At 42.8% G+C, this 288,358-nt stretch overlaps 2 protein-coding genes across 3 annotated transcripts; one reads left to right on the top strand and one right to left on the bottom strand.

The window, feature by feature from the left end:
• The first annotated feature begins 80,749 nt into the window (after window positions 1-80,749).
• arhgap20 (Rho GTPase activating protein 20) lies at window positions 80,750-200,172 on the top strand. 2 transcript variants are annotated; one of them, XM_078545478.1, is made up of 15 exons: window positions 80,750-81,027; window positions 95,839-95,921; window positions 119,766-119,936; window positions 138,659-138,808; window positions 139,581-139,622; window positions 146,667-146,751; window positions 149,020-149,097; window positions 150,928-150,994; window positions 163,394-163,582; window positions 169,996-170,174; window positions 178,582-178,743; window positions 182,817-182,926; window positions 189,279-189,468; window positions 191,836-191,953; window positions 193,694-200,172. In XM_078545478.1, exons 1-15 carry the CDS (start codon window positions 80,932-80,934, stop codon window positions 195,517-195,519), a joined length of 3,546 nt encoding a protein of 1,181 aa, XP_078401604.1. In that variant the 5' UTR covers window positions 80,750-80,931; the 3' UTR covers window positions 195,520-200,172. The 2 variants fall into 2 exon arrangements, with proteins under 2 accessions (XP_078401604.1, XP_078401605.1); XM_078545479.1 differs by lacking the exon at window positions 119,766-119,936 and having other exon boundaries at window positions 80,774-81,027.
• A 47,132-nt stretch (window positions 200,173-247,304) lies between these two features.
• Window positions 247,305-281,141, bottom strand: fdx1 (ferredoxin 1). Its single transcript, XM_078545480.1, has 4 exons — window positions 280,893-281,141; window positions 271,626-271,750; window positions 252,942-253,071; window positions 247,305-248,123 (listed from the first exon to the last, which is right to left on the bottom strand). The coding sequence occupies exons 1-4, from the start codon at window positions 281,072-281,074 to the stop codon at window positions 248,009-248,011; spliced, it is 552 nt and encodes a 183-aa protein (XP_078401606.1). The 5' UTR covers window positions 281,075-281,141; the 3' UTR covers window positions 247,305-248,008.
• Window positions 281,142-288,358: the final 7,217 nt, after the last annotated feature.

Consider the following 288,358-nt stretch of genomic DNA (forward strand, 5'->3'; position numbering starts at 1 on the left):
ATTACAGTCTCGGTCCAAACATGGACAAGAGAGCTTAATTCCAGAGATGAAGTGAGACTGAATTCCCTGGACACCAAAGCATCATTTGACCAAGTGTGGCATCAAGGAGCTCTTGCATAACTGAAGTTAATGTGAATCAGAGGAATAATCTCCACTGGCTGGAGTCCTACATAGCAGAATGGTTGGGGTTGTTGGAGGCCAATCATCTCAGTCCCAAGGCATCGCTGCTAGCTCTCTACTTGGCTAACAGTTCTTGGAGGTATGATCTACGCTCTTAAAGTGACAGATGGAATCCCTGACACCAGGCAGTTAACTGCCTGATGGGTATGTCAATGTGTCAGGACTTCTGAAAATGGTTGCAGTAGGGTTGCCCCCGGCTTGTGGCTGGTGGATGAGGCCACCTCATGGCCATTAAATTCAGCTCCTTGGCTGCAGTGCCTACAAGATGGACTGCAGCAGCTTGCAAACATTTCTTCAACAGCACGTTGCAAACCTGAGACCCCTACCACCGAGAGGACCAAGGGCAGCAGGTGCATGAGAACACCACCATCTATAAGTTCTCCTTCAAATCACCCACCATCCTGACTTGGAAACATATCACCTTTCCCTCATCGTCACTGGGTCAAAATCATGGAACTCACTAACAGTTCTGGGGTGCACCTTCACCGCATGGACAGCAGTGGCTTAAGAACATAAAATATAAGAAATAGGAATAGGAGTATACCATTTGGCACTTTGAATCTGCTCCATCATTCAAGAAGATCATGATTGATCTTCTACCTCAGTTCCAGCTGCCCACACTACCACATATTCCTTAATTTCCTTGGTACCCATTGGACCAAGTACAGGGCTTTGGTGAGACCACACTTGGAATACTCTGTGCAGTTTTGGTCTCTATATTTAAGGAAGGATATACTTGCATTGGAGGCAGTACAGCAAACGTTCATTAGATTGGTCCTTGGGATGAAAGGGTTGTCCTATGATGAGAGGCTGAGTGAATTAGGCCTACACTCTTTGGAGTTAAGAAAAATGAAAAGTGATCTTATTGAAACATGGAAAATTCTGAAGAGGCTTGTAGATACTGAGAGGTTGTTTCCCCTGGCTGGGGAATTTAGAACACAGGAGCCATCTCAGGATAAAGAGTCAATTGTTTAGGACTGAGATGAGGTGAAATTTCTTCTCTCAAAGGATTGTGAACCTTTGGAATTGTCTGCCCCACAGAGCTGTGAATGTTCCATCTTTGAGCATAGTTACAGCTGAGACAGACAGGTTTTTGGTCCCTCAGGAAATCAAAGGAAATGGGGTCAGACAGGAAAGTGGAGTTAAAGCAGAAGCTCAACCATGATCATATTGAATGATGAAGCAAGCTCGAGGGGCCCTAAGGTCTACTCTTATTTCTTCAGTTCTTATGTTCTGTTGTCCAAATTATACATTATGCTAATGAGAAGCCTAATGCCTTTTTAAGAACATTTCTGTAATTGGTCAAAAACTATGCGGAGTTTGCACTGTGCTCTACAGTGGCCTAATTAACTTTCAAGACAAAGTAAGTGAACTTTCCTTCACTGACACTAATGTGGAGACAAGAGGAACAGGAGTGCATATTCGTCTACACAGTAGAGCTGCTGTTGGCCCATGCTTACTCCCTGCCATTTTCCCAGCGCCCTTCTTAAGACCTACTTGAAGGCTGCTGCCACTGTATAAATGTGGCAATGTTGCTTTGGGGCCAACCAGTTACACCCAAAACTTACTAATTTCATGGTAATAAGGCCTGAGAACCAACTCAATATTCGGCAGTATTCGGGCTGATATCTTCAGGTGTGCACTACAGCCCATTTTTCAGTCATAGTTGGACCCTAACTGATTTGTCCACAACACATTTTAATATCTATATTGTATCTCACAATTAATGCTGGTTTTGCCAGTTATACCCGTGCCCCAAGAATAAATTTATAAAAATTACATGCCAGTAGTGATAAAGAAGGCCATGTTTAATTTTGAGTACCACACTCTACCAGATGATGACATGACTCAAACATTTACACAGCTGCCAGTTAAACAAAACAATACCTCCCATTGTAATGAAGCTCCTTCTAAATTTTGTTCAAGGGGTCAAACTGAAATTGGGTTTTATATTTCTGAGGCACTCTGAATTTATACTTCAAAGAATGTGGCATCACATCTTAAGTGTTTCCTGTCTTCACATGTCACATTTAAGGGGGATTTGAAAGTTGGTCTGAAATTGATTCTGACTTCAATTTTCAGATAATGGGCAGGACGAAAAGGTTCTACAAGAATGTCCCTTCTGCATCTTCATTCATTTGAGTACAGGGGGATTTTTCTGTACTCCAAAGGCACTTGCCCAGTATCTGTTTCATTAACTGCATGCAATTTCTGTTCATTCTGTGCCATTAAAAGTTAATAAAATTCCAGATTAAATTGAACCTCCTTTCCTGTGATTACTACAAAGCATTGCTGAAAAATTCCACAAAATTAATGGCAGGGTTTTGAACTGCTGCAAATTTTTTTGTGATTTACATGTTAAACTTGACTTCAACAAGAACTCTCCTTTTAATAAAAGTATCATCTTTGGTTCAAAAATTCTGAACTAGATTTATGAATGTTGGAGTTTCACAACCATTTTATTTTAGCTGTAATTCTAATTTCATTGCTATAAGAGAGAGTAGGAATAAATGGTTCTTTTTCGGAATGGCAGGCGGTGACTAGTGGTGTACCACAGGCATCAGTGCTTGGGCCCCAGCCATTCACAACATATATCAATGACTTGGATGAGGGAATCAAATGTAATATTCCCAAGTTTGCTGACAACATAAAACTAGGTGGGAATGTGAGTGGTGAGGAGGATGTTAAGAGGCCTCAAGGTGATTTAGACAAGTTGTGTGAGTGGGCTTATACATGGCCGATGCAGTATAATGTGGATAAGTGTGAAGTTATCCACTTTGGTAGGAAAAACAGAATGGCAGAGTATTATTTAAATGGTGATAGATTGGGAAATGCTGATGTACAAAAGCACCCGTGTGTCCTTGTACACCAATCACTGAAAGCAAGCATGCAGGTGTGCAGCAAGAGGTAAGAAAGCAAATGGCATGCCGGCCTTCATTGCGAGAGGACTTGAGTACAGGGGTAAGGATGTCTTGCTGCAACTGTATAGGGCCTTGGTGAGACCACACCTAGAGTACTGTGTGCAGTTTTGGTCTCCTTACCTAAGAAAGGATATACTTTCCATGGAGGGAGTGCAGTGAAGGTGCACCAGACTGATTCCTGGAATGGCAGGATTGTCGTATGAGGAGAGATTGGCCAATTAGGCCTATCTTCACTGGAGTTTAGAAGAATGAAGGGGGATCTCATTGAAATGTATAAATATCTGACAGGGCTGAACAGACTGGATGCAGGGATGATGTTTCCTCTGGCTGGGGAGTCTAGAACAAGGGTTCACAATCTCAGGATATGGGGTAGGCCATTTAGGGCTGAGATGAGGGAAACTTCTTCACTCAGAGGGTGGTGAACCTGTGGAATTCTCTACCACAGAAGGCTGTGGAGGCCAAGTCACTGAATATATTTAAGGAGGAAATAGATAGATTTCTGGACTCCAAAGGCATCAAGAGGTATGGGGAGAGAGCGGGAGTATGGCTTTGAGATAGAGGATCAGCCATGATCATATTGAATGGCGAAGCAGGCTCGAAGGGCCGAATGACTTACTCCTTCTTCTATTGTTCTATATTTCCAAAATGTTTTCTGTAGTGAATTAAACACAGTAGTAATGCACTATCACACTATGATTAAAATGACAACTAACTGCATGGGCAGAATTTTTATCTCGGCAGGCAGCCACTTGCCCAACCCGCTTGAGCGTAAAATGACGCGCCTTGACGTCAGGCGAGCGTCCTGGTGTCAATGGGAAGTTGCACGATATTTTGGTCGGCAGCGCGCCCACCAACAATTAAAAGGCCTGTTAATGCCAATAACGAGTTAATTGAAACAAATTTTTCACTGCCTGTTCAACCTTATGTTTAGCGGGCAGGCAAAAAGGCCAAGAGGCCTTTGCACTTTTTTTGAAAACCTCATCCGCAGGCGGGATGAGGTTTCCAACATCAAATAAAAATGGAATAAATTTTTAAAAATTTCATTTATAACATGTCCCATCTTCCTGAAAATTTAAATGGGGTGGGATGACGATGGGGTTTCCGCCCGACGTCATCCCGCGTCATTTCACGCGTCGGCAAGCGGGCCCCGCCCCCTGCTCGCCGACGGCAAAATTCTGCCCATTATGTTCTATTTGAAACTCCTGCCATTCAAAGAACAAAGAAAGTTTGTTTCCATTCATGGTAATGCAGCCAGAGAGGCTTTTAAGAATATGTGAGATATCTTTTCCTGTTGTCTACCAAAGGGGTACTGCTGGGCTACACCTCCACAAAAGCTTGGTGCACTCTATGGGCTGAATTCATCAGGGTGGCCCACACAGTGGGCTAGAAACCCAAGCGCAACTCCGCCTTGGCTGTTGGTGGTTGGTGAGGACAGGTGGAGGGGGTCAATGCAGGTGTGACCTCACCACCACGTCTGGGGGGGAGGTGGTGGTGGTGGGGGCTACTCTGTGGGCAATGGAGTGCCCAATCAGGAGGGCCCCCCCTCACCCCTTAGCCTGCAGGGAGGCCACCAGGTTTTACATTCACCCACCTTCCCCACCGCTGTGAGAATTCCATGGCTTTGGGAAGTGACAAGTACTCCAAACCCCCTCCCCACCCTTCCCACCGCCTTCACTCTTGATTCTCTGGCAACCTCCCCACCTCGCAACACACTCCCATGGACCCCATTAAAATCACTCTATGTATCCTACCCAATTGGCTATTGCCCACAATAGCCTGTTTCCCACATTTGTCTAAACCATAAGTATTGGGAGAATGTTTTACCAGTGCCATAACTAAGACTGATCCTTTCTTTACCCAGCACCTGGAATGAAACTTCCCGTCAGGACTCCATGGATTGCGATCAAGATTGGAAACCACAGCTGACTTTTCTCCCCTTCTCAAGCCAGAAGCACTGAGAACAATTATTGTTCACTCTGGCTGGGCTCAGCTAATGCAAACAGACTGGGGAATAAATCTGGAATCTCTTTGGTATATATGGTATATTGTCAGTTCTACCATAAGGTCAACTACAATGTTGCATTCTTAGAAAGTACCCACAAATTTTGCCTATATTCTATCATTTTCTTAAAGGAACACATATATCATAAATTTGTCAATTCTTTTTATAAGATACCTGGTACAAAATAAACCAGTTTCTACGTACATACTGTGGGGAAATGAGACTCAATGGCAGGGATTTTCCGCTCTGGGCTAAAGTCTCGTGGTGGGGGCAGAAAGCGAGAGTGTTTCCCACCACAGAGCCCAGCAGAAAACCTCACCAAATTGTGCAATGCTGGCCATTCAATTATGCAGCCGGGTGTCTTTCTGGCATTTTACGTGGCTTGGCGACAGGATGTCGCGCACCCTGCCATCATATCCAGGGGCCATATTTAAAAGGCGCATGGACAGCTGCTGCTCTTGCCTAGCGGTCTAGGAAATGGCCCGGAGACAGCAAGCGGCACCGGCACCGGCACCCACATTTAGTGACGCATCCCTGGAGGTACTGCTGAGTGCAGGAGAGGAGGGACATCTTGTATCCCAGGGATGGAAGGAAGAGGCCTGCCCGACTCACCAACCCTGCATGGGAGGCAGTCGCCAGGGCGGTGAATTTGAACAGTACACACCCGAGCCCTGCATTGCAGGAAAAGGATGAGCTACCTCATCCATGTCGCTAGAGTAAGTGAACCCTCTATGCTCCAATTTACCTCACAGAGTGGGAATTGGATGATGGGCCTCAGTGGCCAGGCTACCAATCAGTGCTGTCCATGCATCAAGGGCTTCTCAATGTGAAGCGCTGAGGCCTCATAGTCATACTGCAGTCCATGTAGTCTGCAGGTACAGAGGCGACTGCGGGACACTGACCCTGCCATGCAGAGAGCTCATATTATGAAATGGGGGTTGGGGTGTCTGGCATAGAGGACATTAGCAAGCTCAGCAGATTCCTGCCTCCTCATGTCTATTTCTTCTATGTCCTGGAGGGTGCTGCCAGAGAATCCTAGTGGTCTAGGTGCAGTGGAACATTCATTAGCCATGGGTCGCTGCTGTCGACTGGCAGCATGTGAACACTACCTGCGTCCCAAGTGCTCTCAAACCATTTTCTCTGGTTGTGCAGGAGAAATTATTGCACAACAAGCTTGAGAGAGAGAGGACAGGAGGAGGCATGGCTGAACTCCAGCACCTGATGCCATACAAAGAGTGGGCTGGTAGGTGAATGTAGGAATTGTAAGTTAAACTATTTCTTACTGTTATGGGAATCATGTGACTGTACAGACAAATTAGCCCTACGCTCGGGGAATCTTAGGGGTGGAGCTTTTTAGCTTTGGTCTTGGAACAAGCATGTAGCCTCATCAGAAGTCTGTGAATAAAGTTTAGTGTTTCTTATAAGAAACTAACCCTGCATTCCGAGTTTATTACAATTGGTGAAGAGGATAAATAAAACTGACGCACCATCTTGCCTCGTGACTGTGAGTATTTCGATTTATTTTAAGGGAAAAAAGAAGCATACTCACCAGTTCCTACTGCTAGAAAAACAAAAAGAAATACTGGAAGCAGCTGACCATTGATCCAGAAGCTAAAGTGTTACCGATGTGGGGGAAATCATGTACCTGAAGTTTGCAGATTTAAAGAGGCAGAATGCCACTACTGTCACAAGAAAGGGCATGTTGTTTAATAGTGCAGGACTAAGTCAAGACAGCCATTCAGATGGCTGGTCAAGTTAAACGAAGTGCTCAATAACGATGAGCCAGAAGTTACTGAGGCTAAAGTTTATTCCCTACACAATCTGAGGGCCAGGAAAACTGAACCAATCACTGTTACGCTTCAAGTAAATGGAAAGCTTCTGCTCATGGAGGTTGACACAGGAGCATCGATCACAGTGGTGGGAGAACATATCTTTAAATACCTCAGAGAATGTACTCAGCCATTGAGCTTGGAGAAAACTGCCGCTCAATTACAAACATATACAGGAGAAGCAAAATAGGTGAAAGGCATCACCTCTGTACCCGTATCATACAGGCAACAGATAGCTCAGCTGCCAATCATTGTTGTAACTGGAGGAGGAATTAGCCTTCTGGGCTGTGATTGGTTGGAAGAAATCAAACTAAATTGGTCAGAAAATTTTCGGGCCAGGACAAGAAGTCCTGAGCTGACAAGGGAATATGTTGGTGTCTTTTGGAATGAGATAGAAGAACCGAAGGACTTTCACAGGGAGCAAGGATCCCTCAGGTCAGAGTTGGTTCCATGGGAAAGTCATGAAAAGAGGCTAAATGAATGCAGTGCCACTCTTAACCAACTGAGGAAACAGTTGGAAGAAAAAAACCAACAGTGTTCAATGTTCCAAGAGGAAGCCAAAAGATACAAACAAGAGACAGAAGAACAGAAGAATCAGTTGATGGAGACAAAAGAGACATTAGAAGGAAAAGTCATGGAACTTTTCAAGATGCAAATGGGTAACTCAACCCCCGAACTGAACCAAGTTAAGACTTCACCAGAGAGAAATTTGGCCGACTTTGAAATCAGAATGAAAGATGAGATAAAACCCTGTGGCAAACACAAAAAGGAAAAACAGAAATTAAAGCTGAAAAGCCAACAGGATATGTATCCAGAACCCTTTCTGCAGCTGAGAAAGGTTACTTTCAAATTGAAAAAGAGGGTTTATCTATTGTATTTGGAGTAAAGAAGTTCCATCAATATTTGCATGGTTGACAGTTCACCACAGTGTCAGATCACAAGCCACTGTTGGGCTTGTTTAGTGAAGATAAGGCAATCCCACTGATAACCTCTGCTAGAATTCAAAGATGGGCTTTAATTTTGTCGGCATACAAATACACTTTTATGCACTGTCCAGGTGTGCATATAGCAAACACAGACACCATCAGTCGTCTCCCTGTGCCCGAGAGTATTACATGTACCAGCACCTCAAGAGGTAGTACTTGCATTGAATTTCCTGGACTCCTCACCAGTCTGCGCGAGACAGATAAAGAATTGGACAAATCCAGATCCAATTTTAGTAAAAGTCCATGAACAGGTATTTTACAAGGATGGTCAAATGCACAAGTTCCTGAAGAATCAAAACTATTCTTTACCCATAGATCTGAGCTGAGTTGTCAAGATGGTATCATGTTATGGGGAGCAAGAGTTGTTATGGGAAGAACTTAATAGTGCGCATCCTGGTATTTCGAAAATGAAGATGCTCGCTCGAAGTTATATCTGGTGGCCAGGTATAGACAGTGATATAGAAAAAAAGGTGAAACACTGTCTCCAGTGCCAGCAACAGCAGAAGTTGCCCATTTCAGCTTTGCTGCCGGGAGTGGCCTGGTCAACTCTGGGCTAGACTACATATAGACTATGTAGGTCGATTTTTAGGTACCATGTTTCTTGTGATTATCAACGCACATTCCAAATGGATGGACGTGTTTGAAGTGAGATCATCTACTTCGTCTGCAACCATTGAAAAACTGCACCAGAGTTTCAGTGTTCATGGTCTACCTGAAATTATTGTGTCAGACAATGGTACGGCTTTCACTAGCACTGAATTCCAAAGATTCATGAACCTAAATGGGATTAAACATGTCAGAACAGCACCTTCTCATCCTTGTCCAATGGGTTAGCAGAAAGAGCAGTACAAACATTTAAAACAGGGTAGGATGGGAGGGTAGGTACCATTCTTCCACCCCAGTGGAGCAGACAGTGATGGGGATAGCCAGGATAGTGGAAGAGGAGGCAGTCAGGCCTGGCAAAATGGGAGTTCATGGCGGAGCTGGTGATTACAGAGTACAATGTGGTCATTAAGGGGGTGCAGTGCAATCCACACCATCTGAAAGCAGTATAACTCCTTCTACTCTTCTAGGCTAGCTCTTATCATCTCTTCTTATGTCCCCGACAGGTGCAAGAAGGAGATGAAGAAGCATCATCAAACCTTACAGGCGCACCATGCACCAGTGCAGATATACTCAGCTTGATGGGTCCTCATGAATGTGTAGAAAGGGAGGTACAGGGTGATGATCATGGCACCAGTCTGCATGAAGAGGTGCCAGAAGCAGAGGCAGCTGTGTGCAGTCCCCCCCTTGGAGGACAGAGGACAGACACCAGTTCAGTTGGGCACAGTTGCAGGGCCTCAGGATTCACTGGAAAGGAAGCTCCATTCAGACAAGCAGCAGCAGATGTGTTTTCGCATATTGGTGTTCCCTGACGCAGTGTGGGGTCATGGGCAGAGAATGGAGGAGTCCATACAGCCCATGTACGGCACCATGGTTCAGGACTATGAGCACATGAGCTCCTCCATAGAGAGAATGGCCAACCTCTTGGAGAGTCATCTGCATATTATTTGGAGTGGATGCAGGAACCACGCACTGATGTCCAAAAGATCCAAGAGAAGCTAGACATTGTGGACTGGTCAGTGGCACTGGTGGCACAGAGATACTTGGAGGAGATGCCAGCTGCGCCTCAGTTAGTGTCCTCTGCTAGGTATCTAGAGGGTCACCCAAGGGCTGAGGCAGTTACTGAAGATGATGAGGATGCCATCCCTCACAGGGCACCCTCATCATTCCCGGCCTCCTTAGTCCCTCTGATAGAGGGAAGATATGTGTAGCAGGGCCAAGTGATGGAGGTAGCTTCTGGATAGATGCAGGCCTCTGGAGACGCCCACATGGGTACCTCCATGATGAAGACAATCACCATGTGTATCGCATGTGCAAGCCAAGACAAGTGAGCAGGGTGCCGTCACCTCCCCTGAGGCCACAAGGGGAGCACAGCATAGGAGTGGCTGGGCATGGAAGCCAGCGCTTTGTGCCAAGCACTACCTGGGTCACTGGGGCGTGTACTCACTGTCTCTGTATACTGCTTTCCTCTCTTGGCACTGTATAAATTATGACACTTTAAGTCAGAGGCCTGGGACCCCTATCATTGCTGCTGTGACAGGAAAAGTGGAATGAGGTGGTGAAAGAGATAACAGGATCCTCCATGGTGAGAGAACAGTCTCCAGGTAGATGTTCTTCCTTCATTGGCCATAAGTGATTAGTTGTTCCAGGTTGCATCTTCCATGCATGTGTTAGCACAGGTATCTCATAGTCCTTTCCATGCCCTGCCCCTCAACCTGGGTCAGAGGGGCTCAGCTGAAATTTTCCTGAATCAGGAGATCCCTGACATTCATGACATCCTCACGAAACCTTCATGCCCCGAGTTGTGCCCGGCCACCTCATTGTGCAGCAGGGGCACCTCTCTGTTCAGCGCATCTTCTTCTGCCTCCTCTTCCTCTCCCTCTCTCACTTCCTGCTCCTCCCCTGATGAGCTGTCTTCTACCACAGCCTCAACATCCTCAAGGTCCACATGTTGTTATGGGGAATACAGCAGATCACTGCAATGACAGAGACAGTTGCAGGAGTGTGTTAGACTGCACCATCTGACTGATCCAGGCACTGGAAGCGCATCTTGAGAAGGCCTGCTCAATGGTTGTCCTAGTGAGCAGATGGCATTGGTTGTATAACCTCTGTGCCTCTATTTGGGGTCCTAGACAGAGGTGAGTAGCCATCTCTTCAAGGGATTTCCCTTGACCCCTAGGATCCATCCATGGACTTTGGCAATCCCAAGTGAAGAGCTGAGGCAACATTGAATGGTGGAGAATGAAGGGATCATAACAGCTGCCAGGAAAGAGAGTGCACACATGGAGGAGGTTCTTGTTCAGGGTGCAGACAGGTTGTATGTTGAGAGACTGACAGACCTTCCTGTTGATGTATCAGAGTGGGTGGTCTCTGGATGACTTGATGGCTACATAGATGGAATTGATGATGCCCTGCACCTGGGGGAATCTAGCAATAGCACTGAAACTCATTGCCCTCTGTGCCCGTGAGACTGCATCCGTCATTAAGTGAATGTACTTTCCAGCTCTGGCAAAGAGGACATCAACGACCAGCAGGATGCATTGGTGTGCTACCATTTGCAATTTGCCAGCAAGGTCTGCTACTGATCATTGGGAAGAGCCAGAGGCCAAGACGTTCATGGCCACAATGACTTTGACGGCTACCGGCAGGGCATGGCAACCAGTCCTGTGAGGTATGAAATCTTCAATGACAAGGTCATAGATGTCTGTGACCATCTGCCTGGAGAGTCGCAGTCTTCTATGGTACTGAGTTCCAATGGTATCTCCAAGTAGCTCAATGTTCAGCGGTGAATCCTGTGTTTGCCCCCTGCTCTTCTGTCCCATGATGCTAGGGGTGGTGCCAGCCCCGTTTAACACTCAAGTGCTGAGTGCCCACTCTCCCTGCAATCTGCGCAGCATCAAGAACACCTCCTTTCCAAATTCTGAGTCTCCCTGTGCCTTGCTGACCCTTTGATGGGGCCAAGGTAATTCCCTGGGTCAGCCATTACTGACTCCCACTCTGTAGCCACCTCCCTTCAGCTGATCAGCAATGGACAGCATGCATAATCTGAGCGTCCCATCAAAACTTCAACCTGAACCTCTAATAACATCTTAACGAGCTGCTTAGCAACTTTAATTGGCCTCAATCTTGAGATGGGCAGATTGCTGTCCTGCCATTCCACTGTCCTGGTGAATATTGCCAACATCGCTGAGAATGATTTATCCAAATTGACATGTTGGCAAGTTTTGGACTCAAATGCCTCTAATCCTGACATTGAGGGTGGGAGATGGGGACTGAAAACACAGCCCAAACAAACAATATCCATCTGTATTAGTTCCCCTTTATTTTCCTAGTGACAGGCCGAGTAATTATATGGCACCACTCCTGTTTTCTGGGTGCTAAACTGCAGCCTAAACCTCAAACCTGGTGGACAGGAAACGGTTATTAAAAGATGGAAATGCACTGCACAGGCAGCTTTCCCTGAAGCAGCATTCGGTCCTTTGCATATGAAACTAAGTGGCTTATTGCCTGTTTGATATCGCCAGTGCAAATTGGGATTGCACTTGGTGGTGTCGGAGGGATGGGGGGTGCTGGTGAGGTTTTGGAGCAGTGTTTGGTGAAGGTTTCAGGCTGTATAGTCATAGGGGAGTAGGAAAGGGATGTCACAGGCTGTCTATTCTGGGGGGTGTCACAGACTGTCTATTCTGGGGGGTGTCACAAGCTGTCTATTCTGGGGGGTATCACAGGCTGTCTATTCTGGGGGGTATCACAGGCTGTCTATTCTGGGGGGTGTCACAAGCTGTCTATTCTGGGGGTATCACAGGCTGTCTATTCTGGGGGGGTGTCACAGGCTGTCTATTCTGGGGGCTATCACAGGCTGTCTATTCTGGGGGGTGTCACAGGCTGTCTATTCTGGGGGGTATCACAGGCTGTCTATTCTGGGGGGTGTCACAGGCTTTCTATTCTGGGGGGTGTCACAGGCTGTCTATTCTGGGGGGTGTCACAGGCTGTCTATTCTGGGGAGTGTCATAGGCTGTCTATTCTGGGGGGTGTCACAGGCTGTCTATTCTGGGGGTGTCACAGGCTGTATATTCTGGGGGGTGTCACAGACTGTCTATTCTGGGGGCTGTTGGAGGCTGTGGATTCTGAGGGTGCCACAGGCTGTATATTCTGGGGAGTATCAAAGGCTATGTCTTCTAGGGGTTGTTTTTACTTAAATGTATTGTGAGGCCTAATATTGGTTGCATTTAGATGCAGAGATTGTGAAGCCATCACAAACTAATTTCTAGGCTGCAATCTTTTACTAATGTCCCTTTCTTAACAATGGAAAGAAAAGACCAACATTTTGAGCCTTTCATCATAAGCATAACCTCTTCTTTATGTTAACATTTGCTTGGCTCTAATGACCTTTCCATAATGGGGTGGCACTAACTGGAAAAAACAGTACTTATCTTTTATCCAGCTCCATCTTCATGCCAGCTGCCCCTCTCAGAATTGGCAGATTTCAACAAGGCTGGATCAAGGCCTGAGACCAACTGCCCCCCAAACCAAGGGAGCCAATCTGACGGGAAAATAAGGCTGGACGGCCAGTTACATTCACTCAAACATTCACTCCCTCCATCACCAACACACCGTAGCAGCAGCGTGTACTATCTACAAGATGTACTGCAGCAGCTCACCAAGGCACCTTTGAAAGCACCTTCCAAACCCAAAAAAAGGATAGAAAATGGGATAGAAGGGGGGATAAAAAAATGGAATAAAATCACGGAAAAATAAAAATAAGTGGATAAAAAATAAAAATGAATGTGGAAAAAAGTGGATTAAAAAAGATGGTGAGGATGGAGGAGACAGTTCATGGTCTGAAGTTGTTGAGCTCAGTGTTAAGTCTGGGAGGCTGTAAAATGCCTAATCAGAAGATGAGGCGCTGTTCCTCCAGTCAGTGTTGGCAAATGTAAATACTGTTTTGTGGACATTTAAATGGAGTGTGTTGAATATTAAATTTTACAGTAGCAGTCAAAATGAAGCTTTGGTGCTTCAAATGCTATGTCTTAAACAACCCAACCCAAAGCCTTTGATCCTGAGAACTCTTATCCCAGAACTTCTTGTTATTTGATGCACAGAAGAAGAGCACCAATATTTACTACAAGCCAGGAAGACAGACAAAAGAATGCTCTTTATTGACCTGTAAAGCTGCTATGGAGGGAACAGAAACCCTTTGATATTCATGACTGTTTGGCATATCACCAAAAATTGAGCTTCACAATGCTCATAAACCAGAGCTGCCAGCGCAGTGACAGTCAGTGAGTCTATCAGTAAGTCTGCATTCACATCGAAAGGGCTTTATCTTAAATTCTTGGATGTTCCCTTTTATAGTACTATTCACTGACAATAAATGTCATCAAAATGTTGTACAATCATGCTGTATGTTGAAAGAAGATCTTTTTCTAAATGAGCTCGAGATATTTGTGACTGATTTAGGTTTAGGATGTGTTGCAGTATCTGTCTTTCTTACTAAATGGTCGAGCATTTTGAAACATTATTAAGATAAGTTTTCCACCTGTGCACTCCTGGGACAGAACCTGAGAGTGTTTAGAGGGAAACGACGCACATACAGCCTATGATTTTGCATCCATGGGCAGAATTTTTAGCTCACTGCACGGGCGCGCACCCGACCTGATCGGATGCAAAGTCGCACGAAACAACGCTAGGCGAGCTTTCCAACATCATCCTGCGCTCGCGCGATAATTCAGTCGGCGGGCGCATACAAAAGTTGGAAGCGTACCAGCCAACAATTAAGAGGCTAATTAAGGTAATTAAAAGTGTAATTGTCTCTGATTTTTTATGGTCCGTCCAACCTTACGGCTGACGGACAGGCGAATCAGCTAAGCAGACTTTGCATTTTTCATGAAACCTCATCCAAGGGCGGGATGAGGTTTCCAGTATTGAATGAAAGAAAAATAAGACAGCATTTTTATCATGTATATGTTCAGGTGACTGTGATGCTTGCACATTCTTTCCCTGATTTTAAAAACTTCATTTAATGCCTTTCAGGTCTTCAGCACCCTAAGGCAGCTCTCTGCCCTCAGGGAGCTTCCTGTCAGCCTTCGCCCGCGTCCGTGCTGACGTCAGCGCCCGCCCTCCTCCTGCCCCCGCCCCAGCAGCGCTGAGCTTCTCAGCGTGCCGTTAATTGGCCAGCCAATGTGAAATCGCAGTCAGGGGCCAATTGTGGTCGGCGGCCTGTTTCTGGCCTATCCCGGGCCTGCCAATCGCGCCCGCCTGATGACCTAAAAATTCTGCCCGATGAATCAGAGGTTATGGGCAGGCAATCACCCAACATTCTCTCTCAGTAGTTGTGCCTACACATCAGGAGTGGTTAAATCAAAAACAAATCCCTTATTCTATTGTTGCTTTGAGATTTGAGGCTTAATCATTGGCAGCATTAAAAAATGACCAGATTGTTCACCACATGTTGGATGTGTGCCTTATACAACATAATCAATGCAAAGCTGGAACAGATGAAATTGAAAGGTAGCAGCAGAAAAAAAAACATAATTAATAAACATCAAAGAGGAAAAGTGTAGATATTGAATATAAACATTTTCAATAATCACTGCAATATTCAAAATAGCATCTACTCACTGCCTTTAAAAAGAGAGAGATACCACTTGTGAGGAAGTTGATGTCTTTCCTCTTTGCATCTGTCAAGTGTACCAGGAACTCGAATTCAGTGTGTTAATACAGATAATTTTGATAAAATACACTTTTTAAAATCTTGTATAGTAACTTTGTATAGTATTTGCATATTAACTCTCACACTGTCAAGGCATCCCAAGGTGCCAATGAATTACATTTGAAGTGTAGGCAAAGTGTAGAACTTTAATTATCTGAATATAGACTGAGATTGTAATACTTGTAAAAGGCAAAGAGGGAGAAGAGTTTCTGAAGTGTGTTCAGGAGAATTTTTTAGATCAGAGTGTTTATGGCCCAGTGAGGAAGGTGGAATGAGATGGGTCAAGTGCATCAAGTGTCAGTAGGGAAACATTTATGGGAAAACGATCATAGTATCACAAGGTTTAGGTTAGCTATGGGAAAGGAAGAAGAACAACCCAGACTAAGGATAATTAATTGGGGGAGGGACAATTTCAATGGTGAGAATGAATCTATCCCAAAATTGTCAGGCAAAACTGCAATGGAGAAATGTTCAGTACAGTCAAATTACATTCTCAAAAGGGGAAAAGATAGGACAAACAAAGCCGGAGCTCCCTGGATGAGAGAGACAGAGAGCAAGGTGGAACAGAAAAAAAGTGTATGACAGGTTGATAATACAAGTGGAAACCAGGCATGCGAAGAGATAGGCGACTACACTGGAGTGAGATAGAGACTGAGGTGAGTAGCAAATTAGGTTCACGTGGGAATTTGGTGCATGGGGGAAAGAGGTGTTGTATACATAGGAATTATTCTAAGCTAATTAAGTGAGTAATTAAACTAAGTTAACTAAATAATATAAGTAACAATGGCAGGACAGGTGTTATGTTGCAGCTATGGAATGTGGGAACTTTTGGATGCCAAGGCAATCCATGACAAACACGTCTGCAGAAAGTGCAAGCAGCTAGAGGAATTCTGGATCAGGATTATTGATCTGGAAGCCAAACTGCAGACACTGTGACAAAGGGACAGCAATAATCATGGGTGATTTTAATCTACATATAAACTGGAAAAATCAGGCTGGCAGTAGTAGCCTGGATGAAGAGTTCATAGAATGCTTTTGAGGTAGTTTTTTTAGAGCAGCCTGTTCTGAAACCAACCAGAGAGCAGGTTATATTAGACTTGGTATTATGTAATGTGACAGGATTAATTAATGACCTCAGAGTGAAGGTCCCTCTAGGTAGCAGCAACCACAATATGATTGAATTTTACATCCAGTTTGAAAGGGAGAAGAGTGGGTCTAAGACTAGTATTTTAACCTTAAAAAAGGGCAACTATGTGGGCATGAAAGCTGAGCTAGCTGACGTGAACTGGGGTAGAAGGCTAGAGGATAGAACAATAGAGAAGCAGTGGCAGACATTTAAGAGGTTATTTCAGAATAATCAGAATAAGTATATTCCTACTATAAAGAAAAATTCTAAGGGGAGGACCCACCATCCGTGGTTAACTAAAGAAGCTAAGGAAAGCAACAGACTTAAAGAAAACGCATAATATTGTGCAAAGATGAGTGGCAGGTCAGATGATTGGTCAGAATTTAAAGAACAGCAGAGAATGTCTAAAAGGTTAATCAGGAGAAGGAAATTGAGATGAGGAGAAATTTCTTCACCCAGAGAGTGGTGAGCCTGTGGAATTCGTTACCACAGAAAGTAGTTGAGACCAAAACAGTGTATGTTTTCAAGAAGGAGTTAGATATAGCTCTTGGGGCGAAAAGGATCAAAGGGTATGGGGAGAAAGCGGGAGCAGGCTATTGAATTGGATGATCAGCCATGATCACAATGAATGGTGGAGCAGGCTCGAAGGGCCGAATGGCCTACTCCTGCTCCTAGTTTCTATGTTTCTATGTAATTAGAGTATGAGAGGAAGCTAGCTAGAAATGCAAAAATGAATAGCAAGAATTTCCTCAAGTATTTAAAAAGGAAAACAGTAAGTAAAGTGAGTGTTGATTCTCTAGAGAGTAACAGTGGGGAGTTAATAGTAGATAATAAGGAAATGGCAGATGAAATGAGGAAATATTTTACTTCTATCTTTACTATAGAGGAACAAAAAAACATTCCAGTAATAGCTGCAAATCAGGAGGTGGAAGGGAGGGAGGATCTTGGTGAAATTACAATCACTAGGGAAGCGGTACTGAGCAAACTGATGGAGCTGCCGGCTGAGAGTCTCTGGGTCCTGATGGACTTCATCCTAGGGTCTTAAAAAAGGTGGCTAATGAGGTAGTAGATATGTTGGTGTTAATTTTCCAAAATGCACTAGGTTCTGGAAAGGTTCCATTAGACTGGAAAGTAACAAATATAATCCCTCTATTCAAGAAGGGAGGGAGGCAGAAAACAGGAAACTATAGGCCAGTTAGCTTGACGTCTGTCATCGGGATGTTGTCAGAATTGATGATTAAGGAAGTTATAGCTGGGCACTTAGAGAAACTCAAGGTAATCAGGAAGAGTCAGCATGGTTTTTTGAAAGGGAAATCAAGTTTAACCAATGTATTGGAGTTCTTTGAAGGAGGAACATGTGCTGTGGATAAAGGGGAGCCTGTAGATGTACTGCACTTGGATTTCCAGAAGGCATTTGATAAGATGCCACATCAAAGGTTATTGCGGAAAATAAAAACTCATGGTGAGTGGGTCACATATTAGCATGGATAGAAGATTAGCTGGCTGGAAGAAAGCAGAGAATATGCATAAATAGGTATTTTTCTGATTGGCAGGATATGACGCATGGAGTCCTGCAGGGGTCTGTGCTGGGGCCTCAGCATTTTACAATTAATATTAATGACTTAGATGAGGGGAATGAAGGCATGATAGCTAAATCTGCAGATGACACAAATATAGGTAGGAAAGTATGTTGTGAAGAAGACATAAGGAGGTTGCAGACAGATATAGACAGGTTGAATGAGTGGGCAAAAATCTGAAAGTTGTTCACTTTGGCAGGAAGAATAAATAAGCAGAGTATTACTTGAACAGCTGCAGAATTCTGAGGTGCAGAGGGATCTAGGTGTTCTAGTGCATGAGTCACAAAAAGTTAGTACACAGGTACAGCAAGTAATTAAGAAGGTCAATGGAATGCTGTCCTTTATTATGAGAGGAATTGAACATAAAAGTAAGGATAAAATTAGCTGGAAAAACTCAGCAGGTCTGACAGCATCTGCAGAGAGGAATACAGTTAACGTTTCGAGTCCGTATGACTCTTCATCAGAACTAAAAAACATTCCAGTAATAGCTGCAAATCAGTCCCACCCACCTCCCACCCCCCTCAACCAGCTCATATTGCATCTCATTTCTATTTTTCCTTAGTTCTGATGAAGAGTCATACGGACTTGAAACGTTAACTGTATTCCTCTCACAGATGCTGTCAGACCTGCTGAGTCTTTCCAGCTATTTTTGTTTTTGTTTCAGATTTCCAGCATCTGCAGTATTTTGCTTTTATAAAAGTAAGGGTGTTATATTCAGTTATACAGGGCATTGCTGAGACCACATCCCAAATATTGTGTGCAGTTTTGGTCTCCTTATTTAAGGCTGGATGTAAATTCATTGGAGGCGGCTCAGAGGAGGTTTACTAGATTGATACCTGGAATAAGCAGGTTGTCTTATGTGGAAAGGTTAGACAGACTGGGCTTGTTTCCACTGGAATTGAAAAGAGTGAGAAGTGACTTGATTGAAGTATATAAGATCCTGAATGGTCTTGACTAAGTGGATGTGGAAAAGATGTTTCATCTTGTGAATGAGTCCAGAACAAGGGGACGCTGTTTTAAAATTAGTGGTTGCCCTTTTAGGACAGAGATGAGAATTTTTTTCTCTCTCAGGGTGTTGTGCGACTTTGGAACTCGCTGCTTCCGAAGGCGGTGGAGGTGGGGTCATTGAATATTTTTAATGCTGTGGTACATAGATTCTTGTTAGGCAAGGGAATCAAAGGTTATTGGGAGTAGATGGGAATTTGGCAGGCTCGATGGGCTGAATGGCCTACTATAACCTCCTATGTTGTATGTTCGTATATATATATATATATATATATCGTATATAAAGTTCAAATGGGAAGTGAAAAAAGAAATAAGAATAGCAAAAAGAGCATGAGAAGAGACTGGTAGCTGACATATAAGGGAATCGAAAGTCTTCTATACTCATATAAGTAATAAAAGGATGGTAAAAAGAGGAGTAAAGCTCATTTGGAACCAAAAAGGAGGTTTATGCATGAAAATAGAGGGCATGGCGGAGGTACTAAATGAGTACATTGCTGGAGAATTGCAAACGTTGCATCATTGTTCAAAAGAGGAGATAAGGGTGATAATCAGAACAAAATTAACAGCCACTTGGACAAATGTGGGTTAACTAAGAAAAATCAGCACGAACTTGTTAAAGGTAAATTGTGCTTAGCTAAGTTCATTGAGTTCTTGATGAGGTAACAGAGAAAATTGATGTGGTTAATGCTGTTGATGTGGTGTACATGGACATCCAAAAGGCATTTGATAAAGCGCCACATAACAGACTTGTTCGCAAAGTTAAAGCCTATGACATAGAAGGGAAAGTGGCAGCATCGATATTTAGTTGGCTGAGTGACAAGAAACAGCGACAAATGATGAACAGTTGTCTTTCAGACTGAAGGAAGGTGTATAGTGGGGTTCGTCATGGGTCAGTATAAGGGCCACTGCTTTCCTTTATAAATATTAATGACTTAGACCTGGATGTCCAGGCCACAATTTCAAAATTTGTGGATGACATAAATCGTGTCTGTGACCTGTGAGGCGGTTAGTGATAGACTTCAAAAAGACATAGACAGGCTGGTAGAATGGATGTATATGTGATAGATGAAATTTAATGCAGGGAATGTGTACTGATACATTTTGGTAGGAAGAACGAGAAGAGGAAATGTAAAATAAAGTGTAAATTCAAAAGAGTTTCGAAATCAGAGTGACCTGGGGGTACATGTGCGCAAATCACTGAAGGTGGTGAGGCAGGTTGAGAAACAGTAAACAGACAAACAGGATCCTGAGCACTATAAATTAGAGGAATGGAGTACAAAAGCAAAGAAGTTATGATAAGTCTTTATAAAAAAACTGGTTTGGTCTCAACTGGAATATTGTGCCCAATCCATTTCACCACCTGTATCTCTCAATTGATTTTCTCACCAGATACCTGCCCAATTCCTTCTTGAAATTACTGATGTTATCAGCTTTGATCACATTGCTGGGCACACCATTTGAAGCATTCATCAATGTAAAATACCTACCTCCATAAATAAGTTGAATCTCAAAGTTATTGGATGCAGCGTTTTCCTAGTTGGCGTAAACTCCATTTTTGTTTGTGTTTTCTCCATCTTTCATGATTTTTCTCATGAATGTCCATGAAGCAGCCTGCAGGCATCTCCAGAGCAAAGTTGTTGTTATTGTGAGATGGACCAGTAGGAGGCACAATTCAGCAGCAAAAGCTAGTGTTTGTCATGCCTTGCTAATGTGTGCCACTGTTTCAGTGACCCAGTTGAGAAAGAATGGTATTTGCACATTGTGAATTGAAGTGATAGACAGCCTTTGGTCTCAAGTTCAAAATATTTTGATTAGGTACTTGAGTTGAAGAGCTCCCTAGTTATTGCATGTTACATTACCCCTTGTTAACTGGATTTTATACTGAGCTGTTTGGAATTTGAGAAGAGTTTGATATGATAAAATCAAAGTGAAATATCCATCCATATTCTATGCTTAAACGTTAGATTATTTTAGGCCAGATGCAACATAGATTTAAGCAAAACTGACATCTTGCATTGTTTCAACAATGCTTATAATCGGGAATATAAAAATTAAACCCCTGCTGTCCTTCTCGCCATTGGGCTTCTCACAATAAAAACCTGCTGGGTTGAGTAAGAAATTCAGAGCAATTTGTATTGTGGTCTCTGGTTTCTGCATTTCAGATCCCTTGTGATCCTTATCCAAACTCAACTTTTTCCTTTGAGCTGGATTTAATTCTGATGGTGAGAGGTGAGCGACTGAATGTATGCCAAAAGCAGTTGTATGTCTCTGTTGCTGATTTTAACAACTGAGCTATATCTTGATGAAAAGGGAATGTAATCTGGTTGGATTGTTTGCTTGTATCTGTTATCATAATTGTTCTTTTTAGTTTTTATTTAATTTTGTTGCCTGTGTGTGCACCTGTCTGGACTCATTTTAGTTTCCTGACAATTTAATGCTTGTCACAGCATCTGAATGGTTACAAGGTAATTAAAATTAAAACAAAAGAAATTACTTATGTGGAAAGATAAAATCGTCAATTACATCATGTGGGTTCAGGGCATTATCTGCAGAGGGAGTCACTAATAACCAGAGCTTTATATACATTTACTTGATTACTAGGGAACCAGGCTTTTTAATTATCACAGACAGTTAACTATTAATTGCTGTTGCTGATTCACAGATACAAAAGGTGAAACATTTATGTTTTATTCTTACACTAGGTTTGGGGAAGTTTGATACAGAATAGGAATTGTGCTGGATTACTCTAGGTTCTAATTTAATAAATAGGTACCAGTCATTTTGAAAGAGGGGTAAGGTTTGTCTTCACTCACCAGGGCTGGTGGCTCTGGATTGGAATGGGTAATTGGGAGCTGTGAAATCAGGCAGAGATTTCTCTCACTGGATCTCAGTTCATGCTATGGGTTGCACGATTTTCCAGCTTAAGCATTTGTTAGTGCTTTGCGTTGCTACAGGTAGCCTCTTTCCCTTTCTCCATCTGTTTGTTCCATTGTTAGGAGTCTTTGGATGAGAAAGTTACACTGCTGCAGGAAAATATAGTGAGCACAGGAACTTCAGCAGGGCTCCAAGACATCCCCTGATCTTTAAAGCATGGGAAAGTTTTATTTTAATATTTTTAAAATGCATTCATAGTGTGGAAATCAATGTAGCCACAATTCTTAGATTTTCTTGTGGGGAATGCACTGTGGACTCATAATGCTGATATAAAATGGGTGATAGTTTTCAGTGATACCATGAAATTAAGTTGCTATCCAAGAGTTTTGTGGATACTTCCACCTTCACTCAGCTCACTCCACTACATTCTCAGGCAGTTGAATCTGACTTAATGGTCTAGAATTAAAGGGCTTTTGGCGGCTTGGATTTGCTCCCTCATGTTATGCACACTTGTTTTGTAATGTTGAGATGCTGGAAGTTTGAACAGTGTTAGAATAATAACTAATGACCACCCTGAATTCTGGTTGTGTATGATTAATGTGAACATGTTGTATCAGGTTGCTTTGTGGGTCTATTTTTCCCAAACAGTAATAACACCAGGAATTGTCCTATTGTATTATAGCCACACATGCACAAAGAGTTGTTTCCTGAGGGCTTCGTACGCCACCTCAGTGGTTGTTTAACTGCGTAATAAGAAATAGCGTGGCATGCATAATTTCCCCCTTTTTTGTATAATGAAATAGTGGCTAGCCTTAACTTGGCCGACTTCCTACTGCTATGCGCATGTTTTTCTTCATTGCTGCTCTGTCTTTTAGTTACTTAACTGACACAGCATTTACTCTTCTAAGCAGAGTGCATAGTTTTCATAAGGGTTTGTATATAGTCACCCCTCCTTTGCTGCACAAATTTCATTCCCTAACCACCGACTCCATCATTCTTCCGAGCCAGCTGAAACAGACTGTTTGCAACCTTGGCGTCCTATTTGACCCTGAGCTTAGCTTCTGACCTGATGTCCTCTCCACCATCAAGACAGCCTACCTCCATCTCCTTCACATTCGTCCCCATCCATGCCTCAGCTCATCTGCTGCTGAACACTCATTAATGCCTTATTACCTCCAGACTCGACTATTCTAATGCTGGTCAGCCTCCCACTTGTACTTTTGTAAACATAAATTCATCTAAAATTCTGCTGCCAATTTCTAAAGTCTCACCAAATCCCATTCACCCATTACTCCTATATTCGCTGACCTGCACTGGCTCCTGTCTTGGCAATGTCTTTGAATTTTAAAAGTTGCATCTTTGTTTCTAAATCTCCCCATGGCCTTGCTTCTCCCTATCTCTGTAATCCTCTGTGCTCCTCCAATTTTGGCCTCTCTGCATCCCGAAATTTCATCACTCCTATACAGGTGGGCCTACCCATAGTTGCCGAGGCCCCAACCTTTGGAAATCCCTTCTGAAACTCTCTGTCTCTCTCTCTCTAGTTCTCTCTTGTTTAAGACCATGTTTAAAATCTATCTCTTTCAGCTGTCAGGTGGCTCAGTGTCAGATTTTGTTTAGTGATGATGCTCCTATGAAATGTAGCAGGCAAGCTTAAAAGTCTGATTGAAATTGACAGGCCAGGGAGAAGGTAAGTGAATAGGATTTGGGATGTGGGGATGTTCGGAGGTTGGGTGGGGATGGGGGGAGGGTTTTGGACATTGGGAGGGTGTGGGGGTGTTCGGGCATTCGGCAGGGGGTTGGGGGGCTGGGGGGTCAGACATCGGGAAGGCGTTGAGGGGAGTCGGGCATTCGGGGGTATGGGGGGCCAGGGCGTCGAACATCAGGGGGAGTTGGGCGGGGTCGGACATTCGGGGTGGTGGAGTGCTGGAGGGGTCTGACATCTTTGGGGGGGTGGGTGTCTGATCGGGTAGGAGGGATGAGAGTGGGGCCCGTGGGGGGCTGGGGCTGGGTGGGGATGGGGGGAGTCGGGTGAGGAGTCCCGTGCACGTGGGGGGAGTCCCTTGGGGGGTCGGAGGTGGGGAATAACGTAGGGGGTGCTGGTCAGTCAGGGTTTCGGGAGTCCCCTGGGCGGGTGGGGGATGTTGGGGGAGACCCTTGGGGGGATTAGTCTGGGTCTTTACAATTGTTACTCAGAGTTAGAAGAAGTTTTACTTCTTTTAACTTTTTCTGGTTAACACTTGGTGTAACCCTATTGGAACCATCCAAAGTTTACATTTTAAGTCACATTTTTGGATGGTTCCCAGCACAGGACAATTGCCCAGAGGAAGTGTGCACTTCTGGACAAGTGCCATTCAAATGCTTGCCTGTGAAGTTCCGAGAGGGGTTCCCCAGCACATCTTTGGAGTGCCACCCCCCCCCCCCCCCCCCGCCCCCGGCCCGCCCAAATTGGACGCTGGGGAGCTTGGAAGTTACGGCCCATGATTGATCTGCTGGAGGATGAGGTCCACAGGCTTCTCTCATGATGCTGATTGTAAAAGGCATCTTTTACGTAAAATGTAACCAGCCCTGAATCAACCGTTGATGATCTGGAGCTGAGCCAACTTATAGAGAAACAATGTCCTTGACAATACGCAACAGAAGTCATGTGAGAGAGCAGAAGTTAAAATTAAGCTCTGTTTTGGTCCAAATGGTTTGACTAAAAATGATACAACATTGTAATCAGTTTTGCAAACAGATTTGTTAACTGTAAACATAAGTAATTCTACATTTAATTCATGTTGTAACCAAACTGACCAGTTACTAACATACGAATTAGGAACAGGAGTAGGCCACTCGGCCCCTTGAGCTTGCTCCACCATTTAATAAGATCATGGCTGATCTGATAGTAACCTCAACCCTACATTCCCGCCTACCCCTGATAACCTTTCACCCCCTTGCTTATCAAGAATCTATCTAGCTCTGCCTTAAAAATATTCAAAGACTCTGCTTCCACTGCCTTTTGAGGAAAGGAACTCCAAAGACACATGACCCTCTGAGAGAAAAGATTTCTCCTCATCTGTGTCTTAAATAGGCAACCCCTTATTTTTAAACAGTGACCCCAGTTCTAGATTCTCCCACAAGAGGAAACATCCTCTCCACATCAACCCTGTCACGACCTCTCACGATCTTATATGTTTCAATCAATTCACCTCTTATTCTTCTAAATTCCAGTGGATACAAGCCTAGCCTGTCCAACCTTTCCTCATAAGACAACGTTCCCATTCCAGGTATTAATCCAGTAAACCTTCCCTGAACTGCTTCCAATGCATTGGCTTCCTTCCTTAAATAAGGTGACCAATACGGCACATAGTACTCCAGATGTTGCCTCACCAATGCCCTATATGACTGAAGCATAACCTCTCTATTTTTGTATTCAATTCCCCTTGTAATAAATGATCACATTCTATTAGCTTTCCTACCTACTTGCTGTACCTGAATACTAGCCTTTTGCGATTCATGCACTAGGACACCTAGATCCCTCTGCATCTCAAAGCTCTGCAAACTCTCACCATTTAGATAATATACTTCTTTTATTTTTCCTGCCAAAATGAACAACTTTACATTTCCCCACATTATAATCCATTTTCCAGGTCTTTTCCCAGTCACTTGCCTATCTATATTCCTTTGTAGCCTCTTTATGTCCTTTGCACAACTTACTTTCCTACCTATTCCCTTTGCAATATCAGCAAATTTAGCAAACACACCTTTGGTCCCTTCATCCAAGTCAGTTATATAAATTGTAACAAATTGAGGTTCCAGCACTGATCCCTGTGGCACTCCACTCATTGTATCTTGCCAATCAGAAAAAGACTCAATTTATGCCTACTCTCTGTTTCCTGTTGGCTAGCCAAACTTCTTTCCATACCAATATGTTACCCACAACACTGCTTTCTGGAAATCTAAGTACAGTACATCCACTGGTTCCCCTTTATCCACATGTTACTTCTTCAAAGAACACCAATTATTTGGTTAAAACATGATTTCCTTTCCATAAAACCATGTTGACTCTGCCTGATTACCTTGATTTTTTTCCCAAGTCCCTGCTAAAATGCCTTTAAGCATAGCTTCTAACATTTCTCTATGACAGATGCTAAACTAACTGGCCTGTAGTTTCTTGCTTTCTGTCTTCCTCCCTTTTTTGAATAAAGGAGTTACATTTGCTATTTTCCAATCTAACGAAGCCTTCCCTGAATCTAGGGAATTTTGGAAAATTAAAACCAATGCATCAACTATCTCTCTAGTCACTTCCTCTAAGAGCCTAGGATGAAATCCGTCAGGACCGGAGCACTTGTCCAACAATTTTCTCAGTATCACTTCCCTGGTGATTGTAATTTTCCTGAGTTCCTCCCTCTCTTCCATTTCCTGATTTATGGCTATTTTGCTACTTGTATCCTCTATAGTGAAGACCGATGCAAAATACCTGTTCAATTTATCTGCCATTTCCTTATTTTCCATTATTAATTCCCCAGACCCACTTTCTGTAGGACCAACGTTCATTTTGTTAGCTCTTTTATTTTTTAAATACCTATAGAAAATCTTACTATCTGCTTTTATATTTCTAGCTAGCTTTCTCTTGCCTTCTAATTTTTCCTCCTTATTAATCTTTTAGTCATTCTTTCATGTTTTTTATATACTGTCCAATCTTCTGACCTGCCACCCATCTTTGTGGAATTCTATGCTTTTTCTTTAAGTTTGATACTATCTTTAACTTTTTTAGTTAACCATGGATGATGGGTCCTCCCATTGGAATTTTTCTTTCTCGTTAGAATGTATCTATTCTGTGTATTCTGAAATATCCCATTAAATGTCTACCACTGCATCTCTATTGACTTACCCCTTAACCTAATTTGCCAGGTCACTTTGGCTTGCTCTGCTTTCATGCCCTCATAATTGCCCATGTTTAAGCTTAGAATACTAGGCTTGGACACATTCTTCTCTTCCTCAAACTGAATGTAAAATTAAATGATACTATGATCGTTGCTACCTAGGGGTGCCTTCACTATGAGGTCATTAATTAATCCTATCTCGTTGCACAATACCAGGGGTCTAGTGTAGCCTGCTCTCTGTTGGTTCCAGAACATGCTGTTCTAAGAAACTATCCCAAAAATATTCTATGAACTCCTCATCTAGGCTACCTTTGCCCATTTGAATTTTTCAGTCTATATGTAGATTAAAAGTCCCCATGATTATCGTAGTACCTTTCTGACAAGCTCTCATTATTTCTTCCTTTATATTCTGTCCTAACATGTGGTTACTGTTAGGGGACCTGTACACCAGTTCCACAAGTGACTCCTTGCTTTTATCATTTCTCATCTCTACCCAAACCACTTCTACCTCCTGGTTTCCTGAAGTTAGGTCATCCCTCTCTATTGTGCTAATACTATCATTGATTAACAGAACAACCCTTCCGCCTTTTCCTCGCTTCCTGTCCTTCCTAAATATCATGTACCCCTCAATATTCAGGTCCCAATCTATGTCACCCTGCAGCCATGTCTCTGTAATGGCTATCAGATTGTACTTATTTATTTATATTTTCTCTATCAGTTCAACTGTTTTGTTTCTAATGCTACGTGCATTCAGATACAGAGCCTTTAGTTTTATCCTTTCATTATTTTTGAAAACTCTAGCCTTTTCTGCTGATTTACTCTCAGAATTCTACATTCTATTCATTCTTCTCACAGCCTGTTTATCATTTTCCATATTAATATCTTTCTCTCTTGCCTTGTCTCTACTCTTTGATTTATCACATCTTCCCAAATTTGATACCTTGATCCCACTGTTAGTTTAAAGCCCTCTCTACTTCCCTAGTTATGTGGTTCACTAGAACACTGGTCCCAGCACAGTTCAGGTGTAGATCGTCCCAGTGGTACAGCCCTTACTTTCCCCAGTACTGGTACCAGTGCCCTATCACTGGCCTTCTATCTAATTTCATCTGCTCCACCCCACTTAAACAGTATAAATTTCATCACATTTCCACTTTTCTTCAGCTCTGAAGAAGGGTCATAAGGACTCAATATGTTAACTCTGTTTCTCTCTCCACAGATGCTGCCAGACCTGCTGAATTTTTCCAACATTTTGTTTTTGCCCCACAAACTGGAACCCACTTCTACCACACCAGTCTTTGAGCCACACATTTACATCTCTAATCTTTAGTTAATGAAATTTACTTAACATTTGAAGCTAATGCATCTATACAAAGTCATGAAAAGAGGAAAGTGGCAGCATCATATAACATCCATACAATGTCAATGAGGGCGGATGTGCACTGGACTTTTCAGCTGGCTGTTTGTTAGATGTGCAGTGGCCTTTTTACTCATTCGGCAACTTGCAGACTTCAAGAAGAAATGTCAACTAGCAGCACATTATTTTTGTTCGGGGCACTTTAATTAACTATTTCACTGTGTTTCCTTTAATGTAGAGAATTAGGGGCAGAATTGTACATTCGGCTTGCGGGCGCATGCCCGACATGTTGGAACGTAAAATGACGCGCAATGACATTGGGCGAGCATCCCCACGTCATCGTGAAGTCATGCGAAATTTCAATCCGCGAGTGCGGGCCGGAGCTGGCTGCATGCCCGCTGATAATTGAAAGGCCAATTAAGGCCATTAACCAAGTAATTAACCTGGATTTTATGCTCCCCGTCCAACCTTACGGTTGGCAGACAGATGAAAAGGCCAAACGGCCTTTACGTTTTTCAGGAAACCTCACCCAAGAGCGGGATGAGGTTTCCTGAAGCTATTACAAATTAAATTAAAAGTTTCATTTGAGCTTAAAAACATGTCCCATCTCACAGTCACATGAGGGGACAGGTTCCATTGAATTTTTCTGCTCTTTATTAATTTTTTCAAAAAGTGCTTCAATCTCCCTAAGGCAGCTCCGTGCCTCAGGGAGATTGACGCACTTTTTCACACGCATGCGTGAACTGTGCGCTAGGCCTGGCTCTCCTTCCTACCCCCGCCCGCACAGGTAGCACCCAGCGCTACTGCTCACGATTCACGCAGGGTGGGCCTTAATTGGCCCGCCCACATGAAATCAAGGTGCGGAGCTGATCACAGGCGGCAGCTGGCTCCGAAACCACCCCCGCCCGCCCCCACCGAGCTCACCCAACGAATGGAAAATCCCGGCCAAGGTGTTGAGTTGGTGTCCTTGTCAGATTAATAACTTCATAAAGATGGGAAGCAGTTATTATTCTATTATATAAAAGTCAGTATTAGTTAATAGCACAGTAAAACTCGCCCTCTAATTCTTCCCCTGTGGAGAATTATCTAATCTCCGTTTGGCTCAACTCCCTATGCAGCACAATCTAGATCCACAACTCATTAAGTGGGAAATATCACAGTAATGATCAGCAGCATCAATTGTTTCCTCATGGTTTTTGTTTGGATCACGTTGACAGGATCAGGAAAATATAAGATGAGCCTCCTTCCATTGATCTTTCTGTTTTGCTACTACAATTGCTAATACTACAACAACTCTTTATAAAGTGTCTTTAACACAGAAAAACATCTCAAGGCACTTTGCAGAGACATATGGAAAAATGGGAACTGAGCCAAAGAGTTAGAATTCAGACGGTTGATCAAAATCTCATGAATTTTAAAGATGATTTTAAATGTGAGAGGGAGGTGGAGAGTATTTGTGGGTGTTGACAATGGTGGCGTGGGTGGGGAGATGTGGTAATTCCAGAGCATAGGGCTTCAGGGACTGAAAGCATGGTCACCCAATGGTTGAGTGAAGGAAATGGGGTTGCACAAGGTCAGAAACAGAGGAATAGAGAGATTAGAGGTAGTGTTGTAATATTACAAGAAATTACAGAGATAGAGAGGAGCAAAGACATGGAAGCAATTAAAAGCAAATACGGTAATTTGAAACTTGAAGCGTTTGATGACTGAGAGACAATGCAGTAGAAAGTTGATGGGTGAGGGATCTTGGTGCAGGATAGGATATGGGCAGCAGAATTTTAGATAAGCTGAGGTTAAGACAGGGGTGTGCACTTGTGTAGTCATGCAAATTATCTTAAAAATCCTGTTGCTCATCAATGTATTAAATGGTTAATGGTCCATGAATTAGCTGAAAGTGTTTAGTACTTTGATATATAAACAGTCTGTCCACATTGAAACCATTTTAGGTTCTTGCCCTTTGGATAATAAAACATCACAATATTGAATTTCAAGAACGGCACAGCTGAGATTTATTGATACTGTTCTGTTTTCCTTTGTGTTCTCGATAGTCCATGTAAAACATTGTGTTCTGTTTTCTCTAATAATAGCACATTCCACTCAGTTACCAGGCTTACTCAAAGTGAATGCAGAAAGAAAGCTGCAGCATAATTCAGGCTGGGATATTCAACCTGATCCTACATTGTTTGCATTTCCTTAACTGAACAATATTAGGTAATGAATACTTGAACAAAACCTATCTGTACAAGACAATACTCTATTTGTCACATATTTCCAATTCTCTCCTCTCCTTTACTAAAGGCATTGACTTATGTGGTGATATAGTTCAGAGGACAATGAAAGTTCCTCCTGTGCCTAGACATCAGATGATTGAACCATGGGGGTAGTATCAGCACTGAGCCTGATTGTGTCTTCATCCAACTTCCACAATCTTGAATTTTTAGCAGCAGCCATTGAATGGTGAATAAAGATGAAGATATCCGATTCTTAACCTTCCATAACCCAGGCACAATTGTAGCAATCCTCTCATCATTTCAGCTGAGATAAGATAACTGAATGCAGACTGATAATTTGGAGGGCCAAATTGAGTAATAACAACAAAACAATTCAAGCACTTTCTACTTAATCAGCAATTTAAAAAATTCATTTACGGGATGTGGGCGTCGCTGGCTAGGCCAGCATTTATTGCCCATACCTAACTGCCCTTGAGAAGGTGGTGGTGAGCTGCCCTCTTGAACAGCTGCAGTCCCTGTGACATAGGCACACCCACAGTGCTGTTGGGGAGGGCGATGCTGTGTGTTGCATCTTATTTCATTCCTTTTTATTGACTTTTTAGCGGCTGGATACAACTAAGATGCTTGTTTGGCCGTTTCAGAGGGCATTTAAGAGTCAACCACATTGTCGTGGGTCTGGAATCACATGTAGGCCAGGCCAGGTAAGGGTGGCAGATTTCCTTCCTTAAAGGACATTAATGAACCAGGTGGGCTTTTATGACAAACAACAATGGTTTCATGGTCATCTGGGCCTTTCCGGGGTTACCCTAGGGATTCCATCCAACTTGTTGTCCTTGTTCAGCCGAACAGATCACAGATCTGTTGAGGTTACCCATGGGTTCTATTGCAGGCCCCCTAAAGGCACAGGAAAGCTAATGGGGAGAATTTTCTCCCCGTCGGCTGCGTGCCGCCATTTTGCGTCGGTGGGTCAATTAAGGCCTGCCCAACGTGACGCCCGCCCAGAAGCGCGTAGCACTACCTGTGCAGGCAGGGGGAGGAGGGAGAGTCGGGGCCTGCACTCTTTTGCGCACGCACGTGAAAGAGCGCAGAAATCTTCCTGATGTTGGGACATGTTTTTCAAATGTTCCAAAAATATTTATTAATGTTATAAACTCTTCATGAAACTCATCCCACCCGTGCACGAGGTTTCATGAAAAATGCGAAGGCTGCCTGGGCTCTTCACTTGCCCGCCAACCTTAAGGTTGGACAGGCAGCTTTCTCAATTGGCTTAATTGTTTGATTAATGGCCTTAACAGGCCTTTGACAGTTCGGCGGGCGCACAGCTGACTGCGGTGCTCGCCCGCCAAACGGGAGACCAGAACGATGTGCAGTGACGTCAGGACGCATGCCTAACGTCACCGTGTGTCATTTTACATGTCGGCGTGTGGGTCCCAATTCTGCCCAATGTCTACAGGAAACCTTGCTGCCCCATTGTTCCCTGTGGGAATTGAGATTTCATGTATCATTCTTTGACCTGATAAGGAGAACGAAAGAAATAAGAAAGAAAGATTTAGAATTTATATAGCGTCCTTCACAATTTCAAGATGCTACAAAGTGTTTTACAGCCAATTAAATAGTTTTATAGTTTCTGTCGTGATGTAGGAAACACAGCAACCTATTTGCACATAATAAGGCCCCATAAACAGCAATGAGAGAAATTGCCAGATGATCTGCTTTACTGATGTTGATTGAAAGATAAATATTGGCTGGAACACCAGGAGAACCCCCTGGTCATTTTTAAATTGTGCCTTTGGATCTTTATGCCCACGTGGAAGGGCTGACAGTGGTTTAACATCTCATTCAAAAGACACAAGGTGAGGAAATTGTAGATGCCTTAGCCATAATCTTCCAAAGTTGTCTCAATTCATGAATTGTCCCTTTAGATTGTAAAATTACAAATCTAACTTCATTATTCAAGAAAGATTTGAGAGAAGTATAGACCTGATAGTCTAACATCTTTGGGAGGGGAAGTTATTGGAGTCTATAATTAAGAACAGAATGAATGATGTTGCAATTATGAGGTTTATAAGATTATGATGTTTACGGACTGTGTCTTTAAAGTTAGAGTAAAATGAAGGGGATCATGTGGCCTCTTCTGAAGTCTGTCTGATAGCAAGCCTGTATGATTTGATTGTTAGAGATTAAAGGGCCCAGATTGTTTTACCTGGAAGAAGATGCAAGGAGGCAATGGCAGCAGCCTGTGTGCCAACAGTGGATAGACTGTGAGTCTCCAAAGTCCAAGAAAAGTGTTGAGAATGTTAGATTGTAACCAATTGTGCTTTAAACTATCCATTTGATGAAAGAGAGTTGGGCTCTCCGGATAGCTAATCAGCACTTCTACCTGGGCACAAAGTTCATGTGATGCTCGTTGCCATGGTAATGGAGTTTGGAATGGGAAAGCTTCCTAAGATATCCTTGAAAACTCACAGGGTCCAGGAGAGAGAGAGAGAGAGAGAGAGCAACCAAAGGCAGGAAGTCTCTATGGTTTACTGAGCTGGAATGTTGGTGGAAGTTTGAAGTGAGGAATTAAAACAAAGCTAGAAGATTCTCTTTGCTTGTGCTAGAGGGGGGGTCTCCAGTAATACTCTCACTGTGAAGATTAGTTCTGCAATTAGAATTTACCAGGCTGAGAAAGGTAAAGAACAGAAGTAACCCTTGGGAGCTAGGAATCATTTTGAACTGATTTTGGGAGAATTGAATGTCTTCTTGAAGGACAATGTAACATATACCTGTGAAGTGTGTATTTTCAGTTGTGCTAAAAACAAAAGGGGGAATTCTGTTCTGTGCTTTAAAGTATAAGTGGCCTACAAAGATAATGTTTAGTCAATAGAGCTTTTAGTCTTTTGTACAAGATGGCGTGTATGAATAATGGGTACTCGAAGGGGGTGACTAGTGAATTTCTACAAGGATCTGCACTTTGGGTTCAATTATTCACTGTATTCATTAATGACTAAGGCAAATCAATGGAGAACCATATAGCCAAGTTTGTTGATGAGTATAAAATTGCAGAAATTTTGATAGATGAAGTGAATGAGCAAAGCTGTTGGAGATGGATTTCAATGAAGGTAAATGTTCTTTATTAATTTATGGGGTGTGAATGTTGCTGGCTGGGCCAGCATTTATTGCCCATCCCTAATTGCCCTCGAGAAGATGGTGGTGAGCTGCCTTCTTGAGCCACTGCAGTCCCTGGGGTGTCGGTATGCCCACAGTGCTGGGAGGGAGTTCCAGGATTTTGACCCAGCAATAGTGAAAGAATGGCGATATATTTCCAAGTCAGGATGGTGTATGGCTTGGAGGAGACCTTCCAGGTGGTGATGTTCCCATGTGTCTGCTGCCCTTGTCCTTCCAGATGGTAGTGGTCGTGCGCTTGGAAGGTGCTGTCTAAGGAGGCTTGGTGAGCTACTGAAGTGCATCTTGTAGATGGTACACACTGCTGCCATTGTGCATCGGTGGTGGAGGAAGTCAATGTTTGTGGATGGGGTGCCAATCAAGTGGGCTGCTTTGTCCTGGATGGTGTCAAGCTTCTTGAGCATTGTTGGAGCTGCACTCATCCAGGCAAGTGGAGAGTATTCTATCACACTCCTGACTTGTGACTTGTAGATGGTCGACAGGCTTTGGGGAGTCAGGAAGTGAGTTACTCGTCACAGGATTCCTAGCCTGCTCTTTTAGCCACAGTATTTATATGGCTAGTCCAGTTCAGTTTCTGGACAATGGAAACCTCAGGATGTCGATAGTGGGGGATTCAGCAATGGTAATGCCATTGAATGTAATGGGGTGATGGTTAGATTCGCTCTTGTTGGAGACTGCCATTGCCTGGCACTTGTGTGGTGCGAATGTTACTTGCCACTTGTCAGCCCAAACCTGGGTATTGTCCAGGTCTTGCTGCATTTGGACATGGACATGGACTGCATCTGAGGAGTCGTGAATGGTGCTGAACATTGTGCAATCATCAGCGAATATCCCCACTTCTGACCTTATGATGGAAGGAAGGTCATTGATGAAGCAGCTGAAGATAGTTGAGCCTAGGACACTACCCTGAGGAACTCCTGCAGTGATGTTCTGGAACTGAGGTGATTGACCTCCAACAACCACAGCCATCTTCCTTTGTGCTAGGTATGACTCCAACCAGTGGAGAATTTTCCCCCAGATTCCATTGACTCTAACTTTGCTGAGGCTCCTTGATTCCACTCTCGGTCAAATGCTTCCTTGATGCCAAAAGCAGTCACCCTCACCTCATGTCTGGAGTTCAGCTCTTTTGTCCATGTTTGAACCAAGGCTGTAATGAGGTCAGGAGCTAAGTGGCCCTGGCAGAACCCAAACTGAGTGTCAGTGAGCAGGTTATTGCTAAGTTTGTGCCGCTTGATGGTACTATACTTTACTTTACTTGATGGTACTGTCACTTTACTGATGATGGAGAGCAGACTGGTGGGTTGGTAATTGGCCAGGTTGGATTTGTCCTGCTTTTTGTGTACAGGACATATATGGGCAATTTCCCACATTGCTGGGTAAATTGCCAGTGTTGTAGCCTGGCTGCAGCATGTTCTGGATCACAAGTCCTCAATACTATTGCTGGAATGTTGTCAGGGCCCATATCCTTTGCAGTATCTAGTGCCTTCAGCCATTTCTTGATATCATGTGGGCTGGGGACCTCCAGAGAAGGCCAAGATGGATCATCTACTTTGCACTTCTGGCTGAAGATTGTTGCAAATGCTTCAGCCCTATTTTTTGCACTGATGTGCTGGGCTCCCCTTCATTGAGGATGGAGCTTCCTCCTCCAGTGAGTTGTTTAATTGTCCACCACCATTCATGACTGGATATGACAGGACTGCAGAGCTTAGATCTGATCCTTTGGTTGTGGAATTGCTTAGCTCTGTCTATCACTTGCTGCTTATGCTGTTTGTCATGCAAGTAACACTGTGTTGTAGCTTCACCAGGTTGACACCTCATTTTTAGGTATGTCTAGTGCTGCTCTTGGCATGCCCTCCTGCACTCTTCATTTATCCAGGCTTATTCCCTGGCTTGGTGGTAATGGTAGAGTGGGAGATATGCCAGGCCATGAGGTTACAGTTCTGCTACTGCTGATGGTCCACAGTGCCTCAAGGTTGCCCAATCTTGAGCTGCTAGATCTGTTTGAAATAGCATAGTGGTAGTGCCACACATGGAGGGCATCCTCAATGTGAAGGCGGGGCTTCGTCTCCCCAATGACTGTGCGGTGGTCACTCCTACCGATACTGTCATGGATAGATGCATCTGCGGCAGGCAGGTTGGTGAGGATAAGGTCAAGTATGTTTTTCCCTCCTGTTGGTTCCCTCACCACCTGTCGCAGACCCAGTCTAGCAGCTATATCCTTTAGTACTCGGCCAGCTCCGTCAGTAATGGTGCTACAAAGCCACTCTTGGTGATGGACATTGAAGTCCCCCACCCAATGTACATCCTGTGCCCTTGCCACCTTCAGTGTTTCCTCCAAGCGGTGTTCCACATGGAGGAGCACTGATTCATCAGCTGAGGGAGGGCGGTACATGGTAATCAGCAGGAGGTTTCCTTGCCCATGCTTGACCTGATGCCATGAGACTTCATGAGGTCCAAAGTCGATGTTGAGGACTCCCAGGGCAACTCCGTCCCGGCTGTATACCACTATGCCACCACCTCTGCTGGGTTTGTCCTGCCAATGGAACAGGACATACCCAGGGATGGTGATGGTGGTGTCTGGGACATTATCTGTCAGGTATGATTCCATGAGGATGACTATGTCAGGCTGTTGCTTGACTAGCCTGTGAGACAGCTCTCCCAATTTTGGCACTAGCCCCAGATATTAGTAAGGAGGACTTTGCAGGGTCAACAGGGCTGAGATTGCCATTGTTGTTTCCACTGCCTGGGTGGTCTGCCTGGTTTCTTTCTATTTTGTGACTTTGTAGCGGTTTGATACTACTGAGTGCCTTGCTAGGCCATTTAAGAGTCAACCTCATTGCTGTGGGTCTGGAGTCACATGTAGGCCAGACCAGGCAAGGATGACAGATTTCCTTCCCTAAAGGACTTTAGTGAATCAGATGGGTTTTTACAACAATGGACAATGGTTTAATGGTCATCATTAGACTTTTAATTCCAGATTTTTATTGAATCTGTCATGGCGGGATTCGAACCCAGGTGCCCAGGGCATTACTCTGGGTCTCTGGATTACTAGTCCAGTGACAATAACAACACGCCATCACCTCCCCCACCTACCGTGAAGATTGTAACCTTTAAGGTACAGAATGTACCAAGGGTTGATACATTTGATCCTGCCTCAGGGTAGCGACAAAACCCTGTTGGGAGATATTAACAGTCCACACAGGTCAGTTCAAGGTGCTGAATGAACAGCAGCCTGTGGTTGCTCAGATGAGTCTAGAACTAGAGGGGGCAGCAGAAGGTTGATAGTTTTGTGCTTCTGGGAGGATTGGGCTAAGAGAAGCCCAGGGCAGTTATCAGCCCAGTGAAGCTGATAAGTAGCTGTTGGCTCCATGAAGCTGGGAATTGGGGCAAAGGAAAGCCTGTGAGCAATATGTGCTCAGAGTAGCTAGAGGGCTGGAATCATGCAGGAAACTAGATGCTAGGTTGCTGCCTTATGAATTCAGTGGGATGCAGTCTTAGAAGAAGAGATTGAACAACTGGGAGGTGAGCAATCATTGGTGCATTCTGAATTGGAGTGGCCTTTGAGGGAAATTAGAGGCTAGATCTTCAAAAGAGAGGAGCTGAAACCCATCAGGAGGAAGACAGAGTTTTCAAGAATGTTTATGACTCACTGATGTCTGGATGGTACCTGAGAAAATTCAGGAGACATGTCTTGGTTGTGTCTGCCACTTAATGTGCAGTTTGTGGTGTGTACAACAACAGTTTGCCTGTTAATTCATGTTTACCTCATGTTAATTCTGGATGTTAGAGTATAAGATAGATAGCATTATCTGTTTGCTTTGCTGACTTTTGTATTGTAAAAGTTCTTCTGTTTGTTTAAAACTGGAATTTTGTGGCTTTAGTCTCTTAGTAAGTAACTGGGATTGCAAATTTAGTCTACTTTAACAAAAAAAGTTACTGGTCCCTAATCGGATCATAACAAATTTTTGGGGTCTCTACCGGGACCGTAACAAAATTTGGGGGACCAGTCTCGATCGTAACAATGTGGAAACATTGTTTCCACTTGTGGCTGAATCCATAACAAGGGGGTGTGAACTAAGATGGCCACTAACAGATAAAGAATTTTTAAAAAGCATTGGTCAAAACATGGTGCAAATGTGGAACTCTTTGCCACATTAACACAGAGCACAAAATAGTATCTAATTCAACAGGGACTGGGGCAAGAATTGCAAATTTTTTTTGGGGTTGCTACAACCTTAATGTGCAGTTAAAGTACATGTGCCATTTTGACACTGTTGACTGCACTAATCGAAAATATAAGAACACTGACGTATGTTGTTCTGTTAACAGCAGACCTATTTTCCTGGATCTTGGAAACTGGCTTTAGATGTACCAGCTCCATTTCTATTTGGTGTCTGCTGGAGAATAGCAGCCTGATAAATCCAAAGAAGGAAGGATAATGCTGAGAAACTGGTATTGCACTCTCTGTAAACCAGAACTAGAAAACAAGAATATCTTTAGCGAAGCTGTAATGCTGACATGTGTGGGAAGTAAAAACAAATTATGCTTGTCCAATAGGCCAATATACTGGGGTTGAAACATTGTTGAATTGGAGTCTTATTGTACTGTTGACTGTGGGAGTGCTTTAGTTTATGCTGATCCTTCATGTCAAAAAATATTGAGGAACAAAATTCAAACCTCAGCATTGATGTCCTACAATATTAAACAAAAATATACTCAATGAATTAAAGGAAATTAGAAACTATAGTTATGTGCCAAAAGGATAAATTGGCTGCATCCAACATTGTAGATTCCCTTACTGGGTCTGGAATACTGCACTTTGTCTCAGGACAAATGGAGCATAAATCCATGCTACAGATAGCATTAGCAGTAAGATATTGGCTGTGTTGACTTATGCAAACAGGCCTTAAGAGAGCAAACATGTGTCAAAGGTCAGTGCAAAGGTAATGTTAGGATTTCAACATTGACCCATCACATCTCTGACTTGGAATCGGGGCCAAACTGAACTGCATTCTCCTCTCAAACTTTTATGCCAATAGTAGTAGGAAGTGAAAGAAATTCACAAACAAGTTGATCCTGAACAGGAGCAGGGGAAGAGATCAAAGTTACATTTATTGCCACAGATGTGCCCTTTACACTCTCAGGACTGATTTGAATTCTCTCAAGGACGATACTTTGTGGTCAGAATCAAGGGCTTCTCATATGAATCATTTGACTTCTCATACGAATACATAAAAAATTGTATTGATGTAATTGAGTATGCATGTTCCAGGCATGTCTGATAATCCACTCATAAAATAAAGAAAACACACTTTTGAATAATCATGAGGTAATATATATCCACTTTAGGCAAACATAAAATTTACTAATTTGCCAATTGCTGGTATTGCGCCACCTGATAAAGAAAACAATAACCAACAAGAGATACTTGTTTGGATCAGGAATCAGCCAATTAGGGGGAGGTGGTGGCATAGTGGTATTATCATTGGACTAGTATTCTAGAGACCCTAAGTAATGCTCTGGGGAAATGGGTTCAACCATTGGTGATTGTTGCAAAAACCTATCTGGTTCACTAATACCCTTTCAGGAAGGAAATCTGCTGTCCTTACCTGGTCTGGTATGTGACTCCAGACCCACGGCGATGTGGTTGACTCTTAAAAATACCCTCTGAAAAAGGGTGATTAGGGATGGGTAATAAATGTTGGCCTAGCCAGTGATGCCCACATCCAATGAATAAAAAAAAATTCTTCATAATGAGAGTAACAAGGCTGTAGAATTTTATGCTTATGTATGATGCTGTCAATTTCAGGAATGAAATTATTCAAAGCTGCCCATATGACCTATAAAATATCAATAACATGTGTGTTGTTATTGATGTGGTATTATGATGACATTATAAAACATATTGGGAAATATCATGACTAACATCTTGTGCTGTTGCTAGTTTTAGGATGGACAGCTTCCTGTTACTATGACTGCAGTTCTGCTTGGACAGTGGATTTCCTTGGGAGTGGGATTGACTCTGGGAAATTTAGTTGGATTAGCATTTCCAGTCTATTTGTATTAACTTTAATCCAGCTCCTCGAACTCAAAAATTGGACATTCACAAGCTTTTGAAGTCATTAAGTTGTATCTTTTAAATACTGACTTGAAATGCATTACTTAAAAATTCTGCAATTCAGTGACTGGGTAGGAATTGGCCCAGAAGTGGCCCATCTCTACTGCTTGGTTCAAAAGACCAAGATTCTGCAAATACTGGCAGTCAGTAGAATGAGGAATTTATCCAATATCATGATTCATATAGAGTGCTTAATGAGTACTAAACAGAAAGCCTGGTTCCTCAATCATTTGAAATCCATTAGAACAGGTTCTTGTCTGTAGTCAATTAACTTAACTTCTTTACTGTGGCATTTACTGTTTAATTGAATTCCAGTGGTAAATGGAAATGTTTGGTAACAGACTGCTGCGGATTGCTGTCTGATTTAGACTCAATCCTCTTGTCTATTTCTGCCAAGATAAAATGAAACCAATCCCCCTGAGGCCACATCCCCATGGTGGCTGCTTCCTGCCAATCCCATTTCTGTGTTCCCTTCATTAGCCTATTTGGCTTAGGCATGAGGTACTGAGCGCACTGAGGGGATCTACCTAGATACCTCATCACATCAGTATCAGTTGCCTTTAAATAGGCAAAATTCATATTTTACACTCCATTTAGATCCATCAAATGTTTTTCCCTGGGATATAATCCTGAATTTATCAAATGCAAAGGAATGTATGACAGGTTTTTAAAAAATTCTTTCAAGGGATGTGAACATTGCTAGCAAGGATAGCATTTGTTGCCCATTCCCAATTGCCCTTGTGGAGGTGGTGGTGAGCTACCTTCTTGAACCACTGCAATCCATCTTATGTAGGTGCACCCACTGTGCTGTTAGGAAGGGAGTTCCAGTGACAGTGAAGAAGCGGCGATATTTTCAACTCAGAGTGGTGTGCAGCTTGGAGGAGAACTTGCAGGTAGTGGTGTTCCTATACGTCTGGTGCCCTTGTCCTTCTAGATGGTGGAAGTTGCGTGTTTGGATGGTGCTGTTGAGGAAGGTTTGGCACATTGCTGCAGTGGATTTTGTATGTGGAACACACTGTTGCCACTGTGCATCGGTGGTGGAGGGAGTGAATGTTGAAGATACTGGATGGAGTGCCAGTTAAGCAGGCTGATTTGTCCTGGATGGTGTTGAGCTTCTTGAGTGTTGTTGCAGCTGCACCTCATCCAGGCAAGTGGAGAGTATTCCATCACACTCCTGACTTGAGCATTGTAGATGGTGGACAGGCTTTGGGGAGTCAGGAGGTGAGTTACTTGCTGCAGAATTCCCAGCCTCTGACCTGCTCTTGTAGCTGCAGTATTTATATGGCTGGTCCAGTTCAGTTTCTGGTCAATGGTAACCCCCAGGACATCGATGGCAGGGATTCAGTGATGGTAATGCCATTGGATGTCATATGGAGATGGCTAGATTCTTTCTTGTTGGAGTTGGTTATTGCCTGGCACTTGTGTGGTATGAATGTTACTTCCCTCCTATTAGCCCAAGCCTGGATGTTGTCCAGGTCTTTCCACATATGGACCAGGACTGCTTCAGTATCCGAGGGTTGTGAATGGTGCCGAGCACTGCAATCATCAGTATACATCCCCGCTTCTGACTCTGTGATGGAGGGAGGTCGTTGATGAAGCAGCTGAAGATGGTTGGGCCTAGGACACTGCCCTCAGGAACTCCTGCAGCGAAGTCCTGGGATTGAGATGACAGACCTCCAAAAAAATAACCATTTTCCTTTGTGCTAGGTATGACTCCAAACAGCGGAGAGTTTTCCTCCTGATTCCCATTGACTCCAGTTTTGCTAGGGCTCCATGATTCCACACTTGGTCAATTGCTGCGTTCATATCAAGGGAAGTGATTCTTACATCACCTCTGGAATTGATCTATTTTGTGCATGTTTGGACCAAAACTGTAATGAGGTCAGGAGCCGAGTGATCCTGGCAGAACCCATACTGAGCATTGGTAAGCAGATTTCTGTGTAACTGCCACTAGCCAAAGTAAGTACAAGAGCTAAAATCTCTGTATAACTGGTTTGTGGGTGTGGGGACCTTGATGCATGATTAACTTCCTCCTGATCAAAGTGATGCAGACAGCTTGGAAACTTTGTGCTGACAAGACATCTCCATGATTGGGGTGGGCAGTCAGTGCTAAACGTGCTGCTGACTGGCTGCCTGCTCGGCAGAGGGTCTAGGTTCATATGAGGCTAGCGCGAATTAATGATAGCCTGCACTTTTTAAAGCCAGCCTGCACCTCTCAAAGGGGAAGTGCATTCTGGATGCTGCAAGGGCTGCAACTTTTTGTGGAAGATTTTCACAGAAGGAAGAAAAATGTAATGGATCAGGGGGCCAGAGAGTACCAAAAAAATTGAAGTGTCAAGGTCAGGGTATGCAGCTTCAAATGCCACCCCATACCCACCACACCACCAAACTCACATGCTGGTCAGTGCACCACACCCCCATTGCTCAACCATCAGTAATCTGTAGCGATCAGGATTCATGCCTAACATTCATACACACCACCTCACCCTTACACACTTACCACTGCTGCAAACCTCACACCCACACCTCGCAGCTTTCACATACTTCCAGCTATTTGGCTATGACAGGCACATCACCAAAATACATTACAACACACTCACTGACACTCTTCCCTCTCCATTGCAGGGCAAGGTGGCACATAAGAGGATCGAGCAGCAAAGAACCAATGGGGCCAGGCATGGCTGCATGACTTGAGCAGGTGGAAGAGACAGTGTTCCAAGTTATTGGCACAGAGGCCATTGCAACTGGCACTGCTGAAACCATCTAGGATGACACTATATTCTTTTGCCTTATGTACCTTCTCAAACCCCACTTCCCCTTCATTCCGCAATCTGGTATGAAGTATAATCTGCAGATAGTGTGGCCATGGGCCTCTTGTTTCCCACCCCCACCCACCTTCCCTTGCCCCAAACCTCCCTTTCTGCATTTATGCTTTCAGATACCCAAGAACTGCTGCCTGGCCAGCCAGCACAACTTCATCATGAAGGGCAGGACAACAGCAGATGCCTGATGAAGAAGCACCATCACTTGACCTTATCGTCACTGCCACCAACTCAGATGCTAGCACTGCATGTAATTAGAGGGCAGTAGGGTGGCAGGATTTCACCTGGTGAGTCACTGTGATTAAGTGGGCTACAACCAGGCCATGGGGGAAGGATAGTGCATGTACCAGCTCCATAGAAGGTGAGGTCACAAGGTCACAGACAAATACTGCTGCAGGGGATTCATATTAGGACTTTAATGTGGCGACATGGGGGAAATGGCTGAAGGGTATGCACACAGAAATGCTTAGTACATTGCAGGTCTGCCAGAGAACCTGTTGTCAATTGTCAGGGAGCTCCAGCTTAAGAGGGCTTCACACAGAGTTTGGGGCCTATCTTTATCAATGTAAAAGTAGTGGCCAACTTTATGAGAACACTTGCTGACCCAGCTGTGTTTCAGCGTCTGATAGCTGATGTTTCAGTTTTCATTGCAGCAGAAGCAAAGGTCGCTCAAGGGCTGAATGCTGCAGTGAAAGCTCAGACTGAGGTCATGAGATTTCTGCTGGCTGCCATGCAATGCCAGCTTGGTGTCATGCAGGCTCAGACTACTGCTGGCATGGCTCTGGACACGAGTGCTCAAAGGGGCTTGCAGGACCACACAGCAATCCGGCAATTTGTGCTCCATCAGATTGCTAAGATTGCTGAGGCTCTGCCCTGTGGGGGTGGGGGTGGTGGGGGTGGCTGCCTTGAAGCTATTAATGTAGTAATGTTGGAAATTATTTTCTTAAAAATAAAGGTTTAGTCTGTGTGTGGCTTAATTGAATTAAAACTAGCTAGCCTGGGCGCTCTGATGTATACTGGTTTTGAGATGTAAGAGAGGTAGAGTGCATTTGCATTTTGTTGAATAGAGCATTCAAGAAGAGGAGTGAAATATGGCACCTAGCTAGCAGAGACCAAGCAATGTTTATATTACTAATAAAATTAGTACCATGAAAGGGGTTTTATTGTTAGAAGAGGTGGAGTTCAAAGAGGCTGGTGATAACAATGAGAATTTGTATTCAAAGAGACGTGTTAGGTATAACAGAAGGGAGTTTCGTGTGTGCAGGGCAGCGGCATGTAACGTCAAAGCCTGTAAGCCTACAACTATGTCTGCAAAGGAACCAAAGTGAAAGGAAGCTTATTTTGAATTTGTAAGGTGAAAATGCTTTGCCTGGTGTCTGCTTAATGTCTATGGGTTGTTGTTGCCTTAGTGGATATTAGTTTGGGAATTTGTTAAAGGTTATGATAGTAGTAATTTGTAGCCATGTGTATGTGTTTAATTTGTGCAAATTAATAAATGTCTCATGTAATTTGATGGGAAAACCTCTCGAGAACTGGTGGCCTGACTCCTGAGTTTTGAGCTGCCTCTCAAACATACCACTTGAAAATATAGGTTATGATAGTTGTTTAAGGTTTCCCTCTGGGATTTTTAAATAACTTATCTTTACCAACTGCTGTGTCATAACAGTGACACAAAACTTGTCCTCTCTCAGGATTACTGCATTTGTGCTCACACCACTGCCACTTTGCCAGTACCCCTCTGCTGCCATACAGGTAGCCAGCCCAAACCATTGCCCTCATGCTAAAGCGTTGCAGTCCAAAACCTGGTCTTCCAGGCCCAGAGCTGCTCATCATTGTCTGGCAAGGCCATCAGCAGTCTCTCCCTCCCCCCACCACCACCCACCCCCACAAGTGAAAGCCAGCAGTCTTCCGTTCTGAAGAAAGGTCACTTTGACCTGAAACATTAACTCTGTTTCTCTGCCTGCAGATGCTGCCTGACCTGCTGAGCGGTTCCAGTATTTTTTTGTATTTGTTTCAGATTTCCAGCATCTGCCGTGTTTTGCTTTCGCACTCTTCTTGTTCTATTCAGGGATGAAATATTTATTCAAGAACATGGTCCAGGAGTATTGATACTGCAAAACATCTGCAAATAAGTGTTAATAACATAAAGCATGTTATAGAATTTTAACATTAAACACCATGGGCAGGATTTTGAGGTTGTTTGGCGGGTGCAGTGGGCGGGCCCAGGAGTGACCGGGAAACAACATGCTGCCTGAAATTAGCCCGCGACTGCGATTTCACACTGACGGACCAATTAAGGCCTGCCCAGCATGAAACAAGGCTCCGCACTGCCCGGGAAGGGGTAGGCAGGGGCCTGTCAGCCGCCAGGTCCAATGGCGACCCGACGGCCAATTTAAAAATGGCCCACATGGGTGCAGTGCTGGAAGCGCTTCAATGACCTGCTGCGCTCAGGAAGGGTGAGTACCATGTTGGCATGGGTCAGTGTGCAGGTGTGTTAAGGTATGGCCATCCCCCCATGGACCTCAGGGGTGCTAGAATCTGAGTGCCAACTGTCAATGACACTGGAGCTGGACAAGGGGGTGGGCCCTGCCTGCTTGGACTGAGTGCCTTGCGGTTCGATGGCCATGACTCATATGTGCCCTGCAAGGTGTTCCTCAGCTGGGATTGGCCAGGCTGCAGTGGCGCTGCTGGTAGAGAGTGGACTAATCAATGCTCCTCTGTCCTTTCAGGAGAAGACAAGCCATAACCAGGCAGAGAGGGCACGTACAGGTGGAGGCCTGCTCAATCTCCTGCTGCTCAGCAGGCTCGAGCAAGATGCCCTTGAGCTTGAGAGCCAGCACACTCCACATGCAATAGGGTGTGGAGAGGCGGGGCCAGATGAAGGTAAGAGAACAGAGGTGAGAGTTTCAGATTGTGCAACCATTCTTGTGTAGTCTCTTCATTGATGTGAACCTTGAACATAGAGTCCACATTGATCATTGAAAGGTGATGGCATTGTGTTGCAGATCTCCATTGTCTCACCAGGGTGCCTGGCATGCAGAGTGACAGAGTGATGACTTTAACTAATGACATGACCTTTTTCTCCCTTTTAGATTTGCCAGCAGGCACTTGCTCTCTAGACCCTGAAGGGCCACCCCTGACGCCGGTGGACCACTGGGCTTCACTTGCACCTGCGTCATACCTGCTCTCTGAAGTAGGCACCAGCACAGATACCAGCACCTCGGTGGGCATTAGTTCGAAGGCTAGTACCTTGGGGCACGTTGGTAAGGGCACTTCACACTCGCTTGAGTTGCAGGTGGAGGCACAGAGTGCCCAGGGTGCCGGAAGTTGGTGGACTGCTGGGGACCAGGACAATACTCAGTTGAAAACAAAAAGAAAAATACTGGAAAAACTCAGCAGGTCTGGCAGCATCTGTGGAGAGGAACACAGTTAACGTTTCGACTCCGAATGACCCTTCAATAGAACTAAGTAAAAATAGAAGAGAGGTGAAATATAAGCTGGTTTAAGGGGGGGTGGGACAAGTAGAGCTGGATAAAGGGCCAGTGATAGGTGGAGATAACCAAAAGATGTCACAGAGAAAAAGACAAAGAGGTGTTGAAGGTGGTGATATTATCTAAGAAATGTGCTAATTAAGGGTAGAAAGCAGGACAAGCAAGGTACAGATAGCTCTAGTGGGGGTGGGGTGAAGAAATCGAAAAAGGCTAAAAGGTAGAGATAAAACAATGGTTGGAAATACATTTAAAAATAATGGAAATAGATGGGAAAAGAAAAATCTATATAAATTATTGGAAAAAAAAGGGGGGGAATCGGAAAGGAGGTGGGGATGGAGGAGAGAGTTCATGATCTAAAATTGTTGAACTCAATATTCAGTCCGGAAGTATGTAAAGTGCCTAGTTGGAAGATGAGGTGCTGTTCCTCCAGTTTGCGTTGAGCTTCACTGGAACAATGCAGCAAGCCAAGGACGGACATGTGGGCATGAGAGCAGGGTGGAGTGTTGATATGGCAAGCGACAGGGAGGTCTGGGTAATGCTTGCGGACAGACCGAAGGTGTTCAAAGCGGTCACCCAGTCTGCGTTTGGTCTCTCCAATGTAGAGGAAACCGTATTGGGAGTAACGAATGTAGTAGACTAAATTGAGGGAAGTGCGAGTGAAATGCTGCTTCACTTGAAAGGAATGTTTGGGCCCTTGGACGATGAGGAGAGTATAAGTGAAGGGGCAGGTGTTACACCTTCTGCGGTTGCATGGGAAGGTGCCGTGGGAGGGGGTTGAGGTGTAGGGGGTGATGGAGGAGTGGACCAGGGTGTCTGGGAGGGAACGATTCCTGTGGAATGCCGCCAGGGGGTGAAGGGAAGATGTGTTTGGTGGTGGCATCATGCTGGAGTTGGCAGAAATGGCGGAGGATGATCCTTTGAATGCGGAGGCTGGTGGGGTGATAAGTGAGGACAAGGGGGACCCTATCATGTTTCTGGGAGGGGGAGGAAGATGTGAGGGCGGATGCGCGGGAGATGGGCCGGACACGGTTGAGGGCCCTGTCAACCACTGTGGGTGGAAAACCTCGGTTAAGGAAGAAGGAAGACATGTCAGAGGAACTGTTTTTGAAAGTGGCATCAGCAGAACAGATGTGATGGAGGCGAAGGGACTGAGAGAATGGGATGGAGTCCTTACAGGAAGCGGGGTGTGAGGAGCTGTAGTCGAGGTAGCTGTGGGAGTCGGTAGGCTTGTAATGGATATTGGTGGACAGTCTATCACCAGAAATTAAGACAGAGAGGCCAAGGAAGGGAAGGGAAGTGTCAGAAATGGACCATGTGAAAATGATGGAGGGGTGGAAATTGGAAGCAAAATTAACAAATTTTTCCAGGTCCAGACGAGAGCATGAAGCAGCACCGAAGTAATCATGGATGTACCGGAGAAAGAGTTGTGGAAGAGGGCCGGAGTAGGACTGGAACAAGGAATGTTCCAGACCTGCTGAGTTTTTCCAGGTATTTTTGTTTTTGTTTTGGATTTCCAGCATCCGCAGTTTTTTGCTTTTATTTTAATACTCAGTTGAAGACAGGTGATGAGCCCCTGGAGTTATCCATTAGGCAGCAGATGCTGGATGTCCAGTGAGATGTGGAGGAGAATCTGGTGGAGATCCATGACGGTATGTGCGCCATGGTCTCTGTTATCGAGGAGTCCATGCAGAGCATCGACACTGCGTTGACCCTCATGGCCGAGCGCCACTGCCTCCTCCATTGAGAGAGTGGTGACTCTCATGGAGAAGCAGCTCCAGGGACAGAATGAGGGGTTCCTGGGGTTGCGCTCAGACCTGCAAGCCCTCACACAGGCACTGACCTCGGGTGGTCAGTGCCAGTGTGGGAGATGGCTGAGGCACCCAGTATCCCAGTTAGGTGCCCGTCCATCAATGGTGAGCAAGGAGGTCCAGAGCAACCTCATGTTGGTGCCCGAGATGCTTGTTGTCTCTGTGAGCTCCTGTCAGGGCGCTCTGGATGATGGCAGCAGCTCTTCGCCCCTCTGCCAGTGACTGTCACATCTGATGAGGCTGCAATGACTGGGGAGACGCCAACCGTGGCACTGACCTCTCCCTCCCAGGTGGGGCCACACTGGCTCCACTGACCAGAGGATGACCGCCAAGGTCATCAAGGCTATCAAGACAGCAGAGTCAGCAGGCTGTCTCCAATGCCGCTACCAGTGAGGGGGAGGCACCTAGACGTAGCACTCGGAAACGTAAGTTAAAGGCACCATGAGCACAAGAGGGACAGGTCATGGGTGATTTTATGTTCATTTATGTTTACTTTATCTATACTGGTCTGGGAATGAAGACCAGAGAAGTTTATGTAAATAGTTTGGATTTGTCAAAATGAGATAAATTTTGTTTTTGTCATCATGGCCTGAGTATGCTTCACCTTTTTATTTTATTGATGCAGGGTACATCCGTCTGTAATGCTGGACGTAGGTGGCTCTGAACTTTATTCCACAGGTACTGAGTGTTCTTTGTGTTCAAATGAAAGGGTAATTTCAGACATCCAGGATGGGGGTGGCAGCCCTGGCATGTGGTTGAAGCTGATCTTTGGTAGCCAAGCTGAAGGAGCATTGGATCAAGGCGTCCCTGGTGTCCCTGCCTCCCTGTAGGTTACTGAGGTCTGCCTCCATGCCCTCAGTGTTCTCCTCACCCTGCTCCTCTTCTGACTTGCCACTGGACTTATCATCTGTGGCCTCTGCAGCTGCATCAAGATCCTCTTCCTCCAGTGGGTCCCCCCTTGCCAGTGCCAGATTGTGGAGAGCACAGCATGCAACCACTATTAGTGACACGCGCTCTGGGGGGTATTGTAGTGCACCCCCTGAACGGTCCAGGCATTGGAAGTGTATCGTGAGAAGATCTATGGTCCTCTCTACCGCCGCCCTTGTGGAAGTATGGCTCATATTGTAATGCTTTTCTGCCTCTGTTCTTGGGTGGCGGGGAGGCGTCATGAGCCACCTCTCCAACGGATAGCCCTTATCATCCAGCAGCCATCCACCCAGTTGGACTGGAGCACTGAAGAGCCTCGGCACCTGGGAGTGTCTCAGGATATAAGCGTCATGGGAGCTGCCAGGGTATATTGCACAGACTTGCAAAGTTTGCATCTCGTGGTTACACACTATCTGCACATTCATGGAGTGGAATCCCTTCCTGTTGACAAAGGCACTCGGCTGACCCGCTGGTGCCTTGGCCACATCTGGACGCGGGAGAACCCAGCAAGCGCTACAAAGCCTCTGGCTCGCTCAGCCTGGCTGGCCTCGTCCATATGGTAAAGAATGGTCAGTATCTGCCTGAACAGAGCTTCTGTCACCAGCTTGACGCAACTGTGGACAGCTGATTGGGAGACTCCACACAGATGCCCCACTGACCCTAGAAAGTGCTGGAGGTGTAGGAGTTGAGGGCCGCCGTGGCCATCAGAGCCACTGGCATGGGGTTTCCACCCACACAGTTGGAGCTGATCTCAGGCCCAATCGTCTGACAAATGGAGATCACAGTCTCCCTTGAAAGGCGGAGCCTCCTTCAGCATTGCACCTTGAACATATTGAGGTAGCTGCATCGCCGCCTATAAACCCTGGCAGCAGGATCGTGGCATCTTCTGCGGCCCCTTCTGCCTTGGACGTCCTGCCATCCCTGTGCCCCTTGTGCCTGCGCCTCTCCTCCCACAGGTCCCAGCATTCATGGCCTCCTCTCCCTTCTGCCCCTCTCTTCCTCCTCGGAAGAGGAGCCCACAGTCCCCATTACCAGGATAACGGAGGGCTGTCTGATACCTGGAAGGGTCCACACAGTCTGACTCCCCTGGGGGCCTTGCAGATACCAATAAGTCCTGAAATAGAGCCCGGAAATGCTAAGAATGAAGCTCTGAACAGAGATGAAGCTGCTAATTACCAATAAGTCACCAGCTGCAAACTATCTACCAAACTTCTTACTACTCATGCTGGCAATGCTGCTGACCCTTTTCATCCCTCCCTTGGATGAGGTTTTTGAAAATGTCGGCTGGCCGCCTGACCGATTTGCCCGTGTGACGAACGGAAAATCAAACAGGCAACGAAAAACCGCCATCAGTTGGACTGTTAATGGCCTTAAGTGGCCTCATAATTGATGGTGGCGCTGCTCCGGCACTCACTCGTGCCCGCCAAGCGAAATAGCACGCGAATGCGCAATGATGTCGGGATGCTTGTCCAACGTCCTCGCGTGCTATTTTACGACCGGTCGGGTCAGACATGCGCCCACGCGCAGGACGTAAAATTCTGCCCCATTGTTTGATGGAGTATTATAGAAATAGCAGCAACAAAGTTAGACGGGAGTGGTACTGCATCTTTGCAAGGAGTCAAGTGATTTCATTGGTCTCTGCATACAATACAATAGAATGTAGATTAAAATGAGTGTGGGGCAAATAAATATTCACATTTAAGAGCACAACTAACAGAACATTAATATTAGAAAGCATTGTGCAAACATGTGTTATATGGTAAAAATTAATGTGCTAGTAAGAGCAGCCAGTTATTTAATACTTTGGTATTGCTTTGCACATTTAGCTTGTGTTAAGTTCCTCCATTAATACAGTACACGGTATTTTCACTAACTCTTCAGCAGAAAAAAAGTCAAATAGCAGTTGTGTGAGGTGCCTCATACATTCAACTTTGCTTGTTTAAAAAGGGAGCCTTAACAGGATTTCTAAGGTCCAAAATGGCAGTTCTGCTGCCAAATCTTCTCCACCACCTACTGTAGCTACAATGGGTACCAACTACAGGATGCACTGCAGCAAATCATAAAAGCCCTACAGTCTCTACCACCAAGAAGGACAAGAATATCAAGATCATTGGAGCACCAGCACTTCTGAGCTCCCCTTCAAGTCACACACCATCCTGATTTGCACATATACTGTTATTACTTCATCATCACTGGATCAAGATGCTGGAATTCCCTGTCCAACTGCCACTGCAGCACCATCAGCACAAGAACTGGAGTTGATCAAAGGGAAGGCCCACTATTACCTTCTCAGACCGGTTAGGGATGGGCAATAAAAATATGACTTTTTCAAATGCTGCCCACATCCCAAAATTGAATGAACAAAAACAATTAAAATTCTATTCAGATGGGAGTTAAGAAACATAAACAAGGTTTTGCTTGGCTGGAACCTGAACTGGAGCTACTAGTCTCTGATTCCTGACTATAATGTAAATATACTCTTAGGCTCATGTTATCTTGAGTCACAGGGCTAAACCTGGCTTACACCCATTTCTGAGAGCAGGGATCATGATTTGGGATCAGTCTGTAACAGACAAACTCCATACTGTCTTCTCATTTGAATGATTGTCGCATTCAGCCGAGTGAGATCCATTATGAAAGCTGGTTGAATGCTCAACAGAGGGCCCAACATCATGCATGGCTAGCATGAGTTCCAGTTAGCCTGTGGGTGGAATTTCCGCTCCCACCAATGGTTGAAATCATGGCAGGCGGGGGTGCAAAATTTGGCATGATGGCAAAAGTCAGTTTCCATCCGACACGAAAATCAATTGGAATTCTATTCTCCCAACTTTCATGACGGGTTAATGGTGAGTCGACTTTCTGCTGATCGATGTTGAGAACCACATTTGCATGTATTTCCATATCATGAATACTCATTGACAACCCAACTCTCTGGAAGCATGTTCTCCCTCAAAATTAAGTATCCTACCAGTGGATAATTAGAATGGTCTGGTTCACAATTGTATATAAGTGATGTGCATCTGGTAATCTTCACTTCACCAGCGACTTTGAGGCACGCTGTTCTTGCCTACCTTTAACAGCGGTGCTACCGTACCACGGTGCCTCTCGGACCCAGCACCAAGGCTGCTGACCATCAGGCAAGACCAGGGGTAAGTGGGTGAAGACAGAGGCATGACTGGAGCAGGATGACTAGAGCACGGGAGGGAAGGGAGGAACACAGAAGTGTGACTGGGGCAGGGTGACTGGAGCAGGGGGGGGAAGGGGAGAACATGGAAGCATGACTTTTAGCGATAGCGACCACAACATGGTACAGTTTAAGTTTGTAATGGACAAAGAAATTGACAAGTTGCAAAAAAATGTTTTGGATTGGGGGAGAATGGATTTTAGTAAAATAAGGCAGGATTTGGCCAAGGTAGACTGGGAACAGTTACTTGTGGGGAAATCTACAGAGGAACAGTGGGGGGTGTTCAAAAAGGAAATGGGGAGGGTACAGGCTCAACATGTTCCCTCTAGGGTGATAGGAAGGAGTAACAAGTCTAGAGAACCATGGATGACCAGAGGTATTCAGATTACGATGAGAAGAAAAAGCGAGGCTTTTAGCAGGTACAAGCGAAGCAAATCAGCAGAGGCAATAGTGGAGTACAGAAAGTGCAGGGTGGAGCTTAAGAAAGCAATTAGGAGAGCAAAGAGGGGATATGAAAAAGCTCTGGCTGGTAAATGTAGGGAAAATCCCAAGATATTCTATAAGTATATCAATGGGAAGAGGATAACCAGGGAAAGAGTAGGGCCCTTAAGGGACCAAGGGGGCAATCTATGGGTGGAGCCAGAGGACATCGCTAGAGTGTCGAATGACATCTCCACATCCAACTTCACCCAAGGGAATGAGGATGAAGGTATCGAACTTGGGGAGAGAGACTGCGAGGTTGTTAAGCAAATTGATATAGGGAGTGACAAGGTATTAGAGGTGTTGGCAGGCTTAAAAGTGGACAAATCTCCAGGTCCAGATGATTTGTGTCCCAGACTGCTGAGGGAGGCAAGGGAGGAGATCGCAGGGGCTCTGACCCAAATTTTTAATTCCTCTCTGGCCACAGGGGAGGTGCCAGTGGACTGGAGAACAGCTAATGTGGTTCCGCTATTTAAGAAAGGTTGTATAGAAAAGCCAGGGAACTACAGGCTAGTGAGTCTCACGTCAGTGATAGGGAAACTATTGGAGAAAGTTCTGAAGGAGAGTATCTATCTCCACTTGGAGAGGCAAGGTTTGATCAGGGATAGTCAGCATGGTTTTGTCAGAGGGAGGTCATGCGTAACAAATTTGATTGAATTTTTTGAGGAGGTGACCAGGTGTGTAGATGAGGGTAGTGCAGTTGATGTAGTGTATATGAATTTCAGCAAAGCCTTTGACAAAGTCCCACATGGGAGACTTATAAAGAAGGCAAATGCAAATGGGATACAAGGTAATTTGATAAGGTGGATTCAAAATTGGCTTGGTTGTAGGAAGCAGAGGGTGATGACAGAAGGATGCTTTAGCGACTGGAAGCCAGTGTCCAGTGGCGTACCACAGGGATCTGTATTCGGTCCCTTATTATTTGTCATTTATATAAACGACATAGATGACCATGTGCGGGTTAGGATTAGTAAGTTTGTGGATGACACAAAGATTGGCTGGGTGGTTAACAGTGAGGTTGAATGTCTTGGGCTGCAGGAAGATATAGACGGGATGGTCAAATGGGCAGATAAGTGGCAGATGGAATTTAACCCTGAAAAGTGTGAGGTGATACACTTTGGAAGGAGTAATTTGACAAGGAAGTATTCAATGAACGGCATGACACTAGGAAGTTCTGAGGAACAAAAGGACCTTGGCATGTGTGTCCATAGATTTCTGAAGGCAGAGGGGCATGTTAGTGGGGTGGTGAAAAAGGCAAATGGGACACTTGCCTTTATCAATCGAGGCATAGATTACAAAAGTAGGGAGGTCATGTTGGAGTTGTATAGAACCTTAGTGAGGCCACAGCTGGAGTACTGTGTGCAGTTCTGGTCGCCACATTATTTGAAGGATGTGATTGCAGTGGAGGGGGTGCAGAGGAGATTTACCAGGATGTTGCCTGGGATGAAACATTTAAGTTATGAAGAGAGGTTGGATAGACTTGGGTTGTTTTCTTTGGAGCAGGGAAGACTGAGGGGCGACCTGATCGAGGTGTACAAGATTATGAGGGGCATGGACAGGGTGGATAGGGAGCAGCTGTTCCCCTTAGTTGAAGGGTCAGTCACAAGGGGGCATAAGTTCAAGGTGAGGGGCAGGAGGTTTAGGGGGGATGTGAGGAAAAACCTTTTTACCCAGAGGGTGGTGGCGGTCTGGAATGCACTGTCTGGGAGGGTGGTGGAGGCGGGTTGCCTCACATCCTTTAAAAAGTACCTGGATGAGCACTTGGCATGTCATAACATTCACAGCTATGGGCCAAGTGCTAGTAAATGGGATTAGGTAGGTAGGTCAGGTTTTTCTCACATGTCGGTGCAGACTTGATGGGCCGAAGGGCCTCTTCTGCACTGTGATTCTGTGATTCTGTGACTGGGGGCAGGGGGAAGGGTTGTTAAAGGAACAGAGGGTGGTAGTGTAAGACTGTCCTGGAGCTGAGACTGCACTGTCGGGGCAGATTCAAAAGACTGTCCTGGGGCTGTACAGGTATGCTAGAGGGATATGCATGGAAAATATGTCTTAGCCCCAGTCCTGGAGTGGGGAAGGCCTCTCTGGTCAGCGTCGGTCATGCGCAGCATGGTGTGCAGCGCATGGACAATTGTTTAAAGGTTTTGGTCCTGGGAGTTGGAGGCTTCAGCAGATGGCACAGTCATGGTCAGGGGAGGCATCTGCAACCTGTAAAGTGGAAGCTGGTAAGTCATGTGGGGCTATTGGATGATGTTATGTGGGGGGGGTGCCCTGAAATTCACAGTACATATGGCTTTGAGAAGGGAAGGGGTCAGGTCGACATAAGGCATAGGGACATCAATAGAAAAGTGTTCATGGGGAGGACAGGGACACCAACCACAATGACAATTGGCTTCAGGGTTAAAGGGGGAGGCAGGAGAGCGATTGGAGGAAGGGGAATGTGGATGCGGTGAGGATGGAGGAGAATAGGACAGACTTGAAGGGTAAGAGGGTGAGGTTGGAAGCCGGGCTTAAACTGGAATTGAAGCACCATCATTTCGACAAGGAGCTGGAATGATGCAGTTGAAAAATAACGGTGGATAAAAATTGCCTGGGGAGGGGGTCTGAGGGCGTGTGGGAGGAGTTGATGACTGCAATTTTGAGCCAATTGAAGCTTCACCCTAATTATTTTCGGCTGAAGACATGGAGATGCCAATTGAAGGAGTTTAGCATCTTAACTCATTGCGGCAGACCTACAAGAATTCATTAAGGCTTGGGTAACATTTGATTTAGCCTGATTGTCCACATGTCTGTACAGAGGCATGTAAAAAGGGAAGGAGAATCAATCAGTTAAGGGGCCACAGCTGCTGGGAATAAGCAACAGCTCAAGACAAGTCTCCACATCATCATTTAGATGTTCATGGCATACAGGGCACAACATTTGCAGTCATAAAATTAGTGTAAGGCTGGGCTAGTGTCTGGGCTGGCAGCAGCCTGACTGAGGGTAAGAGCACATGGCTCTATTGACCTTGATCAAAGCGTCTTTGTGAATACGCAGTCATGTGACTGGGGGGGGGAATGGTTGTTAAAGGAACAGAGGGTAGTAGAGTGAGACTGTCCTGGGGCTGAGGCCACACCGCTGTGACGGGGAGGCTATGGCATAGTGGTCTTGTCGCTGGATTAGTAATCCAGAGACCCAGGGTAATGCTCTGGGGGCCTGGGTTTGAATCCCACTGTGACAGCTGGTGGAATTTGAATTCAATAAAAACCTGGAATTAAAAGTCTAATGATGTTGATTGTTGTAAAAACCCATCTGGTTCACTAATCCCCTTTAGGGAAGGAAATCTGTCATCCTTATTTGGTCTGGCCTAGCCTCAATGTGACTCCAGACCCACAGCAATGTGGTTGGCTCTTAAATGCCCTCTGAACAAGGGCAATTAGAGATGGGCAATAAATGCTGGCCCAGCCAGCGACACCCACATCCCATGAATGAATTTTTTAAAAATTTAAATGTTGGAGGGTGGCGCTCAGCCACATGTAAACCTTCAGCTGCAACGGGTGCCCTGGGGTGGGGTGCATCTTGAATGAAGGCAGCCCAAGGGCTTTACGCTGGCTTCCAAGCTTGGCATTGGAGGGAAAGCATTCCATGGTAAGGTGCAATCATGTCTCTAATCTATTTGTCCACAGATACAAGGAGGAGTGCAGAATGCTGGGTGTAGGTAACGCTGCCTTCTTGAAAGCTTTGATGCGAGTAAGATAAGAAGGGCCCATTGCCATTTGGCATGGCTCAGGGAAGAGGCTCACCATGAGGGACAAAAGCCAGTGGGGCCCGATGAATACCCAGAGGCTGAGTAGAAGGGATTGCATCCACGGAGGCGTTTGGTGCAACCAAGGATCTACAGAAGACACTTCTAATACATGGGGATGAGTAAAAGACAGTGCTGCAGACACCTTCGCTTGTCTAGGGATGAGGTGGATCATATTTGCCACATTTTCCATGAGGATATGACATTGCATGGACTGGAAGGCCATTCAATGCCGGTCGCGCTGAAAGTGACTGCCACACACAACCTTCTTGCCAGCGAATCATTCCAGGGCTCCACTGGGGAGATAAATGGGATTTCACAATCATGTTGAATTCATGTTAAATAGGGCCTTCTGTGGAGAGCTCTTCTCCTCCCATTTCTGCAAACTCACCTCCGTTTCCTTGACGTGACACAGACCCAGAGGCACTGTAACTACAGCCCCCATAACTATTGCAGCCTTTCTGTGGACAGGTCACAAAAACTCCTCTGATCTTTCTGTCAGGATGCAATAACACTCCCTTCCAATCCCAGAAACTGACCAGAACACCTTCAAAAACACACCACAGTACTTCCACAAATTTTACAAGAGCAACATTAATTCAAATGGAGCTTAGCTACAAATTGACTGCCTGGCCCTTTAAATAGTGCTCGTGGAGTCTTTGTAGTGCAGCTGAAGACAAGTTCAGCTGTGAGAGGTTAGCATAGGACATTCCACTGGTCAAAGTTTGAAGAATTTGTGTTAATTCACCTGAAGACCCTGTTTGACATCACAATCTGCAAGCTGCAAAAACTTCCATCATACAGACGCTCTAATGCCCTTCCCAGCATGGGGCATCCAATGGGCTACCAGAGGTGGCCGAAACTGCTGCACACACCATTTTGAGGGGAGCGAGTGCTATGCAGCTGAATTTTGCAGCCAAAGTTTAAAACTCTCAATTGCATACAATAGATATTGAGGTGTTTCACTGGCTAAAACTGCATAAAGCTGCCATCACAGAGAATTGGTCAGCTTCTTGTTGCCTTTCCAACTACAACAACCCTATTCTTTAGGGTGTCAACTTGCAGCTAAATAAGAACAATGCCAGCCACCAGCAACATGCCAATTCCTTTTTGTTCCACAAGTGAAATTAGTTGGCTGGCAATTCATCATCAGCACACTGAATTTCTGCAGAGATGCCTCACGCTGATTGGATTGCTGAGTTTGACCTGGTTAGCTTGGTTCCAATCCCATGATCAGCCCTGTAATCTTAGGATAACTTTACCCCAAAAAGACTGCACACCCTCTTCTCTCGTCCCCCAAGAAGGATATTAACTATTTGGTCAATGGATATCATTGGTTTGAGTCCTCAGTAGGTAGACAATAAGGCATGAAAGGCTCTTAAATCAAATAGCAAGCAGAATAAGTTATCATAAGATGTTTAAATACATTGTCACTGTCTTTCTGGGCAAAGCATATACAATACCATAACTATAGTTCCACAAGATGGAGGTGCAGAGTTTCAGTAACAACTGCTTGCTTTTCTGTAACTCAATCAAGGTCAACACGTATCCATGGATATATGAGCATTTAATCAATTACCCAGCCTATAGATAATGCCTTCAAGAAACTGCTGTCCCAAGCCTCAGAGTTTGCTCTGAGGACTTATCCAAGACAGCTTGTATCATGTCAGCCCCTTTGGTGTTCTCAATAGAGAATTTAAATTCAGTTAATCAAATACTTCTGGAATAAAATAAATACAGTGACCAGAGCTACCAGATTGTCACAAAAACCCATCTGGTGAACTATTCCAGATTTGGGAAGAAATCTGCCATCATTTGCTGCCCTAGCCTACCTGTGGCTCCAGACCCATAGCAATGTGGTTGAATCAAAACTGCTCTCTAGAATGGCCTGACAAGCCATTCAGTTGTAGCAAACTGCCATAGAAAAGTCTAAGGAAATAAATCCAACATCAACTCTGGCACCAGGCACCAGACACCAGAAGGCACACCAGTCCAGCAGACCCTGCAAAATCCCCCTCAGTAACATCTCGTGGCTTGTGCCAAAATTGGAAGAGCTATCTCACAGATTAGCCAAGCAACAGCCTGACAAAATAATATTTACTGAATCATACCTTTCAGCTTTCAGCTAAAATCGTAGACTCCGCATCATCATCCCTGGGTAAATCCTGCCACAACAGAGGCTGGGGCACAGTGGTATACAGTTAGGAGAGAGTTGCCCTAGGAGTTCTCAACATTGACTCTGAACCCCATGAAGTCTCATGGCATCAGGTGAAACATGGACAAGGAAACCCCTTCTGATTATCAGCTACTGTCCTCCCTCAGCTGATGCATCAGTACTCCTGTGTGTTGAGTACCACTTGGAAGAAGCACTGAGGATAGCAAGGATATAGAATATACTCTGTGTAGGGACTTCAATGTCCATCAACAAGAGTTGTGTGATAAAGCATAGCTGCCATACTGGACCTGAGGTAGGTGATGAGAAAGCTAACACGAGGGCAAATCCTATCTGACCTTGTCCTCACCAATTTACCCTGTCACAGATACATCTGTCCAAGACACTATTGTTGGTATGTGGAGATGAATTCCCATCTTCACACTGAGTTCACTCTCCAACCTGTTGCGTGGCACTACCACTTTGCTAATTGGGATAGATTCAGAACATACAACGCAATTCAAAATTGGGCATCTGCGAGGTGATGTGGGCCACCAGCAGCAGAATTTTATTTAACCACAATCTGTAACCTCATGGTCCAGCATATCCCCTACTCTACCATTACTATCAAACTGGGGACCAATCCTGGTCCAATGAAGAGTGCAGGAGGGCATGCCAGGAGCAGCACTAGGCATACCCAAAAATGAAGTGCCAACCTGGTGAAGCTGCAACACAGGACTACATGCATGCTACACTGCAGAAGCAGCATACTATAGTGCTAAGTGTTCCCACAACCAATGGAAAAGATCAAATCTCTAGTCTTGCCACATTCAGTCATGAATGGTAATGGGCAATTTAACAACTAACTGGACGAGGAGGCTGCACAAACATTTCCATCTTCAATAATTCTGTCAATGATGGTGGAGACCAGCATATCATTGCAAGAGACAAGGCTGAACTTGCAACCATAATTGTTGAGTAGATGATCCATCTCAGCCTCCTCATGAGGTCTCCCAGTCTCACAATGCCAGTCTTCAATTAATTTAATTCATTTCACGAGGTATCAAAAAGTGAGCTGAGTGCACTAGATACAACGAAGACCATGGGTCCCGATAACATGCCAACTGCAGTGCTAAAGAATTGCGCTCCAGAATGAGCTGAGCCTCAAACCAAGCTGTCCCAGTATAGCTACCCAACATTGACATCTACCCAACAAAGTGAAAAATTGCCCATTATGATCTGTACAAAAAAAAAATCCAATCTAGTCAATTACACCCTATCAACCTACTCTCAAACATCAGCAAAGTAATGGAGAGGTTTCATCCACAATGCAATCAGTGGCACTTACTCAGCAGTAACCTGTTTAACAATGCTCAGTTTGGGTTCTACCAGAGCCACTCGACTCCAGAACTCACTATAGTTTTGTCCAAGCATGGACAAAAGAACTGAATTCCAGAAATGAGGTGAGAGTGACATCCAGGCAGCATTTGATTGAAAATAAGACCATAAGACCATAAGACATAGGAGCAGAAATTAGGCCATTCGGCCCATCGAGTCTGCTCCGCCATTCAATCATGGCTGATAAGTTTCTCAACTCCATTCTCCCGCCTTCTTCCCGTAACCTTGATCCCCTTACCAATCAAGAACCTATCTATCTCGGTCTTAAATACACTCAATGACCTGGCCTCTACAGCCTTCTGTGGCAATGAATTCCATAGATTCACCACTCTCTGGCTAAAGAAGTTTCTCCTCATCTCTGTTCTAAAAGGTCTTCCCTTTACTCTGAGGCTGTGCCCTCGGGTCCTAGTCTCTCCTACTAATGGAAACATCTTCCCCACGTCCACTCTATCCGGGCCTTTCAGTATTCTGTAAGTTTCAATCAGATCCCCCCTCATCCTTTTAAACTCCATCGAGTATAGACCCAGAGTCCTCAAACGTTCCTCATATGTTAAGCCTTTAATTCCTGGGATCGTTCTCATGAACCTCCTCTGGACCCTCTCCAGAGCCAGAACATCCTTCTTGAGATACGGGGCCCAAAATTGCTCACAATATTTTAAATGTGGTCTGACCAGAGCCTTATAAAGCCTCAGCAGCACATCCCTGCTTTTATATTCTAGTCCTCTCAAAATAAATGCCAACATTGCATTTGCCTTCCTAACTACCGACTCAACCTGCAAATTAACCTTAAGGGAATCCTGGACCAGGACTCCCAAGTCCCTTTGCACTCCAGATTTCTGAATTCTCTCCCCATTTAGAAAATAGTCTATGCCTCTATTCTTCTTACCAAAGTGCATGACCTCACACTTCCCCATGTTGTATTCTATCTGCCACTTCTTTGCCCATTCTCCTAACCTGTCCAAATCCTTCTGCAGCCTCCCCGCCTCCTCAATACTACCTGTCCCTCCACCTATCTTTGTATCATCTGCAAACTTAGCCAGGATGCCCTCAGTTCCTTCATCTAGATCATTAACGTATAAAGTGAAAAGTTGTGGTCCCAACACTGACACCTGCGGAACTCCACTAGTCACCTGCCGCCATTGAGAAGGACTCCCTTATCCCCACTCTCTACCTCCTGCCAGACAGCCAATCTTCTATCCATGCTAGTACCTTGCCTCTAACACCATGGGATCTTATCCTGTGCGGCACCTTGTCAAAGGCCTTCTGGAAGTCCAAGTAGATAACATCCATTGGCTCTCCTTTGTCTAACCTACTCATTACCTCCTCAAAGAATTCTAACAGATTTGTCAGGCATGACCTCCCCTTGATGAAACCATGCTGACTTTGCCCTATTTTATCATGCACTTCCAAGTATTCTGAAATCTCATCCTTAATAATGGACTCTAAAATCTTACCAACGACTGAGGTCAGGCTAATTGGCCTGTAATTTCCCGTCTTTTGCCTCACTCCCTTCTTAAACAGGGGGGTTACATTAGCGATTTTCCAGTCCTCTGGGACCCTCCCTGACTCCAGTGATTCCTGAAAGATCACCACTAATGCCTCCACTATCTCTTCAGCTATCTCCTTCAGAACTCTGGGGTGTAATCCATCTGGCCCAGGTGATTTATCCACCTTCAGACCTTTCAGTTTTCCTAGCACCTTCTCCTTGGTAATGGCCACCATACTCACCTCTGACCCCTGACTCTCTTGAACTTTGGGGACGTTACTCGTGTCTTCCACCATGAAGACTGACGCAAAGTACCTATTCAGTTCCTCCGCCATTTCTTTGTTCCCCACTACTACTTCTCCAGCGTCATTTTCCAGCAGCCCAATGTCCATTTTTGCCTCTCTCTTACCCTTTATATATCTAAAAAAACTCTTGCAACCTTCTTTTATATTACTGGCTAGTTTACCCTCATATTTAATCTTCTCCCTCCTTATTTCTTTTTTACTTGTCCTCTGTTGGTCTTTGTAGGCTTCCCAATCCCCTGGTTTCTCACTGCTCTTCGCCACATTGTATGCTTTCTCTTTAGCTTTTATGCTGTCCCTGACTTCCCTTGTCAGCCATGGTTGCCTCGTCCTCCCTTTAGTATGCTTCTTCTTCCTAGGGATGAATTTTTGCTGTGTCTCCCAAATTACTCCCAGAAACTCCTGCCATTGCTGTTCCACTGTCTTTCCTGCTAGGGTCATCTCCCAGTCAATTCTGGCCAGCTCCTCCCTCATGCCTCTGTAGTTGCCTTTATTCAACTGTAATACCGTTACATCTGATTCCAGCTTTTTCCTCTCAAATTGCAGAGTAAATTCTATCATATTATGGTCACTTCCTCCTAAGGGTTCCTTCACCTTAAGCTCCCTTATCAAATGGCATCAAGGAACTGTAATAAAGTTAAAGGTTAATGGGAATCAGGGGACAACTCCCCACTGGTTGGAGCCATACTTAGCACAAAGGAAATTCGTTGTGACTTTTGAAGACCAATCATCTCAGCCCCAGGATATCGCTGCAGGAGTTCCTCAGGGTAGTGTCCTAGGCCCAACCAGCTTCAGCTCCAACATCTTAAGGTCAGAAGGGGGGACGTTCGCGGATGATTGCACAATGTTCAGTGCCATTCGCGACTCCTCAGATACTAAAGCAGTCTGTGTCCATATGCAGCCAAACTTGAACAATGTTCAGGCTTGGTCTGATAAGCGGCAAGTGACATTCATGCCACACAAGTGCCAGACAATGACCATCTGCAACAAGAGAGAATCTAACCATTACCCCTTGACATTCACTGGCATTACCGTTGCTGAATCCACCACTATCAGCATCCTGGGGGTTACCATTGAACAGATACTGAACTGGACTAGCCATGTAAATACAGTGGCTACAAGAACATGGCAGAGGCTGTGAATTCTGTGGAAAGTCACTCACCTCCTGACTCCCCAAAACCTGTCCATCACCTACTAAATACAAGTCAAGAGTGTGATGGAATACTGTCCACTTGCCTGGGTGAGTGCAGCTCCAACAACACACAATAAGCTCAACATCATCCAGGACTAAGCGGCCTGCTAGATTTTCACCCCATCCATCATGTTAAGCATTCACTCTCTCCATCACTGACGCACAGTAGCAGCAGTGTGTACCATCCACAAGATGCACTCCAGCAACTCACCAAGGCTTCTTTAACAGCGCATGACCTCCACCACCGAGAAGAATAAGGGCAGCAGATGCATGGAAACACCACCACCTCCAAGTTCCCCTCCAGGGCACTCACCATACTGACTTGGAACTATTTCGCTGTTGCTGAGTCAAAATCCTGGAACTCCCTAACAGCACAGTGGGTGTACCTATGCCACATGGACTGCAGCGGTTCAAGATGGCAATTCACCAGCACCTTCTCAAGGACAATTAGGGATGTGCAAAAATGCTGGCTTAGCCAGTGATGCCCAGGTCCTGTGAAAGAATTAAAAAAAGATGTTGCAGGAGATTGCTGAGGAGGTTACAGCCAAGAGTCCTGCCCCCAGGGCATATCTGCAGTGTCAGAAAAAAATTAACAACTTGATATGTGTGACCAAGGTATGATCCCATCTAACAATCACTCAGCAAGTTTCCAATTTCTCAATAGCTGCACCACAATACTCCTAATTCATCATTGACTATACAGAGGCATTCACAAAACCCACAATATTGCACCCTTCAGAGGCACTACTTACACCTCACGTACATCTCACCAATGTTCAACCATGTGAAGCATCACACACATAAACACACCTGCTAATACACTTATTCACAATCACCACTATTTCTTTTCCAGGATAAATAGCACATAACAGGTGCCAGAAGTACCTGCCTGAGGGAGTAGAAGCAGGACTCCATGAGATCTCACCCCTTGAGGAATGGGAATTGCAGATGCCATGGTCAGAGCAGGGGATATATCGCTGAGAGTTATTTGGCCGCTCCAACTTCCTTCCTATTCCTGATTCACCAACCCATTCTAGCTTGGAAACTCCATATGTTCTCAGCACAGATAATGGCCACATATGGCTTTAAGCCTTCCAGCTTTTTCATGGCAGGCTCTCAGGAGCAAGATCCACCTCATAGTCCACCCCCTCCTCTGCACTAGAGCTACTGGAATAGGAAGAGGAACCATCTTGCCCCATGCCTCCCCTTGGAGGAAGAGGAGAGAAGAAAGAGGAGGCTGAGGGAGATGGCACTGCATAACTGGCTACCACTGTCTCAGGGACCAATTCAGAGACCAGCTCCATGTGAAATGGATCCTCACAATTTTGTTTTATTCATTTATGGGATGTAGGCATCATTGGCTAGGGCAGCATTTATTGCCCATACCTAATTGCCCTTGAGAAGGTGGTGGTGAACTGCCTTCTTCAGCCCCTGCAGTCCATGTGGCATAGGTACACCCACAGTGCTGTTAGGGAGGGAATTCCAGGATTTTGACTCAGCGACAGTGAAGGAATGGTGATATATTTCCAAGTCAGGACGTCAGTGGCTTGGAGGGGAGTTTCCAGGTGATGGTGTTTCCATGTGTCTGCTGCCCTTGTTCTTCTAGATGGGGGTGGTCATGGGTTTGGAAGATGCTGCCTAAGGGGCCTTGGTGAGTTTCTGAAGTGCATCTTGTAGATGGTACACACTGCTGCTGCTGTCCGTCGGTGCTGGAGGGAGTGAATGTTTGTGGATGTGGTGCCAATAAAGTGAGCTACTTTGTCCTGGATGGTGTCAAGCTTCTTGAGTGTTATTGGAGCTGCACTCATCCAGGCAAGTGGAGAGTATTCCATCACACTCCTGACTTGTGCCTTGTGGATGGTGGACATGCTTTGAGGAGTCAGGAGGTGAGTTAATTGTTGCATGATTCCTAGCCTCTGACCTGCTCTTATAGCCACTGTATTTATATGGCTAGTCCAGTTCAGTTTCTGGTCAATGGTAACCCCCAGGATGTTGATAGTGTGGGATTCAGCGATGGTAATGCCATTGAATGTCAAGGGGCAATGGTTAGGTTCTCCGTTCTTGGAAATGGTCATTGTCTGGCACTTTTGTGGCATGAATGTTATTTACCACTTGTAAGCCCAAACCTGGATATTGTCCAGGTCTTGCTGCATTTGGACATGGACTGCTTCAGTATCTGAGGGGTCACGAATGGTGCTGAACATTGTGCAATCATCAATGAACATCCCCACTTCTGACCTATGATGGAAGGAAGGTCATTGATGAAGCAGTTGAAGATAGTTGTTGCCTAGAACACTACCCTGAGGAACTCCTGCAGTGATGTCCTGGAGCTGAGATGACTGACTTCCAACAACCACCACCATATTCCTTTGTGCTAGGTATGACTCCAGCCAGCTGAGAGATTTCCCCTGATTCCCATTGACTCCAGTTTTGCTAGGGCTCCTTGATGTCACATTCGGTCTAATGCTGCCTTGATGTCAAGGGCAGTCACTCTCACCTCACCTCTGGAGTTCATCTCTTTTGTCCATGTTTAACAGTAGCACACACCAGACACCAGTGGGCACCAGCCAAACTGGGTGGAAGGGACACCACAGATGCCAGCTCATCAGGTAGCAATGTTACACGATAATTCCACTATAGAGGAGTCAAATGAAGACCTCACAGGACCAAGGTTCAGAAGAAAGCTGATGGATTTGGCAAACCAAATTCTTGATGTAAGGATCAGTCTGTCTGAAAGCTTATGGGTTGTAAATAGGGGGATGGAAGTGTCTGCCTCCAGTTTAACCCATGGCTTGAGCAGAGCTTGGACCCTATACTCTCCAGTGTGGAGAGGTTGATGAATTCCATCCAGTGCCCAAAGGAATGAAAACCACATGAACAACAAAGTTTTGCCATGGAAGCTAAGGCAGCTGCTGTAGGGACTCTGAGCTCCTTTGGTTAAAAGGGGATTGCAGAGAGCCTCAGTTTCCAGAGATCTGAACTCCAGATAGCTGACTCTATGGATGCTCTTGTGTAATGGCATGGGAATCATGAAGCAGGAATTTACTGACCTCTCACCAGATGCCAGCATTCCTGCTCCCTCCCTCATCAATCAACCTTTGCCCTTGTAGTTGCCTGTTGGTCAGGCAGCCCAGACTGCTCAACTCCTTGCGGAGATGCTAGAGGCAGAGCCATCACAGCCCACAGCCATACAAGGGCATTGCAGGAGGACATCTGAACTACCCTCTTCAGATTCTCAGCAGCCATCCACTTCGAGTCTTTCTGCCACTCGAGTTGCACTTCATAGAAGCACCAGTGTAGACAGGAGTACTTATACTATCGGATAGCCATTAAGTGTAAACACCAGGCTGAATAGTTTAATATCTGAAAGTGTTGTTGATTATGACAATTTCATTGAGTGATGATGGTAATTGGGTAGCTGTGGAATTGGTTGCCTTTTTTACTATGCTTTTCATGAAGAAAGGGTTGAAAGGATTTAGTGCAGATGATGGATTTTAGATGGATCCTCATTCATGGAAGATAAGGGATCTGGCAACTGTGCTGTGAAGTCTGAGGTGGAAGACATCTTTTGAAAGCTGTCTTCAATTAGATGGCAGCAAAGCTACCAGGTATGGGCCATCTACCTGAATCCCTCTGGTGCTCTCCCATTCCTCTTTGTCTTCTTCTCCTCCTCTCTTCCTTCTCCTTTAATGGTTCCTATCTTGATCCTCTCCACAATTTCTGGTAATAATATTGGGTCTATCATGATTGTCATTGTGGAGCATTCAGCAATTCACCATGAATCTGGAGCTCTCCTCGTCCTCCTGTCCGTCTTGTCCCTCCCCTCCCTCTCTCCTCCAGCAGCTTTTTCTGCTCTGTCAGGCCTCTTCTTTTCCAATTTCTCCTCCATACCAAAGGGTACTACGAGCAAGATGCCTGTGACCATGCACTCCCTTTCTCCTGGTGATTCCTTTAATGCCTTCAATAAGTAGAAGACTACATCATTCACTCTCTTTAGGTGTAGTCCTCAAGAGAAATTCCAGAATAAATGTTGATGAAGCATTGGAGAAATCTTGGCAAAGTGTCTCAGAAAATCTCCCAGTATGTATCAGAAGCCTTCTCCAAACACAGTGCAGTCAGTCAATCACAATCAGCAAGTGAACAGTGAAAGCTGGGCATGACTTTAAGTAACACTTCACCAATGACTTATTTACTCTGCTTATTTGGTTGCTGCCATGAGAGGTCAGTAATCGCAGTGCAAGCCAACAATTGGTGTGCAGCCTCCTAAGTAAGTGCTAGGAACCAATTTAATTGGTTATCAGAGATTGATCATCCACAGGGTGGCTGTTCCTAGCATGCTTAAATTCCTTTACCAAGATGGCACCTTGTGCTAAAGGCATACAAAGCAGGCGTTGCAACTCAAGCTCCCACTTGGCCATCTCAAAACTCTTTAGCGTCTAAACTATTGATGCTACAGCGGAGGAAAATGGCCACTAATAACTTTGAAATCACCTCTGAAGCTGTGCCATAATATTGCATAGGAAGGAAAGCACCATCACGTCCCTTTTATTAGTTCATTGTTTGAGATAGTAAATACAGTGCTATTGACCCTAGGCATACGCCAAACAACATATCATCTGCAAAAATATGCCCCGACACAGTTTGCTAGTTGATGCCTAGCCAATTTCAGCCAGTGCCAAGGTCGGGGTTGTTGTGGGGGTTGGTTTTTGGGAGAAGGAGGTGGATGTGTGGGCTACCAATGCACCAGCAGTTGTTTGGTGAAACTAGGAGGAGCATTCCAACTCCTTCAAAAATCTACAAAGAAATGACATTTTTTAAACTTCTGCAGCCCTTTCTCTTTAAGCAGCCTCCACCAAGTCTCTCTCAGGACATCACGTCAGGTCACTCAAGACCCGGAAATATTAGCTGGAGTTGAATTTATGAGTCCAGTTTGGAAATGGTTGCAGGAGCCTCATTTCAATGTTAAAACGTTTTAACGAATCCCATGCCTACAAAGCTGCCTGAAAAAAGGCCTGAACCAATTTAATAGGAGGCTGAATTCAGATCGGATGCGGGCTTCTGCCTTGCTAAATTGGTTATCACAATGCTATTGAATTTATGCTTCACTGTCTCTGCAGTTAATTGGAGGTGGTGCACACAGATCTTTGAAATACTTTGCAGAGATGCAATTGTTTTCAGTCTTGGTGACACCAAGGTTTCAGCCATGGAGTCACGTGGGCAGCTTAAAGAGATCATGAAAGACACTCTACAAGTGCAAGTTCTTTCCTTCTTAAATTTTGCATTAAATTTTGAGACTACTCACTAACTGCTGGAAACAATCAATTATTTTTATTCAATCATGGGGTATTAGTGTCACTGGCAAAGCCAATGTTTGTTGCTCATTCCTAATTTCCATTGAGAAGATGATAATAAGCCACTTCCTTGAACTGCTGTGATCCACATGGTGTAGACACACCCACTATGCTCTTCCAGGTCTTTGACCCAATTGTCCAGTCCCAACCTTTCAGAATTTGAAACATTTCTATCTTTTAGCTCCATAATTTGTATTATTCTAATGCATACATTATTCTTTGTATTTTTATTTCCTCATACCAGGCAGTATCCTGGTGAATTTCTGTAGTATCCACTTTAAGGCCTCCAAATCTTTCCTGTAGAGCCCATGCTTAACACAGTAGGCTAAATGAGATCTTATCAAAATAGGCTCATCATTGCCTCTTGGCTTTTATATTCTCTAATTCTTGTAATAAAATACAGAATTTCATTAGTTTTTTGCAGCCTGAGATGCAGCTTTTAATATCCTATGAAACTATACTCCCAAATCCCTCTGCTGTTTCACAACTCTTAACCTATTTCCATTCAGGTCTTAATTGCAATGGCTACCTTTTTACTGAAATGAATCATCTCACATTTAGTAACATTGAATTCCATTTCCCACCTTTTTTGGACCATCCCGCATCTCATTAATATCTAGTCCTCCAGCGCATTCAGTACTGTCCTGAAATATAATCTCTAGGACCTCAGCAATTTTCTCCCTCATGCCCTGAGGATCCTAAGATGTACCTTGTTAGATCCTGGAACTTAATTCTAGTTCATGACTCTCAAACACTTCAGGATTTATTTCCTTCCTTGATTTCCTTATCCTGTGTAAAAACTAGTGCAAAGTATTTATAAAATATTTCCACCATTTTTTTGATCTCATCTACAAATTGACAATGCCCTCCTCCTCAGACATTTACAATCTCTTTCCTAAAAACAGCCCACTGTTGTCTTACTTTCCTGTGTGCCAGCTTTTCCTTTACAACTCAACTCAGCTAGCTAGCTCGCTCCTCATCTAACACTCCAAGGGGGTTTGCTACTATGTTCAATTGTTCATTGAAAAGGATATTTGACAACATGGATTCAGTGCATTCCTTGCCTCATTACTGTTTAGTAATCTCCCATCCACCCTTTTATGATCTTGAGCTTGGAGTACACTTCTTCTTCAGTTCTCTGCCCAAAAGCAGGTCCAACCCATGATGTAATCTCCAGCATGGATAGGGTGGCATCCCAGCTGGCACAGAAATCAAATCTTGTGCTGTTGGCACCATTCTGATCTGTGTCAGCCAACTGCCCCCAAGGAGTTCAAGTTGCTGTGACAAGATGCACCTTTACACACATGTTGTAATCCAGAACTATGATTAGTGATGGTAGAGGCCCCAATTTGCTTTCCATCACCATGACTGACCAGGAATTTCTACCACTCTCACCACCTGCCATTGGTGTATGTTGAAAGGATTTGTAGATTGATATTTGGCCACATTATGAACACACCTTCCTTGGCCATCAAGCCCTGGAGTGGGACTTGAACCTGGAACCTCTGGCTCAGAGGCAGAGAAATTACTGACTGTGCCATAAGACCTTCATCGGAGTACGCATCCTGAATAAATTCAAGAATTCAGCCGCATAACTTCCAACTTCTTCATGAGAGCCACGTGAAGCAATGGGGTTGAAAGTTCTAAAAAAAGTCATTGAAAATAATGTAAGTAGGTTTTTCCTGAATCTTGTGTAAATCTGGAACCTTGACAATGCATTCCCTGTGTGAATAAAATCAGGAGCGCAGAAGAGTCCCTCTTATGACCTATAGGAATTGATGCTAACTCAGTCTAATACTCTCACCAAATCCTAAATTTTCTATCATGGTTTGCTGAAGAATACTGGCACTAGTTCAGAAGAACCCTTTTGACCATGATTACCATAGACGTACCAACATTGTGGCTATCCATATTATTTTTGTGGCTATGCACCTTGGAGCCGTTGCTGCTTGCATGAGGGTATCAGTAATCCATCTTGAAGTAATCTTCGATCTCTGATATTCACATCACCATCTTGGCAACAGTGCAACCTTCCTCCCAGGTTTTAAGAGAGTGCAAATAAATTAACGCTTTGCGTTAATCCTATCTCGAGTTTGCTGAGGGGTTATTAATAGAAAATTGGATCATTCCAAAATTGAGTAGTTGGGAAATACGCCACTGCTTATGATGGGGGGAGCAAATCAAACACCTTATGGATGGGTGGATAGAGGAGAAATTAGTGCTATTTAAATTAACCCCCTCTTGACCATAAATAAATAAATAAAAAGGTGCATCACACAATTAACAATCCTGCATCTATACATTGCATTCATACAGTAAAAGAGGAATAGAGAAAAGAAAGATTTACAGTACAGAGACAACAGAGAAGAGAAATATTGTGTCATGTGGGTTCCAGAGTGCTGAATCAAAGTCCAATGAGGTATTCCTTCACAGAGGTTGGTGGGTTGAAAACCGATGCTGTATTATTCACTTTTCTGGTAGATTTGATTTCACAAGATGAGATGATATGCAGAGATGAATCAGTCTTGTAGGCGATGGTGCAGAAGTTCCAGCGGTAACAATGTAGATGGGGCCAGGTGTTTAATGTGGGCAGAGATCTTTTTCTATGAGGCTGCTTATACGATGGTAAACAGCAGGCAGACTTTGCAGTGCCACAAGGCAATCTTACTGGTTCCACAAACGAGAGGTCCATGTCACATGATACCCACCTCTTCAAAGTGTCTTTGACAAAGGGTGTATATCCCTCGTCTGGGCCCACGAGATTGTTAAATGCCCCAACCATTAAGAATTGAAAGAAAGGTTGTGGGGCCCTTTGTCCTAGCAGATGAGTAGACTCCGGTTAGCCAGTCTGGGTTATGAAAATGCAGATGGCCTTTGTATAGCTCTCTTTGTATTTGGTTTGCGCAGTCCACAATGTGTCATTAGTGGCTCTCCAGAGATAATGAGGTACAAGTTTCTCCAATACTGGCAGGTAGATCTTTTTGTTCAGGGGTCATATTCATAGATTCAGCCATTTTTTAAGGTCTTTGTCCAGTTTTAAATTTTTAGAGATAGCAATGAGCATATCTCTATATATATTATATAAAAAGTATACAGGGTGAGGTCTCAGTCCCTCACATTTAACAATTACATTTAGTGGAAAGGACAAATACATTTTTTGGAAGGATAAATGCCTATTAACCTCTGACTGCCAGTTGGACTGTCTGTATGTCATCATAGAATCATACAGCACAGAATGGGGCCATTCAGCTCTTTCAAAGAAAAGAAAAAAGATCAAATTGACAGATTGCGGTCAGAGATTCTGATAGCCCCACCCAGTTTACCTCAGCAGTCTGGGATGCATTCCACCTGGATCAGGTGGTTTGTTAACTTTGAGTGATGCCAACCAATTTAGCACCTCTTTTCTTCCAATTTTTGTCCAATCCAATATCTCTACTACCACTCTCCTCTACTACCACATTAACTTCATTCCCTTCTTTTGTCAAGCCAGATGTAAAATAATCATGGCCTCTGCCACCACAAGAAGATTTATTTCTTTGTCCCTAATCGGCCTCAGCATTCCTTTAACTACCTTTTTACTTTCCATGTATTTTGAAAAGATTTTTCGGTCCTATTTTATGTTACCTACAAATCTGCTTACATAATCTCTCCTTGCTCTCTTGTATTCTTTTCCAATTTCTTTTATTCGTTCATGGGGTGCGAGCATCATTGGCAAGGGCACCATTTATTGCCCATCGCTAATTGCCCTTGAAAAGATGATGACCAGCCATCTTCTTGAACCGCTGCAGTCCAAGTGGTGTAGGTACACTTACTGTGCTGTTAGGGAAAATGTTTCAGGATTTTAATCCAGCGACAGTGAAGGGATGGTGGTATAGTTCCAAGTCAGGAAGGTGTGTGTCTTGAAGGGGAACTTGTAGTGGTGGTGTTCCACAATGTCTACTGCCCTTGTTCTTCTAGGCGGTAGAGGTCATGAGTTTGGAAGCTGCTGTTGAAGGAGTCTTGTAGATGATACGCACTGCTGCCACTGTGTGAAGGCTGTGGAGGGAGTGAATATTTAAGGTGATGGGTGAGGTGCAAATCTAGCAGGTTGCTTTGCCCTGGATGGTGTTGAGCTTCTTGAGTATTGTTGGAGCTGCATTCATCCAGACAAGTAGAGAATATTCTATCATACTCCTGACTTGTGCTTTTAGATGGCGGACAGGCTTTGTGGAGCCAGGAGGTGAGTAACTCACTGCAGAAAACCCAGCCTCTAACCTGCTCTTGCGGCCACAATATTTATATGGCTGGTTCAGTTAAGTTTCTGGCCAATTGTTGATGGTGGGGGATTCAGTGATGGTAATGCCAATAAATGTCAAGGGGAGATGGTTAGATTCTCTTTAGTTGGAAATGCTCATCGTCAGGCGTATGGTGCAAATGTTAATTGCCAAACCTGTTGTCAGGTCTTGCTGCATGTGGACACAAACTGCTTCAGTACCCGAACACTTTGCAATCAGAAGAAAACATCCCCACTTCTGACCTTATGATGCAGGGAAGGTCTTTAATGAAGCACCTGAAATTTGTCCTAGGGCACTGCCCTGAGGAACTCCTGCAGTGATGTCCTTGAGCTGAGATGGTTTGTCTCTAACAATCACAAATATCTTCCTTTGTGCTGGGTATGACTCCAACTAGTGCAGAGATTTCCCCCAATTCCTGTTGACTTCAATTTTGCTAGGGCTTCTTGATGGCACACATGGTCAATTGGTGCCTTGATGTCAAGGGCAGTCATTCTCACTTCACTTCTAGAATTCAGCTTTTTCCTTCATATTTTGTCCAAGGCTGTAATGGAATCTGAAGCTGAGTGGGTCAGACGTTTAACAATGTTGGACTCCCAGACGAGGGATACGCGTCCTTTGTCAAAGGCAGTGTGGCGAGGTGGGAGCCATGTGACATGGACCTCTGGCTTGTGGAACCAGTAACAATGCCTTGCTGAACTGCAAAGTCTCAGTGTGCCTTTTTATCATCTGATTAGCAGCATCACAAACTAGGAGCTCTAGCCCAGATTGGACACCTGGCCCCATCTACATTGCTTCTTCAAGAAATTCTGTACCATTACCTACAAGACTGATTCGTCTCTGCATGCCTATCTCATTGTGTGAAGTCAATATCACCAGAAAAGTGAATTATCCAGCACTGGTTTTCATCCCACTGACTCCCATGAAGGAATACCACATTGGACTTTGATTCAGGACTCTGGAACCCATGTGAAAGAATATTTTTTTTTTTGTGGTCTCTGCACTGTAAATCTATCTTTTCTCTATCTTCTTTCACTGTATGATTGCACAGGAGGCATCATTGCAACCCTCCTCCCACATTTTGAGTGTATGAAAATAAACAAACCCTTTGAGTGCTTCCTATCTTGAGTTTGCTGTGGAGTTAGTAATAGAAATTTGGATCACACCAAAATCCATTATGCTCTGGATATGCTCTTACCCACAAGTGGAAACATTATCTCTGTATCCACTTTATCAAAACTTTCATAGAGGTCACCTCTCAGCCTTTTTTTTGAAAATCAGACCAGTCTGTCAATCCTCTCCTGACATGGATAGCCACACATTTCTGGTATCATCCTTGTAAATCTTCTCTGCACCCTAAACTGTGCATCCACATCCCTTTTATTATAATATGGGGACCAGAAATGCAAGCAGTACTCTGAGTGGTCTAACCAAGGTTCAATACTGGTTTATCATAACTTTACTACTTTTCAATTCTCTCCCTCTAGAAATAAAACCTAGTGTATGATTTGCTTTTTTATGGCCTTGTTAATCCGTGAAGCAACTTTTAGTGATTGGTGTATTTGCACTCTGAGATCGTTTTGTTCCTCTACCCACCTAAACTTGCACCATCAAAGTAATAAGTGATCTTGGTACCCTCAGTGCTTCTTCCCAGGGGTGTTCCACATAGAGGAGTACTGATTCATCAACTGAAGGAGGCAGTAGATGGCAATTAGCATGATTTCTTGCCCATGTTTGAACTGATGCCATGAGACTTCAAGGATTCTGAAGTTTACACTGAGGATTCCCAGAGCCACTTCTTCCTGACTGTATATCACTGTGCTGCCACCTCTGGTGGGTCTGTCCTGGTGATGGGACAGGATATACCCATGATAGTTATGGAGGAGTCTGGATCATTGGCAGTAAGGTATAATTCAGTGTGTATGTGTATGTCAGGCTGTTGCTTGACTAGTCTGTGCGATAGTATTCCCAATTTTGGCACAAGTCTCTGGATGTTACTGAGGTCATTGTCGACTGGGTAGGGTTTGCCGTTGTCATTTCTGGTGCCTAGATCAATGCCGATGGTTCATTCAGTTTTATATTTATTTTGATACAACTGTGCGGTTTGCTGGACCATTTCAGAGGATAGTTATGAGTCAGCTATACTGCTGTGGGCCTGGAGTCACATGTAGGTCAGACCAGGTAAGCAGGGCAGGTACCTCTCCTGAAGGGCATTGATGAACCAGATGGGTTTTCATGAATCCAATATCTCCACTTTGAAGGCACACTGTTGCTGATTTGCTGGTTTCCTGGCCAATTTTAGTTTCCAGTCTACCTGAGTTAAATCCCTTCTTAAATCACTGAAATTGTCTCTCCTCCAGTGGGATATTTTCACCTTTGATTTTGCTTTGACCCATTCCATATCTACTTTAAATCTAATTATGTTATAAAGGCTATTATCCAGACATTCTCCCACTGCAACACATTCCACTTGCCCTATTTCATTACCCAGAACTAGATTCAGCACTGCTTCTTTCCTCATTGGACTAGAAACATATTAAATAAGTTCTTATGGATGCGAAAGTTGGACTCTGAAAAAAGAGGACGAGAGGAGGATAATAGCTTTTGCAATGTGGGTATGGGAGACAATGATCAGAATCAGCTGGATGGACAGAGAGGCAACTGAGTAGGTTTGATCAAGAGTTGAAGGTCAGGAATTAAAAAGGTTGCTAAGTACAGTTAGAGAGAGAAAGATAGCCAATTATAGCTATTGGAAACAAAGATCTAACAGCCATGTCCTGACAACAATTGAAGAAGAAATTGAGGGTAAAAACAGAAGAGGAAGAAGAAAAATTAGATTGGTGTATAATATTGAGACCTGGGCTGAGGGAGGCTTGAAGAAAGCTAGCGAAAAAACAAGACGATGCCGACTAAATATATGTTGAAAACAAATTAATATTTTTTATTCATTCGTGGGATGTGGGCATCACTGGCTAGGCCATCATTCATTGCCCATCCCTAATTGCCCTTGAGAAGGTGGTGGTGAGTTGCCTTCTTGAACCACTACAGTCCATGGCCCATGTGTCTGCTGCCCTTGTCCCTCTAGATGGTCACGCTGTGAGTTTGGAAGGTGCTGAATAAGGAGGGGTGGTGAATGATTAAGTAAATACAATTGTGAGTGTGGGTTTCCTATCAAACCACCCTAGCTTGTAAAAGGGCAAATGAGGCTATAAAATATAAAAGCGTACTTTGTAGAATGTCGTTGTATCATGCTTCTGAGTATGGTATGGTCTTTCGTGCTTTTACGGTTTACAATCGGCATGAGGTGCAGTCTTCTCCTACACCACTTCAATCAATAAACTGTAGTCCAGTCAAGGAAGAGGTCAACACCATGATATAAACCTAAAACTGTAAATCAGAGTGGCAGTTATACTGAATTTCCTCGAAGGGTTAGGCACTGTTTCTCCCAATAGATGACAGATTAGTTTTGTGCTGACAGTCTGCATAATAAGAGTATCTATTTCTAACCCAATATATCTAATCTGTCTCTTACTAAGTCCTAATGCCCTCCGTGAACAGAAACCTAACTCAAATTAGCCTTGGTGCACAATACTGAAGTGTTTTTGTGAATAACAATAGTATATATTATAATTTATGTATGAATAAATGTAAATAGAGTTTTCCTAAAAATAAATTAAATCAAGAACCATTATTGCGAATTGGTAAAATGTATAATTTAAGATATTTTGTGACAACTCGAACTTTTTTATGTCATAAAACATTGCGAAGTGAAGCATCTCATGAGGGTAAAAAAATAAGTGGACATGCAGCAGAAGTGCAAGAGGAGTTAGGGAATTGATACAAGGCAAAGTCAAAAAAATCGGTTTTGAGAAAGATTTTGAAGGAAGAGAGTAAGATTAAGGTTTTAGGGAGTGTATTGTACTGTGCAGAGGTTGAACCAGAGAGATGGAGGGCTGCCAACAGGTCAGTTTGGGGTAGCTGAGATTTGAGGTATTAAGAAGGTTGAGGGGTAAGGAGGAGTGAAGTGACAGAGGTACTTGTAAATGAGAACAATGTGTTAGACTATAAGACCATGGGATGTTGGAACAAAAGTAGGCCATTTGGCCCATTGAGTCTGCTCTGCCATTCAATGAGATCATGGCTGATCTGATAATCCTCAACTCCACTTCCCTGCCTTTTCCCCATAACCTTTGATTCCTTTACTGATTAAAAACCTGCCTATATCAGCCTTGAATATATTTAATGACCTAGCTTCTATGGCCCTCTGTGGTAAAGAATTCCACAAATTCACTACCCTCTGAGAGAAGAAATTACTCCTCGTCTCTGTCTTAAAAGGGCAACCCCTTATTTTGAGATTATGCCCTCTGGTCCTAGACTCTCCCACAAGGGGAAACAACCTCTCAGCATCTACCCTGTCAAGTCCCATAAAAATCTTATATGTTTCAATAAGGTCGCCTCTCATTCTTCTAAACTCCAATGAGTACAGGCCCAACCTACTCAATCCCTCCTCATCAGAAAATCCCTCCGTACCTGGGATCAACCTAGTGAATCTTCTCTGGACTGCCTCCAATGCCAGTATATCTTTCCTTAGATAAGGGGACCAAAACTGTTCACAGTATTCTAGTTGTGGTCTAACTAGTGGCTTGTATAGTTTTAGCAAGACTTCCCTATTTTTATACTCTATTCCCTTTGAAATAAAGGCCAACATTTCATTTGCCTCCCCTAACCTGCTGAACTTGTATGCTAGCTTTTTGTGATTCATGCATGAGGACCCCCAAATCCCTCTGTGTTGCAGCTTTCTGCAGTCTTTCTCCATTTAAATAATATTCTGCCCCTCTATTCTTCCTGCCAAAGTACATAACCTCACATTTTTCCACATTATATTCCATCTGCCAAGTTTATGCCCACTCACTTAACCTGCCTATATCCCTCTGTAGACTCTTTGTGTCATCCTCACCACTTGCCTTCCCACCTATTTTTGTGTCATCTGCAAATTTGGCGATAGTACATTCACTTCTCTCATCCAAGTCATTAATATATATTGTAAATAATTGTGGCCCTAGCACTGAACCCTGTGACACTCCAGTAGTTATAAGTTGCCATCCTGAAAATGCCCCCCTTATCCCAACTCTCTGTCTTCTATTAGTTAGCCAATCCTCTATCCATGCTAATATACTACCCCCAACACTAGGGGCTCTTACCTTATTAAGTAGCCTTATGTGCGATACCTTATTGAACGCCTTTTGGAAATCCAAATATATTATATCTACTGGTTCCCCTTTATCCTGCTTGTTACCTCCTCAAAGAATTCTAATAAATTTGTCAGGCATGATTTCCCCTTCATGATGTTGACTCTGCTTGATTATATTATGCATTTCTAAATGCTCAGCTATTACATAATTTATAATAGACTCTAACATTTTCCCAATGATGGATGTTGAGCTAACTGGCCTATAGTTACCTGTTTTTTGACTCCCTCCCTTTTTTAATAAGGGTGTTACATTGGCAGTTTTCCAATTCTCTGGGAATTTTCCAAAATCTAAGGGTTTTTGGAAGATTACTATCAGGGCATCCATTATTTCTGTAGCCACTTCCTTTAATGCCCTAGGATACAATCCATCAGGTCCAGGGGACTTATCAGCCTTTAGACCCATTAGTTTCCGTAGTACTTTTTCTCTAGTGATATTTATTGTATTTATTTTCTACCCCCGCCACCCCCCCCCTCCGCCCACCACCCCCCCCCCCCCCCAACCCAACCCACACCCACCAACCTTTTGCCCTTTGATTATTTAGTATTTTTGGAATGCTGGTAGTGTCTTCTACCATGAAGACTGATGCAAAGTATTTATTCAACTCCTCTGCCATTTCTTGGTTCCACTCCAGCCAACTCTGACCTCATTCCTTTGTAATCACCCTTATTTAAGTTTAGCAGAGTTGTTTCTGACCCATGTTTCTCACTCTCAAACTGAATGCTAAATTCTACTATGTTATGGTCACTGTTTCCTAGGGAATCTTTTCCCCTGAGATCATTTATTAAACCTGCCTCATTACACATTACTGGATCCAAAATAGTCTGATTTCTGGTTGGATCAATAATATATTGTTCTAGGAAACTGTCTCAAATACACTCTATGAATTCTTGCTCATGGCTACCTCCGTCAATTTGATTTTCCCAATCTACATGAAGATTAAAGTCATCCATGATTAATGTACTGCCTTTTTTATATGCCCTCATTATCTCCTGATTTATCCTCTGTCCTACAGTATAGCTACTGTTAGAGGGCCTATAGACTACTCCCACCATGTCTTCTTTCCCTTGTTATTTCTTACCTCCACCCATATGGATTCTACATCTTCCGATCCAAGATCATTTCTTGCTATCGTACTTATTCCATCTTGTACTAACAAAGATACCCCACCACCCTTTCCTTCCTGTCCTTCTGAAAAGTCACATATCACTAAATATTTAGTTCCCAGCTTTGATCTCCTTGTAACCATGTCTCCATAATGGCTATAAGATCGTACCCATTAACCTCTATTTATGCCATAAATTCATTAATTTTGTTCTGAGTAGCACATGCACATAAAGAGCTATTCATTTTGCCTTTTTACCATTTTTCCCCCTTTGACTCTATTTGCTGCTTTTTTAATGTTTGTACACTCTGTCCTTTCCTGTCACACTCTGGGTATCATTACCTAAATAGCTGCCCTGCAATGCTGCCATATCCCTTTGCTTTGTTAGCCTACATATCCCCTCTCCAGAACCCTTCCCCCCTCTGGGAATGTGAGGGGATTTTGATGGGACAGGTATGGTTGGAGAATGGAATTTAACAGGGATAAGATGCAAGGGGAACTGTGTTGGAAACATGGCAAATTGTGGTATTCAGCAGATTGGAGAAAACATTAGTAGGTGAGTTATGTTTGGAGGCAATGAAGTTGGAGCAGCAATGATGATGAGATCAAGATGAAGAAACCTGACATTGTGGAGATGGTAATAGGTGGTCTTTGTTGGTGACTGGAAAATAGGGTTTAAAACTTATCTCAGGGTTAAAACAGAACATTGAGGTTGCAGACAATTGGGCTCACTGTGAGTGGTTGCTGTGGAGAGGGTTGGAGATTAAGGGTAAGGCACAGGGATTCTGGTAGGACTTGCTGACCTTCAGATAAAGGAAGTTGTTGCTTTATCCACAACCAAGATAAGCAGGAGTTAAGGATGGTGTAGAGATAGGAAATCTGGGTTTTACTGCCTAGGTGCTTGAGAAAATGAAAGCTGGCCCCATGCCTATGAATGATGTTAGCAAGGGATAGCGTGTAGATGAGGGAAAGAATGACAACTGAGGATACAACAAGGCTGATCATGAAGGGTGAAAGCACAATGTATTGCAACAGATGTGCTGATTTCATTGAAGCAATTAGGTATGCAGCCAGGCCAGGGCAGTGCTATGGAAGCAGCTCACAGGGGAGAGACAGTGCATAAAGACAGAGTGGTCAACCATGTTGAATACCATTAAAACCAATTGAGTTGGGATTATTTACATGCTTTGTCACAGTCACAAAAGATATATTGGTGATTTTGACCAGGGGGTAGGATGGGAATAGGATTGAATGGATTTCAAGAGGGAGAAATGGGATAGGTGGACATGAAACTGGTTGGTACTGAAACACTTAAATGCTTTAGAGAGGGAGAGAAAGGAATCTTTAGGATTCTCCACCCCAGAGGGATGTAGAGGCTCAGTCATTGAGTATATTCAAGACAGAGATTGATAGATTTCTAGATAGTTCGGGGGAAATGGGGTTAATGCAGGGAAAAGGCTGAGATAGAAGATCAGCCATGATCTTGTTGAATGGCAGAGCAGGCTCCAGGGGCTGAATGGCCTACTCCTCCTCCTATTTCCTATGTTCCTATGAAGTTTGGAGGTTGGGCTGTATATGGTAAGGATGCAAGGATGAACGGTGGATTTTTTGAGGAGGGTTTGACATGACAGCAATCTTGAAGAGTGGGGGACAGAGCCTAATCAGATTCTTTCTTGTCTGTGAGACACGAGAACATATGATAACATTTATGAACACCCTTTCCAATTTCTGCAATGATTTGGCTCCCAGAATTTCATTTCAACCCATTGGAATATAATTATTAGCAACTTCATCTCTCAACATTGGAATCCAGAAAGAGAACAGGCAGTATCCTGTGTAATAATACTATGTGCGGTATTTAATCAAATAGAAGTTTATTCTGTCGGTCAGTAAGACATAATACGAAAATAAAGAGTAGTAGTGAGTTTGGTGCAACGATAGTCGCTTTACTTGTGTAACCAAACCATGTGTGAGCTGGGTTGGTGAGGAATGAGTTGTGATTGACAGGACCTGTAGACAGCGCCTATCCAGATGCCTAATAAGCAGAGATTTCCATCTGATATTTGCGCGCAGCGGTGTAGGTAACCCGTGGGGCTTTAAGACCCAGTGCCCCGGATACTTGGAGACGAGAGGTGTATCCATGGTAAAGCAATGACGCTGACTTTAACAAAGCTTATTTAATAACACGATCATCAGATAGCCAGGCAATTCGGAACTTTTGCCGAAAGTGTTAGCTTGCTTTGTGTGCGAGAGGCTCAGTCTCGTCCGAATGAAGCTACCGTTAGCTACAGCACCAAGAATCTCAGCTCCCAGTTTGGCGAATATCTGTCTTGTCTCTATACTGAATTCAGAGGGCGATTAAGGAATTACACGTCTTCAAACTATGTCGCCTCAACAGGATAACATTGGTCAGAGTCGCTCTTCTTCCCTGACGGGGGAATCTCGAATATCGGGCTGCGGACGGACAGGAGAAAAGAAGGTAGCCGCGAATTTAAACAGCTCTGTACAAAATGTGGATCGGTCTGCTTTCGGGAAACCCGGTTCTCCACAGGATATGAGCCACCTTACCGTGTTCTTTAGACAAGTACATGCTTGTTGTTCTGGGCAACTGTCATTTGTCAGATTGTTCTGCTGTAGTTTATTCAATCGAATATTGTCCAAAACAGAGTGAGTTGTTTCCAGCCTGTTTTGGTTTGTAGTGGAGTTCACGAAATAAATATGGCTCACCTGATTGAAACTGGGATTAGGGTCACAGCAGAGTCACAGTCTTCAAGCTCTCATACTAAAACAAAATTGCTGTTTTGCCAGTCCGGGGTGTAAACAGCATTTCTGCAAACGCCAATTAAATTTTTGACGTGAAAACAAATATTTAGACAAGTTTAAAATTCTATGAGGGCTATAAACACAATGTATCAAAACTGTCGGCTGGTAAAGCAGACAATTTAAATATTATGCGAGCAAAATGCAACATTTTTAAACTAATTTTCTGGCTCCTGTTCGTATAGCAAATGGTCATCCAGTTGAATAGAAAAGCAAACAACCCAGCACTTTGGCTGCACGGGCATGGCTGAGACGGGCATCTGTAACCGGCTGTTCTGTGGTCGGGGCTGTTCTGATCCAAAACGCTTTTGCAAACAGGTGATAATGGGATTGTTCCAGCGCTAATCGAGCCTAAGCGGGTCATTTGGCCTCAGGTAGGGTGGGCCAAGTCATTCAGTTCAAAGAGCAGTGCTCCGTGGGTCTGTTTGATTGTCAGCAGTAATTGTGTGGGGGAAAAACACTGTTTTTGGATGGCTGGTCACCTAAGGTAGTTATGGGAGATGCAATTTTTAATAAGAACGTTTGTTCTGGTTCATCGTCAGAAGATTTTGAATGTAATATCTGAGACTGCCAAAGAGAGGGTAAGTCAGAGACTCCATGAGAACAAACTGCATGTAAAACTAATCGAAGACAGGGTTTTGAGGTTCGTGTCTACATTGGGTGCTGGAGTAGGAGAAATGGCTATGTAGTTTTTTTAAATCTATCTCCCGAGGAGGTATAATTAGTTATATAATTACAATAACTAATCGTTCCTTTCCCTTTGCTAAGCAGCAGTACCCGAACTATCCGGCCGGCCAAAATACAGCGATAAAGGTTTTGTTTGACCCCTGAATTAATTGCGGTTACCTAGATGTTGAGCAGGTAAAATTCTGAACACAAAGTTGTACATGGAATTGGTCTGTGATGCCGAACTTAAGAAAAATGTGAAGACCCAAATATGTATTTGTCAGTTTATATTTCCGATAAAGTGCTGTGTGTGTCTGTAAATGTGTGCCTGTCTGCATTGCCTCCTGCAGAGGGGCTAATTGCGTAATAAATGTGCAGTTTTATTCTAAACATTGAGAATGTAGCCGCAAAATAATTTCACGTTTTACCTTTTTTAATAGGTATTACTTGGTGTAGTAAAACACGCAGCCATGTGAGCAATCGTCATGATGAAAATAGCTAACTGACAGTTAACACTTCTAATCAGTCTTTCTATCTCATTGGAGGTTGATTGTAAACGTAAGTCTGGCAAAGAGTGAACAGTGTGAGCAATGCATTGTTGGGATGTTTAACATTGCTTAACCGCCCTTTGGACTAGTTTGTCAATATTTGCTCCATAAACAGTTTCTGAAACGATTATATTGAAAAAAATATCTTTTTAAACATGGAAATGACATTTTTTAAGGTTTCACATTCTTCATATTGGCACAAATGTGCCCCTTTCTGAAATCACTATAAAATTACAACATGGAAACGTTCAACCCAAGCATTTGGTTTTGGTGTCTATCCACACTATGAACAATAGTCCTAATCCCACTTATGGGCTCTGTTCCCTATCTAACTTGTTGTTAAATGTTGACAGGTTGTCTCCTTCAACATTAACTCTGGTAGTGCAGCCTATAATCTTGCAATCCTCTGTAAAATAATGCTTCTTCTATTATCTGTCCTAAATCTATTCTTACCTCTGTCTTTTGATTCTAAGTTACTCAATCGCTGGAAAGAATCCATTTCTCTTTAGTGTGCCCCATTCTTTTATACTTTGAAACAACCCTTTCAAATCACCCTTTTTTTAATTTCCCCTCTACACTTTTTTACAAGTCTTTTTTCATATTTATGTTTCCTCATTGCAGACACCATCCTAGTAAAATTATGTTGATTTGGTATTATAACCTCAACATGCCATAAATTGAGGAGCTTAAAACTACACAGTGCACTCCAACTTTAGTCTTACTAAGGTTTGTCATGATCCTTGGCCAGACCTCAGGTCATGGGGAGAGATCCGGTTAGGGACAAATAACATTTTGTTTAAAGTAGGTAAAGTTTGAGATTCAAGATGCTTACTGAGGGAATAAAGCCACAAGATTCCATAGGTTTTCAACCAGCAAAAATAAACTTTACAAGTTCAGAAAGATAGAACAGTTTACAAGAACTATCTTATACTTCAACATTCAGGGTAAGTATGAGGTACATGTGAATTAACATTAACTGCGGTCAGACACACCATGCTACAGACAAAATTTCAGATGCAACCAAAACAGATTCTGTGGATTCCTCAACAACCCACCCAAATGTTAGTCTCACTGAGTCAACCAATCTCACTGAAACGTCATCTTTCTCATGAGGGTTTCAATCTCCACCTTTGAAGACCTGTCCTTGGAACTCGCTCCCACTTGGACAGCTTGAATGACAGCCCATTTCGCAGGGTTTCAATCTCACCTTCCAAAATTCCATTCCCCTGGATTCCTGAGTACATTCAAACAGTAGCTCACAAGCACAATTTCAGTTCTTCAGCCACGCTAAGTAGAACACCACTGCTCCAAAGAGGTACTTCTGCCCCAGTGGCCCACAGTACAGAGTCACCAACCTTCAGCTGCTTTCTTGGACCTTCAGGGCTTCTGCTGTTCGATTACTGGGGCTTCCCCTGAACCCTCTTCTCAGCTCTTCAGAGCTAACAGCAGCACTTTGGCTACATGGAGCTTCTTCCCCCTACACCTGATTCTCCTGAAATTGGCTGACTGCCAACTGCTGTTCACTGGCCCCTGAACTGAGCTGGTGACCTATCAAAACACTCCCAGAGGGTGGGACCCTTGTTACTAGGCAGGAACCAATGTAACAAGCATTGGAGCATCCTGTACCTTTTTTAAATTTTCTAGTCTCCACAGACTGCTGATTTAGCACCCTGGGGCACAAAAATCAATGGATCTCATGGCCGGTTTGTTAAAGATTTGCCATTATATCTTGTCTTTTATAATTCCATATGATTTGCCATAAACCCAGCACAGGGTATTCCATATTTTTAGGCATTATCCACTTGAGGGGCTGTTTTTATTTTCTTGTGAACCTAAATCTTAAATCCCTCTGTTCATCCACTACACCCTGCTTTTCCCCATTCAAAGTATAATTATTACTTTCGATTTTTTTTAACTAAAATTCAACCTCTCGTATTTACTGATATTGAATTCCATCTGTATCTCCTTTGTTCATTTCACCATCTTATCAATAACTCCTTACAGTTTCCTTTGAATCTTAGAATTATTTGTGCCTCTACATGAGTATCATCTGAAAATCTAACTTGGAATCCAGATCATTGCACACTGTGAGTGGAAGCAGTCCCAGAACAGAAAACTGTGGGGCACTGTTACCCACTGCCATCCATTGAGAAACTGCCCTTAATCCTATTCTCTGCTTCCTCCCTTCAAATCAGTCTTTAATCCAATTTTCTACCCTCCCATTAATTTTATATCCCTTAATCTTCTCCAGTAGTCTCCCATGTGATACCATAGATCAGAGCAGAACAAATTCTCCTGGGAGGTGACTGAAATGACCTGCTGGCTGGTTGGCTGCTCAACATTCTTTGCTTCTTGGAACACTTTCTGCCAAGCTTTAAATGAAAATTGCTGCAATTTTTACTATTGATCTATCCTTCCCCACCCCCATTGTTGCTAGGAGCACACACACACTTGTGGTTATTACAATGGACAAGTAACTAAATGCACTAATATTGTTCTTATCATGAGACAACTCTGGGACATTGCTCCCTTTTGCTTTCTTTTGCTCTTTGTTCAACAGTATCCCTGAGTAAGTAATGGCAGATGAGCGATCAGCATCTCAGTAAAATGCTAGATCAGCCCATTCCATGATTTTGATGTGCATGTATCAAGGGATAAGGAGCGAAGGGGGTGGAGTGTAAATAGGGATAAAATATAGATCAGCATGATGTAATTGAAGTGATGAGTAACCTTCAAGGACAGAAGGCTTACTCCTTTGGTTCTTTATAGTGGGAAACAAGTTGTATCCATGTGAAGGCAATGCAGGGTTGTACAACAGATGGAACCATGTGTCAAATCATTGCAACCAAGTAACTTGTACTTATTGGGCAGACCCTCTTCCTGTAGTTGCTTTGCAGTAATTAGATTTTTCTCATTTCATTAAAACATGAGGGTGAAGAGGGTGGAAGGGAAACAAGTTTCAAATAAAATGTTTTGCGCTAGATAACCGTATCTCTTTTGTAGGGTTGGTCACAATATACAAGGAAATAACGCAACAAAAGTGGAGTACTTTATAATTAGGAGAATTTGGGGAAAGTTCAGGTCTTTTTAAAAATAGAAAACAGGTTATGTTCAACACATCAAGAAAAGCTGAAAAGAGTTGCCTCAAAAATAAGATACTTTCAATACTATGAGATTTTCTGTGATAAGTAAGCAGCAAGAAGAGATCAGGACCAGGTGAAGCAAAACTGCTGAAAGTCTACATTGCAATTAATGGTTGCCAACATCAAATTTTAAGAATATATTCTTTTTCAAATGTGTTTTGCTGTGTAGAAGGTACAATTGGATTTGGGAAGTATTTAGTGCAGGAGCGTTCTGTGTTGGGTTGCTTAGAGTCTAGAGTTTCTCTTCAGTGCTTTAGGAATGTAAACACTGTTGAATCAGGAAGAAGGAATCACTAGTTCTAACCATGTCCCAACTAACATCCACTTAAATATACTTTAATTATGAAATTAGGTCTATGGACTTAACTTTATCCTGTATAATTATATTTAAAATAATAAAACGCTTTACCATGAAAATACTATAACATGATCACCCATTACTTTTGCCTGCATTCATTTCTGCTCCTCACCTGGAAAATAAAACCCATTACATATTGTGGAGATTTTTTTTAAAAAGTGCTCAAAAATGTAAGCCTCTAAGTTCATGGTTTTACTATTCATTAATCCATTCACTAATATGATTGGCAGAGAGTTTCCCCAAATCCTAGGGATGGGATCATTTGCATAACTGGCATGGGCTACTAGCACCTGCAAGGGCACATCAGCAGTATCTGCCTTGATTCACTCTTATAAGGTGCAGAAGCGCACAATGTCCTGCCTGAGGCCCCATCTCGTGCCAAAGAAATGATTAATATTTTTCAGCCTTCAGCTCCAAAAATGAGCCATTCACCTCAGAAAAGGTATACCGTCATCTCCAAGATTGATTATTTTAGTTTTGGAAAGGTAAATGATTTGGTGTGAGTTCCACTGAGACCTGTCAAAGGCAATCAATGGCCAGTGAACTCTCCCCAACGTGCCCTTTTAATGTGACGAAGAACTGCCCAGTACACTCCAACTAGATTTTGAAAGGTCAGAACAACTGAGGAAGAATCCTGATATAACTGATGTCCACTTCAGATTTCAGACCCTCCCTAATCAAGATGAGGCTTAACATTCTCTCCAAGTTAGCAACTTTGGGACTGTGGTTCCCAAGAACAGTCATAGTGATTATTAATGCAATTTCTCATATCTGCCCATAAGTTATGATTAGTTTTGATATAGATGGTGTGGATTTTTTTCCTGGTTACTTCACAATGACAAAAGGACCTGAACTAGGTGTACATAACTAATTGGAAAATAATTAAATTACAGAATGTAACCAGGCACTGCAATTCACATAGGTCATTCAGCTCCTGGAGCTTGTTCCAACATTCAGCTAGATCATGGCTAGCTGTACCTCAACTTCATTTACCCACCTTTGCTTCATTTCCCTTGAGCCCTTACCCAGCAAAAATCCATCAATTTCTGTCCTAAAAATTTCAATTGACCTGATATCCATAGCCTTTTGGGTAAACAGATTCTAGATTTCTACCTTGTGTGGGAAAAAAGTGCTTCCTGATTTCACTCCTAAATGGTCAATCTTTAATCTTGAGATAATACGCTCATGTTCTGGATTCTCCCACTAGAGGAATTAGTTTCTCTGCATCAAATCAAAAACCCTTCATCATTTTCAATGGCTCAGTTAGATCAAAAACTTAGTGCCTTTTAAGAGGCACATTTGAGAGGGCATCTCAATGTGATTTAGAACCGATAAATACTTTTTGAAGTGTGCTCATTGTGTTGTCACATTTCATACATTACAACAATTTCACGCAAAGCCAGCTCCCCAAACAGAAATATGATAATTGCTAGATCGTCTTTTTAGAGATGTTGTTTGGCCTTATTGCAAGGGTGAGGCAGCTGAGTATAAAAGTAGGGAAGTCTTGTTATACCTGTACAAGACATCGTTGAGACCACACCTAGAGAATTGTGTGCAGTTTTGGTTTCCTTATTTAAGGAATATTATGCTGGTATTGGAAGCAGTTCAGAGAATGTTCACTAGGCTGATTCTTGGGATGAAGGGTTTGTCTTATGAGGAAACCTTAAGTAGTTTGGGCCTATAATCATTGGAGTGAAGAAGAATGAGAAGTGATCTTATAGAAATATGTAAGATTTTAAGGGATTGGCAAGGTAGATGCTGAGAGGATGTTTCCCCTCGTGGGGGAATCTAGAACTAGGGGGCACAGTTTAAAAATAAGATGTCTCCCATTTAAGACAGAGATGAGGAGAAATTTCTCCTCTCAGAGGGTCATTAGTCTTTGGAATTCTTTATCACAGACAGCAGTGGAGGCAAGGTCGTTGAATATATTCAAGACCGAGATAGATTTTTGATCAACAAGGGATCAAGTTAAAGGTCATGTGCGGCAGGCAGGAAAGTGAAGTTAAGGCCACAATTAGATCAGCCATGATCTTATTGAATGGTGGAGCAGGCCCGAGGGCCACATGGCCTACTCCTGCTCCTATTTCTTATGTTCTTATGTAAATATTGGCCAGGATGTCAGGTATAACTCCCTTGCTTTTTCTCAAAATGGTGCCATGGGATCTTTTACGTTCACCTGAGAAGGCTGACAGGACCTCAGTTTAACTTTTCATATACAAGACAGCATCTCTGACAATGCAGCACTCCTCAAAATTACAATCCTCAAGGTTCTAAACTGAAGGAAACAGGAATAAAGTTTATGCAATTGTGTCTCATAATTTAAACCTTTTAAACCCTGGCATCATTCTGGTAAATCTGCACTGTACTCCTAAAGCTGATGCATTTTTTTTTCTGAGGCTCGGTGTCCAAACTGAATGAAGAACTCCAGATGTGATCTGATCAAGGCTCTGTACAACTGAAGCATCACTTCCTCACTTTTGAATTCCAACTCCTTTGAGATAAAGTTCAGCATTCCATGAGTCTTTTTGATTACTTTTTGAACCTGACACACAAAGAAGTCAGTGATCCACACTACCCAAAGCAGCAGCACAGTGTAGTAAAAACCTAAACATGTGAATCAAAGTGCAATTTTAAAAATTAATTATAACTTCCAAATAGTGGCAATTCCACCAGTGCAGTAATACTGTTTATAACACATCCGCAAGAGGAAACATCCATCATTACCTAAAAAAAAAATCACTTACCATCAGATTTGAAGAAAACAAAACATTATATCAGCTAACAGCTTCTGAAAATTTAATTGAGTATTATTCAAAGCTTTAACAGTTGTATTTATAGCAGCCTATTTGTGATATGCAACTTGTTCAGGGACAGACACTAAAACAAAATAATCGGAAACTGATGCTGTTCGCGTCAATTCAACTTAACATTTTTCTGTTCCATGTTTTTGTGCAACCAACATAGGAGAAAGAAAGTTCAGAACACAAAAAATAGAAGCAGCAGTAGGCCATTCAGCCCCTCAAGCCTGCTCTGCCATTCTCTAAGAATATGACTGTTCTGATCGTGTCCTCAACCCAACTTTCTTGCCTGCCCCCACATAACACTTGACTGACTGACTTAACCTTTGTCCCATGCGGGACCAGAGGAACTATGGGCAGCAAGACCCCACCACTGACCTCAGTCCATCTTCATTTCTTTTGCTTCAGCCCGGGTGGTGTCCCGTTCTTGAACGTCCTCCTTAAATATATTTACCAGGTCTTCTTTGGCTGGCCCTGTCTTCTTTTCCCATCTGGTGGTGTCCATTTTACTGCTGCTATCGTGGAACATGCATCTGGGAGGTGAAATACGTGTTGTGGCAGCCTTGGTCGTCTATCCGTCACGATGTCCCTCAGGCGCTTCTGACCAATTCTCTGTAGCACTTCTTCATTGGTGATATTGTCTCTCCATTTGATGCCCAGGATCTTAGTAAGTCATCCAACTTATGTGACACCTTTGCTGTTCTCTTCCATGTTTCACTGGCAGACATTGCAGTTGATACTACTATGGACATGTAGAGTTGCAGCTTCATGGTCACGTTGATGGTGTTGGATGCCTAGACCATGTGAAGCTGCTGGAAGACTGATGCTGCTTTGCTAATTCTTGTGTAGACGTCAATCTCTACATTGCCCTCTCTGGAGATGTTGCTTCCTAGATAAGGGAAGTGGTCGATTTCCACACAGGATCTCAGTGTCTACCTCCCAGCATCTACCCTGTCAAGTCCCCTCAGTCTCCAATTAATATAGGACCAACATACACAACCTTTCCTCATAAGACATCCCCTTCATACCAGGAATCAGCCTAAATTGACTTCAATGCAAATACATCTCCCCTTTGAATAAAGAGACCAAAACTGTAAGCAGTACCCTAGGTGTAGTTTCACCAATGGCTGGTACAGTTATAGCCAGACTTCCCTGTTTTTATACTCCATTCCCCCCTGCATTGCAATGTTCCATTTGCCTTCTTAATTACTAACTCTGCCTGCATCCTAACATTTTGTGTTTCACGTTCGAGGGCATCCAGATCCCTCTGTACCACAGCACTCTGTAATCTTTGTCAATTTGAATAATGTTTTGCTTTTCAATCTTCCTATCAAAATGGATACTTCACATTATACACCATCTACCAAATTTTGTCCACTCACTTAACCTTTGTAAATCCCTATGCATGCTCTTTGTGCCCTCCTCACAGCTTGCTTTCCCACTGATCTTTGTAATGCCAGCAAATTTGACTACAATATACAACAAAAACAGAAAATGCTGGAAAAACTCAGCAGGTCTGACAGCATCTGTGGAGAGAGATCAGAGTTGACGTTTTGAGTTCGTATGACTCTTCAGAGCTCTGAAGAAGGGTCATTTGGACTTGAAAAGTTAGCTTTGTTTCTCTCTCCACAGAAGCTGTCAGAACTGTTGAATTTTTCTAACATTTTCTGTTTTGGTTTCAGATTTCCAGCATCTGCAGTATTTTGCTTTTATCTTATTGACTACGATACACTCTGTCCCCTCACTCAAGTCATTGATGTAGATTGTAAATAGTTGAGGCCCCAGCACTGATCCCGTGGCACTCCACTAGTTACAATTTACCAACCTGAACATAATCCGTTTATCCCCATTCCCTTTTCTGTTGGTTAACCAATCCTCAATCCATGCTTATGTTACTCCGACACCATGAGCTATTATCTAATCTTTCATGTGGCACCTTTTTGAATGCCTTTTGGAAATCCAAATACACCACATTGACTGGTTCCTCTTTATCCACCCTGCTTGTTACATCTTCAACGAACTCTAATAAATTTGTCAAACTTGATTTCCTTTTCATAAAACCATCTTGACTCCGCTTGATTGTGTAATGATTTTCTAAATGTCCTGCTCCTAAATAATGGATTATAGCATTTTCCCAGTTGCAGATGTTAAGCTAACTGACCCATAGTTTTCTGCTTTCTTGTCTCTCTTGAATATAGGTGTTAGGTTTGCAGCTTTTCAATTCAGTAGGACCTTCCCAGAATCTAGGAATATTTGGAAGATTACAACCAATGCATCCTCCATCCCTGCAGCCACTTATTTTAAGACCTTAGGATGCAGAACATCCGGTCCATGGGACTTGGGCCTTTAGCCTCATTAGTTTTCCCATACTTTTTTTGCTAACAGCTCTGAGTTTGATCTTTCAACTGACAGGATTGGTTCATCTTGACAACCTCAAACACAGTGAGAAAGATGAGCTTATTATTCTTCTGAAGTACTGACAAAGATGAAAAACTGATTTTCAGTTTTAAAAACCGATAAAGTATGCATGTGTAGCATGTAACCATATTGTATAGTATTTTATACAAGGCAGCCAACAACATTGGAGCCAAACTGGTTAAGACCATAGTGCCTGATACTATGTTCTCTGTCTTTACTGTAGAAATGTGTTAGTATAACTGTCCCGCTACAAACATCCCCTCGGAAGTTGGTTTATTGTTTTCTAGCAGGAATCTACCTTGAGAAACATGTTATAAAAGTGTAGCTTTCAATAGTAAGGGGAAAGGGGAGAGGATTCACAAGGAACCAGAGTTGGGGAACACGGAATACTGGGGGCATTGAGCTGGAAGAGGTTGCATAGACAGGGAGGGGCAAAGCCATTAAGGAATGCACATACAAGAATGAGAATTTTAAGTTAAGAGACATTGGGAGACCACTGCTGATGTAAGTCCACAATGACAGGAGTGGTAGATGAGTGGGACTTATGACTTGATTATCCCAATTCTCTCCTGGCTGATCTCCTGTCTTCCACTCTATAAAATTCAGTTTGTTGAAAACTCTGCTGCCCATATCCTAATCTGTATGTATGGAATTCATCCCTGTTCCTAATCCTTATGCTGCTCCATGACTGGCAGGAACCAGATGCTAAGGGCAGAAGTCAGCATGTGTGCATTCAGTGTACAAACTGAATACTTTATTCAATCAACTCTTGCTAGAGAATAAAGTAACTTCAAAATAACAAACCGTATATCTGCAGATATAAAAACACTAGCTGATATCTGAGTATAGTATGCTCAACTCTGAAATGCTTGTAAAACTTACATTTACAAATTGAACACTTTATCCAGTAAAATACAAAACAATATCTCAAGGCTAAAATGGTATTTTAACTGACCCAATAGGTGAAACATAAGATTATTTCTGTGATCCTTTTAGGGTTTCTGATGGCAAACAATAAAATAAAATGACTACTCATCCATCAGTAAAATGATTTGAGGCATTTACCCATTGTATGTTGCTACTAAATTTTCTCAAGATAACTTCTTTATTATTATGAGGCAGCTTCAGTCTCCTGCAGTTACTTGTTACTTGCTATTTTATCGATCAATTATTACTGAAGGCTTGCATTTATGTAGTAAAGAACTTTATAGCCAATTAATTACTTTTGAAATGTAGCCATTGTTATAATCACTGTTCTTGTCATCTGCAGACTTCATTATTCCGATTCTCTCCTGGCTGATCTCTCTGGTCTTGAGGTCCTGAAATTACCCATGTTTCTCGACCTCCCTCTCTTTGTTCGGCTTTCCTATTGTCTCCTCCTGTGGCTTGGGGGTCTATCTTTCTCTGACTGTAAAGCAAAGGGATGTTTCCCCATGTTAAAAGTGTTATATAAATGTACATAGTTGTTGTTGATTAATTCCTTGTTAAGGCAAGGTTTTGTGGCAGGTCAGTTTACATTTGCTTCACAAATAACAATTATTTTAGTTTGGACCTCAACATATGTGTCAGTGGGCTATTCAACTGCTGGGGGCATTGCAGACAAATCCGACCTTTTCCTCAGTTGACGCCTGCACATGGATACTTCCGAATGAAATAACTGGGTCGCTATCATCAGTAGGAACTCTGGTCAGATTTTCCTCACTTAATTCAGAGGCAGAGAGGCCAAGTGGAGCACCCCTAACTAGACAACATTTTTTACACTTCAGGAATAATTAATTGACCATGAAGTACTTTGACATGACCCTGAGGTTGTGAAAGATGTGGGTAAAATGCAGATTCTTCTCACTTAAAAATGACTCTGGCTGAAATTAATTAAGTCGGTACAGATCAGGGATTGAACCAGAGATCCTACTAGTCAAGAAGAAGCCCCTACACCTTAATTAACGATAACTATTGCCAGGTCAAGTATGTATGAGAGCAACTAGCATCAACAAAAATCAGACCTAACATAAAATATCAGACTAAAAATGATGAGGGTTCTGTATATGCGCTGGCTGAACATGGTGATCTGAGCACCCTGATTATACCAGAAGTAACAATCAGCGATGTACCTTACAGTGGAAGTAGAGGCTACTACATTGGTACAGATGATTGAAGCATATACAAGAATATTTGTTGTGATGGTGCTGGCTCCTTGTTAGACTCATTTTACAAAATTTTATTGCAAGAAGACTAGACCACATTACACAAGCCTCAAAATTGCACAATGGCTGGCCATAACCTACATAAATATTGAACCACATCAGCAAATTTGGTAAGAACACCAATATATTTGTTGTATAAAATTTTTTGTTTCATATTGTTTTTGAATAAAAATCTCAGCGTGGGTTCTCATAATTATGGGTGTAAAGCAGTAACCTCTACAATTCAGCAATGCCTGTTGTTGCTCTTATTCTCAATGGCCCCACAAGATGTGACATTGCACTGGTAATTTTTCATTGTTAAAAAGGTGTTTTAATTATAGATGAACATTTGCTGTTTGGTATTTGTCCAATAATTGACTGATTTAGATAATTATTTATTGTAATTCCAATATTTCTGCATGTTAAATAGTGTGAAATTATGTTTTTAAAAGACTGTGGAAAATCAGTTTCTTTTTAATTGTATATCCACCACTCTATTCAAACAATCATTAGTAAATTGAACTTTGTAGCTGTCATGTTTAAAAAGTCTTTGATAATTAAATTCATTAAGCATCCTTCCACGTGAAGCTGGGGTTGTGATGAAATGCTGTAACATGGCCTCTGTAAGCTTAGGCAGGGAATATCCCTGCCATCTGTCAATGTAAGCTGTTTAAATTACTTGTAAGCTGCCCCACAACCCACTTTAGTCAGCAGCCTCATAATAAGCTTCATTCTAATATTTTAACTGAGTCAAGTGACAGCAGCAACATGATAAAAACCTAACTCGAATCAGCTACCATATTAAGGGGAACGTTTATACATTCATGCTTCATTCAATTTCTTTTAAGGCAATTCATTTTCATTATATTCTATTTCACCCCTCCTACCTCGTTCTTGAAGCATTTATCCAGGAGGGGGAGGGGGGGGGGGTGTGGTGAGGTTGTTCATACTGTAGATTTCTTTCATTTTAAAGCTATTTTTCTCCTCTGTTGGTCCTCTTTGAACTATTCAACATTCCAATCTGAAAGACTGGCTAAGTAACCTCTGTCCAGATCTTTGCCAATGCTGATCAATAGCCAGCTGATAGAAGTGTGCCAGATAACTCGAGTGTAAATGCACCACAAACTTCCTATTCACCACTAGGCAGCTCCCTGATGTCTCTCTTAAGAATAGGAATTTAACATGAAAGTAGTTGTGAGATGTGGTTATTCAGAAGCTACCATCCTGTCTAAAAGATTGCTCTATTAATGAGCCATGCAAGCAAGGTGCCTTGTCATTATTTCCCTCTGTGTTTGTCACAGCTCTGAGCCAGATAGCCAGATGATCTTGGCTATGGAATAATTTCAGGGCAGGCGATTCATGTTATCGGGTTATTTAGCTGGAAATTTCTGCTGTTTTTGAACTAGAGGGACAGGCGGTCTGTCACATGAAGCTTTTAGTCAGGCAGACTACCGTGCAGCAGATATAATTGGCTAGGATGACAGATATTTCATGTAGCAGTCTCCTTCCTCAGAATTCTTGTCACACCAAACTTAATCAACAGAAGCTTGCTATAGGATAAACAAATATTATCACTTTCTCCCTTTAAAATGTATAAATCTTACAATTAGAAAGTGGGCATTTGGCCCATCGTGCTTGTGCCAGCAATTTGATAGAGCTATTCAATTGGTCCTATTACCACCTTTACATTTCAAAATAAGCCTGGCCAACTAATGACCAAACTGTAATTGTGTTATACTGACTGTAAACACATAGAGGGATGTCTTGTATTCAAATCTGATTAGGCGGCCACTTGAAATATGTCAAGGTTACAATTTAATAATTCATTATAAAGGAAAGTATTATTTTGTTTTAGTAAATAGCACAGAACTTGCTGAAATATTTTGACACTTGTCTTTTTCTTCATGCCATTTTATACTAGTTGAAAGACCAGCTCTTGTGTAATGTAATTAACTACAGTGGCCATGCCTTCAGACTACCTCATGAAGCTATCAAAATCTATTTTCAATGGTTAAGAGATTTTGAAGACGGCATTTTTAAAATTTATGTTTCCTTTTTTTTAACACCTATCCTCCATAATGTTCTTTGGAATGTTATTTTTTGTGTAATGGGCCATTGAACAACTCGCATCAATCAAGCACTTGTATGAAAACTAGCAAAACTCCCTGATCTGACCCTGACACCATGAGATACCAGTGTTATAATTAAGTCCATGAAATCCCAAGGCCTGGTATTGTTAGAATTGTTGATGTTGATTAGTTATGAACTTTGGTGGGTTTCCTAGTAAAAAATGTGGCTGAGGACAAATAGATGTAGTTAACTTGCATGAATCACTGTTATCTTTCCCTTTATGCAGATAATGAAGAGTCTGGCCCAAAGACGACAGTCGGCACCCTCTTTGGTGATAAGCAAAGCACTTAAGTCCAGAACACTATCCAGGTAAATCAAATCAGCCCTCTATTTTGTTGTTTGGTATTTGTCTCCTGTAGTTGTGCATCATTCCTTGACTGAGGAGGTGAGTTGAATTCTTGTTCCCAGGCAGATTGATTAATCCATAATGGGTTGTTAGGCAGTGTGGAAACGCATTACATTATTCACTTCAAGTTTCCAAAAGGGAATTGAATAAATAACCGAAGGAGAAAATATTGCAGGGAATTGGGGACTAACTAGATTGTTGCTTGAAAGAGCTGGTACAGACCCAATGGGCAGAATGGCCTCCTTCTGTATTGTACTATTTTATGATTACTCAGCTTTTCCCTTCTTCCTTCCTTCCTTCCTTTGAGGAAGATGGGAGTTTTCTACGTGGGGAATCTCATGCCAGAACTTTTAAGTATAATACTGAATCAATATAACAAAACATTTAGCTGCTGAACTGTTAACATAAGTCTGCATTAAAATGATAGGTTATACTAGATAAGTACATATTTTCATTTTGAGATATGATGTGTGCTGACATGGAGGTGAAGCCACTGGTAAAGCCACAAGCACATATACAGGATGAAGTTAAACCTAGTGAGGATCATGGGTACTCCTGTAAGCCATGAAAAATAAGTAGGAAAAAAAACTACATATTTTGACATGCAAACATGGAAAGTTGTCATTTCCAGAACATATGGAACAACAAAGTATCTTGTGGTTATGTCCTGCCTGTAGAGTCACCCTTTTTAATGCTGTGTTGAGCTCTTCAATGGAAAGGAATCATAGCCCACTACGAGTTTCCTACAGGTCTAGAAATCTTTGTATATAAAGTCTGTTTGGAAGTGACATGGTAGAAAGCACTATGCATTTTCATAATCTAGTACTAAAATATTTGTGGATAAACATGAAAAGTGTAATAACTCAAGAGCAGCTTCTTATTCAAGGGGTATATTACTAATAAAACCAATAAAAACTAACATAAATGTGTGTAATTGTATGGGAAGCAAATGTAAAGAAAAAGTTTTTTCCTTTAGAAATGGCAGAAGACATAGTGGTATTTTAAAAGTGGGAGGTGGTTGTTAATGTTACTGCAAATGACTAGCTTTGGGCACATGACTTTCCTCATAGTCAGGAAACTTTCAGCCTATTTAACCTTCAGTATTATTTTTCAGTCCAGCAATATAATGTTATAAGGATGAAAACATGACTTAAATCTGTGTGCAACAGGTCAGTGTGATGTGCCCAATGTGTGAGTAGAGAGTTAGTATGCTTTCTGCTTTTGTGAGCTACTTTGCTTTCCATTTTCAGCCTACACCGCTGGCTAGCAGCAATGTGAAAAAGAGAGCCAAATGTGTCATTCTCTCCTTGTCAGTACGCAGCCTTTCCATCGGCAAGTCCTCAGCTATGCCTCCTCGTGGTGACACATGGAAACTGGGTCCCTCGCAGCCTCAGGCTAAAACTTCAGAGGAAATCAGAGGAGCTTTCCATCCCAGATATGGAATGTGCAGTCCCACCAACATATGAACACACCCTGGCATTCATGGACCAAACACACAGTTATGGGCGAATAGTTCCACTGCCTCGTGGATACCTCGAGAAGGTTGAAGGCTGAGGGAGTAAACCCTGACAAAAATCTGGAGTAGATCCCAAAGGTGGTCTGATATCCAAATATGTCATCTTATCAGCAACTCTTGCAATCAAGGTGGTGCAAAATGTAGTGTTTTGCATCCCTTTGGACTAAACAGGGAGGTCAAGAGGGCTTCACTGACATTTGGGCTGCCTGGGGTCTCCATAAATTTTGCCCAGGCTTGCACCCAAGAGAGAACATTCCAATTTCACTGCCCAGTGTTAACACAACATGGGTAACTGCAGTTATGAGTGATGAGCTCAATTCAATTGATGTAGAGAACGAGTGCTAGAGGCTGTCTTTGACAGTGGGAGGGGCCATCATGTCCCTCAGCCATCACCCACCTTAAGCCGGGCAGCCCCCGAATGTTAAGGTGCTCACCAATCACAATCCACCTGCTTCAATGGCTGCTTGGAGTTTAGAGTCACTGCTGAACAAGTGGATGGAATTCATCATACCAGGCAGGCAAACAGAAAGAAAGAAGATGCCAACTCTTTGATTGGCAAGCTGGAATGCCAGAATCATGTGCACAGGACTGACGGACGACTTGCAGCTGATTGATAACATGCGCAAGACAGCTGTGATCGACATGGAACTTGATAGGGTCAAACATTGACATGGTAAGCCTGGTCTCTTGTTGGGAAACTGAGAGCAGATCACAGAGAAAAACATTACATGTTCATCTGGCATGAGATGAGTTCAGAGGAAACGCATGAGAAGGTGTCAGCTTTGCTGAAAGGAACTCATTACAGTTGGTAGAATCCCCTCCACAAATGGTTCAAACGTGTTATTTTCATCTGCTTCTCAACTCAAACAGGCCCAGTTAACCTCATGAGTATCTATGCTCCAATGTTATGCTCCACTGCAGAGGCGAAAGAGCAGTATAAAGCTCCTCACAGAACTGATATCAGCAGAATCCCTAAGTCAGAACAACTTTATCTACCGGGGGATTTCAACATAAGAGTGGGCGTGGACCATGATGCATAGTCCTCCTGTCTTGGACATCATGACCTGGGAAAGATAAATGAGAACAGACCAAGAGACTATTAGAGCTTTGCTGCTCCATGAGCTTTGTCTAACTAACACCTTTCAGAACAAACCTTGCCACAAGATGTCCTGGAGACATCCAAGATCAGTGCATTGGCACCATCTGGATCCTATCACCACCAGACGTGACTCTCCAAACAGCATTCTCAACAAATGCAGCTACCACAGAGCTGGCTGTGATACAGATTACCCTGTTGTGCACCACAGTTAGGATGCAAACTTTGAAGATTTATCATTCAAAGCAGAAATGCCATCCTCGTATTAATGGCAGCCATACTACCTACCCAGATAAAAAGCAACATTACCTCTGCTCTGGAATAGGCGCACTCGGGCACTCCCACACCTGAGTGCAGAAGCAAAATGGAACATATTTCAAGATACCATTTTTAATACCCCACTTTCTGCTCTTCCCGTATGTTGATAATACTGACAGGTTCCATCACAGTGATGTAGCCTTGAACTAGTCATTGAAGCCAAGTGGTCCACTCTCATTAATTACAAGTGGGATACTAGTGAGGAGGCACCAAGAGCCAATAAAAGTCCAATAGACTGCTAACCAACGATTACTGGTTACAATGCTGCCTGAATATCCAGATGTCCTTTGATACAGGGAATGCTAGGGCATTCATGAAGGGATTAAAAAGGCAACAGGTCCATCAGCAAACGCTGTGAATAAATGTGCCCACTATATTTTGCCTTCATCAATCTTACCAAGGCATTCGACCATGTGAGCAGAGGTGGTCTATTTAAGCTGCTGGGGAAAATTGGCTGCCCGCTGAAGCTGCTCAATGTGCTTTCCTCTTTCCGGGACAATATTATGGGTAAGGTCAACTATGACAGGGCAACATTGGATCCCTTTGTGATCCGTGGGGTCAGACAGGATTGTGTTCTGGCACTAAAACTTGTTGGCATATTCTTCTCTTTGCTGACATATTCAGGTCATGCTGACATATTCAGATCATCTACAAAGAGTATCTACTTACGTACCAGAATTGACGGAAAGCTGTTCAGCCTTGCTGTCCCAAGATCCAAGGTGCATCAAGTCCTCATCAGAGAGTTGCCCTATGTTGACGATGCCACACTAACATTCCATTCTGAGGAACGCCTTCAGTGACAAATGGACAGACACTGTCATGTCTGTAAAGAGTTTGGTTTGACCATCAGCATCACAAAGATAAACGTCATGGTCCAGGATGTTGCTATACAACTATCTATCAGCATTGACAAATGCGATGCTGGAGATTGTTGATAGCTTCACATATCGTGGCTCCGCAATCGCTAGCAATCAGTCACTTGCTGCTGAAATTAACGCTGGGCATTGCAAAAGCTGCAACTGTTTATGTCCAAGCAGAGTAAGAGTGTGTGGAACCTGACTGAGAACACCAACCCGTGAGTCTACCAAGCTTGCTTCCTCAGAGCACACCTCTACAGTACTGAGACAACAAATGCCAGGCAGGAGAAAAGGTTGAACAGTTTTCACCTTCGCTGCCTTAGACATATCCTCCACATCTCTTGGCAGGAAGGTCACCAACTCTGAGATCCTGCTATTCCATCCATGTACACTCATTGGTGAGGGACGTCTGCATTGGCTCATCCACATTCATCGGATAGATGATGGCCGTATACCCAAAGAGCTTCTGTACGATGAACTGGCCACTGGGCATCCATACCTCTATGACTAGGATACCTGCAAGCGAGATATGAAGATGGCAGACATTGACACTGACGACTGAGCGAGAGTCGCCAACTGTTTGGAAGGGCATTGGTAGAGACTAGCAGAAATGAAAAGATCAGTTGGCCAAAAAGAGGGCCCAGAGAAAAAGGGCCAGCAAATCCTACACTGTCTCAGCCCATTGTCTTCCTCTGCCACAAATGCGGCAGAGACTGCCGTGCCAGAGTTGAGGCTCCTGAGCTACACCAAGCAATGCTGAACACACAGTTGACCACCTCATGGCACAAACCATCATCCCGAGAGATGGGAGGCTGCCACCATGTTAAAACATATACCCTGCCCAGTGACAACAGGAGGTATTTATGAAGAAAATTAGACCCAGCCAAGTACAACATCATATTCCATTTTATCCCTCCTTTTTTTTCATTATTTCGCTGCCTCATTTAAGGAGAGATGCTTTGCATTGTAGCTTTTATTATTGACTAATCCATGGTCAGCGGTTCGGACATAATTCTGGAAAGCAAGACTGGCATTTCTTACATAATTTGATTTCCATGTAATTGTTTCTGATAACACACATGCTTTTCAGTAATTCAATTCAAATGTGAGTTTGTTTTAATTGGATTTCTTGGGATTGCAGTTGTAAAGCAAAAGCTTGTTATGAACTGTCTGCTGTTAAACTTCAGGGTGAGGTTCTATGAATCTGATGATAGTTGGCAGGCTCAGATGTACCTACATTTCCAAGAAATTTGTTTGAGAACAGATTTTTGGCATGCCTTTCTTTGACAATTAGGCAGCACTTCCAGCGCCTGAAATGTGCTTTGATATGATATCATTGTGGTATGTACATGATAAAGTGGAGATGTTGTTCATGTCGCTCAAAACTGCATTTTGAGTGTTCACCAAAGGCTGTTGGTATAGAGACTGAAGCATGAACTTAGCCATAGGCTGTTTTGAATCCTTTAACTATCTTATAGATCATCACTTAATCCTTAAGGAATAGTATAGGTAAACATGATTGTGCAATTAGTCAGTGACTAAAGGAACTGAATTGTGCATATTAGTGCCCATGGGGTTTCGATAATCTATTTCATATCAAAATGTGGTGCCCGGATGTATAACTGAGTGACCAGGGCTATTCACTGATGCCATGACACTTTGTCCCACTCAGAAACCCACTGAGGACCTGTAGAACAACATAGTGAGGCATGTGGAATTACTGAGGTTTAGGTGGAATAACACTTTGGCATTCTTCCACAAAGTTTCTGCCGCCTGGACCAATGAAGCAGAATGCCACAGCAGAGGCCTGCAAACCTGTCCAAAACTGTTATTGCATATTGCACAGCTTCACCCTCAAATAGATGTTAGCACGGAACAGGCTAGAGAAGATAGGCAGCATGAATCAGTGACAAATGTTGACCCCTGTGAAGAATCATTATCTGCCCAGCAAGTGCTTCATTGTATGTAGGCGGTTTTGGAGTATCCTGAAGTCATGAAAGACGCTGTATCAATGAGAATTTTATTTCTTTAACTAGGCAGTTACCAAGAATGCTAAAGCATACTTGAGTAGAAAATACTTTCCAAAAGCATGCGATAGTCAAAGCACAACAATCTTCTGCACATGCTGGCAGGACTGTAGTAAAATCAAGCCTCATGTCCATTGACTTTCATTAGGACAACTGAATACAACAGCATTCCCCACCAACTACATTAACCTGTTTCATGGCTAAAGAACTGGCAGGGTGCAGTACAGTATCAGAATGCGGTCGCTATATTATATAAACAATATAGAGACACTGGAGAGGGTGTATAAAAAAAAAAAATCAAGGATAACACCAGAATTCTTAGGTTATACCTATCAGGAAAGGATTAACTGGCTGAGTCTTTTTTTTCTTGCAAAGAGAAGATTAAAGGGTCACCTAACTGAGGTTTCTAAAATTATGAAAGGTTTTGATAGAGTAGACACGGAATGTTTCCACTATGGGGAAAGAGGCCAATTACACAGGATAATCCCCAAGAAATTGAATGGGGAATTCAGAAGAAACTTCTCTGTCCAGAGAGTGGTGAGAATGTGGGATTTGCTACCACAGCGCATAGTTGAAATGAATAGTATAAATGCATTTAAAGGGGCAGCTAGATAAGCATATGATAAAGACAGGAATACATGAGGAAGAACAGGTGGAGATTCAAGCAGAGCAAAAATGCTGGCCTGGACTGGATAAGCTGAATGGCCTGTTTTTGTGCTGTATATTCTATGTAATTCTTTGCCTTTTTAAAAAAAAAAGGTGATATATTTCCTCCTGGTGCTTCTCCTTTGTCACAATAGGCTGGATTTAATAGAGGCAACAAGGTCTTGCCTGCAGGTTGGACAGCTGGCAGGAGCCCTGCAGTGCCTCTTTTGGGGAAGAATTAAGTGCCACTCAGCTACTTGACAGGCTAGCGGTGGGCCTCCCCTGGTATCAGGCACGTCGGGGGCTGGACAATTGAAGGCCAGCAGCTCTCCTGTACCCAGCAGCGCCACCAGAGCGATGGTGGCTGCTGCTGATACTACACCTACCCAAGCCCTTCAATTGAGGAGGGACCCAGGCATGGGCGAGTGATGGCAGGAGTGGGGTGGCTTTCAGCAGAACTCCCTTCCTGATGCCCGGGTCCCTCAATCAGACATTCAGTCCTTTATTGAGGAACCCCCTTGCAAGCTTGCAAGCAAACATGCCAGGGTTTGCTCGTCATTCTCCCCGCATGAAGAGCACCCCCTCCCCCTGCCCCCTCCCCCCTCCCCCCACCCTGTCTGCTGTCGGTTAATACCTGCGATGGTCATGTGAAACCCTTAAGTGGGCATTAATTGTCCACTTACGGGCTTCAATTGGTGGTGGAGTGGGAAGGCTGTCCATGAGTCTTCCTGCCCTGGACATAATCTGGGATGAAGGCAGGAAGGAGGTGGTACCCTTAACTGCCCCCTACCACTTAATTAAATGTGCCCTCCCACCACCACCAAACCCGCCACAGGGTGTTACCATTTCTCCTCTATTAATACAGCAGCTTTAAAAGAAGCCATCAATCTTTAAAGAGCTGCTGCACCTGAAATCTCATTCCTGCTCCTTAGTATACTGAATGCTACACTAATGTTTAAATGGACTGACCATGCTTTATAACAGAAAGACAACTTTACTGAGCTGACAACTCGGTTGCGCTGGGACCATATTAACAGCTCCATTACTTAAAGAGAAAAATCAGGTGCACTTTTGTCAGGATACATATTCTATTAAAAAGCTCTATAAAGATCATAAAAATATACACAAGTATGTATTAGAGGATAATTTTTCCACCTGTTCTCACTTCCATTGCAAAGCTGCTGCCATTGAGAACACTTCTCGGGAAATCATTCAAGTACTAGTCACGGTTACCATTGATAGATTGCACAGGTTTCATTTCCCAAGAACCACATCAAGCAGACAAGGTTCTTGTCCTAGCAAGCGGGCAGAAAATGTAACCTTATATGAGATGTGCATTGTACACAGAAATTATCACTCAGAAAACCAAACTGTGAATTTACAAAATACTCTCTTTTGGCGCAAACTTTATTCAGACTATCTTTGCTAAAGTTATCAAAACAAGAAATGTCACCCCCTAAATTCTAGAGTCAATGGTTCCGCACCCAGACTTTCCAGGCCACTCCGTTATTTCCAATGGGAATTGAACAATCTTTTCAACTGTTTTGGCAGGGATTGGATTACAAGTTTCACTTGGGATTTGCTTCTTCTCCTTTACCTCCCCCTCGCCTGAGTCTTGTGGTTTATCTGAGTTTGTCCGTTGCTGCTCCTTGGGATGGCTGGCTGTTCAAAACTTCCTTTGCACAGGGGAAATTCTTGACTTTTTTGGCAAACAACAGCAGAAGAGTTAACTGGATCCATACACTCAAGCAGATGTTTTACTTTATTATTATTATTAATAATTTAACTGCTGAGTATCAACTTAAGGGGCCATTGGAAACCTGACCGTATAGCCAGCTAATATTTTAAAACTCAGATTACTGCTTAAAGATCCCATGACAGCATACATTAAATCAAATGCTATAACAAGTGTTTTACTGGCTTTTAGTGTTCTTTTTGGGTGAGCACTTGGACTGCGGGCATTCGTAGGTCTCTTGACATGGAGTGAATCTGAAACTTGGCGGCAGAGTCTGAACGAAGCACTTATGGACAGACACGTTGGGAAGATTTTCCTTCTTCGAAAAAGTTTTTATTTGAAGTATTGCTCTAATATTTCATTCATAGCAAGATGCAACTCCGGCAGGTTGTGTTTTATGTGAAAGTGACTAGTCTAATTCAAAAGGAAGCTCTGCCTCATTTTCTTGTTTCTATTTTCTCCCCTGTTCTGCTTTTTTGAAGATAGCAGCTCAGAATGTGATACATTCCCACAGTCGCCCTCCAGTGACGTTTATCACACTTATCTAGACTTTGAGTATAATAGGTCATTTGACCATCGTGAACAGCCTGATCTTGCATATCTCCAGAGTGTACAGATCTAAGTGTGGTTCATTCTACAATCTACAGGTTTTTAAAGACCAAACTTGCCATCGCACGACCACTACCAAATGATTTACCTAATTTCTCTCATTCTTTACAACCTTAATGGTGCCCTATGTTTTGAACCGTGGTTCTTCAGATAGGTTACTTTAAAATAAAAGTTAAATTTCAGGAACTGTCATCTTTTACCTTATGCGTGACAACAGTCGTAAACAAATGTTTCCTCTAAGATGCATGACTGCACAGCAGCCTGAGAGTTCCCTCACACACTGCGCACAAGTTGGCCCCTTTAAGTTACCGTGAAACGTGTGGCTAAACAGAAAAATTTAAAGGAGCCAGACACTCGAACAAATAGTTTGTGAACTAATTAGAGTTCATTGGTCATAAATCACCCAGACAAACAAATATACCATAACTTCGAATGTGCTCTGAAATGAACTCGGGGTGGATTTATGAATATAACACACAGATGTGAATTTATCTGAAAAAACAATGGAAATGATGTCATACATACTTTCAAGATACTCGTGAGGTACATGTAAGATGGCAATGATATTTTGTTCAAAACAAAAACAGAATTACCTGGAAAAACTCAGCAGGTCTGGCAGCATCGGCGGAGAAGAGAAGAGTTGACATTTCGAGTCCTCATGACCCTTCAGCAGAACTCAATGCAGACAACTAGTTATATATTACTGACTTTTATAACATTTCAATTGCATTCTGAAGTTTGGTTAAATACTTCAAAATGAGCTGCTACAATTGATTGGTCATTTTATATTTTTTCCTCTACTGTACTAAAAATGTCAAGATTCTTTTTTGAAATTGATTTAGGTTTGTTTAAATTTTATTTTCACTGCTGTGGGGGCTTTGTGCTTGTCTTGGCTGTTTAAACTTCACCCTACAGGACAGTTTTTCTGCATGAGCCAATCTCCATGGTTCAAGTTTATCAAAAGTCACTTCAGTTTCTTCACTCCCTGCAAGACCAGAAATATTTATTTGTGTGGAACGCTGGTCAATTGCGTAATATTTGTAGGAAAATAATGTGTTCCTTTCAGAACTTACTGTCCACATATTTTCAGTTTGTTTGATTAGCTAATCATGAGTATAATTGCAATTGGATGAAAATAATATTTATTTTGGATGCAAATGTACAACAATGTTGACAAAAGTCATATTCACTTTTGCCTTCTGTGGTATTATGGGGGGATCTTTAACTCTTTTTTTAAAAAAAAAATGAGTAAATTTTGTAAAAAAAAGAGTAGGTTTGGGTCGAGTGCGAAGTTAGCATTAAAAATCTGAAATTTGACTCCAAGCTATCTCCAACTCGCCTACTTCCATTTTTAATGGAGACTGGACAGGGGGTGAGTAACCAACACATTCACAGGAGGCAAGTTGGCAATTTAAATATTATAATGAAGCTGGCAACCTCTACTGATCCACAACTTTAAATTTAACTCTGGCTGGCTGGGTTTCCAGACCTCAGGAAACCTGGAAGCTAAAGGAAGGCGAGGACTATTAAATGTAGGAGGTAAGTGCTTTTCCACTTATCTACTGGATTCCACACAGCTACTTTGCCAAACCCCATAATTGGACACCATACCCCCGACCTCCCCCACACGGCCTTTGACCTCACCCCTGACCATCCGATCTCCATTCCCACCCTGGCCTCCAATCCCTCCATCCTTCCTCTCCATTCTCTGGCTGTAGCCTGGTGCCATAAGTCTACCCAACTGGCAACCCAATCTGGCGGACTGCAGCAGGGAAATGGAGAAAATAACCATTAATCAGGTCCAGCCATTAAATCCTGCAGGGCCTGAGGAAACCCATTCTTTTGGGTTGCCCAATCTCGAACCAACCTCTTCCCCATCTCGGAGTAAAAATCTAGCCCTACGTATTTGAGAATAGAAAATGCTAGCTTGAGCAAAATCATAATTTATTACAAATTGATTATAGATTTCACAAGCCCCCTTCATTTTTGAATCCTTAATTGAAGTTTAAAAGCACTGGAGTTAGGAACTAAAAACAGGTTTACTCTATGACTTGTAACCCAGCACTAGAATGATCTCCTGTTGTTGTTGTTGGGTTTCACATATCTAGCAAATTAAACCCCTTCCCGGCCCTCTCCCATCACACCAATCTCACTCCTCTTACCTGGTTCTGTTGTCTTCAGGCACCTCTGACTCTCTCTTGTTTTGTTTCTCTCTCCTCCTCCACTCCCTTGAATCTTCTTGCTTCCCTCTCTCATCTTCTGCCTCTCTCTCTCTGTTATCTCCTTTACACTTTGGGAGGGAAGTGGTGGGTATATGGTATAATATGACAGAAAAATAAACCAGCAATGGTTAATGGCTGCATTGGGTGAGGGGGTTAGGGAGAAAATGGGTTGAATTTTACTGGGACCAATTGAAGGTCCAGAGCCCACACTTGCTGGCAAAAGGACTGGCTCAGCAAATTTTCCGGAGATGGCCTCTTAATTGGCTGCCTGTAGACCCGCCGTCCAATTAAGGATGGTGAGCAAGTGGCTGCGACCTCGCCAGTCAAGTCCAGGATCAAGAGGGCCTTCAGCATGGAGGGACCTTGGACAAATATGTATAATTAAAAATTCTGGATGGTTGAGGGCAGAAGACTCTGCCGATTGGATGGGACAAACCCTCCAGAGGGATTATTGGAGTTACAGGGGATGCCTTACCTGCCCGACTGTGGGGCATGAAGCTCCAAGCTCCAGTGGCCTACCAAGCTTCCACAGGGAGGCAGCCTCCAAGAAGCTGGTAGCCTCCTCATGTAGTGGGGATACTACCCCACCTCTGGCAAAATGCCAGTGGCCCCAGTTACTAGCCCCCATAGGGTCTCTATTTATGCCCACCTCTGTGGAATAGGCAGTTGATTTGCAGCTTCCTGTCAGTCCCAACATGGCTCCCTAATAGTTTATTGGCTCACCAACTCTGTTTGCACCATATGGGGATGGAGTGGGGGGGTGGGGGGTGGGGGGGGGGGGGGGGGGGCCGATGGGGGGTAAATTTTAGGTCAATATGTCCCTCTACGGTTCCCTTCCATAATTGTGTTCTCTCCATCCTCTCTCACTCATCACATCCCTTACTCTTTCACTCTCTAATTCCTCTTTCCTTTCACCTCTCCCTTTTGTCCTGCCTTCCTTCCTTCCTTGCTCCTTTGTCACTAAGCCTCAACCTTCTATCCATTCCCTTCAATATCCATGCTCTCTCGCTTGGGTGGATGGTCAGAGATCCCCTTACCTTCAAGCTGTTTGGTTATTCTCCGCCTCTCCCCTACCTGTCTCCCTCAGAGGTTTTGTTTGTTTTCATAAATTCGACTTGTGTTTTTTTTTAGGAAGTCAAATTAGAATAAAGAAAGGAGCTGTCTACCTTTCTATTTGTGTTGTTTTCCTCTCTGTCTCATAGGTGTTAAATGTCTCTCAGGTGCAAGCAATTAACACTGAACATTTCTGTCAACAAACCACAGATGTGAAACTTCTCTCTTGCCTCTTGCCTTGCATTTCTTGTGTTTCATCAGTGAAGTGTAAGAAGTTCCAAAGAAATTCCTGGCATTATTTTCTTTCTCAATCATCCTGAGCAGGATTTTGCAGATGGCTGGGTAGAAAATCCTGCCACCTGAGGTGTTAATTGGATGGAGACAGGATTTCCTCCTCTCACTCGGGTGGAAGCCCGCCTCAGAGAGCTGCTAGCCAATCAGATTGGCCAGCAACTCTGTAGCCCCAGCAACGCCACGGGAGCAGTGGCCAGGACTGGGAATACAAGCAATCCCCAGATTCTAAGTCCCAGAGTTCAGGACCAGGTGAGTGCGGGGGGAGGTTGGTGTGGGGTCTCCCGGGCAGGCGGGGAAGTGAGGCCAATGGGGGTAGAGAGCAGGGCTTGGGGATATTGATGGAGAGGCAGGAGGTGTGGGGCAAGAGGGAGCGCCTGTAGGGGAGATCTTGAGGGTGGTTTCTAATGTGGAAAAGGGGTGCCTTAGGGGAGGTGCACCCCCTTCACGCCCGAACAGGGTGACCTGCTGAGTTTCCATCCCCTGCCTCTGAACTCCTCTGGCCAGGCTCAAAATTGAGGCTGCAGGGCAGAAAGCGGTCCTTAAACTAAAAAAAACTGCCAGATCTTCCAAGGGCCCTGACCTGAAACCAAATTCTGCCTCTCTTTCCACAGATGCTACCAAACCCTTCCAGCAATTTCTGCCTTTGGTTAAGTGTCCTAGGCCTTGCCTGCTCCATGTAAAATTGCAGCTAGGTCAGGGGCATTTGCGAAGATGGCAAGAAAGCCACCCAGGGACTTTTCCAGTCTTTTACAGTCTTTGGTGGGGGGACTGTAAAATTCTGCCTCTGTGACAGTGCAACACATTAGTGCTGGGAGCCAGTGCACGGCACATTTCCATAATGGAAACTTCCCAAATGCTATTGTCATATTTTGGGATTTCTTTGTTTTTTTGGAACATTTTTCCACAGGGCATTGGAAAATTTGAGTTATATTTAAAAGCTAGCGTTAGATGCTGCAAACAAGAACTTCGAAGCAATTTCGAAGAAGTTCGAGCAATTTCTTTTTGATCAGATATTCAAAAATGGAAACACTGAAAAATGTGTTGCAGTATATTAAACACTATTTTCTTCTCTTGAAACCGCTACCCCAATCCCCATAGCTGTGTAATGATTCCATATCACTGCAAATAGCTAGATAAAAATACATTTCTGTGGCCACCTGTTATTAACTGTGTCAAGTGATCCATACAGTTTGGCAATAGTCCTATTTATTAGCAATGGAATAGAAAACACTTTACTGCTTAGCCTTTTAATATACGGTGCAATAAAATGAATTACATCACTGCATAACTAACGAAGTATTCTTTTAAAATTTGCTTCCTTTTACAACTTGATCAGAAAACCGACAATTAACTCGGTGAAAACTTGGATTAATAGATGTTCTATAAAGATAATGCTTGATTTTTATAAACATGTAAGTTTAAGTTAACAGGAATCAACATTTAGTTCCGATAACTCAGTGCAATGTTTAGCAGTGGGATTCAGTGAGAGTGAAGAGGGTTGTTGGTTCTTGTCCAGTAGGAGTCCAAATATTTACCTTACTGTTGAAATATTTCTAATTCAATGGCAGCTAAATTCCTTTAGGTTTGACACTTTAACCATTATAGAAAGATAGGGTAATTGATCTTAATCTTTCATATTAATAATTACTGCTTCAATTTGCAATCATGTTGACTAATACTCTTGCATTTTGTCTAATGTGCAATGTTTAGGATCTTTGAAGTTCCCTTGTTAACCAAGTTAATAGCTGTTCAGGGTCAAGAGGTTCAAGAGGTTTCGCAGAGTACTCATTTCTGCAACTTTGGTTTAGTTTCACTTGGCTGCTTTGAATATGAATTCTTGAGTTGACCTATTGCATGTAAAACAAATCTACCTCATGCTGACAGATAAGTTAAAAACCTGCTTCCCTGCCCAGGGCGTTTGTCCTGTTTACTTGTAATTATTCCTGTTCTAATAAGTATTCAGTCACAAATATAATATCTTAAATATATAGATTAACAATAAAAGGACGCACTTCTCATAAGCTTCCTCAACTGGAAAAGAAGAATGAATACCATAAAAAGTAATGCCTGCCAGGACTATTTCTGTGCGCATGGATATTGTTACATTTTTTGATAGGATTTTCATCTGTAATATCACCAGTCTGAATACCAATTTGCTGTGATATATCATACTCTGTATTCTGTACAATACATACAGAGACAACAGTACATTACTGGGAATTATACGGCAAAGGGCTCCCCACTAAGCTAAAAAAAAATGATTTTTTTGAGGGGAATTTTCTATTTGTCAAAGTTAGAAATGTTGATATTGAGAAATGGAAAACTTTACATTTTGGACAAACAGGCATCAATTTTAATGTTCCAACCCATTAGGCAGTTAAACAAGAACCGATTGGTAATGATCGGATCATGACTATTTTCCTTTTAACCTGCCGCTTTCACTATCCTTGTAGATAAAAAGTTCCAGGTCATTGCTGCTCACTGGATAAAATAGTTCTTCTCCTCTCTGTATCTCTTGCCCAAACCTTAAAATCTGTGTCTGCTACTCCTTATACCATCAGCTAATGGGAACAGCTTTATTTTGTCTTATCTAAATTGGCATAATCTTGTACACCTCCAGCAGATCTCCAATCAACCTCCCTTGATCCAATGAGAAGAATCCCAGCTTCTCCAACTTAACCTTGAATCTAAAATCCCCCATCCTTGGAACCATTCTGGTTCATCTCCTCCGCACCCTCTCAAGTGTCCTTACGTCCTTCTTAAAGTGTGAGGTCCAGAACTGCGCACAATACTTTCGTTGAGGCCTAACATGTGCTTTTGTATTCAATGTACCCATTTATGAAGTCCAAGATCTCAAAAGCTTTACTAACTACTCTCTCAACACATTTTGCCATCTTTGGAGGAAACCTTAATTTAATCAGCTAAATGGGTTTGAATTAGCTGCCTGCTTCACACCTTGCTCGATTTTACTTTCCATTAATGGAGAGTAAAATTAGGTGAGGTGTGAAACAGGCAGAAACTTGACCACTCCCAGTTCCCGTTTGGCTGGTTAGGTTAAAATCTATCCCTTTTATATATAAATATCCATACTTGGGACACATGTCTCATTGTAAACTCATGATAAATAATTGTGACTCTCAAGATAGGGCTTTTCAATGTTAAAGATATCACGATGTGTGACACACAGCAACTGCTGTGTTATACTGACAGTAAATTATACTGAAATCAAGCATGTTGGGAACTAAATTCTCTCAAATTGTTCAAAATATTTATTGAAATTTTTTTCAGCCACCATTTTTTTTTCAGTAACTGCAATTTTAACATCCAACACAAACATTTAAACAATTTTCAAAAGATACATATTTCAAAATAAGCTGATTAAATGAAGTAACTAAATTGATTTTTGAGTTTTCTAATGTCTTCATTAAAATTTTTATTTGAAGGCCTTTGCCTTTTCCAAAAGCCTGTTTCTTTGATTTGACATTTTTGCTTTGGGCTGTGACTCTGCCAAGTGAATTTGAGTTGTGTAGTCTGAGCATGTGCAGTCTGTTTATTTTTTTTGCAGGAGGAATCTGTACCATTCAGTCAGCTATACTAATGCAAAAGTTTTCATTTAGCTGCTAGTGTTTCATACTTTGTAGGTTTTCTCCAAATAGTTTTGAAAAACAAAATAACAAACTTCATGAGGAGTTCTTAACACACACAACCTCTGTTTTTTGTCTAAGATAAAATTGACATCTATTGTACATTTTGTCTTGAGCTCTGTAAACTTCAGAAAGTGAATTAAGCTGCATTACATGTTCATGTTAATTCAATTTCCAAGATAGAACACCACTTGAATTTTGAAGCCTATTAATTCTCCACCTTTGTTTTGTTGATAATTAGAGAATTAATTGACAATTCCTTAAACCTGAGACAGTAAACTAGATAGAAAGAAAGGTGGCTTGACAGAATCTTTCTTCATTCCAATTTGAATTATTTTTGTTTAAGAAACAAGTATGTTATATATTGAAAGGACACCAAGGGAATAGATTGAAGCTGAGGGGAGATCTTTGACCTGTTGTGAGGGGGCTTGATGGAGGGTTAAGGATGAGTTGTGTGACAGTGGAGAAGAGTGGCGGTGAAGTTAGTGTTTGAGTGGCTAGTTCAAGGTAGAAGAGGTAAATGTAATGATGGGTTAATAAGGTGACAAGGTTGTGGGAACGTGAAGGAATAGTGGATGCAGTGAACAATTAGATGGGAGGAAGTAGAAGTGACTGAGTGAGAGGTGGGAAGGAAGCCATTGAGGGCTACATTTTTCCTGGACCACCTCTACAATTGCAATGTTCAATCATTGGTGACTCTTTAATTGCCGCCCTTCTCTTATTTTCCAAATTGTTAGGGAATAGTTTAAGTAAGTTATATGTGTATTTGTGTGTGTTAGGAATAATATATCTTTTTTAAGTTTAAGCTCAATTTATATTTTGTTCTATTTGTGGGTTAAAAGGTGAAACCTGGCTTCTAGTCTCATTTTTGAGTGGAGACAGCGGGGGCTGAATTTTGCTGTCGGTGAGCAGGGGCGGGGCCCACTCGCTGACGCGTAAAATGACGCGGGGATGACATCGGGCAGAACCCATTTAAATTTTCAGGAAGGCGGGGGCACAGCAAAATCAGCAGCCAATTGAGACCATTGACAGGATCATTAAAACAATTAAAAGACCTGCCCATCCGACCTTAAGGTTGGCCGGCAGGCCAGGAGCCCCAGCGGCAAATAGAAAAAACATGAAACCTCATCCACCGGCGGGATGAGGTTTCATGTAGGGAATGTAGGGATTTTAAAAGTTTAATAAAGTTTTAGTGAAATTTATGAACATGTCCCATCTCATGTGACATTGTCACATGAGGGGGACATGTTAAGGTTTTTTTTTATTTTTAATGTTTTCACAACTGTCAGCGATCTCCCTGAGGCAGCACTTAGCCTCAGGGAGATGTGCGCTCTTTTGTGCGCATGCATGAAAGAGCACACTCTCGCACTTGGGGAATCTCCCCCCCCCCCCCCCCCCCCCCCCCCCCCTGCACAGGAAACGCATAGCGCTTCCCGCCAGGCGCCACACTGGGCGGGCCTTAATTGGCCCGCTTCTCCGGTGGGGATCGGCTCCCCGCCCACCGGAGATTGGGTCGGGCCCACCCATCCGGTAGGCAGAAATTCTGCCCCAGGTCTAAGACTCTGTTTATATACCTGCATTTCTAATGTGTTTTCTGACCCTTAAGTGGAAGTCTGTGTTATCAAGAGGGTTAGCGGTTTAGGAAAGTTAAAGCAAAGTAGTGAAAAACTGTGCTGTTGCCTAGCAACAGGAGTCCAGAGGGGTAGGACACACACACACACACACACACACACACACACAAAAGCAGTTGTAGTTAAGTTTGAGTCCCAAACCAACACTGGTGTTGAAGCCAGGATTCCAGAGAGGCTGAACAGCAGAGGAACGGATAGCAAGTCCCAAACTAAATTTGAAGCCAGCTGCCAAGAGAGACTGCAGGGAGAAGGAAACTGCAGGGGCAGGTTCCAGAAACTAAAGAAGAAAGTCCCAAAAACCGGTGACCGAAACAGGAGAAAGTCCCAGGAAGGACATGAATCTGGAAAAGATCCTGTTCTGTGGAAGTGAAAGTAAGGAGCAGAGAGGAAGGCCCCAAGCTCCAAGCTTAAAGAGAAGAAAGCTGCAGGATGCAGGTTAAAAGCAATATAGGCTTGGGAGAAGCTGGAGGATCCAAGGGGACAGCTAAAGGTGTGTAACTCTTTACTATGGGCATGTGAAGTGGTGGTGTTCTGTTGGCATGTTTGAGTTAGTGAGAAAGAATGCGTGGAAGGAAGATTGAATGCACGTGATGATCCAGGAGAGCCTGAAACCTTGGAGGTGGACCCTTGCGGAAGGCATCTGAGAGAATGCATTTATTTGGGAGAAGATTCCAAAGTGAGTTCTTGGAGATTGGAGATTAGAAACCCTCGTGTGAAAGGTGAAGTTCAGTGAGACTGGTTGGCTCACAGTGGACAAGCGTCTGGTGGTGGGCGAGGGGATGGGCGGAGGTTGAGGAGAGATCCATAGTATCTGTCACTTGGCTTCAGAGTGTGATGTGCCTGACCGCAGTTCATCTATTGGTTTATGTGGACTGTGTATTTATTGGGAGCATTAGAGTATAAGGAGGCCTTTGTAATTTGTGTTATACTTGCAAATCTGTATATATCTGTAAAGGTATAGTTGTGGGTGAAGGAGCATTGTATAGTTCATCTTTTTTTGTTTAATAAATGTTTTATTCTTTTGTTAAAAGTTCATCAGCTGACTCCTATGACCCTGGTCAGTCGCCACTGTCCACGTATCTAAACAAAAAAATTTAGGATCTATCAAGCCACATTCCACCCTGGGATATGGGGCTTGTACAGTAGTAACATCAGCTGGGATCATAACAAAATATGCTATGGTGATGTAATAGTTGTGTTACTGGATTTGTGACCCTGAATGTACAGGATGTGAATTCAAAGTCTATCTTGGCCACATAACAGACTTGTGAGAAAGGTTATAGTTCATGGAATAAAAGGGGCAGTAGCAATGTGGATACGAAATTGGCTGAGGAATAGGAAACAGAGAGTAATGGTTAGTGGGCATTTTCGGACTGGAAGAAGGTTTGTCGTGGAGTTCCCCGGGGTCGGTATTGGGACCCTTGCTTTTCTTGATATATATTAATGATCTAGATCTTGGTGTGCAGGGACAATTTCAAAGTTTGCGGATGACACAAAACTTGGGAGAACTGTAAACTGTGAGGAGGACGGTGTAGAACTTTGAAAGGACATTGGCACATTGGTGGAGCAGGCAGATTGGTGGCAGATGAAGTTCAATGTGGAGAAGTGTGAGGTGATACACTTTGGTACAAAGAACATGGAGAGACAGTATAAAATAAAGGATGCTATTCTAAAGGGTCTGCAGGAGCAGAGAGACCTGGGTGTATGTGTACATAAGTCACTAGAGGTGGCAGGACAGATAGAGAGAGCTGTTTCTAAAACATACAGTATTCTAGGCTTCATTAATAGGGGCATAGAGTACAAGAGCAGGGAGGTTATAATGAACTTATATAAGTCTCTGGTTAGACCTCTGTTGGAGTATTGTGTGCAGTTCTGGGCGCCACACTATAGGAAGGATGTGAGCACGTTGGAGAGAGCGCAGAAGAGGTTTACAAGAATGGTTCCAGGGATCAAACACTTCAGTTATGAGGAAAGATTCGAGAAGTTGGGATTGTTTTCCTTGGAGAGGAGAAGGCTAAGGAGACTTGATAGAAGTTTTCAAAATCATGAGGGGTCTGGACAGAGTAGATAGGGATGAACTGTTCCCGCTCAAAAACGGATCGAGAACCAGAGGGCACAGTTTTAAAGTGTTTTGCAAAAGAAGCAAATACAAGGTGAGAAAAAACTTTTTCACACAGCGAATAGTTAGGGTTTGGAATGCACTACCTGGAAGTGTGATTGAGGCATTCAAGGGGGCATTGGATGATTATTTAAATAGAAACAACATGTAGGGTTATGGGGAAAAGGCAGGAGATTGGCACGAAGCTAAAATTCTCAGAGAGCTAGTGCAGACACGATGGGCTGAATGGCCTCCTTCTACACCCTAACAATTCTGTGATTGGCAGTTGAGAATTTTTTTTTAAACCCTTAATTAAAAAGCTGATGTCAGTAAAAGTGACTGTTGAGTTCTTAGATTCTCATTAAAACCTGTCTAGTTCACTAACGTTTTTGCCTATTCTGGCCTAACTGTAACTCCAGTCCCATGCCATCATGTCATCTCTTCACTATCCTCTGAAGTGGCCTAGAAAACCACCACTAAGTTGTATCAGATTGCTTTGGATGGGCAATAAATGCTGGTCTTCTGAAAAAACACCTACAGGCTGAGAATGAATAATAGAGTGAAAAAAAGACAAAGGAAGCAGGAAAGTACAGAAAGAGAAATGATAAGAGCTATAGAGTGGGAAGCAGGGATGAGACCGCACAGAAGAGACAAAAGGAAATGCCACGAAGACGTCAGAGGTTATAGTGTGACCATACTTTCGGATTTATGATGGACAATGTTGTAGGAGATCAATTAGTGAGTAACAGGAGCAAAGAAAATGTGTAAAAGAGTTTATTCATTTATGGGTTGTGAACATCAATGGCTCAGCCAGCATTTAGTTCTTATCATTGTTGAGTGAGTGAGTGAACAGGTATTATTGGTATAGTTCAAGTTTTTGCACACTTTTCATGCATGAATCTTGATCTTTGCTACCAAATGTATAGATGCGATTTTAAAATATTACTTGTGCCCCCAAATCCTACTTTTCATGCTAGAGCACAGCTTAATAGGCATTGACACATCTCCAATATCTTGTCTAAGTACAGTACCAAGTTTTTACTTAGGAGTCTGAACAGTAAATGTTGGTGGACTATCCAACTTCAGGTGGCATCGCAGAAGAGTCTTGCTGAAAAAAGATATGTCTAAGCTTTTCGTCTTGCAGTCATCAGGACACTCAATAATACCAATTAAGGGGGTAAACAACAATTTATACTGTATGTGAAGAATTCTGATTGCTTGGCAAGTGGCGCTGCCATGAAGAATGCACCATTGATGGTGACTGACAGTCAACTGCCAAGCATTGTTTGAAATTTAAACCAGGCAGTTTGACCCTGATTGGTCAAGATATTGCCCTGAGGAATGAGTCAGTGAATGGCTTTCACTTTTTTTTTTTAGCTGAAATGTGCAATGTGTGTACATGTTCTTTCTGTCTGCAAAGAACACGGCCCTGTCTGTTAATATATGTAGCTTCCAGTACACGCAAATGCGCCACATTATGAGCCCAACTGACAATCTTAAATTGATTGCCAGCATAATTCTTAGCACACTGAGGATTATTTAGCAAATGTTGTCCAATCGCAGAATCACATCTAATATTGGACATTGTGTTTTGAGTTTTGCAAGCATGGACTAGTTGGATACGGTCTGAACCCTGCCCGTTGCGAACAGTGACTGGGACCTACTGTTTGATACGATCCGCCAGTCTTTGGGACGTACGGCCTACATACCTAGCATCACATTGGCACTGAAATTCATATACCACATTACTCATTTGTGTGATAGGTAGAATGTCTTTTTGGCTTGACAGCAGCATTCTGCTAGTGGTGAATATCACTCGTGTTGATACTGCATAGTTCAGCATAAAACAGCCAGCTTCACCTGTTGCTCAAATTTTTGAGATACCTTGCCCTTCCAGGGTGATCTGAGGTAAACTGGGCACTTTTCAGGGCTATGAGTGACAGCCTTAGGCTCGAAGTTTGTGTATGATATACAGCGAGAAATGATCTGATCAGGGCAGCCATTATCCCACAGGATGCCTTTGATGCGCCATATTTCAGCATCGAACTTCCATGGTGAGCAAATGGCTCGGGCCCTATTTACAAGATTGCCAATAATCTTATACCGTGTGGAACTATAAGAATCCCAACGCATATATTGACCAGTGAAGGTAGGCTTCCAGTAGACCATGGTGGAGAACCCCCTGACAGATTTCTCAACTAGTACGTCACGGAAGGGGAGTTCATTTGACTGCTCCATTTCATGGGTGAATTTGAGCGCAGGATGGAGCCCATTAAGGCATGTAAGGAAATTGTTACATGCAGCTACGGATTTAAATATGCAAACATATCATCCACAAATCGGAAATATGCGAAGGGAAGGAGTTTAGGTGTCATTCCATCAAAGACACATTTCTCATGAAACCCAACAAAGATGTTTGTGAGAGCTGGGCTTAGAGGGGATCCCATGGCAACACCATCTATTTGGGCATACATGGTGTCATTAAAGCTGAACTCAACTGCGTGAGCTGTCGAGTTCATAAGTTCAATGAATATTGCTTCACGCAGTGGTGACGGGTCTCAATCGCTATGATATAGTGCTGCAGCGCAAATATCTATGGCATCCTTAAGTGGAACATTGGCGAATAGACTAGCAATGTCAAATGAGCACATGGATACAGCATTGCTATTGGTATGCAAGTCCTGTATGACCTTTGTAAATGTAAAGGAGTCCTTCACTCTATATGTTTCAGCTAAACAAAATTAAGTGACAGCCATTTGCTGACTCATTCCTCGGGACAATGCCATGATCCATCCATGTCAAGCTGCCTGGTTTAAATTTCAAACAATGGTTGGCAGTCACCATCAGTGATGCATTCTCCATGGCAATGCCACTTGCCAACCAATCAATGCACTCTTCACACACACAGTATAAATTGTTGTTTTTCCTCCTTTATATTGGTATTCTTGCAAGTGTCCTGATGAATGCAAGATAAAAAGCTTAGATATGTCTCTTTTTTTTCAGCAATGCTCAGACTCTTCAGCTAGTACAGAACTTCTGCTCACCATCTCTTGGCCCTGCTGTTTTGCAGGGGTCACATGATTGTAATATGTAATATACACCAACCCTGAATGATTTTCTTGCTAGGACCCTCCTGTACCAACCCCATTGAGAAAACCTAAGAATTGACTAATCATTGAACCTGGGACCGTCCTGGTTTAAATGGTTCAATACCATTGTGCATTTACTCATTGATCCATGGACAGTCCTTGTATCACCAGGGACATGTTAACAGCAAAGAAACAGCATCTTTCTCCACCACAGCCCTCCCACGCCCACCCCTCTCAGTTGAATTATTGTTGACTGAGAAGGTAGCACTGAGCCGCTGTCTTGTAGCGCTGCAGTCCTTGTGGCAATGGGGATCCCACAATGGTGTTAGGTGTAAAATGCCATGATATTGATCCAACAGTGATGAAGGAAAGGTTGTCTGCATCTCAAATTAAGATGGTTCATGACCTGGAAAGGAGCTTGCAGGTCATGGTATTCCCATAACATTGCTGCTCTTGTTTTTCTTGGCAGTAGAGGTCAGTGTGAAGTGAAATGCTGTTGAACGAGGCTTGGAGAGTCAATGCAGTACATCCAGTAACTGGTACATAAGGAATCAGTGTGCCAGTGATGAAAGGGTAGATATTAAGCTTATTATGAGGTTGCCTCTCCGAAGTGGTTTACCAGGTTAACTGTGACTGCAGGCTTGCAGCAGAACATTGTGCAAAATCTACTATGGACTGATGAAGGCTTGCAGTGTAACTGGGGTATAGGTTGCAATGGTACTGCTGCTTAAAGGGTGAGATGTCACTGTAGTGAGAAGTATTTGGACAAGCTTTATGCTTGGAGAAACAGAAACAAACTCCTGCTGTGGTTGCTGTGCTTAAATTCAGCAACTTCTATTTTTAGTTATTTTAGCGCTTCAACATGTGCTTAGAATTAATCATTTACTGAGTTAACAAATGGGTTCAGTTTATTGAAATTTGATTTTTCAATGATTTGACCTTCAATTTATTTTCATTTTGCTTTGTTTTGCAGAGAAACCTGCCTGTCTCCTGTCAGCCCAGAGCTCTGTCCTCTCGTTCAGTCAATTATAAGACCGTACAGAACATTTCTTATGGAAGGACACGCCCAGCTCAAGACTGGTCTCCAAACCCAAGACCGACATCTCTTCCTGTTCAATGATGTTTTAGTCATTGCGAAATCAAAGTAAGAAAAGAGCAGAAGAGTAATACGGACTTGAAACATTAACTGTTTCTGTCTCCAAAGATGCTGCCAGACCTGCTGAGTTTTTCCAGCATTTTCTGTTTTTATTTCTGATTTCCAGTATCCGCAGTATTTGCTTTTTACTGTTCTTTTGAACTTGGTTTTATTGAGGCCGCAAGTTTAGGGGCCATCTTGCAAAGAGTACGAGAGCAGAGGAGGTTAATAAAGTAATATTGGTCCCTAATTCCTAGTAAGGAAAAGTAGTTAGTATAGCACTAGAACATTCAAATGAGGAAGACCCCAGCTTCAAAGCAACTGACCGCAACTAGGGCAACAGTTGGGGACCACAATTGGCGTCAGGCTAAGGAGAGGAAAAGTAAACCAAGCTTCCTGCTCCAGGTTTATATCATTTGAACCCAAATGGCAAATGCAAATATGTTGACTTTGGGTGGGCACAAGTCAGCGATGATGGATGAATAGACTCATCACCTGGGTTCGTGCACTGAAAATGATAACTTGGGTGAGATACCATGGAGCTGCTTCCCTGTGAGCTGTCCCCTTCATAAGCTGCTTCGTTCAAAACTGTGCTAAGTGGAGGCCAAGTTTGGATTTTGAAAGGCTATTTAAGAGGAAGTGAAGGAATTCCAGAGTTTTGTGGTCCTGGGAAAAACAACTTGAAGTGGAGACTGTGTGAAGTGCTAATAAACTAATTAAAGTGGTTGCCAAAGTTTTTTTTAAAAATCCATTACAATTTTGCGGTTTGTTGAAACAGAAAAAGGGAATAAACATCTGATTTGGAACCCATTAATGGTAACCTAAACTGTCTGAAAAGTCAGTGAAAAGCAATCTGCAAATTTCTGCAGGATAAAATCAACATTTGCTGCTCTTAGATAAAGAGAAAGATAAACATGTAAATTAGCTAATGCAGACCAGAGACGCCTGTGCAAGATATTGCTTGCATGCATCTTTAGATACTTAAATCCCTCTATGGAAATATGTATTTTTCAAAAATGTGGTAAAAGTACTTGGTGAGAAACTGAATTAAATTCCAACTATTACGAGTTGGAAGTGCATTGCCCACCATATTGGTAAAGACCAAAAATTCAGAGTACTGTTCCCATGCCTGAAACAAATGTAGGGCCTGTTGCATATGTAAATCAGGGACCTAATACCTGTCTGAGACTCCCATGAGTCAGGGTTATATCCAAGCTCAATAACGCCCTACATATCTGATCTGTTGCCCTCTCTTTAATCTGAGAGTTGCTGTGATATCAGGAGAAACCCATTGTGCATTCACTCTTCACCAGCTTGTTAGTCTGCAGCTCAATGCAAATAAAGCCCAAGGCCCAATATCAGCGGCGCCTGGAGCCTCACCATTCAGGCACAGGGATCATTCCTCTGCTCCTCCTCCCACCCAAACATGGGTGGATTTGTTAATAATATAAATATTCTAAAGCTATGTTAGTTAGATAAGTTAGCTGTAACATTGGATGGAATTTAATGCCCTATCCTGTGGAGGGTTTGGTGGCTTGTGGGGGGGGGGGGGGTGCAATTAATCAGGCGGAAGGGTGGTGGCTGGGAACCCTGCCATCTTCCCGCCTCTATCCCATGGCCTTCCCAACCGTTGCCAATTAAGGCCCTTAAGTGGGCAATTAATGCACACTTAAAGGCCTCATCCTGCTGCCACTGGTATTAACTCAGTGGCAGGCAACCGGGGGGGGTTTGCCCTGCAGGGAGCACTACAAGCAATCCCGCGTAGGATTACTTGCGGGATCCTAGGGGTTGGGGGGGGGTGGGAGTTGTCCCTCATTCAAAGACACTCCGTGCCTGATCGAGGGACCCAGCATCTGGAATGAAGGCCCACTGAGACCACCCCCTTGCCCTTGCTACCAAGCCCTCTCCCACATTCATTCACCTGTGGCCTGGGAACTAGTGACAATGCTAGGCCTCAGGTGAGTGCTGTACCGGCAGCAACAACTGCCTCCCCAGTGGTTCTGCCATTCAAAAGAGCTGTTGGCTTGAAATTGGTTGGCAGCTCTTGGCGGGTGGGACTTCCACCCCGGTGGTCCTTGATCCTGGGCAAGGCCCACCACTGTCCAGTTAAGTGCCTGAGTGGCAGTTAATTCAGTGGGCCCTTTCTAAAAGAGCAGGGCTGCTGCAGGCTCTCCAGTCAGGGGGCAAGACCCCTGTCACCTCCATTAAATCCAGCCCATTGTCTCCAGGTACTTTGGGACCAAACTACAAAATAGCACAATTCAACTCGCCCTTTATGCTACTCTATCTAATTCATTATTCTGTTTGTAATGTATGTTCATAGATGAATTTACTCCCACTCAGCTGCCGTGACAGAAGCGTGGCAGACCGAGGAAATTCCCGGACGATGAATCCCATGAGATGTGACATATATCCCACCATGTACAAGTTGAGCCAAAGAGAAAATCTCATGTTATTTAGCCAGCCGAAGTGTCTTAAGATAGAAATTATTTTCCCACAGCTCCAATTACAAACAGATGCAAGTTAGTAACATCATATTATCCTAAACTTTTGTGATTTTCGTCCCACTTGACTTGTGTTTCCGTATTGGTGAGAGATTTGGAAATTATGGCCTTCATAACCTCGGCCTTTGGTTTTGAGGATGATGCATAGGGATGAGGCATCTAGAGGAAGAACTATGGAGAGACAGAAATCATTCTAAACATATGATGGATTTCCTGCACATCCAGTTCTGGACTTTAGATACTTATTGAAGCTTTGAGTAGAAGAATGCAAAATAAAGCCACCTTTCTCTAGCTGGAACTTATCAAAGGAAAAGGAACAGTATGCTCTCGAGTCATCAGGCTGTCCCAAAGTACCTTGACTTTTAACGCCTAATCACTGTTGTTTTGCCCTATCCTGGCTCCAGCTCCATTCTTATTTCTCCAGTCATAGCTGGAGAATCAATTGCAATGGCTTTGCTTCCTGCTCCTACGCTGTGACCTCTTGTAACTCCCATAAGGATCCACTCCCTGACCCTAAGGTGGTGGTGGTGGCATAGTGGTATTGCCACCTGGACTGGTAATCCAGAGACCCGGGGTGATGATCTAGGGACCTGGGTTTGAATCTCACCACAGCAGATGGTGGAATTCAAAAAAAAATCTGGAACTAAAAGTCTAATGATGGCCATGAAATGATTGTCGTAAAAACCCACCTGGTTCACTAGTAGCCTACATATGACTCCAGATCTGCAATAATGTGCTCGACTCTTAATTGCCTAGCAAGCCACACAGTTGTACCAAACCACTATCTATTCCTTCTTGGTCAGTCCCTTGGGATCGAAGATGATTTGCTTCCACATTGGTTCAATGAGCCCTAAGATGATTGGTAAATCTGTAGACTCTGCCACATGTGAGACATGGTTGGGTAGATTAATTGTTGGGAGGTCAGTGTGTTCCCAACGAAGTTTCTCGATGTGTTTGGTGCCACCTCGAGTGAGCCTTCTCCATTTTGGTCGGTCACAAGCCAGGGACTTCTATGCTATCCCAGGCTGCTATGCATCTGGGGAGAGGGGTGTTTGGCTTCTTAAGAGATGCTTTAAGGACATCCCTGAAGTGTTTCCATTATCCTCTGCGGTGTCTCCTGGCATGACTAAGTTCTGAGTAGAGAAGTTGCTTTCGAAGTCTGGTGTCAAGCATAAGGACGACATGTCCTGCCCAGCGGAGCTGGTTTTGAGGGATTAGCATTTCGTTGCTGGGCAGATCGGCTTGGGAGAGGACACCGCTGTTGGACTACCTTTCTTGCCACTCTGGAGGATTTGGAGTATCTTGTAAAGGAACTGCTGGTCGTACTTTTCCAGTATTTTGAGGTATCTGCTCATCTACATGCTACTTCTCACTTGACACCATCCAAAAACACATTGGCTCCACAGTCTGGATTTTGCTGTTCTGACACGTAGCAAACCCACATTGAATGGCCGAAAGTGGAGGTGGGGGAATTGTAAATTTAAATTTCTCAGCCAATTCCCACTGGCTGTCATTTTGACCACTGGGAAAAGTTGCGGATTGCGACCTGATGTACACTGTGACTTTGGATTCAGCCTTTTAAATGCCTGCCTCAATTTTGAATTTCCCTGAGTTTGAGATCTTCATGCAAGATGGGTAGGTTTTTGAAGTCTGTGTGAAACACATCAGGTCAGTCAGTTTGTGAACCTTTTGTAGAGTCAGGAACCTTTTGACAGGTAACTTTAAAAGGTGTTGCCAACTTTAAATGTCACAATTATATAAGAACATAAGAAATAGGAACAGGAGTAGACCATTCGGCCCCTCGAGCCTGCTCCACCATTCAATAAGATCATGGCTGATGATCTTGTGTTTTGATTTCCACATTCCCATCAACCCTGATAACCTGTGATTCCCTTGCCTAACAAGAATCTATCTACCTCTGCCTTAAAAATATTCAATGACCCTGCCTCCACCAGCTTCTGAGGCAGAGAATTCCAAAGTCGCACAACCCTCAGAAAAAAATTTATCCTCATCTCTGTCCTAAAAGGGTGACCCCCTAATTTTGAAACAGTGCCCCCTAGTTCTGGACTCACCCACAAGAGGAAATGTTCTTTCAACATCCACCTTGTCAAGGTCGTTCAGGATCTTGTATACTTCAATCAAATCACCCCTCACTCTTCTAAACTCCAGTGGAAACAAGCCTAGTTTATCCAACCTTTCCTCATAAGGCAGCCCACTCATCCCAGGTATCAATCTAGTAAACCGCCTTTGAACTATCTCCAATGCGTTTACATACTTCCTTAAATAAGGAGACCAAAACTGCACACAGTATTCGGGGTGTGCTCTCGCCAATGCCCTGTATAACTGAAGCATAACATGTTTACTTTTATGTTCAATCCCTCTCATAATAAAGGGTAGCATTCCACTAGCCTTCTTGATTACATGCTCTACCTGCATACTAACATTTTGTGACTCATGTACTAAAACATCTAGATCCCTCTGCACCCCAGAATTATTCAGCCGTTCTCCATTTAAGTAGTACTCTGCTTTTTTGTCCTTCTTGCCAAAGTGAACAACTTCACATTTTCTCACATTAAGCTCCATTTGCCAGATCTTTGCCCATTCACTCAACCTATCTATATTCATCTGCAACCTCCTTATGTCCTCTTCACAACATACCTACCTATCCTTCTGTCATCTGCAAATTTAGCTATCGTGTCTTCACTCCCCTCATCTAAGTCATTGATGTAAATTGTAAAAAGTTGAGGCCCCAGTACAGCCCCCTGTGGGACACCATTTGTCACATCCTGCCAATCAGAAAAAGACCCATTTATGCATATTTTCTTCTTTCTGCCAGCCAGCCAATCTTCTATCCATGCTAATATGTTACCCACTACACCATGCACTTTTATTTTCCATAATAATCTTTGATGTGGCACCTTATGCCTTCTGGAAATCCAAGTACAGTATGTCTACAGGCTCCCCTTTATCCACTATGCATGTTATTCCTTCAAAAAACTCCAATAAATTGATTAAACATGATTTTCCTTTCACAAAACCATGCTGACTCTTCCCAATTGCCTTGAGCTCTCTAAGTGCCCAGCTATAACCTCCTTAATGATCGATTCTAATAACCTCCCCATGACAGACGTCAAGCTAACTGGCCTATAGTTTCCTGTTTTCTGCCTCCCTCCCTTCTTGAATAGAAGGGTTATATTTGCTACTTTCCAACCTGATAGAACCTTTCCAGAATATAGCGAATTTTGAAAAATTAACACCAGCGCATCATCTACCTCATTAGCCACCTCTTTTAAGATCTAGGATGTAGTCCATCAGGACCCAGAGACTTGCCAGCCTGCTGGTCCATCACTTGGCTCAGTACCATTTCCCTAGTGATTTCAATTTCACCAAGCTCCTTTCTCCCGTTCACCTCCTGATTTGCAGCTATTACTGGAATGCATTTGTCTCCTCTATAGTGAACACAGAAGCAAAATATTTGTTCATTTCTTCTGCCATTTCCTTATTATCTACTACTAACTCCCCACTGTCACTCTGTAGAGGACCAACATTTACTTTACATAGTCTTTTCCTTTTTTAAATACCTGTAGAAACTCTTGCTATCCATTTTTACATTTCTAGCTAGCTTATTCTCATATTCTAATTTCTTTCTCCTGATCAACCTTTTAATCATTCTTTCTCATCCAATCATCTGTCCTGCCACTCATCTTTGTGGAGTTGTATGCTTTTTCCTTAGGTTTGATGCTTTCCTTAACATCTCTAGGGCAACATGTTCCCCCTGTTGGGGGTGGATGTGCGGGAGTGGGCGGGTTCCCGATCGGCGCCCCTGGTCGGGGGTGCCTGCCATTTTACTTGGGCGATCCAATTAAGGCCCACCCAGCATGATGTCCACCAGGAAGTACTATCTGCAGGCGGGGGTGGATTCCCTGAGCCAGGAGTGCGTTCTTTCGCGCAAGCACGAAAAAGAGTACACAGATTTCCCTGAGGCAAAGTGCTGCCTCAGGGAGATTGGCTCAGGTTTGAAACATTACATAAAGATGAGAAAATTTCACTGCCATGTCCCCTCATGTGACACTGTCACATGAGTTGGGACGTGTCCATAACTTTTATTTTAAAATATTCTGAAATTTTTAAATCCCTCATGAAACCTCATCCCGCCCGTGGATGAGGTTTCATGTTTTTTCAGAAGCCCACCAGTGCTCCCAGCCTGCCCGCCAACCTTAAGGTTGGATGGGCAGGTCCATTAATGATTTCAATTACTTTTTTAATGGCCTTAATAGGCTTTTGATAGGTTGGCGGCCACACAGTCAACTCAGCTGTCCGCCCGCCGATCTGAGAGTGTAAATGATGTGGGGTGACGTCAGGACACCCGCCCGATGTCACCCCGCATCATTTTGCACCTCAGCGAGCAGGCCCCGCCCTCCGCTCTCCGCCCTTTCGACTGGAAGATGCAGCCCCTAGTTAACCACGGATGGTGGGTCCTCCCCTAAGAATTTTTCTTTATAGTAGGAATGTACTTATTCTGAATACTCTGAAATACCCCCTTAAATGTCTGTCATTGCTTCTGTATTGATCTATCCTCTAGCCTAGTTTTCCATATGCTGTATGATAGGTATGTTTTTAATGAAGTGATTGATCATAGGGCTCTTTCCTTTAACAGGTAAGTGCCAGCAAATTGACCAGCATTGTGTAAGTGTTCAGATGCATTCTCCACTGGATAAAGGGCTCTTGTGCATTCAACAGTATCGAGAATCAGATATACGGACCCTGGGCAGACGCTCAATCTTTTTGAAAGCCCATCTGTTCAGCCTTTTTTTTAAAAAAAAACTGACCAGATAGCTAGTCACCTGTTCAGTCAACTTCAGAGGCTTTGCAATATTCAGCTCTGGAGGGTTTGGTTATACAGTTGTGTAATGGAATCTCATTATAAATGCTTGGCTGAGTTCCAAACTGAACTAATAGATACAGCTCAGCGGGGTTCGTTGACACAGCTATCAAGGGAACTGTGCGCATTGTTTGATTGACAGCTCTATATCTGTGTAATAGAATTATGTTTCTTTGAAATGGTTTTTGACTAGCTATTTATTTTGACAAATTTACACTTAAGAGGAGCAAATTTTTTTCAAGTGGAGTTTGAATGAGATTGGGAAGTCTTTCATGAAACTGCCTTTGTCTTGCTTTTTGTGGGCGGGACGTACCTGGGCAATTTTCCTTTTTGTCAAGTAGAGGTGATTGTTGTGGTTGTACTGGAGCAGCTTGGCAAGGGACATAGCTATTTTTTGAGCACAAGTCTACAACACTAATGCTGTTGTGTTGATGGTCCTTAGCCTTTGCTGTATCCAGTGCACTTAACCTCTTCTTCATGTATTGTGGATTGAATTGAATTGGTTTCTGTGATTTTGGGGAGCTCAGTAGGACGATGAAATGGATTATTCAGTTGGCGCTTTTGGCTGAAGATAGTTGAAAATGTAACCAAGCTTTAGTCCTCTGTCCTAATATCTTCTCCTGTGGCCTAATAATCCTCCTTGGAGATTTCACTGCATTAAAGACACTGTGTAAATGCAAGGTGGTATTGGTGGCGGTATTGGTGAATAAAGCATGTAAATTGTGCACATCGGTGTTCCAAAAAATAAAACTCAACAAATGGGAAATTAGATAATCTGTTCCAGGTGTGTTTGATTAAGGAAGGAATGTTGTCCAGGACCAAAGGAAAAGGGATGCTGGAACCACTTAACTGGTTAGTTAGCATCTGGGAAGAGAAAAGACAAGTTTATATTTTGGGCGCGAACATTCGTCAGAAGTGGAAAAAATGAAAATGAACAGTAGACCATCACTGGAGCCATGACCTCACTGGAGCAGTTGGCCAGCAAGAGGTTGTCAGTGACTCTGGACATCCTTCTGGGTGCACCTCAGTCAACGGGAAGCAGGGTGGTGCCATGTTGCAATGAGAGGCTGGGGAAGATACGGCCTGACACACTTTGTCTCTAGGCACTTCCAAGTGTTGTCAGGCGTTCCCCAGCCCCTAGTGACCCAAATGCCTCCAGTGGCAATGCCCACTGAACACTCTCCTGCACTGGGCAGGAGAGCCATATATGCCCCGACCTAACCAGGGCTGCCAAAGGACTCCCACCACGATCATTAAAGGCCACGGGGCAGAGAGAGCAGTAGCCTGCCCCCACCACATATACAGATGTTGGGGATGCACCTTGCTGCAGAACGCAGAAGTGTTTAAAGAAGTTCATTTTCACACAGTAAAGTAGCACAGGTGTTTATATTATTCTGTTAAGGAAATGTGTTCGTATCACATTATTTGCGCTTTATTCAGCGTGTGCTTTTTAAAATGAAGCCTTCATGATGTTTCCCATTCAGAGATGTATGATCATGCGTTTAAGGGGCACTGGCTGCTTGCTCGCAGATTGAGATGTGGGCCTCTATGTGATGACCGAGGAAGAGCATGCTGCGTTCCAATATGTGCCATCCATGGAAAACGGGTATAGCTGTAGATTTTTGTCACGACCAGGTGGTTGGAAGTGGGTCAGTATGAGGTGGTCCCTTGCTTCCTGTGCATTAAATTTCCATGTCACGCACATCGGCAACAGCCTGGTGATGTGGATCCCCTTCCACATTACTCTCTACTTTTCAATCCTCCTCATCAGATGAGGCTTCTATCTCCTCCTCTTCCTCCAGCTGATGTTGACACCCCTCTGCATGGTATTATTATGCAGAGCAGCCTTTCCTGGGTCATACTGGAGAGCACCCCCAGGATGATCGAGGCAGCGGAAGTGTATCTTCAGCAGACCAATGGTTCCTTGTTCTGCCAAGACTGGCATTGAACCTCCCCTCTGCCTCACTGCTATGGTTTTTGACTGGTGGCATCAGCTGTGTGAAGAGAGTACCCCTTGTCACCTAGGATACATCCTTTAATTTGTGGCCCTGGCAGGGGTAAGTGTAGCACCTGTGAGTGACAAAGCACATAGGCGTTGTGGCTGCTGCCCTAATTGCGAGCACACATCTGCATGATTGCTTCATGTGGTCACCGATTACCTGCACATAGAGGGAATAAAAAAGAGTTCCCACAGTGAGTCAGATAGCCACATTTTAAGTTACCAGCACTCAATAGACAGGTTATTGAAGGCACAGGAGCCTCGTGTCAGCTTCATTTAATTAGGGAAGCTGCGCTAAATCCTTGCAAATTATATTTAAATTGCACACAAGTGGTTGATTTTGACTATTTGTGGTTTCCGCTGATAATGGGTGAGTTTGTCACTTCATTACCCTCCCACTGCTAACAAAATTGGGAGCCATTTTCCTGCAGCCAGGGTTTTGACATGTGGGCCTACCGCAGGATTCCCTGAGCCTGTCTGCCATCTCGCCTGCTCTGGTGGGCTGCACAAAATCCAGCCCAATGTGCCTTAGCTTGCATTAAACTTCATTTATAGAAGGCTAAAGACAGAGGTCTGAGTGGGGCCCTGAATTAAAGTGGCAAGCAATGAAGCTTCTGGATAGAACATAGTGTTTCACAAAGTGGTCACCTCTGCTCAGTATCCCAGTGTAGAGTAGTTTTTGTTTGTTTCATTGCAACCTTTCATGTTTAAAATTATTGGAATTCTTGTGATGGTTCATTCAGTTGCTTCTTTTCCATTTCTTTAAGATTTTTAAATTCATTTTTCTGTTCACGATCTTAGCACTGGAGAACAGAATACTTTTCATTGAAAGTACCCACTGTCATCATCAGTTGAATGCAGTAGCATGCTCAATGTGCCCATCTCAGAAGTCCCCTATTGCACTCGTGGGTTTTTTCCCCAAGTCAGGCATTTGCTGCCTCTGAGTGAGTTTGTTAATTTAATGTAATCTTTATCCCATCACTCATGGTGCAATATTTTGGATTATTCTGGTGATCCTTAAACCAGACTCCTGTTTGGGACTATGAACACTGGGGACAAAAATCAGTTAAAAAATAATGCTGCCGAGACAAGTATAGCTTATTATCTGCTCTTGTGTAAAGGAACTTTTTAGTGGTTATACTAAAAGATATTTCTCTTAATGTGCTATGGGTAAGCCTAGGATGAGCAGACCAGCTCAGTTCAGCTTGAATATAAAAAATAATTTATTATATAAGTTTTGCTGGAAAATGACGCATGCTGGCAAAGCTTTTTGTCTTGCACTCATCAGGGCGATTCACAAGAATACCAAATTATAAAGGGAATAACAAATTATGCTGCATGAGACAAGAGTGCTGATTGGTTGGCAAGTGGACTCTGGTAAAGGCGTTGCCATAGAGAATGTACCAGTTAACTGATAACGGACTGTTGACTGCCAAGCTTGGTTTAAATTCAAACCAGGCAGGTTGGCCCTCTTGTTGCCCTGAGGAATAAACCAGGGAATGTCACCTATTTTGTTTAGTTGAAAAACTTGCATTGTGTGTACATGTTCCTTCCAATTTATTACTTATTGGCCCCTTAGACATCTGTTTTGTCTCAAGTCTTCATCAATTGGGGCAACACTTTTAATTTGTATTGTTGCACACAGTGCCAAGGTACTTTGATATGTACCATTGCATCATAGAAATGTGAGCCAAATGTTAACGGAGTGCAGCCTAGGTAACTGAGTGAAGACTTGGATTTGGTGAGAGGGGGAGTTTTAAGTGTTCATTTTGTTCTTAAATTTTGCTCTTAAAATCTAATCTAGTCTGTAATTAGCAGTAATTGGAAGATACTGTGTAAGCACGCTAAATTTGTTCTTTCTTGCAGCTTAGAAAGGGTAAATTCACTCTCAGCTATAGGAGCTGAGTAGTTAATTAGCTAACTGGTTGAATCTGGTTACTGTAGCCCCAGTTCAGTTTATTATAAATTCAGGGTTCCTTAGTGCAGCCAAGGCAAAGGGAGTGTAGCTGAGCTAACCGAGTAAAGACTTGGAATTTGATGAGAGGGGGAGTTCCATGAAGAAAGGGAAGGAGGTATTTGCTTCCTTTTTCTATCTTTTTAACCCAATAGGAATTTGTTCTTGCTCTACTATAGGGAAAGAAGCTAGCTGTTTGGTGAGTATCTGCTAAGTGGGTAAGTTCTATTCTATTCCTATGGTTTAAAAAAGCACACAAATTGATGGTAAAGTTAAAATATATTAAAAAAGCAACATAAGTGATTAATATAATTAAGTAATTATTTAAAACACAGTAAGGATGGCAGGACAGGTGATGTGTCAAGGATGCAGCATGTGGGAATTCCCGGATAACATTGTGATCTGGGGCAAACATGTCTGTAGTAAGTGTTTGCGACTTGAGGAACTTTGGCTCAGAGTCATTGAGCTGGAGCTCAGCTACAGAGTCTGTGACATATCAGGGAGGGGGAAGGTATCTGGATGCTTTGTACCAGGAGGCAGTCACACCACTTAGGATGGGGTCTTCTGATTTGGTCAGTGGTCAGGGACAGAAGGGTGTGACTGCTAGTGAGGCGGATAAGGGGACCCAGGAGGCAGGAGTGCAAGAGTGTGAGCCTCTGCAATTGTCCAATAGGTTTCAGGTTCTCTCAGCTTGTGTGGGTGAGCAAATTGACCATGGCACTGTGGTTCAGGAAGCCATTCAAGTGGGGGGAGCAAAAAAGAACATAGTGGTAGTAGAGGATAGTATAGTGAGGGAGATTGGCACTACTTTGTAGCAAAGAGTGAGAGTCCAGATGACTGTGTTGCCTGCCTGGTGCCAAGGTTTAGGATATCTGTTTAGGGCTGGAGAGGAACATGCAGTGGGAGGGGGAAGATCTGGTTGTCGTGGTCCATGTAGGTACCAAAGACATAGGTAGAATTAAGGAATAGGATCTGCATAGAGAGTATGAGAGCTAGGCACTAAATTGAAAAGCAGAACCTCAAAGGTTATAATCTCTGGGTTATTACCTGAGCTGCATGCAAATTGACATGAGGTACATGAAATTAGAGAGATGAATACGTGCCTCAAAAGACTGGTGAGGGAGAAATGGGTTCCGGTTTGTGGGGTACTGGGACCAGTACAGGGAAATTGGGGGCTGTGCTGTTGGTATGGTCTACAACTGAAACAGGCTAGGACCAGTGTTCTTGCGAACAGCATAAATAGGGAAGTAAAGAGGGTTTTAAACTAAGGGTCTTAAAAGAGGTGCTGAGGTAGTAGATGCATTGTTGTTAATTTTTCAAAATTCCCTAGATTCTGGAAAGGTTCCATCAGACTGGAACGTAGCAAATATAACCCCTCTAGTCAAGAAGTGAGAGAGGCAGAAAACAGGAAACTATAGACCACTTAGCTTGACGTCTGTCATGGGGAAGTTATTAAAGTCGATCATTAAAGAGGTTATAGCTGGGCACTTGGAAAAACTCAAGACAATTGGGAAGAGTTTGCATGGTTTTATTGAAAGCAAAATCATGTTTAACCAAATTATTGGAGTTCTTTGAAGAGTAACATGTGGGGTGGATGGAGGGGAGCATGTAAATGTGCTGAACTTGGATTTCCAGAAAGCATGTGATAAGGTGCAGTTATTGTAGGAAATAAAAGCTCATAGCATAGGGGGTAACATATTAGCCTGGATAGAAGATTGGCTGGCAGAAAACAGAGTATGCATAAATGGGTCTTTGTCTGATTGGCAGGATGTGATGAGTGGAGTCCCACAGGTATGTGTACTGGGGCCTCAACTTTTTACAATTTACATCAATGACTTAGATGAGGGGAGTGAAGGCATGATAGCTAAATTTGCAGATGACACAAATAAAGGTAGGAAAGTATGTTGTGAAGAGGACATAAGGAAGTTGCAGACAGATATAGATAAGTTGAGTGATTGAGCAAAGATCTGGGAGATGGAGTGTAATGCGGGAAATGTGAAGCTGTTCACTTTGGCTGGAAGAATTAAAATACACACTTATTGCTGAAACGGAGAACGACTGCAGAATTCCAAAGTGCAGAGGGATCTAGGTATTCTTGTGCATGTCACAAAAAGTTAGTATGCAGGTACAACAGGTAACCAAGTAGGCTAATGGAATGCTATCCTTTATGAGAAGAATTGAACATAAAAGTAAGGATGTTGTGCTTCAGTTATACAGGACAGTGGTGAGACCACATCTCAAATATCATGTGCAGTTTTGGTCTCCTTATTTAAGGAAGGATATACACTCCTCCATTACCCCCTACACCTCAACCCCCTCCCACGTCACCTTCCCATGCAACCGCAGAAGGTGCAACACCTGCTCCTTTACTTTCCCCCCCCTCCCCCTCCTCACCGTCCAAGGGCCCAAACACTCCTTTTAAGTGAAGCAGCATTTCACTTGCACTTCCTTCAGTTTGGTCTACTGCATTCGCTGCTCCCAATGTGGTTTCCTCTACATTGGAGAGACCAAACGCAGACCGGGTGACCGTTTTGCGGAACACCTTTGGTCTGTCCGCAAGCATGACCCAGACCTCCTGTCGCTTGCCATTTCAACACTCCACCCTGCTCTCATGTCCATCCTTGGCCTGCTGCAATGTTCCACTGAAGCTCAACGCAAACTGGAGGAACAGCACCACATCTTCCGACTAGGCACTTTACAGCCTTCTGGGCTGAATATTGAATTCAACAACTTTAGATCTTAAACTCCCTCCCCCTATCCCCACCCCGTTTCTTCCCCCTCTCTTTTGTTTTTTTCAATAATTTATATAGATTTTTCTTTTCCCACCTATTTCCATTATTTTTAAATCTACAACTTGTCAGTCTTTCCACCCCACCCCCACTAGAGCTGTACCTTGAGTGTCCTGCCATCCATTCTTAATTAGCACTTTTCTTAGATAATATCACCACCTTCAACACCTCTTTGATCCTTTTGTCTGTGACATCTTTTGATTATCTGCTCCTATCACTGCTTGCTTGTCCCTACAACCACCCCACCCTCAACTTCTCTCCCCCCGCCCCCCCACCTTAAACCAGCTTATATTTCACCCCTCTCCTAACTATACTCAGTTCTGTTGAAGGGTCATGTGCACTTGAAACGCGACTGTTTTCTTCTCCACCGATGCTGCCAGACCTGCTGAGTTTTTCCAGGTAATTCTGTTTTTGTTTTGGATTTCCAGCATCCGCAGTAGTTTTTTGTTTTTATCTCTGTGATTAATGGGTGTTTTTCAGATTGGAGGAAGGTTTTTAGTGGAGTTCCCAGGGATCAGTATTGGGCCCTTGCTTCTCCAGATATATATTAATGACCTAGACTGTGGTGTTCAGGGCATGATTTCAAAATTTGCAGATGTTACGAAGATTGGAAACATTGTCAACTGTGATGAGGATAATCTTGAACTTCAAACGGACATGGATATGTTGATGGATTGGGCAGACAAATGGCAGATGAAGTTCAATGCAGAGCAATGTGAGGTGATTCACTTTGGCAGGAAGAATATGGCAAGACAGTATAAAATAAAGGGAGAAACTCTAAAGGAGGTGCAGGAACAGAGGGACCTCAGTGTATGTGTACATAAGTCATTGAAGATGGCAGGCCATGCTGAGACATCAGTTAGTAAAGCATCTAATATCTTAGGCTTTATTAATAGGGACATTGAGTACAATAGTAAGGAGGTCATGTTGAACTTGTATAAGACAGTAGTTAAGCCTCATCTGGAGTATTGCGTCCAATTCTGGGCGCCATACTTGAGATAGGATGCAAAGGCATTGAGATAGTAGAGAGGAGATTCACAAGAATGATTCTCGGGATGAAGAACTGTAGCTATGAGGATAGATTGGAGAGATTGGGAGTGTTTCCTTGGAGAAAAGAAGGCTGAGAGGAGACTTGATAGAGGTATTCAAGATCCTGAGGGGTATGGATGGGGTAAGTAGTGAGAAATTGTTCCCACTCAAGGGAGCATAAAGAACTAGAGGGCACAGATTCAAAATAATTGGCAAAAGGAGTAACATGAAGAAAAAATTGTCATCTGAAGCTTGGTGGAGTCTGGGACGAACTTCCTGAGAGGGTGGTGAAGGCAGGTTCGATCAAGGTATTCAAAAAGGAATTGGATGGATGTGCAAGGTTACAGGGATAAGGCAGGGCAGTGGGACTAGGTAGAATGCTCTTTCAGAGAGCAAGTACAGACTTGATGGTTGCTTCCTGCACTGTAAAGAGTCTGTGATTTTAAACTAGAGAAATTCTCAATTCCCTTTGCAAACAAAAAGAAAAATTGAAATTAAATTTCTAAGGACATTCTTCTTCAACTCATAGGGAAAAATAATTTCCCTCCTTTAATGTCTCTAGCCTCCTAAGTGTTTAGTGTGAGTTATTCATACCTTTAAAGCTCTTCATGATTTCTCCTTGTATTTCATACCTCTTATGCTTCTCCTCATGCCTTTGTCCCTCTTCTCTGTTTTTTTTTTTACGTAGTGTGCCTTTATTATCTGGCCTGATTTTTCTCAAAGTTCCTTATTCCAGTCTCCTGGAATTTTGACCCCAGCTTTAAGTTGAGTCAATTAGCCTCTTTCTGGCCTTCAGGTTTGTGCCAATCAGCTCTCCCTTCTGCTGTGTCGCTTACAGAAAGACTGATTCAGGGAATTGCTGAGAAGTAGTGGTATCCCAGTGCACCTTGTACTCTGAAACTAGTTTCTCCTCATGATAGAAAATAGCCCAACTTCAGAGTATGGGGAAGATTGGAATAGTCCTGCCTCTCACCCATGTTCTATGAATGTCTCACACTGAAAAATCAGTAAGGAATTAGTAAAAATCAGCAGCCAGCCTACATAGACAGTCTAGGAGAGCGACCCCAAAATACCACAATAAAACAGGATGTTATATTCCGAATAAACTTGATTTATGTGCAAAATGTAGTCTTTTTGTTAAAATATGAGACCTTTAGATTCATCTACCCTCTCCTCTTTTTGGTTTGTTCAAACTTCAAAACTCAACTAAACCTCTGACATGTGTTACCTTTCTCTATGCACAAAATGTTCCATTTACTATGTGGCAGCACCTCCTACATATGCACTGGGGCAATGTTGCAGCAAATCATGCCAGACAGTCTACCAAATATAAGCTTAGCTGTTGGGAAAATATTTTCAAGTTTGAATCAGTAAATTATACATCATTTATATATCATTTCAAAGTTGATTTAATCAATAAATTGTTTGCTATGGAATATTAAAGGAAAATTAATTGTTAATGTAAACTGACTAAATAAAGTGTAGTGGCATGGTCACAACAGCATTTGATTTTTTCCTCCCCAGTTCCTTTCCTCAACTCGTCAAGCTAGTTACCCATAAATAAAAGCACAATACTGTGATAGCTTGAACTCTGAAATAAAAGCAGAAAATGTTGCAAATACTAACAGGTTTGGTAGTATCTGTGGAGAGAGAGAGAAACAGGATTAATGTTTCAGGTCAATGATCTTTCATCAGAAATCTAGAAAGTATTGCTATTGACTGGTTAACTTTGCAGGGCTACCATCCTATGTGTGCCAGCAAATCTTTGACACTCTACTTTGAGCGGTCATTCTATGTGTGTGGCCAAACACTCGGCGCCAGCATGCCTTGGAACCACAGGAACATGGGAACTGGCCCTGACCTCACTTGACATCAACTTTTACTTTCCAGCAGGGTCATTGAATCACGATCCGAAGTGGGAATTGTGTTTCCTCTGGCACTGACTCCAACATCTTCCTAGTGAAGATTAGCTAGCTTAGCCCAAAATAAGGATCAAACCTGGAGTTTGAGTGGATTATGAACTATAGCAGAGTTCAGTTGTAATGTTTTCTAGAGATTTCACAAAAGTAATAGAGGATAAAAGGAGCTTCTATGGAAAGGACATAAACAACACGGGTGCCAGCAACCTGAGATGAACCTGTGGTAAAACATACCCATGTAACTGTCTCTGTGAGGGGGAAGAAAATTGCAACATTTCTTGTTGTGTGTTTGTCTTTAAACTCCTGGACACAGATTAAACTATTCATTTACCATTTAAATATGGCTAGACTTATGACAGTTAGCTCACTTTGATAAGGAAATTTTTGTTAACTTCTGTATTTAGAAAACACCTTTTAATGCTGGATGTAATTTCTGATACAGTTCAAACTTTATTAATCCTTTAACAATTCTCTTTTGCTTCTGTGAAACAGGTGTGTTTTCTTATACAGCCCTTCCCAAAATGGTACAAAACTGGACCACGTACTGATAAGATAATGAAAATGCCAAGCAGAGTTCAAGGACTAAATTCCCTGTAAGGGGTTCGGCAGTCCATATCTTTTACTATGCACAGAAAAATAACTAAAGTACAGACCAGAATGTTACCAGCTCTATGCCCCCCCCCCCCCCCCCCCCACCCCCCCCAACCACCACCATCCCCAATGTCTTCCCACAGCCATGCCATTTTGCCAGATGTGGAAAAGGCCACTCCCTGCCTCTGAGCATTATGCCCATGTTATTGTGCACACTGTCATGTGGACAAACTGCACAGTGAAACCTAGTGGGCTATGGGAGGGGCCCTCTCTGTTGGGCACTCCATGCCCTGGCAGCAACAGCCACCCTGTAGCAACAGCACCATTGGTACTTAACGTCGCCTCCTCCCCTAGCACCCACGCCACCCCACTCCCCCAGCCACTATGGCTTGCCTCCCTGGCCCTGGCAATCCCCAGTCCTGCATAGCCTTCTTCAAAGGAGCTGCTAGCCCTGAGATTTAGCAGGCAACTCCTGGGATTGGGCTACTCCCTTTAAAAGGAACGGCAACGGCAGTGGCCACTTAATTGGCCGCCCACGGGAATATGCCCTGAGTTCCAGTGACGGCCAACAGGAATCATCCCCTCATGTCCCACTCTTGGCACCAGCTGTAGAACTTCTATCATCCCAGTAGAACTCAATTCACAAAAAATAACAGGAGCCTGCATGGAATTCTAAACATTGATTTGCAGGGAAAGGTCAACATAGAATACTAAGAAAAATAGACACGCCTTTAATTCAGATATGCTATTTAAACAACGAATATTATGATTAGGTCTTGTCAGTAAATTGACAAAATCCAGACTCTCTCACCAGAAACTTCCATTTTAACTCAGTAGAAGGAAAAGTGAGTGTGACACTGAGAAAACTTGGAAAGAAGCTGATTGACCAGTGAGCTCAGCAAATAGTAAAAGGAAAGTCACACCTTGCTTTAATGTACTGAAGAGGGAGAGTTAAGACACTACATTGTTGATGGCCTGTGGCACACAGAAAAGGATGTTATAAGGGTGAATGAGTGATAGGATGGTTTAAAATAACTCCTACAATATATTGGTTACATTTTCAGATCTGCATCTCAATTCAAGCTGAAGAAACGTGTCAAAATTTGCCAGGTATGGATGGCGACCTGCATGGATGAAGTGTGTGAAGGGAGCACGAGTCCAGAACTTTCCTTTGTGATGGGTTGGCCCACGACTAATTGTGTGGCTACTTTCAGGTAGGGATATAGTTCTAGGATCCAAGCTGATTGGATCAGAACAATGGCAATCTGCTCAATGGACATTTTTTGATTTGGTTAAACATAATTAGCAATCTTATTTTGTGTAGATCAGTACTTAATTTTATTAGGATCGTAGTTCTGCAAGTGCCAAGAACTAGCCTTTCGTATCTGTGATCATGGTATAGGTGTGATGTAAACTAGGTCATTTCCAGGCAGCATTTTAATTGAAGCTATCATAGGTATAATCTAAATGTGGAATTAATGAACATATCCATCAACGAGCTTCAAATTAATAATCAGATATAATAAGCTGAGCAAGTTTTGAAAGGGGCAAATACAGGTCAGTTAAGGATGCCGTATTTCAAAGACAGAAAGCAAACCAGGGGCTGTATTTGTTCAATGACGTGAGGCAGAACTTGAAATTTATGCCATGCTTACTCACATTGGACAGGGCAAAAGGACCAATGTAAACAAATCCTTGAAAGATTGCTTTATATCGTGCTGCCGTTGTCTGTTTAGCTGATTGTAGAACTGCCAGAAACTAATATAAAAAGTTCTAAGGGAGGCAAAAAATAAAATCCTTTTCTGTCTATATTTAATTAAACTAAACAGTGTATTCCAAGAAGACATTATCCTGTCTTTTAGACATTGATGTGACATCTAGATCGTGTAGTTTAATATGAGGAAACTCCTTTGTTGTGAATCGTGTTTACACTAAGAAGGCTTGGTGCTATTTTTGAAATTTAATGGATTTTTTTTTTTGTTACAGCTCACCAGAACAGAGAGAGAAATGGCTGTCCTGCCTCCACAGGTACAAAACCCTGTAACATTTTGGGAAACCAGCAATCTGACATTATTGTAAGGCTTTAAAGCAAAAAAGATAAAACTGCAAAAAAGAAATTGTTTACAGGGAAGCTAGTGAATTCATTTCAAGCTGTTTCCACTGGGTTCTATCCACTGCATGGTTGTGGTCAACCTAGAAGGTGTCATGGGAACCATGGCACGTGCATACAAACATTTGAATTCGGAGTAGACCATTTGGCCCCTTGAACCTGTTCTGCCATTTGATATGATCACGGCAGATCCTTCCAACTTTCCTGTCTGCGCCCATAACACTTGACTCCCTTGCCAATCAAGAATCTGTCTAACTCAGCCTTGAATATATTCAATGACCCAGCCTCCACAGCTCTCTGAAGAAGTGAATTCCACAGGCTAATGACCCTCAGAAAATTTCTCCTCATCTCCATCCTAAATGGGAGACCTCTTATTTGTAACCTGTGTTCCCTGGTTCCAGTCTCGCCCATAAGTGGAAGCATCCTCCTGCAGATTTCCGCCTGATCAGATTGACAGCCCAGCCAGTGGGCATGAACACAAACAAGTGGCGGGAGGCCACACTGGGGATCTGTGATTGTAGTGACCAGCAGTTAATGGTCAGGATAACTCAAGGCCATGATTGGGAAGAGAAGGAGCATTTCTGAGATTAGAAGGGGGAGGCTAAGTGGTCAGTGACAGGATTGGTAGGGCATCTTTCTATGATCAGGGGAGATAAGTTAGCAAGGGAAAACCAAGCACTCCTTCCCCTTCTGGTCCACGAGAAAATTCGCCATGCTGAGTCCCATCAAGATTTTATATGTTTCAATAAGTTCACCTCTCATTCAACTAAAGTCCATTGGGTACAGGCACCTTTCCTGAGGGAGCCACATGAAATCAGAAGGTAATCGATCCACATTCCAACTAGCTCACAGTGCATGAGTCACCACAGAACAGATGATCCAAGTTCAGAGAGGGAGGAAGATTGAAAATAAATTGAAATTTATACATCATTCATTCCTTGTGTTTTTTTTTCAATTTGCTTTTCTGTTTGGTGTAGTTTCATCCTGATATTAATGGGAAGGTGTGGGCAGCGAAATTGAAGGAGGTAAGCTGGCAAGGCCAGGGACAGCTCTGCTGATTGTGATGACAGGTCCTTAAATAACCTCCTATATACGAACATATGAACACAAGAACATACGAATTAGGAGCAGGGGTAGGCCACTTGGCCCGTCTAGCCTAGTCCACCATTCAATAAGATCATGGCTGATCTGAAGTAACCTCAACCCCACATTTCTGCCTACCCCTGATAACCTTTCACCCCCTTATTAATCAAGAATATATCTAGTTCTGCCTTAAAAATATTCAAAGACTCTCTTCCTCAATGGTGGTAGAAGTAGAGTTCCAAAGACTCTCAACTCTCTGAGAAAAAATTTCTCCTTATCTCTGTCTTAAATGAGCGACCCCTTATTTTTAAACAGTGACCCCTAGTTCTAGATTCTCTACAAGAGGAAACATCCTCTCCACATCCACCCTGTCAAGATCCCTCAGGATCTTAAAGGTTTCAATTAAGTTGCCTCTTACTCTCCTAAATTCCATTGGATACAAGCCTAACCTTCCAGCCTTTCCTCATAAGACAAGCCGCCCATTCCTGGTATTAGTCTAGTAAACCTTCTCTGAAATGCTAACGCATTTACATCTTTTTTAAATAAGGAGACCAGTACTGTACATAATACTCCAGATGTGATCTCACCAATACCCTGTACAACTGAACCTCCCTACTTTTGTAATCCATTCCCCTCGCAATAAATTATAACATTCTATTAGCTTTCCTAGTTACCTGTATACTAACCTTTTGCGACTCATGTACTAGGACACCCAGATCCCTCTGAATCTGAGTTCTGCAATCTCTCACCATTTAGATAATAAGCTTTTTTATTCTTCCTGCCAAAATGAACGATTTCACATTTGCCCACATTATGCTCCATTTGCCAGATCTTTGCCCACTCACTTAACCTATCTATGTCACTTTGTAGCCTCCTTACGTCCTCTTCACAATTTACTTTCCTACCTATCTTTGTGTCATCAGCAAATTTAGCAATCATTCCTTCGATCCCTTTATCCAAGTCATTTAAATAAATTGTAAAAAGTTGAGGTCCCAGCACTGATCCCTGTGGCACACCATTGGTCACACTGCCAACCAGAAAAAGACCCATTTATGCCTACTCTCCGCTTCCTGTTAGCGAGCCAATCTTCTATCTATGCTAATATGTTACACTGTACACCATGAGTTTTTATTTTCTGCAATAACCTTTGATGTGACACTTTATCAAATGCCTTCTGGAAATCTAAGTACAGTACATCCACAGCACATGTAACTCCTTCAAAGAACTCCAATAAATTGGTTAAACTTGATTTCCCTTTTACAAAACCATGTTGACTCTGCCTGATTGCCTTGTTTTTTTTTAATAATAGCTTCTAACATTTTCCCTATGATAGATGTCAGGCTAACTGGCCTGTAGCTCTTGCGTTCTGTCTCCCTCCCTTTTTGAATAAAGGAGTTACATTTGCTATTTTCCAATCTAATGGAACGTTCCCCGAATCTAGGGAATTTTGGAAAATTAAAACCAATGCATCAACTATCTCATTAGCCACTTTTTTCAAGTCCTTAGGGTGAAGTCCATCCGGATCTGGGGATTTGTCAGCCCGCAGCCCCAACGATTTGCTTAATACCACTTCCCTGGTGATTGTAATTTTCCAGAGTTCCTCCCTCCCTTCCATTTCCTGATTTACAGCTATTTCCAGGATGTTATTTGTGTCCTCTATAGTGAAGACCTAAGCAAAATACCTGTTTAATTCATCCACCATCTCCCTACTTTCCATTATCAATTCCCCAGATGCACTTTCTATAGGACCATGCTCATTTTGTTAACTCTTTTCTTATTCAAATATCTATAGAAACTCTTATTATTCATCCTGATATTACTAGCTAGTTTTCTCTCATAATCTATTTTTCCCCTCTTTATTAATTCTTTTGTGATTCTTTGGTGTTCTTTATACTCTTTCCAATCTTCTGACCTGCTACCCATCCTTGTGTAACTGTATGCTTTATCTTTAATAAATATAAAAACAAAAAACTGTGGATGCTGGAAATCCAAAACAAAAACAGAATTACCTGGAAAAACTCAGCAGGTCTGGCAGCATCGGCGGAGAAGAATAAAGTTGACGTTTCGAGTCCTAATGACCCTTCAACAGAACTGAGTAAAATTAGGAGAGGGGTGAAATATACCACCCCCCCACCCCATCTTAAACCAGCTTATATTTCACCCCTCTCCTAATTTAACTCAGTTCTGTTGAAGGGTCATGAGGACTCGAAACATCAACTTTATTCTTCTCCACCGATGCTGCCAGACCTGTTGAGTTTTTCCAGGTAATTCTGTTTTTGTTTTGCTTTTTCTTTAAATTTGATATTGTCTTTAACTTTTTTTGTTAACCATGGATGGTGGGCCCTCCCTTTGGAATTTTTCTTTCTCATTGCAATGTATCTATTCTGTGTATTCTGAAATATCCCTTTAAATGTCTGCCATTGAACCTCTATTGACCTAACCCTTAACCTCATTTGCCAGTTCACTTTAGCTAGCTCTGCTTTCATGCCCTCATAATTGCCCTTAGTTAAGTTTAAAATACTAGGTTTGGTTGCATTCATTTATCCCTCAAAATAAATGTAAAATTCAATCATATTATGATTGCTGCTACCTTTGCTATGAGGTTATCAATTAATCCTATCTCATTGCTCAATAGTATAGTCTGCTGTCCAGTTGGCTCCAGAATGTGCTGTTCTAAGCAGCTATCCCAAAAACATTCTATGAACTCTTCATCTACGCTACCTTTGCCCATCTGATTTTTCCAATCTATATGTAGATTAAAATCCCCCATGGTTATTGCTATACCTTTCTGGTAAACTCCCATTAGCTCTTCTTTTATACTCTGCCCTACACGTGTAGTTGCAATTAGGGGGCTGTACATCACTCCCACAAGTGACTTCTTGCCTTTACCTCCTGCAGATTCCTGCCTGACAGCTGACAGCCTGGCAGGTGGGCATGAACACAAATGTGCAGGAGGCTGCAGCCGGGGATCTGTGGGTGTAGTGGCCAGCAGTTAATGGCCAGGAAAATTCTGGGCCATAATTGGGAAGGGAGGGAGCATTTCAGAGATTGGGAGGAAGGGTGAGGCTAAGAGGCCAGTGCCAGGATTGGAGGTGGGTGGGGCATCTTTCTACAATCAGGGAGACCAGTTAGCAAGGGAAAACCAAGCACTCTTTCCCCATCTGCTCTGAAAGTTAAATTTACACTCAACCTTCTAGGCCTTTTATGACCCAAGATCTGGCTCCCAGCAGGTTTTGGCTGATAGGAAAGATGACACTGTCCACCCACCCCCATCACCTGCTCAGACCTCAGGTTATATTGCAGATCAGGTCCTGCTAATGTTTGTTTTTATTCATTCACTGGGATGTTGGCATTAATAGCAATCCCAGCACTTATTGTCTGCCTCTAATTGTCCTTGAGAAAGTGATGCTGAGCCACCTTCTTAAATACAACTGAATGACTTCATTACAGCCTTGGTTCAAACATGGACAAAAGAGCTGAACTCCAGAGGTGAGTGTGGCTGCCCTTGATGATATCAAGCCACATTTGACTGAGTGTGGCATCAAGGAGCCTTAGCAAAACTGGAGTCAATGAGAATCGAGGGAAAATTCTCTGCTAGTTGGAGTCATACCTAACACAAAGGAAGATGGTTGTGGTTGTTGGAGGTCAATCATCTTAGTTCTGGGACATCACTGCAGGAGTTCCTCAGGGTAGTGTCCTAGGCCCAACCATCTTTTTTTTCCCCTTTTTAATTCTTTAGTTAAAAAGTTGTTAGCAATAGTCATAATGGGTAACCATACATGAAAAAAGCTTACAGTGCAGCAATAGCTCATTCAATACACTTACATTTGGAAGAGAAAGAAAGGAAAAGAGAAGTAGGAGGAAGAAGAGAAAAGAAAGAACCTTCCTCAACCTCCCCCAAAAATAAATAATAAGGAAGTCAACAACAATCAGATATAGTTTCACCTGATATAATACAGAAAACCTAATTAGGGTCAGTTATATGAAAGTAGAGAGCTGTAATTCCTTAAAGTATTCTAAGAAAGATTGCCAAGCTACATAACATCCATCAGTGGAGCAGGCCCAACATCTTCAGCTGCTTCATGAATGACCTTCCTCCCATCATAAGGTCAGAAGTGGGGATGTTCGCTGATGATTGCACAATGTTCAGCACCATTTGCAACGACTCAGATACTGAAGCAGTCCATGTCCAAATCCAGCAAGACCTGGTCAATTTCCAGGCTTGGGCTGACAAGTGGCAAGTAACATTTGCGACACACAAGTGCTAGGCAATGACCATCTCCAACAAGAGAGAATCTAACTATTGCCCCTGACATTCAATAGCATTATCATCGCTGAAACCCACACTATCAACATCCTGGGGGTTACCATTGACCATAAACTGAACTGGACTAGCAATATAAATACTATGGCTACAAGAGCAGGTCAGAGGCTAGGAATCCTGTGGTAAGTAACTGACCTCCTGACTCCCCAAAGCATTTCCACCATCTACAAAGCACAAGTCAGGAGTGTGGTGGAATACTCTCCACTTGCCTGGATGAGTGCAGCTCCAACAACACTCAAGAAGCTTGACACCAACCAGGACAAAACAGCCCACTTGATTGACAACCCTTCCACAAACATTCACTCCCTCCACCACCAATGCACAGTGGCAGCGTTGTGTACCATCTACAAGATGCACTGCAGGAACTCAGCAAGGCTCCTCAGGCAGAACCTTCCAAACACACAATTGCTACCATCTAGAAGGACAAGGGCAGCAAACACATGGGAACACCACAACCTGTAAGTTCCCCACCAAGCCACTTACCATCCTGACTTGGAAATATATTACCATTCCTTCACTGTTGCTGGGTCAAAATCCTGGAACTCCCTCCCTAACAGCACTTGTGGGTGTACCTACACCACAGGGACTGCAGTGGTTCAAGAAGGCAGTTCACCACCACCTTCTCAAAGGCAATTAGGGATGGGCAATAAATGCTAACATAGCCAGCGAAGCCCACATCCCATAAATAAATTTAAAAAAAGATAATTTCAGAGGACTGTTGAAGACAGTCCTATTGCTGTGGGTCTAGGCCAGACTGGGTAAAGATAGCAGATTTCCTCCCCTAAAGGACATTTGTGAATCAGATGGGTTTTTGGGACAATCTGGTAGTTGGATGGTCAATACGATTGAGTTTCATTTTAAATTCCGGATTTATTAAATTAACTGAATTTAAATTCCCCTGCTGCCATGATGGCAGTTGACCTGGATCATTAGTCCTCCAGTCACATAATCACTATACTACTGTACCCCAATCATCGGGTTCGATCTGCACTTATAACAGGATCCCACTTCCTTCCAGCAGTGTGGAACATGGCGGGCAGGAAGTAGGATTCGTTAGAGTCAGTAACTCCTGTTATTTTAACTACTCCCACCAACCGCAGCCCCCCATCCGCCCCACCAGTGTTCAATTTCTGCTAGGTGAGGTGCAATTAAAATCAGGCCTGTCTGTCACTTCAAAAATAATGAAACATTATAGAGGCTCATTTACCATGACAATATTGGACCCACACACACAGGAAGTTGGATATGGGAGCTAAGGAGAAGTTGAGCTGTTTATATACTAAGACTATTTTTGTGATTTTTTTTTTAATTCATTGTTTTGATAAATCTTCCTGCAATAAAAGTATATTATGGAGTTCTACAGCTATGCCTCACAATTACAAATTCCTTTACTTTCAAATGAGCTTTCATTAATTTTGTAAAATATGTTGCTGTTGTTTTAACTCAATTACCTGTATAAAATCATTCAAATGAGAAATATGATTGCTGCATTATCTCAATACCAATTTCTTAAACGTTACCTGTGTCTCTCCCTCCCCCACTCTGTTACTTTCAGATGCATTAAAGAAGAGAAAGAAAAAGAGCATCCTAAAAGTATTCCTTTGAAGATCATTATTAGAAATGTTAGAAGCTGTGTATATGTAAGTAACTTAACAATAATAGAATCAATCTGCAGTCTAACATGCTTAGCTTCAGCAACTTCTCATGTCATCTTCCACATTTCCTGAATTAAACAAGTTATTTAGTCTTATGTTGGTGAAATAAGCCTAATTAAGTTCGGTACAGCTTGGAATTCTCTTCCTTTCATTCATTGCACCATTTGATCATCTTAACTTCACTTGTGCTCTTTTCAAACATTAGCAAATGGTGTTGAAGTCTTGAGTTATTGACAAAACAATTGGACAAACTTCTTAAAATGAAAGAAAGCAGAAGAAGCACATCTTTTTGGTTCATTTCCTTATTGTTGAAGAGTCAACAATCAGAATTCTTGCAGGCCTTGCCAGCAGCTTGTTCAGCCTAATCACATCAGCCAAATCCAGGGAGGCAAAGTGACTGACTCTCACCTAAACACTGTGCCTGCTCCTGACAACCTTGCCTAGATATACCAGATGAAGATATTGCAATTCACTTGCTACCTAGTGAATTTGCCAATCTGTCCTCTGATTTAACTTCTGAAGTTAATATCTTGCATGTAATCCTTTAAAAAAGTAATTTTCACTGAGTAGGTTTGTGAACAGTTGTTCTTGCCAAAAGCATAAAAAGAGGAAAGCAAAAGGAGCACTAACCTGCTTCCATACACGTGAGCTTTTGGAGCTAATCGATGTGAACCATGTAAAGGTCTGAATTGGCATTCAGCATTCCACAGTTGACCAATTTATTTTCGAATCCTATGTAAGCAATAATCCTATGTTTAAAGAGGAATGGGATGGAAGCAACTGATTAAATGGCATTTCTTTATTAATATCTCAGTTTTAATCTTAAATAAATTCATATGATGTCTAAAAGTCAGTGTAACTTCTAAGGGTTAAAGTGTGTAGCTGCTCTCCGATATGTGGAGGAAAATATCACATTGTAAAATTATTGTCTTTTGTCTTTTATTTCTGATAGTTGTAAAGTTCATGTACTGAATGAGCTGTATGGCTGATGTGTGTAACGTGCACTATCCTGTTAAACCTCAAGCTTCCATATAAGTACATCGCAGTAGTGAAATATTCTTTGATGTATTTTGGCAAACGTTTCAATGTTAGCTCGCATTTTTAAAGCGTGCACTGGTTTGGAAAGATGAGCAAAATCAATCCCAAGGGACAAATCATAAGATGTGCTGGACTTTGATTTTTTTTTGGTAAGCTTTTTATTTGCAACCCACAGTACCAGAGATTTCCTTCATAGGGAAGCGGAGAAAATCAAGTTTCAATGTGATGTTTCTCTGTCCTGTTTACTTAACATTCAACAGCATCCATATACGCAATGTAACAATTATAGAACAAAAGAAGGCCATTACTTTCATATTTACTCGAGTATCACAGATGTTGCATGAATAGGAGAAGGTTGCCACAAGAAAGAGATCAAAGCCTACCAGTTACAATTAGAGTTTCACCTACCAGTTCAGAGCCTACAGTAATCTAGATAGGGAGCCCAGTGATGCAGAATTTTAAATATTCCAGGGAATAATTAATCTCACTGTCTGAGCTGCTTTCCAGGGCACTGTGCCTAGTATAGGCTTATTAATAATTTTCTAATAATAAAAGAAAACTATAAAAATTCCCTTTTTTTTTATTGGGGGTTATGTTGAGATTGTGTCCCTTCAATCAGCATTAGCTGACAGCTCAGCCCAGCTGAAGAACATCTCTAAGATAATTTCCTTTCTCTTTTTGTGGGGTTGTAGAATTGGCTTGGGCTACTGTTGCACCGGTTCCTCCTGCTTCCAGAGATCGGAGCTCCTCTCCTTTTTCCTTCCCTGCTCCCATCCTGCCTTTAGTTACTTGCTCCAGGGCATTCCCTCTCTGGTCACTGATCTGCTGGCTGGCTGCTGATGAGTTCCAGCCCTCAAAATGGATCAGATCACACACCAGGACTACTGGCTAGTGCATTCTATTGGTCAGCCACCTGAAACTATTTGGGAGTAAAATTCAACCCCACACATCTTTGAAAAAATAGTCAGTAAAAAATATTTTTGTGAGACACAGACTATAACAACAAGATCACAGAGGCCATTCTGTCAGAACTTTGCCAAGTTCATATACAGAACCAAATGCCCTCATATAAGTCTGACTGGGGACATAAAACACAATCTGAGATATGTACAAAAATAGCCTGGTGAGACTAAAGAGTTCACTGCCCTTTTATGGAGGCATCACTGTAGATTTAAGTTGCATTTTTAATAAGTTCTTTTCACCTATTTCTTTCAGTCAAAGGTCTTGACTGTGAACAACACAGATACAGCAAATGATATTATTGCCATGACACTTCAGCAGTCTGGCATCACAGTAAGTTGACAACAAATTACATCTATTTTTAGACTAGGTTTACTGAATTTAATATTTTTCAACTTTATAGCCTAATTAATTCTTCAAGCTATTTATAGCTACCTTGCCCTTTGGAACCTTTCAAAGCTGTTAGAAGTTCTCCAAATTCACATCAGGATTCAATTATTTTAGATTAATCATATGACTCAATATGACAATTCTATAACTGATGCCCCTAAATCTCAAAACCTTCATTAATCAAGAATAGTAAATCAAAATATATCCTAATTTTATTTTATGAGATTTCAGATGGTCAAATAGTTTTACGCGAAGAATTTCTCATGTTCTAAATTTATAGCAAAGTGTCACCCTAGACCTGGACTAGATATAGTATTACTAAAGCCTTTAAGCACAGGGTAACATCATAAGTAACATTCACACCACACAAGTGCCATGCAATGGCTATCTCCAACAAAAGGGAATCTAACCATCTTCCCTTGAAATTCAATGGCATTACCATCGCCGAATCCCCACTATCAACATCCTGGGATTTCCATTAACCAGAACCTGAACTGGACCAGCATGTAAATACTAAGGCTACAAGAGCAGGCCAGAGGCTGGGAATAATGCGGAGAATAACTCGCCTCCTGACTGCCCAAAGCCTGTCCAACATCTGCAAGGCACAAGTCAGGAGTATGACGGAATACTCTCCTCTTGCCTTGATGAGTGCAGCTCCCACATCACTCAAGAAACTTGACACCGTCCAGGACTAAGCAGCCTGCTTGATTGGCACCCCATCCACTACCACCAACATTCACTACCTCCTCCACTGACGCACAGTGGCAGCAGTGTGTACCATCCACAAGATGCACTGCAGCAACTCCTCTAGGCTCCTTTGACAACACCTTCCAAACCCATGACCTCTGTCACCTAGATAGACAAGGGCAACAAATGCATGGGAACCCCACTACATGCAAGCTCCCCTCCAAGCCACTCACCATCCTGACTTGGAACTATAATCGCTTTCCTTCACTGTCCTTGGGTCAAAATGCTAAAGCTCCCTTCCTAACAGTGGGTGTTCCTACAACACATGGAATGCAACAGTTCAAGAAGGCAGCTCACCACCATCTTCTTAAGGGCAATTAGGGATGGGCAATAAGTGCTGGCCTAACTAGCGATGCCCACATTCCCCATGAACAAGTGAAAAAAGTGAAGCATACTCATTGTACATTTAGTCGACTGTTCATTTTAACTTGATAAAGTCACAACGGTTACTTCACTGCTGATAATTCTTCAGTATGATCTTTCACTTTTCAACAGCTGAGCCCCAAAGGTACAAAAAATGGAATAATACTACCTTCGATACTCCATGGTGTAACTCATATCTATGTTTGGATTAGTTTACTAAGTGAAATATTTTTCAACTTTATGACCCATTTAACCAACTGTGACAAAACTACTGATAGAGGCCTCCATGTTTCTACTGAGTTCCTGAAGCTTTGTAAGTACAGGACAGGAGCCTAATTTTAACTTGGGACAATAGTGTAAGGTAGGCAATATTGGATGGTGTTCCTTTTGAATGTCTCTCCCTATTTTCATTCCCATTGACATCAACGGAAATAAAAATCAGAAGAGATGCATCTCGGATCCAACACTATTGTCCAAAGTCAAAATTACCACAAAATGTTCCCAGTCAACTTGTTCCAGTCAGTTGCTGTTTTTATAAAATTGCATTGTAAGCTCATGGCGATGAGTGAAAATATTAATGTTCCTTTGTTTTACCTTCCACTGACCTTCATCCTCAAAACCTTTCCTGGAGTAATCACAAGGCAGCTTTCACTTTGTTTATAGGGTAATCCTAAAGATTATCAACTTTGGGTCATTTCTGGCAAAGAAGATGCCCCCTATCCTCTTATTGGTAAGTTTCAGAATATTTAAGTGATTATCATTTATTTCTGTCCTTTGGCACACTGAACATTTAATGTATTGTTTTACTCATTTATATTGTAAATATTTTTTAAAAAATGTATTATCAGCATGTCACTGGTTAGGCCAGCATTTATTGCCCATCCCTAATTGCCCTTGAGAAGGTGGTGGTGAGCTGCCTTATTGAACCATTGCAGTCCATGTGGTGTAGGTACATCCACAATGCTGTTATGGAGGGAGTTCCAGGATTTTGACCCAGTGACGCTGAAGGAACGGTGAATAGTTCCAAGTCACGATGGTATGTGGCTTGGTGGGAAACATGGTGGTGGTGTTCCAGTATGCCTGCTGCCCTCATCAGTCTAGGTGGTAGAAGTTACAGGTTTTGGAGGTGCTGCCAAAGAAGTCTTGGTGAGTTGCTGCAGTGTATCTGATAGATGTTAGCTATATGGTACAGACATGGTGTGCCAGTGGTGGAGGGAGTAAATGTTTAAGGTGAGGGATGGGTGCCAATAAAGCAGGCTGTTTTGACCAGAATTGTATTGAGCATCTTGACTGTTCTTGCTGCCCTTTTCTGGCAAGTGGAGAGCATTCTACCACCCTCCTGTGCCATCTTATGGTGGAAAGGCTTTCACAGAATCACACAGTGCAGAAGAGTCTGCACCGACACGTGAGAAACACCTGACCTACCAACCTAATCCCATTTACCAGCACTTGGCCAAGTGCTCATCCAGGTACTTTTTAAAGGATGTGAGGCAACCCGCCTTCACCACCCTCCCAGGCAGTGCATTCCAGGCCGTTATCACCCTCTGGGTAAAAAAGTTTTTCCTCACATCCCCCCTAAACCTCCTGCCTCTCACCTTGAACTTATGTCCCCTTGTGACTGACCCTTTAACTAAGGGGAACAGCTGCTCCCTATCCACCCTGTCCATACCCCTCATAATCTTGTACACCTCGATCAGGTCACCCCTCAGTCTGCTCTGCTCCAACGAAAACAACCCAAGTTTATCCAACCTCTCTTCATAACTTAGATGTTTCATCCCAGGCAACATCCTGGTGAATCTCCTCTGCACCCCTTCCAGTGCAATAACATCCTTCCTATAATGTGGCGACCAGAGCTGTACTCCAGCTGTGGCCTCACCAAGGTTCTATACAACTCCAACATGACCTCCCTGCTTTTGTAATCTATGCCTCGAATGATAAAAGCAAGTGTCCCATCTGTCTTTTTCACCACTCCACTAACATGCCCCTCCGCCTTCAGAGATCTATGGACACACACGCCAAGGTCCCTTTGTTCCTCAGAAATTCCTAGTGTCATGCCGTTCATTGAATACTTCCTTGTCAAATTACTCCTTCCAAAGTGTATCACCTCACACTTTTCAGGGTTAAATTCCATCTGCCACTTATCTGCCCACTTGACCATCCTGTCTATATCTTCCTGTAGCCCAAGGCACTCAACCTCACCGTTAACCACCCGGCCAATCTTTGTGTCATCCGCAAACTTACTAATCCTAACCCCCACAAAGTCATCTATGTCGTTTATATAAATGGCAAATAATAGGGGACCCAGCACAGATCCCTGTGGTACGCCACTGGACCCTGGCTTCCAGTCACTAAAGCATCCTTCTGTCATCACCCTCTGTCTCCTACAACTAAGCCAATTTTGAATCCACCTTATCAAATTATCCTGTATCCCATGGCATTTGCCTTCTTTATAAGTCTCCCATGTGGGACCTTGTCAAAGGCTTTGCTGAAATCCATATAAACTACATCAACTGCACTACTCTCATCTACACACCTGGTCACCTCCTCAAAAATTCAATCAAATTTGTTACGCATATCCTCCCTCTGACAAAGCCATGCTGACTATCCCTGATCAAACCTTGCCTCTCCAAGTGAAGATAGATTCTCTCCTTCAGAATTTTCTCCAATAGTTTCCCTACCACTGACGTGAGACTCACTGGCCCTCTACAACCCTTCTTAAATAGTAGAACCACATTAGCTGTTCTCCAGTCCTCTGGCACCTCCACCGTGGCCAGAGAGGAATTAAAAATTTGGGTCAGAGCCCCTGCGATCTCCTCCCTTGCCTCCCTCAGCAGTCTGGGACATAAATCATCCGGACCTGGAGATTTGTCCACTTTTTAGCCTGCCAACACCTCCAATACCTTGCCACTCCCTATATCAAGTTGCTGAAGAACCTCGCAGTCTCTCTCCCTGAGTTTGATACCTTCATCCTCATTCTGTTGGGTGAAGACAGATGTGAACTATTCATTCAACACTCTCTAGCGATGTCAGCTGGCTCCAACCATAAATTGCCCCCTTGGTCCTTTATGGGCCCTACTCTTTCCCTGGTTATCCTCTTCCCATTGATATACTTAAAGAATATCTTGGGATTTTCCCTACTTTTACCAACCAGAGCTTTCTCATATGCCCGTTTTGCTCTTCTAATTGCTTCTTAAGCTCCACCCTGCACCTTCTGTACTCCACTAATGCCTCCACTGATTTGCTTCCCTTGTACCTGCTAAAAGCCTCTCTTTTCCTTCTCATTGTAACCTGAATGTCTCTGGTCATCCATGGTTCTCTGGGCTTGTTACTCCTTCTTATCACCCTACAGGGAACATGCTGAGCCTGTACCCTCCTCATTTCCTTTTTAAATGCCCCCCCCCCACTGCTCCTGTATAGATTTTCCCTACTAGTAGCTATTCCCAGTCTTCCTTGGCCAGATCCTGCCTTATTTTACTAAAATCCACTTTCCCCCAATCCAAAACATCTTTTTGTAACTTGTCTATTTCTTTGTCCATAACAAACTTAAACTGTACTATGTTGTGATTGCTGTCACTAAGATGCTCCCCCACCACCACCCCAGCCACCTGTCCAGCTTCATTCCCCAGAATTAGCACTGCACCGTCCCTTGTTGGACCCTCTACATATTGACCTAAAAAGTTCTCCTGTACACATTTCAAGAAATCCACTCCATCCAAGCCCTCAACTCTATCCCAATTAATGTTAGGAAAGTTGAAATCACCTAATATAATTACCCTATTATTGTTTTTACACACCTCCGCAAATTGTGCACATATTTGCTCCTCAATTTTCCGCTGACTATCTGGGGGTCTATAATAAACACCTAACAATGTGGCTGCCCTTTTTTTATTCCTAATCTCTACCCACAAAGCTTTATTCGATGCCCCCTCCAAGATATCATCTCTCCTTACTGCAGTAACTGACTCCTTAACTTAACAATGCCTCCTCCTCTTTTACCCCTTCCCCTGTTGAGCTGCCAATCCTGCCCCTCCCTCAACCACATCAGATGAGTTATTTATCATAGGATACCCAGCCAGCTGTTGTAGTAACTGTATTTTTTTGACTGCCCCAGTAAATTTTCTGTTCAATGGTGGCCCCCAGGACGTTGATGGTGGGGCATTCGACAATGCTAATGTTATCAAATGTCAAGGGAGGTGACTAGACTTGTTTGAGATGGTCATTGCCTGGCATTTGTGTGTTGCAAATACTACTTGCCACTTATCAGCCCTAGCCTGAATGTTGTCCAGGTCTTGTTGCATGTGGATATGGGCTGCTTCAGTGTCTGAGGAGTTGTGAATGGGACTGAACACTGAGCAATCATCAGCGAACATTCCCACTTTTGGCATTATAATGGAGGGAAGGTCATTGATGAAGTAACTGAAGGTGGTTGGGCTGAGATAATTGGTCTCCAACAACTGCAACCATCTTTTTTGCTAGGTATGACTCCAACTAGTGGAAAGTTTTCCCTGTTTCCCATTGACTTCAATTTTGCTGGGCCAGCTCCTTGATGCCACACTTGGTCAAATGTTGCCTTGACATCAAGGGCAGTTTCTCTCACCTCAGTTCTGGTATTCAGCCCTTTTGCCCAGGTTTTGGATCAAGACTGTAATGAGGTCGAGAGCTAAATGGTCCTGGCAGAACCCAAACATAACATCAGTGACAAAGTTATTGGTGAGCAAATGCCACTTGATAGCATTGTTGACAACCCTCCTTGCTGATAATTGATAGGGTGGTAATTGTCCGGATTGGATTTGCTTTTTTGCATGGGATATACCTGGTCAATTTTCCACTTTGTCCGGTGGATGCTAGTCTTTTATTCTGTAACAACTCTTAAGAACTGGATATCAGATAATAAATTCTCTTATATTGTGGGCCTGAATGGCATTTTGTTTATCTCTATATTACCAATAATATTCATTTGATATCTCCAGAATATCTTTTTACAGTCATACATAAATTTATTTGTGTACTTTAGGGGATACTTGTTATATAAGTAAACAGAATTTCAAACTCAAGGTACAATAATATTATGGTGAAATAATAAAAATTATGACATTTTAAGAGTAAAATTAGCCTGGCAACACTGAAATAATTTCCATTAAGTAAGTATGTTTCTAAGAAAGTGTTGCATTATCAATTGATTAACAATTAACTAGCATACTGAGAACCTTAATCTTTAACAAATACAAAAACAGCTGGAAAAACTTAGCAGGTCTGGCAGCATCTGTGGAGAGGAAGACAGAGTTAACGCGTCGAGTCCGTATGACTCTTCATCAGAACAGAATCATCCAGTTCTGATGAAGAGTCATATGGACTCGAAACGTTAACTCTGTCTTCCTCTCCACAGATGCTGCCAGACCTGCTGAGTTTTTCCAGCTATTTTTGTTTTTGTTTTTGTTTCAGATTTCCAGCATTTAAAAGCATTGCTTTTACCTTAATCTTTAAATTCGCTTCTGTTCAAACTAGGAAAAGATATATGGCGTGAAATTCCGATTGGTAATGTCCATTGTTTGGGCACAATAGGTGCAATTCAAGGTCCAAAATGGCATCCAAGGTGCACGTGCATATTTCTGTGGCAAATTGTACTAGACACCATTTTGATTAGGGCATTAGTTTGCACCCAGTGAACACCCTGTTGGAAGTATGCAGAATCGGCAGATCATCGTATCAATCACTGCACAACACTGATTTGATGCCACTCTTGGCATTTTGAAGCTCAACAATCCAGCTAATGCCCTCTCTTAATCATGCATGGCAAGATACATGTTCAGCAGCAGGAATGAACCCACCGGTGTTATTCAAAGGGATCATCAACTTCTTACAGATCAGTTGGTCATTGTTGCTATGATTCTACAAGTGTTTATTGCTTTCTTTAGTTGATTCAATTTGCAAAAGTCTGCAGGGAGTAATGTACCAGGTGCTGAAGGACTTGTTGCTGACTTCAGACTTCAGCACAAATTAGTTGCTCGCAGATATGGGTCTGCTGGTAAGTATTCCCTAGGCATAAAGCATGACTTGGAGAATGTGCAGGGGGCACATAGAACAGGACAAGCTGCTGGAAGTAGGAGGAGAAGAAAGAGAAGAAGGTCCCTCGGCAGGAGGTCTTATCTGCCCAGGGTATTGCAGGAGCTATTCCCCTACCTGAACCTCAGTGAGAAAAAGTATATGAGATGTCTGCACTTCCATAAGGATGTCCTCCTCCTGTTGCAGCCACAACTGCCCTGAGCAGGGCAAGGACTGTATGGCCAGTGGCTTTGATGGTGAATTTGGCAATGAACTTTGATACATCTGGCTCCTTCCTGGCTGATGCTGTAGATGTTAGCAACATCTTGCAGTTTGCCATCCATTGTTGCATAAGGGAGGTCACAGACCCCCCCATTGACAACTCACTGCATTTCATTCTCTTGTGGTAGAAAGGAGCAGATGGAGAGAGCATGTGGGTTTATGAGGATCTCCGGCTTTGCAATGGTTCAAGGTGCCACTGACTGCATGCAAATTGTTTTGCACGTACGGCATATCAATTCTGCTCTATTCCAGAACTGAAAAGAATTCCACTCTCTCAACATTCAGCTGGTGTGTGATCATAAGCAGGTCAATGCCCAGTAACCTGGCAACGGTCATGATGTTTTCATTCTTGTGGCAGTACACTGCACTTGCTGCATTCGAGCCACCATGGCAAACCAAAGGGTAGCTACTAGGTAACAAGGCTATCTGCTGATCAGATGGCTGATGACGCTAGTGTGCAACCCATACACACATGCAGCACATGTCCAATGAAAGCCATGCTATCAGACAAAATGTGATCAAGCTGACCATGACTTCCACTGCTTGGACATTTCAGGAGCCCTTTAGTACTTGGCAGCTTCTTTGTGCCACATACATCATATTACAATCTCAACATCATGATGGTGAACAGCTCAAGATCATGAAGAGAAGGAAGACAGGAAGCAACCTAAAGAGCCCATTTCTATTTGGGCTGTCCATGAAGAATTTATCCGAGTGCGATACCAGAAAATGCAACACCGATTCCCCATTCACCAATAGTTTCACACTTTACCTTTCCTCTGTCACTGACTGTCACAGCATTCACTTGATCACAATGCAAAAATAAAAACCAACATAAAATAAATATTCCAAGCCAAATTTATAAATCAGATCATGCCATATTGCATTCAAAATTCAACTAGTCACCCCGTGCATTTCTTTGGTGCCTGTTTTCCATGTACATTTGCCTGTCCTATTGCTCCTTCCACCATCCCAGTGGCTGCAGTCTGCTGATTTTCAGTGGAGGAGACTGCAGATGGCCTTGCAGGATGACCTCCAGCAGCTCTAGGCCTAGAAAACCCAGCTTCAGATGACACCATCTTGGCAGCTGTTTGGGCTGGGTGACTAACAGGCAACAGCAAGGGAGCATCTCGTGAGAGAGGTCAGCAGGCTCCATGGAGTCACTGCCACTCCCCCCTGGGCAGCAGCTCAGCAATCTTAATAATCTGTTGGATGGCAGGTTGTTGGACTGCTGTGACACCCTACAAGTCCCCATTGCACATTGTAATCCACAGCCACAATGGTAGCTTTTGTGGCAATAAGCAGACCTTGCATGACTTCAGTCTGAGTTTCCACCACAACACTCAGACTTCTGGTAGAAGCTACTGTGCTGCAATGGAAGCTGAGACATTGAATAAGATCATAACTCATCACAAAACCTATCTATGGCTCTCTGATCTCACTGTCTTCTGAGCTTGTGGCTGGAGGGTATCCAGACTACCTGCGGCTAGATGAGGTCTCTCCTCCTTTGTTCCCTCCTTCAAGGCTTCGAGTGTAGGATCCAAAAAGCTTGGAGCTGCTCCCTCCCTCCCACTCTGTATGGCTCAGTTCCTCACTGGATAGGGCACCCACCTTTGGGAACTATTGGGCAGCAAGAATTTACTACATGTCTGTGTGTTATATTTTCTGATTTCATTCGTTGAAACAGACTTAAATTCGTTCACTTTGTGTCAGCAAGGGTTATGCTCTCAGGAAAACATTTAGTTAAACATTCTTGCTTATAATGAAGCACTATTTTGCAAAGCCTTGGTAAAGCAAAAGGTTAAATTTAAAACCAATGGTTACAACAGTTGCAATCTTGAGTACTGAAAAACCTACACATTCTGCAGATTTTCACAGCACTGCAATATTTTTGTTTACTGAGCATATTAAGAAAGAAAAATTAACATTGTAATAATAATGAAGAGGATTTGAAAAGAAAACACCATCTTACACTCTATGCCTTGAGAAAATTGGGCATTATTTGCTACAGCTGGATAGCTCCAGTCAGCAGATTCACAGCAGTGGTGCCCACAGTGAAATAATTGTGTTGTGCAATCATCCTTGTATTTAAGAGTGTGTATTTTCATTCCATAACTAACTTGGCACATTAATACCATCCTAATGGATCTACATGAACAAGTAATTACAGCGTAGGAAGGCTTTATCAAAGGTGCCAGGAAATTAGAAATTACCTACATTGTTATCACTTTTCCAAATGTTGCCATGGGGCAGGAAGGAGGGGAGGCTTTGGTATAATATATGTTACCACTTGAGTTGAATTTTGTTCTCAAGGGGCTAAATTCACAGAACAGTGTGCTTGCACATGTGGATTAAGATTCAGAGGGTGGTGGGGGTTGGGGTGGTGTCTGAATTAATGTGCTTCAGATAAGTAAATTAATTTGAAGAATTTAGTGATTGCTCAGTTATTCTTGTTGCGATAACCCAATTAATTTCAGCTTAGCAGGACCAGTTACCAGGATCAACTAGTGAGACCTCCTGGGGGTTAGAATTAGCGAACAAGAAAAACCCACACTCTGGGTCAGCCAAGTCTAATAAAGAGAGGAGAAGGCAGGACGTGCCCCGAGCTGAGAATCAAGATCTGGTAGGTCCATTTTCCCAGCTGGATGCTGACCTGAATGGAAGTCCAACAACAAGTGAATATTCGGGATAGCATAGTATTTTTGTTACTTTGTGTTGTTATGGGAAATATTATAGGAGAAGTGGTGACACATGTGAAAGACTTTTTATCTAGTTTGTGTATAACAAGGGAAATGTATTGGTACACCCCTGAGGTCAGACTATTATATATGTAGATATTGGGCACTGCAAGTCAACTCCATAATGTAAAGGATGTAGGATGTGCTTACAGGAGAGAATTGCACTACTGAGCTTGAGAATTATCTATGGCTTTCCCTAACTTTCCAATAATTCTGTTATGAAAGTAATGAAAATAGCAAATTTTGCAACCTATTAGGATAGATGCCATAGAAAATGAACAGCTAACCAAAATCTGAGGTTCCAACAATCACTAATGTTTCCAATACAGTATTTGTACAATATTCAACTAATGAAAACTTTGCAAAGATACTAAATAGATGTATGTTCACTAGACATTAAAGGCCACCACCTGTCCTCACTATTAGAAATCCAGAACACTATATTCTGTCCTTAGAAGTCAGGAAACCAGAATTCCTGATAGTTGTTACGATATTACAAATGGCTTTGCAGCCAAGAATAGTTGGAAATGTCAGGGAGGTACCAACATCAGAATAACATGAAAATGAAGTGAGAATGCTACTATCAAGATGATTTTCACTGCCTTTGTGAGTACCAGACAGTCTATAATTCTCTCCTGTTAAATGTCAGAGTACATGTTATCTACAGCTCCACACTTTTACACATTTACAGCATCCAATGTGGGAAATTTTAGGAACAGGAAAAGATTACATAATCCAACAAGCCATCCGCTTTTTGGTAATCTCAAACTGACTTTCTCAGCATATCTTTGTATTGCTACTTTAAAAACATAGGGAATTATCTCTTGGCCCATTTATACTATTTACCTAATGGTCTTTCCATACCTAATACCACTGAGCATCTTTTAGTGTTTTGGACAACCAACTGGCCATCATCTGCACTTGAAGTGAAAACACTGCAGTGATTTTGGGCAGCTGTCCCATTATCATCGTATCAGTGAGCTGTGGGATGCCAAACAGGCTTCTAGATGCATTGTGCCAGATTGAAGCCAAATAATACTGAGTTTCTCTGGCCAGGAAATGTAACTGCTGAGGTGATTGTGATTAAAGCAGCCCAAATCAAACATACCCTGGTTGATCCTCTTCTCGACTATTGCCCGTGGAAATTATCAGAGTCTGAACTTAGTGACATTTGTGGTTCTATGACTAGAGTTAGCGTGTTGAAATGGGCATATCACCTGAAAGAGGCAGATACTTTAGATATCCTGTAGTAGGCCCTTTTTAAAAATTGCACAGACCATATTATTGGGGTTGGTAAAGTTACCAACCACATTTTGAGTCAGTTTTGCTTCATTAGCATCAAAGATCCTAGTTAAGGTCGAATCCTTCCTGCGAACGTACAGATTCAGTCTGCGTTCTCTACTGCTAGTGTTTTGACGTTTGAAATAGTGTCCTCCAATTTTATCAGTGTGAGCAATTTAGCTGGATTGACTTGGTCCATCTCCCTCAGAATCTGTAAACTCCAGTTAGGTCAGCTTGAAATCTTTTGGAATGACAACTGGATACTTGGACAAAACGAAAAAATAGCTTGGAAGCCTGTCTTTGGGAACATTTGTCATTTCACCCTAAATGACTGAAGTAGAAGAATTGGCTAAATATTTGTAGTTAACTCCTTCAGCACAAAGATTTTATTGTTTTATGGCCAAGATAAAAGTACCATAGGGGTCTGTATTGGATAATACACTGATTATGACCATAAACTTTTACTAATTCCTTCTTCACTTTTTTTTGTGAAGTTGGGCAAAATGAAGTGACTGCACCCAAGTTCTAAATCTCGACAATATAAGAATACAAGCTAGCAATAGGAACTTGATTTTCTGAAGTTAGCATGTGGCAGGGTTGTAGCTGCTAACAATTCCTGAAGAGTTCTGCTGAAGGAGCTGTCGTATTCAAGAGGAATCAAAAAAAATCCATGAATCTTGGAGGAGATTTTGGATCTTAATGAAAAATTACATCTCAAAGAATAACAGAAAAATACCCATCCAAAACTGAAGTTAAATCACAATGAGATGATATGCAAGATACAGGAGGAAATGATTGAACATTGGAAAGGTTAACTTAATAATCAGTGCCAAAACTAAAGGCAATAAGACAACATGCATACTCCAGAAGATCAAACGGATAACAAGGAAAGGATTTTGTACAGTGGAGTGAAGCATAATAAAACACAGAAGGAAAGCTCCTCACAGTTGGATCTGATGTCCTTGAATGATAGAAAGAGTATTGTATCAAGCTAGACAACCATAAGCTGGATACCGGTCAAGTTGCTTGAAGAACTTGAGCTACTTGAGAAACATCAATACCTTGGATCAGGTGAGAGCTGCAATAGAAACATTGAAAGTCTGCTGGTTAAATAAGGAGTTTATTCAATTTAGCCAGCTGGGGCTGAAATGTTTAATGTGTACACGTCTGTATGTAAAGCTTCTTGATTTTTGGACTAAATTTGTGATTTTGACATAGTTTGAGAAGGTGGTGAGTGTAAATGTGACAGCTGCTGCATTATCCATTGTAGTCAACCAGCAAGATAATGGGGGAGGTTACCTATATAAAAAAACACAACGTCTTGAAGGAACAATAATTTGCTGAAAAGCTAGATTTAAAAAATACAAAACAGATTCTTACATTGTGTCACATTGACTGTAGAAAAGGCATTTCACTTTTTCTCATCTGTTTAATGCATTTGGATTGACTACAATCCTGGCATAATTTGCTGGAATAAGCTGATGGCAGTCACTATGAAAATCTATCTGCTGGATATTTGGCTAATGTTGGTAGCAAAGGCTGGATGTTGGAAAATGCAAGAAAAAATTTTCTGCAACTTTTTGACAACCAATATTAAGAAAGGGCTATTTCCGATGAGGAAGGAGGGCAATGCTCAGCTGAAAAGTAACTGTGTTCAGCAGAAGCAACGCCTGTTATGCATTCTGCATTAAGAACAGAAACAACCAGCAACCTTTTGCTTGTAGGAAAAAGGTTGAATTAGAATCAAAGAGTGGACGTGAATGAGATGGCCAGGCTACTCCATGAATAATCTTTGATTTCTGGCAAAAACCCATGGAGGTATAAAATACTTATTACAGCCATCCTTCTAATCTGCAATCCCCTCCAACTACACCTCCTGAATTAACAATTGAGGCACTTTAATGAAACATTATTTCTAGGAAAGATTTTTTACTTAAAAGCCATCGGATACAGGGTATATAATGTTATTGCAGCTTGTAAGTACTATTACAAATTGATTGTGAAGTTAATTTAAGTATTGCATATCACTAAATTTAAAGTATTATACTCAAATAGGTGGCATGCAATTACATATTGTTTGGGCATGGAAAGTATTAAAACTATTTTTGGATACTATTTTGCTTAAGATTGATCAAATTTCTAGTGTCAAGCTCTCTCATGTCAAGCCCTCAATAGACTTGGTTCTTCATCTACTTGGCTTCCCTGTGAGATTACACCCAATGCTGCTGATAAGCAGATGGTCAGTGCAATGCTATATTGAGCTAAGAAATATCTAGCATTCTAATAAATCCAAAGGAACAGACCTTGATATCAATGTGGCAGATATAACTATCTAGAAACAAAATCAGTATGCTTTTGCACAGACTTTGAAAAGCTTTGGTAATCCTATTAGATTTATTTTACAGAATATTAAGAACCTGAATAAGAAGGTGTGGTACTAACTAACTTGTGGTCCTTGGTTTGGTATCTTTCAGACTCTGAGGACTATTTTCTATTAACATGCTGTTTTATTTAAGGGCCGCACTCTTGATCCTATCTTAACCACTTAAAGTCATTTCACTATGAAAAGACAAATCCAATGCAGGCCAAAATGGAAAAAAAAACTATTGCTTTTTGAATTACACAATGAGTAGCATGGATATTTCAAACAATTTCACAGACTGACATTCATCAAAAACATAATTAGAATCTGTAATAAAAAGCGTTAGTGGGATGACATAGGGATGAATTAATTTAATGTAACACAAAATTAAACCTTGAAAGTTGCTTTTGATTTTTCTCGACAGGGCATGAATATCCTTTCGGTATTAAAATGAGTCATATTCAAAATGCAGCTGCACAGACACAAGGATCGAAAGACTCAATCTGCCCTCTGGATTTCCAGGGGCCCTTCATCATAGAGCAGTTGCCTGTGGAGATGCAGTGTCAGTTCATCTTGAAGCCAAGTTGCCTGGCATTATGCCAGCAGATGGCTGGTAAGTATTCTCATAGATGGTGCAAATAAATGCACCGTTGTTTGTTTGTTATTTATATTGGTTTGTAAAACTGAGTTTCAAATTCCAGGCAGATGGTGTAGATGTTAAAGGGAATGTGTTGATTTTATACAGACATTGTTTTTAACCGAAATAAACACTCAGAGAATTTTCTTTTTCTCTGGAATGAGGGAAAAACTATTGGAATTTTTCACCCTGGGATTACAGGAAAAACATTTATAGTCCTGAAACTGTGAAAGTAAGAACTTTCCTTGTGAATTCCTGCCAATTTTTGGTTTGTGGAAAATTCAGCTGCAAAGCTTGTAGTTTTCTGCCAAGCAGGAAATGACCTTCACAGAGATCAGCTTTATACATCCAAAAAAAAATTATACCTTCTGAAATTCCCTTGGATTTTTAAACCATAACTGCAACTCATGATAAATAAGGGAAAAGAAAATCAGTTTCGGTATGGTCATATCTTCCTTTTGCGACTATTAAAATGTTCGGTGAACTCAGTGTCTCAGTTTACTTCTCCAGCATAAAAATGTTTATTCGTGAAAGGCAGACACTGTGGTACTGTGGTGTCAGCCACGGTATGTCCGGAGACCAGAAGCAGTCCTAATGCACAGGAGAAAATGGGGGTGAGGGCGTGGGAAGTCAGCACTTGAACTTAACAAGCCAATTAGCTTCGAAATGTGATTGCAGAAGTGGAGTCAAGTGAATGTTCAGAGTAAAGGAAAAGCTCTCCTTGTCACACTTCACCATCACTGGAGTGCTCTCTATCCAGAGTTAAGACATATTTGTTGTTAAACATGCCATATACTTGAGATTTCTGCTGAAATTAATACTGAGGCTGTCTATGAATGGTAGATCAAAATAACCAGTTACGTAATCTTTCTATCAAATTATTTACTTCAGTCAAGTTAGCATAATTGAAAATACTTTGACTTGTCATCATGTCAGTTTTATATATGTTGATTCAAAGTAAAATATGGACATGGATTGACTATTTAGAAGGGAGGTTTCTTAGTTTGATGTTTACAAGTGAAAATGAACTTCCCTCTCTCTCCCAAACCTATTTATTACAACTGGATCATCCTAAAATGCAATGACACTCCAAGTTTCTTTTTTCCCATCTTTAACCATCTCTGTAAACTCCTCTACACCAAATTCATCCATTTACCTGCCTCTCCCACATCTACCTGCCCACTAGCTCCATGCATCTATCCATTCTTTCTAGCCCAGGGCCTGCATCTTTTTGCAGTTCTTCACCTATTTTCCCCTCTAGTTTTCTCTGTCATTTAATCCATGAAACCCAACACCTGTTCCTTCAAATCCCTACCCATTTGACTCCTGAGTACTCAACACCCTTTCGTCTCCCCATGCCAGCTGACATTATTGATGGCTCCTTTTCTCCAGGCACCATCCTTCTTCCTTTCTGCTGTCTTCCTCCCATCTCAAAAGTTCCATCCTCTTTTTTTTCATCCATCTCCTAAGTCCCTTTGCTCTCTAATGTATTATTGCTTCCCGATTATTTGTCCACCTTTCCTGAAACTCCTTGTCCAACAGCCTTAGCCAAAATCATGAATGGCTTCTCTGTACCAAAGTCCATCGTACGCTATTTGCCTTCGTTCTCCCCCAACCTTCCCATAGCATTATATACTTCTGACTCTATGCCATTGTCCATCCGGCTCTAAGGAACTGCCCTTGCCTAATTCAATTCTTATTTATCTGAAGACGGTTAATGTATCTTCAACAATTATTTTTCTTCTCCCCCCTGCAACTTCCACAGTTCTCCAAGGATGTAGAAGATTCCATAGCACTATTCAAAGAATAGCAGGGCAGTTCCCCCAGTATCCTTGTTGATACCTATCCGTTAGCCAACATCACTCATTTTTAGGGTGCTCCAAAGGTGGGAACGAAGAAGACAGAGGGGGAGGGGGGGGACACATGAAAATACCAGCGACCAAGCAGCTTGTCAATTTCACGGTGACAGTCCCTGCACCAGCAATAATCGCAAGGGCAGACGTAGGACAGGACAGAAAACCTACTGTCCTCCCTATTGAGGCCAATTAAGCTAAAGATTATTGAGAGCTTGTTGAAGGGGGGAATGGAATATTTAAAGGCACACGAGTTTCAGAAGTTGTCAGTTTCTGACTAGCTGAAGGAAGGCAGATAGAGTGGGGGTGGGGTGCAGTCATGGCTTCCATGGACATCACCCTGACCCCTTAAGAGGAGGATTGGACACTTGGTAATGGGGTGCCTTTGGCATTGCACAAGGTGATGGGGAGAGTGGGTACAATGCCCGAACTTTGAACAGGGTGAGCAACCCATAGCATCCCAGAGGCAGAAGAGCAGGGGCAAGGCTGCCAAGGAAAATTGGGTGGCCACCTTAGCACAAGGAAGGCCTCGGCTGGCAATGGGGGTACGACTGTCAGATTGTGGGCCCAGTGGCGATGAGGGGCAACACCTTACACTGGAAGGGCAGACCCCAGGCATCAGGAGGGTGTGGGAGAGGAAAGGAGGATGCAAAATCCTCAACACAAGATCAACCACCAAAGACTGAACCACCTGGAGATGTCTGGGAACCAGTGCTGCAAGAGACTGAGATTCTCCAGGTGAATGGTCACAAACACCAGTGCTGCCGATGCCAAAAGCTTTGCACCTCGCAGTAATGGTCGCTGTGCCCTGTCAGTAGATGTCAAAGTTGCTGTGGTCTTGAGCTTCGTCCCTTCTGGCTCCTTCCAAAGATCAATTGCCAACCTTAGTGGCATCTCCAAAATGACTGCACGCCATCGCTGGTCAGTGATGTTCTATTTGACAGAGCTGGACAGTACATTCATTTAATGATGGACTTGGCCTCACAGAGACAAAAAGCATTGCATTTTGCCTCCATCACTTCATTCCCCCAGGGCATCAAGGTACCCAGCAACCGGCCAGTGAGAACCATCAACAGGAAAGGCTTCCACCCCCTTGATGTTCAGTTGGTCTGTGACCACAATAAGAGGTTCGTCTACGTGTGCATTTGCTTTCCTGGCAGCTGCCATGACATCATTCATCCTCCGCCAGTCCAGGCTGCCTCAGATCTTCATTCCAACCTTCAAAATGTGTGGATGGATCTGAGGGAACAAGGGAATTCCCTTGAAATGATGGCTAATTACCCCTCTAAAGGAGCCCCAGAGAGAGGCACAAAGCCAACATGAGCAATGCCACCTGCTCAGCAGAACAACTATTGAACAGGCCATAGGGTTTCTGAAGATGGGATTCCAGTACCTGGACTGGTTGGGTGGCGGCCTCCGATACCCTCCTGCAAGAGTCCCGGTTATTGTGTAGGTCTGCTCTGCTCTCCACAATATGGCTCTCCAGAGAGGTAGGGACCTTGAGGACTGCGAGTTCCTGGAAGGAGACAGCTCATTGTGGGAGGTAAGAGAGGAGGTTGAATTGGAGGTGTAGAGAGATGACACTGAACAGAGGGAAGCCCCTGCTGCACTACTAGGTGGCCTTATCCTGCCACTATCCAGAAAGAGGACATCCCTCCTCCCCTTTATGGCCTTCAGGATTAGATCCAGGTAGACATCGATGAAGTGAGGACCTGCCCAGCCCCAAAGGCCAGGCTTCCAGTTCCCTTGTGACCTCTTACTTCCCCCTGATGCTGTGGAAAGCTTTGGCACATCGCATAAATCTCTCCCTTTGGACAACCAGCAGCCTTGGTGATGGCTGGCATGGTGTCTAAATGAGTCTTAAACTTGACTACCTCCGTTCCAGCCTCTACTGGTTCTAATTGGGCAGGAAACCTATCTCCATTTCGAGGATTCACCCGCATGATAATCTGACCTCTAATTGGTTTCCCACCACAGGAGGGCTTCAACCCAAAATCAGATCCGGCTCTGATTTTGCGTGAAAATTCAACCAGGGTGCCTGATCATTTATCTCATCGCTCTTTGTGGAACTTTGCTGTGTCCAAATTAGCTGACAATTTGAATTTGTTTAAATTCAGCTCTTTGTTACCTTCAGATTTGACTATTCTAATGCACTCCTGGTTGGCATCCCAAATTTGATCCTCTGTAAACTTGCGTTCATCCAAAGCTCTGCCTGTGTTTTAACTCGCACCAAGTCCCAATCCCCGTCACCCCTGTGCTCGCTGACCTACGTTGGCTCCTGGTCAAGCAATGTCTTGATTTTAAATTTCTCATCCTTGGCTTCAAATCCCTCCACGGCCTCCCTCTTCCCTATCCCTGTAATCTCCTCCAGCCCCAAAAACCCTCAGAGATATTTGGGCTCATCTATTTCTGGCATCTTACACAAGAACATAGGAAATAGGAGCAGGAGTAGGCCATTCAGCCCCTCTAGCCTGCTCTGCCATTCAATAAGACCAAGGCTCATTTAATCGTGGTCTGAAGTCCACTTTCCTGCCTGTCCCCCCCAATAACCCTTGTCTGCCTTGTAGGTGAAAAATCTAAGCCTGAATTTGTTCATTCAATGACCCAGCATCCAATTCTCTCTGGGGAAGAGAATTCCAAAGTCTAATGACCCTCTGAGGGCAACAAAAAATCCTCCTCATCTCCATCTTAAATGGCTGACCCCTTATTTTTAAAAGTGTGCCCCCTAGTTCTAGATCCTCCGCTCCCCACCCCCCAACAATGAGAGGAAACATCCTCTCAGCATCTCCCCTGTTGAGTTCAGAGTCTTATGGATTAGATTACCCACCCCTGCCTGAGCTAAAAGTTGGTTGGCACCTCGCCAACTTTAAATTCTTCTGCCCTGCAGTGATATTATGCTAGGGATGGCCTTAGTGGGAATTCCATCCCTCAGAGACAGAAAGTCCTGCTTTAGACAGCTACCAGCCAATACAGTAGTGACCACTGCTGGGACTACAAGCAGAGTCCCTAAGAAGGAAGATGATGTCTCCCGAACTTGAAGATAAGTCCAGACATTTTGACCGGGCAGGAATTGGAGACCCCGGAAAGTGGGGGGAAGGGCTGGTGGGGTATTGGGGTTTAGAGACCAGCAGGAGGCCACAAAGGGGAGGATATGATCTTGTAGGATGGGGATAGCCCCAATGGGCGCAGGGGACCACACCAAAGGAGGTAATCCTCCTTCCTCCCCGACAGCAGCCCATGTTGTCATACCTGCTGGGCTGGCTTCCTTCTGCCTTCCCCACCCCAAGGTTGAAATATTGCAGCGGAGGCAGAATGAGGGCCTCAAGTGGCTGTTAACTGTTCATTTAAGGGCACCAATAGACCTAAGGGCAGGTGGGCTGCCTGATGCCCTACCCACCCCCATAATATGGGGGATAGGTTGGGGGTGGGCAGGAAGATGGTGGCCTGACCACCCGCTTTATTTTATGTGCACCCCCTTCAAATATGCTGATGGGGGCCATAAAATTCATCATTATATGTTTTAATACGATCACCTCTCAATCTTCCAAATTCCACCAAGTATAGGACCGACCTGCTCAACCCTTTCTTATAAGACAATCCCTTCACCCCAGAATCAACTGAGACACTGATCCCTGTGGCCCGTCACTAGCTGCAGTACTATTTACTGTTGAGCATCCCTGATTTTTAACCATAACATCATTGGTGGCCGTGCCTTCAGTTACTTAGGACATTCAATTCTGGAGTACCCTTCCTATATCTCTCCACCTCTCTAACTTGCTTTCCTTCTTTAGGGCACTACTTACAACCTACCTCTTTGACCAAGTTTTTGGTCACCTGACCTATGTGATTCGGTGTCATATTTTGCTTTGTAATGCTCCTGTGAAGCCTTTTGGGATGTTTTATTATATTAAAGGCACAATATAAATATAACGTTATTGTTGCAGTTATACCACATAATTTTCAATGGCGCACTCCCTAACGTTGAAACAAAATATATAGTCTAACTGGCCTGTTAGCAAGCGTGTTTAAAAAAAAAACTTTGTGAATAATTAGTGGCAGCACTTCAAAGAGACACACACAAAGAGACTACAGAGCAGTCATTGATTGCAGATGAATACAATATAAGCTTTTATGTTTGATTTGTGGCATTCACATATAACACACAAAATATACCCTTAGAAGATCATAATTCTAGATAAAAGATGTGTAAATGTTATAAATTAATAAAGATTGCTGCATTACTTCATTAAACCCTATCCTCCAACAGCTCTTTCAAAAATAATGAACTCATAGTGCTAAGACACCGAAACACTTTACAACTGTATTTGTTAGTTGTAGGATTGATTGTTGAATTCTTTGACTCATAATTGCAAGCAAGAATGTTCCTTACAACAAATTTACCAAATCATAACAGTTTGTCACTCAGATGTTAACGTGCGTGCAATTTTCATATAATCATAGTGACTTTGAAAAGCAAATTCCGGAATATGGTTTGCAAGAAGATCCTCTTACCTCTTGCTTTTTTTCTTTTTGTAGATCCAAGTCAAAAGCAATACAAAAGGAAAAAATCAATTATGAACTGGGCCTTTTGGCGTGGTTCTAGTACTCAGTTAAACAACATGCCTCTGTCCCAAACCTGCATAACACCAGGCAGACTCTTCGGCCTTCCACTCCCAGCCATTTGTGAGGATGACAATTTCCCAAAGCCAATCATGGTAAGGGACAAAATGACGAGAGAAGGGGGAGAAAAAGTAGCTTATCTATAAGCAGTGAGTATTGAAATACTGAGGCAGTATACATGCTGAGAGGGAGGTCATCTTAAAAGATTTACTGATCATTATCTGCGGAGAAGAACAAGAGAAAAGCCTGAATTTTTGGCTCGGCGGGCCCAGAAGCAGACAGGAAATGGGCCCCCGCCCGCAATTGGCCCTCGACCATGATTTCACGCTGGCTGCCCATGTGAAACACGCGCTGAGAAAGGCTCAGCACTGCCGGTGGGGGCGGGAAGAGGGCGGGTGCCAATGTCACCGCTGGTGCTGGTGAGCGCTTCCAGTGAGCTCCCCAAAGGCAGACAGCTGCCTCAGGGAACTGCAGTCTTCCACAGAATAAACAAAACAACAAAAATGCTGCAAAATATGTCCATGCAGCACAATCAAGCATCTGAAAGCATACCTCATTTTAAAAAAAAGTCTCCAGGTACCTTTTTATTTTATTTCCCCACTGTGATTTCATCTCCCCCTGGATCGAGGTTTGAGCAAAAATGTAAAGACCGCCTGGCTGATTGGCCCGTCTGCCAACCATAAAAGCCATAGGCCACGAAAAATCACTTTCAATTGCCTCCTTAATGGGCTCAATTGTCAGTGCTGCAGTCAGAAGTGCGCCTGCCGACCTGAGGATTGCTCGCATGCGGGATGATGTCAGGATGCTCGCCAGACGTCATCTCGTGCTATTTCATGTCCATTCGGGTCGGCCTTGCACCTGCCCATGAGGCGTAAAATTCTGCCCAAAGATTTATAATGTAGCAACGTGTACAATGGATGGAATCTCTCTCTTCATTTATAATGCATGAAAAGAAATTCCATCATATATTCTATCATATATTCCATCATACCCGAGCCACGTGCAAATTGGCATAGGGACGCGAGAATAAGGGAAGTAAACACGTGGCTAAAGGAGTGGTGCGAGAAAGAGGGGTTCCATTTCGTGGGGCACTGGCATCAGTATTGGAACAGGAGGGATCTGTACCATTGGGACGGTCTCCACCTGAACCGATCTGGGACCAATGTTCTAGCGAAAAGGGTAAATAGGGTGGTCAACAGGACTTTAAACTAGAAAGTTGGGGGGGGGAGGGAAGGATAAAACTCCAAGAAATATGACTAATGGGAAACAAAGCAGCGGGTTAGCATGTGGGGGGGTGGATTCAACTTCATGGAAAATTATGAAAAAACTGAAAAGAAAGGAGAGCCCAGGAGAGGCTATTAAAATCTCCAGAACACAAAATAGGACAGAGTGTTTGGAAAGGGCTAGGAATCTAACTTCAAGCACATCAGATAAAGGGACAACAATGAGAAAGGGGACGGGAAATACAGGACTGAAGGTGTTGTATCTGAATGCACGTAGTAGACGAAATAAGGTAAATGAGCTTGTGGCGCAGATCGAAATTGGCAGGTATGATGTGGTGGGCATTACAGAGACATGGCTCCGAGGGGATCAGGACTGGGAGCTAAATAACCAAGGATATACATCCTATCGAAAAGATAGGCAGGTTGGCAGAGGGGGTGGGGTTGATTTGTTAGTAAGAAATGAAATTAAATCGATAGCAAGAAATGATGTAGGGTCAGCTGATGTAGAATCTGTGTGGGTAGAGTTGAGGAACCGCAAAGGTAAAAAAACCATAATGGGAGTTATGTACAGGCTCCTGAACAGTAGTCAGGGTGTGGGGCACAAGATACACCAGGAGATAGAAAAGGTGTGTAAGAAAGGCAAGGTTACAGTGATCATGGGGGATTTCAATATGCAGGTAGACTGGGAAAATCAGGTTGGTAGTGGATCCCAAGAAAATAAATTTGTGGAATGTCTTCGAGATGGCTTTTTGGAGCAGCTTGTGGTGGAGCCCACTAGGGAACAGGCAATTCTAGATTTAGTGATGTTTAATGAGGCAGATTTGATAAGGGAGCTTAAGGTGAAGGAACCCTTAGGAGGAAGTGACCATAATATGATAGAATAAAATAGACATGAGGTTGCTTTGGCAGATAATGTGAAGGTAAACGCGAAGGGTTTCTACAAGTATATTAAGAGTTAAAGGATAGTAAGGGACACAATTGGTCCCCTTGAAGATCAGAGTGGTCGTCTATGTGTGGAGCCTCATGAGATGGGGGAAATCTTAAACAGTTTTTTTGCATCAGTATTTACTCAGGAAACTGGCATAGTGTATAAGGAAGGAAGGGAAACAAGCAGTAGTGTCATGGAACATATAGAGATTGAAGAGGAGGAGGTGCTTGCTGCCTTACAGCGAATAAAGGTAGATAAATCCCCTGGGCCTGACATGATATTCCCTCAGACCTTGAGGGAGACTAGTGTAGAAATTGCAGGGGCCCTGGCAGAAATATTTAAAATGTCCTTAGCCACGGGTGAGGTGCCGGAGGATTGGAGGGTAGCTCATTTTGTTCTATTGTTTAAAAAAGGCTCCAAAAGTAAACCAGGTAATTACAGGCCAGTGAGCCTGACGTCAGTAATAGGTAAATTATTGGAAGGTATTCTGAGAGATCGGATATATAATTATTTGGACAGCCAAGGGCTGATTAAGGATAGTCAGCATGGCTTTGTGCATGGTAGGTCGTGTTTAACGAACCTTGTAGAGTTTTTCGAGGAGGTTACCAAGAAAGTAGATGAAGGAAAGGCTGTGGATGTTGTCTACATGGACTTTAGTAAGGCCTTTGACAAGGTCCCACATGGGAGGTTAGTTCAGAAGGTTCAGACACTTGGTATCCATGGAGAGGTTGTAAACTGGATTCGAAATTGGCTGTGTGGGAGAAGACAGAGAGTGGTAGTGGATGATTGCTTCTCAGACTGGAGGTCTGTGACTAGTGGTGTGCCTCAGGGATCTGTGCTGGGACCATTGTTGTTTGTTGTCTATATCAATGACTTGGATGATAATGTGGAGAATTGGATCAGCAAGTTTGCTGATGACACTAAGATTGGAGGCGTTGTGGACAGCGAGGAAGGCTTTCAATGCTTGCAGAGAGATCTGGGCCAACTGGAAAAATGGGCCAGAAAATGGCAGATGGAATTTAATGCGGAAAAGTATGAGGTGTTACATTTTGGAAGGTCAAACCAAGGTAGGATATACACAGTAAATGGTAGGGCACTGAGGAGTGCGGAGGAACAAAGGGATCTGGGAGTTCAGATACATAATTCCCTGAAAGTGGCGTCACAGGTAGACAAGGTTGTAAAGAAAGCTTTTGGCATACTGGCCCTCATAAATCAAAGTATTGAGTATAGGAGTTGGGATGTTATGGTGAGGTTGTATAAGACATTGGTGAGGCCAACTTTGGAGTATTGTGTGCAGTTCTGGTCGCCTAACTACAGGAAGGATATCAGTAAGATTGAGAGAGTGCAGAGAAGATTTACTAGGATGTTGCCGGGTCTTAAGGAGTTGAGTTACAGGGAAAGATTAAACAGGTTAGGACTTTATTCCTTGGAGCGTGGAAGAATGAGGTGAGATTTGATAGAAGTTTACAAAATTATGAAGGGTATAGACAGAGTAAATGCGAGTAGGCTCTTTCCACTTAGATTAGGAGAGATAAACAGGAGAGGACATGGCTTTAGGGTGAAAGGGGAACATTAGGGGGAACTTCTTCACTCAGAGAGTGGTGAGAGTGTGGAACGAGCTACCATCTGACGTGATAAATGCGGGCTCAGTCTTAAGTTTTAAGAATAAATTGGATAGATACATGGATGGGAGAGGTCTGGAGGGTTATGGACTAGGTGCAGGTCAATGGGACTAGCGGAATAATATTTCGGCACAGACTAGAAGGGCCGAATGGCCTGTTTTCTGTGCTGTAGTGTTCTATGGTTCTATAATTTACACTGCAATTTGAGAGGAAAAAGCTGGAATCAGATGTAATGGTATTACAGTTGAATAAAGGCAATTACAGAGGCATGAGGGAGGAGCTGGCCAGAATTGACTGGGAGCTGAGCCTAGCAGGAAAGACAGTGGAACAGCAATGGCAGGAGTTTCTGGGAGTAATTTGGGAGACACAGCAAAAATTCATCCCTAAGAAGAAGAAGCATACTAAAGGGAGGACGAGGCAACCATGGCTGACAAAGGAAGTCAAGGACAGCATAAAAGCTGAAGAGAAAGCATACAATGCGGCGAAGAGCAGTGGGAAACCAGGGGATTGGGAAGCCTACAAAGACCAACAGAGGACAACTAAAAAAGAAATAAGGAGGGAGAAGATTAAATATGAGGGTAAACTAGCCAGTAATATAAAAGAAGATTGCAAGAGTTTTTTTTAGATATATAAAGGGTAAGAGAGAGGTAAAAGGGGACATTGGGCCACTGGAAAATGACGCTGGAGAAGTAGTAGTGGGGAACAAAGAAATGGCGGAGGAACTGAATAGGTACTTTGCGTCAGTCTTCACAGTGGAAGACACGAGTGACATCCCCAAAGTTCAAGAGAGTCAGGGGGCAGAGGTGAGTATGGTGGCCATTACCAAGGAGAAGGTGCTAGGAAAACTGAAAGGTCTGAAGGTGGATAAATCACCTGGACCAGATGGATTATATCCCAGAGTTCTGAAGGAGATAGCTGAAGAGATAGTGGAGGCGTTAGTGGCGATCTTTCAGGAATCACTGGAGTCGGGGTCCCAGAGGACTGGTAAATCGCTAATGTAACCCCCCTGTTTAAGAAGGGAGTGAGGCAAAAGATGGGAAATTACAGGCCGATTAGCCTGACCTCGGTCGTTGGTATGATTTTAGAGTCCATTATTAAGGATGAGATTTCAGAATACTTGGAAGTGCATGGTAAAATCGGGCAAAGTCAGCATGGTTTCATCAAGGGGAGGTCATGCCTGACAAATCTGTTAGAATTCTTTGAGGAGGTAATGAGTAGGTTAGACAAAGGAGAGCCAATGGATGTTATCTACTTGGACTTCCAGAAGGCCTTTGACAAGGTGCCGCACAGGATAAGAGCCCATGGTGTTAGAGGCAAGGTACTAGCGTGGATAGAAGATTGGCTGTCTGGCAGGAGGCAGAGAGTGGGGATAAGGGAGTCCTTCTCAGGATGGCGGCCGGTGACTAGTGGAATTCCGCAGGGGTCAGTGTTGGGACCACAACTTTTCACTTTATACATTAATGATCTAGATGAAGGAACTGAGGGCATCCTGGCTAAGTTTGCAGATGATACAAAGATAGGTGGAGGGACAGGTAGTATTGAGGAGGTGGGGAGGCTGCAGAAGGATTTGGACAGGTTAGGAGAATGGGCAAAGAAGTGGCAGATGGAATACAACGTGGGGAAGTGTGAGGTCGTGCACTTTGGTAGGAAGAATAGAGGCATAGACTATTTTCTAAATGGGGAGAGAATTCAGAAGTCTGGAGTGCAAAGGGACTTGGGAGTCCTAGTCCAGGATTCTTTTAAGGTTAACTTGCAGGTTGAGTCGGTAGTTAGGAAGGCAAATGCAATGTTGGCATTTATTTCGAGAGGACTAGAATATAATAGCAGGGATGTGCTGCTGAGTCTTTATAAGGCTCTGGTCAGACCACATTTAGAATATTGTGAGCAATTTTGGGCCCCGTATCTCTGGAAGGATATTCTGGCCCTGGAAAGGGTCCAGAGGAGGTTCATGAGAATGATCCCAGGAATGAAAGGCTTAACATATGAGGACTCTGGGTCTATACTCGATGAGTTTTAGAAGGACGAGGGGGGATCTGATTGAAACTTACAGAATACTGAAAGGCCTGGATAGGGTGGACATGGGGAAGATGTTTCCATTAGTAGGAGAAACTAGGACCCAAGGGCACAGCCTCAGAGTAAAGGGAAGACCTTTTAGAACAGAGATGAGGAGAAACTTCTTTAGCCAGAGAGTGGTGAATCTATGGAATTCATTGCCACAGAAGGCTGTGGAGGCCAGGTCACTGAGTGTATTTAAGACTGAGATAGATAGGTTCTTGATTGGTAAGGGGATCAAAGGTTACGGGGAGAAGGCGGGAGAATGGGGTTGAGAAACTTATCAGCCATGATTGAATGGCGGAGCAGACTCGATGGGCCGAATGGCCTAATTTCTGCTCCTATGTCTTATGGTCTTATATTTTATATTGATAGAATGCATATTTTTTCATCATTTCCTGGATAAAGAGGTTCATCGTGGGAGGGTGTAGGGGCTGACTTGGAAATGGAGCACAATCCGTTTTCAGTGACATCATTTTATCCACAGCCCTTGGCTGGGAAGTAATGGCAGGCTAGTTCAGAAAGCTTTCATAAGCAGGCAGAGGGATCTTAAATTTCCATGATGCCTCTCCGATTGTAAACACAACACTTAGCATGGAACTGAGTTACTGAGACCAAAGAAGGAGGAAAAGAAGAAATAATTTGCATTTATATAGCACTTTCCAGAACCTCAGGATCTCCCAAAATGTTTTGCAGCCAATTAAGTAACTTTTGAATTGTGGTCACCATTGTAAGATAGGAAAATATGACAGGCAATTTGCACACAGCAAAGTTCCACAAATAGCAATGAAATAATGATGAGATAATCTGATTTTAGGTGTTGGTTGAGGGATAAATATTGGCTAAGATACTGGGTGCAAAGGGCAGACTATGTTGTGTTAGCTGCTCGAGTGCTGTTAACAGCACCATGGAATCTTAAGCCTACATTGTCCAGCTAGTATTATTTTAACACCAGCAGTAATTCTTTCAAAATAAATAGATTACCATTAGAGGCCCCTGTAATTTTAAACAAGTCTCTGTATGTTATTCTTACAATTGTAAACAATAAAATCATTAAATCCTGAATGGTTCAATTAGACTAAAAGAAAAATCTGTGAGCACCCTCACTCAGTATTTTCTGCACAATAGTAAGGAAAGCGAAACACTATTTATCAGCCTGTCATAAAGTTCTAAACACTACGCAGTGAATTTGCTTAATGACCCATTGCTTTGGTGAAGTAAAACATTTAGAAAGCATCCTAGGCCCAACCATCTTCAGCTGCTTCATTAATTATCTTCCTTCCATCATAAGGTCAGAAGTGGGGATGTTCACTGATGATTGCACAATGTTCAGCACCATTCGTGACTCCTCAGATACTGAAACTGTCCATGTCCAAATGTAGCAAGACCTGGACAATATCCAGGCTTGGGCTGACAAGTGGCAAGTAACATTTGTGCCACACAAGTGCCGGCAATGACCATCTCCATCAAGGGGAATTATGAATGGACAATAAATGCTGGCATAGCCAGTGATGCCTACATCCTATGAACGAATATTAAAAAAATCCACAAGCAAGTGTGAATGGTTCGTAGTGAAAGTGACTGAGATGTGTCCAACTGATTTATTATTTGCTTTACACAGCAGGATGGAAGACACCAAGGGTTGAAACCCCACAAGCTAATAACAACAAGAACTTGCATTTATAGAATATTCTTTAACATGAAGAATATCCCAAGGCTATTCATAGATGGACATCCGTGTCGGGAACCCAACGCCCGGGTCATTTCTGCGTCCTGACCCAGTTCTGCATCTGCATCGCTTATGTGATGCTATCTTCAAATGCAGTTGCCCTAAATGGGCTGGGGTTGAGCTATGAGCCAGTTAGTGCAGGAGGTGAGAACTAACTGCTGAGCACAATCCTAAAAGGCAGATAACAGCCATGATGGGGCCTTCCACTGCCTCGCAGAATAGAGGAGGCTGGAGATCAGAGGGTTAGCAGCCTCATGGCGCAGAGAGATGGCCTTTTGGAGAAGGTACAACATCCAATCTGGCACAAAACCCTGCTTGCCAAAAACTTCTCTTCAGAATGAACATTACTTTATGACTCCCTGCATTGCCATGCAACAGACTGCTCAATGTTGCTGATCTGCAATTTGAAAATCATCTTCTGGCCCTCCCAGCCCATTAACAAGCTCTTGAAGGAGCTTAACAGACAGTTAATTGGAGGTGTGTGGGTCCCTGGTGCCACAGATTGGATGTGAGAGAGATGTGTATAGCATATCATGTGTATATCATATTGTGTATATCTCTTCCTTCCCCCACCCCCTCCCCCAATTTGGGAGGGAGCACTATTTTCAAAGCGTGTCCGCATCTGGCCTTGTGACCTTGCCACCATTGACAATTGAAAATCGAGCCCATGGAGTCTAACATACAGTCAGTTGAGATATTGAGAGATGGTAGAGAGGTAGACCTGAATGTCATACAATATTAGTTCTACACACTGCAGCCCATAATTTTAAAACATGGAATGTCAGTCATTTTTACCACACAAAATGAAGCTTCTCTCTGTTATCTCTGGCGAGCGTAGTTGTTAGCTGTATTGTCTGAGAGTTAAAGCAGAAGGCAGGTATGTAACTTGCAGTTAAATGGGCTTCATCACACCCTCATCATGCTTTTCCATTTTTCTCTATATTTTAGGACATGCTTTCCTTCCTGTTGCATGAAGGTCCATTCACCAGGGGCATTTTCAGACGTTCTGCTAATGCTAAAGCCTGCAAAGAACTGAAAGAGAAGCTGAATTCTGGAGCTGAAGTGCACTTAGCAAGTGAATCTGTGTTTGTGACAGCTGCTGTCTTCAAAGTATGTTAACTCAGAATCCAAACTGCATTTTATTTCCATTTCCATACTGAAGATTTCTTTATACAGATTTACATTAACTGCATTAAGAATGAGGTAGCCTGGTGGTTTAGTGGGTTGGTACACTAATGCTGTGCTAGAACATCAGGGTCACACTAAGGACTCTCTATATTTTCCTCCCAAACTTGGATGAGTTTTCAATGGAAGTCAGAAAGCTAAGACCAAGTGGTTCTCCCCTAGGTGGAATAGAATAGCAGTGGCCAAGTTGCTGAGGCCAATTGCTGCTCCCCAACTATCACATTGGCTAAGATCAGCTAAACTGAGACAAGGATCAAGTTAGCTTTTCTATTAAGGTTTGGCCTGTCTACTTATCCTGAGTAAAATGAAGATAGCAATCATTATGTGTAGAGGCCCTACTGTCCTCAAAGATATATTAATAAACTTGCTGAACATAAAATGGTTTTTAATTACCATTATGTAAATAAGGCTTGATCAAATTAGTTTCTGAGCTCTTATTTATCTAAACTTATTCCTAAGTGTCTACAAAGAGCCTGTTGTGTTAATTTGTAGATTCCAGATGATGATTTCTGGTTTCTGCTGCCTTGCCTCATTGAGAATGCTGGATTGAAGTATTTCAGTAAATGTTTCCCGCTGTGAGTGAGCAGCTTTCATGTTGGTCAGTGAAAGGCAGCAGAAAATGTGCAAGGAGGTAATGTGGATAAAGGAGATTTCCATCCATTCTAATTTACTGATGTAAACCTGGCCAAAACAGCCCATAGCATTAATCCATTACTTTTTTTTCAATGAAATGTATGGCCTTCTTTAAATCAAAGCTCAGTGAAACATTTTAGAAAAATGGATAAAATATCATTAATATTCAAAGGGAACGTTGCGATTATATTTTTTCTACATTTCTCTCCAGCTCTGCTGAAATTGTCAACTTAGACTGGGGCATGATTTCACAGTTGGTGGCAGCAGCTTGTATCTCACCATGTTTGAGTCTAAACAATGGAGTTCCCAATTTCCTCAGGATGTGTTGAGTAGTATCCAGGGAAACAGGGCAGAAGAGCCCTAGCCGAGACAGGCAATCAGGTCAAACCTGTAAACAGTGGTTGCCCTGCTAGAAGAGACACTAAAGGAAATTTCTGCAGGTGGTAGAGGCAGATATGTCAGAAGGAGGTAGGGCCAGTAGGAAGGAGCCTGATGGAGTTCTTGTGACTCCTACCCTCTAAATTCTTAATGATCTAGATGCCAGTATCCTGGTCAATACAGGCCTGTGTCTCAAACGTCCCAGAGGCCTGCCCACAGCATCGGGTGAATCAACCCTCTTATAAAATGCCAGTTTTTAAAATTATTTTAAGTTGGTTGTGTTTCTTTTCCCATATGTGGTTTGACAATGCCATGTATTCCTTCTCTGTTCCCAATGGGGGCCTCCAAGCAATGGCCACACAGGTACGGTACCTCCTGAAAATATTTAAGTTACCTGATGCCAACTAACCTTAGATGCTGCAGAGGGATTGAGAATAGAGGTCACAGTGCTGCAAGTATTCTGAATGTTACCAGTTGCTATATGAATGTCTGATTGGCCAAAGGCTGCAATGATGGCACAATAACTTATCAATGAGTTGACTCCCATTGCTTGTCCCGCCAATTGAATATATACATATTAAACTATCCATCATGTAATCACTGATAAATATATTTCTTGATCAATTTATTTCTCCTCCTCTATCGTCAGCTAGAGGAAGAGCCCATGAAGGTGATTGGCCACATAGGAGACAGGAAAGCAAATGGGGAAAAAAATGAGCAATTAAAAAAAACATAAATATAAAAAATGTTTATAATTTCCATTCTATTCACTAAATGAAGAGCATATATCAAACTGGTCAATCAATTCAGAGAAAACAGAATAAAACTTGAATTCCACATTTTCAGTATACATGTCAAGAAAGATATTTCAATTTAGGAATAGAGCAACTGCTTCGTTAAAGGTAGTTTGCATTGACAATGTTAGAAGTGCAGGTTCCTTTAAGAGTAAAGCAGGACAAGCTTCAGAGTGAATTGAGCGCAGGTGATGCTCATTGAAGCCTATACTTAAGAGCTCGGTTTTTCCCTAGAAGGGAGATTTTGCCTCTGGACAGGGAAAGGATCCGGAAGGGAAGAGTGGAAACTGGCATTTGTACTGAACTATAGTTTAACAATAAAACAGTTGTGATTCGCAGAATGTCTTCTGCTGCCTGATTCGGTAAATGGATATCCACCTATTAAGCATGCATTTCTTGGCATAGGACCATGATAAGCACCTTCCATCAGCACAGGCTGCTTGTAAAATCATGTCTGGTAGAAAATGAGTAATTGCGGTGTCATTCATTTTGTAGAGGTAAAATAATTTTAAATACGTCAAGAATTTAAAAATGTAAATATAATCCTTACAATTTTCTGATTCCTGAGTTACATGTAGATTATAGTAAATCATTAGCTGTGGAAAATTTCAATAGAAGTAAAAAGAAAATTTGGGAAGGTTTGTTTTGATCAAAGTGGTTCAGAAAATAATTTTAGTTTTTCTTCTAAATGGCTTCCTTGAGTCTGCAACATGTATAACTGCAAACTGTGACTCAGGCATTGAAATGGAAAAAGTTTAAAAAACAAACACAAGCATTTTTATGACGAGGGAAAAGTTATTTCACTCCAGAAGGAATTTCATATCTCCGAATGTTCCAAAACACTTCTCAGCCAATTAATTACTTGTGAAGCACATTCACTGTTGTCTTGTAGGCAAATGCAGCAGCAAATTAGTGCATCACAAGATCCCACAAACAACAGAGATAAAAGGCCAAATAATTTGTTTTGTTTGAGGGCTAAATGTTAGCTAGGGCAATTTTTTCCTGTTTGTTGAATGGTGCCATGGGATTTTTATATCTACCAGAACAGGCAGGCAAAGCCTTTGTTTAACATTTCATCTGAAAGACACAATCCAACATTGCAACATTCCTTCCTGAAGTGCCAGCCAAAGTTACACACTTAAATTTTTTGGTGGACTTGAACCTACAACCCTCAGTCTGTGTGTGTGTGAGAGTGATGTGTATATCATATTGTGTATATCTCTCCCTTTCCCCCCACTCCCCAATCTAATTGTCTAGTGAATCATCCACTTTTACATCCATTTTGGTGAACTTCTTACAATCATCTTTTAAGCAGTCTTGCTCATTTTGATAACAACAGGAGATAAGCTCTGAAATGTTGTCTATACCAAAAAATAACTCATGTTGGTGTTTGGTAAATATTTACATTTTTTTTCACAAAATGAGCACAATTTTCTCCCTTCCTCTCTTGAAATTGCTAACTGTTTCTGGAGATCCAGTCTACAGGCAGCAATCCTCCACTACCACATCCAAGTAATCAATCATCAAGTGTGAACCCAAACAGAGATTTGTCAGGCTGTTGGACTTTGGGGGCATCACAGCTATGTCTGATTCTAGCTTCATCTCCCATTCACACGTGCATACTCTCCAGTAGATTCTTTTAGTTCTGGTGAGGGACAGGTGCCTTGCCTGATCTTTTTCTCTCTTCTTTGGAGCAGGAGTACTGAGCCAAGTGCAGCACCTTTGGCAGGTACTCTACCAAAGCATACAATGTGCATAACCATTCTCATTCGGAAGGGCCCTGGTGTCTATGACAAAGTCTATATGACAATTATTAAAATGCTTTCTGATTTACCAGACAAAACACATTTTGAGTGAGCTCAGGAAATCCCTGTCTGACTACTTGTCCATCCCTCAGGAAGCAATAAGTTGTTTCAGACACCACTTAACAGCCTAGCTGATTCAATCCAGTGTCCTGAGATGGGCAATTCTGAGATGAGGGTATCAATGGCAGGCACCCACTGTACAGACAAGGGCAAGTGAACCTGGCAGTATGAGCTTCAAATATATGGCTGCCTGGTTTGGTGCTGAGGTGACCTTTACTATGCTTGAAAGATTGTTTGAAAAGTTCCAAATCTGAAACTTCAAGAGCTGTAATATTTAACCTTTAGTTATTTTTGTTCATGAATATATTTTTATTTATTGCAAATTCAGGACTTTCTTCGGAATATTCCTGGAAGCATCTTTTCTTCAGGCCTCTATGATGATTGGATGGCAGCAATACAAAAGGGAAGTCATGAGGAGAAGATAAAGGAGATTCAAAGGTTGGTAAAGTTATTTAATGGGAACGCCATTTCAGTGATTTTTGGCTGCATGGAAAGCCAGTAGACCTCGAAACCAGTGAGGCAGATACAAGGAGGGAAGAGGGCTGTAGGATACTGGAAGCTGAGGATCCACAGACAAAAGCTGTATTGCAAAAAAAATAAGCTCCTCCTCTTCCAACCACGACACAAGAAAAAAATAGTCAATTATTCACTTAAAGCACAGCTCAGTATTATTCATTCATGGTGTGTTAGTTTCACTGGTATTTATTTCCCATCCCTAATTGCCCTTGAAAATATAGTGGTGAGAAGCCACCTTAAATCATTCCAGTCCTTGTGATGAAGGTCCTCCCATGGGGCTATTGGGGAGGAGTGCCAAGGTTTTGATCAAGCGATGATGAAGCAATAGCAGTATATTTCCGAGAATAGATGTGAGACTTGGAGACGAACTTGGAGATCATGGTAAAACAAAAATAAAAATACCTGGAAAAACTCAGCAGGTCTGACAGCATCTGCGGAGAGGAACACAGTTAACGTTTCGAGTCCGTATGACTCTTCAACAGAACTAAGTAAAAATAAAAAAGAGGTGAAATATAAGCTGGTTTAAGGGGGGGGCGGGGTGGGGCAGGTAGAGCTGGATAGAGGGCCAGTGATAGGTGGAGATAGCCAAAAGATGTCATAGACAAAAGGACAAAGAGGTGTTGAAGGTGGTGATATTATCTAAGGAATGTGATAATTAAGGGTAGAAAGCAGGACAAGCAAGGTACCCCCACTAGGGCTATCTGTACCTTGCTTGTCCTGCTTTCTACCCTTAATTATCACATTCCTTAGATAATATCACCACCTTCAACACCTCTTTGTCCTTTTGTCTATGACATCTTTTGGCTATCTCCATCTATCACTGGCCCTCTATCCAGCTCTACCTGTCCCACCCCCCCACCTTAAACCAGCTTATATTTCACCTCTTTTCTATTTTTACTTAGTTCTGTTGAAGAGTCATACGGACTCGAAAGGTTAACTGTGTTCCTCTCCGCAGATGCTGCCAGACCTGAGTTTTTCCAGATATTTTTGTTTTGGATTTCCAGCATCAGCAGTTTTTTGCTTTTATATTGGAGATCTTGGTGTTGGCTTATGCCTGCTGCTCTTGTACTTCTAGGCAGTAGAGATCACAGGTTTGGGAAGTGCTGCAGTACATCTTGTAGGTAGCATACACTGCAACCATGGTGCGCTGGTGGCTGTGGATAGGGTGCCAATCAAATGGGCTGCTTTGTCCTTGATGCTGTAAGGCTTCCTGAGTATTGTTGGAGGTGCTCTTATCCAGGCAAGTGGAGAATATTCTATCACACTCTTGGTTTGTGCCTTATAGATGGTAGACAGACTTTGCGGAGTCAGGAGGCGAGTTACTCACCACAGAATACCCAGCCTCTGACCTGATCTTGTAGTGAATTCAAATATGGTAAGGCCATTGAATCTTGAAGCCAGGTGATTAGATTCTTTGTTGTTGAAAATATCCATTGCCTGGCACTTGCAAGGCATGAATGCTAATTGCCACTTATCAGCCCAATACTGAAGATCGTCCAGGTCTTGTTACATGTGGGCACAGACTGCTTCAGTATCTGAGAAGTTGTGAATGGTGCTGAACACTGTGCAATCATCAGCGAACATCCCCACTTCTGACCTTACGATGGAAGGAAGGTCATTGATGAAGCAGCTGAAGATGATTGGGCCTAGGACACTACTCCGAAGAACTCCTGAAGCGATGTTCTGGGGCTAAGATGATTTGTCTCCAACAACCACAATGATCTTCCTTTGTGCTAGGTATGACTCCAACCACTGGAGAGTTTTCTTCTTGATTCACAATGTTACGACCGGTCTCTAGGCGAGGTACACCAATTTTTTATGATTCCAGACGAAATACCCCAAATTGTTAACTTCCCGAACAGGGCCCCCAATTTTTTTATGCTCCTGGGTGAGGAGGAATGAGCTGGCTCCTCTTCTTTATTCGGCCCCCTCGGATGGTCGCAACAAAGTTAATTTAAAAAAGATCCCTTCCCTCATGGATACCTTTTCCCAGTCCAAATGTATTTATGTTTTAGGAGGAGCCAATTTAACCAGGCTTCCTTGAGTCAAAGAAAGAGTAAGTTTATTAGTTACTAAAAACCCAAGCAAAATAATAAAAACACAACACACATACACACAGATCAGAAATTAGAATTTGAGTCAAAAAATAAAAGTTTAAAAAGATATACGAATCAGTCTTTGACCTGTCTGTGAGGAGTAGATGGCAGAACGTTGTGGCCATTAGTATGGGTGATTCTGGTGCAGCTGACTTTGGCAGTTGAGCAATTGGTTTGGAGACACTTGGTTCAGCACGTTAGCTGAAGGAGCTGTGCTATTTTCTTCTTGACTATGGCTTTCCTAACTTGCCTCCAGCTACAGAGCGACAGGAGAGGCTTTTACCTTCAAGCTGCATGGATGCCTAGTTTCTGTTCTTCCACTGTGACTCTCACAGCACACACCAGCACACCAGAACTAGATCACACAGGTCAGGTTTTCAGCTAGCTTTTTCACCCCTTTACTTGTGTATTCCTGGGAGGGAAAAAACAAACATGTCTTTTACCCAGAATCTGCTTTCTTTCATCTCAGACCATTTCCACATTCTGAGATATAACTCAACATGAGGTGGTTTCTGCTGAGATGTGGTAATTAGTTTCCATTGTCTCCGCAACCACAGGAGATTAAAGTTCAGCCTTTTGCATTGCATCTCTTCCTTTCATGTGTCTCTGTCTGAAGTAGGCCTTGACACCTTTTAGGTGCGACATTCCAAGTTGTCTCTGGACTAGTCGGTCAAATATAATCCACATGGAATTTTCCAGAAAGTGGGTACTTTACATTCTCAGCCCACTGTTGCTTGTATGTCTTTTTAAAAAACACGTCTTCCTTAAAAGGTTCAATATGCCCATAAGTAATTTGGGGCTGTGATCCGCTGCTGTGAGAACATTGACTTCAATTTTACTAGGGTTCCTTGATGCCATACTTGGCCAAATGCTGATGTGATTTTAAGGGCAGTCACTCATACCTCAGGTTTCATTGCCAATGTTTGACCTGATGCCATGATACTTCAAGGGGTGCAGAATCAGTGTTGAAGGCTCCAGGTCGATTCCTTCTCAACTGTCTCCCACTGTACTGCCACCTTCGATAGGACAGGGCATACCCAGGAGTGGTGATGACGACAGCTGGGACACTGACTGAAAGGTGGTATTCTGTGAATATGACTGTATCGGGCTGTTGCTTGACTAAGCTGTGGAATGGGTCTCCCAATTTTGGCACAAGTTCCCAGATGCTAGTGGGGTGGACTTTAAGGGTTGACCAGGCAGGGCATGCCTTTGTTGTGCCTAACTCCAATGTCTAGGTTGATGCAAGGTGGTCAGTTCTGTTTTATTCTTCTGTTTTGTTGTGGTGGTTTGGTACAGCTGAGTGGTTTGCTAGGCCAGAGGACATTTAAGAGTCAACCATATGCTGTGGATCTGGGGTGACATATAGGCCAGACTGGCAGGTTTCCTTTCCTAAAGTCATCAGTGAACTAAATGTGCTTTTAACGGCAATCTGGTAATTGCGTCTCACCATTGCTGATGCTAGCTTTTTTTCCGCATTTATTTAATGAACTGATTTTAAATTCCCCGGTTCCAATGGTGGGATTTGAACTTGAGTCTTGGATCATTAATCCAGGCCTCTGGGTTAGTAGTCCAATATATAAGTAATCAAAGAGAAGATCTGGGTCTGAAATATGAACCATAGAACCATAGAAAAGTTACAGCACAGAAGGAGGCCATTCGGCCCATCTTGGCTATGCCAGCCCGAGGACACCCAGGTGCCCTTTCTAATCCCACCTTCCTGAGCCCTGCAGCTTAAAGCACTTAAGAATTATCCACCAAAGGAAACAATTTTATCCTGTCCACTCTATCTATTCCCCTCATAATTTTGTACACCTCAATCAAGTCACCTCTCAGCCTTCTTTGTTCTAAGGAAAATAACCCCAACCTATCCAATCTCTCCTCGTAGCTACACTTTTCTAACCCTGGCAACATTCTTGTAAACCTCCTCTGCACTCTCTCCAGAGCTATTACATCCTTCCTGTAATGTGGTGACCAGAAATGCACACAATACTCCAGTTGTAGCCTCACCAGTGTTTCATACAATTCCAACATTATATCCTTACTTTTATATTCTATACCTCTGCCAGTGAAGGAGAGCATTCCATATGCCTTCTTTACAACCTTGTCTACTTGAACTGCTGCCTTCAGGAACCTGTGTACTTGCACGCCAAGATCTCTCTCTTCATCTACCCCTCTTAGTATATTCCCATTTATTGTGTAATCCCTGTAACTGTTTGACCTCCCTAAATGTATGACCTCACACTTCTCTATGTTAAAATCCATCTGCCACTTTACCGCCCACTCCACCAACCCATCTATAACGTTTTGGAGATTATGGCTATCCTCTACACTATCCACTACTCGGCCAATCTTTGAGGTATTTTACCTCCATTTTATAACAGAACTTTTAGTAAAGGCAGGCTGTATAATTGTATAAACTGCATTTTTACCCACAGTATGTGACTCAAGCGTAGGGGAATGTGACGATTGAGGGTATCCCAGAAACCTTGGGGATGCTGAGTTCCTCTCGTTATCATTTCCTCATTATCATTTTCTGTATCTTGCCCAGCAGCTGGCCAGGCTAGCTGCCAGGCAGGAAAGCCAATGACAGGAGGCTGCAGTGGCTTGTGAGAAATCTCATGACTTGGTAGGGAAGGGGTGGATCTGAGGTTGGTGGAGGGTTGTTAGATTTATCTCTGGAGTGAGTGGCTGTAAATCAACAAAAGCGAAGCCAAAGGTTTGCCCAAGGGGCCAAAGGAAGCACTCCTATTTCTCCTGCTAGATCGGGCTGCTTCCATCTCCATTTAACCCCTGGGTTTCCTGAGCTCTGGGAAACCCATCCACAGCTGCTGAATTTAAATCAGGTTCCCAACTGGACTGTGTATTCAAATGCGTTGTTTAGGTGGACAGGCGGGAGAGGAGCCTTAAGAGACAATTGGATCAAGTGATTGAGTCGCTGTCTGCTAAATTTGAACAATGAGAGGGAACGAATTGAAGATGAGAAACGCAAAGGGGAGATAGCTAGCGGAGTGAAATGGGAGGAAGTCCAGGACAACTGATAAAACATCCGAAGGTGCTTCGCAGGGTGTTAACATAACAAAATTTGTCACTGAGCCACGTACGGAGTTATTAGGACCGGTGACTATAAAGAAGCACCTTCAAGAAAGTGGGGTAGAGAAGTGGAAAGGTTTAGGAAGAGAATTCCAGAGCTGAAAGGCATGGCTGCCAATGGGGGAGCGGTGAAAGTTGGAGATGTGCAAAAAGCCTACATTGGCAGAATGCAGAGATCCAAGTACACTTATCAGCACCAACATGGCTGCAGGTCAGTGCATCAGAAACTCAAATCTTCACAGTCACACTTGGTGGCATGAAACTGTAAGCAGATGCAACTAGTTTTTCTGGTGTTAATTCTCAATATACAAAGTTGCAGCTGTTTTGGCATTAAAGGTTGGATGAGATTTAACATTTTTAAAAAAGACACTTTATGACATTGCCACCTAGAGGTACTGCAAGTATTGCAATTAAATGACACTTATCATGGAATTTTCCACTGATTGAAACGCTTATGTCAGGTTAGTGTGTTTTGAGAAGACCCTCCCAGTAATTCTAAAATGTATTAGAGTGTCGGGTTGTCTCTAACTTTTAAATACAGCAGTTGTGCCTCAGTGGTGTAAAAATATTAATCCAACAACAGTAATTCCCAGTGGCACTCACAGCAGAGGTTCTTCGATATTCAAATCTTTTTAACTTTTCAGCAAATTGACAAATTTTTGTCATAACAAGACTTCATTGTATAATCCTGGTTACAACTGAAAAGAGACATATATCTGCATGATTCCGTGATCCACAGCGGGAAGTTGTGCTCCCCATAGCATGCCTGAGGAAAGGAGTGGAGGCCTGATTTTTCCCCTGGTTTGCTCTCTGAGTATCACTCCCCACTTCGAGCATTGGAATGCAGAATTACTTCTGAAGGACTGAAAATAAAAATAATATCTCAGACATATTAAATGATAAAGAAATCAAGTGCAAAAGTAATTTCTAGAAGTATTCATTCTTATGGTGTAAGAACTCTTGATGCCTCTACTAGAAGGGAAAAATATCCCTGATCAATTAAAAAGTTGGCCCTTCCTGTCTTCCCTAAAGTGACAGTGTCATCCAGAGTCTTTCAATGTTCTGATTTAACTTCTCATTTTCTCCAGATTGCTGGAGCAACTTCCAAAACTCAATACCCTCCTCCTACATCATGTGTTTAGAGTGCTTCACAACATTGAACAGCAGGCTGACGAAAACCAGATGAACGCCTTTAACTTGGCAGTCTGCATCGCGCCCAGCATCTTGTGGCCTCCCACACCCTGCAGTCCCGAGATAGAGAGCGAGTCAACAAAAAAGGTGAGAGGTTGTTACTGCCAACAGTCAGGTGATCACAAGGTGGTGTGACACACAAAGCTCACAGTGAAAGCATTGTGTAAAGTGTTCCAAATTATGCTGTGCTTTGAGTGTACGAGATCGTTTAACAATTTTACCTGATTCTCAACATCTACATTTATTTAAGTTGTTCATCTTTCACATACAGTGGAACCCTGTTTTATTTAACACTGAGGCCAGAAGAATTTTTTGTATGTAATTTGAGTCACATAAGGTACAAAAGGTTGAGTCAATGTTACTGTTAAGAACATGGGGAAAAGGGAAACCTGATTACATCAGGGAATACAGCCATTGAAAATAAATAAGCTTCACCCTAGGTTGTGCTATTGAATAAGATAAGTACATTTAATTTTATCTCTGCTTCATTTTCCTTAATATGTAAACTTAAGATGTTGACTGCTTCAGGAGCAGGAAGGACGCCATTAGAGAGGATATGCTTTATAGCCTGGCTAAAATGTCTGAAATTATTATTGCTTGCTGCTTACATAACATTGCCCTGTAAAGAAGTTTCCCTTGGAGCAAGCAGCAATCAGTGACGGAAAGTGATCCCAACCAGAAAATTCTCAGTTGTAAGGCATAAATGATGAAAACATTCAAGAGATAAGTCATTTGCACATGTTCCCAATATCCTTGCCAAATAAAGCATCACCTCTACTCATCCCGGTAGTACCTCAAAAGTCATGAATAATACAGCATTTTCCTCCAAGTAACTTGCCTCACACCAAAAGAACTATTAGTGTAGTAAAATGGAATATGTGCTACAGGCTAAATATTAAAGGAATGGTCTATGTAGTGAATAGAAGTCTGTTTGTAGAGTTGTCCCTATTGCTTAGAAGTTAAATAGACAAGGAAAAGCAGTGGTTCAGTCTCCATCTGTACTGTCAGCATTCCCAGAATTAGTACTGCAATTAGCCTCCATGTTACCCCAGGATATTTAGCCAGGATTCCCAATGCTTTTTGGCATCTATTGATCCTTGTTGCAGGAGAGAAATAGTGTCTGTGTTTAAGTGAGGAATGGAGAAGATTGGGAGAAGTTGCATTTCTCTTCCTTTTCTTGAACTGGAAGAGCAGCATCCTGGGTATCTGTTCCTTGCAGCCACTTGCAATTGTTCTCCAGTATTATTCATGGACTAAATGAAAGAGTAAATCAAGACAATGACATTGAAAACAAGTTGTAGTTTCTTTAGAACCTGCCGTTTCCCTTCAGGAAACTCAGCAAGAAACAGGGACGGGGCCACCGCTCTGCTCGTGGGTGGGATGGCTCCAATAATTGAGGGGCCTCTTCAAGGGTGATGGTCTACTCGTATAGTGTAGGATCACTCCTGTTCCAATAGCATACGTTTATGTTTCAAACTTTAGCAGCATTACAATTCTGCAATTCTAATCGAATAGAGGTCAGCATCTGCAGAAGAAAAGTGATGGACAATCGTCTGATTACCTCACTACCAAGAGATTAATTAAATCAAGTATTTTAATTTAAAATTATATTTGGAAAGAAATGAGGGTAAAGTATGGCAAGGGAAGAAAACAGACAGAAGTGGGTCAGTCACCACTGATTACACACTCAGCCCAATTTTCCTGTTCATTGCAGTCATGCAATGCACTGCAATTACATTTGCATGTAAATGTAATACATGCGCATTGGGGTGTATTACCCCAATAATACGCATTGGGGTGGTTCTGAGCAATCCTATAGTATTGAGTGGACCTACATTCTTGACGCTCTGCACTATTGGAGAAGTCTGATCACTGTCTGATTTGCTCATACCCTTCTTGTGCCCCTGCCAAAGTTGAATTTTACTCCCAATGTGTTTTCCCTTTACATTAGGTGAATTTGAAGAAAATTATTTGATTGTAGGACATTGTTAAACAACATCCATATTATGTGAATTATTCCCAATTTCAGCTTTTCACACATTCTGAAGACTCAAAACTGTGAGAAGCAAGTTTAATGTTTATATGGTTAGCCTTAAATTGCTTTGGGATTTCAAGTATCTATATTTTTGAAGCAAGCCAACTAAAATATTTTTTCCAAGAATTCTCTACTTGTTTTTGTACAGCTCTGCTAATGGGGAATGTGTAGGTTAACAGCACTTGGCTTCTCTTTGCTTCAAGCTTCATATTGTGGCTTGAAGGGACGTGCCACATCTGCTGCACTACCTTCCTACTTTTGGAAAAGGCAGAACAATTGCACATTTGACTCCGTGCAAATGCTCCGTGTCCTGCTGTCATCTGATTGCTGACAATGCGAAGCATGTGGTGCCAGCATGAGTTCTTGGAGCAGAATTTTACAACAATGAACTCACACTTCTGGCCTTTCTCCTTCTGCAGGTTGCCTTGTTTGTGCAGTTTCTAATCGAAAACTGCTGCAGGATCTTTGGAGATGCCTTCACTTCCCCTTTTGGAGTGTTATCATCAAGGAAATGTGAAAGTAGAGATGATGGGTCAGGTAAAGAAGCTGTTATCCTGTCAACAATATTTAAAATAATGCCACATAAAGTAATTTTTAAAAACAAATTTGCATTTAGATCACAATCAACCTACAATTAATCACTGACTTTCCTTCCCTCTGGCACGAGCCTATACAATGATGAAGATTATTTTTCCTGAACTACCTTATGGCACAAAGTTATAAATAACAAGCAAGTGATCACGAGTATTGCAGATCACCTTTAAATTTTTATTTTATTTACCAGAGAACATGGGATTGCTTATAAGCTGCTTACCTGAATTTGATTGTTTCAGTGGCGTTTCTAGGAGCTTACCTGCAGCAATTCCCCCCAAGGCTGGTAACTGATGCAAAATTAACTAGATGACCAGCTGAAGAATAACATTAAAATAAGTAGAAATTTCTTAAAGGAGAGAACGTTCAGTCCTTTCACTATATTGGCGTACCAAATGCAGAGGAGGGGCACCATTGTGGTCTGATGTACCAAACACAGTATTGTACCAAATACAAAGGTCCCTATCACTGTATTAAGGCTTATTAAAATGTTATATAGAAATGTAATTATAAACAGATTGAAAATTCTCTTTTTGCCGATTTCTTTTGAAATGGTGTTTATCACTGAAGCAGAATTTTAATCCTGAGAATGAGGAAGCTGGCACGATTTGTCTGCAGATTCTAGCTGCACTCCTTTTCTGCATCTTAATAACCTAGAGAGCTATACTATTTACTCCGGTAACTAAAGCAAAAACTTAGCGAAAGCCTTTTGTATATGCAATGAAGGTCATGTTACATAAGGTAGTATTATGTGCTGGCTGTGGGTAACCTACTTATGGACATCAATATCATATGCAAACTTGTACTGAGTAGAGCAGGAAGGAATTCTGAATTCTTAAAAATTTGTTTATATTACAAAATCAGCCTTGATCTTTGATAATGCTCTTACCTCTTGAGACTGAAGGCCATGGGTTTAACCTCCACTCCAGAGAGTTGAGCACATAATCTAGGCTGGCACTCCAGTGCAGTACTAAGGGGTCCTATACTGCTGGGGGTAGTCTACCAGATGAGATGTTAAACTGAGGTCCTAACACCCGCCTCAGGTGAATGTAAAAGCCCCATGGCATTATGTGAGTCTTATGTGAATCCTCAGCCAACATAGCTAAAACAGATTATCTGGTCGTTTATTTCATTTCCATTTATGGAAACTTGCAGCATGCATATTGGCCTCTGTGTTTCCCTACATTACAACAGTGACTGCACTTCAAAAAGTCCTTCATTGGCTCTAAAGCATTTTAGGATATCCGAGGATGTGAAAAGTTTTATAGGAATGCAGGTTCTTTATTTGCCAGGAAAAAAAATCAATATTATCTGAGAGTTTCAAGATTATGAAGAATACTTGGCCTAAGCAAAATGTTTATGATAGTGGAGGATTCAAATACTAAGGGCCACATTTGGAAACAAGAATTAGGAAGGGAAGTTGGGAGGAGCATGTTCATCAAAAGGCAATAGGCTTGTTGTATAAATTAACAGGACTGACGATTGAATGGATTTAGTAAATTATTACAGGAAGGAGTTAAGTGCATCTCTCAAGTTAGGAAGGGAGAGATATGAGAAAATGGAATATTGGGGCTGATCTATTATAAAAGGGCAGCCTTTTAGGGACAAATGAACTTATCCTATTCTTTATAGTTCTTCTGTTATAACACTGTCAGACAAAAGTTTGTTTTCTACTTCCTCTTGCAGATCTCTCTTCAATTCAAATGCATGACTCCTCTTATGATAGTCTGGAAAATGAGCTCAATGATGACGCTGATTCTCAGTCATCTAACCTAATGGCAAAGAGAAACGAAGACAATCGAAGCAGGGATTCTGTTCTGACCTGGAGTGACTGTGATCTTGATCAACCTGAGGATGAAGGAAGTTGTGTAAAGGTTCCAGCTTCCCAGAGTAAAAATGTGAGCTGTCAGTTTTCTAAAAATGACCTCCTGGGCTCCATCATTTATGGTTACTCCACTTGTGAGAGGCTCAAAGGCTCCAGAAGAGACAGACGGTGTTCAGAGCCCAATATATTTCCTCCTGGTTCACAGTTTTCTCAACTTTGCCAAAATCATGAGATTATGGTCCGTAAAACTAGTTGTGATGCTGTCATGACGCAGTCGGATGAGAACTACCTTGCTCAATTGCAAATGCTACAGATTGAGGACCAGGAACTCATAAGCAACAACCTACACAAGGGCTTTGACCTGGACAAGCCCAGCAATGGCAGTCATAAAGTTGCACAGAAAGGGGAAAACTGCAGTAACCGACTTCAGCCACCTCCACCCCTCAAACTTAATATCCCCTCAAAGACTAGCAGCTCTAGTTTGTCTTCGCCTGGCACTTCACCCTCAGGCTCCTCGCTGAGCTCACTTGATGGTGCTTTCGCACATAACACAGAATACTATGTGTTCACCCCAGTTGAAACCTTCTCACCATCCTGTTCTGCCATGCAGGATCAGAAAGGCCAACCAGCTCTGCTAGCTAGCCCCAGGATCTTTAAATACTTTTCTGGCCGCCTATCTCCTGTTCAGGGTCCTGACATAGTTATTACTTCCTCCTCCAGTGCAGTAGAAAAACACAAGAAAACTACTAGAGTGATAGAGGAAAGCTCTAAATGCATGAATGAGAAGGGCCCAGTCACACTGCATCCCAATAGCTGGTTGAAGAAAAATGGAAGTTGGACACTTAGAAGAAAGGAGAAAGGACAGAAGCTTAAAGGCAGGCGTGATCCACCCTTTGCAGATAAAGAACTGGCCTATGGCAAATTAGCTGCTTCCCCAGTCACTGCAGAAGGTATGGCTCAAAATGTGAACAGAAGCCAATCAGGTAAACCACATTTCTATCATGAGCCAATCAGGTCACTACTGCAAAATACAGTAGCCAAGGGAAAAGGATTGATGGTCCAATCTTCAAAGCTTTTACTCCAACAGGGACATTCTGATTCCCGGGAACTTGAGGACAGCTCCATTGCTTGTGGATCTCCTCCGCTGAGTACAGCTGATCAGATTCCTTCAGGACAGAGTGGACTTAATCAAATTCCTCGGACTGTCTTTTATGGGCAGAATTCGGAGTTATGTCTTCAGTTGACGCCACGTCAACAGTCCAGCTCATTCACGCTGGGAGAAAAGTTTGCCCAAAGAAAAACTAATCAACACACGTCTGAACTGGTAACTCCTGCTCACACAGACCCTCAGAGCCCTGGGGAGATCTGTGAGAATGTGCCTAATACAGTTCTATCTACGAAAAGGGTTGGGATGCTCCAGGAGAAGAAACCGTTTGCATCAACAAGTGGACCATACACAACTGAGCAGGAGTTTCATAGTAGGTGCTCCATTGCGCTTTCCAATAGTGCAGCTAAAGCAGTTAAGGATTATTTTTTTCAGATCGATGCTGAGAACTGTTTGATAAAAACACAAGAAGTGACTGATGCCATGCTCCAGAGCAAGAAGGAATGGCAAAAGAAGTGCTGCAGTGATCCAAAATTTGAAGACTTTGAACAAGTGTTTTTCTCAGAGGAGTCTTATGTGTAAAGACTTGTTTGGAAATGGTGTCATATTATTTCTTTAAAAATCTATTTGAAAATGTCAACTCTGGTTCAATTCAAGCTGCATTGTAACATTAGTACAACATAGCTCATAACACAGTCTAAATAGCTGAGAGTACATTTTTTTGGGTAATGTCAAATTTGACTTTTTACAGGTATGTTTTATGATATTTACAGCTGTTGTACAAAGTAATCTTGTCCTCTGCAAAACAAAAAATATATATACATTTTTTAAAAAAATAAGTTGTTTAGAAACACTATTATATTCTAAAAATAATGGCTGCTAAGTGGGGATATGCAAAGAACTGTTCTGACACTTCTGCCCTACCCTGAAATAACATTAGAGAGGGTATATGTGAATTATCAACATTGGCTCCCAGACCCACACCCAGTGAAATAACATCCACCCCTTTGACTACAGAAAAGTGAATACATTGAACGGTGTGTTCTGTGGCAATCTTCCATCCTGTTGCGCTGTGGTGGCTGACTCTGTGTTAAGAATCGCCTGGTGTGGCCCAGCAATCTCATTCTGGCATAGCAGTCTCTGCTGCACTTGCTGCAGAGGAAGAGAATGGGCTGAGAAGGTGCAAAATGTGCTGGCCCCTGTTTCTCTGGGCCCTCTTCTCAGCCAGCTGAGCTTTTATTTTCTGCTTGCCTCCTCCAATGCACTCCCAAACAGTCAACCTCCAGAATTCATGGCCGTCAGCGACTGTCTCTGACAGTTGTCAGTTTCAATGTCATCTCTCACTTGCAGGTGTCCTGATAGCGGAGGTATGGACACCCAGGGGGTCATGACCCAGTAGCCAGTTCACTGTACAGAAGGTCTCTCTTGGTTATACAGCTGTCATCCATCCGATGAGTGTGACTTGAGCCAGCGCAGACATCGTTAGCTTAGCAATGAGTGTACGCTGCTGATGGAATTAGCATGCTCAAGGACCCCTGAGTTGGTGACCTTGCCCTGCCAAGAGATTCCGAGGATATGTCTGAGATGGTGAACATGAAAACTGTTGTCTTTTCTCCTGCCTAGCACATATTGTCCAGATCTCACCACCTTAGAGGCTGAGGATGCAGGCTTGGTAGACTCTTGGTAGCAATGTATATTTCAATGCACCAAGCATGGACTAACTGGGCATGAATTCCGACCTTATATTTCCACAAAATTGGTAAGCTTGCAATCTGGGCTGTAACAACATAGAAGTTATTGTGGGACTAGGTCAGATGGTTCCCCTTGCAGGGAATGGAGGAAATCAGATACAATTTACCCTTGAACCCTGTCATGCAACATCTGGCATCATTTTAAGAGTCTGGGAGCTGGCTGCCTTCTGTCTGACCCATTGGACAAGGAGCAGTGCCTGATAAGGAGAAAACTTAGGGACTGAAAATAAATTTTAAAATAAACTTACAAATCATCTCTATTTAAACATATGTATTCTGCTTAAAATGCAACAATTACATCTATTTTCATGTAGACATATGGAAAAAAGCATAATCTGAAAAGTATGAGTGCAATAGGCTAAGTCTGGTTTGTTTTGTATTCTACATGGTTGCTGGGTTAGTCCCTTATTTATATCACAGTTTAAATTCATGATGCTATCATGAGTTCATTTCTTAGCATATCCTGCCAAAGATTTAGATATGTTATACAATGAGGTTGCCTGGATGATAGATTCACATTTGTATTTTACCTGAACCCTCCTGACTGAAATTTTGCTTTGCATCTAGCTAATTATTACAGATTTTGAGCACTTTCTCCTTTCCTCCTTTTATTGAAGCACTTTTAGTAACAAAAAGCCAAATGTGTGATTGCACTGTTTCTTTCCCAGAGAATTTCATTATTCTGTTTGATGTAGATTTGTTCAACTTCTCTCGTCATCTTTCCCTCTCATTCTTAGTCCCTGCACCTGTGAGCCAGTGCCCTGGGTCTGGCTTAGAAGAAGAGGTCCTTAGTCAATGAACTGCTACAATACATTGTAAATAATTTTAAATTAAGTAGGAAAACGCTAAAAGAATTGAAAATAGGCATTGTGTCTTTTGTTTATTAAAAGTTAAATATTGTAGCTTTAAAATGCACAGTTTGTGGTCCATAAGCGATAATATTTATTTCCTTTTTAAAAGACCTAACAATATTAGGCTAAAGTACATTAATGTGAGAGCTGCTGCTGATATGTGTAGGATGGGCTGAGCATTATATTATCGGTGAAATTGTTTAATTGCTTGCTCCTGTGTTTGAAGTCTATGCTAGTTTTACCATAAATTGAAGACAATGATTTCCAGTTTAAAAAGCTCCTTCCCTGATTTTGAGCTCACTTGACTGAACTACAGATCGGAGTCAGTGCACGGAATTTGTGGTGGTCATGATTTTTCCAGTCAGGTGACTTGGAATTCTCCAGTGTGCGCTTTCATTGAATGGGGCTCCATACCATAAAATGTCCTGACAGATAGAACCCATAATCTCCATTCCGTGCTGAGTTAATTGATCTCCATTGTAGCAGTGTCTCTCTACAAAGGGGGTAAATCAATCTGTTCCTTTTCCAAATTGCTATGACCCTCGACTGGAAATATATATGTATGCAAGATGTGTGAGGATAGAACTGGTTATGACACTTCCTATGGCCAAATAGTCTGAAAAATCACTGTCAAGACTCGCATGAATAATGGCAGCCAGGAAAGGTACTGCAGGGGCTGGGATGGGTTGGTGACCAATGCTTGCAGAACTATACAAAACACCAACTGGTTATTCTGGAGATGAAGATAAGGAGGAAAGAGGAAAACATTGAAAAACAGAAAAATGAGGGTACGACTCTCACCTCATATTATGATAGAAATGGCAGCTGATGGTAAAGTAACATTTACTCATTGCAAATAAAACATTCCATGAACAAAATCTAATTATTCTCAGTTCATCTTATGGTGCTCTCACTCTTAAGGATACAATTTTTATTTTATATTAAGTACACTGTAACCTCTCCAGTCTGGAATACTTGGGACCAAGTCATTTCTGGATTTAAGAATTTTCTGGATTATAGGATGATAGAATGCTTAACCACAAGTGTGTGAACTGGAAAACACCCTAGATATAAATATTTACCTAAAACACAAAACACTAATAAAACTTTATAAAGCAGTAATAAAAATTGCTTTATTTACCCAAATAATGTATCTTCCATTTTTCCCACTCCTAAAGTACTGTACTAAAATGATGCTGATGGCATCGAGGGAACAGGTGATTCTGCTCAAAACATTTCAGGGCAATTGTTGTTTCCAAACAATATATTTCTGGTCTAGAGAGGTTACAGTGTATAATGTTTTATTTTATGATCCAGCAGGGTTATTAGATAATGAGTAAAGTAGTCTTTGATTCGATACCACTGATACTTAATAATGTGCTACCCATCGGATGGTGCAATTGGCAGCTCTTAGTTTAAGACTTGAATATTGAGTTATACATGATGCTGCCCTGAAACCATTCTGCAGCTCAGTGCTAGAAAATGTATTGACAGCTCCAAAGCTTGGAGGAGAACCGACCTGAGGGGGTGGGATGTAAGAAGGGCTCATGGAACTTATCCGCACCAATCCTGCTGCAGCTTTCTGGGGTTTTTGATCTTAACCTGTTCATCTAAGCAAGTGAGAGGGACACTCGCTGGAAGCCAGCAGGATTTTTCCACAAGGAAAGTTTAGGCCTTTCATGCTCTGGGCTCCTCCCCTCTACCCCTACTGTCAGGCCCTCTCGTACCTTCCCCCAAATCTTCTCCCAACCACTTGACTTTTAAGAATCATTCCTTTGGATCCTCGGTAGTGGGCTTCTTCTATCCAATGTCTGAATCCTGCCCATTGACCTGCTGGGTTCAGGCAAGAGACTGATGAGAGTTGCAATCTCCTGGCTCTCATGCTGCCAAGGTTTGCCGCCAGCCTCGACCCCCAAAAGAATACCTTTCTTGACAGATGCATTATAATTACTGGGATCCCAGCCCACCATCATATTTTGTAAGAATTGTTCTCCCAAGTCATGTCAGCGTGACGTTTAACTGCAATTATTTCTACCTCTGTTTCATTTTGTTGTGGTGTCAACAATGCATAGTCTGGACAAAACTCCATTTTACTTTATACATCACTTTCAGCTGATGAAAGGCTTTGTCAAAACACAAAATTTGCCAAACAAATGCCTTTAACTACTGTCAGATCTATACTTTTTGCATTTAGTCGTGTTCCAGTTTTATGTGGTATCATGGCATTTTAGTAGATGTTCTCAGCCAGCTTACAATACTGCAAGTATTTTTATTTTTGAAGAATATAACATTGACATTTTGATGGCGTGGATTTAAATGATTGATGTATATTTGTGGATTTTTTTGACAAAAAGTCACCTCCATTTGCTCTGTAATTAAATAATTCTGATGCTAATGAATAAATGATTTTACACAGCATTATTTGCTGTTACTATTGCATTAAAAGCAACAAAAAGGGGAATTATGTGCTTTTGTGTCATTACTATATTGTATGTATTCCATAGACATAGAAACCAGTAAATAGAAAAGGCACATTTCCCTTCTTTGAAATGCTTAATGACAAATATACTCCTCTTTAAGTGTATGTATGTGATTTTATTTATACAATAAAGTGAGTCTGAACTTTCAGAAAACATTTTGCATTTCTGTTTTTAACTTTTTAGCTTTTCAAGGAAATTGTATTAATACTGTATAATTAATGCACGTCCCACTTTGGAGGCATTAGAGCTTTTGCTAATTATTTTATTCACTTTTCAGTTTTGATTGTTTCTGCATGCTCTCTCCATAACCATTGGATTCTGCCTGATCACCATCAACTCCCACCTCCCCCACACCCCTCGCCCCCCACCTCCCACCCAGACCACCACTGGACCACTCTGCAATTGGAACTATTCCTGAGACCACCCCACTGCCCCAACCCAAGACCCATCTGCACTTCTCAGCTGTGGCCTTGTGTTCCAGGTTTCCCCATCTTAAAGACCTCTAGCCTGTCTATCAGGCTGCCCAAGGAGAAAAGTGAAAGAAAAATAAATAAAAGGCTATCCATTCAACTGGGCTTCCCAATCACAAAACAGACTGCCGTCACCCACGCCTGCCCCCTCCACTTCATTGAATGCACATCCTGGCTAAAAATCCAGGCCAAACTCTTCGCACCAGGTGTAAAATTTTAACAACCTGTACCAGAAGCAGAGCGCACAAACTGCACCATTGGCTGAACATATGCAACCTGCATTTATGTAGCACCTTGAACCCTGTAAAACTCCCAAGGAACTTTACAGGAGGATCTTTAAAATAATGAGCCACTTCAGGAGATATTAGTGACCCAAAACTCGATCAAACAGGTAGATTTTAAGGAGCATCTTAAAGGAAAAGAGAGAGGTAAAGAGGCAGAGAGGTTTAGGAAGGGAATTCCAGAGCTGAGGGCCTAAGCAGATGGAGCACGGCCACCAATAGTGAAGTGAAGGGAAGTGATTAAAATTGGAGATGTTCAAGAGGCCGGAATGAGAGGAACTCAATGCAGCAAGCGGCTACAAAGGTAGGGAGAGGTGAGGCTTTGGAGGGACTTGAAACTGAGGAGGAGAAGTTTTAAATCGAGGCTTTGCTAGACTGAGAGACAATGTTGGTCAACAAGCAATGGTGACTGAGTGAATGGAACTTGATGTGAATTAGAATGCAGGCAGCAGAGTTTTGGATCATTTCAAGTTTATGAAGGGTGGAAAATAGGAGGCTGGCTGGGAGAGTATTAGAATAGTCAACTTTAAAGGTAACAAAGGGTTGACGCAGTTCTTAGCAGCAGATGGGCAGATAAGTGGCAGAGGGAATTTAACCCTGAAAAGTGTGAGGTGATACACTTTGGAAGGAGTAATTTGACAAGGAAGTATTCAATGAACGGCAAGACACTAGGAATTTCTGAGGAACAAAGGGACCTTGGCGTGTGTGTCCATAGATCTCTGAAGGCGGAGGGGCATGTTAGTAGGGTGGTGAAAAAGGCATATGGGACACTTGCCTTCATCAATCGAGGCATAGATTACAAAAGTAGGGAGGTCATGTATAGAACCTTGGTGATTCCACAGCTAGAGTACTGTGTGCAGCTCTGGTCACCACATTATAGGAAGGATGTGATTGCACTGGAGGGGGTGCAGAGGAGATTCACCAGGATGTTGCCTGGGATGAAACATCTAAGTTATGAAGAGAGGTTGGATAGACTTGGGTTGTTTTTGTTGGAGCAGAGAAGACTGAGGGGTGACCTGATCGAGGTGTACAAGATTATGAGGGGCATGGACAGGGTGGATAGGGAGCAGTTGTTCCCCTTAGTTGAAGGGTCAGTCACGAGGGGACATAAGTTCAAGGTGAGGGGCAGGAGGTTTAGGGGGGGATGTGAGGAAAAACTTTTTTACCCAGAGGGTGGTGACGGTCTGGAATGCACTGCCTGGGAGGGTGATGGAGGCGGGTTGCCTCACATCCTTTAAAAGGTACCTGGATGAGCACTTGGCACATCATAACATTCAAGGCTATAGGCCAAGTGCTGGTAAATAGGATTAGGTAGGTAGGTCAGGTGTTTCTCATGTGTCAGTGAAGACTCGATGGGCTGAAGGGCCTCTTCTGCATTCTGTGATTCTATGAACTGAAGCAGGGCCGGTGATGGGCAATGTTTTGGGATGGGATGGAAATAGGAGCAGCAGGAGAAGCCATTGTAGGTTACTCTCTGACTGCAACTGGATAGTTAAGAATGGAACCAGGCAAGGGCATTGCCCCTTCTGCAGCTGGATGATGGAGGAGAGGTGTTGGAGGAGGATGGTGTGTCAATCTTGTTAAAGAATATAATAAATATAAGCAAAAATAGGCAATTCTGTCCTTTCAGCCTGCCCTTCCATTCAGTAAGATCAGAAATAACTTACCTCAAGTCAACCTTCCTGCACTATCCCATTATCCATCGATTTCCTTAGCATTAAAAAATCTATCGATATCTGTCTTGAATGTACTCAACAACTGAAAATCCTTGGCTATTTTCAGGTAGAAAATTCCAAAGATTCAAAACCCTTTAGGCTGAATTTTCAATGGTGGGAATGGTGGCGAGCAGGGATTGTTCCCAGCACCAGCCATTTTCACCAGAATGGGTAGAGGGCAGACCTGCGATCTGGCCTGATCCATGATTAAGGCTGATTAAACTGGCTGAAGAGGTCATTAAGAACTCATTAACATGGGATGTTATGATTTTCACAGGGTGCATGGGTTACATGCACTGTCTGGGACAGACCAACTGAATGGAGGTGAGTACACAGTCATAGCTGCCCCAGGGAATTGGATGAGGCCATGAAAGGGAGAACGGCACCGAGGGGGACTCTGCCATTTGGAGATGTGTCATCAGGTCAACACAGGTTGCGAGGAGACTGGGCAGTAAGAGCTTGGGTAGTTTAAGAGGAACGTGCCCCTCCTACCCCCACCCTTGCATTGTGAGGGTGTGAGAGCAGGGGTCAAGGCCACCAAGCACAACTGGGCAGATGCCTGAGCACAAGAAGGTTCCAGCTGGCAATGGGGCCACAACTGTCAGATTTTGGGTGCAAGGGCGGTCAGGAACAACACCCTCTGCAGGAAGGGTGACACCCTGAGCATCAGGAGGGCAGGATAGAAGAACAAGGGTCAAGAAGGACAAGGAGGCCAAGCCCTCAGCATAGGATCTACTGCTGAAGATGGAGCTACCTGGAGGTTACCCGGAATTAGCGCTGCAGGCGACTGTGCTCTCCAGGCAGATGGTCACAGCCATCTGTGGCCTTGCACCTTGTAGCACTGGTCAGCGTGGCTCTTTCTAAGGATCAGCTCTGGACCTTGGTAGCATCTCGGAAGTCACTGATGGCCTATTGCCAAAGCTGCTCAGTACATTCAATTCCAGACAGATACTGCCTGGCAGGCACAGAGGGCAGTGGGTTTCACTGCCATCATTGGACTCCCCATGTGGAAAGCATCGTCAATTGTGCCCATATGTCTATCCAGGCACCCAGTGACTGGCAACTCAGATTCATCAACAGGAAGGACTTCCACTCCCTCCAAGTTCCCCAGTTCTGCAACTACGGCAAGAGCTTCCTTCATGTGCCCGCTTGCTTTCCTGGCTGACTCCATCATCCTTTGGCAGTCCAGGCTGCCACAACTCTTCACTCCTCCCACCAAACTCCATGGATAGATTCTAGGGGGCATGAAATATCCCTTGAAAAGATGGTTACTCACTCCTCCATGAGAGCTTGAGACAGACGTGAAACAACCAAACCCATCTGCTCACCAGGCTTCTGAAAATGCAGTTCCGATGCCTGGGTTAGATGGGTAGCACCCGGCAATATCCTCCTGCAAGGGTCTCACTCATTGAGGTGGTCTTCTGTGCTCCCCCATAACATGGTCCTCTGGAAAAGTGTGAACCTTAAGGACGGTGAGACCCTGGAAGGACAGAATTCAAGGAAGGAGAGGGGGAAGTGGATGAGAAGGAGGAAGAGGAGGCTTAGGATCACATAGGATATACTGCACAGGAACACAGTGCAACCAGTCCATGTTGATATTTATGGTGCACTCGAGCTTCCCCCCATCTTTCCTCATTTAAATCTACCATTGCAACCCTTTATTCCCTTCTCCCACGTCTAGCTTCCTCTTAAATGCATCTATGCTATTTGCTTCAACCACTCCATGTGGCAGTGTGTTTCACATTCTCAATTCGATTTCTTGGTGACTATCTTATATTGATGGTCTCTAGTTATGATCTTCTCCACAAATGGAAACATTCTCTCTGCATCCACTTTATCAAACCCTTTCATAATTTTAAAGACCTCTATTAGGTTACCCCTCAGACTTTTTTCCAGAGTAAAGAGATCCAGCCTTTTCTGGTATCCACACACTTCTGGTATCATCCTTGTAAATATTCTCTGTACCCTCTCTAGTGCCTATATATCCTTCTCATAATACGGTAACCAGAATTGCATCCACATCAAGTGTAGTCAAACCAAGGTTCAATACAAGTTTAGCATAACTTCCCTGCTTTTCAATTCTATCCCTCTAGAAATAAAGCTGGTTTGCATTATTGATGGCCTTGCTAACCTGTGGCGCTGCTTTTAGTGGTTGGTGTATTTGTACTTTGAGATCCCATAGCTCCTATCTGTACTTACACCTTCCAAGTAAAAAGTGATCTTCCTATTTTTCCTACCACAATGCACTGCCTCACATTTATCTGTGCTGAATTTCATTTGTCAATTATTTGTCCATTCTGCAAATTTATTAATGTCCTCCTGTAGTTTGTTCAAGCCTTCTCAGTAATGACAATCTCCCCCAAGTTGGTGTTATCTGCAAATTTAGAAATTGTATTTTTGATTCCAGAGTACAAATTGTTACTGTAGATTGTGAACAGCAGTGGTTCCAGCATTCATCAATGTGGCACACCAGTTCCCACCTTCTGCTATTCTGAACAACTACCCTTTACTTCCATTCTCTACTTTCTGTTTCAAAGCCAGCTAACAATCCATTCACCACTTGTCCCCTGAATCCGCATTCTGACCTTATTCTTTAGTCTGTTATGGGGTTCTTTGTTTAGCTGGAGGGAGCAGATGCAGAACATAAGATGCTCCAACTGCACAAGGAGGTGAAAACAAAGTACTGCGGGTGCTAGAAATCTGAAATAAAAACAGGAAATGCTGGAGAAACTCAGCAGGTCTGGCAAGTAGAGAGTATTCCATCACACTCCTGACTTGTGCCTTGTAGGTAATGGACAGACTTTGGGGAATCAGGAAGTGAGTTATTCACAACAGAATTCCCAGCCTCTGACCTGCGCTTGTAGCCACAGTATTTATATGGCTAGTCCAGTTCAGTTTCTGTTCAATGGTAACCCAGGATGTTGATGGTCGGGGATTCAGCAATGGTAATGCCATTGAATATCAAGGGGAGATGGTTAGCGTCTCTCTTGTTGGAGATGGTCATTGCCGAGCACTTGTATAGTGCAAATGTTATTTGACACTTATCAACCCAAGCCTGAATATTGTTCAGGTCTTGCTGTATAAGGACACGGATTGCTTCAGTATCCAAGGAATCATGAATAATGCTGAACATTGTGCAATCATCAATGAACATCCCCACTTCTGAACTTATGTTGGAAGGAAGGTCATTGATGAAGCAGCTGAAGATGTTTGGGCCTAAGACACTATCCTGAGGAACTCCTGCAGTGATGCCCTGAGGCTGAGATGATTGACCTCCAGCAACTACAACCATCTTCCTTTGCGCTAGGTATGAATCCAGCCAGTGAAGACTTTTTCCCCTGATTCCAATTGACTTCAATTTTGCTTGGCTCCTTGATGCCTCACTCGGTCAAATGGCTGTCACCCTCAGTACATCGCTTGAGTTCAGCTCTTTTTTTGCATATTTGGACCAAGGCTGTAATGAGATCAGGAACCAAATGGCCCTGGCGGAACTCAAACTGAGTGTCAGTGAGCAGGTCATTGCTGAGTAAGTACCACTTGATAGCACTGCCGACAACTCCTTTCATCACTTTGATAATGATTGAAAGTAGACTGATGGGCAGTAATTGGCTGGATTGGACTTGTCCAGCTTTTTGTGCAGAGGACATGCCTGGGCAATTTTCCACATTGTTGGGTAGATGCCAGTGATGTAGCTGTACTGGACCAGTTTGACTAGGGGATGTAGCTAGCTTTGAAGCACAGGTTTTAGTACCACTGCTGGAATGGGCCCTTAGCTTTTGCTTTATCCACTGCTTTCAGGTGTTTCAAGATCGCATGGAGTGAATCGAATTGGCTGAAGACTGGTATCTGTGATGCTCGGGTCCTCAGGAGGAGGCCACGATGAATCATCTACTCAACACTTCTGGCTGAAAATGGTTGCAAATGTTTCAAACTCATCTTTTGCAATGATGTGCTGGGCTCCTCCATCATTGAGGATGGAGATTTCGGTGGAGTCTTCTCCTCTGGATAGTTGCTTAATTGTCTACCACCATTCACGACTGGATGTGGCAGGACTGCAGAGCTTAAATGTGATCCATTGGTTGTGGGATTGCTTAGCTCTATCTATCACTTGCTGCTTCTGCTGTTTGGCATGCTTGTGTTGTAGCTGGCACCTCATTTTTAGGTATGCCTCGTGCTGCTCCTGGTATGCTCTTCCGCACTCATTGAATCAGGGCTGACCTCCTGACTTGGTGGTAATGGCAGGGTGGAGGATATGCTGGGCCATTAGGTTACAAGTTTTTTTGGAATACAATTCTTCTGCTGCTGATGGCCAATAGTGCCTCATGGTTGCTGAGTTTTGAACTACTAAATCTGTTCTGAATCTATCCCATTTAGCATGGTGGTAATGCCACTCAACATGCTGAGCTGTATCCTTAGTGTCATTTCCAGAAGGACTGTGTGGTGGTCACTCCCACCAATACTGTCATGTAGAGATGCAGCTCCAAATGGTAGATTGGTGAGGGCAAGGTCAAGTAAGTTTTTCCCTCTTCTTGGATCCCTCATCACTTGCTGCAGTCCCGTCTGGCAGATATGTCCTTCAGGTCTCAGCCAGTTATCGAGCCGCTCTTGGGCATTAAAGCCCCCCCCATCCATTGTACATTCTGTGCCCTTTCTACCATCAGTGCTTCTTCTAGGCTGTGTTCAACATGGAGGATTACATGCAGGTGGCTTCCTTGCCCATATTTGACATGATGCCATGAGACTTCATAGGATCCAGAGTTAATACTGAGGATTCCCTAAGCAACTCCCTCCCGACTGTAAACCGCTATGTCGTCATCTCTAGTAGGTCTGTCCTACCAGTGGGACAGGACATATTCGGGGATGGTGATGGTGGAGTCTGTAAGGTATGATTCCAGTATGACCATATCAGGCTGCTGCTTGACAAATCTGTGGAACACCTCTCCCAATTTTAGCACAAGACCCCAGTGTTAGCAAGGAGAAATTTTCAGGGTCAACAGGGCAGCGTGTCATTGTCATTTCTGGTGCTTAAGTGATGCCAGGCGGTTGGTCCAGTTTTATTCCTTCTTAACTTTTCTGTGGCATTTTGGTGAAACTGAATGCCTTGCTAGAACATTTCAGATAAGAGCCAATCACATTGTGTTGGTCTGGAGCTACATGTAGGCCAAACCAGGTAAGGACAGCAGATTTCATTCCTTAACGGTCATTAATGAACCAGCTAGGTTTTTACAACTATCCAGCTGTGGCTCAGTTCATAGCACCCTCACCTTTGAATCAGAGGGTCGTGGGTTCATGTCCCACTCCCGGAAACCGAGAACTGTGATTGTACTCGAAAGAGTTGCAATCTGTGACTGTTGATAACTCGAAAGAGTATCCAATAGCTTCATGGGGATGGGGGGATGGTGGGGCGGGGGGGTTGGGGGTTGGGAGGTTCTCTTTTAAGATTTATAAAAGGCTTGTCCAACCTTTTCATTTGATGGGCCACATTTCCATTTTTTTCTCATTCAATGGGCCAAAGGTCAAATTTTGGAAAGATAAGGTTTGGCACAACATCAAACTAAATTTAAAAGAAAGTTGAGGTATTAAGAAAAGAAACAATTGTTGAAAATAAAGCAATGTTATAGCAATAAATCGTTAAGTTAAAAAATAGTACTTAATAAAAATGTCCAGAGCGTGAGAGGGTCAGAGTGTGTGTGCCAGGCTCACTCCCAGTCTCAGGGTGCTCACTCACCCTTACCCACTGTGAGTGGTGTGTGATGGTGTGAGTGAGTGAGAAATCTGAGACTGGGAGTAAGGCCGGCAGACACTCACTCTCACTGCCATAAACACACACACTCAATCCCTCACTCCCACTCCTACACACACACATTCACTCTCTCATTCCAGCACCCCCACACACACTCTCACTCCCCTTATACACACTCCAGCAGCCCCCCCCACCACATTCGATTCATGATTCAGTAACATTCGCCACACGAGTGCCAGGCAATGGCCATCTCCAGCAAGAGAAAATCTAACCATCGCCCCTTGACGTTCAATGGCATTATCATCATTGAATCCCCCACTATCAACATCCTGGGGGTTACCATTGAACAGAAACTGAATAGGACTAGCCATATGAATACTGTGGCTCAGAGGTTAGGATCCTGCGGCAAGTAGCTCACCTCCTGACTCCCCAAAGCCTGTCCACCATCTACAAGGCACAAATCAACAGTGTGATGGAATACCCTCCACTTACCTGGATAAGTGCAGCTCCAACAACACTCAAGAAGCTCAACACCATCCAGGACAAAGCAACCCACCTGATTGGCACCCCATCCACAAACATTCACTCCCTCCACCACCAATGAACAGTGGCAGCAGTGTGCACCATCCACAAGATGCACTGCAAGAACTTACCAAGGCTCCTTAGATAGCATCTTCCAAACCCATGACCTCTACCATCTAGGCACATGGGAACACCACCGCCTGGAATCTCCACTCCAAGACAATCACCAGCCTCTTCTCCCCAGGGGCCCCAGCACCCTCAGCCGCCCCCGGTTCCCAGCACTCTTGGCAGCCCCCCCCAACCCTTCCACCAGGCCCCTGGCACTCAGATCCGTCACCAGGGCCCGGCACTCTGGACACCATTGGGCCCTGGCATTCTGCTCCACCTCTTCTCCCCAGGGGCACCAGCATTGCTCCGTGTCCAGGCCCTGGCATTCTGGTCCGCGCCCAGGCTCCGGCACTGCTCTCCGTCCAGGCCCTGGCATTCTGGTCCGCGCCCGGGCTCCGGCACTGCTCTCCATCCAGGCCCTGGCATTCTGGTCCGTGCCCGGGCCCCGGCACTCTGGCACCCTCTGGGTCTCGGTACTCTAGTCTGCTCACGGGCCCTGGCACTCTGCTCCATGCCCAGGCCCTACCATTCTTGTCCGTCTCCAGGCCCCAGTACTCTGGCCACCCTCCAGGCCCCGGCACTCTGGCCACCGTCTAGGCCCCGGGACTCCGTTCTGCCCCTGGGCCCCAGCACTCTGATCTGTCCCCAGGCCCCAGCACTCTGGTCTGTCCCCAGGCCCCAGCAATCTGGTCTGCCTCCAGGCCCCAGCACTCTGGTCTGTCCCCAGGCCCCAGCACTCTGGTCTGTCCCCAGGCCCCAGCACTCTGGTCTGTCCCCAGGCCCCAGCACTCTGGTCTGTCCCCAGGCCCCAGCACTCTGGTCTGTCCCCAGGCCCCAGCACTCTGGTCTGCCTCCAGGCCCCGGCACACTGGCCACCCTCTGGGCCCCAGCACTCTGGTCTGTCCCCAGGCCCCGGCACTCTGATCTGCCTCTGGGCCCCAGCACTCTGGTCTGTCCCCAGGCCCCAGCACTCTGGTCTGTCCCCAGGCCCCAGCAATCTGGTCTGCCTCCAGGCCCCAGCACTCTGGTCTGTCCCCAGGCCCCAGCACTCTGGTCTGTCCCCAGGCCCCAGCACTCTGGTCTGTCCCCAGGCCCCAGCACTCTGGTCTGTCCCCAGGCCCCAGCACTCTGGTCTGTCCCCAGGCCCCAGCACTCTGGTCTGTCCCCAGGCCCCAGCACTCTGGTCTGCCTCCAGGCCCCGGCACACTGGCCACCCTCTGGGCCCCAGCACTCTGGTCTGTCCCCAGGCCCCGGCACTCTGATCTGCCTCTGGGCCCCAGCACTCTGGTCTGTCCCCAGGCCCCGGCACTGGTCTGTCCCCAGGCCCCGGCACTCTGGTCTGTCCCCAGGCCCCAGCACTGATCTGTCCCCAGGCCCCAGCACTCTGGTCTGCCTCTGGGTCCCGGCACTCTGGTCTGCCTCTGGGCCCCGGCACTCTGGTCTGTCCCCAGGCCCCAGCACTCTGGTCTGTCCCCAGGCCCTGGCACTCTGGTCTGTCCCCAGGCCCCGGCACTCTGGTCTGCCTCCAGGCCCCAGCACTTTGGTCTGTCCCCAGGCCCCGGCACTCTGGTCTGTCCCCAGGCCCCAGCACTCTGGTCTGTCCCCAGGTCCCGGCACTCTGGCCACCCTCTGGGCCCTGGGACTCTGGTCTGTCCCCAGGCCCCGGCACTCTGGTCTGTCCCCAGGCCCCGGCACTCTGGCCTGTCCCCAGGCCCCGGCACTCTGGCCACCCTCTGGGCCCTGGGACTCTGGTCTGTCCCCAGGCCCCGGCACTCTGGTCTGTCCCTGGGCCCCAGCACTCTGGTCTTTCCCTGGGCCCCAGCACTCTGGTCTGTCCCCAGGCCCCGGCACTCAGGTCTGTCCCCAGGCCCCGGCACTCTGGCCACCCTCTGGGCCCTGGGACTCTGGTCTGTCCCCAGGCCCCGGCACTCTGGTCTGTCCCCAGGCCCCGGCACTCTGGTCTGTCCCCAGGCCCCGGCACTCTGGCCACCCTCTGGGCCCTGGGACTCTGGTCTGTCCCCAGGCCCCGGCACTCTGGGCTGTCCCTGGGCCCCAACACTCTGGTCTGTCCCTGGGCCCCAGCACTCTGGTCTGTCCCCAGGCCCAGGCACTCTGGTCTGCCTCCAGGCCCCAGCACTCTGGCCACCCTCTGGGCCCTGGGACTCTGGTCTGTCCCTGGGCCCCAGCACTCTGGTCTGTCCCTGGGCCCCAGCACTCTGGTCTGCCTCCAGGCCCCGGCACTCTGGTCTGTCACCAGGCCCCGGCACTCTGGTCTGTCCCTGGGCCCCAGCACTCTGGTCTGCCTCCAGGCCCCGGCACTCTGGTCTGTCCCTGGGCCCCAGCACTCTGGTCTGCCTCCAGGCCCCAGCACTCTGGTCTGCCTCCAGGCCCCAGCACTCTGGTCTGCCTCCAGGCCCCGGCACTCTGGCCACCCTCTGGGCCGCAGCACTCTGGTCTGTCCCCAGGCCCCGGCACTCTGATCTGCCTCTGGGCCCCAGCAATCTGGTCTGTCCCCAGGCCCCGGCACTCTGGTCTGTCCCCAGGCCCCGGCACTCTGGCCACCCTCTGGGCCCTGGGACTCTGGTCTGTCCCCAGGCCCGGCACTCTGGTCTGTCCGCTGGCCCCGGCACTCTGGTCTGTGCCCAGGCCCTGGCACTCTGGCCACCCTCTGGGCCCTGGGATTCTGGTCTGTCCCCAGGCCCCGGCACTCTGGTCTGTCCCCAGGCCCCGGCACTCTGGCCACCCTCTGGGCCCTGGGACTCTGGTCTGTCCCTGGGCCCCAGCACTCTGGTCTGTCCCTGGTCCCCAGCACTCTGGTCTGTCCCCAGGCCCCGGCACTCTGGTCTGCCTCCAGGCCCCAGCACTCTGGCCACCCTCTGGGCCCTGGGACTCTGGTCTGTCCCTGGGCCCCAGCACTCTGGTCTGTCCCTGGGCCCCAGCACTCTGGTCTGCCTCCAGGCCCCGGCACTCTGGTCTGTCCCCAGGCCCCCGCACTCTGGTCTGTCCCTGGGCCCCAGCACTCTGGTCTGTCCCCGGGCCCCGGCACTCTGGTCTGTCACTGGGCCCCAGCACTCTGGTCTGCCTCCAGGCCCCGGCACTCTGGTCTGTCCCTGGGTCCCCAGCACTCTGGTCTGCCTCCAGGCCCCAGCACTCTGGTCTGCCTCCAGGCCCCGGCACTCTGGTCTGTCCCCAGGCCCCGGCACTCTGGTCTGTCCCTGGGCCCCAGCACTCTGGTCTGCCTCTGGGGTCTGTGGTCCCGACACTTACCCGCCCCGCCACACCCGAAAGAAGACCGCTCTCTCCCCAACAAAGTCACCGCCACTGGTGTTTGCTGCTCCTCCAATAACAGACTGGTTCTCTCCTGCATTTGCTGCTGATAGGTGGGAGAGGAACAGCCTGTGATTGGAGGAGTAGCTCCTTGCAGAATCATCCACTCTACCTACCTGTCTTACCGGCATTTTGGAAACTGGCTCTGGGGGCCACAATCTGGCCCACGAGCCGCTATAGTTGGACGAGCCTGGTTTAGTACCACAAAAATAAATAATGTACACTTCTCAATATTCTCTTTTAAATTTAAACCAGCATATAATTACCAGTCTAAATTTTCAATAAGCCCTAAAGTAGACACAATTGTGATGATCTACTCTGTTGATGTACCACAGGCTGGAGAATCTTGGGCTTCATCAAAATGAATGTAAGGAAGAGTGATACGATACAGGGTGTTGACTCACTATCACCTGTTTTATTATTCTTCTAAAGTCTGGGAATGAAATCCATATTTGTCACTAGGGGATTGTTTAAAGAAAGGTTTTCCAATCTAGACATCATCCTAGGTTCACCCCTGATAGGCTGTAAATTCACAGTGTACAACACAACTTGTATGACAACTTCTGGGGGAAGGGGAAACAGTTCTTGAGTTAAGGCTGTACTAAGTTTTTGTACCATGCATCATTCTTCTCTGAAAAATTCAGCTCAAGAATTCAATCTATATTTTTCCTGAGCTGCCGGTAGATATCTGATTGATAAATCCTGGGCATAGTGTCATTAGCGTAAAAGGGAAAGATGCCATTTGTGATGTCCCAAATCGCTTTACATTCAATTAAGTACTTTTGAGTTATAGCCACTGATATATTGTAGGCAATGTTATCAAATGGCAGAGCCATTGGGGCCAAATGCCTTACTTCTGCTCCTAATACATATATTCGTATGTTTGTATGTCATTTAGATGGATGAGATGCGTTGGGCTAGATGGCCTTTGTTATCCATAATTATCTTGTGAACAGAGGGTGGAATCATGGCTGGCCTTCTGTTTATTTTGTTGCTAATGGAAGTTTACTATGAGCATGCTTTGTGGGGCAGAGTTGACAGGACAGGAGTGTGTAATAGGCTCATAGTGAATCAGTAGCCTGTTTTACACTACACATGATTGTCAAGAGTCTTTTCCATTGACTTCAACTTTGTCCTTTTGTCTACTTACCTATTATTCCACTCTATCCTGGTTCTTTTATGAGTATTTGGGGGTATTGAAGTATTGTGATAAAGCTGTGTTACCTTGTAGATATTGAAAATATATTGTAGTGAGAAGTAGCTATCAGCAAAGAATTCAGACTTGCAGATCAAGAAAACAGAGATACTATTGTGAACCATTCAGTCTTTGTCTTCTTTAAAAGTTGCATCACACAGAGACACCTGAGGGCTCCAATGCTTCTCACTGACAATGAAGGCGTATGTTGTTCAATTATTCCACTTTGTTCCTCGGGAGTCCCTTGATCTTTCTACACTGTGAGATTACAGATAAATTAGAACCCAATTACACTCTTGTATGAAATGATTATACTGAATAGTATTGTGCGCCCAGGCAAGAGAAGGTTTTCCACTTCTACAGAATGGAAAAGATCTTGTGCAGTTTATCTGGGTTTCAAGTAATTAATCTTTCTTCCAAATATGAATTTACTGTCACTGTGTCCATATAGTGCAAAGAACATGTTAATGAGGGCTGAGGCAGTCACCAAAATCAGTGATATTGTCTGAACAGTGTTATAAGTCACTAACGGGATATTTTCCTGTCAAATTAACAATATTGCACAATGCTGTTAAATTAAAATTTTTACTCTCTGGTTTGTTTAGTAGTCAAGGTGGAATCACCTATAGGGTCCACACAAACTAACACTGTATTATATTATTATTGACCTTAATATTAATGACCCATGCTCTAGCTATATTGGACAATATTTGTAACCAGATGCCAACAGTGGGAGTTATCATTTTACTAGGACCTTTCTGTGATTGTTGGTGAATTGATTGGTGAACATTGAAAGGAGAAAAAATATCATGCATGATTGAGGGGGTGGGTTCAGGGGGTGGTGGGGTCAGTGGGGGAATAAGGGCCCAGAGACAGGAGAAACACCAGGGTCTATGATTTCTCTCCCTGGTCCTGCATTTGTGAGTGGCTTGCATGTACTTAGCTAGGGGCAGGGCTGAAAACATCAAAGGTGATGCTTTGATCACACCCAATCCTCCACTCACATCCCATTTCCCCCTCATCCCACAATCATTTCTGGTTTACAGGCTGCAGATGGCAGAAGCATGCACTTCTCGCTTTCCCCCACTTCCTCATCACAACCATAGCCTTGTGGCATTCTCCTTTCAGATACCCAAGAATTGTAACTTGCCAGGCAGTGGTAGAACAGGAAGAGATGGAAGACCAGGAATAGATGAAGAGCAAACACTATCACTTGCTTTCACACCAGCCACCAGAAAGAGAAAAAAGAAAGACTTGCATCAATATAATGCCTTCCATGACCATCAGATGTCCCAAAGCGCTTTACAGCCAAATATATACTTTTCAAGTGTAGTCACTGTTGTAATGTATGAAACAGCTCAGATACTGACACTGCACTTACTCTAGAGGGAGCTTAGAGACGGATCTGCATCTGTTGTGACACTGGGCATGAGTGGCCTGCAGCCAGGGTAGAGGACAAAGGGTAGCACAGGTGCCAGCTCACTATAGGGCAAAGTCACACACAAGCTCTGATACAGAAGACTCAGATGAGGATTAAGAGAAGGCTGAAATGCTGGTTGCATTGGCAGGCCTGCCAGAAAGCTTGCAGTCACTGTCAAAGAGCATGGAAGCATCCAGCACCAACTTGGCATAAATTTTTGCACAGAGCTTGGAACCCATTCTTTCTAGCACGGAATGGATGGCCAACTCCATGCCTTGGAGACCTAACCATGATGCAGCATACGATAGACAAAGCCCAAGCTTCCATTGCAGCACAGGCAGAAACCACCCAACATCTTGGTGTCGCAGTGGATACTCAGATTGAGGTCAGTTCGTTGTCATGGTAGCTCAGACTTCGCCCATGCAGTGCTGCCACAGAGATTGGAACTGCTGCCATTAAAGTTGCGGAAAGCAGTGTTCAAAGGGCTTGCAGGGTGTTACAGCAGTTCAACAAACTGTCCTTCAACACATTGCTAGAACTGCTGAGGCACCACCCCAGGGGGAGTGGCAATGCTTCTGTGGAGACCCAGAGCCACTTGAGGTCTTCCTGCAAGGTCATCTGCAGTTTCCTCCACTGTAAGTTGTAGCCTTTGCAGCTTTGCCTAGAAACACTAGGACAGGAAAAAACACACAGAAGATGAGCACTAAGAGAATGCAAATGGGAGACTAGTTACCATTTGTATAGGAAATGACATGGTTTTATTTTGCATCCATTTGAGAGGGCTGATGGGAGCTGAGATTAACATTAGAAAGACAGCACCTCCAACATTCCGTCACTCACTCTGTATTGCAGTGAAGTGTCAGCTTAGGTAATGTGCTCAAGTCTCTGGGTTAGGGCTTAAAATTACCTTCCTCTGACTCAGAAGTCAGAGTGCTCCCAGTGAACCAAGACAGGCATCTGAAATGGAGATGCCTTGGGGAGAGCTGATAAGCCAATCTTACCCTGAACATTCAATCAATTGCCAGAGAATCTCAGATTTAAAAAAGTTTAGGCTCAGCAGGGATTCAATTATCAACCCATGCCATTTACAGCAATTGCTATTAAGGGACCTTAAATAACTAACTCCAGCTGCTCTATATGGGACTGGAAGGTGACAATAACTATAAATTTCCTGGTTACGGAATTGTTCATTCACGGAGGTGACACTGTTCTGGAAGGCTGTGGAAGCTATGTAACTTTTCTAGGAATTTCTGAATGACAGTTGGCAGGCAACAAAAGGTTTATGCTTTGCTGGCTCTTGGTGTGGTTCACTGTATGTACATGGAGATACGGATGATCAGTCCAATGGTATTCACCAAATATGCTGTTTCTATCCCTCTGCGTACAGGTAATTTGTAATACTCCTCTCTGGAATGAATGACAAATCCCTGAGGTCAATAAATGGTCATCCTCAAAAAAGTTGTATTGTTACTTATTTGAACGGTTGATTAACTGCAAAGCTGGCATTTGAGAGGATCAGAAATGTTGCCATATTGTACAACTAGTTTTTACTTAAACAAGACTGTCTGGTCTGAGTCGAAGGACAGCAGACTTTGCAATGTGAGGCGAATAAGTGAACTGCGGTAAATTTGCTGTGGTGTTCTGTATGATGCACATCTGGAGGAGTCTTCATCTGGATATCATGGAGGAATGCATGCTTTTTGTGATAAATAGAGAATATTAGCACATTGCAGGCAAGATTATCCTTTCCGGTGGGATTATTTTTATGCGGAATGGGCTAGGATTGCTGCCCACCTGACACAGCATTGACCGCAGCAATTCTTCCAGATTCAGTTTCATTTAAATAATGCAGATGGGCTCCGTGCTCTATTCTTGCTTCTGATGGGGAAATCAGAACTGGAAGCAAAATAAATGGCATGATGATATACGATTTAAATGCTTGCGTTAGCTTAAGGAGGTAGGCAATCAGCCTTTTACATTGATAAACAGGATTAAAAACCTAAGGGACATGCTGGAAAGCATATAGCCCTCAATTTTTTGAGGCATCAGTGGAAGGAGATTGCTATATGGACTAAAGTTCCTCCTCAAGGATGCCACATATATGTCAGTGCCGAAAGATATTTAATGACATTAACAGGTCAGCTATATTAATGACTTGGAAGAGGGGGCAAGTGTAATGTATCCAAATTTGCTGATGATACAAAAATAGGTGGGAGGGCATGTTGTGATGAGGACATAAGGAATCTGCAAGGGGATACAGATAGGTTGGAACAGTGGGCAAAACTTGGCAGATGGAGTTTAATGTAGGAAAGTGTGAGGTCATGCACTTTGGTAGGAAGAATCAAAAGGCAGACTATTATTTAAATGGAGAGTGACTCCAAAAAAGTGCAGCACAGAGGGATCTGGGTGTTCTTGTGCATGAAACACAAAAAGTTAGCATGCAGGTGCAGCAAGTAATGAAGAAGTCAAATGGAATTTTGGCCTGTATTGCTGGGGGGTTGGAGTTTAAAAATAGGGAAGTCTTGATACAATTGTACAGGGTGTTGGTGAGGCTGCACCTGGAGTACTGTGTACAGTTTTGGTCCCCATATTTAAGAAAGGATATGCTGGCATTGGAGGAAGTTCAAAAGAGATTCACTAGGCTGATTCCTGGGATGAAGGTGTTGACTTATCAAGAACGGCTAAACAGGTTAGGCCTTTATTCATTAGAGTTTAGAAGAATGAGGGGTGATCTTATTGAAACCTACAAGATTCTGAGGGGGCTTGACAGGGTCGATGTTGAGAAGATGTTTCCACTAGTGGGGGAATCTCGAACTAGGGGACATAGTTACAGAATAAGGGGACACTCATTTAAAACGGAGATGCGAACGAATTTCTTCTTTCAGAGGGTAGTGAATGTCTGGAATTCTCTACCCCAGAGAGTTGTGGAGGCTAGATCACTGAAAGTATTTAAAGAGGAGGTAGATAGATTTTTGAAATATCAGGGAGTTGAGGGCTATGAAGAGCTGGCACAAAAGAGGAGTTGAAGCCTGAGGCAGATCAGCCATGATCTTATTGAATGGCAGGACAGGCTTGAGGGGCTGAATGGCCTACTCCTGCTCCTATTTCTTATGTTCTAAAAGGAATCAGCCACAGGCTCCAAGAATATATTTTATTAAGTATGTCAGCTATTTGTCGACTCCTCATTTTATGCTAAATTGAGTGAATTATCTGACATCAATGCCTTGGAAGAAGAATGGTTCCCTTTAGACCCTCAGGGCGGAATTGTCCCAGATTTGTACAAAGTGCAGTAGCAGACAGGAAAACTGGTTGCAATGGTGGGCTTTCGCGCCGTATCGTCCCATTCCCAGCGCGTTCCGCCTCATGAATAATGCACTCCTGGAAAACACGCCGGATCGCTGGTGGGGGGCCTCTGATTCGCCCGCCCCACCGACACCTCAGGCCTCCAGTAATCCGGGTGCCATATTTAATGGCAGCCCTGCACAGACCTAGCATGGTCCAAGGGATTGAAAACTGCTGCAAAGTCATGGCTGCCAAAAGGACGAAACATGCTGCCCCCAGATTTAGCAACGCCACCTTTGGGCACCTACTGGACACAGTGGAGGCCCATCGTGAAGTCCTCTAAGCCCAGCTCTGGGCCAAGGCCAGCAAGCAAGGTCACCAATCCAGCATAGAAGGCAGTGGCAGTGGTGGTCAGCACCAACGCCCCAACGCTCCATAGGCCGAGGAGGATGCCACTGCCATACAGCAGGACCCCGGAAGCGGGCTGGGGTCCTCCAGGTCTCGGCCCTCCTGAAGACGCCCGCTAAGGTCATCATAGACAGGGCGTCGCAGTCAGCAGGCTGCCTTCACCTCCACTGTGGATGTCGGGGGAGCACCAAGACGTAGCGGCAGGGTTAGGAAGGTTAAGAAGAATTAGTTGCACAGCGTGGGCACGTGTGTTAATCACTTGTACACAATGTTCACTATTGTAAATAAACTCCCAAGAATGTCTCCTTGTCTATGGCTCCTTGTTCTGATGAGCAGTGTTCGTGTCACTCAGATGTGGAACCTTGGTTCCTACACAAAATAAAGGCTGGAGTCTCAGTCCAGGACCTCTACCTTGTGCTTTGTGCAGCCTTCTGACCAAAGTGATGGTCCAACCTCACACTCACTGGACACATCACTGATGCCTGCACCTCGATGGTGCTGGTCATTGCTGCCAGAATGTTGTGGGCAGGCGTCACAGAGTTCCATCATTCTCTCTGTGTGCTCTCAGCACCTTTAAGGTGGAACTGGCCCCCATCTCTTCAGCATCTGTGACCAGTGATGCTGTGCTCCTGAAGGGGTCAGGTGCTGAAGGCTGACAAAGGATCAGGTGCATTTAAGGTTTCACGGCTGCATCTCCATGATCTGACCCTGATCACAGAGCGCAAGTGGTGCCCTCAGCCAGACAGGAGTCTGTGGCAATGTGAAGATCTATAGACTGTCCTCACTGCATGTCGTCATCATCCCCCACGATTCTTACGGCTTTGAGGGCCTCCCGACCGCGCCTGCCTCATCTGGCCAGCAGTACGATGGCCTCACCGCCGGCATCCTCGCCTTCAAGGATATCATCGTCATCCCCTTCGATGTCGTCCTCATCAGAGGAAAAGTGCAGCTCCTCCATCTCCTCTTCAGCCAGGTTCTCCTCCTGTTGCAGCGCCAGGTTGTGGAGCGTGCAGCAAGTGACGATAATGCGTGACATCCTCTGGGGACTATATTGCAGTGCTCCACCAGACCTGTCGAGGCACCAGAACCTCATTTTCAAAATGCCAATCATTTGCTCCACCAAAGCCCAGGTCGCGGCATGAGCCTTGTTATACCATCTCTCTGCTGCAGTCTGAGGCTGTCACACAGGCATCATCAGTCATGTCCTCTGTGGGTAGCCCTTGTCCCCAAGGAGCCAACCCTGCAACCTCCGTGGATCCTGGAAAATGTCAGGGATCTGAGACCTGCTGAGGATGTAGGAGTTGTGGATGCTCCCTGGGAATCATGCACAGACCTGTAGGATGTGTCTGTGGTGGTTGCACAGCAGCTGAACATTGCGGTTAATGTAGTAGACTGCTTGTTGCCACAGAGATCTAAATGCTATGTGAGTGCAGTCGACGGCACCCTGCACCTGTGGAAAACCAGAGATCTGCACAAATCCCAGCGCTCTTGCTTCCTAGCCTTCCTGATCTCAGGCGAAATGCACAAAATTCTGTGCCTTCGCAAAGATGGTCCATGACCTCCTGGATACATTTGTGCGTAGAGACTTGCGAGATCCTGCATAGGTCACCTGTGGAGCCCTGGAAGTTGCCACTGGTGTAAAAATTGAGTGCCATGGTCACTTTCATGGTCACTGGCAGTGGATGCCCTCCATGTCCCCGTGGTGCCAAATCCTGCAGCAGGTGGGATGACACTGGTTCTCATCATCTGCAGAAATGACAGGCACCGTCAATGGTCCCTGAGTCCAGCAAGGTGCATACAAGCGACGGCTCTCTGTGGATCTTCAGCTGAGTGTGCAGCAGGCCCTGCCGCCTCTTCATCTTGAAGGGGATGCTCCTCCCATTGCTGAGCCATGTGCCTCCATCACTCTCTTCTTCTTCTCTGGTCTCTGTAAGCCATAAGGCATATGCTAAATCACCAGGCTCCATGATCCTGATGTTGTCCTCCTGAAGGATCAAAGAGAGAGACACATGGGTTAGCATACGTGTCCTAAGAACCTCCCTTGGTTATGTCTGAAGGCCCCTTCATGCATGCAGGAGAGTGCTGGTCACCACTTGGATGGCCAGTGTGTAGTGCGCTCATTGGCTGTCCGAAGCCCCGCCCACCTCTGACCCACTCCACTTGACCGATTGGCGGCAGCTTTGGCCACTGGACTGCATACGTACTCTCAGCTCAGGTGTGGGCATTCTCCTAACCTGCACTGCAAGGCTGTGCTGTTAGCTTGAAACATAATGGATTCTGGTTCAAACTTTAATAAAGGCATTGCAAGGGGCTGTGAGCACCTCCACCAGTGATTGCTCCATAGCCAGCTTTCACAAAGGGATTCTACAACTTGCCCAATCGGCCAATTGCTTTGCTCCCCCGAAAACACACATTAATTTGCAGTCAGCGCCCGAGGGGTGAAAAGTTCTGGAGCATTTGGTGGCACCTTCATGCTTTTGCATTGCTTGAGTGGGCAGAAAAGCTTCAGAGGCCCAACTCCCAGCATGTCAATGGAGCTGCAGCTGAACGGTCTCAGCTACGGAACAATGCTCACTTTTGATAAGCTTTAACAAGTGTGTGGCCACTTCCCCCACCCACACCTCCCCCCACACCCATGGCATGTGCTTCAGTATTTCCTTCGGTCTGTGCTGCCTTGCTCTCCACCCTCTGCCCCAGGCCTCACCTACACTGGAGCCGTTGCCCCGGCACCGAACTGAAAGCCAGCTGGGAAAAAATGAGTTGCCTATGCCCCTGCCCCCCTCCCTCCCCACCGCACCCACCCCCGCAACCCTCCCCCCACTCCCCCACACCCCGGCTTTGAATGCGGGGCATCCCTTCCTTGATATCCTATGGGCAATGCTCATGAACCCTACACAAGGTTGTGTGCACTCACCTCAAAGTTCATGTCGCCAGGTGCATGCCTTTTAAAGGGAGTCATGAAGCATGCCGTTCTGAAGTCACGCCGACATGGAGGGATGATTCTGGTGAGCAGGGCTTATGATGAGATGCAAATGTATTAAAATGATGTTCCTGATGAGCGGCAGGAAATGTGGCAGGCTGGTGATGGGTGGAGCAGCTGATGGCAAACTGGTTTCACAACAACGTAAAACTGATTTTTGGCCTTCTCACCATATTGTCCCCCCACTACCCACCATGATGCCCGCACCAACAGGGTCAGAAAATTCCAGCCTCAGCCTTCTTTTCCAAGTGCTCTTTTACCCGTAGCCTTACATACAATCACCACAGTAAAGATCTCATATGGACTCTGATTGAATGATGGATCATTCCTGTGAGGGGTTACTGGCTGATACCTCAGTTTTTGCAAAGAATCATACTACCCAAAGGTCATTCTAAATTTTTCCACTCTTTGACAAGGAGAAGACTGTCAGGATTAACAGGGTGAGAAAGACAAAGATGGGAAGAGCAAAACATTATGAATGCTGGAAATCTGAAATAAGACAGCTAATACTGGAAATACACAGAATCTGTGGAGAGAAATAGAGTTAATGTTTCAGGTTGATGACCTTTCAACAGCACTGCTATTTTTTTAGAATGAAAAGCAGGGAGGATTTGGGCCTGAACTTGCTACGAGTGGCGGAACGCCACTCCACTCTTCGTTTTTTACATTCATTTTTGTCCATCCCGTCTTGCCCGACCTGCCGACTCAGGCCAGGCGAGATCCGGGCAGTGCAACTCGTCCCTGGGGCCCAGCATCGAGCGCAGCTCTGTTGAAGTGAAGGAGGCCACACCCCCTTTTTTATGGCACTAGCTGTCGTAAACCAGGTAAGTTAAAGGTCCAGTGAAGTTTAAAGGTCTTTGGCAGGCCAGGGAGAAGGTAAGTGTATAAGTTAAGTGGGTAGAATTTGGAGAGTGGGTGGAGGACTTAGGGAGTCATCGGGGAGGTTGTGGTTTGGGCTTGTCGGGGGCGGGGCTGTGGTGTCGGACCAGGTCAGGTCGAGTCAGGCCTGGGGATGTGGGGTTGAGAGTTGGGTCAGATCGGGCTTGATGGGAGGGGGGGGGGGGGGGGGGAGTGGCGGGTTTGGGTGGGGGTGAGAGTTGGGTCAGGCCTGGGGGTGCGGGGTTGGGGGTGAGAGTTGAGGGGGATTGTTGGAGGGGGGTCGGGTGGATGGAGAATGGGCCTCAGGTCAATCAGGCCTTGTGGGGGGGGTGCAGTGTCGGGCCTTCGGAGAGGGGTGGGTGTTAGGCCTCATGAGGAAGTGGGTGCCAGCGGGCCTTGACGGGGGGGCAGGTGGGTGGTGTAGTGTCAAGTTGGGTCAGGTTGGGCCTGGGGAGGGGTTAGGGTTGAGAGTCAGGCCTGGCGGGGAGGGCAAGGGGAAGAGTCCTAAGGGGTGAGGAATCCCGTGGGTTGGGGAATTCCTGTCAGCTGGTGTAGTCCCTCGGGGGTTGGGGGAGTCCCATGCGGGAGGTTGGGTGGGGTGGGGGGGAGACCCCTAGGGGGTTGGGGCAGGGGTAAGAGGTTTTAATTCTTTTAACTTTTTCTGGGTAACTATTAATGTAATCCAGTCGGAACCATCCAAAGTTAGTGATTTAAATCATGTTTTCGAATGGTTCCCCATGCAGGGCAATTGCCCATCGGAAGTTTGCGCTTTGGGCATTGGCGTGCAAACCTTACCTGGGAACTTCCGAGAGGGGTTCCCCAGTGCATCTTTGGGGCACTCCCACAATCTAACTCTGGGGAGCTCAGAAGTTACAGCCCATTGACAAAAAGAGATGATGGCACAAGGTGAAGAAGGATGTGGTAATGAAACAAGTAAAGAAACAAAAGATGGGTCTAGAGGAGGGGTAAATTGAAAAGCAGAATCATCACCAACAACAGCCACCCAAAAACAAAAAAAAACAAAAAGAAAAAAATGACAAAGGGACAGTGGTTATGTGTGAAATTGCTGAACTCAGTGTTGAGTCCAGAAAGCTGTAATGTGCCTAATTGGAAGATGAAGTGCTGTTCCTCAAGTTTATATTGCGGTTGTCATGAAAAGATATTAATATCTACAATGTTATTAGAAATTATTTTTAAATTGGAATTGTAGTAAGGTGTGTGTCTGTGTGTGTCTTAATTGGATTAAAGCCAGCTTGTCTGGGTGTGTTGATGTATAGTAGTTTGAGCTGTTAATTGGGTATACAGTAGGAATAGAAGGTAAAGATTACATTTGTATTTGTTGAATAAACCATTCAAAAGAATGGGTGAAATCTTGCATCGAGCTAGAAGACGCCAAGCAATTTTTTTTTCAGCTTACTAATAAAATTGGTGGAATGAAAGGGTTTATTGTAGGAGAGGTAAAATTTAAAAACCTAGTATTACAATGGAAAATTTACATTCAAAGGGGAAGCTAGGTATGAACAGAAAGGAATTTGTGTGTGAATCAGAGGCATTTAAGATCTACCCAGCCTGTAAGCCTACACTGTGTCCGCAAAGGAAGTTCATTTTGAACTCGTAAGGTCAAATGTGCTTTGCCTGGTGTCTGTTTAAAGTCTATGGGTTATTGTTGCCTTGGTGAAGATTTAGCTGGGGGTGATTAATTTGGGGATTTGTTTAAAAGTTATTATGGTAGTAATTTGTAGACGTGTGTATGTGTTTAAATTTGTTGTTAAATTAATAAATGCTTCATTTAGTTTTATATAAAAAAAAACCTCTTGAGGCTTGGTGGTTTTATTTCTGAATTCAGAGCTGCATCTCAAACATACCAATTGAAAATATAGGTAATGACAGTTGTTCAAGTTTCCCTCTGGGATTTAAACAACTCAGCCTTTACCAACTGCTGTGTCATAACACGGTTTATTTGAATATTGTAGGAGGTTGAGGAAGAAAGGTCAGAGTGGGATTGGAGCAGAGAATTAAAATAACTGGTGACCAGAAGCGTGGGGTCACATTTGTGGACTGAACAGAGCTGCTACACAAAACAATCACCCAATCCATGTTTGGTCTTCCCAATGTAGCAGCTAACACAGCAAGAACAGCATATGATGCAATCTATGACTCCTATGCCCTCAAGGAAACTTGCCACTCTGTGAAATTGCGACGTCAGGGCATGCTGCTGCCATGGGAATCTAATAAATTGGCTGATTCTAGGAAATATTGCATCTGGAACTTGCTTTATGCATTTATGCACAGTTGATTGGCCAAACCACTCATCTCTCCACTGGCAGCCAGCAATGTCGCTACAGCACATAAATTCACAGGCACTAACAATGCAATCCTAACCATGGAGATATACAGTAGATTGTATTGCAGCATATGGTATAACTTATTGATAGCCTTTCCTATGAAACACATCATCCACAAGTAATGCTGCTGGGTCAGCAGGAGGTAGTAATGTTACAGACTTTATATTCTGGACTGGGAGCATTGCCAGATGTGTGCTAAATGCCTACTGAGGCGCCTGTCCAGTTTGGTTTCTCTGTTGTTATTCTTAATCTACTTCCAAAAACAAAAATACTAGGGTACCTCTAATGAGAAACCCATTGGGATCCTATGACCTGAGAAAAAGGGCAACAAATGGGAGTCCCACAGTGGAAAGCATAAAGGTAGATGGCAAAGCAGTAGTCAGTGATGAGAAAAAATAAAAATTCTGGCACTCAGGCCAGAAATCAAAATTTTGCAAAACCTCTTAAAGTGTCTGAAATTTTCTCCTATCTTTCTGATAGCACTGAATACCTATTGCAGCTGCAAATGTGCTATTGGATTTCTTATAATTGTCAAAGGCTCAATTTATGTCTTGATTCAGTGTTAATCTGTGTCTGTGTACAATGTGAAATGATCAGACAGCTCAGCTTAATGCAATATAGCGCAGCGCACTTTATCTCGGTATCAGGCGCTGGACAGAGTTGCACATGCGCACTTGGTTCGCACTGTATCCGCCAGCACATGCGTAGTTTTCCCAGCTGTTGATGTTGCTGTGCGCCTGTTCAGCCAATACCGGTACTGCTTGCGATCGCAAGGTGATGTTCCTCTCTCTGCGGCGCCGGTCACTCCCGCTTCCGCCTCTCGCTCGCTGCAACTCAAGGAGCGTCCCTGACCCTCTGCCTCCTCCTGCCCTGCACAGTGCTCGGGTCTCCAGCCTTTACCAGTCACAGTCCATCCAGGGTCTGTCTCACTAGGTTAACATCCGGCTTTGAATTGAAACACCCATTTCATGCAGCTGGCCTGAAGACTACTATAGTCAGCAGTTGTAATACAAAGATATTATTGTGGAGCTGCGCAACTTAGTTTGGTGAAGTTAAATTTGCAGTCACTGAAAACTGATGCAGCACTGTTTGCAGTTTCCAGTTCAATGTTTATTTTTTTCCCTGCTGTGACATTGCAAAATGGACCATTTAATACAAAGATCAGTGTTTCTGCTCAAACCCACTGCACTCCCCACTCCCCCACCTTCAAGATTCAGCATACCGTTCTCTAACTCGGCAGACCTGCTCCTTCCCTCGTTAGACCTGCTTCATCTCTGATGCAACAAAAAAAGATAAAAGCAAAATACTGCGGATGCTTGAAATCTGAAAGAAAAACAAAATGCTGGGAAAACTCAACAGATCTGACAGCATCTGTGGAGAGAAAAACTGTTGACGTTTCGAGTCCGTATGACCCTTCTTCAGAGCTACAGAGAAGTGGAAATGTGGTTAAAGCTATGCTGCTTACCGGTGGAGCAGGTGAAGCTGGATAGATGGTCACCTCTCCACCTATCACTGGCCCTCTATCCAGCTCTACCTGTCCCACCCCCCCCCCCCCTTAAACCAGCTTATATTTCACCTCTTTTCTATTTCTCCTTAGTTCTGTTGAAGAGTCATACAGACTCGAAACGTTAACTGTGTTCCTCTCCGCAGATGCTGCCAGACCTGCTGAGTTTTTCCAGGTATTTTTATTTTTGTTTTGAGAGATTGACAAAGATGTCATGAACAAAAGGACAAAGGGCGTGTTAATGGTAGTAGTAAGGTACCTTTTTTAGCCCTTAACACTACCATTAACAGTCCCTTTGTCCTTTCTCTGTAGCTTTGAAGAAGGGTCATACGGACTCGAAACGTCAACTCTGTTTTTCTCTCCACAGATGCTGTCAGGCCTGCTGAGTTTTTCCAGCATTTTCTGATTTTCTTTCATCTTTGAAGCAAGTGATTTCAAAGCATTGCAACTACACGTGTAGGAAGTGTGCCCTTTGCAGTTGCCGTATCACCAAACTCAGCCTTGAAGTTATGGCATTCTCACAAGCATTAAGCTTTCTGCTTTTTAGCTTTCAATCTGGTAATAAACTCTGAAAGATGTAAGCACTAAGATAAACCTGCTGAGTTTTTCCAGGTATTTTTGTTTTTGTTCTGAAAGATGTATGTCTAAATTAGGGTTAAGTCCTTTTAATGTTAGCAAACTGTAAATCTGCTGTAACGTGCAATCATATTCTTGCTTAGCACATGGAGCATTTCATTTCTCTCTGATGCACAGAATTCATGTACAGTGCATGGGTAATTGCCTATAGCATTTACATTTGGTTGATTGAAGTTCCATGGGGTAGAGTACAGTTAATGATGTATATCATCTTGTTTGAGCACAATGCTTAGTGAAGTGAATTGTGATTATTGGCTTAAGCTGTTATATTTGTTCCTTGCCTGTTTCTAATTAAGCTTTAAGTTTTCTGAGGCCAATTATTTTCTTACCTAAAAGATGTGTGTTTATTAGCACCTGATTTCATCAGATTCTTTGACTTCTTGAGTTCAGGAAAAGTAAAAGAGGAAAATCAGGAAGCCTACATGGCAGCTAGGAACTCACACTCACAATGCTGTCCAAAATATCTTAATGTCCTGAAAATCTGTCTGATGCTTTATTTCAGTACTTTGCTGCTTCCAAAGAAAGATAGCATAACTTCCTTTATGCTCCTTCACATTTTGCCCTGAATGAGATATACATCATCTATGAAAACAATTCCAAGTTCCACCAGGCTGACGTCGATAAAAAGCATGTCACAGCTTACAGTTTCTGTGAAAGCTGTACACAATTTGTGACTAATCCAGGGTCCATATTAGAATTTTAGGCTTGTTTGACATACCTGTGGGAAAATATAACCGAACATATAGGTATATTTTCCTAATTGTAAGAAAACAGACAAACATAGGTCATCTCAGGAACAATTATTTTAATATTTTCATAAAGTCCAAATCAAAACTGATTTTGATTTTCTTGTAGATGAGTGAAATATACATGTTTCAGGTGAAACCATAATAAAAAGCGGATGGGTTAGCAGGTAACTGCTCTCGGTTGTTTCATTTTTCTTTAGGGCGTATAAAGTGTCTCTTTGATACACTTTGCAAGAAGAGGATACAGAAATAATATTGGTATGTATACATTTTAATGCTATAATCATTGAATACAATCACTGCGTTCACAACAAGGTTACAGCTTAATTTACTGCAGGCCATAGCTCTGCTCCAACTGTGCAGATCCTGGAGCTACTCCACGAATTGAAATCAATGTGCAGCCAGGCAGACAATGCCCATTTGGCAGTGGGTTAGGAGCAAGTACCATATGCCATCATCCAGAGTAAACTGTAGGCTCTGGACCATGAACTGACTTCAAGACTCAAATGGCTTATTTCTCCCAGGTAGATGATTATTTCTCATGCTGGTTCTGAAGGCAGATATAGGTTTGTGCAGAAAGCAAACATTAACACTATAGGATGCAAGCAACTGAAATCACTACAGCTCAGATATTCAGGGATATCAATTATATTTTGGTAACTTCCAGGCTAGAAAATAAAAAGCAATACTCAAGAAGCTTGACACTGTCCAGGACAAAGCAGCCCACTTGATTGGCACCACATCCACAAACATTCACTCCCTCCACCACCGATGCACAGTGGTAGCAGTGTGTACCATCTACAAGATGCACTGCAGGAATTTATCAAGGCTCCTTCGACAGCACCTTCCAAACCCATGACCACTGCCATCTAGAAGGACAAGGGCAGCAGATAGATGGGAACACCACCACCTGGAAGTTTCCCTCCAAGTCACTCACCATCCTTACTTGGAAATATATAGCTGTTCCTTCACTGTCGCTGGGTCAAAATCCTGGAACTCCCTTCCTAACAGCACTATGGATGTACCTACACCACATGGACTGCAGCAGTTCAAGAAGACAGCTCACTGCCATCTTCTCTAGGGCAATTAGGGATGGGCAAAAAATGCTGGCCCAGCCAGTGGAGCCCACATCCCGTGAATGAATTAAAAAAAAATAATCGTTATAAAAACACTGGTTCATGAGTATTGTGCCCGATTCTAGGCCCAGTAAATTAGGAAGGCTGTGAAGACATTGGAGAGGATGCAAAAAAGGTTTATGAGAATGGTTCCAAGACTGAGGGACTTCAGCTAGTTGGATAGATTAGAGAAGCTAGGGCTGTTCTCCTGAGAGAAGAGAAGGTTGAGGGGAAATTTGATTGGAGATGTTCAGAATCATGAGAGATCTGGATAGAGTAGATAGGGAGAAACTGATCCCATTGGTGGAAGGGTCAAGAACCAGAGGACATTGAGGACCAGAATGACAAAAGAACCAAAGGTGGCATGAGGAAAAACATTAACACAGTGTATGGTTATTATCTGCAATGTACAACCTGAGTGTGTGGTGGAAGCAGATTCAATCATGGCTTTCAAAGGGGAATTGGATAACTATCTGGGGAAAACAAATTGCAGGATTATGGGAAAAGGGGAGTGGGACTAGCTGAGCTTCTCTTTCAAAGAGATGGCAATGACATAAAGGGCCTCTGTTCTGTGATACCTGCCCATAACAATTAGTCTTCCTAGTTCATCAATTTTATTCCTATTACCCTACAAATGTCAGGCCCAGTCCAGGTGCTCTCTTGGGTTTAGCCTTAGTGATAACTCCTGTAAGATGACCCGTGTTCTATGATCAGGAATTCACCTCTACTGCCCAACATCTAGTTATATGATAGTTTGACCAGGGGTTGTAAGAATGAACGTTTTGCTATATTAATTGATTATTGAAAGTGTACCTCTCCTCAGGTAAAAACGTCTCCGATTGTTGAAATGTGACTGGTTAACACTTTAACAATATAAAGCCAGGTATAAATTAAAATGCTTTCTTTTACAGTAAATGAAGAACAGAACAGTTTATAGCAAACTTTACTTTAACCTGGTACCTTCCTTATAATAAGGAACATATTAAACTATGCCACCCTCCTTATAATAAGTAACATATTAAACTATGCCACAATGTCCCAATTAGTGGATTAATTAACTCTTACTTTTATGGTCAACCCATCACTGACTCAGCCCAAAACTTGTTCTGGGCCTGGTTGGCTCTCTTAATGTAGACTGGCACAGGCCCTTACTTGTTCCCTCAGCAGAACAAACTGACTTCAAACATATTTCCCCTGTTCTTTTGTTTGTTTCTGGGCAGGAAATTAAGAACTTGACCTCTAACTCCTTGCCTACCCAGGATTTGGCCATAATAGAAGCCAATTGAACCGACAATTGACTTCCTGAGGGGAGGCCTCTGGCAACCAGCTCCTGCTGTTTTTGGAATGAACAGACAACTTTTGAAACTATTATTCGGTATGCTCCCATCCTCTTGTCAATACAGTGGCTACAATACATACATTGTAAAGTGAGTTGTGCTGCTCACAACACTACTCAGAATAATTAGGCCATATAGTGAGGACTCAAAGCTGCACTTACCAGTCAGCTAGTGACTATGTTTTTTGCAGGGAAAAATGAGGGACTCTGAGATTGAGTGGCTCCAGGGTGTTACACTCAATGATGGCAAATTCAGTCATCCAGTACCTGAAGGAGGTTGGTGGCACCATGGTGACTGATCAGCCAGCTGGAGAGCTGGGATTCTTTTTAAGTAGCTCCAGATAGCCCTACAACCAATGCCCTGAGGGATAGGGTTCTAGCTTAACAATTGGCAGGAGGCTCATCAGTGTTCTTCTTTGCTAACTGTGTAACTTCAACTGGTTAAATACCATATATGGATTTCTAACTTACTTGGCTTGGAGACTACTCATTACAGTAAAGGGCTTCCACGCTGATCAAAAACAAATGGCCTCAGCATCCCTGTTTAAGGGGGAGAAATCAACTGGAGTTCCTGGATCTGACTGTTATTCGTGTGACCCCAGCTAGAAATTGTGTGTGTGTACAAGCAGTGGGGGGAAGCAGGTGAGTATACGTTCAGATTTTGCTGTGTTGCCCCACTTTATTTAAACACTGATTGATGCTTATAAGTACACACATGGAGAATGCAGATCTTAATATGATATTGGAGGGCAGTTGAGACTATGTTCCCACATGAGTAGCACTTTGAAGAAAAAAAGAGGTAGAAAATTTATGGGGAAAAGTGATTTTTGTTATCTGCATATATCGATGAGCGTATAATCCTCATGAATGTTAAAAAGTTTGGTGGCTCACGTAATATAACTAAATGCATGTCCCTTTTTTGCTAAGTTTCTGTGGATTCCATTAATAAGTATGGAAATTAAAATGAAAGCTTAAATTATGATTATACTAATATATATATTCTTTATTGCAAAGGAAAAGTTCCCTACATTTGCAGTGACAAAATATAGGCAATCAGTAATTTGAAACTACAAGATGGCAACTGAATGTAATGAAATGATTTTCATTATTTACAGAGCAGGAAATGCCAAAGTGCTTAACATAAATCTCAAATAGATTGAGTTTTGGTTAGGTAAGACTTTATACAACTATCAAAAAGTGACTCTCTGCAATTCGAAGGTTGGAAGCAAGTTGGCTCTCAAAACTGAACTTCAATCTCTGGCCTGGCAGGCCAAGGCTGCAAATGAATTGATGAAAAATGTAGTGTCTGCCCTTTAAATGGTTCAAAGATTGTTGTGCCTTCAGTGGTTGTGCCAGCTAATTGCCACCTTATAAATAACAAATGGCTGCATTGACAGTCTGTCTGTAATTTTATTCACTGTACATGTTTTTATGTCAACTGGGATGGGGACAATTCTGCATTGTGTATAGTAAGAAGTATATCTGTTACCAAAAAGGCAGAAAGGAGCCTTGTGTTAATTCTTTCCTGACCCTGAGGATCAGACTTTAGATAATCTGCATTATATGAGATTTACAGAACACATAGAAAATAGGAGCAGGAGTAGGCCATTCGGCCCATCGAGCCCACTCCGCCATTCAATATGATCATGGCTGATCCTCTATCTCAATGCCATATTCTTGCTTTCTCTTCATACCCCTTGATGCCCCTAATATCCAAAAGTTTATCAATTTCTTTCTTGAATATACTCAGCGAACCGGCCTCCACAGCCTTCTGTGGTAGAGAATTCCACAGGTTGACCACCCTCTGAGTGAAGAAAAGTTTCCTCATCTCAGTCCTAAATGGCCTACCCTGTATCCTGAGACTGTGGCCCCTGGTTCTAGACTCACCAACCAGGGGAAACATCCTCCCTGCATCTAGTCTGTCTAGCCCTGTTAGAATTTTATACATTTCAATCAAATCCCCTCTCATTCTTCTAAACTCTAGTGAGTACAGGCCCAGTAAAACCTATCTCTCCTCATACGACAGTCCTGCCATCCCCAGTATCAGCCTAATGAATCTTCACTGCACTCCCTCTATGGCAAGTATATTGTTTCTTAGGTAGGGAGACCAAAATTGCATGCAATACTCCAGGTGTGGTCTCACTAAGGCCCTGTATAACTGCAGTAAGACATCCCTAATTCTGAACTCAAATCCTCTTGCAACGAAGGCCAACATAAAATTTGCCTTCCTAATTGCTTGCTGCACCTGCCTGTTACTTTCATTGACAAAGACACCCAGATCCCCTTGTACATCCACATTTCCCAATATATCACCACTTAAATAATACTCTGCCTTTCTGTTTTTCACACCGAAGCATATAACTTCACATTTATCCGCGTTATACTGCATCTGCCATGTGTTTGCTCACACACACAACTTGTCTAAATCGCCCTGAAGCCTCCTTGCATCCTCCTCACAACCCCACCCAGTTTTGTGTCATCAGCAAACTTGGAAATATTGCATTTGGCTCCCTCATCCAAGTCATTTATATATATCGCGAATAGCTGATCCCTGCGGTACACCACTATTCACAGCCTGCCACCCGGAAAAAGACCCATTTATTCTCACACTGTTTCCGGTCGGTCAACCAATTCTCAATCCGTGCCAGTATATTACCCCCAATCCCATGTGCTTTATTTTTGCCCACTAGCTTCATGTGGAACCTTATCAAAAGCCTTCTTTAACTCCAAATACACCACATCCACTGGTTCTCCCTTATCTATTCTACTAGTTACATCCTCAAAAAACACCAGTAGTTAAGCATGATTTCCCTTTCTAATCCCGTTAATGCTTTCCAAGTATTCTGTTACCACATCTTTTATAATACTCTAGCATTTTCCTCACTACTGATGTTAGGCTAACTGGTCCATTTTTTCTCTCCCTCATTTTATAAATAGTGGGTTTACATTTGCCACCCTCCAATCTGTAGGAACTGCTCCAGAGTCCATAGAATTTTGGAAGATGACCGCCAATATTTTCACGGCCACTCCCTTTAGTACTCTGGGATGTAGATTATCAGGCCCTGGGGATTTTTCAGCCTTTAACCTCCATTAATTTGTCTAGCACCATTTTTTTTTAAACTAATGCTGATTTTCTTCAACTCCTCCCTCTCACTAGACATTTCTGGGAAATTATTTGTGCCCTCTTTTGTGAAGACAGAACCAAAATATGTGTTCAATTCTTCTGCCATTTCTTTGTTCCCCATTATAATTTCCCCTGTTTCTGACTGAAAGGGGCCTACATCTGTCTTCGCTAATCTTTTTCTCTTCACATATTTATAGAAAATTTTAGTCAGTTTTTATGTTTGTTGCAAGTTTACTCTCATACTCCATTTTCCCCTTCTTGATCAATCTTTTTGCTGAATTCTAAACTGCTCCCAATCCTCAGGCTTGCTGCTTTTTCTGGCAATTTTATATGTCTCCTCTTTGGATCTAATACTATCCCTAATTTCTTTTGTAATCCATGGTTGAGTCACCTTTCCTGTTTTATTTTTGCGCCAGACAGGAATGAATAATTGTTGTAATTCATGCATACATTCCTTAAATATTAGCTATTGCCTATCCACTGTCAACCGTTTTAGCAAGGTTCCCCAATCCATCATTGCCAACTCGCGCCTCGTACCCTCGTAGTTCCCTTCGTTTAGATTCAGGACCCTAGTTTCAGACTCAGCCTCTTCACTCTCCATCCTAATGAACAATTCCATCATTTTATGATTGCTTTTCCCAAGGGACCCTGCACAACAAGATTTAAGTCACCCATGATTACAGTTGTACCCTTATTGCATGCATCTCTAATTTCCTGCTTAATGCCTTCCCTTACTGTTTGGGGGCCTATAAATAACCCCCACCAATGTTTTCTGCCCATTGGTGTTTCTTATCTGCACCCAAACAGGTACACATCATGATTTTCCGAGCCAATATCCTTCCTCAATATTGCATTGATTTCCTCCTTTACTAACAATGCTACCCCACCTCCTTTACCTATTTGTCTAAATGTTGAATACCCCTGGATGTTCAGTTCCCATTCTTGGTCACCCTGCAGCCACGTCTCTGTAATTGCAACTATATCATAACCGTTTATATCTATTTGCACTGTTAATTCATCTACCTTATTGTGAATGCTCCGCGCATTAAGATACAATGCCTTTAGACTTGTCTTTTTAACCTTGTTAGTCATCTTAGCTTTATTTTGCACTCTGACCCCATTTATTTTACGCCCTTGTTTTTTCTGCCTTCCACTTCTGCTTCTTACTTTTCTGTCTTTCATTTCTATCGTTGTTTCCCCCCTCCTTTGTCTCCCTGCTCAGGTTCCTATCCCCCTGCCATTCTAGTTTAAATCCTCTCTAACCGCACTAGCAGGTATCACCCCATCCCCCACCTCGAGGACATTGGTCCTGGTCCTGCCCAGATGCAACCCGTCCTGTTTGTGCTGTCCCAGCTTCCCCAGAACAGATCCCAATGTCCCAGGAATCGGAATTCCTCGCCCGTACACCATTTCTTCAGCCACATATTCATCTGATATATCCTGTTATTTCTACTCTTGCTGGCATGTGGCACTGGTAGTAATGCTGAGATTACTACCTTTGAGGTCCTACTTTTTAAATTTACATCCTAACTCCCTATATTCAGCTTGTAGGAGCTCATCCCTTTTTTAACCTATGTCGTTGGTACCACGACCACTCGCTGTTCAACCTCCCCCTTCAAAATGCCCTGCAGCCTCTCAAAGACATCCTCGACCCTGGCACCAGGGAGGTAACATACCATCCTGGAGTCTCTTTTGCGGCCACAGAAACACCAGTCTGTTGCCCTTACTATTGAATCCCCTATCACTATAGCCCTTCCACTCTTCTTCCTCCTGTCTTGTGCAGCAAAGCCACCCGTGGTGCCATGGACATGGCTCCTGCTGCTTTCCCCTGAGAAGTCAGTTCCCCGCAACAGTATCCAAAATTGTACATCTGTTAGAGAGGGAACGGCCACAGGGGACTCCTGTACTACCTGCATTCCTTTACTCTGCCTGGTGGTCACCCATCCCCTTTCTGCCTGATCAGTCTTTACTTGCGGTGTGACCACCTCACTGAACGTGCTTTCCACAATAATCTCAGCATCACGGATGCTTCACAGTGAATCCACCTGCGGCTCCAGCTTGGAAATGCAGTTAGCCAGTAGTTGCGGCTGGACACACTTGCTGCACACACACGGTCACCAGGGACACTGGAAGTGTCCATGACTTTCCATATAGTGCAGGAGGAGCACAGGTGCGAGCTCTGCTGCCATGACTTCCCTTTAGATTAAGCTCATTAGTAACTCCCTTTAAAGAATACTAATTATATTAGGGGCCTGATTCCACTCCAAACACTCGCACTATAGTCCAAAGTACTCACCTTATTTTGTTAAAGCTAATGCACTGCAGCAGTTTAATTAGTAGGAAAAGTAGAAGTACTCACCTGACCCTACTTACCAATCAACTGCCTCTCCTGCAACGTGTCACTTTGAATCGTGATGTCATTTTGAACTCCACCGCCTGAAGGTCCTGAGGATACATCTCTCCTCTTCAGTCTCGGCCACCGTTTATCGTGCCCTTTTATACAACTCTCACTGGCCTCTCCTCTCCAGTCAGCTGAGTCTCCCCAGGACTCTCACTGTCCTCACACTGCTTACAGCCCCGAGTCTCCCCGGAACTTTCACTTTGTCCTCGCGCCGCTTTCAACCCAGAGTCCAGCTCCCACTCTTATTAAATCTCCACTATCAGTTCCCGTTCTTTTTAGGTCTCAGTTTCCGCACACATGGTCGCAAGGGACACGAAGTGTCCATGACTTCCCACACAGCGCCGGAGGACCATATCACGGGTGCAAGCTCTGTTGCCATGACTTCCCTTTAGGTTAAGCTCGTTAGTTACTCCTTTTAAAGAATACTAATTACGCTAGGGGCCTTATTCCACTCCAAACACTCCCACTACAGTCCAAAGTCCTCATCTTATTTTGTTTAAGCTAATGGACTTCAGCAATTTAATTAGTAGAAAAAATGGTAGAAGTACATACCTGACCCTACTTACCAATCAGCTGCCTCCCCTGCATTGCGTCACTTTTTGAATCATGACATCACTTCAAACTCCACTGCCTGAATATCCTGATGACAATCTTTCATATAAATAATAGTAATATTGCCTGTACTACAATTCTTTATTTATTCCATGTGCATGTTTAAGTGGTCAGAGGTTAGGAAGAGTAGGAAGAAAGAGAAATTGATTAATTCTTATATGCCCTTTATGGTACAGTACTGCCACCAACAGCAGCATAATTCAAATGAATTGGCACCAATGCTTCCAAGTAGTGGCACTCCAAAGTCCTTTGCATTAATACTGATACAGTTCCAGTTAAGTAAACTTTAGCATTGCACTTGGTTATAAGGAAATACACATGGAAGTTGTTATGCACAACACCTTTGACTGAATTAAAGCCAGACATCCATCACTTGGCTTTAGATGAAAACTACTGGATGGTGTCAATTTATTCACAAATTTTATGACGTGATCTCAGCAAAGCATTAAGATCGCTTACACTGAGAATCGTGAGAGAGAGAGCTAGGACCAGAGGGAATTAATCTGCTCTTTCTTTCACTGCACTTGCCTCAAGGTATTATTGCTCCTTTTTTTCTCCTGTTTGTCTTGTCTCTTTCTTCAGTTCAAATAGGAATATACCAGACATGGCCACCTGAAATCTCAGAGGAAAGGAGAACATCTAGAATGTGAGGTGTGCATCAAATACATCTTCAAGGTAACATTGGGGAGAAATTGTAGAAATTTACTGAATGGCTCTGGATGGGCAGGGTGTGTTTGTATTGTGTCGCATTGAGCATCACAACTGTATAGGACAGGCTAATTGAACCAGTGTGGGTCTTTTCCTATTTTTTTTCTGTTTGTGTGTTCTCTGGATGTATGGCATGTCCTCGCAGGTAGATGGTGTGCATACCTTACTAGCAACAAGTTTTCAGTAGTTTGGCTTGGAGACTTTTAAGCATGGTGATGGACTCTATATGCAACAGACACCGGCTGACAAAAGTAAGAAAAAAAGCAAAATACTGCAACTACCAGAAATCCGAAATAAGATGTTCTGATGAAAGGTCATCAACCAGAAATGTTAACTCTCTTTCTCTGCCCACTGATGCTGCCTGACTTGCGGAGTATTTCCAACATTTTCTGTTTTAATTACAAAAATAAATGTTGGGTTTTCCCCTTGCTCCTGTGATATAACTAACAGACTTGCACAGCTGCAACAGGCTGAAGCATGTTTTGCCCATGGGCTGGAATGGTTCTTAGCAATTTTCACTTTGATGCACTGAAGAGGCTTACTAATCAAGGGGAAGATTCACAGCCAGAAAATAGGTCACAATTTTGACTTTGAACATGAAACATGTGATAGCTTGACCTTGAACTAGATCAATCATCTTTTTTCAATGCAATTAATTAGGATTTTTAAAAACTTAATTGTAGAGAATGAACACATTGCTGAGTAATGAAATTATTCATGCCCATTAATATAATGATCCCAAACTTTCATGCAGTGAGTTGCACTCCATTGCCACTAATGCAGAATAAGTTGTGCCTGCAGAGGATCTTCAGGACTATTTAAGAATGTAGAACATAAGAAAGAAAAGAATGTAGGTCATCAGGTCCTGGGATGTGTCAGCTTTTAGTCCTTCACGTTTCTAGAATACATTTTTTTTTGCTGATATTAATTACTTAAAGTTTCTCACTCTTGTAGCCCCTTGGTTACCTTCTATTTCTGGTTATGTAATTTGTGTCTTCTACTAAGAAGATAGTCAAAATATTTTTCAATCTCTCTCCAATTTCCTCATTCCCCCTGTCTCAGCCACTAAGAGCCCAAGTTTACTTTACCTAGTCTTCTTATACATGTATAAAACCTGTTGCAATTGTTTTTATATCCCTGGTTAGTTTACTCTTGTATTTTATGTTTTTCATGCTTCATCAACTTTTTGATTATCCTTTGCTGGTTCCTAAAATGCTCCCAGTCCTCAGATTTACTGTTTTTTGCAACATTGTAAGCCTTTACAGTACTATTAATCTAATGCTATACATGACTTCCCTAGTAAGCCATGGGTGGATTTTTCTCACTAATTTTTTGTTTTCTAATGGAATATATTTTTGTCGAACCGTTTCTTTACATTTCCCACTGTTTATTTACCACCATACCTTTTAGTCTATTTACTCAATCAATCTTAGCTAGATCTCCCTTCATATCTATATAATTGGCTTTGTTCATGTTTAAGATTCTTGTTTTGGGCTCAAATATGTCACTTTCAAACTTAATAATGAATTTAATTGTATTATGATCACTTTTTCTTAGCTGATCTTTTACTATGATATTACTATTTAACCCTGTCTCATTACACAATGCTCGAACTAAAGTAGTTCTGTGCTTCAGACCATGGACTGTCTCCTCCATCCTCACTCCTTTTTTATCCCCTTTTTTCAATATTCATTTTTATTTTTTTCCCACTTGGTTTTATTTATTTAATTATTTTTAAAACTTATTTTCATTTTTATTCATTGTTTTATCCCCACCTTTTAGCCTATTTTCGATCTTTTTTCCCACCACCATCCCCTCCCCCCTGCCCACCCCCACTAGAGCCCTCTGTCACTTGCTCATGTTATTCTTTCCAGAGTGCTTACCCTTGTCCAGCTATTATCACTTTCTGCTTTAATGTCACCATTAGCACCTCCTTTAGCCAGTACCACCACCATCAACACCCCTTTGACCTTTTCTTCATGACATCTTTGGCAATCTCTCCTTTGCCTCGACCTATCGCTGGCCTTCTATCCAGCTTCACCTGCTCCACCCCACTTAAACAGTATAGATTTCACCACACTTTTACTTCTCTTAGCTCTGAAGTACAGTCATACAGACTCGAAACGTTAACTCTGTCTTTCTCTCCACAGATGCGGTCAGACCTGCTGAGTTTTTCCAGCATTTTTTGTTTTTGTTTCAGATTTCCAGCATCTGCAGTATTTTGCCTTTATCTTAGTTCTGTGCCTAGTTGGTGCCACAATGTCCAGTGTTAGGAAGCGGTCATGAAAGCATTCTACAAACTTACCTTCCAGACTACTTTGCAAATTTGATTTGCCCAGTTTATACGAGATTAAAATCCCCTACGATTATTATATAGCCTTCGCTACAAGCTCCAATTATTTCCTGCTAAATACTCTGTCCAATAGTAATAACTACTCTTTTGGTTGGGGGGGGGGTGCGGGTATAAACTGTATCCACCAGTTCTTTCTGACTTTTGTCTATTCCTAATCTCCACCCATACTGATTCTACTTCTTCAACTTCTGAGCCAAGACCCTTTATTTCTCTTGGCCATAAGTCATGCTTTATTATCAGGGCTGCTACTCCTTTTCCAATCTGCCTTTTCAAAATTGTGTACACCCTGGAATATTTATTTCTCAACTTTGGTCACCTTGTAACCATGTCTCTGTGATGCTGATATCAAACCCACTTGCATCAGAATTTCATGGGTCAGCTCTTTTCCATATACATTGCAGGAGTAATTGGCACTAGTCCCTTGTAAAATGGTAGCAATGTGCTGGTGTATTTGATAATTAGAGCGTAACTATTAAAAAGCCAGCTCGGGCTGAAAATTGCGGAGTGGCTAGGGGAGCTCCAGGTAAGTAACAAAGTACTTGGTTCAATTAATTAACTGAAAATAAGCTTGACTGGGTAGCCTAGAAAGTTCAGGGTCCCTGATGCAACAGACCATGGCAGTTTGTTTTTGTAAAAATTCACAAATACAAAGGAACACAGTAAGCCATTCACCAACTCAAGCCAGTCCTGCTATTCCATTAAATCCCAGTTGATCTGTCCATGAATTCATTTTTACTTCATTCCTTTTACTCCACATCCCTTGATATCTCTGTACATTATTTCCTTTCCTCATGGCAGTGACTCAGAGGATATGGTATTGCTACATTGGGCACTGCCCTCTAACAACCTCAACCAAGTGATTCTAGACATGGCCAACAGGATATTCAGCAGTGGGAGCATCATAACCAGGCACAATCTAATTATTATTTGAATTTTACAAGAGGATTTTTAAGCAGGAGCTGATAAATAACAATCAGGACCAGAAATCATAATTCACTTTTCCTTCCCAGTCCAAAAGCACTTCAGCCAATTCTTGTTATCCTTGCTACCAAGCCTGAGATCAATTGACCCCATTCTGATCAATGATTGAACCAGAGATCGTTTTGATTTAGGTAACTCAGTACCATGTTGAACAATATATTTACCCTTTAAAGTAATCAAAATTATTGATCTGCTTTTAAATAATTAATTAGGAGTTGTAATGTTCTAATTGTGCTATTACTTTCTATCTAAAAAAGCTGTTTAGTTGTTTGCAATGAGAATAGGTTCATTCAAACAACTGTCAAAGTCGATATTCATTTTAAAGGATCTAAGCTGAAAGTTAAATTCTACCGCTAGAGTTTTAAGTAAAGGGGATTTTGGCGGGGAGAAAAGAAGGCAACAAAAATAGGAAATTAAGTCCCAGTTGCACTGAGAAAACACTATGCTGACATATACAAAAGTATTTACTAAGAAGCAATCACTAAGCAATGAAAAACTACATTGAAATATGCAATCCACTATTCAAAAATCACACAAAAGATTTATAATGAGGGTCATTCATGGACTAAGTCTCATGTGGTGTCAATAATAAGTGGGAGCCAGAAGCAATACGTTATATCAGAGGTCATGACTTATCACAGCAAGTAATAGTGAGAGGGAGCATAAGATGTTTACTCAAATGAAAATGAATTCCAGAGTGCAACAATATTCTTTTCCATGATCTTTGTATTACACTTAAGCTCCATCAAATTTACTACATTTGGTTTCTTGTCTAGTTCCACTCAATACAACACAGATAAGATGGGAACTAAGTGGCGTGGGGACAGCAGTCTGCATCCCTCCACTTTGGTTCTATGCGCTAGTGTTCCAATGCTCAACATCTCTGAACATAATGAATTTTTAAAATTCTATTAGGATTTTAATGAATTGCTGTTTCATAGTTCAATTTGTGGAAAAACACATCAATGCAAAATGTTTCATTCATCATACAAGCAATATCAGCAACATGAGAAATATCGGAATGTCCAGGTAACATTTAAGTCCAAATGACAACTTTACACTTGTGAAAAGGGTAAATTTGACAAGGAATTTCATGCTGTTTCTACATTACAACTTCATACAATTTGGATGCAATGACAGGACATGGATTTATATAATATGCAATGGAATAGAAATTCAGCATCAAAAGGAATTTGAAAATACTTTTAACATTCAGTTTAGATAAAACTGGTATCATCTGACTTGTTTATACAAGTTAGGATTGCCAAAAAATATGAAACAGAAGAGAGTGTGGATACGTACACTTTTATGGGTGAAAAGAGGCTGTAAATCAAGGACAAGAACCCCTCATGATCGGACATGAAAACAGAGTTCTGTGTCTAAAATGGCAGCTTTGATTAGAGAAGTATGCCATAGCCAGAGCAATGATCATCAAAGTCCCTATAATATCCAGATATGCAGTTAGATTGCCAGTATCTGACAGGTCCACAGGGCAGAAAGGAGAGGAACAAAAAGGCTCGTGGTGGTGGGTGCCTTAAGGTCAAAACTTACGGAGCTAGTACTGATACACTTATATATGGAAAATGCCCAAGATTCACATTGTTGCTTTGATCGGAGCTGCTACATTCTACTGCACGAGGATGATGCCCTCAAGGTCAAATAAGGAATTAAAAGACTAAGAATTATGCATAACGGTTTTGTTTTTAATTTGTTTGTATATTTCTTCCAACCTCAGCAAATCGTTCTCTCAAGTGACAGAAACTTTTATCTTTGTCATTGAGGAGACAGACTTACAGGATAATGGCCAAAAGGGTTATGGCACCTAATTTATTACAACTTTCATTCAAAATGTATAAAAAGTTTCCATTTAATATTAATATATTAATAACATTTAATGTTAAATAACATTAATATTTAATGTTAATAAAATATTAACATTTTTAATAATGTTAAAAATAGAATGATGTAATATGTGTATTTTTTAAAGTGTGAATTAACAAGTTAAATAACATTTATTGAAATATTCAAATTGTGACTGATAATCAGAAACTCTTGATAAGAGCTACAAGACATTATGTTCTTATGCAATTAAACCCTCCCGATAAAGACACTCAGTGGGGTCACTACTAGCCCCCTAAGCTTTGACCTTAAGGTATCCACCACCACAAGCCTCTTTGTTCCTCTCTTTTCTGCCCTTTGGACCTGTCAGATACTGGCAATCTAACTGCTTATCTGGATATTATAGGGACTTTGATGATCATTGCTCTGACTACGGCATACTCCTCTAATCAAAGCTGCCACTTTAGACACAGAACTCTGTTTTCATGACCGATCAGGAGACCATAGGCTTCTGACCTTTTCAGAGAAATGGGAAAGTTCTCCCAGGTGAAGGTAGTCTAAATAACTTATTAAATGACTATTTGAAATCAGAAACAATCTAACAGTCTCAGTTTGCATTTGTGTCTGAAATTGCTGTGTATAGCAGTTCTTTCATGAAGTTCATATGTGGAACCTAAACTGTCTCTTAAGATTTTGACACAAAATTCAGCAACATATGTATATACAATAAGCAGAGTAAATGGATATTTTGTAAATGGTTTCCATTTTATCTGACACACTGATATATATTTGGAGCTATCTTTTCACAGGATTCTTTTGAATAGTAAAGGGTAAGTGCATCTTTATTTTACATTCCAAAATCTAAGTGCCCTAGAGCATGAATACAGGTCCACAGTTCATCAATTGTTTTATTTCAGATTGCAATGCAGATAATTACCTCTCACATTGCAATAGCAAACCATATTTCAGTTAGCTTGATTATTAGAAATGTACTTCCATAATCTTGTCTATTGCAAACCTATTTCGGCGCCAAAAACTGAGTAACATATTGGAGTTAAGGTAGTTCAAACTGCCCCACATTCATAATACACATTTACAGGGAACTAATGCCTAATCGTCAGAAATAGTTAGCATGGATGACTTACTAGTACTAAGCATTAGAGCACAAATGCTCAATCCTAAGGATTAGGAAAATACAGATTCAATTACTCATTCTGTACTATTCCAAATACGAGTCAGACTGAATGAATTACTTAAGAGGACAAAGTTAATGAATTCATAAGAATTGTATTACTAGCCTTATCCATAGGTTTAACTAGTATAAATACTGTTAATCAAATTTCTTTTTAGATGACGTAACAGAGAATTCATGAGGATAGTATGCTTGATGTGTAATATGAACTTGCAAAGGCTTTTGACAAAGTACCATATAATGGCCTTGTTACCAAAATTAAAACACATGGGATTAATGGGACAGTGGCAGCCTGGAGACAAAATTGGTTAAGGAACAGGAAGCTGATTTGTGGTGAACAGCTAGTTTTCAGACTGGAGGTCTTCGCAGGTGTTGCCATGAGGACTGCCACTCTTTTCTATGTAAGTCACTGGCCTGGATTTAGGTGTATAGGACAAAGATAGACTTGCATTTATTTTCACTTTTCATGACCACTGGATGTCTCAAAATGCTTTATAGCCAATGAAGTACTTTTTGAAGTGTAGTCACTGTTGTAATGTAACTCCTACCACTGATGAACAGGAAACGGAAATCAGAAAGTCAGCTCCCACTCTGGCCTTCGGCACATGCGCGGTTTCTCCAAGTACTTATGTCATCATTATGTGTCCTAAATTCTGCCAGCTCCCTCCTGCCTGCTGCCAGCTCCCTCACGCTTCCTTTGTGTCCCCTCACTGCTCCATTACTAATGGCTCGTTTCGCCAGTTCCCTCCCACTACCCTCCTGCTCCCCTTACCGTTCCCTTCACCTCTCTCTTTTACTCTCTGTCATGCATGTTAGGGGCTACGGAAGGGAACCAGGGGTGCAGAAGTGGCAAAGGGAGTGCAGGAGGGTGGTAGGTAGTATGAGGAGGGGCGAGGTGCTGCGGTTGAAGCGAAGAAGCAGCAAGGAACAGTGAGGGGGTGCAAACTGGAGCAACAAGAGGCCCCGGGCGGGGTGGGGGCTGCTGGGAGGCAGAACATCGTTGTGGTTTCTTTGGTCTTTGTTTGCTTTAATGCAGGCAGCTGCCTGGGACTTCACTTTCAGTAATGTCACAAGCTGTGACACTATATCTGCAAATGTGCAGGGAAGTGCTCCCCCTGGTGTTATGGCACAAATAAACACAGCCAGAGAGAGGGTATTTAATGCAAAGAAGCGGGAAATGATACATTTTAATAGGAAAAATGAGGGGTAACATGAATAAAGGGGGCGCAGGAGTAGAGACATCTCAGGGTGTATGTCCACAAATCTTTAAAGATAGGACAAGTTGAGAAGGCTGTTATATGGGATTCTGACTTTGTTAATAGAGGAAGAGAGGAAAAAGAAGCAAGGAAGCTATTGTAAACCTTCATGAAACACCTAGTTAGGACTCATCTGGAGTATTGTCTGCAATTCTGGGCACCACACTTTAGGAAGGATGTCAAGGCCTTAGAGAGGGAGCAGAAAAGATTGGTATTGGGGTGATGTAGAGACTGGAGATGCTCAGGTTGCTCACCTTCAAACGATGAAAATTAAAAAAGATATTTGATAGAGGTGCACAAAATCATGAGTGGCTTTGATAGAATAAATGAGGAGAAACTGTTTCCAATGACAGAAAGGTTGGTAACCAGAGGACACGGATTTAAAGAGATTAGCAAATAACCAGAGTCAATATAGAGAAACATTTGTTTACACAGCAAATTGTTGCGATCTAGAACACACTGCCTGAAAGGGAGTGGGAAGCAGATTCAATAGCATCATTCATAAGAGAATTGAAGGAAAAAGGATCTGGAATTAATTGGATAACTCTATCAAAGAGCCGGTGCAGACACGATGTGATGAATGGTCTCCTTCCGTGCTCTATCACTCTATGACTCCATTAAAATGTTTCTGTTGGATATTGAGTGATTATTAATAAAACTGAATGATTAAGAGATAGCAATAAGTAGACAAACCTAATACATGCAAATGAAAACTTCAACTTAACCGATGGAGCTCGTGTACAAAGAAGGAAATCAAAACCAGTTATATTTTCAAATTAAAAGTACATATTGAAAACATTTTCTTCCCGCTAGCATTTAGACTTTTTAAGGAACGAAAGTAACTCCAGAAACCAACAAATATGATTAAAATCAAATAGGTTAAATACAGGTGCAATTAAAAACAACTGAAGATTTGTCTCCAGTTAGCAATTTTTTAAAAAGTATTTGATTTGTCTTTGTGCAAGACATGATTTTTGCATGAGTGTTGAATCATGGTCTAATCAAAGTTTATAAACTTAATCTACGTAAAGATGATCTTGTCACAGAATTTGAAAAGAACACCTTTATACAAGTACCAAAATTAAGAAACTTCTATTGTGCTCCTTTATAGCCTCTTTGTAAAATTGATCTGAGAATAATCAGGCTATGCAAGTGCATGTTGGAGTAGTTATTAATTAGCACACTCGCACAAGCAACGGAGAGATATGGAAGAAAGGAGCAGGAGGGAAGAAGCAAGATTTCAAAATGCATAATAACATCCTCACATCACAGTTATATGGTTGTAATATCCCTGCAATAAAATAAAATGAAGGAATCTGGCATCTTGCTAAATAAAATCTTATAATCACTGTCCCCTCTTTTTCACTGCCTCATCCAGCAAGAAAGAAAAATATTGCAACTCGCTTACATACAAAAAAGAAACAGATCATTCAGCCTAACTGATCAATACAGGTGTTTATACTCTGCACAAGTCTCCTCCTGTCCTACTTCATCCTGTCCTATCAGTATATCTTTCTATTTCTTTCTCCCGCATGCTCTTAACTATTCATCTACTGCTGAAATCCTCATTCATGCCTTTGTAACCTCGAGACTTGACTATTTCAACACATCGCAGTCAGCCTCCTACTTTTCTGCTCTCCATAAACTCAAGGTCAAACGAAACTCTGGTCCCCATTTCCTAACTCGCACTGAGACCTGTACACTCATCACTCCTGTGTTCACTGACCTACATTGGCTCCCAGATAAGCAACACCTCGATTTTAAAATTCCCACCCTTGTTTCCAAATCCCTCCATGGCCTCATCCCTATCTTTGTAATTTCTTCCAGCCCCACAACCTTCCAAGATATCCACCCTCCTTCAAATTATGGCCTCTAGAATTTCCTTGATTTTAATCACTCCATCACTGGCTGTGCCTTCAGCTGCAAATGTCCTAAGCTCTGGAATTCCCTCCCGAAACTGCTCTCCTCTCTTTCCTCTTCAGATGCATCTTAAAATCTACCACTTAGACGAAGCTATCTGCTGTCCTAATATCTCCTATGTAGCCTGGTGTCAAATGTTGTTTGACAATGCTCCTATGAAGCATTTTGGGATGGTTTACAATGTTAAAGGGCACTATATAAATTCAAGTTGGTCATGATTTTGTTGGTGCCCTTAAATGCATGTATGCTATTTGCCTCAACTACTCCATGTGGTAGCATTCTGACTGTAGTCTGGGGTGTCTTCTGAATTCCTTACTGGACTTATTAATGACAAATATTTATGTTCTCTAGTTTTGGATTCCTCCACTAGGGGAATCATCATCTTTATGTCTATCCTATTAAATCCCTTCACAATTTTAATGACTTCTATTAAGTCATCTCCAGCCTCTTCAACTGTATTTTTTTTTTTAATGGTGTTGAATTGCAACAGGCTTCAATGTTTCAAAGAATTTGTTATCATTAATGTCAAACAGGCAGGGAAATTATTGGAGGACAAATGGATATATTTGCGTACAGACCAAGTGGCAGCATTTCATTGTATTCTAAAAGGCTGCATATTCAAATATAAACAACCAACACTATCATCCAGCCTTCACCCCAAGAAAGGCATTTGTTCCATTGGCCTACATATCTCTGATGGTATTAAAATGATAAAATGATCAACATGAATATAATGTCAACTGCTATTTGTAAGGGTACTTTTCAACCTCAAAACTGAAACTCATTTTGGAAAGCCACGAAGACAGCTTTGGTCAAAGTTAATGCTTCTCCCCTACCACCACCCTCCATTCATCTGTAACACAATTTAAGGAAACGAACCCAAAAGAAATTGTATTAAAAGCATTTATGCAACTTCATGCTCCAACAAAATACAATATAAGAAGCCATATTAATGCTGCACTCAAGTTCCTAATGAAACAGCCTATCAAAGAAACAATTAAGAAAGATATTTCCAATGTTGCAACATTTACAAAGTGTATCACTAAGAAATTAATCTGTTAATGTTATGGCTCTAAATACACTCAATGAGTTTATCAACTACAAGTCTCTTGAAAAATGAATGTAACTGAAATATAGCACATATGTTACAACTAATGGAATCTGATAGGAATTTCAGTAACATTCGCCATTTCCACCCGAAGCTAGCTGAACTGAACAGGATTCACAAAATTTCAAACATTAGTCCTTAGAATTCCAGACCTTAATAGGATGATACTGTATTTCGAGGATATTTACAAAGATTTTATTCAAACATTTGATTTATTTTCTTTTAGATTATACATCTTGTATACAATAGTTGCTGTTAAGCAGGTTATCAATGTACTCCTCTGAGTTAGTGATGTTGGTGGCTTTTCTCCACTAAGAAATTAAAATAATGAGAACCTTTTGATACATTCAATATTAAGTAATCCAGTTATACTGAAAATTTTGTGTAAAACAATTCTGTAAAACATAAATCATACTTTAATTATTAAAGAGAACTGAACTGTTTTCTTTAGCCATGTGGATTTTGTAATTTAGATTAATTCCTTCAAGAACCTGAGCCAAAGTCCTTGGTTTGTCTAGCATCAGCAACATCATTCGGTACTTCCACAATCATCCCATCCATCCACTTCTTAAGGCAGATCTGGCAGCCCAAACGAGACCTGAAAATCAAATTCAATTATATTTTAAAGCAACACTGAAGAATCTTTAGGTAAGCACCCACGTCAGCACTTGATGTAATAAAATATCTTTCTGGCTTATTGCAAAGTGTTATTTTGGGAAATATTCCAAGCAGCTGATTTTTCAAGTGGTGTACTGTCATACTAACACTAATGAAATATGCAATGCCTGCCCTTATTGAAAAAAATTCATAATTCCAGCAAACATAAAAATTCACACTCAATCTCTAAACTATTACCATTTAAATGTCTTAAATTAAGACATTTAAGCATGTCTTAAAATATGTTAAATGTGTGTTTGGACAAATAACTTTGATGTTCAAAACATTCACCAAATTTTCCTTTAAAGTAATTAGATTTTCCAAAAACATTTCCGTCCCAACCAGCAATAATAAATGCTGCCACAACACAGGCTGACTGGACACGAGAAACAAAATCATCAATGAATTATGTTCAAGTTGAAAGGTTTTATGTCATGTTTCAGTTATGACTGGGATTTCTCCATGTAGGTTAAGAAAACAGAACTTGCCACAACCTACCTTGATGGATAAGAATGGTCATTCATGAAGCAATCATAATTCATTTAAATTAAACATTTAATTTCACAGACACTTGTCATATGTAATTGTTGGCCTAAACGAATCCTCAGTATTTTTCATCTAGGAATAAGCCTTCAATCTTTTAGTGAAAAAGTATTTGAAACTATATAGAAAAAAATCTATGAAAACTGATGGAAGGATGTAAGTAGGATGAAAATAATTAAAGACATATAAAGCAAAAATGGCAACTGATTAATTAGTTTAGTTCAATATTCAAATATCTTACATAATTATAAAATATACCTCAAAATAAAATTTAGTTTCACTTTTGACATTTTCGACTGAAATGAGCTCCTGACATATTTTATTCAGTTGCTTCAGATTACATATTACATCCCACACTTCAGCTTTCCTCCCAGGGGCTTAATTTTCTGCACTCCCTGCCTTCTAGAGACATGCACCTATCTTCATTAAACTGCTGCTCTGAAATGTCAGCTAAACAGCCACGAGCAACCTTCTCTCTCGTCTTTTCTCCTCCAACCTCTGGGAAGGCATTAACATCTCCCTGCAACAAAGCAGCTGAGATTGGGAAATCAATCTTTGCCTGAACAAAGCTGCGTTCCATTACACAGCATCCCAGTGCTCCAAACTGATGGCCAAAATGAAACACCCTACAATTATTTTTTTATCAACTGGAGGCAGTAATCTATGTTTTAGATAGCCTTTGTAAAACCAGCTCCATTACGCTTCATTTGTGCAATGTTAGTTTTTTTGGTTCTGATTTTAGTTTCTTTGGTTCTAATTTGTGGAATAAGGAAGGTGGCATGATAAAATCTCATAATTCGCATAATCCCTGGGTCTAATGCTTAATCAGTTTGATTTTTTTGTTAAAATTTTAAAATGGAATGTAAAAATAAAGGACACTGCAACGATCCAGCAATGGGCACCCTTAGAATGAAGTATGAAAATTGTGAAGCTATTACACATCGCAACAGACACGCTAAACATCAAAGCAGCTAATAAAGCCAAGAGTTAAGTGGTCCCACAATCAAAACACCAGTGCCAAGTTCTCTAGCCTCATAAGATTCAGTTACGAATGGTGCTGGATGACCAGCTAACTGCAGGAGACTGCCCCTTGAATGTCCCATTCTCAACCGTGGTGACGCCCAATGTGTGAGTGGGAGACAAGGTTGAAGTGTCTTCAAACAAAAGTGCCAAGAAAAGTATCCCAGTTGGTTTCCTCAATCTTCCCCCTCGTAGATGTTATTTTCAGCTAATTTGATTCATTTCATGTGACATTAAGCAGATGATTTCACTGGGCACAGAGAAGGCTATGGGTATTGACAACATCCTAGTGAAGAAGAACTGAGCACCAGGTTGGCCAGTCATCCAACTAAGTTGTTCCAGTATAGCAGTATAGCATTTACCTGACAATGTGGAAGATTGCCTAGATACGTCCTATCTCTAAAAGAATACATCTAACCCAGCCAATCAGTGCCCTGTCAGCCCCCTCTCACTCATCAATAAAATGGGTGAAAAGAGGGATCAATACTGCCATCAAGGAACACCTACTCAGCTTAAGTTCCACCAGAACTACTGAGCTCCAGACCTTATCACAGTCTGGCTCTAGACACAAATGCTAGAGCACATTGCCAGAGGAGAGCATTCAGCTGACTACGGCATTAAGGTGCCCCAGGAAAACTGAGGTCATTAAGCATTAAAATAAAGAAAAATTTCCAATGGCTAGAGTTATATCCAAGTCAAAGGAAGATGGTTGTCAAGGTCAGTCATCACAATCCCAGTTGTAGGAATTCCTCAAGGAAGTGTCCTTAGCCGAAACATCTTCAGTTGCTTCATTAATGACCTTTCCTCTTCCATATATTTACGAGTGTTCAGTTCCAATCATAATTCCTCTGATAATGAAGCAGTTATTCAACAGGGTCTAGATAACATCTAGGGCTGACATGTGGTAGGTAACATTCATGCCACACAAGTGCTAGGTAATGACCGTTTTGAACAGGAGAAATCCCATCCACTTCCCAATGACCTTCGATGGCTCTACCATCACAAAAATCCTCATCAACAACATTTTCGGAGCCAGTAGCTACCAGAGTCTAAACTGGATCAACCCCATCAAAACTACAAGAGCAAGGTTTGGTACTGGCTCATCTCCAAAGCCCTCAAAGCTCCTCTGCTATTTACAAGGCTAAGGTCCAGAGGGTAATAAAATGCTCACTCAGCTGGATGGATGCAGACACAACATTCAAAGTAGCTCAACAGTAGGGCAGAACAGTACACTTAATTCATGGGATTGGAATCAATATCCATCCCGCTCACCGCTGGCGCAATGTGGCTGCGATATGTACATTCTACAGTAAGCCCTTGCCTTAAATTTCCCCACTTAATGCTATTTCATTTTTAAAGTAGTTTATTCTTCAGGGCCTTTTTCCCTCAATTTTCTTCACCGTTTTTGTTTTTATGTCGTTTGCGTGCGTCGTTGGCAGAGTTGCATTGTCATCACCATCAGCAGAGCAATGAAACAGTGTTGTCAGAAGGTTTTCTGCAACCTCAGCGGTTGGCTTGGCAGATTGATTCCCAGATCAGCCCTGCTCCCGCCCTTCTCCAAAGGACCAAAAGTACTACCGATTCATTATTCCCACATCCAGGTAAAAGAGAATGGGGCAGAAATCTGCTGGGGAGATCAGTGGGGTAAGAGACCTGCCAGGGGATCAGGATGGGGAAAGACCCACCATGGGATCGGGGGTGGGGAGAGACCCATTGGGGGAATTGGAGGTGGGGAGGGTGGGAGACCCGCTAGGAGATTGGGTGGTGAGACCTGCTGGGGATCAAGGAAAAAACTCACTGTGTAACTTAATTCTTATGGGAAAATCTGATTTGTTTAACATTATTTCGCTTAAAAGTTGCACTTTTAAGGAACACAACTAGGAAGTTAAGTGAGGAATTACTGTATAGGATGCAATGCAGCTCACCAAATTCCCTACCTAACCCCATTGTGGGAGTACCATCAGCACAAGGACTGCAGCAGTTAATGAAGAAGGACCACCCCATCTTCTCAGGGAAACTGGGAATGGACAATAAATATGTCCCTGTCCCTATGTCCCGCAACCCAAGAAAAGATTTTCAAAAATCAAACGTTAACAAAATGGTTCCATACCTTTTCCACACAAGAAAAGAATGAAACTGTCTGAAGGTGTAGTTAACAGGAATCCCTGGGTAGCAGAATGAATCCCACTGCAAGTATATTGTACAACCAACCCTTTCTCAGCATTGGGTGCTCTAATACTTCTGAAGGTCATTCCTAATGAACCAGCAGAATGCAAAAATCTGTACAAGCAATTTTTTACACACACAACTTGTGTTCTGTAAAAGACCCAGAAATAACTCAGATATTCAAAAGCTAAGTTCATTTTGATATTTATAAACCTAACATAAAACTTTGCAGCAGCAAGTTCAGTCTAAGTCTTCATATTACTCCAGATGTTGAACCGAGTCTTCTCTTTAATTCATTGTTGACTAATTCTAGTTCAGGTAGCAAAACAGGTGTCCTATTCAACCCTAAGCTGTGCTTTAAACCCTATTTCCTATCACAGAGACTGCTTACTTCCATTTCTGAAACAGTGTCTATCTTTGCCATTGAAGCCCTTATACATGCTTTTGTTAACTCCAATCTCAATTATGCCATTTCCCTCTATTCTGATCTCCCATCTTTCACTGTCCATAAACTCCACTGTAACCAAAACTCTGCTGCATGTATCTTCTGGCACGACATTACAGTCACCCATCCCCCATTTGTCTCACCTACGTAGGCTACATTGCACAAAGAATTAAATTTAAACTCTTTGTCCCTGTCCATAAATGCCTCCATGTATCAAACCAATCTTCTCCAGACCTATAACCCCTCTTTGAGGTTGAAATCTTCTGACTTTTCTTTTCTGTGCATATCCTCCAAACTGTCTCAGTACTACTTTCTGCAACTTCCTCTTCAAGCCTCTCTACCTCTCCCTCTCATTACTTTTAAAGTACTGTTTCAAGACTGATCCCTTTCAACATTTCCCAGTCACATTTCCAACTTCCCCGCCTCCTGGCTCAAAATCTATTTTCTTTACGCCAATTTGAAAAACACCTTGGAACTTATCTTGGAGGCAATACATAATTGAAAATTGCTGTTTTTGTAATTTGATTTAAATATATTAATAATATTGGGACTTGTCATAAATGTAAAATAAACAGAATATCTTACCTCTCAGTGAGACCATAGGCCAGGTCCAACATATCCATTTCTTCATCAGTGATGGAATCCAATTTCTTGAAAATGGATTCTTCAAAGATTAGATGACATGTGGAACATGCCAAGGTTCCTTCACATGCACCTATTAGTGAGGCAAATACACTGTCAGCTGTATTTGCTAGCAGTTGCAATTACACTACTGCAGCTACTTTTGGAAAATACTACATGTTGCTAAACTACAGACAGAAACTGATTTTCTTAAGGACAGGTTTAAAAATTGTACCAAAACACATTCATTTCAGAAGGATAAGAAAACTTACCAGTACCATAATAGTCCATTACTGAAGGGCAACTAGTGATACTACACTCATATCGACAAGCATTACAGTTCTACATCATGACTTGTATTTCCTGAAGCTGTACTCCATTGCAGATGTGCAGCAATATGTGCACTGTCACACTTGCGTATTGGCCCTGCTACTGAACCCAACAGATTTTCCTCACCACTGAACCTAGAAAATTTCCCAGATCAGTTCATTTACATAACAGTGACTGGCTCCCATTGGAGACCAGCAGGAATTGGACAAGCACCTAATGGGATGGAAACTCTGGTGCTACCACTAAGTTTATGATAGCTTATAGGGAAGTAGTAGCAGGAGCACAGAAGAAATTCACGAACTGATGATAGCCAGAAGACTATCTGGAAAGAGATTTACTGATACAGAGATGGGGGTAACTCGGGCAGTACTTTTAGGCACATACGAAAAACCTATTCTGGGCCAGTGAATGTGCAGTGTAAGGAGCTAAATAAAGGAGATAGTGCATCCTCAATATTAGAAACTTGATGCTGGAAAAAATGTAATATTTGAAGGAAGAAAAACAGGAGCAACAGGGGGCTGGCATGGAAAATCAGGTTGTAACATAAGCAGACTATACCCACCTACTGCCATTCTTCCAAAACCATTTACAGCCCGAGATACAACTAAGCACTAATGATACAAAACAAAAATTCCCTGGCTTCTTTACTGTGAACTGTCATTATAAACCCTTTCAACATCACCCTCATCTAAAGCAAGTGCAAACAACTCATGAAACTGTCACCAAGATCGAGGCAATCTGATCAGCTGGCTTGGCCATGGCCCTCCCCTTCATTAGCCCACCTTGCCAAACTTCTTTCAATGCTCCCCCGTGTCCTAGCCCTGAACTCTCACCTTTTTCTAGTTTCTCATGCCCTCTCTGAACTTTTCTTGTCCATGAGACCCACTTCCTTCTCCCTCAGTCTTATTCCCATTAAACTGCTCACTATCCAGCTTTCCCATTCATCCCATGTTAGCCGATATTGCTAACAGTTCTTTCTCTTTAGGGGTTGTCCCTCTCTCCTTAAAATCTGTTGTCATCACTCCTCCTCAAAAAACCAAGTCTTGACACCATCATCCTTGCAAAGTAGTGTCCCATTTCCAACCTCCCTTTCCTCTCCAAAGTCCTCGAATGTATTGCCACCTCCCAAATCCGAGTCCATTTTTTTCAGAACCTTATGTTTGAATCCCTCCAAACATGTTTCCAACCCTGCCACAGTACTGAAACAGCTCTTACACAAGACACGAATGACATCCTGTGACTGTGCCAAAGGCAAACTTTTTCTCTTTTAAAAAAAATCCTTTTTTCCCCCAAGGCCCTCGCTCCACAGAAACAAGTGACAGATGACCCTATGTTGTGCTTTCACAGAGCGATGATCCTAGTTCAGCTATTAACACATTCTGCTATCTTACCTAATGCCACTATCAGCACCTGCTTTACTCTTTTAACGCTACCATTAACACTCCCTTTGTCCATGACATCTTTGTCAATCTCTCCTTAGCTCCCACCTATCCCTGACCTATTTTGTTCCGCCTGCTCCACCCCCTCTTAAGCAATATAATATCCATCATATTTCTACTTCTCTTTAGCTCTGAAGAGTCATATCGACTTGAAACGTTAACTCTGTTTCTCTCTCCACAGATGCTGCCAGACCTGAGTTTTTCTATCATGTTCTGTTTTTATTTTAAACTTTCCCTCTTCTCAACTTGTCTATAGCCTCCGACATGGTTGACCACACCATCCTCCTCCAACACCTCTCCACTGTCGTTCAGCTGGGTGAGATTACTCTCACACCGTTCCATCCTGATCTTTCTAATCATAGCCAGAGATTCACTTGTCATGGTTTCTCTTCCGGCTCCTGTACTGTTACATCTGATTCACCCAAGGATCTATCCTGGGCTGCCTGCTATTGTGCATCTACATGCTACCCTTCAGTGACATCATCCGAAAGCACAACGTAAGCTTTCATATGTTCGCTGAGGACACCCAGCTCTCTCTCCCCCCACCACCTCTCTCAACTCCTCTACTATTGCTAAATTATCAGATTGCTTAGCTGGCATCCAGTACGGCTGAGCAGAAATTTCTTCCAATTAATCACTTGGCAAGACTGAAAACATTGTTTTCTGTCACTGTGGCAAGCTCCATTCCCTAAAAAATGATTCTATCCCTCTCCCTGGCAACAGTCTAAGATTAAGCCAGTCTGTTCACAACCTAGGTGTCACATTTAACCCACAGATGAACTTCTAACCTCATATTCGCACCATTGTCAAGACTGCCTATTTTCACTTCCGTAACATGGCCCAATTTTGCCCGTCTCAGCTCATCTGCTGAAATCCTCATTCATACCTTTGTTACCTCTTGGTTTGATCAATTCAATACACTATGGTCTCCCACATTCTATCCTCTATAGACTCAAGGTCATCCAAAACTCTGTTGCTTGTGTCTTAACTTGCCATAAGTCCCATTCCCCTATCGCCCCTGTGCTCGCTGACCTACACTGGCTCCCTGTCAAGCAACGACTTGATTTCAAAATTCTCATCCTTGTTTGCAAATTCCTCCATGGTCTCACCCCTCCGTAGATCCGTAACGTCCCTCTACACCACCGCAAGATATCTGTACTCTAATTCTGGCCTATTGAGCATCCTCGATTTTAATCGCTCCACCACAGGCGGCTGCGCCTTCAGCAGGCTACGTTGTAAGCTCTAGAATACCCTTATAGACTCATAGATGTCTACAGCACAGGAGGAGGCCATTTGGCCCATCATGTCCACGCCGGTCAACAAAAATCTGACTACACTAATCCCATTTTCCAGTGCTTGGCTCATAGCCCTGGAGGCTATGGCAACGCAAGTGAATATCTAAACACTTGTTAAATGTTATGAGTGTTTCTGACTTAACCACCCTTTCAGGCAGTGAATTCCAGACTCCCACCACCTTCTAGGTGAAAAAAATTTCTCCTCAACTCCCCTCTTAGCCTTCTACCTCTTACCTTAAATCTATGCCCCCTGGGTATTGACCCCTCTACTAATGGAAAAGGTGCCTTCCTATCCACCCTATCTATGCCCCTCATAATCTTATACACCTCTATCAGGTCGCCTCTCAACCTTCAAGGAAAACAACCACAGCCTATCCAATCTTTCCTCATAACTCAGACCCTCCAGCCCAGGCAGCATCCTGGTAAATCTCCTCTGCATCCACCTCTCCAGTGCAATCACATCCTTCCTATAATGTGGTGGCTAGAACTGCACCCAGTACTCCAGCGTTTCATACAGTTCCAGCATAACCTCCCTGCTCTTGTATTCTATGCCTCAGCTAATAAACGCAAGTATCCCATATGCCCTCTTAACCACCTTATCTACCTGCCCTGCTACCTTCAGGGATCTATGGATATGCACGCCAAGGTCCCTCTGATCTTCAGTACTTTCCAGGATCCTACCATTCATAGTGTAATCCCTTGCCTTGTTAGCCCTCCCCAAGTGCATTACCTCACACTTTCCCGGGTTGAATTCCATTTGCCACTGCTCTGCCCACCTGACCAGTCCATTGATATCCTCCTGCAGTTTATGGCTATCCTCCCTCCCTATTTACCACCCTACCGATTTTCATGTCATCCGCAAACTTCTTGAACATACCCCCTACATTTAAGTCCAAATCATTTATGTACATCACAAACAGCAAGGGCCCCAGCACCGAGCCCTGCAGAACCCCACTGGAAACAGATTTCCATCACAGAAATATCCCTCTACTTCCTGCCTCTCAGCCAATTTTGGGTCCAACATGCCACTTTGCCTTGGATCCCATGGGCTCTTACTTTCTTGATCAGTCTGCCACCTTCTGACACCTCATCATCTCTCTCAACCTCACTTTCCTCCTTTCAGACACTCCTTATAACCTTTGGCCAAGCTATTGGTCATCTGACCTAATATTTCCTTACGATGTGATAATTTGTATTATAATACTCCTGTGAAGTGTCTTGGGACACTTTATTATGTTAAAGGTGCAATATAAATATAAGTTACTGCTCAATATCAATAAAGACAATAGATTCATCTATTCTAACTTCATTCTGCCACTGAAATTATTACCGATGTTTTGAGATACATGCTCAATTTGACTTTGAAGAAATCCAAACTATAAGCCTTTAAATTAGTGATTTGAACCCCATTCAATTGCAGTGTGCATATTTCCACAAACTTGGTTTCTTGCAAAAAGCATGCGATTAACTTTAATGGGAAAATAGTTAGCTCTATAACAACTGGCAGCATGAGGACAGAATTGCACGAAACGTACATAAAGGTAACTAATTAAAGTTATTACCTGAGATTTAATGATTTTTATTCCATCAACCACCTGAGTTCTAGATATGTGCAACAGCCAACCAGCATGCAATGCTGTGGCAACTTGCATCTTCAAAACCTGTCAATATTCCTCTCTTTACCCAAATATTTATTTAATGTTATATAAATGATCATTCTTAGCCATTCACTTTATTTTAAATGCCCACACACTCCATTTCACCTTTTTTGTTTTGGAATTTGATCAGAAGATTCTACAGCCTAAATAGGGTGATTTGTGTTCATGGGATTAGATATGAGCTGTTGAAATGCATATCTGATCAAGGTAGGTTACTCTGGCCAATTGCCAGCATTTAAGGTTATAGTTTGCTTCCTGCTTGTGTCCAACAGGTTGCTGCAATACAGCTAGTGTGGGTAAAGAGAATTAGCATGCTTCCCATTTTTTGTGTGCTAGTTTGCTTCTAATTTTCAGATACGGCTGGCTAGCAGCAATGAGGAAGCGAGAGCTAAATACGTAAATCTCTTCCTGTCAGTACACAGTTTCCATCAGCAAGTCCTCTGCTGTACCTCCTTGTGATGACTCACGGATTGGATTTCTGCAATGGATGAAAAAGCCACCTTGACCTGTGTTAATATTTCAAATTTGCTCAACTTTAAAGGGAGGAGAGGAGCTCATACCATTAAGCACACACCATTTTGGTGCAGTGCTACAGCTTTCACTATTGAAATGCAACATTGCATTTGGAAAGCTTATAAACGTCACCACTATATTAGTTCAGTAGTCATGAGTTATTGAAGTACCACTGTCTACATGTCAGAAATTTATGTATAAGAATACGTTGCATTATATTTTTCAATGGTGAATTAATCATTTAAAAATAGAATCAACAAAACAGACTTATTTATATATGTTGCAATCATATACTTCTCAGTAAAGCTGCTTATTTTGAGGCTGGCCCACATAATTTGCTCAGATATTTAAGCAAGCAAACAATACGAGTCAGTACATATTCAAAACAAATAATCTCACAAAATTACACACATATTGCAACTGTATGTATAACCTTCCTGTATGTTTCATTCTGCTTTACCCTTAGTTAAGAACTTACACCAAGTTTCTATTGAACCTAGCCCTTAATAGGAAGTTACAAGCAATTCCAAACACTTGTGTGCAATATGAATAAAATTCAGAAGTAAAATTGAAACTGTTAGAGTACTATTTTAGTTGATGACTTACTTTAGAGCACATAATAGCAAAAACTTTTGCACCAAAACCTTGAAAGAAATCAGTAGGCAAGAGAAATGTCAGAGAGTTAACACAATACTAAAGTCATGGAATCATTATGGCACAGAAGGCCATTCGCCCCATCGAGTCCATGCCAGCTCTCTGTGGAGCAATCCAACCAGCCATTTCTCTGCTCTATCCCTGTGGCCCTGCACATTTATTTCCTTCAATCTCCTTTTGAAATCATTGATAGTCTCTGCTGCCCCCACACTCGTAGGCTGCAAGTTCCAGGTCAATGCCACTCCCTGCATAAAATAGTTCTTCCTCACATCCCCCCACTGCATCTCTTGCCCAAAACCTTAACCTGTGCCCCCAATCCTTCAGCTAATGGGAACAGCTTTACTTGGTCCACCTCATCTAAACCTGTCATAATCTTGTACACCTCTATCAACTCTCTCCTCAATCTCCTTTGCTACAAGTAGAATAACCCCAGCTTCTCCAACCTAATCTTGTAGCTAAAATCTCTCATCGCTGAAACCATTCAGACTAATCCCCTCTGCACCCTCTCAAGGACCCTAACATCCTTCCCAAAGTGCAGTGACCAGGACTGGACATAGACCAGAGTTTTATAAAGGTTCAGCATAACTTCCCTGCTTTTGCACTCAATTTATGAAGTTCAAGATTCCATATGCTTTGCTAATTACTCTCTCCATACATCCTTCAAATGAGCCTCTAGTTTCTTCTGTTCCTGCGTACTCTTTAAAACTGTGCCATTAAGTCTATATTTCCTCTCCCTATTCTGCCAAAATGCATCACCTCATACCTCTGAATTAAATTCCATGTGTCACTTGTCTGCCCAATATGCTAGACTGCATTTTCTTGCAGTCAATTAGTATCATCCTTGCTGTTTGCCATACCTCCAAATTTGGTATCATTGGCAAATATTGGGGAACACCACTATCATCCTCCAGTCTACAAAGCAGCCATCTATCTACCATGATTCACCGTTTTCGGCCCTTAAGCCAGCTTTTTAATCCCAGCTGACACTGGCCCTCCTAGGCCATAAGCCTCGACTTTGTTAACTAGCCTTTTATGTGGTACTTTGTCAAACACATTTTTAAAATCCATATAGGCAACATCCATTGGATTTCCTGCATGAACTTTCTCTGTTACTTCATGAAAAAAATCAATTTGATTAGTCAAGCATGACATGCCTTTTATAAATCTGTGCTGGATCTTCTCAAGTAACTCAGACCTCTCCCAAATGCCTGTTGACTTTTTTCTGCTTATTGTTTCTAAATCTGTCTGGCCTCTAGTTGGAATGATCTTCCATCTTTTCTTGAATAAAGGTGTCAAATATGCCAATTTCCAAACCTCTGACACCTCCGCTGTGTCTAGGGAAAATTGGAAGACTATGGCAAGCTATCTCCACCCCCCACTTCCTTTGACAATCTGGGATGCAAGTCATACTGACCAGGCAATTTATCCACTCTAAGCATAGCCATCATGTCCAGTACCCCCTGCCTATCAACTTGTATCCCAACTATTACCACCTCTATCATCTCCATTTCTATTAACCAGTTGTCAGCATCCTCTTCTTTACTAAACACCGATACAAAGTACATATTAAGTACTCTAGCCTTACTCGACACCTCTAAACTTATATTATCCTCTTTGTGCCTAATAGGACCCATTCTGCTTCTTAATACCTGCTTACTATTTACATGCTGGTAGAAGATTTCTGGGTTCCCTTTTATGTTAACTGTCATACTATTCTCATATTCTCTCTTTGCCAGTCTGATTTTCATCTTCACTAACCCTCTCAACTTATTAGCCAGATCTCCTCGCCAATGGTGAAGCTGTGGCTTATGCCACTGACTACTTCTTAAATTGTGTTCTTACCCTTTTCGGCAGCAGCAGTGGGAACTTCCTCTCCCAGCTGCAGTGTGGATCGAATGTTGAGGAGAAATGCAAGGCATAGTGGCGAGGTGTAGCTGAAGCAAAACCATGCCCCCTTTGTCTTCATGCCCGTTGAAGTCTGCCTTCAGTTCACTGTTTCTAAGTGTTATATAACTGATTTTTAAAACATTTTTTTCATTCTAGCTCCCCCGCCAACTCCCAGTGCCTCTCACCACCCCCCTGCCCCCCATCATCATGCATCCCTCCAACAACACTACCCTGGTCTGACATCCGCAGTACTAAGAAGCTGGTGAGGCTGGGAGCCTGGGTTGGGGTTGGAAAGGTTAGCAACACCTGAGATGATGAGAGTGTGAAGACACTCCTCCTGATGTAAAGGGCTGGAACAGCTCTAAATAAATGAGGGTGCAACAAACTAGGTAAGTCCCAAGCAAACAGCCCAAGTTTACAGACAGTACCATCAGCAGAAGCTCCCATATTGAACTGGAAGTTTTACGCTTGCTCAAGGTGACATACATCCATACACAGGCACCTGTTCTTTGCAAACAAAAAGGATATGTTTAAGCCTTGCATCTTTTTTAAATTACCCAGACGAATAGGTAGCCTATCATTCCCAGTTGCCTTTTCCATGGTAACACCTCAGCCAGAGTCGACTCTCCAGCCAATTAGCATCCCTTTCCTCTTGTAATATAAATTGTCGTCCTCGTTTAAAATTTGGCATTCTTGCATTTGTCCTGATGAGCGCATGAAAAGCTTTGGCAACAGGTCTCTCTTTTCAGCAATATTCAAGTTCTGAACTACCAAGTAAATATTTCAAACATTCCTTCCTTTCCTTTCCCATTATCCCAATCGATATTTGCATGATTAAAGTCCCCTAATATCACCACTCTATAATTCTTGCACATCTGTGATTTCCCTGCAGATTTGCTCTATCTCTCCCAATGCTTGGAGGCCTATACAAAACCCCCAGTAGCGTGATTCTCTCTCTTTCAGTTTCAGAGTGGCACAAACCCAAAGACTCATGCTCTTCCTGTCCTTTCCTATCCTTCTGGATGCCACCCATATACTATCCTCATCTCTTACTGCCTGTAGGGTGACCACCTCCTAGAGCGTACAATCCAAGAAATTCTAATCCTCCCTGATACTTTTCAGTGACTCCAGCTTTTGCTCAAGCTTCTAAATCCTGAACTCGGGCTCAAGCAGCTGGAGACACTTCCTACACATGAAGTGTCCTGAAGTTCCCACATGGCTCAGTAATTACAAACAACAAGCCTTAGGTGCCCATCCATGATCTAAAAAAAATCCCAATTCCTTCTCCTAGAACTAGTTAGCATCTTGTTTAAACTATTAATTTTAATCAACGCTTCTAGATGTGCATTGCGCTAATACTCATTTTTCTTTCATAGGATTAGTGTTGCTGGCAAAGCCAACACTTATTGTCCATCTCTAATTTCCTTTGAGAAGATGGTGGTGTGTCACCTTCTTAAACTGCTGCAGTCCATCTAATGTAGGTTAATTCAGTACTGTTAGGGAGTTCCAGGATTTTAACCTCAGCCATGTCCTCTGCCTCCAAAAAGTGAGTGCCAACAGTTCTCCAAGTTTTCAGTTCTCCCTTGTATTTTTTGCATTCAACTTGCTATTTATCATGAGCTTCTTTATCCGGTTTCATTTGAATCTTGATATCTTTAATCGATAGCACTTTTGCCTCTGATGTCAGAAGATTGTGGGTTCAAGTCCCACTCCAGGACTTGAGCACAACAATCTAAACTGACACTCAGCGCAATACTAAGGAAGTGCTGCACTGTCAAAGGTGCCATCTTCCAGATGGGACATTTAATCAAGATCCCTTTTGTTCCCTCAGGACAATGTTTAAGATGCCATAGCACTATTCTGAAGAGGAGCTTGGGAGTTATCCCCAGTGTCCTGGCCAATATCTATCCCTCAATCAACATGAAAACAAATTATCTGGTCATTATCTCACAGCTGTTAGTGGGGGATTGCCTTGTGGAAATTAGCTACTGTGTTTCTTATATAACAAAAAAGTGACTACAGTTCATATGTACTTCATTAGCTGCAAAATGCTTTGGGATGTCCAATGGTCATGGAAGGCACAATACAAATGCAAGTCCTTTTTCTTTCTAATTGGCCCCACCCTACTCTTCCTTATATTTTTATAAAAGACTTTTAGGTTTCTTTTACGTTACCCGCTAAACTATTTTCATACATTCCTTTTGCCCCTCCTATTTCCTTTTTCAGTCCTCCCCTATACTTGTTGCATTCAATTTGCTATTTATCATGAGCTTCCTTTTTCAGTTTAATTTTTTTTATCTTTTAGTCATCTAGGGAGCTCCCGTTTTGGATGTCCTTTGCTTCCTCCTCGTGGGAATATGTCTAGATTCTACCTGGACTATCTCCTCTTTTCTCATTTAGTGTTGTACTTGCCAATACACCTAGGCCAGATCTCTTTTTAACTCTCTTTTATTTGAATGGTTCCACATTTGATGTTGCATTGTCCTTTTCCATAATGACATTTTTCTGATCCATGTTTCCCAAATGCTCTATCAGTGAAACATGCCCCACTTTATTCCCCAGGACTAGGTTCAGCTTCTTTCCTTGGTGGGCTGGAAACAAAGTTCAGGGAAGTTCTCTTGTGTACATTTCAGGAATTTCACCCCTATTTTTCCCTTTACACCAAATACCACCATGCCAAATGGGATAGATTTCAAACAGATCTAGCAACTCAAGATTGGGCATCCATGAAACGCTGGGCCATCAGCAGCAGCAAAATTGTACTCAACCACAATCTGTAACCTCATGGTGCAGCATATCCCCCACTCTACCATTACCCACCAGGCCAGGGGTCAACCCTGGTTCAATGAAGGGTGCAGGAGGGCATGCCAGGAGCAGCACCAGACATACCTAAAAATGAGATGTCAACCTGGTGAAGCTATAACACAGGACTACATGCATGCCAAACAGCATAAGCAGCATACAACAGACAGAGCTAAGCAACCCCACAACCAACGAATCAGACCTAAGCTCTACAATCTTAGCCAGAAGTGCTGAGTGGATCCATCTTGTCCTCCTCCGGAAGTCCCCAGCATCACAGATGCCAGTCTTCAGCCAATTTGATTCAATCCACGTGACATCAAGAAACGACTGAAGGCACTGGATACTGCAAAGGTTATGGGCCCTGACAATATCCCAGTAATAGTACTGAAGACTTGTGCTCCAGAACTTGCCACATCCCTAGCCAAGCTGTTCCAATACAGCTACAACACCGGCATCTACCCGGCAATGTGGAAAATTGCCGAGATACGTCCTGTACACAAAAAGGACAGATCCAACCCGGGCAACAATTGCCCCATCAGTCTACTCTTGATCATCAGTAAAGCGATGGTAGGGGTCATCAACAGCGCCATTAAGCGGCAGTTGCTTAGCAATAACTTGCTCACTGACCTCAGTTTGGGTTCTGCCAGGGCCACTCAGCTCCTGACCTCATCACAGCCCTAGTTCAAACATGGACAAAAGAGCTGAACTCCAGAGATAAGGTGAGACATCAAAGCAGAATTTGACTGAGTGTGACATCAAGGGGCTCTAGCAAAAAAAATGGAGCCAATGGGAATCAGTGGGAAAACTCTCCGCAGGTTGCAGTCATACCTAGCACAAAGGATGATGGTTGTGGTTGTCGGAGATCAATCATCTCAGTTCCAGGACATCACTGCAGGAGTTCCTCAGGGTAGTGTCCTAGGCCCAACCATCTCCAGCTGCTTCATCAAAGATCTTCCTTTCATCATGTCAGAAGTGGTGACATTTGCACAATGTTCAGCACCATTCGCGACTCCTCATATACTGAGGCAGGTCATGTCCAAATACAGCAAGAGCTGGATAACATCCAGACTTGGGCTGACAAGTGGCAAGTATCATTCGCACCACATAAGTGCCTGGCAAGACCATCTCCAACAAGAGGGTATATAACCATTGACCCTTGACATTCAATTGCATTATCATTGCTGAATCCCCCCACTAGCAAAATCCTGGTGGTTATTATTGACCAGAAACTGAACTGGACTAGTCATATGAATACTGTGGCTACAAGAGCAGGTCAGAGGCTAAGAATCCTACAGCAAGTAACTCACCTCCTAATGCCCTAAAGCCTGTCCACCATCTACAAGGCACAAGTCAGTAGTGTGATGGAATAACCTCCACTCGTCTAGATGAGTGCAGCTCCAACAAAACTCAAGTAGCTTGACAACATCTAGGACAAAGCAACTCGCTGGATTGGCACCCCATCCACAAACATTCACTCCCTCTACCTCCAACGCACAGTGGCAGCAGTGTGTACCATCTACAGGAAGCACAGCCGGAACTCAGCAAGGCTCCTTAGGCAATACCTTCCAAACCCATGACCATCTAGAAGGACAAGGGTGGCAGACACATGGGAACACCATCACCTGGAAGTTCCCCACCAACCTGATTTGGAAATGTTCCTTTACTGTTGCTGGGTCAAAATCCTGGAACTCGTTCCCTAACAGTACTGTGGGTGTATCTACACCACATGGACTGCAGCAGTTCAAGAAGGCAGCTCACCACCATCTTCTCAAGGGCAATTAGGGGTGGGCAATAAATGCTGGCCTAGTCAGCAATGACCACGTCCCATAAATGATGAATGAAAAACAAAATTCTCAGTCCACATCAGGATAATTGAAGTCCATTATCTCTAATCTAAAGTTGTTGCATCTTTCTGCAATTTACTCCTCTATCTTCTTCCTTTGGTGGCCAAAAGGTGGGAAAGAATTTTAAACATGTGGATGACTTGCTGTAAGTAAGTTAATTTGATTAGAAATGCTGGACTACTCAGGTTGAAAGGAGAATGAGAGGGCATCTGAAAATTACAGAACACTTAATTTATAGGAAAAGTGAACTACAGATTTCAGGAAGCACTTCTTTAAATAAAGTTTGCCTGAAGCAAACACGAGTACACACATCTTCAATAATTAGTTATATGGAGTAATATCAAAGCCTTACACCATTATATGTCACAAAAAGCAGGGAAATCCCATTCAAACAAACATGCGCACTATAAATGGTGGGGACTGTCAGGGATTAAAGCAGTGCATCACTTGCTGCAACCTGGTGGGAAGATTTCTGAAAAAGGTTTCCCCAGTAGGAACTTGTATTATTTCAATACATATGTAGCAATATATAGATGTTATAACCTGGGAAAAGCCATTCAGCCCAGTCTATGTCAGTGGTAATCCTAATTACCTTTACCTGCCCTATTCCCATATCTTTCATCCCTTTTTCCTTCATCCATTTCTCCAACCTAATTATGAATGTTGATAGTTTGTCTCAACCACTGACCTTGGAAGTGAATGCTACAGGCTCAAATTCTCCATGAAAAGTTCTCCTGCTCTCTGTTCTATGTCTTTTACATTTAATCTTGTATTTAAGTCTCCCCATTCTAGATACTGGAAACAGTTGCTTCTATCCATGCAATCCCATCCTTATATAATTTTAAACACTTCTATCATATTGTCCCTTAATCTGTGTTGTCCAATTTTTCAATTCTTTCTTTGTACTTTCTCATATCCAGCACAATCCTAGGGAATATGTATTTGCATTAAAATGACAGAAACATTGTTTAAGGTTTCATGCTATTTATATTCAGAGCTGGAGGGTAAGCTTATGACAGTTATAGAAATTTTAAACAATGCTTCTATCACTAAATTCTTGGAGAACAGATGAGGTTTTGAAGCTCCAATTCTTTCATAACATTAACCAAAACCAACAGCAAATAAAGCTTAGTCAGCTGGACAGCAACTAATTTGTAGCAGTGTGTGTTATTATAGCAGCACCTAGTGGCAAACAGTAAAATAAAACCAAAAAGCTAAAAATTTATAGCTGAACAGGACTGCTCACCCCAACCTCAGAAGTCCTTTGTTATCATCAGATCTTCCAGCAGTGCAAGCTAAAGGTCACATTTCCCTGGAATCCAAGAAAAAACTCAGCAGTTTCAATTTCTTTTGCCTCAGTTGATATTCAAACAATTTAGGTTTAATTCTACCTTGTGCTTATAATAACTTCCCTATATCTTAGATTTAAAATTGGGGATGAAGAGATTTGGTATTCATGTATTTACATCTCAGTCACTATCTTAAATTATGGTGTTGACTGAATAGGGTGAGATTTTTAAAAATCTGATGATCTAGTTGAGAACAGTTAAGTCTCCACAAAAGATCCTAAGTTGTCAGTCATGCAACACGGTACTTTTATCATCTTTCCACTTTCTCCTTCTAAAGGCACAGTCTTGTCCTAGGAACAGTTTCACGGTGCAAGCTGCCTCGTTCTACCTCATCCAAACGGTATCTCACCTAAGTGGTTACTGTTCATGAGTAAGCCTAGACGGCATGGGTTGACAGGCTGTTCAACAGTGGAAAAGCATCAGAATCTATGTTCTCTCAATGTCTACAGACATGCAAGATGTCTAAATTAAGCAGGAATATATTACAGACACCTATGCTTCCAAAAAAGGTTTTCATTTAAAAAAATATATTTTACACATTACATGATTACATTAACAGGGTATAACTGGACACAACAACAAAGGACAAAAATCTCTCACATTTGCCCCCAATACTTCTTGCTTGCAGCACAAGATGGCTTAGAAAAGGTTAACTAAATGCTAAAAAGTCAAATTTCTCACAGCTAAATGCATGCTCCAACAGCCTTGGTTCAACTCTGTTGCGGAACATCTGCACAATAAACAGTATCCTATTATCTGGGAAAGTTTGAAGCTAAAGAAGCAAGTCATAAAGCTTCACCACTGATGACACTGTATCAACATAAAATAATGTAATGCAGATGCAGCAGCTATGACTTGAGCACAAACAGCACAACATGCTGTTGCAGTCAATGTTGTACAGCCAGGCTTTGGAATGGAGCAGTTCATTCTTGTCTCGTTGCCTACATAACTTCAAATGTACGAAGTCCAGGTTGTCTCTGAACCCTGCCAAAAAGAACTATTATAATCTACATCTTATCAGATACAGGTTTTGACAGTGGAAAATATTCTTGGGATCCATGACAGAAGGAAGCAATTTCCTGAGGTAGGGATTATTCCAAAACAAACTTAAGCATGAGGCATTATGATTGTTTTAGCTTGAAATCAGGTGAAGTAAGGAACACTATGACATGTAGTTTTTTGGCTTTAATAGCAGGTATGGGTCAATGTTCCAGAACAAAATGTTCTCAGGCACCCTGTGCTAAGATTGCCTATACAGTAAAAAAGTGCTACTAGGTCAATGGCTCACACACCTCATGGACTTAAAACATTGATTTCCCATCGTTTCCTGATGCCAGGGACAGCAGTGGCCTAAAGTATGCAAACTTAAAGTAAATTTAAGGCCTGAGTCTTCACACAAGATGGAGGAGGTGCTTTAGGACCTCCTTTAGCCAGTACTACCACCATCAACACCCCTTCGACCTTTTGTTTATGACATATTTTGCAATCTCTCCTTTGCCTCCACCTATCACTGGCCTTCTATCCAGCTTAACCCCCTTAAACAGTATATATTTCACCACATTTCTTCAGAACTAAAGAGAAGTAGAAGAGTCATACGGACTCGAAACGTTAACTCTGTCTTTCTCTCCACAGATGCTGTCAGACCAGCTGAGTTTTTCCAGCAATTTTTGTTTTTGTTTCAGATTTCCAGCATCCGCAGTATTTTGCTTTTATCTTAGTTCTCCTTGGTGTTTCTCCTAATTTTCAGTTATCAAAGAGGACCAAATAAAGACTAGACACTGTGCCACAGGATGGGCGAGTCAACCCGGAACACACTCAGTCTGCTGCTTACATCACTTTTTTACTGAGTTTAGGGTACATGTGCCTTTTTGCAGTAGTGCATAAAATCGAAGTGGGGATGGGGGGGTAAGGGTAGAGATCTGAGAGAGAAATGGGATAAAAATTAAACTATTCATTACATAAAATGTTTTTACATCAAACTGTGCAAATGTTTTACCATAACTAAAATGTCATAAGTGCTGTTGATCAGAGTTACTTTGTTTAACTCCTGGAAAAAGTGAGTAAATGGAAGCATTCATAATACAGAAAATGTTAATCTGCAGAAAACTTGTGACAGGTTGACAGCTGCTTTGCAAACCCCAATACTCCTTAGTTTGTGGTCTGCCAAACAAATTATAATCACCTACTCACTTATCACGAAGGCACTTACATTTTCTGTTTTTGGCAAATTCAAGCCTTTTTTTTTATATATAAATGGTTTAAGGGGTAAACTAGACCTTTGAATAACTAAATAATACATGTAATGCAGTTTTTACATTTGAAAAATTCAGAGTTCTATAGGTACAGTGTCTTAAAACCGACAAACTCGGGACCAAGTCAGTGCCTGATTTCAGATCTTGTCAGTTTCCAGAGAATAAAATTGGAATCTTAATTCAATTAACAGGAGACACATGAAATCAAGTAAATTAGTTTATTTTTATTAAAGTTTGCATGCAAGAATACATAATATTGAAAATAAATGTTTGAAAAAATTAAGTAATATGGTAAGTAAGACTGACTCGAAGGCTGTGCTGGATTCAAATATGGGTGTGCTAGTGAAGCTGCCAGAGAACTACAGGACGGGTAAGGTCAAGAATCGCTTAGACTACTCGGAGCGCGGGAAAAGACTGGCACGCAAAGCTGATAACTAGTCCAGCACACCACCACACCAATGCCGCACCTAGCCAAACTGTCCCACTAAGTTATTTTACTCATTTAATAACAATTAAAATTGATGCATGGCAACTTATAAAAATGTCCCGTTATCAGTCAATTCCAGTTTCTGGATAGCTGGATTTAACATATTGTACTTGTACTATAATTTTTCATCATACTGTCGATGGAAATGTAAATACACTAACTGATCAATTTTTAAAAATTTAACAACAATGACTACAATTCAAAAGCACTTCATTAGTTGTAAAACACTTTGGAACATCCTGAGATTGCACAAGGTGCTATCCTAGAAATTCGAACCAGGCTATATTACAGAATATCACAAAACCAATCCAGACATCCGAGAAGCATTCTCAGAATTCCAACTGTTTTCTCAGATGTCTCTGACAGAAGAATTAACCTATATAATAATGCTCAGCTGGTACTCTGAGAAGGCACACAGATGTCATCAGCATTAGCTGTTAAGGGCAGTCTTGATCTTCCAGCACTCAGGTACTTTTTTTTTTATTTGAAAGAGTGTGAGAACAATGGAATCACTTAAGATTAAAATTTAATTCGAAGCTGGTTACAAACAAGCTGGACATTAGGCAAGTTGATGAAATTAAGAGAGACAGCACATATAACAACAAGAATACAATCTGTCACCTTGGACTTTGGGAATCCTACTACTCAGTAAAAATGTAGGGTTCTATGGTTAGCCATGGATAAAATTATAAATTGGCTTCCTCAAACAAAGCAGTGCATAGCTGGGTGATTAATTTTACTGATGTTCCCAAAGATAGCTTAATGACTTCCTAGAAAAAAAATTCAGGGTTGTGGCAACCTTCAAAGGCACTGGCAGCAGAAAGTAGTGCTCGTTGGGCTGCAGTACTCAAGGAACACTTTCCACGCAGCAGAATATAATGCTGGTAACAAATCGTCTATCAAATGCCAACTTAACCAATGTATAAAGATGCACAATTTATTTAAGATAATGGAGAACATGGAAAATGTATTCAATGACTTTGGTTAATACTCATACAAAACATTATTCCCTGTTATGCATCATATTTATATCATACATTCAGGTACCAATACTAGTGTTCCTCAGATAGAAACAGAGATTTCTGGAATTACTCAGCAAGTCATGTATCATCTATGGAGAGATAATCAAGAGTTAATGTTTCAGCTTGGTGACCTTTTTCTAGAACTGGAAAATGTTAGAGATGTGCAAGAGATATGCAAGTACAGCGCAAAGAGAGGGGAGAACAAAATTGAAGGGCTGTGATAGGATTTAAGACAGGATAAATTAAACAAAAGGAATGATGCTGTGAGGCAAAAGGAGATGGTAATGGGACAAATAGGAACAAAAGATGGGGTTAGAGGAAGTGCACATGGGAATAGAAGAATCATCGCTAATAGCTGGCATATAGAAAAATTGAGGCAGAGGTTACAGTTTGAAATTGTTGAACTCAATGTTGAATCTGGAAGCCTGTAAAGCACAAGTACTATTGCTGAAATTGTATTAATCTATTTGTGTGAACACCATTTGGTAGCACATGTATATACCAAGTTATAGTGCTTATACACTGGGAAAAATAAAAAAATTGTGCAAGAAAAATAAGCAAGCAGAAAGCTAACATTCGTATGTCACACAGCAGAGGACAAAAATCACTTTGCAACAGGCAGCAATATTTGTTTTCGTTCCAACAGTTAAAATTATAGTCAAGTTTTTTTTCCTACTGAAGAAGCTGGTTGTAGTTACAAAAATAGTTGTAACACAAATAGCATTCTTTCATTCATGTAGTGATCAGTGCCTGAAGTCGAATAAATCAGAACAAATAAAATTAGGATATTGTGTTTGATTATAAAAATAATTAAAATATTTAAAGAGAAAATGAATCACCTTGAATTAATTTCAAGCTAGATACAAACTATTGTATAGTGGTTATAAATTCACCTTTGGCGGGAATGTTTTGTCAAGAGAATATACTGTTTAAAATATGCTTTCCAACAAAAGGCACATTTAGTTCTCAACACCAATGTTGCAATCTTTTTACAGGAAGATATTTCTTCAATGTGAATGGAATATTGTGATTAAACACAAGTCAGAGAGTATGAATTATAACTATGTTTTTCAAACCATAATTGAATAATATGGTTGAATAAAAAACAGAACTTACCAAAGCCATCGATATCCAGGTTATTATCAATGACAACATCTAAAAGAGAATCGCCTAAATTTCCCAATGCTCTAAGTTTCTCTCCATCACGATTAATAAAATCGACTGTTACTTTATCTGTTGAACTGCAAAATAAGAACAAGTACAAGATAGGAAGTTTGTTTTGCCGGCTGAAGTTGAATGATAACTTACTTTTCACTAGCACCAAGTGAAAAGATGTTGACATATATCAACTGAAAGATATGTGTGTAATATAGAAGAGGTTTTAATGATTAAAGAGCATTAAGCCAATATGATTTCGAAGATAAAATTCCTCAAGGTAGTTTTTGCAGAATTTCAACTTATTACCTTGGAGTTTTAGCAAAAACAGTAGCGTTACTGAATAGATGAATAAAACTAATGAAGGAGTTTCACATTACTGAATGCTACCCATAACAGGAAAGAGAGAAAAGGGGCTGGTCACTCTTGATGATCCAGCAATCCATGTGGGAAGAACATGTACAGGTGTTAAATGGGGAAAGAAAGGATCGGGCTTTGCTGAGATACCCTGCGTAAAATTAGTATTCTGATACTCATTGTCAATGCACACACAAATAATAACCACTTGATCAAACACTGGATCTATACATTTAAAAAATTGACCCAAAGCTTTCAGGAAAGCAGTAGAGGGGAGAAAAGTTGACAAATCTTTCCAGGATTATGACCAGGTTGTGTTCTCCCAAGGAATAAAGATCACAACAACATTAACTCCATTCACTCAATGTGATCAGGGTGGCAGTGGCTTGAAAATTGAAGGGGTGTACTTACCAGCCTGTTCCCACTGCTGCTATTTTGTTTGGGATTTCTGAATGGCTCATACAGGCACTTGTTTCATGCTGGAGGATAATTCTAATATCCTAGCTAGTGTTCTATAACATGCTGTCATGCCCATAAGACATGAGATCATAAACTATTTAAATCAGACCTAACTTTCTGCTTATTTAAATAAATGGACCTATTACAATCAACAGAACAAAGGAGCAGCAGAAGGTCTGTCTCCCCAGCCTGAACCTGTAACAAAATGGCAGCCAATGAAACTTGTTATACTTGCAGAGACACTAATAGACACCATCTATCTCCAGATAATACAATGGATTTTGACCAGAGACATAGAAACTGATTAACATGTCAGTTTCAGGTAAACAATGGGCAACATCACACAATCTAAGCTCCTCTGGCCTTTGGAAAGTTTTAATATTACATTCCTGGACTCTCAGGGCAGTCTGCTGTTAAACATTCAGCCTGTCAACACCAAAGCCACACTCCAGGCTTACGGCAAAGTCTGCCTCAAGTATAAACCTCCTCAAAGCCTGGTCTGCTAGAAGATTCCTGCCATCGCCTGTAGAATGGACCAAGTCTCTGGGTACCAATCTCATCTTGCTGTGTCATTACCAACTTTAAAAGAAATTTTGCAGCTCCTGCTTTCAGCTAACTGAACCCACCTAAACTTTAACTCTTACATGATGAACCCTCACTGGACTCTGACATTCACATGAACTAATATCCATACCTTTTGGCTTATTTTCTTTTTAAGTTATTGCTAGTTGTAAAACTCTTTTCTTTCCTATTTCCTTCTTCTGTGCTTGTGCGCTTGTATGTAGTTGTGACGACCATGCCCTGGATTTGAATGTATGAATCAATACCTCTGATTGAACCCTAAAGAGAGTTTGCTGCAAGTCACTTTAAAACTGACTTCACAAAGTTGAAGCGGGTTTGGGGAAACATTCCACAGCTTATTTCAAAAATTAAAATACCTTTGCTTACAATCCATAAAGGGACAGCTGCAGGCTGCTTCTGAAGTTATTTTTATTAAATTTGTGCAACCAGGAGGAGCATTTTTGCTGGCCTGTCCATGATCTCTCAGGTAAAATTTCCAGCTGAGCTCTGTGTCAGAGCTAACAGAAATCCCACCCCCAAACTGTCCGCCTGCTAATTGGAAAATGGAAATGAGGCTTGGGTCTCTCAGAATACAGCACCTGCGCAATGTCCACCTAGTATATAAAAATTAACATAGATGCATCCTATTTCAACAATGGTGGTTGCTTTATTGGCAAATTGTAAATGTGGAGAGGAGCTGAAAGGATCAAATGACCGGTGCCAATTGCTGTGCATTAAGCATATGAGTGGCGACAAGAACTGGACACATTCTTAATAACATATCCAAGTGAAAAGTATGGAGATACAAAAACAGCAAATCGAGTTAGGTTGAGGTCTGTGGACTGCAGAAATCCTCATGATTTGGTGCCCCTAGACTTCCAAAATATTGATGAAGGGACTACTTCCTGATCTCAGAATGGTGGTAATTCAGGGTATACTTTGGGAGTGGATAAAAAGTTGGCTGAAGAGTAAGTGGCATCAAGCTGAGGAGAATTGCTTAGTTGAACGCAACATCTACTGTTGACACCACTGCTGTCATTAATTTACACTAAGTGGAATTCTGTAACTTTAAGGGATATGGTGATAGAGTTAAATAAAGTAAGATAGGAAGAAGCTTGAAAAGCATAAACACTGACAGACCAGTTGGGCTGAAAGTCCTGTTTCTGTGCTATAAATTCTATTTAATTCTATGATCCTCTAATGGCTGTAAGTGTACATAAAAATATTCTTTATGATTTTGTTATAAATAGTAAACATTAAAATTTTCACCTTTAGGGTTTGATGTTGAACAGCAGATATCAGGGAAAGAATTATAAAAATAACTTTTCTAGGAAAGTGTTGAGATTGAATTGTATCAAATAGGTAAGATGAAACAAACAAGAGCACCCTATAGGTTGCAGTGCAATTTACCTAATAATTACCATTTGCTATACATCAGTAGGAATTACTACCAGTGGATGTTTTGAATTTAAAAACACAAACATGGACTACATCTTTAAAGAATACAGAAATACAATCTCTATCTGTAGAATTCTGTCCTCAGATTATTTGAAAATGACTAGCCCTTTTCAAATTAAATCCCATAGACATGTAACCCTATGCAAGAGCAACCATGTACATAATTAGCAAAGGGATCAGATTTTAAAATTTTGCATCTTCATAGCAAGTTCATTTTGAGATGACAAAAACAAAGACACAGAGTCAGGAATTTGAAATGTATTTTCATTGTTCACTAGATCTGTATATGTTGGACATTATATTTTCTTCCTTTTTATTATGTTATATTTTCTCATTTTCTTCCAACAATAAGAAGCACTATGATTACTTTGCCAAAGTCCAGAATGAGAGATCATACATGAATGTGCATTACATAAGAACATAAGAAAAAGGAACAGGAGGCCATTCGGCCCCTCGAGCCTGTTCTGCCACTCAATAAGATCATGGCTGATGATTTTGTATTTTGATTTCCACATTCCCATCTACATCCCTGATTCCCTTGCCTAACAAGCATTTATCTACCTTTGCCTTAAAAATATTCAATGACCCCACCTCCACCAGCTTCTGAGGCAGAGAAGTCTCACAACCCTCAGAAAAAATTTCTCCTCATCTCTGTCCTAAAAGGGTGACCCCTAATTTTAAAACAATGTCCCCTAGTTCTGGACTCATCTACAAGAAGAAACATCATTTCAACATCCACCTTGTCAAGGCCATTCAGGATCTTGTATACTTCAATCAAATCGCCCCTCACTCTTCTAAACTCCAGTGGAAACAAGCCCAGTCTGTCCAACCTTTCCTCATAAGACAACCCACTTATTCCAGATATCAATCTAGTAAACCTCCTCTGAACCACCTCCAATGCATTTACATCCTTCCTTAAATAAGGAGGCCAAAACTATACATAGTATTTGAGGATAAAAGCAAAATACTGTGGATGCTGGAAATCTGAAACAAAAAACAGAAAATGCTGGAAAAACTCTGAAGAGTCATACGGGCTCGAAAGGTTAACTCTGTTTTTCTCTCCACAGATGCTGTTAGACCTGAGTTTTTTCAGCATTTTCTGTTTTTGTTACAATATTCGAGGCGGAGTCTCACCAATGCCCTGTATAACTGAAGCATAACATCCTTACTTTTATGTTAAATCCCTCTCGTAATAAAGGATAGCATTCCACTAGTCTTAATTAATTGCCGTACCCGTCCTTGTAAAGCTGTGATAGCATTTAATAAAGCTGACTAAGCTTTCCTCTCCTCTATCGAAAAAAGTAGCCTCATTCCAACCTGCACAAAGCACACCACAGGCAGAAGCTTTTTCTACTGCACCATCAATTATGATGTTCCCTAATGACCTATCTTTGGACTCCTTCTCCTCATGCATCTATATACTTACCCTGGGGCAACAGAGGCTAGGAGCATGGGGTTAGGTTCCACAAGCATGCTGATGGCACCCAACTCCACCAATCCTCACTTACCTCAAACTTAAAATCACCTCTGAAGTATCAGATTGCCTGTCTAGCATTAAATCATAGATGAATTAAAATTAGTTCCAAATAAACAAATCAGGAAGATCAAAATTAGCTTTTGGCCCACATCATAAGTACGGCTCCCTGTTACTAACCTTATTGTGTCAAAATCCTGGAACTCCTTTCCTAATAGCATTGTGGGTGTACCTACACCACACGGACTGCAGCAGTTCAAGAAGGTGGCTCACTATTACCTTTTCAAGGGCAATTAGGGATGGGTAATGAATGCTGGCCTTGCCAGAGATGCTCACATCCTGCGAACGAATAGAAAAAAACTCTATCCCCCCTCCCCAGTCACTTGCTCAGGCTAAATTAGACCATTAAAAAAAATGGCATCCTGTTCAACCCAGAAATAAGCTACAAACCACATGCCTTACTGGTCACCAAGGACATCTATCCCTGCAACACTGCTCATCTCCAACTCCACCTCAACTTCACTGTCACTTATCCATATTTGTCATCTGTAGATTCTAATGTCTTCATTGCTGACCCATCATTTCCATATCATAGAATTATCAATGATACAGTACAGAAGGAGGCCATTCAATCCATTGTGCCTGCTCTTTACCCCTATCCATGTAACTTATTTCCCTTCATGTATTAATTCAATGTATTTTGAAAGTTACTGTTGAACCTGCTTCCATCACCCTTTCAAGCAGTGCATTCCAGATCATCATAACTGCATGAAAAAATGTTTGAAGGCGTCACTTCTGGTTCTTTTGTCAATCACCTTAAACATGTATCCTCTGATTACTGACTCTTCTGCCACTGGAAATCATTTCTCCTTATTTATTCTACCAAAACCATTCATGATTTTGAACACTTCTATCAAATTTCCTTTTAACCTTCTCTGTTGTAAGAAGAAAATCCACAGCTTCTCCAGTCTCTCCACATAACTGAAATGCCTCATCTCTGTAGCATTCTAATACATCTCTTCTGCACCCTCTCTAAAACCTTGGCATCCTGCCTAAAGTGCAGTGCCCAAAATTGAGCACAATACTCCAGCTGAGGCCTAACCAGTCATTTATAAAGGTTTAGACCCAGAATCCTGCTTAATAGGGTATTCTGGTTGGTAGAGCGTTGGATAACAGAAATTTTTATTGCAAATGACCAGATAACCTGCTGTTTGGAGGATAATGATGGCCAGCATACAAGGAGAACAGCCCCACTCTTCTTCAATCAGAACTATTATATCTTTAACTGCCATCCATCTGATAGGTTTTTCTTTCCTTTATTACTTTATCGGATGTGGGCATCACTGGCAAAACCAGCATTTGTTGCCTATTCCTAATTGCTCTTGAACCGAGTGGCTTGCTAGACCATTTCAGAGGACCATTAAGAGTCAACCGCATTGCTGTAAGGATGGTAGATTTCCTTCCCTAAAGGACATTATCGATGATAATTTCATGGTCACCATTACTGAGACTAGCTTTATATTCCAGATTTATTAATTGAATTTAAATTCCACCAGCTGCCAGGTTGGGACTTGAACCCATGTCCCAGAGCATTAGCCTGGACTTTTGGATTATTAGTCCCATGACATTGATACCAAGCTGTCTAATAGGTATAGCATTTCATTGCAAAAACATTACATCCAACAATGCAGCACCCCTTCAGTACTCCACAGAAGTGCCAGCCAATATTACCCACTCAAATCTCTGGATTGAAACAATGATTTTCTGATTTAAGAGGCAATAGTGCAACCATTAAACCAAGCCTAATTCTTTTCAATTCCTTTACAATGGTAAGGGATTAATATCGAATCAACAAAAATACAGGAGCAGAAATAGCAATGGTGGATGTACTAGACATACAACAGACTTAAGAGTTGAAAGCTGTGACTACACACGCATGTAGGGTAGACAAAAACAAGTTAAGGGATAAAGCATTGCCCTGCAATGAAATATGCCAGCACCACAAAGAATTGTGCCTGCTTTCTTTCACTGGTTAGCAACTGGCATTCATCTACAACAAAGGATTAAAAAGGATTTGTAAACAATTTGAAAAAATAATTACTTATTGGGAGAATGTGGGGTGGGGGGGGAGAGCGGGGAAGAAAACCTTTTGTTTAAACTCATTCATGGGACGTGGGCGTCGCTAGTGAAGTTGCATTTATTGCCCATCCCCAATTGTCCTTGAGAAGGTGGTGGTGAGCTGCCTTCTTGAACAGCTGCGGTCCATGTGGTGTAGGCACACACACAGTGCTGTTAAGGAGGGGAATTGAGGATTTTGATCCAGTGATAATGAAGGAACAATGATTTAGTTCCAAGCCAGATGTTGTGCAACTTGGGAGGGAGGCTTGCAGGTGGTGGTGTCCCTTGTATCTGTTGTCCTCGTCTTTCTAGTGACCAAGGTCACTGGTTTGGAAAGTGCTGTCAAAGGAGCCTTGGTGAGTTGCTGCAATGCATCCTGTATATGGTACACACTGCTGCCACTGTGTGCCAGTGGTGGAGGAAGTGAATGTTTAAGGTTGCGTATTGTCACAAACAGGCTTCTTTGTCCTGGATGGTGTCGAACCTTTTGAGTGTTGTTGGAGCTGCACTTACCCTGTGCAGAGTATTGCATCACACTCCTGGTTGATGGTGCACAGGCCTTGAGAAGTCAGGAGGCGAGTTACTCACAGCAGAATTCCCAGCCTCTGACCAACTATTCTAGCCACAGTATTGATATGGCTGGTCTAGTTCAGTTTCTGGTCAATGATGATTCCCAGGATGTTGATGGTGGGGGATTGAGCAAGCTTGGTTTCTCAATTTAGGAAGGTCGGATTCTCTTTTATTGGAGATGGTCTGATGCTTGTGTGGCCAGATTGCTACCTGCCACATATCAGCCCAAGCCTGCATGTTATCCAGGTCTTGCTGCATGCAACTGCTTCAGGATGTGAAGAGTACAAAATGTACTGAACACTTTGCATGTTACCTGGTAGACGCTAGTGTTGGAGCTGCATTGGAACAGCTTGGCTAGGGGACTGGTTAGTTATGAAGCACAAGTTTTCATTACTCTGGCTGGAATGTTGTCAGGGTCCATAGCCTTAATCATTTCCAGTGTGTTCAGCCATTTCTTAAAATGGAGTGAATTAAATTGGGTGAAGACTGGCATCTGCAATGCTGGAGACCTCAGGAGGTGACCAAGATGGGTCATCCACTCAGCAATTCTAGCCAAAGATGGTTGCAAATGCTTCAGCCTTATCTTTTGCACTGATGTGCCGGGCTCTGCCATAATTTAGAATGGAGATGTTTACAGCGCCTCCTCCTCATGTTGGTGGTTTTATTGTCCATCGCCATTCACAACTGGATGTGGCAGGACAGCAGGGCTTTGATCTGGTCTGTTAATTGTGGGATCACTTTCCTTGGTCTATAGTTTGTTGCCACCACTGTTAGACATGCAACTGCGTTGTAGCTTTACCAGCCTGGCATCTCACCTTTAGCTATAATTGCTCCTGGTGCGCTCTCCTGCAGTCCTCATTGATCCAGGAGTTGCCCCCTCTGCCCCCGCCCCCCGATGCTCAATTTCGATCTGCTAGATCTGTTCTGAATCTACCCAATTCCTTTCTATCCAATCACACAATTTTGCAAGCAAAACAAGAACATTTTGAAGCTAATTATTGATGAAAAGAGACATGTTGTTGAATCTTCAACTTTCACTCATCAGGGCAAATGCAAGAATGCCAAACTTCAAACAATCACAACAATTTATGCTATTGGTTGAGGCATTGACATGGAGAAAGCAAAGGGGAACAACCGACTCCCCAAACTCCCAGGCAATTAGAAAAAAGCCTTGAACATATTCCTTTGTTTGCAGAGAATGGATCCCTGTATATGAATGTATCTTGCTTCTAGCAAATGTAAAATGAGCCACGTTGCAAACTCGACTCAGTCATAGAGAGTTTTATACCACGGAAAGAGAGGCCCTTTGGCCCACTGTGTCCACGCTGGTCATCAAGCCCCTATCTACTCTAAATTATCTAACTTAACTAATTATCTGAAACAAGGCAATGCCTCAGCCAATCTGGTCAATCAATCAGCACCCTTTTCTCCTAAAAGTATAAGCTGTTGCAATTATTTGAAATTTGGCATTCTTGTGGTTGCCCTAATGAATGCAAGATGAAAAGCTTCAGCAACAGGCATCTCCTTTCAGCAATATTCGAGTTCTGTACTACCAACCAACAAACAATGTAATTATTCTAAATTACAGATAACTGCAATATGCCCACTCAACAATTTAATAAAACGTTTTGACCTCTTCAAATCCTAATATAATCTTCAAATGCATTCCCCTATGCCAGCTCCCAGTATAGTTGATGAAAGTATACTTGTATTACAGGAAATCAAGGAAGAGGTGCCCAAGTGGGAGTGTCTATCTCAATTCTAATCGAAAATAAGTCATAATTACACAGTGCCTGTCATGCCTGACCTCTGGACGTCCCAAAAGGCTTGATAGCCAATGAACCACTTTTTTGAAATGCTGTTTATTCTTGTACTATGGGGACCGGTGTCAGCCGATGGGCAATGAGATCAAAAGCTACAATCTGTTTTAATCCTTGTTAAATGATAAGTCTATATTGGAGATATCCCTTGCTGTTCGAATAGTGCCATAGGATTTTTACATCCAACTCAAGAGGAAAAAGCACGGCCTCGGTTTAGCATCTGATCTTTATATACGATGTCAATGTCCCTGGTAACTTTTTTCACGTAATAATACTCCTCCTCCTCTTATGAAACCTCCAGCTCACCAGAGCAACCTGATACGTCAATAATCAATAGGTTAATGTTCCTTTCTTGCACATTACACAATAATCTCCACAGTTACCATCAGACATTACCCCGGCGACTCTCACCTCTGTAACCGGGCAGCCGTGCTCAGTAAATGTCGGCCCCACATCTCGCTGCAGCTCGAACCCACTCTGCCGCTCCGGGAACACCTCGTGCCCCAGTACGTAGAACAGTCATGATGTCGCAGCCGCTTGAACACCGCATTTTGGGAAGTCAACAAAAATCGCCTGCTGACCATGGCCGCCATGTCAGCATCGGTCACTTTTACTCAGTTTGAAACCTGTTTCCGCTGACCCCGCGCGCCCACGCCCCTGCGCTGACGTCACCCTGGAGCGTGAGTCGGCGCCAGAGGGGGCGGGGCCGCGGGAGGGGCGGAGCCGTGGGAGGGGCGAGGTTGGAGGAGAGGGCAGGACTAGAGAAATATTACAAAACAGTCAAGAGCACCACATTGGGATGCACACTCATTGCTGCTTCTGTAGTCTAGTTTATCAGACGAAAGGTCGCTGCCTAAGACCTTTCTGCCACAGTGCACCGAGGGACTGGGAACTGTTTAGAACTCCTCAGGCGGTACAGCTCAAAATGAATGTCTGCAAATGATTGTAATATTCATTTATTGTATTAATGCATTTCGTGATACATGTTGTAAAAGTTGAACCTGATTGTACTTTTGTGATGGGGATTTTGAAATGGTTTGGAATGTTCTTGAAGATATTTTATAAATAAAGTATATTTTTGCAAAAAAAATAGTGCATCGAGAGGCTGGGAATTGTATAGACCCCTCAGGCTGTACGACTCTCAAAGAATGTATGTAGTTAAAACTAAATGTATCTTAATTGTATTGAAGCACCTCCGAGTGCAACATGATCTACGTTGATAACTCGAATACCATTGCACTGTCTGACTGTCTGTGATGACCCCCTTATTGAAATGGCTGTGATGTTCATTGATTGTATTGAAGCACCTCATGATCTATGTGGAAAAGTTGAATATGATTGCACTTTTTGTGATGGTCATTTAGAAATGTTTTGTAATGTTCTTTCAGGTATTTTATGAATAAAGTATATTTTCCCAAAAAAAACTAGTATTTCACTGTAGAAATTCATAATTTGCAACCATTTGGATAGAACATGTGAGAGTAATGTCTATAATTGGGCCTCCTTCCTGATGGATTGGTGGTGGTATACATTCCACTGAGGGAGTCCAAATTGCTGCAGCAACATGAACATTTACATGCATACTGTAGTCTGGAACTATGGATAGTTAGGGCAAGAGGCTCCAAATGTACTTCCATCATGTGGCTGACCATGGCTCTCCTGTTCTTACTGCTTGCCATTGGAAGGATTTGCAGGTTGAGACTTATAATTATAAAATATCTTGGGTTTATTTTCTGTGCAAGACGCAAGGCACCAATTGCTCATGAGGGATTTGATAAAACATTGTGGGTTCAGTTATTAAGCCCAGGCACATGAAAACAGTTATACATGGGTATAAAGCTTGAAGACATCAGAGCTATGTGTGTATTCTGCTCAAAGCAAAAGTGAAACTAAAACTGGATCACATGACACATTTCCCATCTGGTGATGTCATGCTGATATCCCTTACAGGCATATTACACCACCCCCCTTTTTAAAATACTTCCCTCTTTCCAAAGAAGTATAACTATTTCCAACATGTTCACGTTTAGTGACCATTATATAAGTGCATAGAACCGATGGATCTATGAGTCTCAGTATAAAGATAATCTGCTGATACATCCAGATCTTGTGATGGTAACCTTGTCTGGAGGTTTCTTTAATTGCTCACAGTGATCTATGGGATTGTCATTCTTGGATGTTTTTACTGCATTTGGGATCTTGTCCTAGTTGCAATAGGACTGTGTGGTGTTTGAGGAGCTGGAAGGGATCTGATTTGTCCTTGGTTACAGTTCTCCACTGTGCCTTTGTGTGTAATGACTTCATAGGACCTTGGTTCTGAACAAATCTTTGTCACCTTAGCTGGTTGCCATGTACCTTATGTGGGATCCTGGATGCAAGCTTGTTGTCACAACTGTAAACTTGGTACTGGTGGTCTTCATGCCACAGGAAAGTGACATCCTTTCTCAACAATTCCCTTAGCAATGGAGATTTTTGAGTGAAATTAGGAATGTCTGGAGACAAAAAGTTAAAGAGACCTAGACATTTTTGTAGATTGTCCTTATGTTGAGGAGTTGGCATGGCCTTAATGTCCTCTATTTAACTTGAATCAGGACATATACTAGCACTGGAATAAATAGAACTGCAGAAATTGATCTGCTGCACATTGATATCACATTTCAGACTGTTGAATGCCAATCCTTCATTAAGTACCGCTTGCATTATAAATGCAGATTATGGTCATGTTCTTGCTTTTTCCTTCCCACAACAGCTGTATCATCTAGGCTACAGATGCATCCAAGTACAGTGCATGTAGTGCGGTTCATGTGAGCTTGAAAGAGATCCTGGCTAACAGATAACCCAGAAGGAAGGTGTTGAAAACAGTGTCACCTGAATGGGTTAGGAAATGCAATAAGCTCTTGGGACTTCTCCGGGAAATGTACTGACCAGTAACAGTGTTGGCATCAAGCTTTGGGAACAATTTTGCACATGCAAATCCTGGATTTAATTCTTCTAATATGGGTGTTTTGTAAGGACAACGTTTCAAAGCTGCATTTAAACATCATGGATCAAGGCATATTCTAAATGATCCATCCTTCTTCATGGTGCATGTGATTGAGCTGCAACAGTCTGTGCACTCTTATACTCTTCTAATGATTCTGTCTTTCTCCATTTTGTCTAGTTCAACCTTCAATTTGTCTTGTATGTGGAAGCTGCAACTACATGGTGGATCAACTGACAGATTTCCATTCTCCTGCAAGTGTAATGTTGCAGCTCCCTTGAAACTTTCAATTTTGTCAAAACATTCTGCATATTTCGATGTTAAGTTGCGAAGTGAGGTGATAGGAGTAGTTTCTAAGGTTGATCTGCTTTTTCAGATGTCTGACTGACTCCATGGAATGCTATGAGTGTGAGGTCCTGACATGTTGGTAGACCTGCATTTGCTGGGCCTTTAGTTTTCACAATGTAGAACATCTATGACACCCAATGGGATTGATTGTCCTTGCACTCAAGGACAATGGATCCTGCACATGAAATTAGTGAACAGTTGTATGCTGAAAGATTCACAGCAGTAAGTTTCACCATGGCCATCCACATCTGTGGATACATGCCTTTTAGAATTCGCAGAGGTAGTATGTTGGCACTTGACCCATGTCAATCTTAGCCAATAACGAGTAGTTGCCAACTTTCTTAGGACAGATCATTTGAATCTTGGCAAACACTTCAGATGGTGCAACAGCATCTATGTTTTCCACGAGACTGGCAGTGTGAAACATGTGTTCATTGCTCTTTGTCCAGTTGTGCATATCATTATCATTTTCTGGATTGTCAGTTACCTCATGTACATGTTTCTGATGCGATACTGAATGGTATTCTTATTGCTTGAAGGTACCCGTTGTGTACAGTCTGTTTAGACCAGTGCACAGCTCTTTGTAGCTGCATCAGCCTTTGCTCTAGTGCACTGCCGCTGCCAATAACCTTTTTTGCCACATACCTTCCAGAATTGATGGAAAGCTGGGCATTTCCTTGGTGCATGCAGAAGGCCACACCTTCTACATGGCTTGCTAGGTTTAGATGTTCCAGTAAATGCTTCAACAATTGGGGTTGCACTTAGGACCTGCAAGCTCCGTTGACCTGCGAGGATCTCTTCGCACTTACATCCATCCTTGATTAGCTCTTCGATGCTATACATTTTGGGCTTGTTCAGCAGATCTTTCTGGAATTCTTCCATGGGAGTGGATGCGATCACCAACTCAACAATCTATCTGCTAGCTCTGCGTTTGAAAAATCACAGTACACACCCTTTTCTCAGCATCTGCTGATGAAGTGGTCTACGGATTCTGTAAGCTGTTATCGAAATGACATGAACTCTAGTTGATGAATACAGAAGTTTAACCTGATTCTGAATTAGTCTTCCAATATAGTCCATATCTTTTAGGGGTCCTTTACCTCTTTGTCCTGACATGTCCAGCCTGTGTGACCCTTCATTCCCAATTGCTAGGTGAATTTTTATGCTTTGCTTGTCTGGTTCAGACACACCTGAATCAAGAAACCATAGCTCTGTTTGCGGTTTAAAGATTTTGAATTCGGAATAGCTGCATCCTAATTCAAACTGGAGGATTTTCTGGACATTCTGACAATATCTCTTTGACCTTCCTTCTTCTGGATACCTAGGATGAGTGTCTCTGTACTGCTTTCGCACGCTTTTCCGAAGCACCACCCAGGAAGATGAGTTGTGGCAGGAATGTACCACAGAGTAATGGTGTCTTTGCTTTCTATTCAATTTATTGTTCAGCAACTCCTGAAGCCACCCATTAAAACCACAATCTTCTCTGGCTCGATGTTTATGACAGTATTTTTGGGGCTCTTTTGTTTAACTCTCCCTTGCTCGCTATAAATCCGGACCACACCCTGGTCACTCGCCTTTCCAGACCGAACTAACCCAGTGCTGGTCCTCTTGACGTACTGTTCCACTCATGGAGCTGGCATGTGCTGCAATCTCATCATGAGGGATCTGAAGGCTTACCAGACTTGAGCACTGGCTTGGTGCTGTGTCTCCAAAGCATTTCTTTGCAGTCGGCATGCTGCGTTTTCAACACTCTGTAATGCTACAACTTCATTGCAGTCTGACCAAAACATCAAGGGTCTTCTCATGCCATGCAGCACAATCTAAGGCTGTTCACCATGTCGTACATGTACTTTATCTTGCTGCCATTTGTCTTACCACTGCTGATCACCATCTTGTGTTATTATAATGATATAATACCTTGGGCTTATTTACTGTACAAAACATAAGGCACCAATTGCTCTTAAGGAATTTGGTAAACATATTGTGGGTTCATTCATTAAGGTTAGGCACGTGGGAACAGTTATACATAAGTACAAAGCTTGAAAGCATCAGAGCTGTGCGAGTGTGCTCTGCTCAAAGCAAAAGTGAAACCAAGACTGGATCACATGACACATTTCCCTTCTAGTGATGTCATGCTGATATCCTTTAAAGGTATATTACAACAATACTCAATCTGTTTGGGTGCTTATGAATGCACCTTCCTTAGCTATCAAGTCCTTGGGTAGGACCCGAATTCTGAGCTTCTGGCTCAGAGGCAGGGCGCTACGCACTGCACCATAAGATATCCTCGATTAGTTAGTGCATTTTCAGAATTAGCGTGAAATTGATTCAGACTATTTGCCCTCAATAGATTTTAACTTCAATTTGTCCACACCCACGGAAGCAAATGTATTGGGCTTTCAAATGGCTATATCAATGTTGGATTATTGGTGTTACTATCATAAAGATGTGGAATTTGTTTACCGATCTGATACCTTTTAAATCAAAGCTAGGAAATTAAACCCTATGAGAATTATTATTGTGGTAGTTCTGTTTCTTGAGAGCCCTGATGTTGCATTTTCAGCAACTTTATTTATATAGGGATAGGGGCTATGCCCCATTTCACATCACAAGACAGCATAGCTGTGAAATTGGATAAGGCCTGAAAAGGAGCCCAGAGATTGCCATGCATGATTCATCAGCCCCTATTGATTCTGATGCAGGAAGCACACAAAATTTATGCTGCCTCCTCATTTACATGATTGAAGCCTGCATCCATCATTAAATGTGCCGTTGATTGGCTGGAGTGTAAAATCATAAGAAAACTAATCAAAGCCAGCCTGCACGTCTTAAAGGGGAGGTGCATTTTGGTAGGACCAGGTGCTGAAAGTAATTGTAAAAATGAGTTTGACCTGAAAAAGACAGAAGAATGGCAAAACATGACAAAGGGTAAGCTCCAAGATTTGCGGCACTGCACTAGAGGCCTTGGTGCAAGAGGTGGAGAGCAAGAGTCAGTTACAAATGGTGGGGGTGTGGGGTGCAGGGGACCCTCCATCCAAACTTTAAGATGGCATTGGAACCAGATAGCCATGGCGATCAATGCCAGGAGTCTAGCTCCAAGGAGGCAGTGCTGTAAGAAGTTCAATGAACTCACGCAAATGATCAACTTTAGTGAATGTACTTTCAAATGTCATATCCCACAAACTGCACCACTAACCTCACACGCTGCTAAATATATCACACCCCCATCACCCACCTACTAACAATCTCTATCAATGAGGACTGATATCCATATGCTTCACTTCACCCTCATACATTTAACATTGCTTCAAACCTCACATCCACATCTCAAGCTTGCACACACTACAACTATTCAACCATGATAGTACAGCACCCAAACTCATTGCACCACGCTCATTGACACGCGTCCTTCTCTCTTGCAGGGCAAAGTGGTGTATAACCATAGGTAGCAGCACTTGACCATCGAGAAACAGGAATGGCTGCATGTTCTTACACCCATGGAGGAGACAGTGCTCATGTTCATTGAAGGTAGGGAATTGTTCCCTGAACGCCCTGTGCAGATATGGCTTCCTGCTGAAAGCCCTTCTTCCCCCTCCTCTACCTCCCATATCCAGTAGCTTGTTCTGTTGTGTGTCACCTCTGTCCATTCTCCCTGTCATGCGGTAGGTCAAGGGGGATGCAAACTACTGCAAACATGTCTGGGAGCAAATGTCTTGTGCAGAATCCTTGAAGTCAGGACAAAGTGCTTCAGTATGTTCCACACCACTCCCTGTAGACTTCAGCAACTTTAAACAACTCTGGAAACCACCAAACACATCTACAATCACAGTAGCAGCCAGTTGAAATCAATCAGCGACTAACCTGATTATAGTTAGTGATCCCTTTAAATAGTACTGGTGCAGGGTCCCTCCTGCTGCTGAATGTGTATTCAGCTGTGCATGTGATTAGCTGGAACAATGAACTCCAAAATGGCAGGGCAATGTTACACACTGATAGATGTTACAATCTGACTACTCTGCAGATGGTCCCTGCATGCCTGCTGTAGTTATGGACATGAAACTTAATTCCTTTTTGTAGAAGACAGATGATAAAGCTCTTTTTGGTCGTGAATAAAAGTAACCTTCTGGATAGTGGGTTGGAAATAGTGAAATCCAGTTGATTTTCAAGATAAACACAAGAACAATGTTAATGTGCATGAGCTTCCATGTTAGGATATCATGGAACACAGAAGGACTCCTCCAAGAGATGAAGCATTTCTCTCACAGAAAATGAGATAAAAGCAAAGAGCCCTCTAAGCTATTTCAAGTACCTCCCAGCAGCTAGTTACAGTGTATTATTGGATGCCTGGAAGCAGATCTTTTGACCCCTCCTCACTCACAGAAAAGCAGTGCAACAGTGTTTCAGTTGAACAAATTTGCTTGATTTCTTAAAATAAGATCACATCATAAGAAATAGGAGCAGGACTAGGTCATTTGGCCCCTTGAGCCTGCTCTGCCATTCAATAAGAACATGGCTAATCTGACTGAGGCTTTAACTCCATATTCCTGCC

The sequence above is a fragment of the Cetorhinus maximus genome, chromosome 7 (assembly GCF_964194155.1).
Source record: "Cetorhinus maximus chromosome 7, sCetMax3.hap1.1, whole genome shotgun sequence".
Taxonomy (NCBI): domain Eukaryota; kingdom Metazoa; phylum Chordata; class Chondrichthyes; order Lamniformes; family Cetorhinidae; genus Cetorhinus; species Cetorhinus maximus.

Excerpts from the sequence above, each read along its gene's own strand:
- arhgap20 (XM_078545478.1), top strand. The coding sequence starts at position 80,932 with ATGTCGCCTCAACAGGATAACATTGGTCAGAGTCGCTCTTCTTCCCTG. Across the intron at positions 150,995-163,393 it reads TGCCCCCTATCCTCTTATTG|GGCATGAATATCCTTTCGGT; the intron begins GTAAGTTTCAGA and ends TTTTCTCGACAG. Across the intron at positions 182,927-189,278 it reads AAGATAAAGGAGATTCAAAG|ATTGCTGGAGCAACTTCCAA; the intron begins GTTGGTAAAGTT and ends CATTTTCTCCAG.
- fdx1 (XM_078545480.1), bottom strand. The coding sequence starts at position 281,074 with ATGGCGGCCATGGTCAGCAGGCGATTTTTGTTGACTTCCCAAAATGCG. Across the intron at positions 271,751-280,892 it reads ACGGCTGCCCGGTTACAGAG|TTCAACAGATAAAGTAACAG; the intron begins GTGAGAGTCGCC and ends CTTATTTTGCAG. Across the intron at positions 248,124-252,941 it reads GCCTATGGTCTCACTGAGAG|GTCTCGTTTGGGCTGCCAGA; the intron begins GTAAGATATTCT and ends TTTGATTTTCAG.